This window comes from Malaclemys terrapin, chromosome 11 (assembly GCF_027887155.1).
Source record: "Malaclemys terrapin pileata isolate rMalTer1 chromosome 11, rMalTer1.hap1, whole genome shotgun sequence".
Taxonomy (NCBI): domain Eukaryota; kingdom Metazoa; phylum Chordata; order Testudines; family Emydidae; genus Malaclemys; species Malaclemys terrapin.
Genome location: NC_071515.1, coordinates 36,809,480 through 37,097,837, shown reverse-complemented (window position 1 = coordinate 37,097,837; position 288,358 = coordinate 36,809,480). Strand labels below are relative to the sequence as shown.

The 288,358-nt window shown below is 42.1% G+C and overlaps 2 protein-coding genes across 5 annotated transcripts; both read right to left on the bottom strand.

Moving 5' to 3' along the window:
- Positions 1–47,567: 47,567 nt before the first annotated feature.
- On the bottom strand, positions 47,568–50,227 carry IFT70B (intraflagellar transport 70B). Its single transcript, XM_054044030.1, has one exon. The coding sequence runs from the start codon at positions 50,151–50,153 to the stop codon at positions 48,150–48,152; it is 2,004 nt and encodes a 667-aa protein (XP_053900005.1). The 5' UTR covers positions 50,154–50,227; the 3' UTR covers positions 47,568–48,149.
- Positions 50,228–59,758: 9,531 nt separating this feature from the next.
- Positions 59,759–282,448, bottom strand: PDE11A (phosphodiesterase 11A). Of its 4 annotated transcripts, none has more exons than XM_054044025.1 (20): positions 281,195–282,448; positions 252,028–252,186; positions 185,052–185,141; positions 173,905–174,045; positions 171,572–171,636; positions 164,297–164,432; positions 159,467–159,542; positions 157,902–157,969; positions 156,300–156,392; positions 144,541–144,591; positions 118,360–118,506; positions 118,148–118,255; positions 108,449–108,558; positions 104,735–104,825; positions 101,201–101,301; positions 92,819–92,896; positions 90,706–90,773; positions 86,666–86,736; positions 82,813–82,896; positions 59,759–63,083 (listed from the first exon to the last, which is right to left on the bottom strand). In XM_054044025.1, the coding sequence occupies exons 1-20, from the start codon at positions 281,978–281,980 to the stop codon at positions 62,925–62,927; spliced, it is 2,682 nt and encodes an 893-aa protein (XP_053900000.1). In that variant the 5' UTR covers positions 281,981–282,448; the 3' UTR covers positions 59,759–62,924. The 4 variants fall into 4 exon arrangements, with proteins under 4 accessions (XP_053900000.1, XP_053900003.1, XP_053900002.1 ...); XM_054044028.1 differs by lacking the exon at positions 281,195–282,448 and adding an exon at positions 272,112–272,140; XM_054044027.1 differs by lacking the exon at positions 281,195–282,448 and adding an exon at positions 266,943–267,018.
- Between the last annotated feature and the right edge of the window lie 5,910 nt (positions 282,449–288,358).

The following is a 288,358-nucleotide window of genomic DNA, read 5'->3' as shown; positions in this document are numbered from 1 at the left end:
GCCTAGCAGATGAGTGGCCGTAACTTACTATGTTGAGTGGCATTAGAGAAAGGAGGTCAGGTTCCAACAGAGATTGAATTGGCACCAGGGGGCACGAATGCAAACTGGGGCACAGGCTGCTGGCATTCAAACTCTTAAGAGCCTGAGCATTGCTTGAGATTTCTGCCCTACCACTATGTTCTCTTTTCTATTCCTCCCTCTCTCCAAATTCAGTGTACTGAGGTTGCCATATGGTGCAAAGTAAATACTTGGGGTCCAATTTCTCAAAAACTTGGCAGTTAGAAGAGGCCCTAAATAAGAGCTTTCAACAGAAGAAGAGCAAGAGCCTGTTACATTGATAGTCAAATAATATTCACAACTTCTGTTTATGGCATCAAGCATCAGGTCCTGCTTCCTAAAGTGTAGTTCTAATCTGTAAAAATGGCATTGTGAAGCTCCATGATCGTGTTTCAATCTCCGCAAAAAATGCTCTAATTACAAGAAAAGAGATCCTACCCTACACCCTATATTTCCAGACCTGCAAACTTAATCTGAAATACAACAATGAAGGGATCTTCCCTTCTCTATGCCCTTCAGAATAAGGAAGTGTTTTCCTCTGTCTTCATGAACTACCACAATATAAAGGGTGCTGCATCTTTGCTCTGTATCCGACATTAATAATGTGAGACAAACACAGGGACATGGCTGGGTTCCAAATAACTGTTGACTAACTATATGCAAACATACAAGGCCTCATCACATACATACACCTTGCTCTTGACAGGTTCCGGTGGCTTCTGCAATAGAGGACAGGAATGCCCATGGGCTCCCAACCTATTTAAAGGAATACTACCATAAGCTCTGTGGCCTGAAGCCCTAAAGAGTAGGGAATTCACTATTGACACCTATTGGTGAAAAGAAAGAAGAGTGACCGATTGACTGACAGAACTCCAAATGGATAGGGATCCTACTGGTGACAGGGCTCTCTGTTGGCATGTGTTGGTGACAAGAGGAAATGACTGAATGAGCCAGGCCTCATTTGCATTTCACTTACAGTATGTGTGAGATGAAGTGGGTGAGATAATATCTTTTATTGGACCAATATCTGTTGTAGAGAGAGACAAGCTTTCGAGCATTCACAGAGCTCTTCTTCAGGTGACAGTTTGGGACATTTGGACTAAACTACAGTTTTTGAGCTTGGGGGGGCAATAAAATGCTATTGACCCGAATGGATGAGATCTAAACAAAATATGCCTGGGGTCACCCCAGCCAAGACCACGGTCAGGCACAGTTGGTAGGGGAAGCTGGATGGCTAAAAAAAGAGTGAGACTCCTACCTTCGTCTGGGTCTCTGTTAAGAGTCCTGAAGACCACTGAGCCCTCTTGAAAATGCTGCGCCAAGGCAGCTACAAAATAGTGGATGGCGCTGCGCTCGTGTCACAGTGGTGGAATTGAGGTAGTGGATGGTGCAGATTGGAGGCACTTTTGAGACGTCAGACAGCGCAGATGTGGCATCGACACTGGTGATGGCGCTGAGGTGGCTTGAGCTGAAGTGTCAGATAGTGGCAGCTCATCTAAGGTGCTCTGGTGCTCTCCTCCCTATCCAGCAATCAAAGCTGAATCCCGGGGCCTTCCAGCCAGCACTGACCTGCCAGCATCCTTGGACTCCACTGACTCAGGAGACCTAACTGTGAGTGGGGAGGTGGGAAGTGGTCAGAACCCATCGGTCACTCTCAACTGCCAGAGGAGAACTCAAGGTGGGATTATTGTTAAGCACCCTGGGGAGTAGGAGTGGGGTTGGAGGTGAGGTCAGGGGGTGGAGTCTATCTAATAGACATTGCTAATATATTGGTGGTTTTACCAAGTTTATTCTGTTGTCCCCTTTTTTTACCCCCATGATAAAATTCTCTTTGTTTTAACCCCCTGGAGTCACAGCCTGCGAGTGGAAAGCATTGTCTGTCACGGGCATCCAGGGTCATACATAGTTTCCCATGTTTCTATTGAGCCCATGTAATTTAATTTTTCAGAGGGACTTCCTAGAAAATTGAACCCAGCCCTTTTTCCTGCTGACAACACCAGGCCAAACATTGACAGTACCCAGTTCCTAGGCACTACAAACAATCATATAAACCAGTAATAAAAGGTTCTGCAAGACACGTTCTTTCCCCATTTCACTGCCTTCAATAACATCTGTGCCAGCCCTCTGGCTTCAATGAGTTTGAAATATGTAACTGATGGGAACACATGAAGTTATTGATAGGAGTAGAAGTAAGCAGGATTCATAAATGAGGAGTAGATCTCTGCTTCCTTGCTTTTAGTTATCTGGGCTGTGTTGTATTAATACTAAAATCTTGGTTTGGGCACTAGTAAGCAGATGTGACTGAACACACAAGGAGAAGATTTATTGAGTAAGAAGGTGCTTTTTTACTTTTCAGATTAAAACCACACTTTAAACTCAGAGCCCTATAAAACACAGTTTCTGCAGCATTCTGGCCTGGACAGGCTGAGGATATTGGCAGCATACTCAAGGAAATGGTCAGTGTTCTCCAGATCAACAATCACCGCCATCAAAACTCTCTTTGTGTCAGACAGTGGCAGAGGAGTTGGGAGGAGAACCTGAGGGAAATATCCCACCTGGTATGCTCTGCAACTGTTTTCTCTTAGTCTTTTTCCCATGTCTCTTCCCCTCCCTTGATGACACCATATACTCTGTGAGAATTACTGGATTCTTATCCATGTGCTGCTCTACTGGGATGGGAAGTGGGGAGCGATGGACTGGTTTGCTTGGTGGGAGGAGGTAAGTACGTGGGTTGAACTCCTGTCCCTACTGAAGTTAATGGAAAAAACTTCCCCTGACTTCCATAGGATCAGGATCTCACTCCTGGTGTTGAGACTGGAAAGGGCCTCTCACACCTCAGCTGCATAGACAAGTAGGAAGGACGCTTCCATCAGCCAGACAAGAATTCAAGCCTTCCACATGCTGGCCCACTAAGCAACACCGAACATTCCCAGCCTCCTACCCATAATTGCATGATAGCGCAACTGGGTTAAGTCTGTGACTCTGCCCAGGGCCGGCTCCAGGCACCAGCCAAGGAAGCAGGTGCTTGGGGCTGCCAATAGAGAGTGACAGCATGTCCAGGTCTTCGGCGGCAATTCAGTGGCAGGTCCCTCAGTCCATCTCGGAGTGAAGGACGCACCACTGAATTGCCGCCGAAGAATGAAGCGGCGCAACAGAGCTGCCACCAATCACGGTTTTCTTTTTTTTCTTTCGCTTCGCCGCTTGGGGCAGCAAAAAAGCTGGAGCTGGCCCTGACTCTGCCCCTAGAAAAGTGGCAGAATTAAGGGATTGTGGCCATGTCTACACTAGTGAGTTTACAGTGGCACATCTGTACTGATGCAGCTGCGCTGCTGTAAGATCGCTTGTGTAGCTGATCTATGCCCATGGGAGAGACACTCCCACCAACATAGGCTGTGCACACTACCACTTATGCCCGCAAAACTTTTATGTCGCTCGGGTGTGTGTTTTTTCACACCCCTGAACGACATAAGTTTTGCTGATATAGGTGGTAGTGTAGACATGTCCATTGTAAGGCTGTTACGTAGTTACTGTACTTCTGAGTAGGAAATACCTTCTGTAAATATGGAGCATCTTTTACATCCAAGAAAGCCCAAGGAGCGTTGGTGGCTGGCAGCCACAGGGACTGTTTTCTGCAGGCTAAGGCCTTAACAATCTAATATGATCATACCTACCAATATGTTAATGACTCTGAAGTAATTAAGGACCTGGAGCAGTGTGGAGATTCCTATTAGGGGTTGCTATAAAGTTCACGGGAGGCAGCACCATCTAGTGTTTAGCATATGGGACTAATTTAAGAGACCTAAATTCTACTCCTAGTTCTGCTACCAACTTGCTATATTACTTATCCACTCTAAGCCTCAGTTTCCTCAGCTGCAAAGCCAGGGTAGTAATATTTATCCCCTTTTCTGCTCTGATAGCACGTCAAGATCCATGGATAAAAGAAGCTGTAAGTGAAAGAATTGTGATTCCCAATTTTGCTTGACATACCTCCCAACATTTCAAGTAGCTAAAGTGAGATGCAGCGTCACTCAGGTTTGGCCTGTCTGTCCCTCCCAAGATGGAGACGGAGGGGTGGTTGGGCCAGACTTCTGGGCAGCCCTGAATGCAGGAAATCTGCTTTGAGTGGGATAGGAGGTTTATCGGGGTCAAAGTAGGACAGTCCTGCGAAACCCAGGACTGGTGGAAATCTGTGTTAAGACCTGCGTAAAATATTATACCAATACTTTGATCACTGGATTCTGCTATGGTTATGTTGTGCTTTTCACAGAACAGTAAATATATTTTTAAAATGAATAAAGTAGTTCCCTGAAAGTAGAGGCTACAACTGAATTTATTTTTTAACCATAGCAATTTAGTCATAGTCTGGCTGTAAAACTTTCCAGCTGTTCTCGCTCTTTTCCTTTTGGAAGGCTGGCTATAGACTAAATTAAGAGTAGAGAACAGAAACCAAGACATGAAATTAAACTTTAATAATAGTAAATCAGGCCTCTGGATTTATTTTAAAGAGTGAGGCAATAAAAATGAACTTATAAAAATTGCAATTTAAAAATGTGATACATTATTTTATGCTGTTTCTCTGCTGTCGGTGTTAGGTTAATTGTGTTCTATTTACTTAAATAGCATTTCTGTGTTCTCCTAATAGTGTGGTTTGTGTATTTGTGATGCCACTGGCTTTTGGGATGGCATGGGGGAGGTACATCAGCCATAGTGGAAAGAGGCGGTGCAGGGTGTTGGTTGCAGCACCCTAATTCAGAGCTGCCCAACACTACCACAAGTTAAGGATGTCTCTCTGAGGAATCCTAACTCATACTACTGATGGAAAGTCCCACAACTCTATTCAGCCATGTCTCCTTCCTTCCCTCTCCTATCTATGCCCCACTCCGACCTCCCAGCATGCCTCCTTCTTCCCTATGTGATTGGGATAAGAGGCTGCTCGAATCAGAAGGCAGCAGAGCCACTGCTATCAAATTTATACCCAGTGGAGAGTTCTTGGGCTCAGGGAAAATTATCCACTCACTTTCAGACTACTTTGTGTTGCTTATGCTTACATAATACAAAGCGACTTTAGGCGACCAGAGAATCCAGCCCATTGCATTTTCCCTGCACAAGTCACAGATGACCACGATAGCAAGTAACTACCTTCCACCCCAGTTATAAATAAACAGATTTTTACAGATCTTGTATGTGTATATATATCTATAAAAAAATCTACCACCTGTGAGTGGACACACCCAGTCCACAAATAATATCCTCGCCCTCCTACATATATTCTATGGACGCTGGTGGCAATCATCATGTCCTGTATATTTATAGATTAAAACCTGCCAAAGGTTAAGGGTTGTTCTGGTGAGGGCTGGGAGGAGGAGTTTGATCTGCTATATGATCTCATTATGCAATAATAATACCTTGTTCTTACGTAGGGCTTTTCATCAGTGTATCTCAAAGTGGGGTCAGTATCATTATTGCCCCTTTTTATAGATGGGGAATCTGAGGGGTGAAGTGGCTTGCTCAAGGTCATCCAGCAGGCTAAGGGAAGAGTCAGGGTCTCCTGAGTGCTAATCTAGTGCTCTCTCCACTAGGCCATAGTGCCTCTTTATAAGTTAATGGATCTAAGCCAGTTTACACCAGCTGAGGATCCAGCATGTTACTGTTTTTAGTTGCAATTCTAAGTTGCTTGTCTGGTTATTAATTTTATTTCTTTTGTGGAGAGAGGGGAGAGACCTTTTCTTCCTGGACCCTTCTATATTGTATGTTCTTTATACGATGAAGTAATGGATAAGTCCGGCAAAATAATATTTCTCCGGACTACTGAATGTGCAGTGAAAGAAGAAGGCTATAGAAGGGAGAGGCAGAGGGGGAGGAGGTTTGTTTAAGTGGGCACAGAATGTGCCTAAGCCCAGGGGTGAAAGTAAGATAAAAGACTTACCGGTACAGGGGCCTGGCTGCAGGCCCCCAGAAGGCGTGGGGCCTTGGGCGGAAGGGGTGGGGCTGGGGTCTCAGCCTTCCCTAGCCAGCCCTTCCACACTGCCTGGCCTGCACCACCCAGGGCTCTGGTGACAATTTAAAGGGCCCGGGCTTCCAGCTACGGCCAGGTCCTTTTAAATTGCCGGGCCCCGGGGCAGCTGCCCCTTTTGACCCCCTCATGCCCGCCCCGGCAGCTTTCACTTTCACCTCTGCCTAAGTCCAAAAGGAACTCATTTTATTTATGAATAGGAGGAGCTGCTCAGCTACCACTCCGATGAGCAATATAAGAACCTACACAGACCAGAAATCTGAATTTAGCAAAACCATGTAGTCCCCCTCACACACTTTAACAAAAAGGAGGCTGTTTTTTCTTTTTTTCCATCTTTTGTTTTTGAAGCAGAGGGCCAAATCCTGCAACCTGCTGAGCACCTTCCCATTGCCTTCAAAGATGACTTAATCTTACAGGATCAGGCCCACATATTGCAAGCCATAGAACAGAAACTCCCTCTGTCCTCCTTATGGCAATATCCCTGGGGAGCAATTCAGTCTGAGATACTGGTCCAAAACCATGTGTGTTTTTCAATCTGCTAGCAGCTGGTAATGTTAGTCACCTGCATGGGTACTAGAGTTGCTTTTGCGCACATTAATTTAGTTTCTACTTCTTGGTAAATGAATATCCAGACTGGCTCTATTCCTATAATGCAGCCACTAGCAGGGAATGGGGGGCCCCCACAGAAGATGTTAGGCATCAGAAGTGGCACCCCCAATCTGAGTAAAGTAGTAATAGAGCTCTCCTGCCTGGGGTTCCTGTGCACACTATACGCGGACAGAGCCAGGTCCTTTGGTTCTAGACATATGGTGCAGGATGTCTGGTTAGCATTACTGCAGTTTGAAGTTAGTGTCATTCAAGTTGGACTTGAACTGGCACAGCTAGACAAAACATTGGTTTTTCAGGTGGGACAAAAATTCTCAGGCTGATTACTGTCACATCCAATTTCATGCAAAGAGAGATTTCAGTTATTTGGCAAAATTTGAAAAAATAATGGGGGGAATGGTTTCACTTATTTCAATTGGACTAATTAAAAGAGAGAGCGGGGGGAAACAAATCCTGAATCTTAATTATGTGTGTAACTAACATGAACATTACTCAAAAATTGTGTTGTCTAGCATAGCCTTGCAAGGTCCATTTTCCCCTCTGGCTACATGGAAAGAGGGAGAGACCATCTTCTAGATTTATGTTGACACACAGGATGAAATTCTGGCCTGTTTCACATCCCTTTCAATCCTAGGCCCTGTATACACAAGCCCATTTCCCCCATGCCCTCCACCCTCCCAGATTTTAGAATGGAGGAGGGCTGTAAAATGTGTGGGATAGTATGTGGGAAGGAGGTTAAGCTTTGTTTACATTTTTGCTGTTGCGAGTAAAATGCCATCTGGGAGTCAGTGAGGGAGTCTGTTAAATTAACTTTATTACTGTGTACTTAACAATTGTCAAGGGAACCCAGAACTTTAGGCTTGGCATTATTTAGTTTAGTCTACATCAAAATACATAGTAAAATCATCATCATGAAGATATACAGGCACCACAATTGTCTAATCTGCCATGATGAGAAAACTAATGATGTTTTATTTGCCCATGGAAAAAAAAAATTACTTGCCCAGGTTAAATGGATTACTGAAGTTTTGCTAAGGTTACATTGACGGAGTGATGGCTGCTAATATTCAAATGAATTACTTTGCATATTTCAGGGAAATAGTGTTACCCAAAAATAATGACCTCATGTAACCTAGACTTGCTTTATAGACCTAATTCAGCATAGGTGCAGCTCCAAGGGTTTGGAAACGCAGTGGTAAAAATGCCTGAGTTTTAGCTGCATTGTTGCTAGTATCACTCGAGCTGCATTGATAGTAAATTACAGCCACAAAGTTAATGTAGTACTGAAGCCAATGGGGTTGCAAGGTGGGCAAGGCAGGGCAGAATTTGGTTCTATGTGCCAAAGTAATTCCAAAATATGTAATAAATCGAAGACTGGAAATGGTCATTTCTAACGTATGGTGCAGGATGCAGAAAGAAGGGTGGGGGCACAAGGTTGTTTCAATAATCAATTATAATTGAGACAATAGAGATATCTGAACTACGTAATCTAAAGAGGTCTACTTAATAATCCAACCCCATAGCAGAGTTCATTACTTCGTTACATTTGTAGCACTGGCCCTACCAAACAGGCATGTGCATCTCACTGCAATCTCTCAATAATATTATCCCATTTTTAATGGAATCAGCAGAGTAATTCACAAATTCCCTACAGTGTCAATTCTCAAGATGGGTGGACCACTGGCACTCCAAAGAGTACATGCTGGTGGCTTGTAGAGTTGCTGGCCATGTGATGCTGGGTCTCTTACTTGTTTCCCATTGGTAAATTAATTGTTCATAAGATATGTGAATCAAAAGAGAATCTATTAAGATACGGTCCATATTGTGAAATAATTTGAGAACCCCTTGACCTTATGACCTTTGGGGATCTCAAATGAGCTCAGGTCAGCTCTACTACTCACTAAGGAGAACTCTTAGTGCTACAGGTAGCACTATGGTTTTGCAGTTAGAAGAGTTGCTGTTGATAAACATTATCTGTTAAATAGAGCCGCTGTTTTCAGACAAGGGAGGTGATCACAGCTCAGCAAGAGTAAAAGGTGTGAGCTCTGCTAGCTATTGTGGAGTGGTTAAGAAACCTTATGGTTTCACCTTTCATTTTGATCTCTCTGTTTCACTGCCCTTTTTTTTTAAGAGGAAAAGGAACATGTACAAAGTAACTATGGGACAATCTAATCAGCATGATCAGAAGTGATCAACGCACCCCAGCTGTCTAACTAAGGAACTGGGGAGCAGACCCATAAGCCAATGCAATCACAGTTAAATTTCCCTCCTCATTGTGCATATATATAGTTATTTTCTGATTGGCACAATGGATTAAGCTGATGTTTCTGGTCACTTTTCTAAATGTGACCATTGTTTTAAGCACTTCACAAGCGTGTAGTTTGATCTGTCTCCATCCTGAGTCACCATGTAACGCTCCAACTTCTGTAGAATTCAGAACTGTGATATAAACTTAGTGCTTATTGGCAGAGTAAGAAATCCCATTTATTAGATTCAAGCAAAACTCAGTGATAAATAAAGCTGCTGCTTTCACCTTACGTCCAATGTTTAAAATGACACATCGGACGAGTGGATCTGTCCCCTCCATTTTTTTAACAGGTCAGGAATTGTCTGGAAATACAGTAAATCTCAATTATAACTCTAGATAAAAGATTATTGTATGACTGTGAAGAAAGTTAACTTGCACTTGAGAGCCAGATGGTGTAGACTTGAATGCTAAGAAGATAAGTATTTAGAAACTAATTAGAGTAGCCAGCATGATTGAGCATTCACTTACGCTTGCTTGGTTTCTCCATTGTTCTCCTTGAAGTATTTATTCCCAAATATTGCCAACACCATGGAGCCATGTGAGCATTAGGAGTGTTTAAAGCTTTTGCTGTTCTCAAATAAGTTAAGGTTGATACATTTCTGATCTTTATTTGCAACAATTTAAAGACTACTCTTTAAAGACTACAATTTAAAGTAAAGCTTTAAAAAGTCTTTTTGCCTGTTTTCTTACTATATGCATATAATACAATGATTATAATCCATCCTCTGGTATAGAGCGACATAGCAATAGTTATAGCATATGTGAAACTAAACAGGTTGATTGCATCATATGTTTGTGTTAAATATAGAGCATATCTTAGAAAGGTCTCATTGTGTTAGTAAAATGTTATGATCATTTCTGCACGATGCCTCAGTTTTGACCTGGAGAAACCACTTCTACAGGTAAGAGAGAGAATAGCTCCTATGTTCATGCAGCCTTTGGTGTCTCTGCTTATTAGTGGTGAGAGTTTCTGAGGGGTCAGGTGGACACTTGTCCACTAGCAACCGCAGGCCACTGCCCAGCCATCATATGGTAAAGAGTTTGGTCACTAATGGAGATGAGCAGGGAGATTCCGTCTGAACCTCAACCTTGCAGATCTTTATCTCCGATGATGGATTGAATCAAAACCTCAGCTCCAAATACCAGGCATTCAAAATCCAAATCCAAATTTTGCAGCTAAGGTATATCTCTAATCACTAATGACTTAAACCAGATTCAGACAGCATGGAGGTGCAAAACTTCACATACCATTTGCAGTCCCCTGCATTATCCAATTCCCTGCAGTTAACATAAACCTTGTGTTGGGTTCTTGTGTGAATCTCTCTAAATTTTACAAGGTGGGGAGGGTGAGAAAATCGTTCTTAGATATTTTAATAAGAACTGCCATAAACACTATTTCCATTAGACTTGTAGAAAATAAGCTTGGCTTGGCTTGGTTTTCTAGCGAAAGACAGGAAGCTCTGAATGCCTTGCAAGGTTCCAGATTGAGGACCCTGGAAATTGCAGGGACCCTCTCAGAAACACATCACTCTAGCCATAAATAGAAAAGTTTGTTCAGCCAAAGAATGTAAACACGCAAGCTTGGGCTCAAGGCTGCTGGAAGAAGGAATCAGGCCATGCCATGAGTTGCCTCTCTCTTTCTGGTCCCACTGCCAGGGGGAGGTGATATCTTATGACTTGCCTCTGGTCAGGTTTTGATTTGTTTTCTGTTCTCTCCCACACACTTTGGTTCCACTGCCAGAAATGGATATAATGCCAGTCAGTGAACTGCAAAGTCCACACAAATTGCCCCCACCACATTCCCCATAAGAGTGGGAACCCCCAGGAAAGCAGTTGTGCTCACGGTTAGCCCCGTGCTACAGAAGAACCAGCACACCTTTGAGAAGGCATACATTTACATCATAGTGACCATTCAGATGCTTGAGACTTGCTTTCCTACTTCAGATCACATCCTTTTGGAGAAGAATGGAGTCTGATTTCCACTGATTGTTTTGATTACTTTTTGGTGTTTTTTTTTTTTTTTTTTTTTTTTTTTTTTTTAGAATAATAATTCCTTCTCTGCGTGCAGATTTACTGTTATGAAGTGTTAATGGGACTTTAGCAGAGCACTCATGGGCTGGAAGGTGTTAGGGTTTGATCAGTGGCTTTGTTTCCTGACAGCTTGAATGTGTGCTTGCTTGCTATTTGGCTTTACTTCTGTTCCATCACGTTCGCTGGCTTCCTTCTCTATCCTGCCAGGCTGATATGTATTACAGACTTTGCCGAGTGGAGTTTCTGGTAGTTTGATTTCTGATTATAAATGTAGATTTTACCCCGTGTTATAGGCTGAACCATTTTGATTGTAACTTTGTTGCTTATTTAGGTTAATTCATATCAGCAGATTTCTTGCCATTAATTCCTTTTAAGGCATGTTGGCTTCTGCTCTTCCCATTCTCCATAAGGGTTTGCTTTGATAATTAGAAAGTTTAGGCTGGTCACACATTTAGCTTTCCTTTTTTCTACTACTGTCTGTGGCCCCAGGCACTAGGAACTGGCTAGAAAGTGCATGAAGTTCTGTTTTGGCTTTCACCACATATTCTGCGTAGTATTATGTCCCCTTGTCAGTCTCTGTTACAGACAATGGGCCAGGTTGTCATCTAGTGTAAATTGGTGTAGCTCCATTGGCTGAATGGGAGCTATTCTAATTTATACCAGCTGAGATTCTGGCTCAATGTGTTGTATATAAATGAATGGGAAAATGTCTTTCAGCTCTCTGAGAATGCCACAAGAGTTTTGTCCCATATGTTATAGCAGTAACCACAAACCCACAGAAAAAATGAATTCCAGAGAGAACGCATGTGAAAAAGATGTGACTACCAATAAGCCTTCTGCTCCTATTCCTGCTGCCGGGTAACATTTATAAAGAGAAATCCTGAACATTGGGAACATAGCTAGGGAGTCTCTGGCAATAGCTGAAGAATAATGAACTCCTTCTCCTAATGAATCAAGTGAGAGAATATATCAGCTCACTTGTTGGGTTAAATGTTGTGTGTCAAGCTTTTTCATGGCTAAAGTCTATATGTGAAGGGGGAAGTCAAGTAAGTGAAAATGTGAGGCTTCAGTTTTAGTCATTACCCATCATTCACTGACCTTCAATAACTTTTTAGCAAATGTAAGAAAGTTTTTAGACTAGGCCGAAAACTAGTAAAGTTCTATCTGTTTTCCAGCTGGGCTGGCCAAGCCAGGACCTTCTTGGGCCCACTCCCTTTGAAAAGCTCTGAACTTTCCCTCCTTCTCTTTAGCTGCCTTCTGAGGAAGGAAGCTTTCTACTCCCACATCTGTTTTGTTTTGTTTTTCCCAGGGGAAGCTGGCTCTTCATATTCTCTGACCTACAACCCACCCCCCAGGACCATTAGGAGGTGGCCATTGCACTTTTGTTCGGCTGTGGGGGAGTGATGTGGTTACTGGCAATCCTGTTTCACGCTCAGGTAGGTATTGTTATTGGTAGTTTCCCTCTGGGAGCGGAGAGTGGTGCCCCTCATGCCCTTAAAAACAATGAAGTGTACAGGTGCCATATAGAAAAGAGGGGTATCACTTTAGTTAGGTTGCTGTATGCAGGCTGAGATCTGATATTTCATCCTGGCTCTCTAGCTCCCAGGCTGAATGCCACAGCCTGTAGTGCTACTTTCAGGTCTGCAGTATTGCCAGACCCAAGCACTCAAACATTGAGTCAGGGCCCCCAAAATTATGAGACTTTTAAAAAAAATAACAAGGAGTCTGGTGGCACCTTAAAGACTAACAGATTTATTTGGGCATAAGCTTTCGTGAGTAAAAACCTCACTTCTTCGGATGCATAGAGTGAAAGTTACAGATGCAGGCATTATATACTTACACATGGAGAGCAGGGAGTTACTTCACAAGTGGAGAACCAGTGTTGACAGAGCCAATTCAATCAGGGTGGATGTATTCCACTCCCAATAATAGATGAGGAGGTGTCAATTCCAGGAGAGGAAAAGCTGCTTCTGTAGTGAGCCAGCCACTCCCAGTCCCTATTCAAGCCCAGATTAATGGTGTTGAATTTGCAAATGAATTTTAGTTCTGCTGTTTCTCTTTGAAGTCTGTTTCTGAAGTTTTTTTGTTCAATGATAGTGACTTTTAAATCTGTAATAGAATGACCAGGGAGATTGAAGTGTTCACTTACTGGCTTATGTATGTTACCATTCCTGATGTCCGATTTGTGTCCATTTATTCTTTTGCGGAGGGACTGTCCGGTTTGGCCAATGTACATGGCAGAGGGGCATTGCTGGCACATGATGGCATATATGACATTAGTGGATGTGCAGGTGAATGAGCCCCTGATGGTGTGGCTGATGTGGTTGGGTCCTGTGATGCTGTTTCCAGAGTAGATATGGGGACAGAGTAGGCAACGAGGTTTGCTACAGGGATAGGTTCCTGGGTTGATGTTTCTGTGGTGTGGTGTGTAGTTGCTGGTGAGTATTTGCTTCAGGTTGGGGGGTTGTCTGTAAGCGAGGACTGGCCTGCCTCCCAAGGTCTGTGAGAGTGAGGGATCATTTTCTAGGATAGGTTGTAGATCGTGGATAATGCGCTGGAGAGGTTTTAGCTGGGGGCTGTATATGATGGCCAGTGGTGTTCTGTTATTGTCCTTGTTAGGCCTGTCCTGCAATAGGTGATTTCTGGGTACCCGTCTTGCTCTGTCAATCTGTTTCCTCACTTCCCCAGGTGGGTATTGTAGTTTTACGAATGCTTGATAAAGATCTTGTAGGTGTTTGTCTCTGTCTGAGGGGTTGGAGCAAATTCGGTTGTATCTTAGGGCTTGGCTGTAGACAATGGATCGTGTGATGTGTCTTGGATGGAAGCTGGAGGCATGTAGGTACGTATAGCGGTCAGTAGGTTTCCAGTATAGGGTGGTGTTTATGTGACCATCAATTATTTGTATTGTAGTGTCCAGGAAGTGGATCTCTTGTGTGGACAGTATCCCTGATGAGGCCACAGCAAGCCTGGTGGCTGAGCTTTGTGACTTTGTCCTCACCCACAACCACTTCAGATTTGGGGACAACTTATACCTTCAAGTCAGTGGCACTGCTATGGGTACTCGCATGGCCCCACAGTATGCCAACATTTTTATGGCTGACTTAGAACAACGCTTCCTCAGCTCTCGTCCCCTAATGCCCCTCCTCTACTTGCGCTATATTGATGACATCTTCATCATATGGACCCACGGAAAGGAGGCCCTTGAAGAATTCCACCTGGACTTCAACAATTTCCACCCCACCATCAACCTCAGCCTGGACCAGTCCACACAAGAGATCCACTTCCTGGACACTACAATACAAATAATTGATGGTCACATAAACACCACCCTATACTGGAAACCTACTGACCGCTATACGTACCTACATGCCTCCAGCTTCCATCCAAGACACATCACACGATCCATTGTCTACAGCCAAGCCCTAAGATACAACCGAATTTGCTCCAACCCCTCAGACAGAGACAAACACCTACAAGATCTTTATCAAGCATTCGTAAAACTACAATACCCACCTGGGGAAGTGAGGAAACAGATTGACAGAGCAAGACGGGTACCCAGAAATCACCTATTGCAGGACAGGCCCAACAAGGACAATAACAGAACACCACTGGCCATCATATACAGCCCCCAGCTAAAACCTCTCCAGCGCATTATCCACGACCTACAACCTATCCTAGAAAATGATCCCTCACTCTCACAGACCTTGGGAGGCAGGCCAGTCCTCGCTTACAGACAACCCCCCAACCTGAAGCAAATACTCACCAGCAACTACACACCACACCACAGAAACATCAACCCAGGAACCTATCCCTGTAGCAAACCTCGTTGCCTACTCTGTCCCCATATCTACTCTGGAAACAGCATCACAGGACCCAACCACATCAGCCACACCATCAGGGGCTCATTCACCTGCACATCCACTAATGTCATATATGCCATCATGTGCCAGCAATGCCCCTCTGCCATGTACATTGGCCAAACCGGACAGTCCCTCCGCAAAAGAATAAATGGACACAAATCGGACATCAGGAATGGTAACATACATAAGCCAGTAAGTGAACACTTCAATCTCCCTGGTCATTCTATTACAGATTTAAAAGTCACTATCATTGAACAAAAAAACTTCAGAAACAGACTTCAAAGAGAAACAGCAGAACTAAAATTCATTTGCAAATTCAACACCATTAATCTGGGCTTGAATAGGGACTGGGAGTGGCTGGCTCACTACAGAAGCAGCTTTTCCTCTCCTGGAATTGACACCTCCTCATCTATTATTGGGAGTGGACTACATCCACCCTGATTGAATTGGCTCTGTCAACACTGGTTCTCCACTTGTGAAGTAACTCCCTGCTCTCCATGTGTAAGTATATAATGCCTGCATCTGTAACTTTCACTCTATGCATCCGAAGAAGTGAGGTTTTTACTCACGAAAGCTTATGCCCAAATAAATCTGTTAGTCTTTAAGGTGCCACCAGACTCCTTGTTGTTTTTGTAGTTACAGACTAACACGGCTACCCCCTGATACTTAAAAAAAATAATACATTTTGGAATCTTTTTATTTGCCTTTTGGTTTCTGAGCCCATAGGGTTGAATCCTGGCCTGAACTAAGTAGCATGAGAGAGACTATTAACTACATGAACACTAAAGGCTTCAGGCAGGAGAAAATCTGTTGAGGAGGAGCAGTGGCATGTGTGGAAGAGGATATATAGCCAGTTTTGTCCATTTCACACCCAACCAAACAAAACTCACTGGGTTAACACCTTTGAGCACAAATGTTCAATTTGAGTTTTCAGGTTTTGGTGAACTCACAACTAGAATGAAACATTCTCTCTGTGCTGTGATAGCTATCCCTCCAAGTAAGGTTCATCAGAATCTGTGTGAACGGAAACCACTCTTTTTGCAAACTCTTGCCAAGAAATGGAATTGTTCACTAAATTCCCTAAGAACAACAAGAGAAACAAGCATCTCATCTGGCATTCTAATCTACTAAACTTCCTGTAGCTGTCCCAGTGGTGCCTGTGCCAGAGAGGGCTCTATTTTATTAAAGATTTACAGTGTTCTGTCAAGTGTGCACATACTCCAACTTTGTCTTAATATTTCCAGACATTCTAGCAATGTTTGCTATGGAGATAGTGCTTAATTCGCTCCCTGTGAATTGGCTGAGAGTATATTGGGGTGAAATGATAGGGAGAACTCAAAATTTAAAATGGAGGGTGTAACCTCCAACAGAAGAAGTACATTTTTGCCTCCCATCCTGGCCAAATACATTGTAAATCTCACAGAATTATGGTTTTATATGTTGAACAACATATATTTTTCACCCCTTTAATTATTAATCAAATGGTATTTTGTGTAAACCCTTTACTTACTGACTCTGACCAGTATGGGTGGGCTGACAGGATGGTGTTGCAGTTTTTAAAGTGTAGATAAGTCTTACAGAGCAGTACAGTCTGTCTATTGTAGTACAGCACCTAACATGCAGTAATGCTGCTATGGTCTAGTGGGCTAAGGAATAGCTACAGAGTCAGGAAATCTGGGTTCTAATTCTAGTTCTCAGTCACTTGGGTGACTGAAATTATATACCTAAATTCATATGTACGCAGCTAAATAAGTGGCTGGATTTTCATAGCACCTGCAGTTTCCGTGCAGGACAATGGGAGATGCAAACACTCACCATCCCTGAAAACCAGACTACTGACTTAGGTGTCTAACATGAGGTACCCAAATCTGAAAATGTTGGCCTTTGTCTAGTTTCTGTTTGTTTATATGCTTATGAGGTCTTTATCATTGTTGTGTCTCAGCCCCTTAACCTCACTGTGCCTCAGTTACCCCATCTGTAAAATGGAGAGAATGGTACTTACTGCATCTACCTTGTAAAAGTCTTTGAGATCTATGGTTGAAAAGCACTATCTACTGTAAGTTGCTAAGAATTATTAACTAGCTCATCTTCCAATTGGGCTGGGAAATACTGATTTTTGGCATCCTAGTCAGAAGTGAGTGTTTTGGGAGAGAAGAAATTGCTTAAATTATTTGTAAATGGATCAGGGAATATTTGCAAGTACTTATAGATTAAAATTAATAGGAAATAATCTTTTAAAACTCAGCATTTTCAGTGCCTTTATTCATTGTATTACAAAACTAGAATTAACAGCTCAGAGCCTCTTATCCCTTGATATTTAATATTTATCTTTCAGGCTAAACTTGCAATTTAAATACAGCTATAGTTTCAGTTTACAGAATTGATTCTTTTGAGATGAAGCAATAAAAGTGAGGAGGAGAAAATGTTGGTTTTTGGGTGGTGGTGGGCTCTATTTTTTGGCAGACCTCTGAAGTGTTCAGCTACCTGCTCTGCAGAAACACAGAGCTAACAAACAGCTTTTAATAAAAGGCATTCTTAGATTAAGAACAAAAATATTTGGGAGACTGCTAAATCTGCAACCTATTAAACAGCTCCTGCTGCAGGATAGAACCAGCCAGTCCCCAGAAGCTCAGAAACTTTCTGACAAAACCAGGTCCTCAAAGGGTCCCAAAGCCCAGGGCTCCTGCTCATCATATTTCTTTGTTTAAAATGCACCACAGATTGTAGTAATCATAACACCAATGGTTTACAGAATCCATAAACTGAAAACTACTGCCTCCAACCAGTTATTGGTTTGTGTCAGCAGTGTATCGCGTTGACTATTGGAATGTGTTGGTTAATGAATTATGTTGGCTTTGAACACTCTTGACATCAGACCCTGTCTGCTAATTGAACATGCACCATTGCATTGTGCTTCTTTGCCTTCCTGGGATCAGTCCTTTTTGATATTTTCCTTTGTCCTTTTAAAGCTAAGTGTGTTCTAGTCCTCAAAGCTGATCCCAAATGCTAGTTTGTTATAGATCTTCTGATATAGACTCAAAGAGCTAGATCCTTAGCTGGTGTAAATGAACCATAGTTCCAGGTATTTCAATGAAGTTACACAGATTCACACCAGCTGAGGAACTGGCCCATAGTTAAAAACTTTTCCCCCATCCAGTAGTTGAAAGGGTCTTAATCAGGGCTGGAAGGCGAGCCAAGGGAGCTGATATGCCATTCTCCATTTTCTTCCCAGTAGAAGCAAGAAATATGCAAATAATTATGCCTGAATATATACATTTTTTTATTATAGTTTGATATATATTATACATGTGCCAGGAGTGGCTCAGGTTTTGCATTACAATGAAGCACCAGCACAAACAAATAATCCAGCCTTATCAGTTTGTGGGTCAGATTCCTTTAAATCACAAATCAAAGTGTCCTTTGTTGTTGCTCTAGATAGGGGCCCTTTCTTCAGTTCTCTTTTGCCTTGTTCTCTAAGGAGTTGAACAATGGTCAGCAGAAGCTGCAGTAGTTTTTGGCCTTCCCACACCAGCAATTTCTTCCGGACGCCAGAAAAGTGAGTCAGTGCTGGGTTGAAGTAATAGAGGCTGGAAGGTGTGTCCCTTTGGAAGACAGCATGGTTCTGGGCTCCAGTACCATTGCAACTTCCATACAGAACTCACATATCACAAACATGGTGAAATGCTACACCTACATGGTCTAAAGCTGACTTAGTCCAGGCATCCTGGATCCACAGCAATGGGGCCTACCAGCAGGGCCTCATTAGAGGAGGAAAGATGAAGAGAGGAGGAGAGCTGTCATCATCTGCAATCACAGATGGTCTATAAAAACAAGGATGCTGCTTTCAGGCATAATCCACCACATTGGGTCACAGGAAGAAACAAAGGTAGGATTTTCAGTGCTGGAAAAATGAGGATGGTGAAGGGATGCTGGGAATTGGGGTCAGATTGGTTGGATTACTGGGACAGGTGGAGTGCTGGTTGCTAAATGAGGCTTTGGTCCTGGGTTGGAGGACTTGTAGTGCTAGGGTATGCAGTACCTCTGAGAATCAGAGGTACTGAACTGCCGCCGCCGATAGCTTGGGGTGGCAGAAATGCTGGAGCCGGCCCTGGTAAGGCTGAGTTGTTTCTTGAAAAGAAAACATTTTAGCGTCCAATTTTATGCCACTATTTGTGCTGTGGTCATTTATTTAAAAGTGCCATTTCCAGACTGTTGATGCCAGAGTGATTTGAAACACCAGCCAGGCCAGGGTTTGGGGGCCAATATGATTTGAAATACCAGCCAACTGAGGCAAGAAGAGCCAGGATAATTTAAAATGCCATCTCTGATAGCATTTTCAAGCATTAGCAACATATTTTAATTTTTATAAATATGACAGTGTCATCAGGCAATTCCTCAGGCTCCGCCCTGGGGGGGGGCAGGTTTGCAAAAATGTCAGTCTACTGGGAGACCACACAGCACACTTTAATTCTGTCACACCAATAATATTCCTCAAATCATTTAAAATGCCAAACTCTCTAGCATTAATCCAGGAATGGAGCCAAAAACTAGCATCTACACTACAGAGACAGCAATAATGAAGCTACACAATTTCTATCTCCATCAACTGGGAAAGATTCCATTGACTCCGTGTGTGTGTGTGTGTGTGTGTGTGTGCGTGTGTGTGTGGAAAAGCCCATCATTAGTAAACAAGGGTTATGTGAGGTGTACAATGTGCCCTTGGGTCAGCAATCTGCTGCCACTACAGCTCCAGATTAACATAGTGTTAGCCTGTTTCCCGGGGTGGTCATTCTGCACCATTAATAGCAGCAATGGACAAGAGAAAATGAACTCAGCAATACAAATTCAAATTGCCCAAAGGCAGTTGATTTCACAGCTTTTTTTTTTTTTTTTTTTTTTTGGGCCAGTCATGGAGAGCATTAAAGGATTATAGAAAATCAATATAATAGTGTTTCAGATGAGCCCAAATAGCAAAACTCACACCGAGATTTGGGAAACTCTCAAACATGAGGAGTATTAGGGAGGGGGGGGGGGTGTGATTCAGCCCATTCTAGAAGTAGATACATATGCAGAAATTGGATCTGGACCCATATTTAGATATTTGGATCTGGACCCAATTCCTCCGAGGTTTGGATCCAGGTATTACTCAGACAAGAGAGATTATATTTTGGTTATCCTGGGCTGATTGATTTGCAGGTTAGGAGTATAGAATTTGCTATAATGAAGCAGACCACTAATCTTTCAAACCAAATAATCTGCCTCGGTCAGGAACATTATGTGATGCTTCAAAAGGAACGAACATATTTTGCAGTGAGGGAAATAATTCCTTCTTTACACTTACGGTGATCATTTTACACCACGAAGCATGAGATTTGATTACCCCTACTTTAGCATAACTACAAATGTTGTTATTGTTAATGGAGTGGAGAGCATGTCTCCTGAGTGGTATAAATGCATCACGTGCATCTGAACAGTGAACATAGTAGTGATTTGGCAGGTTCCAATCCAGAAGGTTTTGCATAACTAGATTTACTGATTTACAGCATTAGTTAACAAATCAGCAAGGGTTTATCATTAATACTGTGCATGGAATCTCCTGAAGTGCAGCTATCTAGAATAAGAGCAGCTTCTATTGAGAATGCCATGCTCAAAAATATTAGAATGGAGCTAGATGGACTGGAAATGTCATTTTTATATTTCAAACTGGGAGTGGCAGTCAGAGGCAAATTAAGGTTTCCTGGGGCCCTGGACCAGAGCAAGTGGGGGGACCCTCCCCACCCCTTCTGCCTTTGGTCCTGCTCCCATTCCGCCCCTTACACCTGCAGCCCTGCCCACACCCCTCCCCCCCCACTGCGGCCCTGCAACCAGTTTGCTCCTTTCTGCCCCCAAGACCAGAGATGCTCTGCCCCCCGCACTCCCGGTGGCCACAGCAGGGAGTGAGAGCTTCCCCAGCCCTGAGGCCGGGGCAGGGAGCAAGAGCTCCTGCAGCCGGGGTTTGGACACTGGGCCATCTTCCGCCCGCCCAGCACTTCTGTCGGAATGGATTGGAGCAGGGTTGGGGCATGGGGGTTTCTCCCATCCGGCGGCTGGGGCTCCAGGCTTCTGCCGCGCAGAAGTGGATTTTTGCCGGGGCCCCTGGGCACAAGCCCCCCATCAGCCCAGTGGCTAATCCGCCACTGGTGGCAGTGATGGTGCATTATGGACTCAAGAGACCAGTCAGTTACATGAGTTTTCCACCAGTCTTTTGCTACCGTTTGAATCACTGTCTGCCATTAGCAGCTTGTAATGCCGGTGCACTGCTCTTCAACAACTGGGTTCTTTCTTGAGCATCTTTGCACACGCTTTATAACTGATCTCTCTCTCACTCAGCATGAGTTGACTGGATCCCTTGAGATGCAGATGTGCCAATAGTGGCAATGTGTTAAAGTGTCAGACATGTCTTCAGGCTATCTCAGGAATTTTCTAGTTATATGCACATATTTTACAGATGATGCTGTCTCAGATTTCTCTTTGAGTGCCTGGGCAATGCTCCGAGTTTATAGGCTTGGCAAGATCACCTTTATCTGATTCTTTTCCATTAAATCTTGCAGTATATGTGTGATACTTTTAAAATAGCTGAAAGGTTTTTCTGAGCTACTTAAAAAGAAAACGTACTATTAATCCAAACTAAATCTGCATTCCAGGTACCCTTCATGCAATCAGAGCCTGAATGATTTCTCAGGAGCCAGTGTCACCTCTGCAAACACTGCTGTGTAAGACAATAGATTGCATGGAGCTAACTGCTAAATTACATTCTGGGTACAGGAGTACAGTAAATATGGAAACAACTGTGATGTTTGACCTTCCCATATTGAACAGTTTGGGCTGTGCAGATCCAGAGTGTATGTGTGGGCCCATATCTAGTATATATACTACAAATAAACCCTGTACATTTAATTCATTCTGGGTTTTTCAGATGTTCATATTTTAGAGGGGCAAATTCTACCCTTCTGTAAAATGGGGTTGATAATGCTCCCCTACTTTGATTAATGTGTGTGAACCATGCCAAGAGCCTTTGAGTCAGAACTACTTCAACAAGAGACCTAGCCCCTCTGAATCCTGTCATTGTTAGTCCCTCACCTTGTTAGGTGAGACCTTGAACTACTATTTGAAAAGGAGAAAGACCTCACAATAGTATAGTCAGGTGCGTCACAAGAATTTATATGCACCCTAATTACATATTTAATTAAATCACATCCGCTAATGCTTCTTGCCACAGAGGATAGCAAATACTAGTTTGCTCATAGTTTGGTCAGTGCATGAAGATGATGGATTTCTCACTAATAGTCTATAGATCCACTTTTGAACTCCTCACCCAGACAAAATACCCACTGATGGCAATGGGAGTTTTGCCTGAATAAGTGTTTCAAGATCAAGCCCTTTGGATGGAAGACAGACACAGGATTTAAGTGAGCAAACCTCCTCCTTGGTCTTGTGTATTTACTTGCATGCTTAGTGATCCCTTAAAACTATCTCCATTGCACCATTGCACTTGAGTCATTCAGTACATGTAGCTTCCAGATAATCTTAGAGATAATTAGGCATTGGCTAGTCAGAATAAACCACAAAACTTTGAGCCTGTTTTTCTTCTGCAAGATATTGGTAATCCCATTGACTTGGATTACTGATATTCTGCAGTGAGGGGGAAAAGGGCTCTATTTTATAACATACTTCACATTCACAAAGAACTTCTAACGTAGGTCAGAATGGTGCTTTATTTTTTTTCTTGGAGGAATGTGTCTTTGGAGAATCCTTTTCTATTAATGTAGTGTTACTGTTCTTCTGTCACCTCATTAGCACAGAAAATTTAGCAATATCAGACTAAGGGTGTCATTCTTGTTTGCTTTGATATACACACGTTAAATTCTACCCTCACTTGACTTGAATGGGACTACATGGTTTTAACTGAGGGCAGAATTTGGCCCATTCTGTGTACATTGGTGAATGCATATTATAATCAGAAAACACTTTTGACGGGAGTAAGAAATGATTAAGACCCAATAACACTTGCTTTAAAAAGTGATGTTTATTAGTACTGTACTTTCTGTTTAAAATTTATTTTTGAATAGTTTAAGGTATGTTTTAAAGTAATGAGCACATTTAAAGAATGCAGGGAGACCATAGACACTAGGGTTAAAATTCTCATATTAAAAATGATAGCATGCACATAATGGAACTGGCATATAAGTGATGTAAGTATTTGGGACCAAATATTTCGCTGGTATAAATGGGCACAGCTCTACTGATTTCCACAGATCCAGGAACCTTTGCTAGCAGAGAATTTGGCCTTTGGTTTCTTTACTTCCCCCAGGATACAAATGAGGACTTTAATTGCAAGGTTTTTCATTGGGATATTTACATTTGATGATCTGTTCCCACAAATACTAGTGACCAGCCAGCTGCCATCAGCGAAAGATGCAAAGGATAATTTCATCTAATGAATGGAATAAATTTGCCTTTCTGAAATGAACTTCAGTTAAGTTATCTCTGGAATTTAACATATGACACATGAGCTATGAACACTCCTTTTTGGCCTAACCTCTTTTTGACCTACCCCTTTTTTGTATGCCACCATCTGAAACGTGGCAGGCATATGAGCCAAGAGTTCAGCTTATCTGAGCATGTGGAAGAATCACAAAATGCCTCAGCTGAGCATTTCAGTCCACAACTGACCTCTCTTCAGTCCGTTTTCAAAGATGAACATTTGTGGATCAGACTGTACAATTTTACCAGTAGAAATGAGAGGTTCTGGACCTTTGTTTTCTGTGCTAGCCTTAAAGTTGATACGGTTAGGTCATAGGAGCTATCTACTCTTAAATATTACAGGCAGTTTCATGGTGTGTCTCTATTTAGATGGCATTCTCCTGTAACGCTTTTTGGATCCAATCCCTGCATTTACAGCTCCCGGGGGAATATTCCATCCCCATGTCCACCTACTCACTCACTCTTGATTTTTATAGAGCCTGCATTTACAGTGTAGCAAAACTGAATTTAAAAACAAATTGAATCACACCTGTGGCACCACAACTCATTCCAAACTATGCAAGTCTGAGGAACTTAAGTTATGCAGAAAGCCTTATTTGCTCCGAATACACAGACCAAATGTTCTGTCTGTTTCATCTTTTACTCTCATTTCATCTTGTTTTAAATCAGTGTGACAGTGGATATAAAGCATGTCTGTCTGCATGTGTCTGGCAATATTTAGTTCATCTATGAATTCATATTGCTTTTCTTAATATAATTGATAACTGGACCATTTAAAGGAAACATGAGGCACACTAGAACTTATACAATGTAGTCAACTTGGTGGCTGAACTCACCATGGTACGAATTCATAGATGAAATAAATGTTGCCAGACGTATGTAGACAATTAAATGAAACTATAATGTAAGATGTCTAGTAGCCAGCCAGTTGTCTATACTGGAAGCTGAGATCTTGTGTTTGTTTTTTGAGTTGGCACTAAGTGTAGTGATTGGTGGTGGGATACAACATTTAAACTATTCTGGTCACTTAGTGCTGCCATGAGTGTGTTGTTGTGAATCATCTCACCTACAAGCCATCACTGGGACCCTTCTAGTTCAAGCCACCAAACATATATTCATTTTTGGTGCAGTAGAGGTGAATTTGGCTCTGCATATCTGTTAGACAAGTTTTATAAATAATTTGCCTTCCTTTAGAGGGAATTGTCCCCTTCTGTTTAATTTTTTACTTTGTCCCATTACATATTCTTCTGACACCTCAATCTCTGACTGCTTCTCAACATTAATACCTTAAAAGAGTAGAGGTGCTGTAGGTATCCTCTAAACCCTCTCTGATACAAAGAAATCATGTGCTTCTATTCAATGCCCCTATTCTTGTTACCCTCTGGCAAATCAGGTGAGCTACCAATTCCCTCCAGGCCTGCTTCTGATATTCTTAAAGAATTTCTTATTTGTTTTTTATGTCTTCCATTAATGGCTTTTCAGAATCCCTCTCAGCCTTCCTAACTTGCATCAGCTGATTTTTATTTGCTATAGCATATTTTCTTTCTCTTTGGCTTCAGTTGGTCTGGATTTTCATTTTTTTAAAAACACCTGTTTGGCTTGAATAGCATCTTCCCATTTAACCATATTGGCTTCCCTCTGGCCCCCCTTCACCCTTTATTGGTTACGGTTATGTGTGTCTTCTTTGACTACATTAAAGTTCCTTAAATAGCTTCCATGCTGAGCCTAAAGATATTAATTTTCTTGTTTTTGAATTTAGGGTCTGTTTTTACTGGTTTCCACATTGTTTTAAAAATTCTCTTTTCAATAGTTTAATGTCACAGTGGTATTATCTCCTTCCCACGGATGTTGAACTTTATTATACTATGATCACTATTACTTAGTGTATCAACTATACTTTCTCCTTGGACCACCTTTTTACTGAGTTCTTTTGGGCTACCTGGACTGTAGGCCCTCCTTTTGTGTGCTCTAAAAGTAGCTATTCCAAGTAGTGGCCATTAAGGAGGAAATGTAACTAACACGGATTCTCTGTACAGCAGTGCACTGCAGTACTATTAAACTGCCGTCCAACCATCAGCCCAGGAGCCCTCAGTTTAAAGATCCCAGCACTGCATGGTGTTTTCAGGTTCCATTGACTTTTGCAGGAGTTGAAGGAGCTCAACACACCTCCTGTTTTTCACCTTGCAAGACTGGGACCCATTTCAGATCCAGCCTTGCCTCGTTTAAGTCAATGGGAGTTTGGCCATTGATTTCAGTAGGAATAGGGCCAGCTTCTTCATCTAACTTAAACAATAAAATAGAATAGAATGATGGCAAGACTTGCTGCTCAAACCTTGACACTGGAAGTGGAGTTAAAATGTGTTATTGTCCAATTGACTAACAGTAGCTTAAGAATCAGTGTGGTTTATCCTGAAATCTTCATGCAGGGCTCTTTAAGCAAGTGGGTTTTGACCAAATGGTCTAACCAGAAGATTTTTTTGACAGGGAACCCTGCAGTGAAGAAAGTGTAACACCTGTTCAGCTATAAATTCTAGGCCTGGACCAGGCAAGGAAGAGAACCCTTGTTTCTGTGGAGAAACGGAACACTACCTGGAATACACCATGGAACTTAACTCTGTCAGCTTTGAGGACCGCTCAGACTAACAAAGGAACAAGAACTCTGTAGATTTGAGGACAGAAGTGACTGGGGGCAGAAGAACCTGGAAACCACAGGCAGTTAGTGGTGTGAATTCCTTTTACTCCCTTCCAGCCCCCAAGTATTTTTCAGTCCTTCTAATTGATAAGGTGTAGGTGTTTAGTATTCAGAAAAAGGTTGCATTTACTTTTTAAATCTTCTCTCATTAATCTTGTGGCCTAACATTTGATGAAACCCAGTAATCAGAGCACGTGAATATTTTCGTGTTAAATCTTAGACCAGTGGTTCTCAAACTTTTGTACTGGTGACCCCTTTCATACAGCAAGCCTCTGAGTGTTACCCCATTTATAAATTAAAACACATTTTTTATATTTAACACTATTATGAATGCTGGAAGTGAAGCGAGGTTTGGGGGTGGAGGTTGACAGCTTGGAACCCCCACGTAATAACCTCGCGACCCCCAGGTTGAGAACCCCTGTCTTGGACTGTTTTATTATCCTTTAACTGGCAATTCACTCATCCTCACTTTCTCCCTGTTGATATGACTTTGCAGGGCAGCCCACACAAGGTTTGGTTTTGTTTTTTGTTTTTTCTACTAGGAGTGAAGAACTAAGAACTCCTTTCCCTTCCTGGAGCCCAGGTTTTCTTACTGGCTCAGTTTTGTCTCAAGTCTTATCTATTTGAAAAGTTGCACTGATTTAACTAAAGGTATGAATTTGAACTGATTTAGTTAAACTGGTCAAGTCCTTCTGTGGACACTCTTATTCTGGTTTAAACCAGGCCTATTTTGATTTTGCTTAAGCCAGTTAGGAATATGTTTAAATTGAAATATGCCACTCTTAAACCAAAATAAGATTGTCCTCTCAGGAGTTTGCACCACTGTAATTTAAAGCAGTTTAAAAACACATTTGTAAAGTGCAATTAAATCTGCAAATGAAAAATACCATTTAAGCAAAGGAACTCGATCCAGGGAGAAGGAACAAAGTTTTTCCTTTGAAAGTTTGGGGGAAACTTTGGGTAAGGGTGGTTGTTGTCCAAGTTAACAGTAAAGACAAACCCCAGGAAGAGGGTGTATGTACATATACATGTGCACATGCATATGTTCTGTGTTGAAAGTGGGGTAGAGAGATTTTGGGTGTTCACATCTTCGTTGGTGTCCGAAGCAGCTAAGAGTGACTAAGAGACTGTGAAAACTACTATGGAGCATGTGTGTGCATAAGGGGAAGTTGTTATGCCGACATAGAGCTCTGTCTTCAAATATCAATAGGTAGACCAGTTTGCCAAGCCACTGTGTTCAAGCCCCTCTGAAACATTAACTTTGTGGTGATGCCCACAAGAAGGGCGAGGGGTGTGTGTGTGTTAAAACTCAAATATAACGTTTCCTCTGGGCTTCCCAGGCAGGGGCGAATTCAGGAATAAAAATGTAATGGCTTTTGGAGGGTCATGATCCATGCTCCCACTGCAGCCTTGGGCCAGAGAAGCTCGCTCTCCCACTGGGGCTGGAGGAGCTGCCAGCTCCGACCGCGGCCCCAGAGCCAGAGTAGTTCTGCGTCCCCACCAATTATTGGGGGGGCCCATGCCCCTACTTGTTCCCCTTTGTACATGCCCCTGTTCCCAGGGCTTCTCTGGGGTTTGTCTATTTGACTGTAAACTCTCTAATACAGAGACTGCCTTCATGTTACACATTGTTGGTGCTTAGCAAATTAATAATACTAATAATTTGAAATAAAAATCTAAAATATATATAACAGCAAGAGGGCATAGGCTGTCCCTGTGTTGGAATAACCAGAAAGTTTTTGTTTAAAAGAACATTTTTAATTAGGGTCATTAACCACCCCACCTCACCACCATGAAACTACTGCATGTAGGAACTTGCATTTCTGTAAGATCGTTCCAAACAATTACAACAGATATAAATTCTCCCAGCTTTGGAGGGAAGTCCAGCTCCACAGCTGGCTTTTACCCTTGCCATTGATTGAACCAAGAAAACAGATACCTGAACCTTGCAAAATTGGATCCGTACTTTGCAGCTTGCTCTTGTCTCTGCTTTCTTCCTCGTCACTCTCCCACTGTAATCTCAAAATTGACAAACTGATTTTTTTTTTATGATGATGGTAATAATTTGCTCGATTTGCTCCAGGCAGAACCCTTGAGTGCCAAGTTTCAGCCTGGAATGAATTTTTATAACCAAGTAATAAACCCCTGAAAATAGGTTATTTTATTGAAAATACTGCTAGATCTTTAACTGTAGCAGCACTAGCAGGCACCACAATAATACAGAACAGCTCCATGAATGCTGTTGCTGCTGCTGCATTTTATTACCGCCCAAAAGAAAAACCAGATTGAAGGGAAAGCAGAGAACTTTTGTAAGTGATGATTTCCCTATGGCCAATGGGGTTGTACTTACTGGAAGGGTCCCTGGACCGTTTTATAGGGTAAGATATGAAAACTGAATTGCAGTCATTTGTAATGAATCTCTATCATTGCAGCGAACTAAGGCCTGTCAGGATTGGTAATGAATTTAGGCGGCTCCCTAGTTTCATTAGATTTCTAAGACTGGAGAACTTATTTCATTGAACTGCTGTGTCTTTTATTACTGCCCGTTCCAGAGACCCAGGTTCCAGCATAACACAAGACAGCATGTGGACAAAGCCTTTCTGACTAGGAGGGCCCACAACAGTTTTAATTCCTTCAAATTCCCGTACACTGTCCCTCTTCACCTCCACTGCTGTCCCTCCAGAGTCGTCTGTGGGTTAAGGTTGAATTGAAAAGTCACTTACATGTAAATCCTGTAAAATATCTCAGTCCTACAGATAGTGGGCAAGGTACCAAACTTCCAACCCCTTTTAAGAACCATCTGACTATGGAGTACTGTACAACACCATGTCAGCCGCAATCAAGGCATGTATGCTTTCCCTCACCAACACTGTTGTGCCTGCTACATATTAAACAAGAACACAAAGCTGCCCTTTTAGTCTTGAATATATACAAACTGGGCCAAATTCTGTTCCCAGTTACATTGATGTAAATCAGGAGTGATTCAACTGACTTCAGCAAAGTTACTGTTGATTTACATCACTGTTACTCAAAGCAGAAGGTGTGTGTGTGTGTGTGTGTGTGTGTGTGTGTGTGTGTGTGTGAAAACTATAACTACTAGCCAAGTTGAAATATTCATTTATTATAGCACATGGATAGCATTATTGTTGCTTTGGATTTTTTTTGGATAGAAAGCAGTGGTTAAACACCTGAACTCTCAGTAGACAAAAAAGCACACTATAAAATTTTACAGCTATGGCGTAGGAGATTGTAACATGTAGGTTCCTTTAAAAAAAAAATCAAACTATGTGATATTACATAGTTTAGAGGTTTTGTCACTGAGTTGATTAGTATGACTTAGTTATTAGCTGTTACTAGAAGCTTTCCACTGAGAAACGGAATTAGAAATACCAATTGCTGTGTTTTTATTCACAGTCCTGTTGAATTAAGATCACTCTCATGCTCTGAGAGCCCTTCCAAATGTCTTTTTATACAGCGTTTGTCCATTCTTTCTTTGTGGAAAATAAGACCTACAAAGACCAACCCAGGAATGTTCCCCACAGCCATGCCTCAAATGCATATGGCACATTAAGACTTGGGGAAGGAGGGGGGAAATCTATAATTTTACCAAACAGGATCCCTATTTTCCAGGGCCAGCATTAGGATTCAGGGGTCCCCAGTTCGGCTATGTTAATCTCTTCAGTCTCCCCTGAACCTCATAAATCCCTTTAATCTCTGTACCTTATCTTTTCTCTATCAGCTTTGGCCTTTTTATTAAGCCCACCACCTTCTATCTAAGCACTCTGGTATCCAATCTCTCCCACTAGAGTAGGGCAAATAATTCAACATGACATTCATTTTCAATGCATTTAGCCTCTTTTTCAGCTTCTGGAATACCCATGAGCAGATTCTTTCTTACTGCTATTGTTTCATTATTCAAATACATTTGAGGAATATCATTTGGAATGTTTTACTCTGCATTTTGATCTTAAACACTTGACATATGAGTTGCATTGGTTAGTTATGAATGGTCGGATCAGTCAGAAGGCATTATTTCAGTGCCCTGATTGGACGCATGCACAAGCATGTCCAGCGTCAGCACTTGCACGTATGAATGTAAAATCCAGAGTCCACTGGATTCCATGAATACGAATGCATGTGACTCTGAAATTTGTTTTCCATGAACATTTTTGACAGCAAAATTCATCACCTAGAGGTTCACTGAAAGCAAATACGAAAGGGCCTTCAACCTGGCTGAAGTGAATTAATTAAAAAATTCAAAAGAATGTCCATGGATAATTGTTTGTATTATTTGTCTAGTTCTATTCCCACACAAATCTCCCTAGCCTCTTCCTTCTCCTCCTCCCCAACAATTCCATTCCAGTCTCTCTGCCCCCTGTATCTCCAATCATTGCAACCAGAGAAAGAGCTCCATTGAGAGCTTGCATAGATCAGGTGGCACACACACATTCTCTGTGAAAACAACTGGCGTACATCAAGACATAAACACTCTTATTTAAATACAGTGATGTGAAGGACAAGACAAGAATTCAAACAAGCTTTTGAAAGTGTTATAGACCCACAAACAAGTCTACCCCAGAGAGTTCAATTACTGGGTTGATTACACTAAAGAGACAAGGTGGTGAGGTAATATCTTTTATTGGACCAACTTCGGTTGGTGAAAGAGACAAGCTCTCTAATATCCTGGGACAGACCCAACTACAGAAGTTTTAATGTTCCTCCAGTCTCCTCTAAAACAAAACAAATAAAGCTAATGGGACAATAGAAATGTATCTTCCTTAAACTATCACAGTAGTGTGCTCTAAATTCTTTTTTTAACTAATCATGAAAGACCTTGAGGAGAATTTAGAACATTGCTTAAAATATGTAATTAAATCAACTTGAATCTATCAGCTGCCTTTTACGTTTGCAGACTAGGATCAACTGAATGGCAGTAACAAGGAAACTTGGTGTAGGAATGGAATGAGCATGACACATTTTGTGGGCATTGGGCACTATTTAGGATTTGGTCTGTAATCAAATTGTATCCCTATTTATTGCCAACCTAAAAAGATGCAATAGAAACTAAATTCCTTTTGAAATGAGAAATAACTGTTGTCATATATTTTATTTAATAAAGAGTGAATTTAACTGCACGCTAAACTGATCTTATAAATGTGGTCTCTGTAACTCACACTCTTAATTACAAGGGGAAAATCTGAATTAGTTCATTAATACTGTGAAAAAGAACAGTGACCTACCTGCCAAAGGGTAAGGTGGGAATAATTAATTTGGTCAATTAAAAATAAATGGATAGATTAAAATGCAATGCTTTCTGTATGGTGCATTAAATTATGGAGTCTTGCTTTGCAGAATGTGTTTATTGTCAGATGTGGCCTACGTGGGTGTGTTTTTTGTTTTTTGTTTTACCTTGACTCAAATCTGAGTTTAGCATACTCAGCTAGCAAATTATTTTGAGTTACAGACCACAACATGCTCTAAAGATGAATTCTTCTTGCACCCAGTCATACTCTGCAAATCAGAGCAATATTAGTCCCTTTGTGAGATGCAACCTAAAGTAGTACAACAAGGCTTCCAAGTTTCATATTCCAAAGCTACTCATTCCTGTTTCTGTGTATTTTCTCCTGAAAGTCATTTGCTTTTTCCTGGGGTTTTAATGTTTTTAAAGGGCCAGAGACAATGCTGGATTGCCTGGGTCATCTTAATCTATTTATGACCTTAAAAATCTTAACCACACAGAACCATTGAGCTACTGAACCCTAAAGTATACAGCATATTTGCTCCACAGAACTGGAAATAGTAAAACAGTTACTTTTCTATAAATACCAGTAACTCCTCTTGACATTTACAAGCATGTAGTATTTTTTACACACTGCATCATCTCAAAAGCGCTTAACAGATCACTGAACTGTGTATCTGCAATGAAGAGGTTCAGTGTAGGTAGCTAGAAAGCCATTATACACCCAGCACCATCCCTCACAAAACCTTAGGACATTACATTAGCGAATGTCCATCTACGAGACCATAAATTGAAAGAAGAAATATGAGCCAGTTACTGAATGGTTGACCAGTGCTCTGGTGCAGCCTGAAGGAAAATATGAATGTTATTGTTTATTTTAACTAGGGTGTATATCAAGCAGAGCCAAGGTTTTCTAGTTTGTTGAGACAAGAGAGTTGTTTTTCTCAGAGAAATACTTTTGGGTAATTCCAGTTGCTAGGGGAGAAATCAAATTAAATAGAGAAAGCGGAGTACAGCGTGAGATGAAAGTCTTATTTCCTAGGTGTGAGAACTGGCAAGTATAAAAAAATTTAAAAAGAGCAAAGCAGAGTGAGGAGTTTCCGTGAGGTGATCAAAATGAACAGCGCTTGTACAGCCTCCGCAGAAGGCTTGGATTTGCATTTGCAGTGCCAAGATGGAATAAACAGCTGCTGCCAGAAATCAAATTCCTGGCAATGTGGCAGCTCAGGTCCTCCTGTTTCAAAAATACAAATCACCAGTGGGATTCCCCTTACTCTAAGTCCTCCCAGAAGCCCTGTAAAATCATCAAATGTCCTCATAACATTTTAAACTGAACGCTTGCATGTGTCAATAGATTTCCTCGTTAAAATCTTAGGATGTCATGATTCCAAGGTGAAATATACACATCATACCAAATTCTCCCATCAAACATAGCAAATCAGTGTTTGTCTGCAAACGGGGAATTTTCACTCTGCAAGGATGGATGGACAGACGCATGTGTGTGCATGCACACACGTTCCTATTTGTGATGGGTGCAGTGGTTGCAGTTTCACTGTATAGAAAGTATAGAAAAAGAAGCTGATTTATTTATTTATTTATTGTAAATGAGCAAGGATTGCTAATACATAGCACCTCTGTGGGATGTCACATTTGCTGTTAAAAACATTAATATCCCCAACACTCTTGGTTCAAATTCTGCCCCAATACACCACATAACCCCATGGTAATCAACAAGGTTACATGGGGGTATAAATCAGCGCAGGAAGCGTATCCTGGTGATGAAAGCTATTCCCATTAAGCAGATAAAGAAACAAGGCACAAAATGTTCCCAAGGCTACACAATTCAGTTAACTTCAGTGAGTCTTGATTGATATGACAAGCTATACATGTGTTGCCAAAGTTTAAGAAAAGGACAACCCCTCAGGTATCTATCAGGAGCAGGTATGACACATCCCAAGATAGGGTCCCACTCTGTGTTGTGTGGTTTGATCTGTCCATTTGTAATTGCTGACCAGTCCTGGTCCAATGGACTGTTGCTCCATAGCATGACACCACCTCCTTCCTTTATCTCAGAGTCAAACACAACTTCCCCTCATAACATTTTGATATGATGTCTTTTATGATTTTTGATCATTTAAGGAAATAATATTCTTACATTTCCTCATATTTGGGACATTTGTGTAGCAAGTGTATCTCTAAGTCTCCCCTCTGGCGTATTGGGTGGTGCATAGTCATTCCTCTCTGGGTTTAGACTGAACTTGCATGTTTCCACCTCTTGTGTGTGATCATTGGTGGGTCTGTATTTGTTGAGCGTCTGCCTTAGTTTTGCACATTTCCCTGTGGTAAGTTAGTCTGCTAGTGTGATAGTTCTATGCACAGATCTGTAGCCATCTAGCTGCTTGCTGTTTCTGATTGGGTCTTCCTGCTGGCCAGTATATTGACATTTTAGGTGCTGGTCTCACATCTTGAGTATTTTTGGGAATTGAACAGGGTGAATCTAATAGAGATTAGAATTCTTGGCGTGAGGAACAATGATATATAGGTGCAGTGAGTCAGTAGCACAGGTGGGATTAGAACTGGAGTTCCTGGTTATTTTATTTACAACACTATAGCTAGAACTACTGAAATGCAGCTAGTTCTGGGGCAGAGGACAGCAATCATCCAATGCACAGAAGTAAGGGAGGGGAAATGTTGAGCAATGACTCTAAGGCAAACACCTATTGTATGTTCAGTCATGACTTCATGGGCTTCCCTTCTATATGAGCGAAACCAAAGTCTCTATTCTCATCTTTGCATTTAAGTAGACACTCTGCCAACATTGCCATGGTTGATATAGAGTTGTGTTTTTCATATGGTCCAGTTAGCCAAATACTGCTCCAGAGTAATAGAAGAGTCACAAAGAAGGAAGACGATTTCTGGTCAAAGGACAAAAAAATCCTAACAGCATAGTAGAATCTTTCCCCCTACATTTCAAAGCACCGCACAGGCTTTTAGACCTCCCATTAAAGCCAACAAAAATTGTTGTGCCCCCATCATCTAATGGTAGTGCTTTGCACTTACTGTATCTAGTGCCTTCCATCCAGAGATCCCAAAGCCCTTTACAAAGGGGAGTAGGTATAATTATTCCCAGTTTAAGAATGAAGAAACTGAGATAGCAAGAGATTGTACTCTGCCCAGTGTCACACAGTGAGTTTATGGAATGGCTGGGATTAGAACCTTGACTAAAACTCCTCATCCCACAGCATATGTCCCCACCACTAGCATGTGCTGCCTAGACTTATACAGGGTGTACTGAAAAATAATAATGAATTGCTGAAACCTTTTAGAACGGAAAACTTGTCTTGTTCACACATCATTTCTGAAATCTACAATCCATGTAAAGAGGAAGAGTCACTACACTAGAGGGAAGATAGCGGATTGAAGCTTTTTAAAACCGTGATGTCCAATCTTTGCCAAAGTGAGGCAACTTGCCAGGTGTCTGGGAGCTTCATTAAATGGAGTAGCCTTTAAACTCCCGCCTTCTTAATAAGGAGGTTTAGCCTAAAGAGGCTATAAATGCCAGCATGCAATGAGCTGTAGATGCTCAGATTAAGATAGAACACTGCATTCTAAAATGTATACTCTTTCCTGTACTGTCCTGTATCAGTGCAGAGGGATGCACTAGATCAGTGGTTTTCAATCTTTTTTCATTGGCAGACCCCTAACAAATTTTGAATGGAGATGCGGACCCCTTTAGAAATCTTAGATATAGTCTGCGGAGTCCCAGGGGTCCGTGGACCACAGGTTGAAAATCCTTGGACTAGATAACCCACATTGATGATCTTCCCATGCCTTTTTTAGAATCCTAAGTGTCTGATTCTACTGTCACGTTACACTGCTGTAAATCGAGATTTGTGCCATGAGATAAGTGGAATTATACTAGTGTAAAAATGGTGTGAGGGGGCAATCAGACACTTTACAGTCCAAAGTTGATTCTCTGCTTTCTTTAGAAATCACATAGTGTAGTGCAGGTCACACAATATGCCTGTTCTAAGGGCACAACTATGGTCATATTCAATGATATCAGAACTGAATCCCGTCTTCTAAAATCAGATTTGTCTTTTTAGGTATTATACTGTGCTCATCAGCATTCTAGCTGTGCACATTTGTTCCTGGATTTAACAGTTTAAGATCAAATAATGAAACAGGATATTAGTATTATTTATTTGTATTGCTTCAGCTCCTAGGAGTCCCAGTCGTGGACCTGGACCCTATCGTGCTTGGTGCTGTACAAACACAGAACAAAAAACAGTGATAATTAGAAAAAGAGTAAAAAAAGTTTGTTTCAACTCAATAGGCGTCATTCTGATTTTATTTACACCAGCGTTATATCAAGGTAGAGGTGTTTAGGATTAATTACACCAGAGTAAAATGTGTTTCACCAGTGTAAAACCAGCATAAGCAAAATTTAGAATCAGGCCCTAATATATATTTTATCAGGTAAGAGAGAACACATTGGACAGATTTAAAGACTTTAAAAAGGAAAATAAAAACACCCACAGCTCAGTTTTGGTTTCATCGTAATACGGTTTGCCTGCAGTAGACAGAATCATTTTTACTAGGCAAATGTTGGCTACATCAATTCCTATCCTCCTCATCCTTAACTCAGAGTTGATTACTTAGGTTAAAACTCAAAATGAAGCCATTAGTTGTTTAGGCTTTTCATGTAAATTGATCTCTATTTGGGGGAAAGAAAGAAAGAAAATTAGAGAAATAAATCCCCTAACTTGATGCAATCTTAAATTATGGGAGGCTAATACAAATCCTTAGTGTTTCCAAATGCAAAAGATGGGAGGTATCCATTTAACATGCATCCCTAGGGAGTCATTCTCTGATTTCTAACAGGAGGGAACACCAAAGCTAAGACAGAGGCCTGCTGTGACTCTATCACAGAAGAACACATGCCTTTGAAATTTCATCAGCCAGAAAATCGATGACTAGTGTTTCAGATTTCATAGAAGAATTTTGCTGGGGGGAGTTTAGGACCAAAAGATAAAAATGCCATAAATTCTATCCTAGAATCTGCAAGTAGAAGGTTTAAGAGATTATGTGAGTAAATCATTCTTCCCTTCTGAGTATCCTGCTGATAAAAAGGATCCCCGATGTGATATGTACCATCAGGTTTGAATTTGAAGCAGAGAATGTCTTTTGAGCTCCCTTTAGGGAATCTCTACATTTTATACTGAACATTAGGATCACCTCTCTAGGCATGCAGAAGAGACCTGAATGAGAAACTGAAGCCTCAGAGAAATTATCAAAAATAAATAAACTGTTTTCCTTTTTTATTTAATCCTTCTATAACCAGCTTTCTCCAGCAATTCACAAAACTATACAGTACATTAGTCATGCTAACTTGCATGCATTTCACAAGGTCAAACATGCACCTCTGTATTTCATGTCCATGACTAAGACTAACCATAAAGACCGAAAACTCTTCCTGCTTCATTTTCAGAGGTCCAATACTTCTGTAACAACTTAATTTTTCATTGTATGTGTCATAGTTATTAATTCTTGTTATTTGCATGTTATATCCTCCAAAGTATTCATACGATTCTCTCTCAGGAGCATGCCAATATTCTTGTAGGTAAAGCACAGGACTGAGAGGAGCTCTGGATTCTGTTCTCAGTTTTAGCACTAACTTAGTACCCTGTCTCCCTGCCTCAATTTCCCCATCTATAAATAAGAGGGACTTCCTTATTTTACAGGGGTGTTGTAAGGCTTAATTCATTAATGTTTGTGCTCAGATACCGTGATAGTGAGTGTCATACCAACGCCTGTAACTCAATGCAGATTAGTTACATCTGTGCCATGACTCCCACTCTCTCATCTCCTTTGGGGCAGGAAAAAGGGGGACAGGAGCCACCGTGCTACCTGGAATGCAGGTCAGGCCCTTATGTGGTCCTCACATTGGAAGAAGACTCTTTGTCCCCTTCCCCTGCTCTGCACCCAGAGAAAGGCCAGCAGAACCCGGTTCTGAAGGAGCACAGCTCTCCTGTGGGGGACACTGTCATTAGTTTTTACATTTATGCAAACATTTTGGTCTTCATTGTTTTCTCCTCATATAATGACTGACAAATGTTGAGTGAGGGAGTGACTCTCCCCTGGATCTGGAGGAAAGACTCTGTGCTGGCAGGGTGAGAGCTGAGCTGCCTTTCACTCTGGCCATCTGGTTTGAGTATTAGCCATTCATTTGTTTCTCTCTTGTTCCTGTTGATCTCATTGTTAATGCTGTATTTCATAGATCCACTGCTTGGGCCCAGTCCTGGGAGGCGCTGAGCTTCCCCTGAGCGATGTTGTGTGCTTTCAACTACTATGATCCAGTGGCAGTTGATGGAGTGCAGCATCTTGCAGAATCATGTACATTTTATATGCCAGCGCCCATTCCTCCTTTATTCATGATTTTGTGGTTGGAGTTTCTGTTTCAATGTTTCATTAGTGAATGCTGCATGCAGGTGCTGTTCCTTCCACTCTGGGCCTCTCATCTTTCACACATGAAGTGGTTTCCTAGCAGACTGCAGCATTCTGATTCAATGTCAGAGTGCTGACCTCCAGTGGGAGAACAGGGTGGTGGTTTGTGTGCCAAACTGTGGCTTATCAGCACCCTCTGTAGCAACTCCTGAGAATGGCATGCATCTGTCTAAATGTAGCTATCTCTGAAGGTTACACAAAGGCATGTGCTAACTGGATAAGGATAATTCACACACAGAAATCAGGTAATATTTCCTAATGGAGCTCTCTCTACTGCGGTTTTGTCTGTGGTTATGAGTCCGTTGTAATTCTATGGAATACACTGAAAATACTGGTTACATCTTTATTATCCTCATTAGATAATAGTCAACATGAAGATGAGGCTTTTTGTTTCAACATAAAATGCAGTGGGCTTTTCTGCAGTGGATATACTGAGGATTTATGTGCCCTCTGAAAAAACCTTATCCCAGGACTTTGATGGAAAAGCAGCTCCCTTAAATCCAAGTAGGCGCTACAGTGATAAATACTATCAGCATATCTAAAATCAGATACAGTATGTGTGAGCTTTTACATGTCTGCTTGTCTAGCCTGTTTGAACTACAATGAATCAGAGAACAATGAAATAAATAGCTTCATGGCATATAAACAAAATTGATTTCTGAAAAATTAAAGTTGTTGTTTTTACCTTAGGGAGGAAGGATGTTTTGTGAAAGGTGTTCCCTCCACAGCAGTGTTTGAAGTGTTAGCCAGTTCTGTTCTCTTGGCCAGCAGACACAAAGTGAGTAAAATAAAACTGATAAAACTCAGTCAAAATGCCTTCTGTTTGTGCATGACATGACATGCCTCAGCGCAGGGTAATGGACTAGATGATCTCTCAAGGTCTCTTCCTCAAGGCCCTGTGTTTCTATGATTCGATGGACCTAAGAGAGGGAGTAGAACTCCTGCGGAGATACTGCTGGGAAAGAAAGAGACATAAGCAGCATAGAGACAGAGGAAGAGAGTATGGGTGAGGGCCCAGGGAGAGGCAAAGCGGGGTATGATTATGTTGAATAGAGAAGAAAGTGTCAGAGAAGTGCAAGTATGAGCTGGGCCAGTATGTAGATTGACTGACTGCAATGAGGTATTAAGGATAGATTACAGTATTATGTAGTAATTCCCACATCTCAAAAAATCTGAATTGCTAATACAGTAAAAGATTATTCTTCCCCCTTCTAATCATAGAATATCAGGGTTGGAAGGGACCTCAGGAGGTCATCTAGTCCAACCCCCTGCTCAAAGCAGGACCAATCCCCAGACGGACTTTTTCCCCCAGATTCCTAATTGGCCCCCTCCAAGGATTGAGCTCACAACCTGGGTTTAGCAGGCCAATGCTCAAACCACTGAGCTATCCCTCAGATGCAAGTTTGCTTTTCTACTCTGAAAGGAACTGGGATAAGTCAAATTGTCTCCATTGTCAAATTAGGATAGCACATATAAAAATATGTTAATGCTGTTTGTATTTTTTAAGCAATGCTGGCATTCGGTCTCCATCAGTTCTAAACGACCAGGGTTGGCTAAGCAGGTGACAGAAACATGCAACTTTGTGCATATCTGACTAGAAAGGGATTATTTTGTTACTAGACTATTGAAAGGGAAACAGTCCTCTCATAAAATAACAGAAAATGGCTTTATTGCAAAATTTGGTGGAACAGAATCATAGAAATCTATAGTAAAAACACACAGATGCTTGTGGGTATCCCTGTAAAAAACTGAGTTTGTAGCAAAGTTTTCAAGTTGGCCTGCAGTAACTTTTGGAGTGACATGCCTGATATCTTCTTATACTAAAGCATTTAAATCATTTTCTCCATTGTGACTAGGTCTAGGATGACCTATGAAAATTTCCTCCTTAAGAAATATCACTTATGCCCCTAAATTTGTATAATTAAATCTGTGTGGCCTTAAGTGCATATCTTTGTTTTTGGCAGTCGGGGTCATCTCCAGGACCCAGAATTTAGCATTATTGCTTTTTAAAAAGCTTTACAAATCTTTAATACAGTTTAATATAATAATACATTTTTATTTTACTTTTATAAAATAAAAACAGCTTTATTGTTTGGAGATAAACATTCTTATACAGAGTACGCAGCTGGAATGTTGTGCTGTGCTGTTTTTTAAACAGGCATTAATTTTCCTATCACAGCCCCTTTATTCTGAAACACAAATTTGAAAACATATTGATGAAAAAGGAGAGACCCTTACTGAGTGTATCTCAACCCATCAAACTGTGTTTGAATCATACCATCGTTAGTATGCAGTATGTTTGATGGACAAAGTAGCCAATTCTCTCCTCGTGCCACTGCTTTGCACATTGAAATGAGAATAAATTCCAATGTCCAACTTCTGTTTTATTGTACTGTACAGTACATCAGCTTATACGCCCTGATCCTGCAATCAGATCCACCTGGGCCCGCACAGAGTCCCATTAAAGGTCTTCCTACATGGATCTACTCACAGGATTGGAGCCCTTATGATTAGACCTGTGAGTTTACAACAGTGATATTTTCTGATTTCATGTTGTAAATGCAGCGGTTACGTTGTGAGAAATGATGGGTAAGCTATTTTATAAGTGGTGTTTCATATGGTTACAAGTAAATTTATGTTGAATCACAGTAGTGATTTATATTTCAGTATTTACAGGGAGCTGCTGTCTGATGATTTGAAAAAGTGGATATTTTCTACGGGGCTGATTCAAAGTCCACTGAAATCCATTCTTCCATTGGCTTCAATGGGGTATGAATTAGGCCTTAAAACTACTGAAGTGAAGGGAAGAGTCCCCAAAATGGAAACATCCTGGGCCCACGTTGCTGGGTTTGCCAGGTGCAGGATATTTCAGAGCTTTATTAAGATCTTAGTCTACATTCAACCAGGGTTTAGTAAAATCACACTAATCAAGAGGCCCTTTTTAAAATGAGTCTAATGGTCTCCATTTTTTCTCTTAGTGGATGACATTCAGCTAACCAAGAGTTATTTTACTAAAGACAAATCCTAAATGTTTGTCAAGACTGAAAGCCTCTTTTATTTTACTAGGAAACTGTCCCTGAGGCTGGGTCATGGTTGAGCTACACAGACCAAATAAGGTGCTGGGGACTGAAAAGTAGCTGTTTGTCAAGTAGGCTGAGAGCTTCAATTGCAAGTATTCTCTGCAGTCTTTCAGAATAAATGTTATCGGTCACTTTAAAGGAACACTTCAACTGTCTTAGCGCTGTGACTAATAATTGAGTTAATTCAAACTGAAAGTTTTAAAAATCGAATTCACTTTCACCGTTCATGCTGTTTATGTAATTTTTGTGCAGCTTGGACATTGACTCTAAACTAGCTAGCTGTGTTTTTGCTGCGAGTCATTTTCCTTTTCTGGTTCTCATGCACTAGTTTAATACTGCAAAGTCTGGGGAACATGGAAATCCGAACAAAAGACTATTTTAAGTGGAACTAAAAAAAATTGAAATATATGTGGGCACTGAACCTATGATGATCCAGTCTCTTTGTTGTAAAAGAAATGTGCTGCAGAAAAGCTGATGTCAGTACATACCTGTCTTTTATCACATGATCCAGAATCTAAAGGAGACATGCACTGTGCAGGGCATTCCCACTCTTTATTTTGAGGAGACAGCATCAGTCAATGAAGGCCCAAAATTTAGAGGATTTTTTTTTAAAGGATTAACAAAATCCATAATTAAATATGAATTTCTTAAATTTTCAATTGTTGAAATAAGAACAAAAGTAAAATCTTTGAGTGAGAACAGTGAGTGTCTCCTCTGACAGTCTGCAATAAACTTTGAGAACAAACTGGCTTCTGAATTCAGTGCAAGGAGAGCAGAGAGAAATATAAATGTGCAATTTGCAGAAAACAAAACCCATCACAGATTCTTGGTTACCTGCTTCACCCTCTCCATATCACGAAGGTCTCATACAGGTTCAGAAGTGTTAACAATAGAGCTTTACTATATGGAATGGTTACAACTATTGCTAGGTCCTAATATATAGCACTAAGGATAATCCTGCAAAGTTCTGACAGACCTCAACTCCCACTGAAGTCCTCAGCTGTCACTAAAGTCTGTGGGAGTTGAGGACACTTGGCACCTTGTAGGAACAAGCCCTAAGTGCTACTAGTGAAAATCTGATCTGCTGCTCCGGCTCCTGCCAGTAGGTACAGCTGTATTTAGCCAGGAAACAGTAATATTATTAGTGACTGAAGGGATAAGAGGAGATAAAGAAGAAAAGGGCAGAGAGGAAAAGAGATGATAGATGTTTGAGTTCTTATCTTTCAGCACACACTGTACACACACTAGGGTCCCAAGCCTGCAAATCTTCATTCAGAGACTGACTTTGCCACCCTTGCTAACATTCAGTAGGACCTTACTTCAAAAGTATCCCATTCATTTCAATAACGCTACTTACAGTGAAGTATTAGGGGACATCAGGAATCCAAAACCAGGTCTTCAGTGAATGATCATTACTCCTGTAAGTAACCTCACTGATTGTAGAGAAATAAGGTTATGCTAGAATACTCTTACCCTCTATCTGTAAAGGGGACTCCTTCACCCTGTGGAAATGCACCTCAACCCATCAGTAGAAACCTGTAATGAGATTTTTTTCCTTTTTTGGTAAAACAAACAATTCTGTGTATCTCCTGTGTCTTTGCCTTATTCTGAAGTCAACTCTCCCTTGACTGCAATCACAAGAGATCAAAGGAGTTCAGCAGAGCTATAGACATGGCCCTAGCATCCATTACCTCTGCTCTGTTGTTGTCAGCAGCCATTTGATTAATTACTAAAATTTAAATATCAAGGGCATTCAAGGTGGGATATGAGGTAAATCATGTAACTGACTCTTCATTCCATCCTGGCTTCACCTGATATCCCATTTTGAACTATTGGGAGAGCAGCAGTTTGAGGCCTTCTCCCCGTGTGATTTGTGCTGTAATTATTACAAGAATAATTGAAGGAAGGAAAAAAACAAATCCTGCACACTATAGCACAGTACAACTTTGTCACCCAATGGAACAGGCCCATGGAGAAGAAGTTCAAGCTCTAGGAATTATTTTAGGGGTGTTCTATAGGAGGTCAGATCAGATGATCATAGTGGTCCCCTCTGGCCTTAGAATCTATAAGTGGCATTCCTTTTAAGATTTGAGGTCAGTAATATGACACTAGATTCATTTTCACAGCTTTCCTTTACAATGAAACTATCATTCTGAATAAAATCACTACCAGATGAGGATATTTGTGTGTGTGTGTGTGTGTGTCAGAGAGAGAGAGACAGAGAAGGGGGGTAGGGTGGGACTTCATGCTGCTGAACTTTCACATAATGATGTGATAAGAGGGTTGCTAACTTCCCTCTTGCCATGCACTCCAAAAACTAAATGCTTCTGTTGAAGAAGCAATGTTTGTCTTCAGTGAACTCCACAGTAAGACAATCAGCTATTTCTGAGTAGTGTGGCTGTTTTGTTTTTTAAATGAAAACAACAATCTTGACTGGACAAAGCAGAAGTGTGCAGGCACGTGGCATGGATTTGGACAGATTGTTATTTTCTAAGCAGCATAACCCATTTTTGGTATCCTTCCCCTCTTCCAAATAAATGTGCCTTCCTCCAAAACTGTACTTGTGTGAAAATCAGATAGTGGTAACATTAGATGCAGTGTGAAGATGGTTATAAGATTGTCTGTAACATTTATATAATATGTTTCATGATCAAATGCTTTGCAGTTGGAGATGCCATAAAACAAGCTTTCAAAGACAGCAGTAGGTACTTACCAAGAAAAACACAGCAGTGATGTAGTCCTTAGTGCATAGGATTTAGGGGTGGGGGTGGGAGGTAGGCAAGAGGGTTGTAAGGAAATACAGAAAGCACTTTACTACTTGCATTGTTTTCCGGGGTTTGTTAAGGGAGAAAGAAACAAACGCACCAAAACTCCCCCTCCCCCCCCATGATTGGTGCTAGGTAATACAGCACTATTTTCTAATGTCTCTACCCTAGTCTAAGGGCTTGTCTACACTTACCGGGGGATCGATGTGCGGTGATCGATGCATCGGCGGTCGATTTAGCGATTTAGTGAAGACCTGCTAAAATGACCACAGATGGCTCTCCCCTCAACTCCTATACTCCACCTGATCAAGAATCGTAAAGGGAGTCGATGGGAGACGCTCTCCCATCGACGTCGCGTAAGTGTGGACCCCGTGGTAAGTAGATCTCAGCTATGTCGATTTGAGTTACGCTATTCTGGTAATTCAAATTCCATAGCTTAGATCGACTTTTCCCTTTAGTATAGACAGGGCCTGGGACAGGGGTTCACACAACAATTTTTTTGGTGGCTGCTCTGATAATTTTTCCTAAAATAATTAACTTTAGGAAAAACAAAAACGTCCAAATATACATGTCCAAATGTATTTATGTAGAGTTTCTTTTTGCAGACTCAATAATAAACATAACATACAATTGTCTCTATTCATTACTGGATCTATATAGAATAGAAACACACACAAGGTGTTTTGCACATTTTTGTCTTTTTTTGGTTTCCTTTTCTTTTTTGGCTGCTTTTTAAAAGACTTGCTAGCTAGTAAGTCTGCTGCTGTGAAAAGTAATATTTGTTAATATCACTTTTCATAGCAGACTTGCTACCTAGCTGGGAGGCTGTGGAAAGTGATATTAAACATACAAATATCAATTGTCACAGCAGGCTTACTCAACCCTGGCAAGCCAGGGGACAAATTAAGCCCTGATGGGGAGGTGGGTAGAGAGACAGCAGGGACCAGGGATGATGCAGGGGTGGTGGTGAGCCAAAGGCCAGCGGCTGCTGCCATATGGCTGGGGTAAAGACCCTTGACTAAAGCCTTCCACCTGCCACCCAGGGCTGAAGCCCGAAGCTGGAGCCTCACTGCCCCAGGGAAGGTGGGAACTTAGTGGCTGCCTGCTCTTCTGGTGTTTGTGGCTCCATGAATGGTCAGAGTCCAACCCCTGCTGATGACCCTGGGGGAGGGTCCACTGCTTCCCCCACGTCACTGCCCAGGAGGTTGTGGCCACAAGAAAAGCTCCTGATGGCTGCATTTGAGAAACACTGGTCTAAAAACCCCATTCCCTTCTGTGCAAGTTATTCCCAAGTAGGAGAGTGCAAACTCTTTAGCAGTAGATCCATTATGATCTTCATGGCTCACCAGATATCTGTGAGAAGCTGGGGGCTTCTAATACAGAGGATCCTTCTGTCCACATTTCTACTGAGACCTCTCTCTATGGCCCCTGGACAGTGTGACTTCAACAAATGTGTTGCCATGGGGCCCTTAACCATGCATGTTCTCAGACCTACTTCCTTTGGGTACAGCCTGCATTACAGAGACAGAACTTGTTCAAGTTTCCAGATGCTATAACTACTCAGCTTTGGTTGGGACTGGAGAGGAGCCTCTGGCAGAGTCAGGCTGGCTTCCCTGTATTGGTCCCTCCCCACCCTGGTAGTTAAGGGGCTGCCACTGAATTTGAAATGAATGAGAAACATTCCCCAGAGCCAGTTGTCCCCCTTCCATGCCTTCAATGACCAGATCTATGGTTTGGGGCCCTGCTGTGCTCAGGGGAAGAGAGGGGAAATCCCTGTCTGTTATTAGGTACTTGATGTGGATGGTGATGAATGTTAAAAATTGGTTATGTGAAAACAGAGCATGGAAACATCACAGAATAGGTCAGCCATGAATAAAACTGTAAAGTGGTCTTCATTCTACATTAAACTGCTTGGAGGGGATTCAACATTTGCACTGACACACACACACACATATGCAAAGTGATATTTTTTTTAAATGTTCACTGAATTTTGCAGAACATGCATGATAAATATTAAACAAAGCACTGATGTTCCCTGTGTCCCTGCCACAGCCTACACTTCATTCTCTGGTATGTGGGGTGACTTTTAAACAGCATGACCTTTAAAAAAAGGTTTTTATGTTGCATAATATAGAATACATTTCTACTGTAAGTCAGAAACCTGCTTTCCAGCCTGTTGCTGTGCTCCACGAATGTGAACAAAATTTGAAAGCGCAGGTCTCTGCCTCATGTGGAAAGAATAGTGGAAAATATTTAATATGGAAGTAGGGGGCTGGATGGCTCCATGGACTAGTAATGAACTATGGAGGCCTTACTTCTAGGCCTCTGTGCCAAATGGCATTCTCTAGACTTGTCTACTCTAGGAAATGTTTCCGTTGCTGACAATGGGTGCAGCTGAGCCAGTGCTGAAAATTATTTCTTTGCACCAAAAGATGTTCAGCATCACTTTAGAAAATGGTTAAGACTTAATATTACCTAATACACGCCCATTTCCCTTGTCTGAAAACCTGATGAGCAACTGTACCCAACACCAGAGGTTTTCCTCCCAATGTGTAAACACATTTAGTGCACCAATGTTGAAACTGTTGTAAGCTTCCTGTTTGATGTTACTAGTCAAGGGCCTGCCATTCCTGATCAACCTTATAAAAATTACACATTTTTGGGTGATAACTATCAGGTCCCTGGACAAAAAAAAGGACCACTGGACACAGCAGAACAAGGTGGAAAGGTAGAAAAGTTGATATATATAAGGGGGAGCTGTCACTGCATCTGGATTCTTGACCACACACTCTGTAAAACCAATAAACACTCTGGTCAAAAGATGCTCATCTCCTTTCTCTTGCCAGGTAAACCATTGCTTAGGATCTGGACTTTTTGAGCCAAGCATTCTTGAAACCCTCCTGCATACGCAATGCAGTTGGAAGCTATCTAAGGTAAGGGAGTGGGTTAAAGGTACAAATCTAGATCCTTTAAAAAGATTAATCATCACATAGTACAACGGAGCGAACAGCTTTCAGGAAGACAATTGAACAGGGGCCAGTAGGGGGCTGGATTGCACAAAGATACCAAGGTAGGAACATATGTTTCAAAAGGCATAAGAGAAATATAAAGGAGATGAGCTGCCTGGAGCCAGGGGTAGTGAAGCTGCGAAAGGAAGGACTATGAGTAGGTAAATGAACAGCTTTCCTGAGAGGTGTAGAAGGAGAAAACTGATTGAGGATTAGATTTTTTTCCACCCAAGTATAGGAGCAGTAAATCTCACATGAAATTGGTATTACATGCTTTTGAACACTGCGGATTCTGATATAAGTACCAATTCATGCAGTGCTTACTAGAGGCTGGCAAATGCTGGGAGTACTACTGCCAAAAGATGGAGAGACAACATATCTAAACACACCAGGAAAGACACTCAATGATGAGTTATTTCCACAGGTGCTACTTTGAATAAGCTAGTGAGTAACCTCTACTGCTGAAGGCATATGGGGAGGTAGTAGAAAAGAGGGTGCTCCTAAGACCAACACCTGAAGTTATATGCAATACATAACACATTATACTGGAAGGGAGCAATGCTAGCAACATAACATATGGAGAACTAACTAGAACAGTAGGCCATAAGTATTAGGAATGAAGTGACCAATGTCTGAACCAACTCCTATTTATCATGGCCCAATTTACATTAGAATGTGCGAAATACCCTTCATGCCACTTTAATATAAGCCACAAAACCAGGAACATATTCATCTTTAAGGTTATGGAAGGAAGAGAAGCAGAGTAAACTTGGCTCCCATTTCTCTACTCTACTGCATGTACCTCACTACATTCTCAGCTCCTGAATTAGTCCTGTCACTTTCCCAAGCACAAGGGTAAAAATAACAGAAAACTCTGCTAATTTTTGTTGCCTCATTTTTATAATAAAAATGATGTTTGTATTAGGAAATACAACCACTATAATATAAAATATATGAAAAGTGCGGTAGGAAAATCAAACAAAGAAAGCATTTCCCAAAAGAGGGAAATGATCATACATTAAAGAAATGGGTTTATACCAGATTTCCATTAAAGTCTAGTCACAAATTGATAGGAGAAGGAAGAGAAATTCTTTCAAAGTGTCAACATACAGATTATAAAAGCTAGTTAATGTAGCTTCATATTAATAAAACCATATACACAGAAGAACCTCCACAACATTTCTGTAATAAGGTTTGTGGTGGTAGTTATATCTTAAAAAAAACAAAACATGAAATATCACTGATGCATGAGGATATCGTTAGTCATTAAATATGTTAATTTTGTGCTAGTACACCATCTTCCATTAAATACAGCAAAACAGTAGAACAAATATATTTAAATATAATACATCAAAGAGAAAATACACTACTTTGGATAGCCAGAGTCAACATCAACAAAAGTGAAAATAAAACAAGAGAATTATAGTCCATCTCCATCTTGTATGGGAATGCCACAGCATTCACATATTCCACCCAATGACCTCATATATCAGTGCCCTCAACTGCCTGGCTTCATATGTAACTGTGTTTTTCCCACTGTGCATCCTCTCTTCTTCAAGTGGTTGCTCAATAACAGCGGGGATGTTCCTGCCATATAGTTCACACTGCTCTAGAAAATGCACACACTCTTGGATAACACTGTCACGCAGCATGATCATGTGCTTGGACATGTTCTCCAGCAAGGACAGGAAGCACCTTTTAGCATAATACCAAGTATCTGTGCCTAACTTTTTGTTATAAGGCTCCAAACTTTTAATTACCCTCGAGATGCCAAAGTCATAGTTTCCTTTGGCACAATAGAGTGTGCCGATCACTAGGTTAACGATGCAGAGGTGGTAGATCTTTTTATCAGGGTCGTCATAGGAGAGCTGCTCTTCTTCCTTCTCAATCTTCCTCATCAGCTCCTCTGCCTCTTCATTCTGACTGGTCATGATGTAGGAGACACAAAGGTTGGCCAGCACAATGGCACTGACTTGCAGGATGTTATCATAGTGCTTCTTGACAATGGGCTCATAGAAGCCGATGGCCTCTTTGTACTTGTTCTCCTGCATGAAGAGCACATGAGCCACATTCAGCTTCCACACTTCGTGTTCATTGCAGAACTCCACTGACTTGCGAAAGATCTTCTCCACCATAGTGTAATTCTCCATGTCCCAATATATCTTGGCCTGGGCCATCAAGATGGGCACATATTTCTCCAGAGTCTCATCATATTCATTAACTGCCTTCTTGACAGCCTCATCATCCCGGTTTTGCCTAGCTTCCTGCACCTGTTTTGTGAGCTTTCTCAGCTGCTCAGTCATTGTCCCTGCCAGATCATCTAGCTTGTGGAAGGCCTCCTCAGGAGCAGTTTGACATGTAATCATGGCATCCAGGAAGTTGTAAAGATAAGGTGAGAGCAGCTTGTAGGTCAGATGGGCATTCTCTGCCAACACATCGGCAGCCAGGTCATAGTATTGATGTTTACAGTACAGCAGCAGCAAGTTCCCAAAGGTCTCTGGTGGGCAGGGGTTCTGTTGCAGAAGGAACTGCAGTTTCTCAAACCCTTCAGTGGGACGGCTGTCCATGTTCATCAATGCTTGATTGTGCAGGGTGACAGGGTCCAGCTCTTCCTCGGCCCTTGGTGGCATGTCTGTAAGTGCCTCCTGGGCTGCTTCCAAGTTGCGTAGCTGGTACTCGATGGCAGCTTTGAGATTGAAGGCCTCCACCAGGGCAGTGCGGTGCAGGAGCAGTGTGTTGCCCACGCTGCGGACGTCGATGCCCTCGGTGGTCATGCCCACACTGAGCTCGGGGTGCTGGTGGATGCCGCGCTCAATGATATCAGAGATGTGTTTGAGGGCAGGTGCATATTGCTTGGCTGCGTAGCAGCATAGCGCCATGTTGTATGACAGCTCAGGGCAGTAGCCCAGCACCTGCATGGCACCCGCAAATTTGCCACAGGCCTCCTCGTGCCGCCCTTCCCGGTACAACAAGCAGCCTAGGTTGACCTCGGCATCTGGCAGCTCTGAGGGGTCTTCAGCGGCTCCAGGGTTGCTCTCCGCAGCAGAGGCCAGCACCTGCTCCACCAAGCTCTTGGCTGCGGAGAGGTCACCCTGCGCGTAGTGGGCAGCAGCCTGCAGGCGAAGGGCGCGTCCCTGGTAAGCAGGCACATCGAGCAGCGGGCTGGCGACCCGCAGGGCCTCGGGGTAGAGCCCGGCCTTGTAGAGGGCCTGGGCCTGGTAGAGCCGGTACTCGTCCAGCTCCGGGTGCAGCGTCCCCAGCTGCTCGTAGCACTCGGCCGCCGCCGCGAAGTCTTGCAGCTGGTAGTAGCAGTAGCCGAGCAGCGAGAGGCCGGCCCGGGAGCGGCAGCTATTCTGCAGCTCGCTGCCCAAGATCCCCACCGCCTCCGCGAACCGCCCGGCCCGGATCAGCCCGTAAATGGCCCCCGTGAATTCCCCGTCCGGGATCGGAGCTGCCTCGGCCATGCCCCCGGCTACCAGGCCCAGCGCGTCCCCCTGCCACCGCTACCAAGGCAACCGCCCCGCCGGAAACGGAAGTACCTGAGACTGCTAGCCAGACAGCGTCTCCTCCCCCCCCTTGCTGCCACGGCAACAGGCCAGGCGGAAACGGAAATGCTCGGAGCTTGGAACTACCGGGATGGTGCTGCACCTATCACGGCGGCTGTTCTGTCGGACGCGGAAATGACGTGTTCTCCCGACTGGTGAGTGTGTCGCTTTACGTCTGCATTGAAATTGTTCTGTGAGCAAGGGCTAGGCCGCGAGCAGAGGAGACTACAGGTTCCAGGGGGCAATGCTTCCCGCCTGCCTCCCCTGGCGGGCCGCAATGCATGCTGGGAATCGTAGTTTCTACGGGGGTCCGCTCCGTTAGTAGAATGGCGCGTAACTTGTAAATTGGGACGCTTGGGCCGTAGGCCAGACTCAGAGCGGAGCCGAACTTCAGCCCCACCACATTAGTGGGGGTGAGGGGAACCACGTGCCGCAGCTAGGGCCTGTGCCTGGCTGACCGCCCCTCTCCCGCAGGGGGTCGCCCTTCTCCCGCCTGCCCCACAGGATGAGCCGCCACGCGCGGGAGGGGCAGGATGCGGCCCTGCCGCCCCCTAACTAAGGACAGCAGCTGCTGCCTGTCCTGTCTCCAGCCTCTGGCCGGCAAACCCGCGGGTCCCGAGCGCCCATCCCAGCGGGCGGGCGGGCAGGCGGGGCGGGGCCAGGCTCGCTTGGTAACGCTAATGCCTGAGGCTGGTGCTGGCTGGTTCCTATTATAGTAACCGGGAAACTGCCTACGAGGCCCCCCCCCTCCCCTCCCCTCCCCTCTCCTCTCCTCTCCAGCAGGGATCCAACCTGGGACTCTCAGCACTGACCCGCAGGCCAGGCCCTACCCTGACTCCTGAGCCCACCTTCCTTCGGCCGTGAGAAGTCGGAGGCCGTTATTTAAGGACTCTCGGAGGGCCGAGGGCTGCCACTAGGGGGCAACACGCTACCGCTTGTAGTCCAGCTCTTGGTGCGCTTTACTAAAGGGGAGGGGTGTTGTCCCCATTTGATTGAAGGGGAGACTGAGGTACATAGAGATGAATGTCCTGACTTCCAGCGGTTTTGATTTCTGCAAGACTGGCCAAATGTGACTCATGGAGGGTCATAGGGCAGGTTGATTGTGCTCCAGGAATAAAACCCCTGTTGACTCATTCCTAATGCTTTAGCTATGTTGCCTTTTATGGAAAAGAAATAGTAAATTCCTCAACCAAAGACTTCCATGGTTTGACTGAAGTATGACTTTTCAATGGAATAATAGTGTAATAATAGGCACAAATCTAGACTGTTAATTAACCTCTGAATTAAGAGACTGTCCTACCCAAAAGTATGTGGTTTTCTTGGGTTTCATAGTAGATTAGAACGTATCTTTATAAACCTTTATTTTCTGGCATCTACAATTTACTGTTCCATACAGTAGACTAAATGAGGCACAGTGTGGCGAATATAGGGTTTATTTGCAACTGCTAAGCCATGTTATAAAATATTTTAAAATGAGTTCCACTTGCTTGCAGGCATTGGTGTGTAAAAACAGAAGTTAATAGACTTAAGATTTTTAAAATGAAACTTGCCACACAATTAACCACTATCACTTATGGTATTTTTTTGGAGAAAACCCGCTGTGGTGAGGACGCAGGAAAGGAAACAGAACGCCAGGTCTGTGGTAGCTAGAGAGCTTTACAAGCCTCTTGCAAAAAGCCTCTCAGGAAAACTTTTCCTGGGGTTTTTATTTCTCTCCTTACTTTGTTTACAACTCTTTTTAGTGGTTACATTTTTGCGCATAGAAGAGCCAGGCAGTATACATGCACATAAGATAACGAACCCATCTCTTGAGCGCGTGAACACCAGCTGCGAGGGTACAATCAAATCAGCCAAATAAGTTTCCCAAACACAAACGCTGGATTGAAGGTCACTCCTGCCTCGTAGCCATGGGAGCAGTTTGCCGCGCCTGTGGACTGGCGATTCGGGAGCTATGCATCTCTACACCCACTATATGAGCTATTTAGATACATAAATAATCTATCATGTGGGGTCTTATTTTGTGATATATCAAAGTTTTTGTTGAAAAAAAGTTTAATTATGTCCCTCTGCTATTATCAACAGTATATTTTTGCTACAGCATAATTCCGAATATAGCCATTATGGGTACAGGAAAGGTGTCTGTCCAACACTTATGTATATTTTTTTAATATAAAACTGTTCCAGAGAACTGGCTGCAGGCAGGGGGAAGAGAAGCGCATATTTTGCATTGACAGATGGAAGGCCCGGTCATTTTCAAATGAAATGAATACACAAATTACAGACCAAAATTGGCATGGACATCCAAGTACTGAATGCCCAACTTCATTCAGCCTTTGATGTGCATTTGGGGAATAGAGATTGGTGGTTTTCTTTTTTTTCTTTTTTTTTGGGGGGGGGGGGAGAGGGGTGTTCATTAATGCTGTAATCTATGTAGAGCAGTCAATATAGTGAAGTGCTGTAGAATGCTAAAGGATTACCCTTTCATGGTCTTTGAAGTCTGCTCTAAATGATGATATTTTTAAAATTACATTTCTAAGTAAGAAAGTATGATCTTGATAAAGTTCAGGTTTCCAGCTCACACAACTGGTGGAATAAAAAAAATCGAAGGACCCACCTAACAAATGCTGTTGGTAGTTTGACCAGTTTGCTCTTGTAAAATAGGCACAATTTATTGCTAAAGACACTAGGGTCTTTCTAGATCCACAAAGGAGACTTAGCTGAGCATTGCAGACCTATCGTGAAGTGCCCTGCTGCCCAGTGGAATCCTCAGCCACAGCTTAGGTGCCCAGGATCCCTATGCATTGCATAGGGAGAGTTGGGTATCTCAAAATGGGATTCACAGAAGCCAGCAAACTGGGCAGGAAGCTGCCTAAGATAGCCAGTAGAAAATGCCTAGGAGAGATGCAGGGCCGAGGCTTCCCTCTCCCTCAGAAGGATCTAGGTGCTTAATTCTGGGCTGGAGGGAGATGATGATCTCTGCTCAGGATTCACAGCCCTGAACTGTCTCCTGAGTGCTTAAGCAAGGTTAACCCTTTTTCCAAAAAACAAAAACTGAGGAGGAGCCTCATTCTCCCCATGTGCGAGACTCTGGGTCAAATACACACATGCTCTCTCTCTCTCATTTGGAGCAGTGCGGAGGCTATGGGGTATTGTGAGGTCAATCTCTCTTCTACTGAAGCTGTTCCACTTGCATAAAATAATATTCATTGGGCTAGAGAGACAGTGAGAATGACTATGGACAGCGATTAGTGCACTCTCCTGGGAGATCCTGTTTCCAGTCCCTACGCCAGTGAATATTTAAGTATTCCATACAAAGCAGAACAGCTTCAACAGGAGAGATTCCCATTCCCAGAATACCTTAGAGTCCGGTAGTTAGGGCAGTGGATATAAGGTATATGACCACCATCACTATGATCTGGGCAGTATCCAGTTCGGTAGGTGTGCTCTTAGGCAGCCTCTGGCAATGTCTACTGGATCAGCGCAGGGAATGCCTAGTTTGAGGAGCTCTCCAGTGCCTTAGGGAACTTTGTGTGTGCCCACCGATGGAGATTTAGGTGCCTAGTGACTTTAGATGCCTATAGGGTTAGACGGCAGCTGAACAGAGGTTTTGAGGATCTGTGTTTTTGGAGTTAGGCACTCAAGTCCTTTGTGGATCTAGTCCCATGGGTTGAATTCTCTGCTACACAGCTGCAGCTGCTACTGACTTTAACAGGAATTGCACCCATCTACATAGCAGAATTTGGCCAGTAAAAAATGCCCGACAGCCTGGATAAATTTATGCAGTTCTAAATACTGGAGCCTTTTCTCTAGTAGGTGGAAAAGTAAATGTCATGACTTCAGGTTGGATACAAATCAGTGGGGTTTTTTATTTATTTAAATTGGATTTTTTGTTTATTTAAATTTTTTTCTTTTTAAAAAAATAATAAAATGTCTGTTTAAATAAATAATTTCTGTTTAAAATGCAATCTGAGTTTAATACCAAATATGTTAAATTACTTATACATAATACATTTAAATAAAATATAAACATGCTGAGCCTAGGAGTCACTATAAATAGTCTGAGTTAGAGTTAAAGACTGCTTTTCTTTTTAAATAAAGAATCTGGGGGGGAATATTTAACTTTGAGGTCTAGCTTTATGAATATGGCATCATAGGAGATTAAGTAATTTAGGAGACTGTCTCATTTTCAAGAGACTTAGGCGTGTATAACCTTAAGCTCCAGGCACTTTTACTTAGGCATATTGAAAATTTTCCCAGACTGACCTGAAATAATCAGTTTAATTCACTGACTACACTTAATCCCTCTGTTTAATAAATCATTTAGTTGGAAACGTGGAACATGTTGATAAGAGAAGTTTATGTACCCCAAACATGGAAGGTACTTTTGTTTAATAAAAATAGATTTTATCTGCACAAATCATGAGCAAAAAGTTAATTATCTAGGAAATAAGCCATATATTATTCACCTTTTTCTGACATACTAAAAGTGTACAATTAAGAAGAAGATGAAAATATTAAGCTATATAATTATAGTGTATCCTCCTAGGGCGCAAAAAGATGTACTGAATCTAGTGTTAAGGCTACTTAGTTGTAAATCAGTATGTTTTAATAGTTGTATCTACCAATAAGAATGCACTTTTCTTTAGAAAACAACTGAAGTATCAATGGAAAAGTTCATTTAAATAAATGATTTAAATCAAAGCTTTCCACTTGGTGATTTAAATTACCTTGATTTAAATCAGTCCACCCTGACTCTTCCTCTCACCCACTTCTTGAAAAAGCCATGGGTTCTGCTACTTGAATGCACAGACGTCAGCAGAACCACATGATGCAAGGGGCATCTTCACCTCTACTCTGCTGCCGGCCTGGTTCTTCCAGCTCCTCAAGTTGTGGCTGCACCTAAATTTAAAGGGGAGCCTGGAGTGTTTTGCACATGGAATAAGAAGTGGTACAATCTAAAACAACGCAGCAGGGCAATCCCTGTGGGATTTTTTTGGGGAGTGGAGAAGAGAAGATGAAGCCAAAAAGCACTTGAACAGCCTTTTTTTGCTCCCAGTGCTTTTTAGAATCATGGAGCCCCACAGATACAGAAAGGAGATGGGTCTGTTGTAGTAATTGCATCTAGCAACCCTACCTCAATTGTGAGTGTAGTTGTAGGAAAGTGTGAAAGTTCATCAAATGTTAAAATCACCTATAACAATAAATATTGATAGAAAAAGATACAAAAGGGAGATGGGAAGACTGAATGAATTAATCCAAAGAAGTGGGTATGCTGATATCACCCAAGGATTTTGGTAAGATCATAACTGGTAAACAAAACGAGAATAGAATCAGAAATTAATGGACCAAAATCAGTGTGTCAGAAATTCTACCTAATTGGTAGACAAAATAATCAGGGGCTGTCATGCCATTCATTAGCTCCTTGAGGTCCTTGAAAAAGAGACTTTGGAGCAAATATGGCAGGAATCATAGGATTGGAAGAGACCTCAAGAGGTCTTCTAGTTCAGTCCTACCATGAGTGCAGGGGACTAAGTATTGTCTTGACCATCCCTGAAATGTTTGTCCAGCCTGCTCTTTAGAACCTCCAATGATGGAGATTCCACAACCTCCCTAGGCAGTTTATTACAGTGCTTAACTACCTTGTTAGGAAGTTTTTCCTAATGTCCAACCTAAACCTCCCTTGCTGCAATTTAAGCCCCTTGCTTCTTGTCCTAATCTCAGAGGTTAACAAGAAAATTTTTTCTTCCTCCTCCTTGTAACAACTTGAAAATTGTTATAATGTCCCCCCCTTCAGTCATCTCGTCTCCAGACTAAACAAATTCAAGTTTTTCAATCTTTCCTCATAGGTTGTGTTTTCTAGACCTTCAGTCAGTTTTGTTGCTCTCCTCTGGACTTTCTCCACTTTGTCCACATCTTTCTTGAAATGTGGCTACCAGAACTGGACACAATACTCCAGTTGAGGCTATATCAGCACGGAGCAGAGTGGAAGAATTACTTCTCATGTCTTGCTCACAACACTCCTAATGCATCCCAGAATTATATTTGCTTTTTTTGCAAGAGTATTACACTGTTGACTCATATAATAGAATAGAAGGAGCAAACTTTACTATCATGGCTGCCATCCCCACTGTCTCCTGAGATCCCAGGATCCACCATAACAATACTGTTTGGCCTTCATTGTTCTGATCCTGAAAGGTGTCCTGATCAGACTGGGCCAGATAGAGGGAACTAATGACATTGCTACAGTGGCTTTGGCTAAGTCTAAAGTAAACCACACCTAGACTGTGAGACTTGGTTTCCTGACTCCCTCTCTTGTATGTCTTTTTTTCCCTTTCCTACCTTATTTTTTCTCTTTCCTATCTTTCTCCTTTTGCCTTCTGTTTAATAACAGTCTGGGTTAGCTGGCCAAGACTGCGGCGTTTGCAATGCTGAGTTGAGACTGCGACCAGTGAGGCAGATAAAAGCAGTGTCTTAATCAGTCTGAGGCTGGTACAAGTCGGTCAGGTCTCAGAGAAGCTCATAAAACCATTTGTTATGCCCATGTTTCTCCAGCAGCAAGCTTCAAGTGAGAGTTGGCACCAAAGACAGAAGTTGCATCTTCTATCTTTGCTGTTATTTTCTGTCCCTTTTAATGCGTGTTTTGTCTTCACAGAAATGGGATCAGACTTCTCCAACAATTGCTTCAGACTATCTCAGCTAACTTCTCTTTTCCCTAAAAAGGGCAGTTAATACAGTCTGAAAGACTGTCAAATGGATTTTTCCCCGGATAAAGACTCTCTGCAGCTAAAGGGATTAAGATATATTGTTGAAAGCTTTACTTAATATTTCAAATGCTTTAACTCTTTCCTCCTTTTTCTGTATCTTGAATAAAAGGTTAAAGATTTCTAGTTATTGGAGCAACCACCACAGTGAGCCAGCATAACATGACACAAAACCCAGACGACACCTAAATGTTTAATGTTGTAACAATAAATCAGGGTTTTATTAATATCTTGTCCCTTTTTGGACCTGAGACATACCCTTTTCAACACAACAGAGCCCATAAATAGCAGGGCCTGAGATGAAGCAAGATATTTGTGTGTCATACAAGAATTTGATGGTAATTTCCAAAGCCCTTATTGAGCAAAATAAACATATTTTTAGAACTTTTTAAATTAATTTAAAAGACATGGGTTATAGAAATGGCTAAGTAGATGTACCGTTTCTTCTGGATAATGGCACATCATCCCAAGAATCGCAAACCAAAGACCCTTACTAGTGTGAGTAATCCTTCCACCCGTAAACAGTCCCATTGAAGTCAGGGGCCGGATTCTGCATTTGGTCATAACAGTGTAAATTTGGAGCAACTCAATGAAATTAAGGATTGCTCCCATGAATAAGGTCTGCAGGTTTGTGTTTCAAAAAATGAAATTTTAACCCCTCAAAGATGTTTTTAGTGCTTCTACTCTTTCTGTGTGAATGAGTAATTAGTAGATGAGGCCCTGATAATTAGATAGGCCTCACTGAAAAAGAATGAAATTACAGGATAGCATTAAAGTGATTTATTAATTAATAGTGAGACAAATAAAACCAATTTATCCATTTCAAAAACATGCTTTTTTTTAAAAGTTGAATCAGAATTATTTGACAAAAACTAAAGCAAAACAATGAGGGAAATGGAATTACAATAGGAAACAGAAAGGACACTATTTCAATCCCAAGTTATGCATTTTTACAGTACATAGACTCCATTTACTGTAGAAAAAATACATTTTATATGTCTGTTCAAGTGTATAATGTGTCTCACACAGACGGATCGATTGTTTACAACAGTATTTCCCATAGAGTTGAAAGATGCAATGTCCAACATGCTCATAAACTAAAAATTAAATCCAAAAGGTTCATAATCCAAAACTGAGAAGGAAAAGGTAACAGGTAATATATCGAACGTATCCCAGAATTGTCAAATTCAATAGGACATCACTGATGATAACTTCTGGACCCCTTTATTTTAGCTAATTTACATCTTGTTCTGTTCATTGTTTGGTAGAACCAATCCAGATAATTTTAATATGTTCTTTGAGCAAGGCCAGTATCATTTTCTTACTTCCCATTTCCTGATACTCTGAGCACCTGAAGTGCCTTCTGTTAATTTTGTTCTGACAGATGTTTTATGTAATCATGAAACCTTAAAGCTAGTCCTAAAATTTTAATAAATACACAAAATATCTAGCTATACCTAGAAATTCCTTAATTTTACTAAAGGCCCACTAACACATTTGGTATGTATATTGAAACGTTCTTATTTATATTAGCATGAACTAGTGAACTGTCTAAATCCTGCTAATTATTTTTTATATCAGGCACTGCTGGCTGCAGTTTTCAAAAGTGTTTTGTGAATACTAGTATTGGCTTTGTTGATAATTAGGCATGTTCATAAACATGCAGTGCACTAGAAGTAGGTTAAGAAGGTCACCAGGCCAGAAAATGCAGCTGCTTTTCCAGTGACAATGAATACCTGAGCTAAAATGGAATATACTCATCTACAGTATAATTTATCATTTCTTTATTTGATGGGCACAAATCCTACTAACCAACACATTCCAACTTTTGTAAATAACCGTGGGCCAGAGCCCAGATCCTGCTAAGCACCTCCTGGGAGGAATTAAGCATCCATAGCTCCCACTGACTTTAACATGAATTAAGGGTGTTCAGCACCTTGTTGTTATGGGCCACAAATACTTTATAGGCAAATCATAGTCTTTACTTTGGCAAAATTGTCATTGAAGATGGGGACAAATGACTGAGAACTCTCACTGCCCGGTGTGGCTACTGAGCTGTGGGTGGGAGTCTCCATAGGAAGGCTGGGGAATGGGCTGAGCAAGGCTATAGTAGCCGAAGTTCCCTGTAAGCTGCACGGCCGTGCAGCAGCCTATTTAGCACCGCTCAGGGAACCTGCCGTGGTCAGGGGAGAGGCGCCCATCCCCTGGCCCCAACCTAGCCCAGCCCCTAAGCTGCCGGGTGAGGGGCAGCCTGAACCCAGCCCCACCCAGACCTGCCGTGGCCAGGACGCCCCTCCTCCAGCTCCAACTCAGCCCCGGACCTGTTGCAGCCGGGGGAGGGGCGCCCCAGCCCCGCCAGGGGAAGGACCGGCCTGAACCCAGCCCTGGCTGGGACTTGCCGCAGCCAGAGGAGAGGCGGCCCAAACCCAGCCCTGGCTGGGACCTGCTGTGGCTGGGGGAGGGATGGCCTGAATCCAGCCCTGGCCCGGACCTGCCGGGGGGAGGGGGTCCCTCTCCCAGCCCAAACCCAGACATGCTGCGGATGGGGGAGGGGTGCCTATCCCACAGCCCCGGAGGTGCCATGGTGGGGAGACGAGTCCTTCCCCCCGCCCCCCTCCAGCCCAGGTGCTGCTCCGGGGAGAGAGAGCTGGGGGGAGTCCTCTTTCCCTGCCGTAGCCCTGGACCACCCTCCACCCCAAACCTCTCATCCCCAGCCCCACCCCCCACCTGGAGCCCTCACCCCCCACACACACACCCCAAACCTCTGCCATAGCCCTGAGCCCACTCCGAACCCCTCGGCCCCACCCCATGAATTTTGTTATGTGCACCACTATGAAGGTGATGTGTGACACATCACCTACATATTGCTGTACATAACAAAATTCATTCTGCACATGTGTGAGAAAAATTAGAGGGAGTACTGACAGTAGCTCTCCTTTCTGGGTACCAATCGATCATCCTCTGCCCCACCTGTGTCCTGCTAAACCCCTGTTGACCCCCATAGATTCCCTGTGTCATTGCGAACAGGTAAGGGATATACACTCCCTACAAGCCTTCCCTCCCCCATCTGCTCCTCCCACTTTTGCAGTGGAATCCAGCTGGATCTCTGCACCTGTGAAGGACAGGGAACTGAGCCTGGACTGCAGGATTTGGCCCTTATTCTACACTTTTCAGTGATCTCTCTTGCAATTTTTTCCTAGAATAAGCTTACAAAACAGATTTAAGTTCAGGCAAAGTTTCAGTTTCTCTAGAAAACCTGTTTTTGTACCAACCAACAAACACCAAAACCTTTATAAATGAAGCTGACACACAGTGAAAAAGGTCCCTGACACCATCTTAAGTTTGAGAACCAGTATTGAATCTTCCCCCATTTCTGAAAAAATGCAAATGTGTTGCCAGGATTTTGAGCTAAAAGTGTGAAAACTTTAGTGATAAGATAATTTTTTCCCCTCAAGACTTTAGTATTTCAATCTTAAAAACACTAGTGGTCAAATTCTGTTCTCACTTCCACCAGTAGGTACAACCCTACTCATTTCAACAGAATTGCATCAATGTGTTTGAAAGGAGAATTTGATGAGGATCTTGTTACACTTTTTCATTTGCTTTCTTGTTGTGGAGGAATAGAACCATTGCATTAGTCAGCAGTTTCTGAATTTTGACCCACAATAGAAAAGATACAACAAGACAGGAGAAATAGATGGAGGCAATTACAAATAGCCATTTGATTGATGGTTGACACTGTTAAGGCCTTAACTGTATGTCAGGTTGCAGCAGTGTTGAATTCCCATCACTGCCAGTGGGTGTTGCTATGGGCAACAGTGCACTGAAGCCAGTAAAAAGGAAAGGAAATGAGAGAAAACTCAACCTTGGAGGAAGCTATAGGATATGTACTTTAAATTATGGTACACTTACCAATATGCAATATCAAAATTCAGGAAAGCTATGTATAGCTGCCAGCAGTACCAAGTCAGTTATGGTCTCTGCTTTTCCCATAAAGCGAATATTCTATAAATAAGTTTTATACAGGTTTACAGCAGACTATCACAGCTTTTTCATTACTGGGGAAGGAGTGAGGAGGTGGAGAGGTAACAGAAACAAGTTCATACAGTGCAGGTATTCATCTCTGTATAGCATAGATTTCCCCCCCCCCCCCTTCTCTTTGGTAGCAAACATGATATGGTTCAGTAGTTTAGATCACTAGATTTTCTTGCAGTGGTTCTGGAATCTAGAGGCATTCTAATGTCTACACAAATTATAAGTCGTACAAAGTATTTTAATAAATGGACATCTTTTTTAAAATTGTCAATTAGGTAGTGATGGTCAGATTTTCAAAAGTGCTCAGTGCCCACCTGATTTAGGTGCCTAGGTAGGAAAGGATGGTACTTGGCTCTTTAGAAAATCTGGTCCTATGCGTAATTCTGATTTCAGTTATACCAATGAAAATCCAGAGTATCTCCACTGAAGTTAGAGGAGTTATTCTGGTTTGACACCAGGGTAAAAGAGATCAGAATCTGGCTTTACTTTATTATGCTGTTTTTACCTAGTGGTAGGCATTCCTAGTTTCAAAATGACATTGTCATGGTCTCCAATAACTGATGACCATAGTAACTCTCTTTTTTCCTCAATAGGGCAGTTTCATGCTTAAGAAGCCCTAAAGGTGGGAAGCATTCTATCATGTGTCCTCTTGTATTCAGGTGCTTGGAATAGAGCAAGCAGTCTCAGATTACAGAACTGTTTTGCCAAGGATCTCTGCACTAACTGGAAGAGGCCAACTTTCTTGTGCTAGTGTGGTCACTGAGAACTAGACATGTTTGAATTCTTGATCTATCACAATTGATTAAAATTTTATTTGCAACTGTTTATCAGATATGTGACCTTGGATTTGCTTTCTGCTAGCTGTAATAGGGTAAAAGAGATGATAAGAGAAATAAGAGGTAGTCAATATCCAGTGTGATGGTACTCTATTGCCCCCCGCCATTTCTTATGTGTAATAGTCAAAATATTCATCTCTGTTGAAAATTATATCAGAAAGACACATCCATAGTAAATTCTTCAATGCAGATTCTCTAGTACAAGGAAATACATTGCCTTTTTATCCTATTTTCATTAAAGGCCATTAGTCCTTTCCTTGGGGGACAGTGCAACTTAAAAAAATGAATGCTTTAAAATAGTATTTCTAAAAAAATGAACTCAAATTACCATGCAATAATTTTTGCCTTTATACGAATTTCCACCTGCAAAGTAATTCACTGCATTGTTAATATGAATATCTTAAGGGAGCTGGGACAGGTTGGTATTTTTAAAGATAATAAAGTTTGTTTTTAAATGTAGCAAAGACAGGCAATTCTAAAGGCCCTGATCAATCACTAAGAAGCTTTGTTGTAAAAAAATACTTCTGTAGAATACAAAGCAGGCTTTTCAGAACACTCAAGCATAAAAGAGGAAGGAAGAATGAGAGAAACATTACAAAAGCAGGCATAATTGGTTCATAACAAATACTGAAAATATGCAAAACAACAAAGTAATTACACACTATTCTGTTTTCCTGCAGCTCCTTGCATATGCATTGATAAATGTGCATTCCAAGTCTGCTCTGTATTATTAGTTTTATTAAGCTGTAAGTTCTTGTATTTCAGTCTGGTGTGTGTGTGTGTGTTTTGGTTTTTATTACAGCAACAGTTGAAATGTGGTGGAGCTGAATGACTGCTTCTTGTGCTGTATCTTCCATGTGACTCCAGATATCAGCATCATCTTATTACAGGCCTTCTTTTCAGACCAACTGAACTCCTACGTAAAAGCCATGGCCAGCAAAATTACAGCCAATCAATTAATCATGTCTGTGGAAGCATTTTTTAAAAATGATGTGACTAAGCTTACAATTCTGCCTTTCAGACATCTGTCATCATAACAGCAGCTGACATTTGCAGGCTTAATGTATGTCTTCAAGAGACAAAGTAAAGCTGGAAGATGAGGAGGAGGGTACTGTCTGGGAGAGAAGTGTTTTCTGGTGCAGCTCCTCCCATTTACCCCTGTTTACTGCCACAGAGTCCAACATGGGCTTCAGTTTCACATTCACCTTCACTAGAGACTGAAAGATTAAAAAAGGAAGAGAAAAAAAACCAAATAAATACTGACAATATTTCTGATTCTCTGATCCAACATACAGGGAACAATTGGATAAAGGGAACCTGTTAGCTGCACCAGTATTGACAGCCCCAAACATTCAAAAATCATGAGTTTGGCTTAAAAATCAAAACATTTTAAACAATACATTTTAGGTTCTTTTTTATTTGTCTTCTGGGTTTGAGCTTTCAGGCTGTAGTCAGGTTACATTTTCAAACTTCCCTCCACAGTCATGAGGGCTAGAAACTTAGGGTGACGTCCTCACCCCCACTCCAGCCTCTTTACACTGCTCCTTTACCCAGTACAACAGCTCGAAAAGTCCTGTATGCAGACAAGGGAAATGTTTTCCAGTGTAGGCACTGGGGCAGACAGCCATAAGACTTTCTCTCAAGGACCCTTTCACAATTCCCAGGTGTATATAGGGTATGTGTGGGAGCAGGGCCGCAGCATGCAGTGCTATGGAGATTCCAGGCAGCAATGTGACCTGTAGAGTAACTTGGGAAGGCTGCTAAAGGCCCCTGTAGTTCCTGGAGCTGAGAGTTCTGTGCTGAGTCACTTAGGGTATGTTCTTAACTTGGGTTAGCTAACTCTGGTTAAAAGAGCAGTGAAGACATGGCCACTGGGCTTAGCAGCTCGAGTTAAAGCCTATAGGAGAGCCTGGGGTTGAACTCAAATTGCTAACCGGAGTAAAAAGTCAAGTTCCTGTGCCTTTACTGCTATTTAAAGCTGGGTTAGAGAATGTGGGTTAGCTACCCTGGGGTAAGCACACACCTTTTTTTGCAGGTTAGTCGTACCCTAAGCGGCTCGCAGATCAAAGGAATGGTTTATATGCATCCTACTGATCCTGGGCTGCTCCTGGGGCTAGTGCAGGGGTGGGCAAACTACGGGCCGCATCCAGCCTGTCAGACGTTTTAATCCGGCCCTCAGGCTCCCACAGTGGAGTCTGGGGCTTGCCCTGCTCCAGCTGGGGAGCAGGGTCGGGAGCTTGCCCCAATCCATGCGGCTCCCAGAAGCAGAAGCATATCCCCCTTCTGGCTCCTATGCATAGGGACAGCCAGGGGGCTCTGCATGCTCCCCTGCCCTAAGTGCCCCCCCCCACAGCTCCCATTGGCTGGGAACCATGGCCAATGGGAACTGCAGGGGCAGCATCTGTGGACAGAGCAGTGCGCAGAGTCACCTGGCCGTGCCTTCGCATAGGAGCTGGAGGCAGGGCATGCTGCTGCTTCTGGGAGCTGCTTGAGGTAAGCACCACCAGGAGCCTACACCATTGACCTCCTCCCATGCCCCAACCTCTTGCCCCAGCCTTGATTCCCCCTCCTGCCCTCCAAACCCCTCAGTCCCAGCCCGGAGCATCCTCCTGCACCCCAAACACCTCATCCTCAGCCCCACCCCAGAGCCCCTAGCCAGAGCCCTCATCCCCCCTGCACCTCAACACCCTGCCCCAGCCTGGAGCCCCCTCCTGCACCCTGAACTCATTTCTGGCCCCACCCCAGAGCCCACACCCCCAGCCGGAGCTCTCACCCACTCCAACCCCCAATTTCGTGACCATTCATGGTCCGCCGTACAATTTCTGTATCTAGATGTGGCCCTTGGGCCAAAAAGTTTGCCTTCCCCTGGGCTAAAGACATACCCTTAGAAGCTCAGCATAGAATCTCACCCTGACTTTTTGTTTGAAATGAAAGCCAAGAGTCTCACATAATCACTTGTCTCCATCTGCTGGGGCTCTAAGTAAAACACCAAATATAATGAGACAGTAATATCATGCAAGTTGGCAACACAAATAGTTTAGTCTTCCTTTACTCCTGTGAGCCATGCCATTGATATCCCTGGGGCTACTCAGAAGGGTAAGGGTTGCAGGATCAGTCCCTTGGTTGCTGGTAGCTATGAATAGGAGGCTTATTAGTTAAATGACAAGATGCACAAAGTTGAAAAGAGTTCATGGGTTTCACATGAACGAGCCTCTGATCCCCTTGATGATGGGGGAGCTTAGATTTCAGGTTATGTGGGTAAGCAACCCATCACAGTCAGCAACTGTCAGCACCCGCATGTGCTTTCCAAGGCTGGAGCCGCATCACCGCTCAGCTGAGTTTAGAAGTTCACATAACACTCACGTTAGCTGCACATAGTCAAATAAAGAATGTGTATAGCAACTTGAATAAAGCTTTTTCTAGTCTCATTGAAACCAACAGCCTTACACAGGGCTTGACCTGAAGTCAGTGGGAATTTTTCCATTGACTTGAGTGGATTTTGGATCAGGCCGCAAATGACATAGCCATGGTAGACCTTCACAGGAAGATTACTAGAGAGGTATATTTTCCTTTTAACCGAAAACCTTTACTTTGGCACTATGTATGTATGCTTGAGAAGTCACCATTTGTGCCCTGGCTCTGACACTATTTCCAAAGAGGGGGCCATAGAGAAGAATGGGCAAAGCAGAATGCCTGCTATGGAGATTCCAGGCAGCACTGGACAAAGCAGTATGCCTCCTAAGTCTGAAGTGTATGGAGCCCTGCATTGGTCAGATGTGCTAGATTTCAGATAAAGGAAGAGTAATCGCTCTTTGTGCAGCCCTTTTCATTAACAATCTACTAGCAGGTTGAATAGGCTGCTTTCTGTGATGGAATGTAAAGGGCATGTTTGCAGTGTGAAGCAAAAGGTGGAGGAATGGGGAGAGAAGGGAGAATGAAGGATCAGACAACAAATATTAATTTTAGAGGCATGCAGAATGTTTAAAAATAGAGGGATGAGTAGGAATGGATTTTTTGCTGTTAATCCTGTCATTTAAACCAAATCACCAAGATGTTCACCTGCAATCAGCTAAAATGGCCCCAGGAGCCCAGAAGATTGTTCAGAATTGTGGGTTAATATGGGTACCCTGCAAGCCATGGGGACTCGGTTAGCTACTGAAGTTAAGTCTTGGTAGCTTTTTAATTGAGTTCCTGCATGATAATTAAAGTTCAATGGCCTGATTTTAAGATGTGCTGAGCACTTGCAATGTCAGTTGATTCAGTAGGAAATGCAAGTGATCAGCATTTTTCAAAATCAGACCATAAGTAACTAATTGATTTGTCTAGGGAATGGAGTAAATCTACTGTGAAGTGCTTCAACTATGCAGTTGCCATGGAGTAAGATATGAAGCCCAGTGGGACGGGTTAGAGACAGGGCTTAAAGTGGTCTCCCAATAACGTCCAGAGATGTTATTGCCTGACAGTGGCATTTCATTACTTTGTAACAACATTTTAGGACTTAGCTAGTTTAAATGAATAATGTTTCTATTGGTGGCAGCTAGCCCACCTCTGAGCTCTATGGTTTTAGCCCTTTATTTCAGAGCACTATATATTTTTGCAAACCTATGTGATACAGCCCAATATAAGCTTTAATATCTATGGTAGAAACTCACTGCTGGTGTGGACAGCCAACCCCCTCCAGAATTCAGAGGCAATTAGACATAAAGGCCCTGATGGCAGTTCACCAGGAACTTCCTGTGCAAAGCAGTCAGCTTGTCATGGTGATGGCAATGCTTGCACAGATGTACATCAACAGACAGGGCTAGAGCTGGCAGAAATGTCTTTAATTTTCCAAATTTTGATGAAAATGAATGCACATTTTTGATAAAATATTTTTTTAAATCACCACTTTTGAACTGTTGTGAGGCAGGAATATAGCATTCTGCACTCAGACCTCGTGACCTGAAAGCACAGAACGATCTACACATTGCCCATGCCACAGATATTTACACTGATAATGTATATCTGCCTACAGTGAATTTAAAGGAGATGTAGGAGACTGGGAACTAGGGCCACGTGACACTGCCTCATAGTGGTTCTTCAGTTCCTGGCAGACTCTGTACTGGCCTGCTGTTGTGCAAGGTCTGTTGCCCCTGGTCAGAATAACACTTCTAAGCCAGCATGTCTGCTCTGAATGCCTGTAGCTTGTACAGTATGGGTGATAAGGGGGTCCTAGAACCAAGGCAGGTCTGTTCTTTGCTTTCTGTGGCCCTAGTCAGTCCATTTCCCAGCCTGCTGCACAGTCAATATCCTTATGTAGCAAAATATCCTTATCTGTAGCAAACCAAAGGTAGTTCAGTGGTGGCTTCATACTGGTTGATGAAGGTGGAGTTGCTCGTATTATACGTGGCCAAGATATTCTGCTGCCACAAGTACTGTGCAGTACCTTTGCTTGGGGTTTCCACTGTCCCGATGGGTACATTAACATGGACGAAGCTAAGCCTAAAGGACGAAATCCTGCTCCTAGCTCCTAAAAGGGAAAACAGTATTGGCCCTAGCTGTACTAAGAATGGATCCAACCATACTTTTTGAATCACAAGTTAATCAACATATTTTGTGCACTGTGATCATCTTTTTGATTCCCTATGTGGAGATACGGATTGCTCATAAATTTGGATTTAAGTGTATATTAACTAGGGTTACCATATTTTGTGCCTCCCAAAGGAGGACACTCCACAGGGCCCCGCCCCCGCCCCAACTCCGCCCCCTCCCCAAAGTCTCTGCCCCCTCCCCTGCTTCCCGCGAACATTTGAGTCGCGGGAAGCCTGAAGCAGGTAAGGGGGAGTGTGGGGGGAGGAGGCGCAGCCCAGGCTGGCCCCGGCCCTGGGGTGCTGGCCCCGGGCCCGGCCAACCACCCCCGGCCCGCCCAGCACTGCGGTGCCCGGCCCCCGGGCCCCCGGCCGAGCACCCCCCGGCACTGCACCGCCGGTCCCCAACCCGGCCCCCGGCACCGCCAGCCCGGCCCCCGAGACCCCGGCCCAGCCTGGCACCGCCGGCCCGGCCCCCGAGCCGCCGGTGCCGGCCCGGCCCCCGAGTCCCCGGCCCGGCCCCCGAGCCCCCGGCCGAGCCCCCGAGCCCCCGGCCCAGCCCCTCCGGAGCCCCTGGCCCGGCCCCGCCGGCCCGGCCCTGGAGCCCCCGGCCAGGCACCACACCGCCGGCCCGGCCCCGGAGCCCCCGGCCCGGCCTGGCCCCGCTCCGCCGGCCCGGCTCGGCCCCCAAGCCCCCGGCCCGGCCCCCAAGCCTCCGGCCCGACCCCCGAGCCCCCGGCCCGGCCCCCCCCGATTTTCCCGGACATGTCCGGCTTTTTGGGCTTTCCCCCCGGACAGGGATTTGGAGCCCAAAAAGCCGGACATGTCCGGGAAAATCCGGACGTATGGTAACCCTATATTAACAGGGCTAGTAACTCAGGGATTTACAGACTAAATAACAAGGATAAGGATACTTTTAGGATACTTCATGTACTCCTTAACATTTCCTAAGGATATTAAAATTGGGTCATATAAATTAAAAGAAATATTTCACAAAGAATAAACCAGATCTTTGATTTTTAGTCTTATTACATCACAGGCAATTAATTCTTATAAATAGTTACAGAATATGGAGTGTAATCTTAAAAAACATTAGCTTGTGTTACACATTTATCAAGCTACCCTTTGTTAGAAATACTCCACAGTGCTGACTTTGCACAGAGTATATAAAATGTCTTTATTCAGACATCGACTTGATGTTTAAAACACTGCTTCTGTATTGTATAGTTTGGCTTTGAGACCTCTTTATTTTGATCTATTCTTAATTAAAACTACTACTATAATTCCAATGGAAATTCGCTTTTCTTTTATTTTTTCCAGTAACCAAAGCATTTCACTAGGATTTTTCTGATACAAACTACACAAACTGGATTTTATTTGTGCCTGAGATGTAATTAAAAACTCATTTGATTACTATATTTCTGGCCCTCTTTTATTTATTAAATTCCTCTAATCACTTTTCTTTTATGAAGCTTCTGGGAAATTATCTCAAAAGCAACACATTTCTCTCCTCCCTGGCAGGTTCTTGAACATTTACTGCATTACATTCATACCATTTGTCCATGATCTGAATTAATTCACCAATTAATTCTTAAAGCTATTTAAGTTTATTTGGCTCTAGCCCAATCAGGGTTATACACCTCTGGCTCTTTGTTCTACAATTTACTTTCCATTTTACTGAATGAAAATCCCTTGAAGTACTGTTTCTTCATGCAACACTTCTCTTTCATTTATTCCTCATAGGAACTGCCATGCCAGTGATCTAGTTAATTTGGTGTCCATGTTCATAAAATCCAGTCCAGCTCCTACTGATGCAAATTTCCCATTGACAAAGGATTGGTCCCCAACAGCTGCATGAAATTGGATGCTTCAGAAAAAGTCACAAACCACCAATAATGCACCTGTTATTGTGTTCGTCTTTGTACCCTAGGAAAATTTCTCTATGACCCCCAGCTGGTGATCAGCTTATGCTCTGAAGCATGAGGAGAATCCAACACTGGCAAGGGGTTTCCACTTCTAACTTTCAACCTGAAACCTGTAGGCACACAAGTAGGCCTACTGATGTCAATGGTATCTAATTGTCTAGTCACATGAATAACAGGTGCAGGATTGGGCCACAAGATTAATATTTATAAAGTTATCCTAGCCAGTGTAAATGCTGTTTGTCTCCATCTTCCATTGCAAAAATGTTAAGAAAACATTCATGTTGGCTATCTAGGAGGCACTCAAAAATTAGGAAATACGAGTGAAATTGGCATGTATAAATATACCTCTTCCCTTCTGTGTCTATATATTGTAGATTTTAAATATATGATTAAATACTGTTTCTCAAATGGTACTGTATCGCACAATTTTTTCCCTCAGTTGTAGTATCTTTTTGTTACTCTGCATAGGCCACACAAAGAGAGAAGGAAAGTTCATGTAAAAGATGCATAGTGAATGAGGCAGGAGCTCTATATATTCACTGTTCATTTTATAGGATGCAGCTGACAAAGGTGTAAGAAAAAAAGTCTGACAAAGACTTCTATTACTTGAAAAATAGTGTGTGACTGTGTCATGGAAGCTGTCATAATGCTTTGTGATAATGGATATGCATAATAGGGCAGAGTTAAGGCTATGAAGGCAAACAGGAAGATATCAATGGGAGGATGGCAAACAGTGTTGCATGCCTGGGATCAAAGAGGGTAAGATTAGATACGTTTTTGACTGGCATACTACTGGCTTTAACAGAGTGTGCTGCAGCTGTTACAAATGTTGCCTGTTACTAACTGGTGCATATAGTCAAGTAGTCTGAGCGGAGAATCGAGGGACAGGATTTCTTGACTTTTTATCCTGGCTGACACTGACTCCCTCTGCAGCCTAGGACAGGTTAATGAACCCCGCTGCCCCATTTCCCCCATCTGTAAAATGTGGATAGTAAATCTTGCCTACCTTACAGAGGTGGCGTAAAGATTAGGGTATGCCTGCACTGCAAGTGGAGGTGTGAGTGCAGCTTGAGTAAGTTCTCCTATGCTAGCAGTGAAGACATGGATGACAGGCTTCAGTGTGGGCTGGCAATGCAAGCGTGTAGCCAGGGCCATGGCAGGCAAGTGCCATTCCATTTTCACTGCTATTTTTGCCATACTAGTTTAATTAAAGCTAGTGCAGGTATACCCACACCTGTGCAATCATACCTCTCATTGCAGTACAGACATACCCTTAGTGTGGTGTTCTGTGCTGTGTAATAATGGCACCCTCATGCTCTGAAGATCTGATCCCTGCTGACTATGTCAATGGGGCTACTGATGGAGGAAGATGCTAGTCAGCATGAGTAAAGGATCAGAATCTATCCTGTGTTCAATATCCATATAGACGCGATGAGCATTGAACCAGGACCATTGTGGTCCTTGACAGCAGCTCAGTCAGTGTGTTTAAGGAATGTCTCCTGGTGACAAAGTTACCAGAAAGGGTGCTGAGTTTTCTATCATAGAAGTTGCTGCTAAAAGAACGTACTAAACTGTTTGTGTCCTTTACTACTAAAACTCCAAACATGAATTCCTGGCACATGGACATTATTTAATAAAACACAGCTTGCAAAGGAAAAATACATTTGCCCAAATAAGCATTCCGCTGGAGCCCTACATCCAATCACTGCAGGCATAAGCCTATGGTATGAGATGGGGTCTTGCCCTGTGCTCCAACAGTTAATAAATTAGCTCTGTCAGACTAGTGAGGTAAGTTCCAGAGTGGGGGAGCCTCTGCTAAGAGCACTTAGCTAACAGCTCCCAGACAGTTTAAATCTCAGGACGACTGTTTCCTTAAGGGTCCCCAGAGCAGTGTGGCTTGGGAGAGAAGACCTCTCTCAGGTAGTCCAATGTGCTGTGTAAATCAAACTCAGCATCTCACCAAAAGCCAAACTGAGTCAGGGAAAGAATGGCACCTACTGAATCACAATTACCATTTTCTGCAAGTGCCAGGATTTTCATTGGAGGCTCCTATCTAAATATTGACCAGTTCTGACTTTGCTTAATGTATCAGCTTTGACAAGATTGCAGCCCAAGGAAGTATGGCTGCAGGTCTAATATTTATAAAGCAAGCTATGCAATAAGAGCACAAAAATTCTGTTTTATTTTGAGCATGTCAGAATGTTATAGGTCTCAGTGTTTACTCTGCTTTGGAATCCACTCATTTCTAATTACTCATTTTTATTGTGTAGGAACTTCCTGATTTTGGAAGGGAGAGTTAGCGACCAGAAAGCCATAGAGAGAAATTCAGATGAGGTAGAAATATGTGATGCTCTACTAAAGTCGACGGGGTCACAACAGAGCTGAATTGGACCCCAAGTTTTGCTGATGTGGCTTTCATAAAAGAATATATGGGCCAAAGGTGAACCATTTATCTGAAACTCCTTGAATATTTTGAGGTCAGAGGAAAATGGGACCTACAGCTGAGCCCCCACAGCTTTAGTCTGACAGAAGATGTTCTGCAAAACCAAAATCATCCCTTGGTTTGCTATCGCTACATACAGTACTGATAAACAAATCTCTCTTGCTAAAAGAAGTCTGTTTTCTGGAGCCTTGCTACAGAAGATGAAGGACAACAGTTTGAATAGCTTCCAGAAGCCTCTTTATGAAGTTGTGTGAGAACTTTGCTTTGTTTATGCTTTTGTTTTGTTTCAGCTTCTGTTGTCAGATCCAGATTTAAAACTCCAAAAGAGTTAAGTGCACCACAAGAGGAGGCTGCAGTTGTAGAAAAACTGTCCCTTGAAGGGCTGAGTCTCTCCCTCCTCCATCAGGGACGAGCTAAGCCCCCAAAATCTTGCCCCGGAAGGTGTGTGGCTAGCGCAGCTAGAAGATGCCAGTGAAGTTTTCTGGAGCCTACCAATATAATTTACCAATATAATTTACAGCTGCTATCTCCAATGAAACTTCCAAAGGAGGGCAGTGAAGAACACAGTGCCTGCCCTCCCTAGGGAATGAATCCACCTGGATGTAGAGACCCCGAATGGTGCAGGAGCAAATTGAGGAGAGGTGATATGGCACACAAAATATATGCAACATCCTCTGCATTGAACAGTTATTAAAGTTTCCTTCTGGTGATAGCAAAACATTCTGTACACTATGAAAAATAATGCTGCAATATCTGTTTCTAATAAAGTTATGGCTGGATGGATTCATAAAACAAACTTTTTTATTGATAAAAATGACCCATATGCTATAATAAAGAAAAAGTATATTATACATGTAAGTGCTTTGTAGAAAAGTGTACTCTGATCAGAGTCAAAATTGTTGTCAAAGGGAAGAAATGTGACTGAGAGATTGGAAATCTATTGAAATAGCTCAATTGATGTGTTGCTACAGTTTCTAGGCAAACTGCTAATCCATCTGTTCATAAAAACTTAATAAAACCAAGGAATCAGTATATTCCTTTTCCCATGAGAAGATGGAATACCAATGTAATGTTTTATTTGGTTCTGCAATTCCTGGTTTTGCTCTTGATCCCACATATTTTAACAGTTTGGGCAAAATATGAGATGACTCTATCCCTTTCCTTTCAACATTTGTTTTGAGGAGCGATCAATGCCTTCTGCCTTGCCGTTAAATAAATTTTGAAAAACTCGTTAATCCATATCAGTGTCATATCCTTATTTAGGTCTTTAAATTTATCCTCAGCTGGGGAATTCTGCAGGTAACTGTGATTCTGTTGAGTTCAACGCTTAAAAGTGTTTCATCCATCATCATTTCTAGTCCTTTTCTGATGCAATATAGTTTGTTCTTTGTCTTTCTTGAAAACTGAATTGCTGTTAAATTATCCATTTATCTTCTTTCAGATTTGCTGTACTCACTCTGTTGGTTGTCTTTTCTACCTTATTTGCCAACTTTTCAATCCATTTCCTTTGCTCTGAAAATGCGTCTTCATTCACCACTCATTCCTTTTCCGTGTAGTGGCCAGCTAATTCTGTCATCATCTTATCTGAAAATTGTGTAATTGCACAAATAGTTCACCACCTTTTTTTTTTTTTTAGGTGATGTTGAAAAGCCTCTGAACTCAATGTGTGAAATCTGGCTCCACTGAAGTCAATGGCAGATCTCCCGGTGACTTCATTTCACCCAATATTATTTCACCTATTCAGTCATTCTCTCAAAAACTGTTATTGACTTGTCATTCCAGCAGAGGAGTGGATGGGGTTTCCTTTGTGGCCTGTAAATAACACTGCTCTGTTGACTATATTGTTGCTTGAGGAGCAACATGAAGCATTCTGTCCCTTGAAGGGCTGAGTCTCTCCCTCCTCCAGATGGTCTCTGAAAGCTTGAATATTCCCACATGATCAGTGGCAGTGTAACGTGCCACTTCTTTGATCCAGTTTTCCTTCAATAACCCCACTAAAATCACATATTTACAACAAAATACCACCTAAGAGACTGGGGGAAGGAAAGACAGAGATACTGAGATCTTTTTGTGTCAGTTGTAATAAAAATTTGTAAATTCTTAGACACCAGAGTTGATGCATAACAGTGTAGATGGATACAGTGTTGGGCAGGCAATTCTTCTTCACCAATTTTGCCCCAGACCCTTCAAAAATTGTCTCTGGCACCATACTTCCCATAGTCATTGTTCACAATGCATCACTTAACTGGGGAAGTGCCTGTCAACTTACTCCTTTGATTATTTTTTTCTGGTTTCCCGTCTATAGTGCTCCATGTTGATCCTGAACTGCATTCCTTCCCTCTTCTCTATCCACCAGAATTGAAACAGTAGAAATAAACATATTATTCTTAGCTTAGGAGAATGAGGTTGGGAAGATACTCCAACAATGTCCATTCCACTACTAGAACTTGGAAAATGAACCAGAGCCTTAAAAATCAGATGTGAACCTGAACTTCCTGAAAATTCAAGGGATGTTGGACTGGCTGATCTGGTTTGGGTTCGTTGCTGGTAGAAATATTCCTAGGCAACCTCTCCAACAAAAAGACTCTGAAGCTGAACCATGTACTTCTGCTCCAGTTTAAGAACCACAGAAGCCCCCTTTCCTTGTGGAAGCCCCTACCCCCAATTTGATCCCTAGCTACCAAACCCTCTGGCATAGCCACATAGTGTAATTATCCAGATCTAGTTTTTCCTGAGGCAGACTTTTCTGTGAGCATAGCAGACATTGCTGCAGCTGCTGCTCTGCCTTGAAAGGTTTTAGCAGCAGTGCCCCATGGATGTCAACATTCGCAGCAGAAAATGAAACCGTCACTTAATCTGCCACCATCTATGCCAGACCTTGTCTATATTGTGTCACATACTGCATGCTGAGACTATATGCCTTAATCATCTGTGTCAGGCAGGCTCTCTCCGAAAGCATGGACACATAATCTTTCAATGTCCGTGCTCAACTTACCTGTCACAAACGAATGCTTCCAAATGCCCAGTTCTCTGTGGTATTCTCTAGCACCTATCCGAAATTTTAGAAAGATATCCTTTTCAGCCCTCACTAGGGAATAATCCAGTTCAGAAACCTGTACTTAGGCAAAACTAACTTAAATGAAAATTGGTCAGCATTGATCAAATTATTCATTTATATACATTTTCTGAAGGATCTATCCCTTTTTCTGTTTACAAACAGGTTTTGATTTTCATTCATTCATTCATTTGCTTTTTAAAAAATTGTGAGCACATTTCAGACAATGGATTGTTCCCAAACTGTGACTGGAGGCTATTCACTATTTGTGGGGTTTACCTGGCTGACTAAGTCACATGGGAGTGTTTTTCCTCACTAATTGGATGATTTAACCTTTTTAAGTAGGAAAAAACCCTAACAAAAATAGTGAGCACTCTCCTCTATGTACAACTAGCCTTTGTCACTAGCAAATGTGGGTAGGTGTACAAAGAAACATTCATACAAACAAAAAACCCTTCACACACACATGTTCATGAGTATAAGAGACAGAAACATGATTTGAACAAAAATGCTGGTTGGAATTTAAATGTATGTTCATGAACACAGTTTTGGCTGCATACAACCAGTTTTAGATTTTACCTTAGTAAGGAATTCAAGACTTGGCCCTATATTTGCAAACGTCTTTTAAACCATCCCATACAATAAATTCTGTGCAGAAGCACATTTTGTCAGGTGATATCCAAATCCTGAATTCAATTTTTCTCACATCAAAACTTTCACTGAATTCAATGGGGATTGTAGCTGAGTAAAGGTTGAATCCGGATTTAGTACCATGTCTGTGATCCTTAAGATTCCCTTCTTGTGAAGGGCACAAAGGCCTGGATCTACAAAGGGACTCATGTGTTGCAATATTGAGTGTTGCAATGACTAACTTCTGGAAAAATCACAGGAACAACACTGCAATCCCCGAAGCCTGAGTTAGGTGTCGAAGCTCCCTGTACAATGCCGGGGACAGACCGGCAGCTCAGAATATGATCCACAAAAGCCAACACGTTAGGCAAGGAGCCATCTCAACGAGCTAACGAGCGATGCTGATAAGAGCGGGGGGGGGGGGGGGGGGGGGGCATAAGCCCTGCCCTTCTCATATATAGGTGCTGAGTGTGGGCTGCAGGCAGGTGCTTATCTCTGCTAGCAATCCACAGCCAGGAACCCCTCTCTGGGACCCAGGTGACTTAGGTGCCTAAGTGATTTCTTGTGATAATGTGTTAGGTGCCTGCCTCAATCCACACACAACTGCCAGAGAAGTTAATGGGATGGGCATAGATGACTCATGCCTGCTAATACTGGGGGACACAATGTAAAAGGGGAGAGCACATGACAGCCCCACGTGTTGCCTCTGGGAGGAACTTCCAGCCCCACCTCCCTGAGTCAGGGCAACCAATCCCGCCGGCTCATAGGGGGCTGGGGCCACAGGATTGGAGAGTATGTGCCTCTGGGCCCAGCAGGGGCCAGCCCAGCCCTGGGGCGACTCTCAGCAGCAGTGTTTCTCTCGAGCTTGCGGACACCTCAGGAGGGGAGGCACAGGGTACGGGCAATGCCCCTACCTGCAGCTGCGCAGAGGCCAGAGAACCTGCTCCCGCTGCCTTCCCCAAGTGACCCCTGGCCCTGCACCCAGCCCGGGGACCACCGTGCTCTCTTCACCCCATCAGCGTTATCTGCGGCGGGGAAGGGCTCTGTCTTTTCCCACTTCGTCTTCCCCCGACACCTTTCTGGCTCGCTCGGCCACTTTCCCTGGCAGCCGAGCCCAGGCAGGGAGGATGGGAAGCTGCTGCTTCTCACGTTGGCTGTGGGTGGCTGCTCCAGGTTGCTGCCTCTGTGCAGTTTGGTAGCTGCCTGAGAAAGTGGCCCGCCACCTCTGCTCCCCACCTGGGCCCCGCTGCTGTGGACAGGGGCTGAGCAAGCTGGACATGTGCTAGGGGGGTGGAAACTCTGCCTTGTTCAGCCCCTGCTCCCAGCAGCCAGGCCTGGGCGGGGAGTGAAGGGGGCAGGCTTCTGCCACCTCCCCAGCCAGGCTCTCTGACCCCACATGTTCCCCAGTGCATCATATATGGGAGTGGTGCAAGTACCTATGCTTACATTATAACTTTACCCAGTGGTTAGAGCACTCTCCTGAGAGATGGGAGACCCATGTTCAAATCCTTTGTTCCCCTCAGGCAGAAGGGGCTAAACCAACCCAGGCCTCCCTCAGCGCAGGTGAATGTTCTGACCACTGAGCTAAAAGTTGTAAGTGCTGCTGCTTCAATGGGACCCAATGCAGCAGCCACTTAGCATACCTAAAACTGGGATTTAAGTGTCTAAGTACCTTTTGTGGATGTGGGCCAAACTCCCTTTATTTTGTCTTGCTCTAATGGAATAGTGAAAGGTCACTCTGCACCCCCTTATAGTTATAATAGTAACTTAAACTTTTGGTCCAAGTCATTTAACAAAGTGTTTGCCTATGATGGGATGCCTACCCCACACAGGTGATGAAAAGGTGAATGTGGGCTAGGGAGGCCAATACTGCTTGCATCTGGAGGCTGTGGTAGGCCTAATTAATGATGAAACCCAGCTGGGGAGGGGCTGGATAAACAGAGGAAGGTTAGACCACAAGGGGGCTACAGGGAGAACCTCTGTAGTTACTTTAGTAGGGAGTAAAGAGACCTGTAGAGAACAGAAAGGTTTTTGCAGGATGAGTGGCAAGGCTGGGTAGGAAGAAGTCTGGTGCAGTAAGCCTTGATTACCTGTCTTAGGGTCTCTGGACTGGAATCCTATGTAGAGGGTGGGTCTGTGTTCCCTTACCAGCCACCGTGGAAGATGGCATAAAGATCCTGACAAAAAGGAATACAGACTTTTGAGAGCCCTGAGTAAAAGGATATATAGGCCAGTGGGCTCAGATGGAGCGATTGGACGTTTGTTTCTATTATCCTGGAAGGAGAGAGATTTTAAAGTGACTTGACTGGAGGGCCACATCAAAAGAAGCAGCAGGCCAGATGGTACAACACAGGACAGAACTGCTAGGCTATGCCCAGCGGTGAGGGGGTGCTGTAGTGGTGAGTCCTCCCTTCTATGGTGCTGTAATCTTTGGGGATTTCTGTCTGTTCTCCCTGTGGGTCACAGAAGCATTACTACTGCTAAAAGCCTTTGCCTTTGATCCACTTTTGAATATGAACTGAATAAGTTAGAGGGTTGTAGTAGTGACATCATTTTATAAACATTACTCCTAGACCGTGTAATTACAGGGTCAGAGATGATCTGCTGTTTAATGAGGATTAGCAAGATAGGGATATCAAAGTACATGGAGGAAGCAACCTGATTTCTTCCTTGGTGTGTGTGTAAGAATACTGTCGGATAAAGAAGCAGGGACTCTTATTGTCCCTCAACATGAAGTCTAAAACACAGAAAATGTTTGGAACAGAGAGATTCTCTCTCCCCTCCTCCAATCCCCCCCAAAAAATGTGTTTTTCATGGAGATGTAGAAATTAATTTCTTTTGAGCACTAAACTTCGCAGCTTCTGGCACCCAAAAGAGTCTTGACTAAAACTGAAATAAGCCGCCATTCCCGGTGCCAAGGTAGAAGCATGCAGTTGTGGATTTCTTTATCTTCACAAAGACATCTCCCTTAAATGTAAAATAGCTGCTGTCCCTTTGTCACTGACTACTTGACTATGTATTTATACACCCAGAAGCAGAGTTTGACCTTAGGCCTTGCTATTCATGATGTTACTGTCTCAGCCCAACAGTGCAGTGAGCAGCAGGGGGATTTGTGTTAGCATCTTTTGTTTGAAGTCAAATCCTTAATGTTTGTGAAGATATCTGATCAGATTTATATTTTTCTATATCTGCGCCTCATATGGAGGGCTGTAATCTAGTCTTAGTTAGGGAAATCAAAGCTTTAAGGTCAACCCTGCCCTAGGTGCATGCAAAATGCAACCACAGTCTAGAAGACAATCCTTGTGCTGTTGAAACTTGAACACGACTTGCATGGAGGCTTTTAGTGCCTCAAGATCTGTGAAATGCAAATTAATCTGTCTTAAATGCTTCACAAATGCTGAGTTATTCTAGTTACAGGGGAAACTGTGTACATGTGTGTCCAATATCTACTGGAACTGTAAAACTGCACCCCAAGTGCTCTTCCACATGCTGTGAGCGCATCTAATAGTTAGCACACACAGTCACTTCATGTTCAGTGTGATGCCCTAGATTTTTCTGCTTTAGACAAATCTGTTTCTCTCCTCTTCTGAAGAGTGTCCTAGCCAAAACCATGGAGGCAATACTACTATTATTTATACGTGATACTGAGCCTGTATCAGGGGGCTTGAAATATTCTACAAGGAAAAAGCTAAGTTTTTGGAATTACTAAATTAAGCTACTAAGTTTGATCTTCTATTTGAGTGCTTCCCATGGTAATTCTTAATGAAGAATAAACATTGGGCATTAAAGCATAATGAAAGTCTCAAATTATTTAAATGCTCCAGTTTTGAAATAGTTAGATGTACTGTAACTCAAAACAAAACTCCAGTGTCATATAAAATATTCTGATCACTAATCATTACATCTAGTTATAAAGAAGAGTAAATTCAATAAAGTTATAGCATCTTAAATATAATAAGAGCTTCCTGATTCTTTATCTTCACAACCATATGATGCACAGAAGGAGGAAAGAATCAAAATTGATTATTACAAGCACTGGAATTGGAAAATTTCAAATCTCTTAAATTTTATAACTTAAAACAACACTGGCTAACAATTAAACTAAATAACCAACAAAATGTTTAGATGCCCATATAACCAACTTTTTGAAATATTTTGATTTCTTTTTAATGCTTTCTAAAGACAAATTCAAACTTGTTAGTTTTTCTTTGTATTATTAAACTGGGTTATTGCACAACTGCATGTGCAAAAATGTTACTGTGCTTGTGTGCCCCATCCTCGCTTATTGGAAGCAACCAATGTATTCAGGGCAGAAAAGTAATTTAATCTCTATGGGGCCTCCTCTGAAAGGTCATAGCTAACTGCAGTTTTACACACTTTTGCAGTAGCTAATTTAGGTTGATTACTCCTGGTCTTTGATCTCTTGGATCATGGGAAAGTCAAAGGCAGCCAACAACACCCTCATAAGAAAAACACTTATAGGTGACTGAAACTGACCTCTGCAGTGCAACAGGAGAGGGGGCATTACTGGGCAGGTTGAGAACATGAGGGAAGAGAGCTGAAAATGCATTGCACTCCAGCAACCCTTGACTAGTGAAGAGATCCATTAGGGATGGCCCTAGCCACCATAATAATTTAGAGCAGCCTAAGGATTAAGGGGAGGGCTACATTAGCAGGAGCTAGACCTGGTGAGTGGGCTTGTCTGTTTACATTTTTAATAATTGATACAAAAAACCTTTGGAAGTGTCTGTTTCTGCTTTTTCTTTCTCATTTTGGTTTCCTTTAACTGAAGCTTTGGAGGAATGTACAATAGCATTATTACATTTATCTGAAGTTAATCAGCATGATTTGTAGGCTTTTTACTGCAGGTCTTACTAAACGCAAACTCCCCTCTGACTTCAGTGGGGAAATGGCTACAGGCATGTATCCTTGATTATTGTTTGGATTAATGTTATACCAAAATTGCAATACTAGATATAAAATTCTACACTTATTCAAACCATTAACTTCTAAACTATATGCCAGTGCATTATATAAGCATTGCTCAGGTTTTGTTAATTCTTATTGTTCACCAATACTCCACCTCTTCATGCTTCATTCACAAGTCTTGGATGTATCTATAACTGGGACTTTTGTATCCCATGATACGTACAATTTGTTACAAAGGTTAAAATTAAAAGAGAAATGTATATGGAAGAGTAAAAACCCCTGAACTTGAAATATTTGTGGTGCATATAGTGCAGCTCTAAAAAAGGTTTCTTACTATCTGTAAACAGAGAATTTACAGTGCCTTTGCGCATCAGTGATGCGATGAGTATACGGAGGTTTGATTAAGTTGGATATGGAAATTAAAACTTGGCTTTATATTCCAGAGGGTAGCTCACACAGTGTGATACTGTGACATCAAGTTTTCTGTTTACCCCTAAGGCTGGTGCTGCAATGACTTCAAGGTTTGATGGTGTCTCTCTTTTTTTAAGTTGTTGAGCAGCAGGCTAATAGCTGCACAGCATGATGCAAAGACAGCAGAAAAGAGGGGAATCAGATGTGAATATATTCCCCACAGATCTCCTGCTAGGATGGAGCTAACTAACCAGTGCTTTAGTGTTCAGATCTAGTCCATTCACACAGAGGCTGCTTTGATTCTCTGCCCAGCCTGCTTTATTGTACTCTCTGATTAAAGACACTGTCACAAATAAATCATGACTTCTGGCATAAGAATTTAGATTCCTAATGAGGTTGTCATGTTTGGGGAAAATAAGACTAGCAAAAATAAATAAGGGGGGAAATGGACATTGAAAGAGAACTTATCTTTATATAAAGGTAGGATTGCTAATTGTAAAGACTGTTTTGTTAATGCCCATTTTTCACTTATTTGGAAGCTGCCTGCTCATGTGCCTCCACTTTTCCCCTCTGCTTTAGCAGCTACTAGTGACATGTGGCTCATAATTAGAAGACAAATTCCTAAAACAATATTTTTCTTATGGATAAGAGCTAAATCACACAATTACATGTCTGAGCAATGGAGTTAGTGTGAACAGACTGGAACTGCTATTAAACGCCCATCCTTCATTCCGTGTACACTCAAATGCCTGTTGAAGTCACAGGGAATTCTGGGAGCACAAGGCTGTGCAGGAGGAGAGCACAACTCTTGCACAGATTTCAAAGTGAATAGTTGGCCATTCTGGTAACATACAGTAAGTCCCCTTTAATGCCTCAGTAGATATTGATTTTCTAATGTATCTGTTCCCCATATTTTGTGCACTGATGGCCAAATCCTGCAGTCTTTATTCAGGCAAAATTCCCTCTGACTTCCATGGGAGGCTAGCCTGAGACAGAGTGAAGGGTTTGTTGCTGAGTCTGGCTGACAAGGAGGTGTCAAAGGTGTTGACTCAGTGACTTGTGGTTAAGATTGTAAAGCATTACTGTCCATCTTTAGCCATTCTTGTATAGCTGTGTCTTGTATTAAAAACAGAACTAAAATAGTGAACTGTATGTTCCATGTGGGCAAAATTCTGGATCTGTTTGTTCTAGCCCATTTACTGTTTATGAAGTGTCCTCTATATTCAAAACTTGCACGCAGAGGTACCTCCTGGCTTTAAATGTCTGGATTAAACTGGAAGATTCTGCTCATGTGCAGCCCCTAACATAGCTATTTTATATGCACCTGATTTGTACTAGGAACACAAGTTAATCTCTGGGTGCCTGATCATAGGAGCACATTATGGGTTAGACAACATATGGTACTTGCTGAAATAAGGGCCACATCTCCAGTGATTTCAGAGGCCCTGGCCTGGAATGCCCCTCCAAAGCTTCTGTCAGACACTCTGAGCTTGGAGAAGAGCCAGAACTGGAGTGGAATAATTCAGCCCTGTGTTTTCCCTTGGGCCATAGCTGTTCAGGTCTGTGTGTGTGTGTATGTGTGTATATATATATATAAAAAAAAAAATAAAATGCTGAGTCAGAATTATCCATTGAATAAACCATTTTGCACAGTATAGCCCTGGTATAATGTTGATGTTGTCTCATATGTCAGGCAGAATGATGAAAAAGATCCTTGCCCTTGAAGCTTTTAAATTTAAAGAGAAATGATATTTACTGTACAACAATCATCTAAACTTCAGTAAATTCAAAATTTTCTGTTTTCAGCTTAATATTTTGAGTAAAGTTGAAAAAGGAAGCAAGTTAAAGGCTTCAAGTTACTGCATGAATAAATGCAGTGATTTAAAGATTCAGACTGCTTCTAAGACTGTTATATAAGCTACCTCTTTCTCTCGGAGATGCAGGACCAGTGTTCTGATTCTACAATTGTAGAAGTAAAAAAAATACCTGATACAGAGGCACGCAGATGCTATCAATCCATTCCAGCTGCAACCTGGGTAGTTCATCTTTCCTGTTCCGATCAAAAATAGCCTGAATGGAGAAGGGGGGAGGAGGGGGAAGAAAGTGTTACGCTTTATTAAAATAGAATATTTTACAGATGCTTTATCCAGCACTTTGGAACTATGGTCAAACTGTTACAAACTGAACACTTCACAAACAGTAATCGGTGTTTACAGTCTTCCTAGCCCTTTGTCTAGCATGAAAAATCAACTGTTTTTATTTTCAGCTTTGTTTATGAAATTTGTAAGTTGAATTTGACTGTTTATCTAATGATATCCTAGTGGAAACCGAAGATGTGATCCAAGAGCTCACTTAAAGAAGAGAGAGTAGAACTGTGTGTGGGATTTTGAAAATTTTAACCTGGACTCTTAAGTAATGTAGGTATTTCTGAAAATCCCATTCTTTGTTCCGTGTAGATTGTTTTGTAAGCTTACTGCAAGAAAATTACCTTGTGTGGACAGTCAGAGGATACCACTTGTCTTAGTTTCTCTAGATTCACGAGTAGTATCTGTTTGTTTGTTTTTTGTTTTGTTTGAAGTGACCTGTGTTATGGCTGGTTTCAGAGTAGCAGCCGTGTTAGTCTGTATCCGCAAAAAGAACAGGAGTACTTGTGGCACCTTAGAGACTAACAAATTTATTAGAGCATAAGCTTTCGTGGACTACAGCCCACTTCTTCGGATGCATCCGAAGATTTTTAATCATGATTTAAATCAGCAAGGAGGTAACCTTGATTTAAATAATTGATGATAATTGTCCTATATTTGTACTTTTAGTTCTTTTCCTAAAGAGAGATTGTTGATAACAATTAAAGCCAACTAAATATAGCCTTCACGCTAAATTTGGAGCATCTTTTTGCTAATGAGGAAGATACAGTATATATATTAAAGCAATTATATAGATTAATTTCAACTTAATCAGTTGCTTAATTTCTACATCTTTATTATATTAGAAAATGGTGAATGATGCGTGGCTGCTTTTTTTTTTTAAATTTACCAGATTAAATTTTTACTTGTGATTTGTGTCAAGCTCTACTTGGATGGAAATTCAAATGCAATTAAAAATGCACAAAACCAGCAGTTCTTGTTTTTTAATTGAACAAACCTACCTTTAAATGCTGGATACACAAGAAAAAAATTATCAAAACGTTTTCCATTTAAAACAGTTTCCTTTAACAAAGGAAGTATTGTGTGTAGTTCATGAATTCATGTGATTATTTCTGGTCACCATATGGTTCAAGATTTTAGAACTCCTCTATCCTCTCTCACCTAGTCTTTATTAATAAATTGGAAGAGGAAAACAAGCTTTCCTCCTCCTCCTTCTTCTTTCCCTCCCCTCCCCCCATCCACTACTTCAACTCTCAGTTGGTTTCTTAACTTTGAATGAACTAGTTATGGAACTGAATTTGTTGAACAAACTGAACTGAAGAAAGTATCTGCTCTCTGCATCTGCAGAAGAGGCTACTGCTATCAAAAGCTGGTTTAGCAGTTCAACAAACTGGTTTCAGGTGCTTAGCCGGTGACATCCACCAGTTGTATGGGGTGACTTTTAAAGAAAGTTGGCAGCATGCATGTACTACTTAATATTGTTTGTAATGAATTTAAATGACTTTAATAGATATTTGCAGAGTTGTAGCCATGTTGGTCTCAAGATATCAGAGACATACTGTGGGTGAGGTAATAGCTTTTATTGGACCAATTTCTGTTGGTGGGAGCGAGAGAAGCTTTAGAGCTACACAGAGCTCTTCAGGTCTAGGAAAGGCACTAAGTGTCAGAGCTAAATAAAAGACTGAACCTATTTTAGCATATATAGTTAGATATTACCTTCCCCACCTTGTTTCTTTAATAGATGCAGTAAGTTTGGCCTTTAATATAGACTGTTTTAAATAGGCTAGGGTTACCATATGTCTGTTTTTTTTCCCGGACATGTCCGGCTTTTCGGCAATCAAACCCCCGTCCGGGGGGAATTGCCAAAAAGCCGAACGTGTCCGGGAAAATGCCAGCCGGGCACTTCCCCTTCCGCAGCGGCTCTGCTCCTCCCCGGACTCTTCGGCTCTGTTTAAGAGCCGAGCTGCCCGAGCGCTACCAGCTTTGGGCAGCCCCCATGCCTCCGGACCCTGCGCCGCCGGAGCCCGGGAGGGGAAGTGCCCGGCCGGGGACGCAGGGTCCGGAGGCATAGGGGCTGCCCGAAGCCCAAGCGCTACCGGCTTCATGGTTTGCCGGGCAGCCTCCAGACCCTGCGCCCCCGGCTGGGCGCTTCCCCACCCAGGCTCCAGCTGCGCTGGGGAAGCGCCGGCCGGGGGCGCTGGGTCTGGGGGCTGCCCGGCAAACCGTGAAGCCGGTAGCGCTCGGGCAGCTCTTTTCACGTGGCTGGGAGTGGGAGGGAGGAGGGGGCGGGGTTGGGGCGGGGAAGGGGTGGAGTTGGATGGGGGAAATGGGTGGGGCCAGGGCCCGTGGAGGGTCCTCTTTTTTTTTTTTTTTTTTTTTTTTTTTTTTTTATTTGCTAAATAGGGTAACCCTAAAATAGGCTTATTTTTAAAAATAAACCTGTACTTTTATTTAACATCAGGGTTTTATTTTAACTTAATTTTTAATGTTTCTTTTTAAATTTTCATTTGTTCTTAATCAACTCTCATTAGTTCACATTGGCTCAAACCTCAACCCATCCCCAGCCCAAGTAATTTGTCTTGAAACTGAGAATGCCATGGGGTAAAGAGGAGGGGTAGAATTTTTCTTTCAGGCCTTAGAGCAGGAGTGGACTCGTATTGTGGGGAATTCCCCATCTTACTGGCTGGAGTAGGCACCACAGCCTCAGTGCCATCCCTGTGTTGGGAAGAAAGCCCTGAGGACATGCACAACAACACATCCCCCTTCCCCGCTTTCTAAAGCTGCTGCATACAGCTTTCCCAGAGCCCTCAGGAGCTCTGCTAAGGTAGATATCCGGGCACATGGTCCCAGCATCCTGTTCTTACACCCTGCCCCGCTGCTTCAGCGAGGTGAGTTCTACTATATTAAGGAGTCTCCATGTCCATGATCTGACCAAAATGCACAGTTCCTGCTATGGCCTGGATTCATTTTTAACATTGCTGATGCTAGGGTATTTGCATGAAATACTCCAAGGCATTAGAATTCCCTGCTATTTGAAGATAGTAAAGTGTGTTTTAAAAGTAAAATTATTTTCTGTAACAGTGGGACTTCATTAGTGTGAGGTGCACGCTTTCACTTCTATAAGCATTATGTGAAATGCATATCAATACATATGATATGGAATGGTACTTTCAGTTATTGCAGGCTAGATTTGGTCCAAGGCACCAACATTGTTAGTGCCATGGCTGATTAACTGCTAATCCCCTGTACCATAGCTACTTTTTTACTTATGTATTTGGGAAGGTCTACACAGAGAACTACTACAGGAGAGAAATACACCTCTACCTCGATATAACGCTGTTCTCAGGAACCAAAAAATTTTACCGTGTTATATTGAACTTGCTTTGATCCACCGGAGTGCGCAAAACCCCCCCCCCCCCCCTTTCTGGAGCACTGCTTTACCGCGTTATATCTGAATTCATTTATATTGGGTTGCGTTATATCGGGGTAGAGATGTAATTGGGAGATGTCTTTCCATTAATTTCAATGGCCTTTGGATCAGGCCCTAAATATCACTACCAGATTCCGGTGGCAGGCTGTCATATCTCTTGTGTATTTCTTCTCATGAAACCCACTTGTTTCTCTGAATTAAAGCAATTACCAGAAAACAATTTTCCTCCTCCAGGTAGCTAGTTCAAAAGTAATGATAAACTTACTGAAGGAGTGAGTTTGAGTTCAGACCTCTCTCTGTCTCCTTGTTCAAAGAACTCGCTGGTTACCAATTCAGCTGCCTAAAATATAATCACACTAAAGATTAAGGCTCATGTTAGCTATTTGTAAGAATCACACATTTATTGCTTAAAGCCCCTAATTATAAATTCCTGGGTAGTCCCATTCATGTGCTTACAATAAGGCACATGCTTAAGTACTTTCCTGAGGTTGGGTCTCAGTCCTGGGACACTGTAGGTATACTCATATCTATATCTCTGTAGTCCTGTTCTAAAAACATTCTGATTTCCTTTTGATGCCTGACAATGATCAGTCAAATTGGAGCAGCATGTAACTTTTGCATTTGAGAATAGAATAGAGAGTTCCATGTGGGCATATAAAATTTATAACTATCTTTGTAAAAAGACTTTGTAAAGTCTACATGAGCACTCTGGGTACTGCCACTGCTGCCTCTAAAAACTGAGTTGTTAGAGAAACAAAGCTAATCGGTAAATTGTGTTAACTAAACTTAATGTGAAATCCTAAGACTTTCTTCACCCAAGTTTTGTTTTTCTGTACTATATGTATCCTAAGCCACTCTAATTACTGTAGCTCTTAGGCATTTAAATATGAACACTGATTAAAATTGTCAAATTTGATTAAATGTAAGAATGGCAGCATTGACTTTTGGAACTGTATTATACTCTTTTTGCCATACTCCATGAAGCTGCCTTCATTTTTGACAATGGTATGTGTTACTTGGAAGGATGCAGTATTCAAAACAAGATTATTTTTGAAAACACTGGAAGCCTAAAGAAACCAGTAAAGCCCAGACAGCAAGTGACTTTAGTATAAACAGCAGCTTTAACTAAAAAGTAGTTGCTGTCATGCACACCCACAGATATGTAACTACTGATATAAAGGTGTGTCTCTAAATAACAAAAAGCTTGGAAACTCAAGCTGACATTCTGTTCTTAACGCATCCTGTTGTGCTACTTACTTTTTCTGAGGTACATTGATAAGAAACCATTCATATGCAATACCAAGGCACAAAAGGGTGAACTAAGGATAGAATTTGCACCTCAGAATTACTCTAAATTTCCTGTTCTAACATTGAAATGCAAGATTGCTATGCAGTCACTTGTACAGGCTATCAACAATCATCAGATCTTACATTTGCTACAACTTAAAAATGAGTCACAGTTGAAAGCATGTGAACTGAAATTATAAAATGATTTAAAATCTTCATCTAAGTTAAGAATAATTACCTGCAGAATCTTATCTGACAGTTTGGAATGACTTTTTCTATATGGAGCCCCAGCATGTGAATAAAATCATGGATTAATACACCTTGCTTTGGAATAATTTTACAGCCTGACAGCAATTATGGGCTTTTCAAGTATCTTCTATATGAATAATCAATATGTACTTGTCTCCTTTCCTCCTGCTCTCTTCAACATTCTGTCTGTCTCCTTTTGTATGTCTTGTCTTGTCCCTCTCCTAATCTTTTGGAGTGTTTGTACTTTGTGCTTATTTTTTAGTCCCTTCCACTTATGTATTTTTGTTCACCTCTCTCCCTTCTCAGGACTCCTCCTCCAGATGAGGTTGAGGGTCAACAGATTCCCCATTCTGTGGCTTCATTAGTGTGTCTATTTACTTTTATCTTGGAAAAACTCAATCTGATGATGCTTAATGCTCCTAGACTGGATTTTTAATACAAAATACATGTTAGTTAGGTCACAAGGGAAGGTTCAACTGCAGCATTTGGAAGTCCTAATTAAAACATAGTTTGGTTTTACACTTCAGTGGATGACCCTGGATTTCAGTACTGCTCTCCCATATCCCAAAACTCATTCAGGAAGTGCTAGTCAGATCCTAACTGACTCTTTTGATACCATAGGAAATGGGAAAAGCTAACTGGGTTATGGGGGTGGAGGGGGAACTGAGTAATGCCATGAGCTGCAGCCAAAGCTGAGGTGGGATTGAAGAGTCTTGGGACCTCAAACTTTTGTCCTGCAGTGTTACTTGTAAACTGCATCAGGGGAATAGGAGCTCTGGAAGGAGATGGATACCAAAATGCTTTTTAAAATATGAGAGTAACATTATATATACCAGATATTTCCCATATGTTAAACACAGCACAAGAGCCGAATTCAAAACACCAAATAGCTATGCAACTCTTTGCTTTAAAAAAATACCTATTCAATAATTACACTAACACTGTAGACCAGAGGTGGCCAACCTGAGGCTCCAGAGCCACATGCGGCTCTTCAGAAGTTAATATGCGACTCCTTGTTTAGGCACCGACTCGGGGGCTGGAGTTACAGGCGCCAACTCTCCACTGTGCCAGGGGGGGCTCACTGCTCAACCGCTGGCTCTGCCACAAGCATGCAGGGGGTCAGACCAGATGATCATAATGGTCCCTTCTGACCTTAAAGTCTATGAGTCTATAAGCCCTGCTCCTGCTCCACCCCTTCCCATGCCCTCCCCCTCCTCCCCAGAGCCTGCTGCAGACCACAAAACAGCTGATCAGCAGGTGTGGGAAGGGATGGAGAGGCGCTGTCCGGCAGGGCTGTCAGTGGGCAGGAGGTGCGGGGGAGCTAATGTGTGTGTGTGGGGGGGGGGTCATGGCGGGGGGCTGCTGACTTATTACTGTGGCTCTTTGGCAATGTACATTGGTAAATTCTGGCTCCTTCTCAGGCTCAGGTTGGCCACCCCTGCTCTAGACCATGAACTGCAGCTGTGTTGATAAACCATTATCACACAGGATGGATGTTTGCAACTGAGGTAATGCATCTTTAGTACCTCATCACCTTCCAACCAGAGTCCCTCCTTGTCCATCCCCAAGAAAATTGGCTTTCCATTTTACTTCTTCTCATCTAGCCTCTGTCTTCCAGTCCACTGTGTTTTAGGGGGGAGGGATAGCTCAGTGGTTTGAGCATTGGCCTGCTAAACCCAGGGTTGTGAGTTCAATCCTTGAGGGGGCCACTTAAGGATCTGGGGCAAAATCAGTACTTGGTCCTGCTAATGAAGGCAGGGGGCTGGACTCGATGACCTTTCGAGGTCCCTTCCAGTTCTAGGAGATAGGATATCTCCATTTTAACTAGTCCCATCAAACTCACTCATGCCATTTACCCACTTTACACTGTCAGTGGCCCATCTCCTAGATGCCTTCTGCTGCTGGATATTCATCCCAAGCTTCATCTCCCAACATGAGCTGCCTTCTGCCTACATGTTACTCACTGAGGTAAGGTTGGGAACTGATAGTAGGGGAGATGGGTTATGCCAGTGATTGAGGCTTGGGGGGGTGGCCGGGCAAGGAAAATTTCTGGCAGTGATGAATGGATGGCCGTCAGGGCTCTTGGATGAGGCCAGTCTTGACCCAGCCAACCTTCTAGCTACAGGACTGTCTCATCCTATAGTGGCTTGTCTCCCCAAAACCTAAATGTTAATGAATGCCTAGGTATTCTATCCATTTCTCAGGGCCACACTCAGCACTGCATTTCTTTTTCTGAGTAAGGAATGCTGAATAGGGCTTTTAAAACTACATCTTGTAATGTTAAGCCACTGCTGAGATAAAGAAATCTGTTAATTATGCTAAAAAATGCATATCCTATATCCATTAGGACATGTGTGTCAAATGGCAGTCCCTGTTGGTGTTCCATATTTAGGACAAATTCTGCTATTGTCAATTGGCTATAGAATTTTGTACATTGTAAAGGGTAACTCTGGGTTTACCTAAAGGGAAAAAAGTTTGCAATGTGGAGGGGTGGTGGTGGTGGTTCCACCCCCCCCCCCCCAAGTCCATTTTTGGTATGGAGTTAAAAGGTTAATAGATGAGAGGATATAAAATAAGATCTCTTCAGGTACCTAAATATTCCTCAGCAACATCAAGCATTGCAGAAACCCTTTGCTACCTTTTTTTTTTTTTTTTAACTGCATTAATACTGTTGTAAATTGACTGCAGTTTTGCTCCCTTGTAAGTCAGGACCCTGGGAATATTGTCCTGCTAATACCCCCTCTTCCCAGCCCTGCTATTAATCATGACTTGCCTGTCTTGAAATCTCCCACGGTTTGGTCACAGCTCCGAGGTCACAGGCTGTCATTAGCATTGATCTGAAAAACAGAAATGAACAATACAGACTGACTAAACCTTTGTCTTATTGCTAAACAAATCTGCTCTGAATGCATAAATAAAAAGTCAGAATTGGCACCTTTTTCCTCTGGAAGGAACAGCAGCACTGTTTGAAATTTCAACCATCAACATATTTTTATATCCACATTATACCTATGAAGTCTAATATAATATAGATAATGCATAAGATTGAAAATGTATTGTATGCTAGAAAAGAAATGTGCATCACTACAGACAAATCACTAATTTTGCTACTATTTGTACCTTTAACGGGTGATAATTATACTGTACAATGCAGGATGTAAGTAAGGGAGTTATTATATAATCATACAGACTGGATTACTCTGTCTACTTATAGGTTTTCTTGCTACAGTAGCCACCTATCATCATGAGAGGCATTCCAGACACTGTTTCAGCAGTTTCTACTGCTTATCTGCAATAAAAAATTAAGATTCATAAGGGCTACACTGATTCACTGTAGTTTAATACCTGGCTACAACTGTTTTGTACACATTAGAAGGAACTATTCAGCTGTAGCAAACATTTATGTACAGTACATGATGCAGATAAAAGTACGATAATGCTTACATGAAGAACCCAGACACTGAAAATGAAGCATCTAATATACTGCCCAAATCTAAAATTAGGGATAGTTGAAATTTTATGGAAAAATAGGAAATAGCCCATACATCAGCCCTCAAACACCAAAATGAAACAGCTGGAATTTCAGAAAGGTTATGTCAACACACTTATGAGTGTAGGTCCATGCACAAATGACATCTGTCTCTCTTGAACCCAAGCTGCCCTTGCCCTCCTTCCTCAGTCTTTGCTGAGATCTTGGCTGAGGTGGGCACTCGGAATGTGGCCAACCTGCTAGGTTACATTGCTGTCCACAAACCTTTCACCAGTTGGCAGCTCTTCGGGGTCAATGGAGTGCAGTGCATTTGCAAGTCCCTAACTGAGGAAAGGGGAATTCAGCCACGGAAAGAGGCATTAAAGAGAGAGAGAGGTGGGTCCAGGTTGAGGTGGAAGATTAACCAAAATGTGGAGGGTTATTTTGTTTGAGAACTTTTCAACCCTTTTGCTCTTTATCAGTGGGCAAAAGGAAACAAAATATCTGATTGGGTTGGGAGAAGTTGGGGTTACCATACGTCCGGATTTTCCCGGACATGTCCGGCTTTTGGGGGCTCAAATCCCCGTCCGGGGGGAAATCCCCAAAAGCCGGGCATGTCCGGGAAAATCGGGAGGGAGGGAGGCTCGGCCGGGGCCTCTTTGGCCGGGGCCGGTGCGGGGCCGGGCCGGGGTCGCGGGGCTGGAGGCATGGTGCCGGGCCAGGGTCCAGGGGCGCAGTGCCGGGCCGGGGCCGTGGGGCCGGGGGGTGCGCTGGGCCGTGGGGCCGGGGGGTGCGCTGGGCCGCGGGGCCGGGCCGGGAGCCGGTTGGGGGGCCGGGCCGCCGGTAGTGCTGGGCGGGCCTGGGGTGGTCGGCCGGGGCCGACCCAGGCTGGAGCCGCCGGGGGGGCCAGCCTGGGCCGCACCTCCTCCCCCCACACCCCCCCTTACCTGCTTCAGGCTTCCCGCGAATTAAATGTTCGCGGGAAGCAGGGGAGGGGGCGGAGTTGGGGCGGGGGGCATGGGCGGGGCTGGGGGCGGGGCCCCGTGGAGTGTCCTCCATTTGGAGGCACAAAATATGGTAACCCTAGGAGAAGTGAGAAAGAAAGATGAGTGGGGGAGGAGCAAGGCAGGATGGACTCCTGACTCCTTCTCCCCTGCTGGCTTTTGGAACTGGGCTGTGATAGAAGTAGATTCAAACAGAAACTGCTCCAGGAGCCCTTTCTCCCCTAGTCAGGGCTGTGCTTTATAGCCACCATCTGGCCCCATATTTGGTAATGATTATATTACTGCAAACTAAATGTTTTATAGAAAGCCTTGTTTTAAAATAACTATCTGTATTCCTGACCTTGACCTCCTTAAACAAATTGTGGTTATATCCCAAAATAATAGGAAAGCAAAGAAATGACTCGCTTACCGAAATATTTCTCGATGGCTTTTGACATTCCAATTGTAATTGCCTTTACTAACAAGTTCAAAAAACTCAGTCCTCTTCCTGCAACAAAACACATAATCAGGAGGAAAAACCAGAAGCTTCTGGAGCTGTTGTGATAAAAACAAATTTTCTGTGAGAACACGATCACTGTACCTCCTGCACTAATGTTTGAAATAGCTTGTCAACTTAACATTTTCTATGAACCATTTTAATTTTGAAATATGCCTTATAACAGCCTAGCACTATCAGAGCTGTCAGATAATAGATGTACATACACACATCACTGTATTGCACCTCAGTTTTTATGGAAGGATGAAATGTTCTGCCTGTAACAACATATAGCCAATAGGACCATATGTACATGAAATATATATTAAATGGTGGTGATACTTTGCCTTTCATTTGAGGATATCAAAGGGCTTCTCAGAGATGGATAAATTATTTCCAGCTGAGGCACAGAAAGGTTTAATGACTTGTCCAAGGTCACATAGTGAGTTGGTGGTAGAGTCCTGAATAGAAGCAAGAATGACTGACTTTCTCATGCTCTAATCACTCGAGCACCCTGCTTCCTTCTACAAGACTGAGTGGGGAGAAATACTGAAAGGAAGGCAATACATAGTTCTTGCATGTTAACCCAAGAAGAGATGCTACACAGTCTGTCCATCAAACCACATTGCAAAGTAAACATAGCTCACTGGGTGTGTCTACGCTGCAATAAAACACCTCCAGCTTGCCTGTGTCAGCTGACTTGGGCTTGCAGCTATAACATTGCATTGGGCTGGAGTTCCAGAGCCTGGGCTCCAGCCTGAGACCAAATACCTACACTGCAATTTTATAGCTATGAGCCCAAGTCAGCTGTTGCAGGACAGCTGCAGGTGTTTTACAGCAGTGTAGACATGCTCACTGCTTGCTTATATCATGATAAACTAGCCTGAGGATAAAGGCAGCAAATGTTGGTGCCTGGTCAATCTTCACTGCTAGAAACCTCCAAATACCTGTCTTCCCTCAGCTAATGGCCGTGTAGTTACTAGTTAACTCACATGTTGACAGCGCAGGGTTTATGACTACTCCTACCCTCACCTGCCTGTGCTAACTTCTCAGTGAAGTTGACCAATATTGCCACCTCTGGCACAAGAAAGAACATAACCCATTATGTTTACAACCCCCCCGGACAGGCATAGGAAAGATAGCATCAGTCAATGTTTTTAGTTTTGTCTATTGATTTACAGCTTTCCTGTTACGGAAACATTTTTTTTATGAATTCATGTTCTTGCATTTTAAAATAATAAAGAACAAACTCTGCCTTTTAAATCTAAAACACAAGGATCATTCACAGGGGAAAACTGACCCATAGTAAAATGGGTCCACCCATGTTAAGGCTGGCTTGGGGCCTTCTCACTAACCTACAAATAGACTGTCCTAAGTCAAGAATTTCAACAAGGTGCCACTGTAACGAGGGCCCCATTGTGCCAAGTGCTGTACAAACATAGTGAGAGAGAGAGAGAGAGTCCTTGCCCCCCTGAGAATTTTCTGTCTAAATATCAGACAGACAGGACAGCAGGGAAACAGAAGCACAGACCTTCTCCAAGGTCACACAGTAGATTAGTGTCAGAGCTGTGAAGATTTCAGAGGTACGTCTACACAGCATTTTGGAGCAAGTCTCAGGCTGGAAGGCTCACGCTAGCACTCTAAAAATAGCTGTATAGAAAGCACTTTGAAGTTGCAGTTCAGGCTCTGAAGACCACCCCCCTCCATTTGCCTCACAGCCCAAGCTCCAGCCCCATTCGCAACTTCACAGTGGTTTCTATACAGCTACTTTTAGAGTGCTAGTGTGAGCTTTCTACCCTGAGGCTTACTCCAAAATGCTGTGTAGACGTACCTCTGCTACCCCAACTGTCCTGAATGCCAGACCTGTGCCCTATCAGATAGTAGACCCTGCTGTCTCTGTATCAAGAAAAGTATAGTTAGATTCCTAGCATGATGGAGCTTAATGAGCAGGGCCGCCAGAGGATTCAGGGAGCCTAGGGCAAAGCGGGGGAGCTGCAGCGCTTGTACTCACCCAGCGGTGGTCCGGGTCTTTGGCAGCAGGGGGCCCTACAGTTGCTCCGCGTCTTTGGCAGCACTGAAGGACCCGATGCCGCCGAAGACCCGGAGTGACTGAAGGGCCCCCCGCCGCTGAAATGCCGCCAAAGACCTGGGCCAGGGCTCGCGGGGGCCCCTGCTGGGCCTGGGGCAAATTGCCCCACTTGCAGCCCTCCCCTGCGCGGCAGCCCTGTTAATGAGTCTTATAGGTCGGGGGGGTGCGGCAAGGAGCCCAGGGCTAGGACGGGGGGCAGCCAAAATTTTTTTTTTTTTGCTTGGGGCCGCAAAAAACCTAGAGCCGGCCCTGTAAGTACCTACAGAGGGAACAAATGTTTAATAATGGGCTCTTCAACCTAGCAGAGATAAAACATGATCCAAGGGCTGGAAGTTGAAGAAAGACAAATTTAGACTGGAAAGGAGGCATACATTTTTAACGGTGAGGGTAATTAACTATTGCAACAACTTGTCAAGGGTCATGATGGATTCTTCATCACTGACAATTTTTTAAATTGATTGGATGTTTTTTCTAAAAGCTATGCTCTAGGAACTATTTTGGGGCAGTTCTATGGCCTGTATTATACAAGAAGTCAGACTAGATGATCAGAATGGTCCTTTCTGGCCTTGGGATCTATGAATCTATAAGAACAGAATTAAATACAGAAATAATTAAACTCTTTGTTTGTTATTGCATTGTATTCCAACCAAGACCTCTCACTGACATATGGCAAATCACAGATTTTTTTCTAATGGCATTGTATGATTTCTCCCCAACCCCCTTATTTAATGTGGAGGTTACTAGCACACTAATGAGAAGCAGCTCATATGATGACATTATACACTCTCTGTGTTTCATGAAATATGATATAAAGTGGCTGGATTTTACAAAAGTTGCTAATACAATGCAAAGTCACACAAGCAGAAAACAAAATTAATTTATTTCACATAGATTCATGGCATGATGGCATAACCATCCCTGTGGGAATAAATACTGCAATGATGAAAATTTTAATGGCCTAGAGTAGCTGGCGCATAGACCTTAAATCAGCCTAATCATAAACTGGTCATTGGCAGCTATACATTTGTTGTTAGCACAGCCAGAGGTGGCAGACTTTACATTTTTCTATTTAATACACATTTCCTTGCCAAAGTCTTACCAGAAAAATATCATAGAGCAAAATTGGATAACATAAGAATGGCCATACTGGTTCAGAGCAAAGATCCATCTAGCCCAGTATCCTGTCTTCCAACAGTGGCTAATGCCAGGTGCCCCAGGGGGAATGAACATAGCAGGTAATCATTGAGTGATCCATCCCCTGTTGCCCATTCCCAGCTTCTGGCAAACAGAGGCTCGGGACACCATACCTGGCTAATAGCCATTGATGGACCTATCCTCCACAAATTTATCTAGTTCTTTTTTGAACCCTGTTATAGTCTTGGCCTTCACAACACTATATAAAGATAATTCTTTGATCTCCAGTTATTTGTGATTCCTAGGCAATACATATATTATCTGGGCAACAAACTGACAGTTCAGAAGAAAAGGTGACCTCTCATGCCCACCCTGAACATTGTGACATCACAAATAAAAAGCAGAGAGATGCATGAAGCAGTAACATAAAATATAGGTGATTCAAGACATTTTGGTGAGCCACACACTTCTGAATAACAGCTGCTTTAAGCTCCACTGGAACAAATGCAGAAGGAACATACTAAATCCGCACAGTGATTCTAGCATTGGAAAGGCTCAGTCTGAAAAGCAGCCATGTGTGAGGAAACAATGTAACGCTGCCTTAGTGGATGCTTAAACATGGTCTCCACTAGGACCAGTTTTGTAACTTCTGTAAATAAAGCTATGCAAGTGACATTCAAGAGTGTCCGAAATAAACGTAATGTTCAGTTATTTTGTAATCCACTTGAGGGGTTGAAGAGAAATACTTATTGATGTATTCATGCTCCGAGATAAAGCTGGGTTAATATATAATAAAGGTCTACAGTCCAGTGATTCAGGACATCATTTCAGTAAATCTCAGAAATTCTAAGGAAAAGTATAAGGGATGAAATGTTGTTACTGGGCCATTGGGTCGCCTGTATCTTTTTGGTATGTGTATATCACTACTATCGTGAGCTGTAAGTATCAGAACTCATAGCTACAATTTTTTTTTCAATTCTATTCTGTTGCCTAGTGTGAGACTCATTGCCAGACCAAGTAATCAGACCTAATTCTCACCTAATCTTATTGTTTATTTATACAGTGTCATGGGTATACATTGCACTAAACAGACAAAAACAATAATTCCCTTCCTTGAGAACCTCATGAAATATGGGCTCAATCCTGTAATCTGTTCTGTTTGGGTACACCCTTGTATTCTTGCTGTGTACCACTGTAAGTGTATCCTTAAGACTACCTATCTAGATACTTACATTGCGTAGGAGGTCAGACTATCATAGTAGTCCCCTGTGCAGGGCTAGGGCTTAAATAGGAGTTTGCATTCAAAAACTCATCTACCAGTGATAATGCAGAAAACACCTTTGAAACTTTTTCTAATTTATTTCATGTTTAGTAGAGACTTCAAGACACTTTTAAGTTTTAAAAAAAAAAAGACAAAAATGGGCTAGGATACCAGGGGGATGAAGAGAAGCAGATGGCCTTTTTCCCCTTCTCTTTTCATAAACAAAAACTGAAAGTCATTTTTGGGGCTCTGAAATACATGCATTTCTATTTATTCCCAGTCATAGTGTACTTGAGAAAACTTTGGTAGTTGACTGTTGCCTGACAATAGCTAATTATTTCTTTGACAAAAAATACTGTTTGTTTTTTTTCACGGATTTTTTTTAATGCATAAAATTAACTGGATACATGTAAAACTACAATGTTAAACAAATGTCAGTTGTTCACTTTAACATGCACTGGTAGAAGGAATAGAACCTCGGTTTCACTTAAAATCCTAAATGGTAGGAGAGTTCTGCCTGAATAAGAACTACAGGACTTTGCCATAAGTGGGTAAATTTGAAACAATACAAATGTCCACAATAAGCAATATTTTCATTGGCAGGTTGGTAACATATACTGTACTAGCAAGTATCACAGTTCAAAAAAAATTTGCTAAAAAAAAAAAAGGCAGTGTAGTAACCACAGGATATTTTCAGTAGACTGGGTTCCATACATTACCTGGAGCTCACAGGAGAGACAAGTACATAATAGCCTGGCAATGAGTTTATTAATAGTAATAATACAATAGATTGAGACCAATCACTACTATCTTATTCTTGTACAAGGGAGAATTGTCTGGCTCCTTTACAGCTGAGAGTCCAGTTAAAAAAAACAAACAAACACATTCATTAACTAGATCTAAAAGAGGAAGCTGATATATAATTTGGCCAGAATTACAGAAAGCAAACTTGTCTAGAATAACTTTGGTGAGAGCAAATTGTGTGTTTATGCATGTGAGGGATGGCTTTTTTTCCCTCACCTATCATAGCAACTCTCACTTCAACCAAGGAGGACTGTATCCAATCCTCTCTGGAACCCATCAGTGTTATTTCCAAATGTCACTGTTGGTTTGTAAAGAGCTTTCTAATTGTTGGCCAGAAAGGATTGCTCAAGAACAACTGTTTACATGAGGACTTTTAAGGAACAGGTATTGGCTAAAATTGCTTAAATTATCCACTAAAACTTAGAGATAATTTATCATCAACATGTCTACACATCTAACAAATGCCAGGTCTGTTCTTTCACTTGTAGGTAATCTGTTTATTTGTTCATTAGTTAAAGTCCTATAAACATACAATATCTTGAGCAAGTCCTAAGGGTCTTCCTCCATCTATACTTTTATTGCTTCGCAAACCAAATCCCTGAGTGCTAAGTGAACTTTATGAACAGCAGTACAGTGGAGATCCAAGAATACTGCAATGCTGATGCTCCCCACCCCCAGCCATTTAAGAGGCAGAAAACTGAGAAATGATGTCAATGCAGCAAGAATATGCTTGCCCAAAAGAATCAGTTTGCATAATTTGGCTTTTAAATGCATGTACAGTCAGAAAGCTTATGTGGTAGTGGTTTTCAAACACACTTAGAGTAAATTGTACAATTAGCATAGAATAGTATGAGTAGTTCTATTAGCACAAACGGCACAATAGAAGCTGGATTTGTCTTAATATGTGATAGTACTTCTGGTGTCAGGAGGGGGAAAGGGCGGCTGTGCCCAGGTGGGGATTTATCCACCCAGAGAAGAGCAGCAACTGTCTCCCCTCTCCTGGGTATTTTTGCTGAGAGAGAACCTGATGCTCTTCCAGGGGCTCCCCAGGATCCTGCTGGTTGAATTTGCTCAGGAACTGTGGAAAAAAATTATCATCACCCTTCAGCCAACCTGCCCACACCCCCTTACCAGTGAATGCCAATAATTTTTGGAGCACTAGCTACTTGTGCTGGGACACTGGGGGTGGGGTGGGGCATACAGAGTGCTCATTATGGTTCCAGACATCACTGTCCTAAGTCACTGGCAATTTCCATTGTCATATTATCCATCAAAATCAGGAGCAGTCTGCACAGACCACTTACTAGACTGGAAGGGCCAGAAAGTGTGAGGTAGTAGCTGTGAAGGCAGCTTTCTCCTGGTCAGGGCCCACTGTGTATGTTGCTAAAAGAACATCTTGAAGTAATTTTTGTTGTAAGCTATTTTAGCAAAAATGTTTAATTTTGTTTTGAGAGGCAAATGCCTCAATTTGTCTATGAAAAGTCTTTTGGTGATGTAGACTACCATGGGGGAGAAAAGAAAGCAGTGAACTCTGAGATGGCCAATATTAGCAGCAGATGAGCTCTTAATGCAGTATTAAAATAATACAATGAGCAGTCAGAGCAAGCTTTGTTTGCCCCATTCCAATCGGTGCCCAATGGTATGGCATATTTTAAATCTAGATTAACAGACCCAGATGAGGAAAAGATTTTGCCTGAAGTTCTTTGGAAACTTGGTTTGGCATCAAGCCATCAGCACTCAGGAGCGAGGAAGGAAAAATCCATATCCTTCTCCATACAAACTCAAAAATCAATATGTAAATGCCACCTAGTGGAGTGCAAGTAGGGTGCTAATGGACAACAAGCTATTTTCTAATACACTGAAATTCCTTAGGCTGGAACAGTGTTTGTGCCTGGGCAGACAGAATTGTACTTCTCCCAGTAAATTCCCCAAGTGCACCCCAGCAAGTGGGATTCTGACTGACACACTTTGTTGGAGGTGTGATGCTAAGGGTACGTCTATACTACCCGCCGGATCGGGTAGTGTGCAATAAATTGATCCCCGAATCGACGCCTGTACTCCACCTCAGCAGGAGGAGTAAGCGGAGTCGATGAGGGAGCTGCGGCGGTCGACTCGATGCCGTGAGGACAGCCAGGTAAGTGGAACTAAGATACTTCGACTTCAGCTATGCGAATAGCGTAGCTGAAGTTGCGTATCTTAGTTCGAACCCCCCCGCTAGTGTAGCCCAGGCCTTAGGAAATGTAAAACTGAGATGCCAACAATTGCACCTATGACTCCATATGCCTATTACACATTCAGTTTGAATCTCCTGGGGTGTGCTGTTTTGTTTTGTTTTTTAATAAACTAATTACAGTGCCAGGAAAATGGAAGAACTCGTGTTACTTTGACTACTTGGAGGTGTGATAGGAAAACCAAGAATGAACATGAAATAACTGTATTTGTGGGACACCTCCAGTCATGATTGATTCAGTTAAACTTTGCAGGATGGATTCTCATTTGACATAAATCATCACATTTTGTCTTCAATGGAGCTACTTTGATTTACAGGGCCAGATGCTCAGGTGGTGTAACTAAATACAGCTTTTTTGCTGTTTTTTTTTTTTTTTTGATGTGGCACAAATGATAACACCATTGGGGATTTGCCTAGAAATTCAAAAAGGGCTAAAAATGTACAATCTCTTTGTAGTTTTGGCCCACAGAAACAATCCTGCACTCTTTGCACATGAAAGTCTCCTTTGGGAATCCTGTGTAGAGGAAATACAAGATTGGGCTATGACTTTCTTCTGAAGTTGCTTCAAGTTTGAGGACAGGATATGTCGTGGCTTTTGCTGAATATCAAAATGAAACTCATTTGGGCAGATAAGAAACTTCCATTAGCCTAAGATAAAATAAGTGTTAGACTAAATATCTCCAACCATAATTAACCACTAACTTAATATATTACGTACCCCCATTGGTGCTTCATGGGTCATTACCACAATGTTCTTTGGATTTTCATTTGTCAACTATAAATAATGTCAATACCTACTCAAAATACAGAGTGAGATCTGTTGCCAATATTGACTGCTTCAGAAGCTGCATAAGGTCACTGTACTCCTTGGAGGACAAGTTAGCAAAGATGTTGTGACCCTGTAATGAAAGAGAGAGAGAAGGTAAAGGACTAACAATCATTATAGATTTTTAAAAAGATTTCTAACACTGTAATCTGCCCCATTTTGCTACACAGAAGTTTTTTCTGAATCATGGTAAAACCATGATAAAATAATAAAGTTAATGCTACTGAGATTACATTAGGACAGGAAGTGCTGGCCACTGTATTCAAAAAGCTGGGCTGTGTTTCTTAACTGTGCTAATATTACAGCCTCTTGCAAAAAGATTTATTCTTTAGTCTGACTCTGCACAGACCCAGTTTATGGAGGAAAAACTATGGATACATCTCAATCTTTCCCTTTTAGCAAATGTTTTTGGAGCTGTGCTTTGTGGCTTTTCAGTTGTGCTGCCAACAGATTTATCTTTGCTGCTGCTCAAAGGCACGCAAGCTGCTGTTAGAGCAGTCAAAGACACTAAATCAGTTTTTCATTCAAAATACAGGCTCTCCACTCACCCTGACTATTTTCCACTATCTCACTGTATGTACAGGCTTTAGTAACTCAGACTGAGGAGAAGCTAAGTTTGTACAGCCCTAGACCTTGTGGGCCCTGTAAGAAGGCACTTTTTTTAAAGGACGGTGAAGGCTCATGATTCTGGAAAATGTTTTACAGCCAGAATGAAAGAGAACAAATTATTTAATGTTGCTGTTTTGGGAAAGGAAGATAATACTAACAGTTTTATAGTTAGAGACGTGTCAAATAAGGGGGAACACAGAGCCCATAATTTATCCAGAGAATACAAACTGAATGAAATTTGCAATTGAATTTGGTTGAACTTTAAGCTAATACTGGACTTTGTAACGTCAGTCACATATGATTACATTCACATATTAACATCACACTTAGGTATTGCTTCCTACTCTTAGATATAACGATGTTTTTGGTAACTGAATCTAATTTTGATAGTTGACAGCAGTATAATTTTCATATCCAATGTGCACTGCCATCTAGTGCTTAGGAAGAAGCTATAACACTATAAAGAAAACAAGAGCTTTCCATAGATAAGGGGCGTCTTTTCTTCCTCTAGTGACCTTAATCTTGTAAAAGATTTCCTTTCACCTATGTGTTGGGAAGGTGAGGGGAATTCTAGAAGACATTTAGTTATAGACTACAACTTAGGTATGGTGTACAAAGAAAAGCCCAAACCCATATGTGCTCAAAAAACAGTAGATAGTCACAGCATAGAATTACTTACTAGTAAATCTGAAATATTTGATAATAAACAGCTAACAAAGGGCTATCCCACTATATTCAAGGCTTTATTGCTTGCTGAACTATTTCATAATGTATAAGGCAACATCACCACAGCACAAAACCCATGATCACGTGTGTCAAAGGTGCCTAGACCAAATACAGGCACCTTTTTTTGTTCATGCTGATAGCATATTGTATTATTTCTTTAGATTTCTATGACATTTCCCCCTAGAAAACACAGATAGACTAGAATATTAAACACTAACATATAGGGTGTAATCTAATTTCAGCCCACTAGAGTGAGAGGTCCAGATACTTGGTGCAAATTTCCGTGTTATCTACTTGCAAAAGCAGAGGATCTGAATTTGTCTCTATTCCCAGTTGGAGAGTGTTTGGTTCCATCTGTGAATTTTTTATCCAGACAAGTAACACACAGAATGTAAGACTTAAAATCATAGCAGGGTGAATTGGATGGAGTTGCCAGGACAGATGATGTTTGGATGACGAAAGAGAAGGAGTAAATTGGGTAAGGGAACACTTTGCCCAGGGAGGGAAGAAGTTTTTCATAGATTTGTGGGGATTCTTTTGAGGCCAGCAGGGACCATTAAATCATTTAATCTGACCTCCTGTATCACACAAGCCCTCCTGTTTTGAGTCCAATAACTTTTGTTCCACTAAAACACATTTTCCAGAAAGGCACCCAGTCTTGATCTGAAGATATCAAGAGATGGAGAATCCACCACTTCCCTCAGTAGTATGTTCCAATGATTAATCATCTTCCTTGTTTTAAAAATAAAAATAAAAAATTGTGGCTTGTTTCAAATTTGATTTTTGTCTGGCTTCAGCTTCCAGCCATTGGTTCTTGTTATGCCTTTCTCCACTAGGTGAAAGAGCCCATTGGTACCTGGTATTTTTCCCTGTCAAAGCACTTATCAAGTCTCCCCCCAAACTCGTTTTTGATAAACTAAACAGATTGAACTCTTAGGCTTGTTCTACTCTAGTAACTTTATTTTGGTATAATTATGTTGCTCAGGGCTGGTCAGTTATGCTGACCTACCTCTCAATGTAGACAATGCTATGTCGAAAGGAGGGCTTCTACTGTCAACACAACTACTGTCTCTCGGGGAGAAGCCCTCCTGTTGGCTGAAGTGCTACAGTGGCACAGCTGCAGCATTTTAAGTGTAGACAAGCCCTAAGTCTCTCAATATGAGGTGTTTTTTTTTTTTTTTCCAGCCCTCAATTCATTTTTGTGGCTCTTCTCTGCACCCTCTCCAGTTTTTTCAACATCATTTAAAAAATGTAGACACCAGAACTGTAAGCAGTATTCTGGTATTGGTCTCACCAATGCCATGTACAGAGGTAAAATCACCTTCCCATTCCTATTCACTCCTCCCCTGTTTATACATCCTTGGGTTGGATTAGCCTTGTTGCTCCAGCATTGCTCTGGGAGCTCATGTTTGGCTATTATAACCCCTAAATCATTTTCAGAGTCACTGCTTTCCAAGATGGTCCCCCATTTTGAAGATATGGCTTTCATTTTTCTTTTGATGAAGATATTCTGTAAAAAGTCAAGTGCCCAACTTAGTAACTATATGATCTATTTTTGTAACCAGTGTCTGCCTATTTCCCCCACTTATTGTTACACCACTAGTTTGTCACATCATGCGTACAATTAAAAAGTAAGCTCTTCAGGGCAGGGACTATACCTCCCCATATATGTGGAAGCTCCCAGCACACTTTGGGTGTTACTGCAGTATATGTAATAAACCCAACAGCAGTTATTGAAAATACAAAACTAAACATTCCAAGCATACTGTACATATTGTGGTTGCCCATAAAAGGAAAGCAGGTTTTTATTTTTACAATAGAAGGTGAGTGTGACAAGGTAAACACATTAGCTGGGAAAGGATTAAGAGTTCCTTGGCTATTCCATGGCTGAGAAGGGTATACATAAGAAAGATGAATGATCCAAGGGGGAGACAGGGGAAGATTATGTCCTTTTCCCCTGGCTGAATGAAGCAGGGAGAGTCTCAGGGGAAAATAGTCAGCAGTTGCAGTTAAATTGTTTTATGTTGTGTTGTGTGAGAGCTTTGTGGTAGTCAATAAACGCTGCCCGGAGGAAAGGCCCATTAAAGGAGTTTGGGCATGGGGTGTGTTTCCCTGGAGGTGAAACAGCCCCCCACCCTACAGTGAAAGTAATAATCCAGCTAGTCTGGTACCTCGCTTTGAAGAATCATGACAGCATGATTAAAATGATGGTGCTCCAAAGTTGCAGAAGTTCCATAAAGTTGAGCCAAAGCTGATCCACTCCTGAAACAGAACAAGGAACATTAGCAATTAGCATCTGCCCTCTTACCAAACACGTTTTAAATGATGTCTTCACCCAAACACTCTCCAATATGGTGTATGGAAATGCAGAGATGGAAGTCCATAGCTCAATGTACTAATCCAGAGATCAGCAACCTTTGGCTCGTGGCCCATCAGGGAAATCCGCTGGTGGGCCGGGACGGTCTGTTTGTTTACCTGCAGCGTCCGCAAGTTCGGCTGATCGCAGCTCCCACTGGCCACGGTTCGCTGTTCCAGGCCAACGGGCTGTGGAAAGCGGCGTGGGCTGAGGGATGTGCTGGCTGCCGCTTCCCGCAGTCCCCATTGGCCTGGAATAGCAAACTGCGGCCAGTGGGAGCTGCGATTGACTGAACCTGCACACGCTGCAGGTAAACAAACCATCCCGGCCTGCCTGCAGATTTCCCTGATGGCCAAAGGTTGCCGATCCCTGTACTAATCTATGGCTAGACCCAATTAATATTATAGACCTGCAGGTTCTGGACCCTGTTAAGTCTGGTTTGACCAGCTAAGGATTCCTCCTGAGCAATACAGACATTTTGGGTGAGCTTTTCAAAAGCACCTAAGTGATGGTGCCTTATCACTGTCTGTAATAACAAGAGTAATCCGATGAAGTGGGCATTCACCCACGAAAGTTTATGCTCCAATACATCTGTTAGTCTTAAAGGTGCCACAGGACTCTCTGTTGCTTTTTAAGAGTAAGACTAGTTTCATTCCAAATTAGGTGACGTTTTGTATATGTTCCATATATTGCAGGGGTGTATCATATACACACACACACAGTCACAGACATGTAATATATGTAGTGGGGCAGGGATTGCCTTTTCCTCTACCTTTGTACCAAGCCAGTCCCTAATACATATAATAACAATGGTAGATAGCAGGCATTTGCAAAATTCTGCTGTAAAAGAGCTCAAGGGTAATTAAAATGCTGTGGTTTTAAAAATACTAAGGAAAAAGAGGAAGCAAAAACAGAAGCTGAAACTATAAAAGTCTAACATTCTTAGAATATATTTCTAATCATGGTTATTTTTTATAAAAGCTAGTTGCAAAATATGTAGCATACAGTTTAAAAGTTCTAAGCTGAAACTTTAAAGAAAGAAAAACTATGAAATGTAATTATGAAATTGAGAATTGTTGGAAGGTGGAGGGGAGTGGGATTGGACTGTCAGAGTAGATTAATGTTCACCAGTATTTCACTTCTGAGACCCAGCCTAAAGCGACAAGATGGGTTTTCTTTCCAAAGAAATGAGTATAAGAGATTATGCTAGAAACGAATAGCAGGCGTATCCTAGGAGCATATACTACAAAGCTGTACCATACTGATATTTAATCATCAGGGGCAGCTGTAATAGAGAGGGGGATAAGTGGGAAACATCATCCCTAGAGAAAACAGTGCTGAGGTGTACTAACAGAGCAATTTCAGAGAACTTTGATGTTGCTTCCATCATATACCTCTTGATCTTTCATCACACAAAACACTGGTACTCGGCACTAAGATAAAACAGGAAAATATGATGCTTAACTTTATAAGTAAGCTTGGAAGAATAAATCACAGCTGCTGTTATGAGAGGTACAATTTCTGTTTTCAGGGATATTTTATCTGTGTGTCATGTCTTCTCTTAAATGTCTTCAATAATTTCTTTATGGCATTAGAAAAATACAGTATCCTCTTTGTACTCAGTTGTCAGTTGTACTGGAAGTGACAGCATTCAAGTGCTGAAATCCTCTATTTCAAACTTCCCAAGAGAAATATTACATTCCAATAAACATTCCAATAGAGAACGGTTAGGTTAATCAGAGTCTGAGTCTATAGGGATTTAAATCCTACACAAGTCTTATCTCTGTGAATTAGGAACATGAAAATCAATCAGCAAAGTTTTCCCATTTGTCTTACACAGTTTTCCCTTTTTTCTGCTTCTCATCAAGACTCCAGCAGCATAAAGCAACTGGTGATACTTTGTAACCTTTGCACCAGTAGTCCTGTCTCTTGAGCACTGCAATTGATTTTTCTTGCCTTGGCAAGTGACAAGCCAGACAATGTCATTGTTTCCTTGAGAGTGAGCAGCAGCTGAGGAAACAGCAGCTAAGGAAATGCTAACTGGTTGCATCAGAAACATCAACACGGGTGAAGTGTAATGAGCCAGTTTGCCCTAAGAAACAAAACAGTCAATGTATACTACAGTCTGTGGCACACATGCTCCTTTTTTGCACAAAAATGTGTCGAGGGGGAATAAATTAGCACAACAGCGCTCTGGCTTTCAAATAGCTGTGGAGTTGGCCACCTCTCCCTTTGGTCCATAGGACTAGCAGCAGGGCAGAGCCACAAAACCATGCTGCGGTCCAGGGACCACAAAACCCCAATCTTTTTTTGGATTCTGGTTATCTGCAGATGGTCACGTTTCCTTTATTGCAGTGAGCCAAGGAAACAATATAGGTCCTGGATTAGACATCTATCTGACAACTCCATTGCAGAGCTCAGCTGGGATGTTGTAATGGGAGATTTCCTGCCCCCTTCCAAACATGGATGGCAGGGGTGGGAGTGGGAAAGGAGAGAGATGCCCTTTGATCAAAGGAACCTCCTTATCACCACAATAAAAAGAAAGGGAATAAACTCTCCCTCCCCCCACTACACTAAACTGCCTCTACCAGCAATCGTGTGGAGCAGGGGACTGCTTGTGGCAGTAGAGCATAACTGTGTAAGTAAGGGTTGCAGGATCAGGCCCAGGACCCCTAAACTAGATTTCCTTTTAGAGTGAAATTCACTGGGATCTGTACAGCAGGTGCAAGACTCCACTTAACAGATAAGAATCTGAATAGAAAGTCTCATACACAAGCTCAACAGCATATCTGTCAACCAGCTGGCCTCACAGAGGTGCCTTCACACCCCCTGTGCACCATGCCAGAGGTCTTCAAGCCAGCCCCATAGTCTCATTGGGGCTAGGCCAGGAGAGAAGCCCCATACCTGTGTTTGTATGGAACTAGTGGCCCTACTAGTCCACACAGCTGGTGTGGTGGAGTTAGGCTGGAATAACTGCCACATCAGATTGCACAGATCCCCACACCATAGTTTTAGGTTGGTGGCAACCATTCCACATGCCAAAGATTGAAAACTTTGGCTTTATGCAGGTGGAGTGAATGTCACCCTTTTGTGGACACAAGGCTTCAGTTTTACCTGCTTTTATTTAAATGTATTAAATAACCGGAAAAGGTTTCACAATGATTCCAACATACCAGCCAAGGAGAGATTGGGGCATTTGCAATGCTTCTTGTGCTCAGTGTCGGCAGGTCTCTAGCTGGCAGATACTCTGACTGGAGGGATCATCAGTGTTTGGCATCACATTTCTATATTAGGTGTTAGTTCACAAGGGGCAACCCAAATCAAGAGCATGACACAAAGGGCAAGTCAGCAATTACCAAAAAGAATAGGGAATTATAAAGATGGATAGTCCCTCATTACATGTAAGCGCAGGAATACTTGGCCTTGGCCTAGGAGCCTGAAAATTAATGCTTCATTCTTTATCCCCTGTCACCTTTTGCTCTGATATGGAAGGGAAACAAATTAAAGTAATAAGAATTAGAAAACTTACTTGGCTTGGAAGGCATTGTTGGTTCCCCTGTGGTCAAGGTCGTGACATAAACATCCCACAATCAAAGCTAAAATTTCAATTTCAGTCAGAATCTCCTGAAATCCTGCTGTCTGAGAACAGAAAAAATAACTATCAGAAGCAGGAAGGATAGATAATGTTAGTCCATCGAGTAACAGTCCTCTTTGTTTTGAAACCACCATCCTTTAAATAAAGACAAGATAAATGCTTTGTTGTCATATTATGTTCACTGCTATATGCTAGATGGTTAGTGGAATAGATAATGTCCTTGTAGTGATCTATTATTATCTCTGTCACATTTTTAATACTCTCTTCCCCAGTACCCAGAAGGTGCAGTGGGAAAAGAGCTGAAAATAAAAACAATCCTTACACACCAAGATGAGAAGTTGAATTTACATATGTGAAAAACATGAAACAAAATCAGTTACATTTTAAAATTACTGTTAAGTAGACAGAGACTTCTTAGATTCTGAGGTGCTTATTTATTGTACGTTGCTGGAGACAACTTACAAGCTAAATCAAAGAAGGCTTAAAAGAGAGAAGCTAAATATCAAATACTAAAGCAGTCAGAGACAGTTTTGTTCACTGCAACAAGGGGATTAGAAACAATGTTCCATAATTTTAGGTGGAAACACCTTGAATAGCATAATTCTACTAGAAATACCTTGCATGAGTTTGAGAGGAGAATTTTCTTAAGTAAAGCATTGGAATTCTTCAGCAATAAAACTGATATGGTAGATATGAGAAATACAGAATGTACTTTAGGCCAAATCATGGCTACTTTAGCTCACATGTGCTGCTGCTGTTGTTGTTGTTGTTGGTTTTTTTTTTTTTTTAACTTCCAATTTCTGCCTTGGGTTGGGTTTGATTTGAACTCTCAGAGTCTGGAACAATGCTTAGATTCATGAGTTATAATGCACCATTGGCACCAGTTAGGTCCTGTCCCAAATATGCTGGTGTGAAGAGAAGAGGTGATGATGCAGGAAACCCCTTCTGACACTAGAATTCCGCTGCAGGGAGGTAGCCATACAGTAGTTTGTCTGCCTGAGTAGCCTGAGACCAGGGGAGGAGGTACTAGCATTGCTGATCGTGCTAAATTTCCCAGAAGGGGCTTGCCTGGGTTGTTGGGTGTGCCACTGGCAGACCACTGTGCTTTGAAGAGCTGTGCTAGAAGGACTGCATGATATCCTTTTTCTAAAGACACAGCAGAACTCTTATGAATTTGCTCCCACACAGCACTCGTGGAGATATTATGCCTGCTCCTGCCCTGCACAGGCATAATGTCTTCACACACCTCAAATCACACACGTTGTACTCTGTACTACCCCATTCCCTTGGCGCCTGTGTCCCTAAGAGGAATAATTTGGTCCTCAGATTTTGAAAAAGCATATGGTAATGTTGACACCAAAAATGACAGGCTAAGGTAGGAAGTCATGATATGGGGCCTGACCTTCAGCAGTGCTGAGCACCAACAAATTTAACTGAAGTCCATGGGAGTTGCAGATGCTTAGCACTTCTGCACAATCAGCTCCATAGAATGCAAAATAGTTTGATGGATAGCAGAGTATCTCCGAGAAGGGAAATAAACAATTATCACTGTGAATTTCTCCAGTTCAAAAGAGGTTAGCACTGGAGAAGACCAGATATTGATTTCATCAGTTGACCTTTGTCAGGAAGATGCATTATGCAAATGATTTTATTGAAATTATGGTATGTAAAATAGAAAAGTTTGCTAATAAGGCCAAAAGCAGAGTTGTGGAACAAGACAACCAGATTCAGAGAGATTTTGAGCTTTTAGTTGACAGGCTCAGTAAATGGAAAATGCAGTTTAATGCAGGCAACTATTTAAAAAAGACCAGGGGTGTGAGGAGGAAAAACAAAATATAGAGTGTTTTAGATGCAGTGTACTGACCCAGGATAAGGATTTATTGGTTACTATAAAAAAAATCCTTGGAGCCATCAACCCAGTGTATGTCTGCAGTAATAAAGGCAAGCAGGATACTGGGCTGCGTCAGCAAAGGGACAGAGTACAAATCAAAACACTGAGTAGAGCTTATCTATAATTCTGTATTTAGTTCGGGTTCCAATAGCCCTAGAGCACAGAACCTCAGAATCTCAAGCTGATTTTGGTTATTATAAGGAAACACTTAAGGAGGCTTGGTTTATTCAAGAACAGAAATCTCTGACAAACTAGGGTGGCTCATTTAATGAAGGAATTAAATCAACTGCTTACAATTGTTGAAAAGGAAAGGATACCATATAAAATTATGAATACAAAGTATTTGACTTAGAGGACTACATTTATGGAATAACTGGTAAATATGGAGTGCTGAAATCCTCTATTTCAAACTTCCCAAGAGAAATATTACATGGAGGGGGAAACTAATGGCGGCTGAAGAACATCTGCAAGAAGTGTGGGGAGTCAGAGCCACAAAGGAAATATGCATATGAACTGGGATCGACTGGAAAGAGAAGAGGCAAGGGAAGGTATAGCTCATCCCACCATAAAAGAGAATGCATGAGTGACAAAATGTGTCTGAGTGGGTTTCGGTGCTACTAAGGGAGGAGAGGCGCAAAGCCAATGGAAAGTGCAGTAAGAGGTAATGTGGAGGGGAAAGGTGGCTATGTAATAGCATCTGCTTCACAGTTACAATAAGGGAAGTCAACCCATGTCTGAGAGGATTCAAAGGAGCCCAAGGGAGTTCAGTTTCCTCCCCCCCCACACAACATTTCAGTGCCATTTGGGTCTCTAGTGCCCCTAAACACCTTCACCCATGTGCCAAATTAATGTTAATAAATGCAAAGTAAAGCACATTGGAAAGCATAATCCCAACTATACATATAAAATGATGGGGTCTAAATTAGCTGTTACTACTCAAGAAAGAGATCTTGGAGTTATTATGGATAGTTCTCTGAAAACATCCACTCAGTGTGCAGCAGCCGTCAAAAAAGTGAACAGAATGCTGGGAATAATTAAGAAAGGGATAGATAATAGGACAGAAAATACCATGTTGCCTCTATATAAAGCCATGGTACGCCCACATCTTAAATACTGTGTGCAGATGTGGTCACCCCATCTCAAAAAAGACATATTGGAATTGGAAAAGGTTCAGAAAAGGGCAACAAAAATGATTAGGGGTATGGAACGTATGAGGAGAGATTGATAAGACTGGGACTTTTCAGCTTGGAAAAGAGACGGCTAAGGGGAGATATGATTGAGGTCTATAAAATCATGACTGGTGTAGAGAAAGTAGATAAGGAAGTGTTGTTTACTCCTTCTTGTAACACAAGAACTAGGGGTCACCAAATAAAATTAATAGGTAATTTCTTCACACAATGCACAGTCAACCTGTGGAACTCCTTGCCAGAGGATGTTGTGAAGGCCAAAACTATAACAGGGTTCAAAAAAGAACTAGATAAATTCATGGAGGATAGGTCCATCAATGGCTATTAGCCAGGAATTGCAGAAATGGTGTCCCTAGCCTCTGTTTGCCAGAATCTGGGAATGAACGACAGGGAATGGATCACTTGATGATTACTTGTTCTGTTCATTCCCTTTGGGGCACTTGGCACTGGCCACTGTCAGAAGACAGGATACTGGGCTAGATGGACCTTTGGTCTGATCCAGTAGGGTCATTCTTATGTTCTTATCAAATTTTGCTCTACTGACACTAGCACATTACAGTAAGACCTGTTGAGAACTTTACTTTGCAGAGTATTGACTCCATAGACTGTAAATCCTACTTTAGTAAATCTTAAATCACGTATCACTGATATGATAAGCCATCAGCTTTCTTGGCCTGCTGTGCCAATGTCACACGAAGAGCTTTATCCTTCAGGATACTAAAAGTGCTTTGAACTCCCATTCATTTCAGTGGGAGTTGCAGATGCCCAGTACCGTCCAGTGGGTGCTCTGCACCCTGCAGGATTGGACTCTGTCTACATTTCAAAAAGGCTGGTTTAAACCCCAAAGAAGATTCTACACATGAAGCATCCATAGATGGAATAACTTGACTATTATTAAATGGTGGATCCTGAATAGTAGATAAATTGCCTTTAAAATGTCAGTTTCAATAACATAGTTACAAGAGCAGAGGAAGCATCTGAAAAATACTGTCTTTTATTTTTTTTTTAAGATTACCCTCCTACAACAAAGAATAACAAAGGTCTCTTTAAAAAAAAAAAGTATAAATAAAATAGCTAGTGACCTGGCAATATGATGTGCCAAGTTACAGTCCAAAGAAACTGTCCATGGTTGAGTAATAAACCACTGAAAAGTGGAGTTTTATAATGGAAATCTGATGGCGGAATAAATGGTCCTCAGCTTAACACAAGGTTTGATTGAATTCAAGGATTCAGCCTGCATCATAAATGCAGGAGTACAGATTAAGCAATTTATTAACAGTAGCAATAGCTCAAGAATAAATTCAACTTTTTATTTAATCAAAAATCTTGTCATGGAATACATAAATAGGATATTTCACTTAATAAAAACATTTAATTTAAAAACAGTATTATGGTAGGAGGATGTCTGCTTTGCACATAATGCAGGAAGACAGAGTGTGGCTGTGTCCCCCACTTTTTAAATTTACGTGTAGAGAGGAAAAATACATAGCTATGGATGATGGTGTAATAGAATTTATTTTCACCAGAACAGGAATGACCCATAACTCATGAGTGGCAGAGCTTAGTGAGTTATGGAGGTCATTCTTTCATGTGAGGAAATGAATCGCATTACACCTGGCCCCACTTTTATGTGTTTTGTTATTAGCACACTGGATGCGACTTTAATTATCTGTTGCTTTACTTTTCTTTTGTTTTTACTTTTTAAAATAAATATTGATGAAGGGTGTGTCAGATGAAGGTTACTAAGTTAGGGCCTGATCCTATGACCTGTTCTCATGCCATATTTGAGTAGTCTCACTGATGTCAATGGGAGTATTCGTGAGTTACCCATCATACCACATGGTTGTATTTCTATGCACCCTGCACTGGCTAACTGGAGGTAGCAAGCTAAGGCACCTGGTTGCACCTGGGCCTGGCTTGATGAAGCTAAGCTGGGGAAGGAGCTGGATGGTGAGCCAGTGGGAGCTGTGGGCAGCCATGCCTGCAGACGGTCAATGTAAATACTATCTTGCGGTCCACTAGTGGATTACCCTGACGGGCCGCGTGTGGCAGGTTGCCCACCACTGGCATAAAAGGAGGAAGCCCAGGTCAGAGAGAGGCTGCAGGGAGAGAAGAGCCCAGAACTCTGCAATATCTCTCTAGTTGCTAGAGAGTGAAGGAAGGGCATGGAGAAGTAGGTGTGCAGTAAGCCCTGGAAGAAACTGTGGAAAAGGGCCTGAAGGAAGACTAAGGTAGAAAGAAGTCCTGGGAGGCAGTGAGGAGTCTAAGGGCTGGTCTTCACTATGGGGAGATCGATGCTGCTGCAATGCAGCGGGTCTAGTGAAAACCTGCTAAATCGACGGCAGAGTGCTCTCCGGTCGACCCCGGTACTCCAGTTCCCCGAGAAGAGTAAGGGAAGTATATGGGCGATGCTCTCCCATTGACGCAGCACAGTGAAGACCTAGGCTAAGCTAGTCACGTAGCTGGAGTAGCGTAACTTAGGTCGACTTACCCCAGTAGTGTAGACAAAGCTTCAGGGAGCAGACCATAGCTGTATGCTACAGGATCCCTGGACTGAAATTCAGAGGAGAGGGAGGGTCTGGGTTCCTTTACTGGCCGCTGCAGAAGGAAGTGAGGAAACACCCTGACGGAAGTGGGAGAAAGACTGCTGAATCTGTAGCCAGACCTCTAGGGAAAAACTCAGAGAGGTATTGCTCCATGCAAGAGCGGGAGGACAGTCTTACAGAGCCTGGGAAGGGATAAAGAATTATGTATGTTTTGAGTTTAGCTTATTGGACTCTTTTTGTTTACTCTGGAATTTTAACCCTTCTTTTTTTGGTAAGTTTTTTAATGGAAATTATAATGTGTACAATATAACGAGACACAGCTTTATTTAAGATGGTCTTTATGACATTGATGTCTGACTGATGGCATATTAACTGTTTGTTATGAGACATCTGTTAACAAACATTTACAGTCAGTACAATGGTGTGTTAACCAAGATGAAAATTTAAACCAGAACGTAACAGACTGTAGCATGCTCTCATTTTTATACTTCTACGTTCCATTCCATATTCTTTACCCATTTAAAACTCCTATTAATTTCAATCTTTTTCGGGCTGCAGTGGGTTTATGTCCCATATAGTTAGAACTCAATCCTATTTCTATTTAAATCAACTTGAATTTTGCCACTAACCTCAGCAGGATTGGGTACTTAGAGACCACCACATTGCAGTAAAGTTTACCTGAGAACTCTCTAAAATAGACACTATAGACCATACGATCTCTTCAGTTCATTCCTAGTTTTTTCACATTATATCAGTGATGCAGAAAAACCGTAGCTCTCTTGATTGACTTTTGCCAATAGCACTGATTTCCATGGGCGTTTTGGAGGGGTTAGAGATGGGAGTACAATGATTATAGTACAGGAACCTTTAGGGTATGACTGCACTACAATTAGCTGCCCGTGGCTGGCCTGTGCCAGTTGACTGGAGCTCACGGAGCTTGGGCTAAGGGACTGTTTAATTGCAGTGTAGACGTTCAGGTTCAGGCCTGAGCTCTGGGATCCTCCCACCTCACTGTGTCCTGGAGTCTGGACTCCAGTCTGAGCCTGAACATCTACACCGCAGTTAAACAGCCCCTTAGCCCCAGCCCTGCAAGACCAAGTAGGCTGACATGGGCCAGCCACGGATTTTTAATTGCCATTTAGACATACCATTAGAGAACCTTTTGCCACAGAAATCTAGAAGTAAGAATTTACCTGGAAGCACCTTTGGATATTTAACATGTAATATTTATGTATTCTATTCAAATACCAGTTCATAATTAGGAACAACTTCAGACTAAAGGTAGGACCTCTATAAACAATTAAGGCTTTTCAAAGGAACCTAAGAGTTAGATGCCCAAATCCCACTGAAATATATGTGCACAATCTGCAGTCTTTGAAACCCTCCCTATTGTCCCCAGTTTGAATTAATTATAATCTGTTCAGCCCGTCTCAGAAAATCAGATTGCTGACATCACAAATATGGATTTTAAATCTGAATCACATCTGCATTTAAAGAAACATAGAGCAGTGTCCGGGGTTGTAAATGTGTGCGCTATGGTATTTTGTCATTCGTGTTGAACAGCATTTCCCTCGTTCAGCGCCACTGGAAGCACCATCATAAATTGTGTGTGTGTGTGTGCGCGCGCGCACATGTGCTTTTTCACTCTGCTACCAGTGAGTTTTGTAAAATTCTAATATTCCATAAGCTGCTATGTAAGCTTTGAGGTAGAGGGGAAATAATGCAATTTCTTCTGGTCAGCTCAGATATAGTTATATGAAGGTTTATATAATAAGGCTGTAATGGACAGCAGGCAACATAATTATCTAAAAATTACCACAGTTAAAGAGCAAGTTAATGAGACAACCATTCAATGCATGAATACTGATTTCAAGAGGAAAACTACCCTTAGTCTTGAGAAACAGGATAACAGACTATTTATTTGAACAACTTCTCTCCAGCTATAAGAATACTAAGAGCAACTGCCATTCTCTATCCCCTTTAGGCCTTTCTCCCCACTGAAGCTCTCTATTTACTTCCTCTCATGGTGAGTACTGAAACAGCCTCTCTCTTATGGAATGCTGCATGGTTTGGGGGTCTGAAACATGGCTGTGAGCCAGGAAACAGAGTTCTAATTCTGGTTGTATTAGTGACTCTTTATTTTTCTGCCTCACTTTGCACATCTGTGTAGCAGGGATATGAATACTCACCTATCTCAAGGGAGTGTTGTGGAGATGCATTAGATCACATTTATGCAGCACGTGTATGAACATGTAAAGTGCTAAGGACCTGATCCAATCTTCATTGAAGTCAATAGCAAGACTTCAGTGGGCACAGGATCAGGCCCAATCTGATTCATTTACAGGACAGGTTAGGTAGCCTCCTCTGACAACATTGCCAGTAGCAACATCATGGATGCAAATGGTGTTTTATAGACTGGCAGGTAGTAGGAGTCTTGAAAAGCAGTAATGTTCACATGCCCTCCCTCTCCCTTTAGAAAACAAGTACACAATCTTTGAGATGCACCTGGTTTCCAGCAAATCCATTGCTTGCTAATTTCCACAAATAAGCCCAGGATTCTCCAAAATGGAGATGTGTTGGAATGTACTATGAAACTGCTTGTGTGGTTTGATTATTTTTATATATATATATATATATATATATATATATTATTGTCAACAAAATGCAATGAATCAGTTTAATTCTTGGATTGGCAGATTTCTGTCTGGTGCCTGACTAATCTACTTTTACATACCATGTATTTCATGTCAGATTTCACCACTTAGAATTCTGCCATCCCAGTACGTGACACGTTCCATCCAGTTCTTTTACTTATTCTTCTGCAAATATTTGGATGGAGGGAGCCTGTCAACTCCCAACTGATTTTATAGAAGTTCCTCCTACAGTGTCTTGAGTAGATGTAAGCATGTTGTTATTGTACGGCTGGGCGGGGAGCCTAGGGATCAGGCACACGGCTCGGGGCTGCTCTCAGCCCCCCCACCACACACACACATACCGCAGCAGGTGGAGGGTCCGCTGCGGCTCCCCACAGCTCTGTGGCTGGGCTCCATGCTGGCCAGGCTGGGGAGAGGGGTGAGGGGGGAGACCTGTGGAGCTGCCTGGGGGTTGCTCGGGCCCCCCACCCAGGGCAGTTCCCCACAGCTGCCCGCCTGGCTCTTACCGTGGCCAGGCTGCGGCTCTGAGCCTCCCCCTCCCCTGCTGGAGCCAGGTCTGGGAGAGCTGCACTGGCAGCTGTGGGAAGCCAGGATGGACCCTACCTGCCCTGGGAGGGGGGCCCGAGCAACTCCCCACCCAGTGTCCCAGTGCCGCCTCCCCCACCACCACCACCACCGGGCAGGTGGACGGACCCAGGCTCCCCGCAGCTGCCAGCGCAGCTCTCCCTGACCCGGCTCCAGTGGTGAGGCATTTGGTGGTGGGGGGAGGACTATGGGCATCATTAGGAGTACTTTATATGCAGAGAGAATGTTAGACCCTTTGACGGATATCTTTAATGAATAGCAGAAAACAATATGCAGAGGCTGCAGAACCTATTTGGATCCTCTCTAAGGAAACCCATTTTTAAACGGTGTATAAGACAATATCTCGAATATCTATTTAGATGAAGCTAGGGAAGCAGCTGATAAGTATCATCACACCAAATAACTCTGCTGATAGGATTCTACACTCTCAGGTTTTTATGACCTCGATTTTCACATGCAGAAATAAATGCAAAATCAAAGATTTTCAAAAAAGGAAGACATGGTAAGATCAAAATTTCTAATAAGCTCCCAGCTCCAAGATTGTCATCTGTTAATTATTAGTCATTTTAATGTGCCTGCGATATCACTGTTGCTAAAACTCTATAAAATGTTGCCAAAATTGTGCTCCCACAATTAGGATATTCTGATTTCTTATACATTGCTATAAAATAAATAAATATAATAACGAAAAACGAACGTTGGAAAAGATGTTTAAGACAATGTGATGATAAAAGCTCTTATGAGGCCTGTCCATTTCGTGGAATACTTACAGTTAACATTGCAAACATTAGCTGGCACACATTGAAAGCATGCCTCCAGTTGTGATACAGAACCATTCGATAATTCTTCCTAACTGTCAAAAGCCACCTACACAGTGTCTGAAATGAAAAGTACAAATTGTATCAGGGCTACTAAATGTGTACAAATGGGTATAGCACTGCCAAGACAAAGTGGCAGATATCTTTATAGAGCAGATGGTTACCTCATAGTCAATTTTAAATTTCTGAACCATTCCAAGTTCCATGAACATCCGGAGGGCTGCAGTAATCATGGCATCCACATCGAGTGAAAAGTCATCAAAATGGATATCGTCAATGCCAAGCTCTGACACCAGTGGTATGTTTGCTCCCTAGAAATGATAAAGAGAAAGGGAAACTTTTTGTTCAAAATTCAGGGTTTTTTCCTTTGTCTGATTCTTAGGACAAATTTATTATAAGTCAACCCTGACCTGCAAATACGCTCTACTAGATCTAAACTTCAACTTGAACTTTTGTTGCCCTAAACAAATAAGGGGAAAAAATCTAATCTGAGTAGGAAATATGCTTACCATCAATACTGGAGCCCATATGTAGAATATAGACTATAATAGCTATCCTCTTTACAGCTATTATAGCAACACAATATATTCTAGTGCAAATTACAATGGTCAAATGCAACAAACATCTGGACAGCCAGAACCTGTGAATTTTAACTGCTACCTTTCAGAAATGAAGAAGTAAATACACCATCCTGCAGAGTTTCTCTAGCCAAATTTCCTTACAGCCTATAGTTGTACAATTGTCCACTGTTATATACATAATAGGGTAATACAAAGGTAAGACAAGATATTCCTAGTGTAAATATTTTTCACTTTTAAACAAAGTTGTTTGGAGCATTCAGTTCATTTTATAAATACATTTTGCTTTTTGTAAATATAACACTATATTGTCTCTTTTTTAAAAAAAAAAGGAAGAGTGAGTTTTTTATGCAAAATAGTACAACAGTGCACACTATTCTCTCTGCAATTATTGCATTTGTGCACCCAAATCAGTTAAATGTATAAGGACACAGCTAGTGTGGCAGCTAACTAGCCAGTTGGACACAAGTACCTGATTTGCCCACGCAGTCACATTTTTTTTTGGTGATTTAAAAAAAAGTGTATGTTTCAATCTTACATCTCCATTTTTGAAAACTCATTGGTCATAAACCTGGAGTGTTAGCAACACAAAAAACCTTTTCTTAAACACAAGTTTAATGCTAATGACTTCACACTAGGCTCAAGCTACTTCAACCCCACCACACAATATGAGATGGTGTGAACTTGCCACAATACAGTACAAATGTTGGAATGTCAAGGTGGCAGGTTAATGGCCAACTAAAAGTTATTTTTAATTCCATATCTAACAGAGGGGCATCAGTAGCACAAAAAGTCACCATGACCACTGCTAGCTGAAAGGGGTTCACCAATCTAGAAGTGAATTGGCAAGAGAAACTGAACGACCTTTCCAGGACATCGTTAAACTTTTGCAGGATACATGTGGGGAAGCTGGCTTTGCTATTGCCTCAGCTATCTCTGCTCGGAAACACAGGACTTCAGTTTTCATCAGTTTAGCATCTTCCATAGGAGCAAATACTGAAAGCTTCTGAACATCTCCCATTTTATATCAATGAGAGGTATAGATGCTTGACATCTCTTTTGATTTGGCTAATAAGCACTAAAATGACAATTATTCTAAAATGCTGAAGATGTGAAATATGACTTCTTGTTGTTGTAGCCATGTCAGTCCCAGGATATTGGAGAAACAAGGTAGGTGAGGTAATGTCTTTTATTGGACCAACTTCTGTTGGTGAGAGAGACAAGCTGTGTAAGCTTGAAAGCTTGTCTCTCTCACCATTAGAAATTGGTCCAATAAAAGATATCATCTCACCCACCTTGTCTCTGTAGATGTGAAACTGGGTCATAACTGCTAAGTCTCTGCTATGCTGAATTTCAGGGAGCTACTAGACAATGGCAGAGCTTCTTATGGTTCACTCACTCTTCAAAGCTTCATCAGGCTGTTTGCGATGTATGTGGAGTTTCATTCCTCCATTAATACATGCATTATTTGTGATAAATGCACTCTTTGCAAAATGCTGCTGGAAGCAATATATCTGGGCCTTTTTTGAGCTGAACGTTATAAGGAAGTTTATTGGCATGAACTTCAAAAGTGCTGGCAACAAAAGAGCTATGTTAGAAGTAGAGCTGGCTGAAATTTTTTCGCCAAAAAATGTGACACAACAAAAAATGTTGCTGGAAAATTTTTCACTTTTTGTCTTACATTTTTGGGTTTATGTTGAAAAGCCAAAAAAAAAATCTGTGGAAAAATTTCAAAGACAATTGGGGGGGGGGGGAAGAATTGAAATCTTTCACAGGAAAGATCCATTGTCCAGACAACTCTAATTCAAAGGGAGATATTTGATGCTGTAGCTCAAATACACTATCATCATTTTCTTCTCTCTTTGCCAAGGAACAGAGTAGCAATGATATATTCCAAATCTATAACAAAGCAAATCAAAGGAAATTTCTTCCCATATCAGTCTTAAACTTCTAAATATTTATGAGACTTTACATCCCTAAATTTAACAGGAGTGCCATAATCTATAACTGGATTAATAGGCAGGAGATAACATTTGTATAAAAGAACCATTTGCTTTACAACAGCAATAAAGGAAACAATAGAATTACGAGTGCTGGAGCTAATTTGAATAATGTTTATAAAAATGACATGTTGTTGTGTGGCTGCAGCAGTGTGCTGGCTGCACCTGGCATTGTCTGTCCTCACTTTCTTATATCTGTACTGCAGCAGTCTGGGGTTTATAGGAGAGGGGTCATTAAACTTCGGTTTTTTTAAATTACAAAGGTATACAACTATTCACTATATAGAATGTTAAAACACATACAGCCCTGAACCCTCAGAATTCCAACGAGACTTCCTGTACAGCAGGGTGAATTTCATTGGATTTCTTTTCCAAAAAACAAAAACACCTAAAAAAGTTCTCTTCTTGGAGGACAGGTGGGATTAAGGCTCCAGGGACTGGATTAGTGGGGTAAAATTTGCAAGGGCTCTTACGTAAATTAAGTTGTCATGGGATAAAAGGGAAGGTCCTTTCATGGATTGAGAACTGGTTAAAAGATTGGGAACAAAGGGTAGGAATTAATGGTAAATTCTCAGAATGGAGAGGGGTAACTAGTGGTGTTCCCCAAGGGTCAGTCCTCGGACCAATCCTATTCAACTTATTTATAAATGATCTGGAGAAACTGCTCAAGACAGTTAAGACCAAAGCAGACTATGATGAACTTCAAAAAGATCTCACAAAACTAAGTGATTGGGCAACAAAATGTCAAATGAAATTTAATGTGGATAAATGTAAAGTAATGCACATTGGAAAAAATAACCCCAACTATACATACAATATGATGGGGACTAATTTAGCTACAACAAGTCAGGAAAAAGATCTTGAAGTCATCGTGGATAGTTCTCTGAAGATGTCCGCGCAGTGTGCAGAGGTGGTCAAAAAAGCAAACAGGATGTTAGGGATCATTAAAAAGAGGATAGAGAATAAGACTGAGAATATATTATTGCCCTTACATAAATCGATGGTACGCCCACATCTCGAATGCTGCGTACAGATGTGGTCTCCTTATCTAAAAAAAGATATACTGGCACTAGAAAAGGTTCAAAAAAGGGCAACTAAAATGATTAGGGGTTTGGAATGGGTCCCATATGAGGAGAGATTAAAGAGGCTAGGACTCTTCAGCTTAGAAAAGAGGAGACTAAGGGGGGATATGATAGAGGTATATAAAATCATGAGTGATGTGGAGAAAGTGGATAAGGAAAAGTTATTTACTTATTCCCATAATATAAGAACTAGGGGTCACCAAATGAAATTAATAGGCAGCAGGTTTAAAACAAATAAAAGGACGTTCTTCTTCACACAGTGCGCAGTCAACTTGTGGAACTCCTTACCTGAGGAGGTTGTGAAGGCTAGGACTATAAGAGCGTTTAAAAGAGAACTGGATAAATTCATGGTGGTTAAGTTCATTAATGGCTATTAGCCAGGATGGGTAAGGAATGGTGTCCCTAGCCTCTGTTTGTCAGAGGATGGAGATGGATGGCAGGAGAGAGATCACTTGATCATTGCCTGTTGGTCCACTCCCTCTGGGGCACCTGGCATTGGCCACTGTCGGTAGACAGGATACTGGGCTAGATGGACCTTTGGTCTGACCCGGTACGGCCGTTCTTATGATTTAGAAGCCACTGAAAGTCAACTTGAGAGACTTAATTTCAATAGGCTTTCAATGGGATTTAGGCTCCTAGTCACTTGGGCACCTTTGAAAATTTTATCCCTGATGAGTAGATATTTGTATCTTTCTCAAAATGACTGAGAACATCATTATGCACTGAAGTCTTTTTCCCCTACTACAGGCAGGATAATTACAAATACCTTCATTTCATCCTTATTCAGGGAAGAGTCACATAATCCTACCGTAATCAGAAATATACATGCCCTCATTGGTTGTAGCCAAATTGGGCTCAAAACAAAGATTTGATTTAAACACAAATTGTTTTCGTGATCCCTCTTAACACATAAGGCCCAATTATTCTTCTCTTTAAAAACCTACAAGAGGGCCAAAATTTCCTGTCACCTTCAGACCAAGGAACTTCCAGTGTATCATTCACTCCTGTGGGTGGGACTCAGCAGTCTATGGTGGAGGCTGGGGACCATAAAATCATAGGGTTAGAAGGAAACGCAAGGGTCATCTAGTCCAACCCCCTGCAAAGATGCAGGAGTTGTTGTGTCTAAACCATCCAAAACAGATGGGTATCCAAACTCCGTTTGAAAACCTCCAGTGAAGGAGCTTTTACCACCTCCCTATGCAATCTGTTCTTACAGTTAGGAAGCTTTTCCTGAGATTTAATCTAAATCTGCTATGTAGTAGTTTGAACCCATTGCCTCTTGTCCTGCGTTCTGTGGCAAGAGAGAACAACTTTTCTCCATCTTTTTTTATGGCAGCTTTTCAAGTATTTGAAGACCACTGCCATGTCCCCCCTCAATCTCCTCTTTTCCAAACTAAACATATCAGTTCCTTCAGCCTTTGCTCATATGGCTTGCATTCCATCCCTTTGATCATCTTTGTTCCTTGCCTTTGAATTCTTTCCAGTTTCTCCACATCCTTTCTACAAATTTGTGACCAAAATTGGACACCATATTCCAGCTGAGGCCTAACCAGAGCCAAGTAGAGTGATACTATCACCTCTCATGACTTGCATGCTATGCCTCTATTAGTGCAACCTAAAATTGCATTTGTTTTTGCAACAGCATCGCACTGCTGACTTATGTTGAGGTTATGATCCACCACAACTCCCAGATCTTTCTCAGGAAGCACCCAAGATCAGAGCACATGGACCAGAGCTCTGGCTGCCTTTGTCCCGAAGTGTAAGGTAGGTGGTGGTGGCAGCAAGAGCTCCAGGTGCTGACTTTCCCCCTGGTGGCACCCATTTAGGGTCAGGCCCTTTTTCCTCCTCATTTCCTTGCTGCTTTTATTTTAATGTACAAATATCCTCAAATGACTTTATAACATACATAAGACAAGTGAACTGCTAGGAAATGAATGACTGAGCCCTGCTGAATCAATGCATAAAAGCTGGAATAATGGTCAGGGAGGCTCACTGAAGGCCAGTAGTTTTGTTAGGACCCCAGCATCAGAAATTAAATGTAACAAGAGGGGACATGCTAAGGGTATACAAAATTTAGCCTTTAGTTTTGGCTATTGTCAGAGAGAGCATAGTGGAATGGATGAATCACTGGTTTGATCCTAGGCTTCTATGACTATATAAGGGGGGGAGGGCAGAACCTAAACGAAGAAACTTATTAGAAAATCAAGATTTGGGAAGTACTGAGAGTTTATTATTTCAGCCGAAAGGTAAACTCTGGTGCTTATACCTCAGCAATGCTGGAGACAAGCATTTTATCATGTTCTCTGTTCTTGGAACATATTGGCAGTGTAAATTTTTTTTCTTTATTTTGTTAGCATATAACTAGATGAAAAAAGATAGATAAATATTTATTCACTTGTGTTCTTACAGACTGTGTGTATGTGTATATATTATATAATCAGCTTCTGCAGTAAAAAACCACACACAGCGTTTTAAAGTGTTCATATTGTAGGGGCTGAAAAAAGCAATCACATGCAGGGAAAGAGCAAGCAAGCAAACCAAAATGGGAAACTTCTGCTGGTCTCATTAAATATGTTTCCCATACTGGAAATAAACCTGGTGTCACATTTAGCCTGGTGAATGTTCCTGCAAACAACTTCACTTTTAATCTTATTTTCAGTTTGAATAATATATTGCATTAAAACTGGCACACTGGCCAAAACTGCAAATCTTGCCCTTGAAAAGATTTGCAAAATGTATTACTAAATATTAAATACCCTCAAATTCATTAACAAAAACATGTCTTTAAACCACTTTTTGGAAAAATATTTCCCCTACTGAATAATTTGTGGATGACTGTCGGTCAAAAGCTCATGGAAAGTGCCTTTCTATTTTGAGACTTGGAAATATGTTATCACTGTCTCAAAATTGTGTGACTTTACAGGTTTCCTAATGGTCTCACAAACCAAAGCTCTTCTAGATAAGAGGGAACTCTTGTTTTCCAGCACCAAAGCTATATCAAACTCTAAATTAACATAACACTAGTCTACTCTTCTCCGCTAGTCTGATATAAAGACAAGAGCTCAGGGTCATAACATGATCTGTCGATAGAGATAATTCTAGGAAGGAGAACTCTTACACAGGGAGAAAATATAACATAGTGGAAACACGTAAAACAGTTACCTGGAACATTAAGTGGTATTTTTCAGTTTTGTAGCTCTTTGAGACAGGAGGTGGGCAGCTATGGAAATTAAAAGGGGCAATGATTGTAATCTCTCCTGTCTCTTGAATTGCTCCTTGTCTAGTCATGATTCACAGAAGCCAGTGCATGATTCACAGAAGCCAAGCAGCATTTGGAATTTCTTTCACAAACTTCCTACAGATCAAATCCTAACGGTAGTCATTCGAATAATGAGAATTGTTTATTTACATAGATCTAAATTTGGGTTTCCCATTGATAATAAGAACACAGTGCAGGGGATCATACTATATCTTGCAGTGAAATCTGAGAATTGTAAGACATTTTAGGTTGATCTTTGACAATGGAGCATCCTTAGTGTCCCTCTATTCCATATTTGACATATTCAATTTTGCAGCAGATTCTACAGTATCCTGCTTATAAAATATTCACTGCCATGGTGGTCATCTTACCAAGTGGACACAGTGCATTGGCACTTGAGAGACATGAATGCTGTGTGAGCTTAATCTCTGTGCCTCAAATACCTTTATTTCTTTACACAGAAAGCCCCATAAAAACTACCTGCATATTTTATATGTGCAAAGAAATGTAAAGACACTAAGTGAAATTTCTTTATAAGCAGACATTGTTATTAACTGTAGTGGGCCAAACTTTGCTTCCATTTACAACTGCACAAGGCCAAACCCAGTTTCTCCAAGGTGTGGCACATCTGAAATACCTTTTTGCCTCTCTCTCTAAAGAGACTGGAGCTAATTGTTTCAGATCAGGGATATTTTAATGCCCAGAGCAAAGGTGGTTTTAAAGGTCTCCATCTACCACTGCATCCTGCTGATAGTATGTCTCTGCCCTTCATGATGCTGAATCAGCATCTCCTCCCAAGTGATCTGCAGCAGCAGAAATAGGACAGCGGCCTCTAAAGAGAATTTTTGACTATTTATAGTAAAAGGAGTGAATGAGGAATAGAATCAAGGAGAGTTTGCATGGGTTCTGTCTGGATTTGAGTTCTAATGTGCCTAACACAGTAATGTTGACTTCTTGCTCCAGGTTCAAAATTACCACTGTAAATATTGGTACTGCTCTTATTTGCCACTCAATAACTCCTCCCCCCACTTCAACTACCCTCACATTTTGGTCCCAAAAATGGGTCACACTACATGGGAATACTAAAGTAACTGGAAGCAGAGTGAGTAATGAAGTGGAGACAGTAGGAGGAATCTAGGGTTGTTTGAGGGAGCTTTATGGACACCTTATACACACACTCCTCACTTAATCACCCACAGGTCTGTCAGTCTCCCTTACCTTCCAGATTTCCACATCTCCTTTCTCGCCCAAAGAGTTCCACATGTGTATCAACATAACCAGTCTGGGTGCCCCCTTCTCCACTGCAAAAATTAAATCTATCACCCTCTAATTCGAACCTTGTGGGTAAGCTGTATGCACACTGATGCACACCAGAGCCTGGAATGCTTAAGATAACTGGCATGCTGCAGTATTTGAAGCACCCAAGCTATAGCTGCTTCTACATGTAGGGGGTTACTACACAGAAAGGGTACCTCAATTCGTCTTGCCCTCATGCAGCTTAAAATGTGACACTAACACTGACTCCTACTAGGAGACTCTGCTGACCTAGGCAGCATTGCAGGCATCATATTTTCACAGGAATTAGGTGCTACTGAGCAACTGCCCCAGTACTGTTGATATAAGTGTTTTCCAGCCACATCAGACATGCATATTTTTAATTCAACTTATTTTCACTTTAGAAGATACATTGGTTGAGCCCATTGCAAAATAAATAAATACATAAAAAAAATTGGTTCTTCTGGGGGTGGATAGATTGAGATCAATTTATTTGTCTCCCCCTTTGTCAAGTAAAGATCAAGGAAATGCCCTTGCACCATTTCTCAAGAAGGTGTAAAAGCGACACCAGCAGAGGAAGAAGCTTTCAGAGTATAAGCTATGCAAGGAGGCAGTGTGTTTGAGGAAATATGGTACTGGCCTGGAAGTCAAGACATCTGGGTTCTGGCCCTACTGCTGCTACTGACCTGCTGAATGACCTTAGGGAAGACACTTCACCTCTTTATGTCATGGCTTCCCCATTTATAAAATGGGAATAATCATTCTTACCTTCCTTTGCAAAGTGCTTTGAGATCTGCAGATGAAAAGCATTATATTGCTTTGTCCTCAGTTGGCAAGTTACCAGTGCTGAACCCAGTTTACATACAAAATTAGAACAGGAAAAGTGTGTTCATCACTGTTTCAGAAAGCCATGTTTGGACGGTGGTCTAACCAAATATTACACATGTTCATTATTAGTACTAATATTTACTTTAACAAAATTCACTGGGTTAATAAAACTATTTATTCAGCTTTTTCTATTAAATAATAAAAGCACTTGCTAAGCAACACATCGCGCACCTAAACAGAACATTTGGATAACTCTGACTTAGTCTGGAAAAGAGAAGACTGAAAGGGGACATAACCGTTTTCAAGTACTTAAAGGGTTGTTACAAGGAGGTGGGAGAAGAATTGTTCTTCTTAACTTCTGAGGAGAGGACAAGAAGCAATGGGCTTAAATTGCAGCAAGGGAGGTTTATGTTGGACATTATGAAAAACTTCCTGTCAGGGTGGTTAAGCACTGGAATAAATTGCCTAGGGAGGTTGTGGAATCTCCATCATTGGAGATTTTTAAGAGCAGGTTAGACAAATACCTGTCAGGGATGGACTAGATAATACTTAGTCCTGTCATGAGTGCAGGGGACTAGACTAGATGACCTCTCGAGGTCCCTTCCAGTCCTATGATTCTATGATTGTGGGCTGAGAACAAAAGTCTGATATTTACCTTGTGCTTCAGTGTATAAACCTATGTGTGTATGAGACACAGGTTTGGGGACTTTTAAATTTTATTCTTACAATGGCTAGGAAGGATAAATGGTTAGAACAATACTTCAGATGCTGATTCAGTGTTTCCACAGGTAAATACTGAAATAGAGTTGCAGCTTTTTAAGTCATTCTTTCAAATATTTCTGATCAGTCAGTTGATCCTTTCAGCTATTTTTTTCCAAACTAGGACTTATGAACAGAGATAAATGTCACAGAGTACTGAAGTAAAAATGTTACATTTCAAAATTTTGTCACAAAATATAATAGAAAAAAGCACAGAATACATTATTTATGTTGTTAAAAATCAATCTTCCATGTTAAAATTGTTTTCTAGCACAAAGAAACAAAATGTATGACAGATTTTTTTCTCTTTATAGGCTGTTTTAAAAGAACAGAGGCATAAAATAAAAGTGATTAATGGTCTAAACCATCTATTATTGTTAGGGGTAAAATATGTGAGTATAGATTAGGCATTCTACAGGGAAAGAACTTTCCAAACAATGATCTCCCAAGGTGCACATATGGAGAACTAATGTGCTTCTGACCTATTTTTATAGAGGAATTGGAAATAATTAGTATGCCATATACCATCATGTAGTAACAGTTGATTTTTTTTAATGGTTACCAGTATAGGTGAAGAGCTAATACTAATCCATTAGTACAGTCCCAGCCCCAGAGTATTAAAGAGCCACAAGCAGGAAGACTAGGGGAAGTGTTTCCCAAATCATACTGCAGAACAGGGGTCAGACTTGCAGGCTGCCTATTCCCACAGGGTCCTAACCTGCTTTTGTGGGGGAGAGGGCCAACTTGCTGCCCCCATGAAGAGTCAGGGTGGGTAATGAGGATGGGCTACCCACCCCATGTAAGTGCAGGAGGGCAAGGAAGCCAACTTTTTGTTCTTGCAATAGATTTAGGAGGAAGAGGAGAGATCAAGTGGCTCCTCCCAGAAGATCCAGCAAGTGGAGAGAGCCCAGTAAGGGAGAATAGTCAGACTTCTCAAAGAAGGAGGGAGAAATCCAGGGTCATTTGGAGGCAAAGGAAATGTCCAAACTAAGGGTATGTCTGCACTACCCACTCAATCGGCAGGCAGGATCAATCCAGCGGGGGTGGATTTATCACATCTAGTCTAAACGCGATAAATCGACCCCCAAGCGCTCTCCCGTCGACTCCTGTACTCCACCACCGCGAGAGGCACGGGCGGAGTTGACGGGGGAGTGGCAGCAGTTAACTCACCTTGGTGAAGACACCACGGTAAGTCGATCTAAGTACATAGACTTCAGCTATGTCATTCACGTAGCTGAAGTTGCATAACTTAGATCGATCCTCCCTCCTATGTAGACCAGGCCTCAGTCTTCTAACCCTCCCTATGAAGGGGGGAAGGAGGAAGGTGTGAGAGGAAGGGGGGCTAGGAGAAGACGGCTTTAAAAATACATTTGCAGTAGATGTGTGCACGTATTAAATTACTTTCTATCCAACTCTACATCAGCTGCATTCACTGCATTTGATCCAGCTGCTGCAGCTTGATGCAATTGCAAGTATTGACCCTATTGGCCAGAGAAAAAGTTGAACTATGCAATCTGATGTACAGTCAGATGGCCGGCTGGCACAGTCCTGGAAACATGCACATTAATGAAGAGGATAAAGAGTTTGTAACATATCAGGCTGGCAGAATAGTGACAGATGGGAGAAGCTATGCAAATATGAGTGGGATAGTGTTCCATTATGGATAAAATCTTATTTCAGCTCTACTGTGACAGCTATAGCAGAATTGTGTTAAATTGACTTTAAATCAAAATCAGATTAACAACACCTCCAAATAAATAACGTCCATTTACAGGAAAGAATCTAGAAAACCTCAAAGTTCTCCTACAAAATTTCATCTTTATCTTGTTCTTTTTAGTTTCCATTGAGTTGCAAGTACAGGTTTTAAAAATATACCCAACATGCTGAGTCATTAAATCACATCTTACGCACCTTCAGGGCGGCTTGCTTCCAGTGACACTGTCAGCCGTTTTTTTCCCCTAAAGAAGTCTTGCCTTACTATGGCTCTTGCATAGCTAACAGGGCTAGCTTGAGTTCCTGCGGCTCCTGACAGGCTGATTGGTAATGCTATACAGTGACACAAAGCTAACCTTCCCTCCAGTCCCTGAAGCTGAGTGACACTTCTGCATCATTGCTCAGCCCTGATAATGGACAGCAAATGAGCAAGTTCAAATTCCAAACCCACATCCTCTCCTTGGCACACACTGTTCTATGCCAATGACTGAACCTAACCATGGAGTGTAAGAACTCCCAATTAAGCTTTTTAAGGAGATAGGGAAAGGAGGACAAAAACTTCTCGGCAAAGGATTTCTGAGAGAAGGTGGACATTTTATAAGCTCTCTGAAGACACCTGCCCTTTCAACGCTTAAGATTAATATTTATTATTTACTTATATTTATTTAGCACATTTCTTCCTAAGGGATCCCAAAGTGTTTTACAAACTTTGTAAATTATCAATACAAACAGGAATCACTTTCATCCATCTCTAAAATGCTTTGGGGTTGAAGCAACAGAGATGTCATCTGTTAGTCTTAAAGGTGCCAAAGGACTCTCTGTTGCTTTTTACAGATCCAGACTAACACGGCTACCTCTCTGATACTTGGGGTCGAAGGTGGTAGCTTAACAAAACCTTTGGCAGTTCTAGGGTTCACCTTGAAGGTTTCCTATGTAAGTAATGACTGGGCCCAAACTCAAACTTCTGATCCTCTCCTCCATCATCTCCCACTTTCTCCTTCTCTCTCTTCCTCTCCTTTCCCTTCATTTATTCGTTTGAAGATGTAGGTTAAAATGTTAATAGTAATAAGAATCTTTAGATTTCCAACAAAATATACTATTTTTATTTCCTATTTCTGGGACACAGTGTCTCATCATACAGTACTCTAATCAAGCAGGGGTTTAAATTCATGATATTTTGCTATGGCCTAAAGCTTTCAAAAATGGTTTCTTGCCCTGTTAGTCGCAAAGATTTTGTATTTACTATAAAAATCAGTGTACGGCTGTCTTGATGAGTCTGCAAACAGAGTAAACCAAAAGCTTAGACAGTGGTAGGAACTTCCCCCATTCATTTTAATGTGCTGGTAACTCTAAAGCCCAGCTGTTTACATTTACTACTGAAAAGGACTTCAAAATTGATGCAAACTGGAAAAAGAGATTTTCAAACCCAAAAAAACAATTTACCTTTGTGTATTCTCTTTGCTGTTATTGAAGTATTTGTGTGTGATGAATAAGAGCTTTTTTCCACCCACCCACTCAAACCAGCTTTTACATTTACTTCATCCTGCATAGTCATAATTCCGTTTTATTACATCAGTCGGTTTCCATGGATATCATTGTCATCCTACAGATTCACATTATACTCCCCTACAGATTCAGGTAGGAGAAAATGATGGAAAATGCTCAAAGATTTCTGGAATATCAGTTAACCTGCAATGAGTGCTGAATGCCTTAAATAACAAGGAGAAGAGGGTCAATCAAGCATATATATTATTACAAGAGTACCGTGTAAAACTTCTTTTTCAATTCAAAGAAATGCCCAAAGCTGTCAGCAGGTCGTCACAACAGAATGTCACAATTTCTGGGATACCACAGATACCAGAAACTTCTCCAGAGCAATGGAACTGACCCACAGGGGATTAAGTGAGTGGTGGCTTCTCAGGAGCTAAGCCAGTTCCCTTGCCTTTCCTGAGGACCCTATTCCAAAGGACCTGGGAATTTGGAGATACAAGAAAAGAGTCAGGAACCAGGAGGATGCCTAAGCGGTAGTAAGGAAGAGTAGTTCCTTCTCTTGTCAGCAGGGTGGAAGTGTCTCTAGTGGGGCTGGAGAGATGCCAAGCAGGTAATGAATGGGTTGAGGAGGACAGGAGAAGCAAACCTAGTGAGAGACCTAAAAGCAGTTCAGCCGCCTGCTCAAAAATGTGTGGTTAAACTGGGGTGCGTTTATAGTCTTCTCTTCTGAAGGAAGCCAGTTGATTAGCTATTTGACTTAAATTGTAAGCTCTTCAGGGCAAGGCCCATCGCTTTTATGGGTTTGTACTGCACCTACCACAATGCCTTCAGGTGCTTTCACAATACAAATAATAAGTAATGATGATGATTTGGAACAAGGACCATAAAAAAGGCTGAATCCAGAAACAGTGGAATGAGGCGAGGTTAGTCCGGTTAGTGGCAGAAGAGGAGGAGACAGATGAAACTACTGCTACTACTTCCTATCGCTACATGAAGGAATGTGCTTGCTGCATGGCAACGGAGAAGGCCACCAAGCAGTAACATGAGTTGAGGAAGTATGAATTGGCAGGCAGTTTCTACAGGAGACTGTCCCCTATCTAAGGGGCTGGTTGTGGGAGACTGAATTAGACTATATACAGTAAAGTCCTTTTATTAATTAACTAATATTTCTATGCACTGGATATTTACAGCCTTTCCTTTCTACCTTCTATAGTAAAGATGTGCAAGTGGTTATCTAGAACCCATTTAGCGGTCGAGTCTATGTGGGCCTAGACACAAAGCATCTGCTTCTTTTGCCTTCAAGTTTATAGTAAACCAGGGATTGTATTAAGTGCCATGTCACTCATGGGGATACAAAGTGGGGTCAATTACACTATTAAAATACTATATATAGATCTGTACATGTGCAGTCAAGATCATAACTACACTAGGAAACATTGATGTGCCATGTTCCCAGTTGTTGTTCTTGTTCACAGTGCTGGATATAGCTTGCTGCAAAGTGAAAGATGACAGAACCCTTCACAGAAATTGTCTCATAAAATATTCAGTTTACTGTTCTCGCCTGGGGTGCAATCTGTACAATCTCTATGCAGTTGCAGCAAGAAATAGAAGTGCTGGAATCAAAATTTTCACATATTTAAAATGTTTATCATTTAAAAGACTGAAAATGCAAAACTACCAACATATTTCTTCTGTCAGAAAATATGTTCACTATGCCTGGCCTTTTACTAGGAGGAAAAGAAGTAGTTGCATGAACTCTGTAGATTAAAATAATTCTGCATCGATCTGACAGATAATGAAACAATATAATTAACTTTGCCAAACTGTAATCACATACTTTTACATACTAAATAATAGATTCTGTCTATATGATGCAACAAAGGGTCCTGTGGCACCTTTAAGACTAACAGAAGTATTGGGAGCATAAGCTTTCGTGGGTAAGAACCTCATTTCTTCAGATGCAAGTAATGGAAATTTCCAGAGGCAGGTATAAATCAGTATGGAGATAACGAGGTTAACCTCGATAAGTGAGGTTCTTACCCACGAAAGCTTATGCTCCCAATACTTCTGTTAGTTTTAAAGGTGCCACAGGACCCTTTGTTGCTTTTTACAGATTCAGACTAACATGGCTACGCCTCTGATGTCTGTATGATATATGCCTAATGGCCTCTGTGTGCCTACTTACACACGTGAGTAACTTTACTTCAGCAAGTAGTCCCAGTGAACTCCAACTGAAATTACTCATGGGAACAAATTTACTCGCGTGCATGTAGGATATAGCAGCCCCCACCCCCATTACTGTATTAGTTTACAGAGATTCATGAAATGAAATTTTTGATATGGGGCTTTGATTTTAACAGATCTGAACCAGTGAGGGTATTTCTTTAGGTTCTTTCTCACCTCACTCCCCTGTGCAACACCAATAAACTGTCTACGTTGCTAACATATTCCAGTACATGCACACACGAAAACATTATTACAGTTTGAAATTATACTGGAATTACCTTCTTTAGAATTTTACATTTTTAGAGAAATGCTGCTCAACTACCAGCCTTAATATGGAGCAAGGATGGCACCCAGTGGCCAAACATGTTAATCTCACAGTGAATTTATTTCTTATGGATCTCCAGTTTCTGACCTCTCCTGAACTTTCTAATTGCAAAGAGGTTCTAGCTCAAATGCAAACCAGTTGGCGCTACCTAAAAAATGTAAAGGGATGTTACCAAGCTAACTTTGGCAAAAAAAATTGTAAAAATAAACTTATAGGAATATTACCATTAATATTTTTAAAACAATTACAGTAGAAGGTTGTGAAAAATAATCAAGCATTTTCTGATAGCATTTGCAACCAAAAATTGCAGCATTTTGCTAGAGCAAAGGAGCCAGAAAGTGAACTAAGCTTTTAACAAAGAAAAACTGCCTACTCCATTTTCATTACCCCACTGAGAAAAGCAATTTCCCCCCATCACTAATATAAAGGATTTTGCTTTTTAATATGATTTTTAAGATTAAAATCTTCCTTTAGCATTCAAATAGTATGTAGACAATACTGTAGAGCTGGTCAAAAGTTCCAGTGAAATTAAATTTGATGAAAAACAGAAAATATTTTTCATGTTTCCCAACCAATGGATGCTACAGAAAAAAGTCAGATTAGATCTGTACAAAATACATGCATATGTATTTTATACAGTTTTGTACTAGATTACTTTGAAGAATTCTGTCAAGTATTTAGAGCAAATATCAATACAATGCTCCTAATAAGGCCAGATTGGGAAACCGGTGTTCCCAATAGTGAGCAATTCCATACGAGTCATCTCAATGTCAATAGGCTACTTCTGTGAATAATTGCTTGCCATTGTAAGTGGTTCACACTCAGATCCATAATGAGGGGCTTCACAATATGAGTGATCATTCCTAGAGCAAGGAGTCATTCTGGACTAGTTCTGACTTGACTTGAACATACAGACACTCTGTCTTTATTGCTATCTACATGTCTTTTTCCAGTATAAACTTAAATTCACATGTAAGTGTTCATGACTGAAGCACATTACTTTATCAATTGACAAGTGTTGATGCTTGATCATAAAGCAGATATTCCTATCATTCAGATGACATTTTCTATGGACTACATCTTATCTTTCTTGCATTGGGGTTGGTTGAATAAAGTAATGCTGGACTGCATTTTTTCCACAGAGCTTTTCAGATGACGAGATTGCTGTAGAGCAGGGTGACCAATCAGATTGAAGGAAAGACAATAGCTATATTGGATAATGAATCATTTCACCTTCTGCTATGAATGATGCAATGTCTCTAACATTTGTTTGGAAAAACAAGCAAACTGGAAACAGCATCTAAGCCCTGAGGCAGTATTTCTGGACACCACAACGAATGCAACAAAAGGAAAAAATTTCCAATATAAACAACATAACTGATAGCAGCAACACACTAACACACGAAGTCTTTTAGCATGGGGTAAATTAGTCCACATCAATCCCTTTTCTTACGTCGTTCCCTTTTTAAGGTTTTTCAACCTGACTGTTGTCAAAATATCATTACTGTAGCGTGAACAATTACCTAATAAAGTGAAAATAGCCAGCATTAAAGGGAAAATATCAGTGACATTCTTTAGACTGCTGATTTGGGCATATTTTTTCCTTAGGAATGTATTTTTAATATCTGTAAATGGAACCTGGAGGTTTGGTGCTTTGATTTAGATGTATAGTAAAATACAATCAGTAAATAATTTTCAGTTTCTTTTTGTGAAGAATTCTTCAAAAAACGTAACTGAATGTCTTGCTTGCTTGTATTATCTAGTTCCATTTTCCTGTTATTTACAGTAATACAAAACAAATTTCCTGTAGTTTATGGATAAAAACAACAAAGTAGAGCTTTAAAACCAATATGATTTATATTCCAGTTTGACTATAATGTTGTCGACTTTCTCTGTTAGAGGTACTCATTTATTATTTAATATTGCTATTTATGGCATTCCCTCATTCTGCAATCAGAACAGCAATATTGCTTTTTGACACTTGTTTTTTAACACAGCATATAATCATATAGAGACATCACTTCCCTATGAAATTTTATAGAACACTCCTATTAAAAATAATTCTACTAAATTCCATAATGTTGTGGGGTAATTTCCACAGAATTTTAATAAAGATCTATAGACACCTATTGTTTAATTCCTATTAGATTCCATAGGACTGTTCTATAAGAGATGTTCTACTAAAGTCCTAAGATCTTTAAATAAAGGACTCGCTAATAATCACAGAAAACATCAAAACCATCTCAATTTTCAGTCTAAACCCCAATGCATTTTGGACAGGTTTATGATGATTCATCATAATCTTTTGTATTGGTATAGTACCTATTAGTTCAAGAATCTGTGAGCTTTACAGAGGGGTTTGAATATTATCCTCCTTTTACAGATGGGGAAACAAAACATAAAGAGGTGAAGTAACTTGCCCTTCTCACTCATGTGATCCATCAGTGACACAGCGGGGAACCTACCTAGATCCAAACACTTAGATACTATGGAGGCAGACCCCATATAAATACACTAGACAGATATACAGACATCATCCTGGAATCCAAACATTCCACCTGTCCTGCAAGTGAAGAGTATTTGTTTTTGCCACATGAACTCAATATTATTCAATTGAAATAACTAGAGGTGTTTTTTTTTAATGGAAATTAAAAAAGGAAACACTGCAATGAAATTTTTCCAACTTTTTTTACATCTATAGATCTGGTAACTTTTTTTTTTTTTATTTCAACTTAATTTCAATTGAATTTTATTTGCACTGTCCATCACAGAGTATCTAAGAATGTGTATAAAATTATAACCTCAGATAATGGTTGTACTAAACTCATTTTATACCATTACAGCTGGTGCCTTCACATAATTCAATTTATGCAAATAAGTTGTCTAATCAGTGTGTCCAACTGTTTAGAATGTGAGGTCAAGTAGCAGTAGTAAAATTTGTTTTCTTTTTTTAGCTCAATTTTCTCAATCTTTATTTTGTGAAATATCTGTAATTTTTGAAACAAAAATCCAAGCACAACTTTCAGTTTTCCACAATTAGGCTAGTCCTTTATGAGCCACAGTTAAGCCAAAGTAGCTGAGGCAGAAAGGGTATATTATTATCACTACATTCTGAATCAAAGATTTTGTACAGTAGGTGATTCATTATTTTTGTCATGTGGCTCTCCTGTGTACTGTTCACCCTACAGAAGGGACTATCTCAAAAATCTATAAATAATGCATCATAGCCATTAAATATTGATCTGGCTTATACCATTCAGAGCTGCACAATTAGGTTAGCTTTTTAAAAATAGCTTCTTGTATATTACACATCAAGAGAGGAGTGTTTGCATATTTTCTCTGTAAAACACATTAGTTGAATTTTAAGGTGAGGTGTGTTTGTGGGTATGTTTATTTGCTATTTGAGTTTTAAAACTGATCTAATACATAGTACTTGTTTAATCCTATCTCAGAATTCAGTGACTCTTTCTTTCTAAAAATATCCAGTCCTGAGGCTCAGTCCTGCATTCTTTACTCTTGAAGGCTGGATTTCTAAATCCAGATAGCACTGGGGAAAAAAGACAACAATGTTTCAGGCTTGGTGAATCTAGATCCCAATGAGAAGACGCCAGCCAGGCAGTATAATACAACTCTATAGGACATAACCAAACTCTGTTTAGCCTATATTCGGTTAACTGAGGCTTTTCTGTTCAATAATATTACAAATGATTTTAGCCAAACACTGATAATGGGAGTATGGAAATTAGAGATGTTGGCCTAATTTTAAATCGAAGAGACAACCGAGTACTTTAACTTCCATTCTGACTTGGCACACAGCTTTTAAAGACACAAATAGTCCTAGTTTCCCAATAAATTAAAGAAAATGAATTAATGTAGATATGGGGCATGCTCCAACACGATGACTCCAGTTTTATGCTGATGTAACTGATTTTGTTTGTAATGGAATTACACAGATGTAAATCAGGAGAAATATAGTGGTGAATCAGGCCCATGACCTTCATTAACTCAAGTAAAATAATCCTGAAACACAGGAGAGGAGATTTGCCTCCATAGTATAACTGGGTGATTTCTCCAAAAATTGGAGAAATGTTCGTTTGTATTTTTAAGGAACTTGCTTCATCTATGTATTTATCACTCTTGTCTTCAATTCCTGTGAACATTCATATGATTGAGTTTTAGGTGCAAGAATACTTCTGGAAAGCACATTTTAACCTCATGCTCACAAATGTTTACAGAAGGCTAATTTTAAATTTGCTTCCTGGAAACAAAGCAGTTGCAGCAAAAATCTGCCTATAAGAACCTATGCTGTTCAAGTCAGAGAATAGAAATAATACAATATGATTTGTGTGACCAGTCCAAACTAAGCAACAGAGATCAAAATAGCAAGCCATCAGAGTTTAAATGAACATTACAAAAAATGTTGAATAATTTTGAGTAGCAGATAAATTTGAGAGGATCTGTTCATGGATATTCTGTGAATAGGAAAAGATTAAATTTGTCTAGTGCATTATTTATTTGAAACTCTTTCTTCAGGTGTAGACCATAGTATAATATTATGTTTATATGTCTGTTACTTGTGCTATTCTTTTACTTTTGTACATCATTCACAGAAGCAACATCCATTTTCAAATGGAAGATAGGAGTACTGTACACATCCCAATTATGGGAACAATGGTGGGAAACCTAATACTGTTAGTCTTGATTGTCTTTAATTAGTAGCTCTAGTGGTGTCAATTTCCCTAATTCCCTCCCCCATCTAAAATCCACTTGTTGTTCTGTAACTACAGAAACTGAAAAAGGGTCCCAACCCCAAACTCTCATTGATTACAATGACTTTTTTTAAATTGGCAAGAAATGCAGCTTTGGGCCCTAACGTTTCATTTGTTGTTAACTGAGATCACAGCCCTACTGAAGTAAGCACTGTATACATATTAACAGTGCACAGATAGCCTGCCTCACTAAGAGCTTACAATCAGAATAGACAACACAGACAAAGGTTGCGAGAAGGAAGCATTATTATGCAATTTTACAAGTCAGGGATCTGAGGGAAAAAGAATGAAATCCTAGGCCCATTGAAGACATTGGCTAAGCTCCCAATCACTTCAATGGAGCCTGAATTACACCCAGAGAAATTGTGATTTTTGTCCAAGGGCCACATAGGAAGTATGTGGCAGAACTGACTACCTAGATCTCCTGAGTCTACTCCAGTGCCCTAGCCAAAAGGCCAACCTTCCTCTCTCATCATATGAGAAAGTGGGTTACATAAATTACATTTTATCATTCTTTTATGTCATTGACAGCAGAGTAGATGGGGGAATTTTCATGAAGTCAGTAGGGTTGTACCCACTTACACCAAGCCTACATTTCATAGAGTTCTGCCTCTCACACTAGCCTTTTGAGAAATGTATGCTAAGAAACTAAGTGCTTGTAGACAAAAACAGTGGAGTAAATGTATTTTCACACTGACTAAAATAATTTTTTTAATGATAAAAAGTGAAAAGGCTGGTGTCATGAATTTTCAAAGAGCAATGATCCATATAATTGGATTTCTTATTGAGATGGAACCTCCAATAATAACATTTTGGTATGACCCCAAATGCTGGGTTATTTAGAGAGTAACTTGTAATAATGTAAGCATTTTTAAAAGAAGGCAACCCAGTTTTGAGACCTATTATCAGTGACAAGCTATTTTTAAGAGGGACATTCCAATAATTCAAGAAGTGGAATTCCTTCAAAAATGTAGAAAACTAAGTATAATGTGGAGATATGACAATGAGACAATCATAGAAATCAGATATGGAAAAGTCCTATTAGGTTACATGGCCTATCATCATGTTAATTTACAATGTTCAGATTGTACCTTTCCTCCTCTACTGCCCAGCCACCCAGCCAAAGCTGCTTCCACTACTTTCCCTGAGAGATTTTTGCAAAGCCTAAGTAGACTTTGAATTAAGGAAGTTTTTTTTTTGGGGGGGGGGAGGGGGACGGGGGGCGGGAAGTGAATTCTCAATAGGGGAATAGCAGCAATAGCAACCAAAGTGTCATATGTTACTTTGGGAACTTAGAAATGGCATTTGCTTGTGATGTGGTTTCTCTGATGAATTGTAACTCTTTAAAAAGGGCACCCACTATAGCATTGTGCATTATTCTCAGCTGCAACAATTAAAGCTGATTTTAATTGGAATTTCATCAATAACTCTTTAACAGCCTAGACTACAACCCCTTGGATTTATTGTGATACAACAAAAATAAGATAATAGACAATAGCCTCAGGAAAAATAAGCCTCAAGTATATCTATTCATTTTTATCACTTTGTAACAGCCAATACTTAAAAGTTTATGCAGCCAAAAATAAAAAGGAAAAAACATTTTGGGCATAGATAAAATAAAGAACAAAAAGATAAGGCCAAAGATAAACAAGATGGCAAAGATAGAAAAACAAGACTGAGACAGAGGAAATTTATTAGTGTATTTTAAAAAATTTGTAATGTGCCCAGCCTTGTCTGAACATACATCCCCTATATAAATTCAAATACAAAATATATTTAAGAATTATTCACTCTCCTTGACCCACAAATGAATATCCACCAGCAAATATTAAATCTGGCTTTGGTGGATCATGTTGTGGAGTGAGATCCGTAGTCAAGGAATCCTTACAGAGCACACACCATTTATAGAAGGGGGCTTCAGCTGGAGCACCTCCATTTACGGCAAGTGTAGCAGCATCACATGGAGTCAGAGCTGGTCTCTCAGGTGACTGTTGTTATCACCAAGGCAAATCCCAATGGGACATAGCCTATTTGCAACTCACACTCCAGCCTGATCGATCTCTAGGTAGGTACGTAAGGCAGCCTGGCTGGATGTTCACTCTATGACCACCACTGGCAATTTTATCATGCCACTGAAGCTTTTGGCGATCATATGATTATGACTGTGTAGCAGCATTCCTTGGCAAGTATACTTCATAATTCATTGGTCTTCTATCCTAATAATATATCTATACCAATAGCATAGCTAGTGGGAGAGCAGGGGGAGCGGCTGCTCCCCAACTGAGCACATTCTCCAAAAGCGGCACCTTAGGCGCCGACTCTGTGGGTGCTCCGGGGCTGGAGCACGCACGGGGAAAAATTGGTGGGTGCTGAGCACCCACCGGGCAGCTCCCCGGTCCCTGCCCTCCCACCCAGCTCACCTCCGCCTCCGCTCCGCCTCCTCCCCTGAGCACGCCACTGTTTTCTGCTTCTCCTCGGCTCCCAGCGCTTGCGTCGCGAAACAGCTGATTCACGTGGCAAGCCTGTGGTGGGGGGAAGGAAGGGGAACGCGGTGCACTGGGGAAGAGGAGGGGCCAGGGTGGGGATTTGGGGAGGGGTCCAATAGGGGCAGGGAGGGGGTGGAGTCGGGGCGGGTAGAGGGCGGGGATTTGGAAAGGGGTCCAATAGGGGCAGGGAGAGGGCGGAGTCAGGGCGGGGCCAGGTGGGGGCTTGGAGTAGATCTGGGCACTGAGCTGAGAACAAGGGCAGAGCCCAAAGGATCAAGTCAGCGGCTGGTCATCCCCAGACCCCAGCCCACTCCTGGGTCTGCTGCGCCCAGACTCCAGCTGCGCGCCACGCAGGGAAGGCAAGCCTGGTGTGAGCAATCTGCTTCTCCTTTGGAGCTTTTAATTCAAAAAAGGCGGAAATCTGGTGGTTCCAGACAATGCGGAGTCTTTTTTCACATGTGGGGGAAGCTCCCAGTTTGCCTCCCTGCCTCTGAGGCTGCCTGCCCCGCTTTGGGGGCTTTCCTCTTACAGAGCTCACCTGCCAGGAAGTTGCAATTTGAGGCTGGGGCTTTGGAGAGACGGACCCCTGATGTCACTCCCCACACACACCCTAGCTGGTCTCTGCTGATCCCTTTGCTACAGTGTGTGCACGGGCCAGGGAGTGGGGGCTGCAGGGGCTGGGCCAGCTTCGCAGTGCTTAGCTCTGGTGCCTCTCCCGAGCTCGCAGAGGGGTTTGCGGAGTGGTAATTAGTAATTTGATATGTTGGGTGGTGCCTTTTTTTAGGTGTTCACTCCCCCCGATGTTAGAACCTGGCTACGCCACTGATCTGTACGAAGGAAACCATTGAAACCAGTGCTGATGAAGGTGGTTGCTGGGTTTGGCTATAAATATTGCTGAACTTGTCCTGTCACTTAATATGGAACAGCTGATGAAGATGATGATGATTGAAAATGTCAGCCTGTGCCCCAAACCACTGAGAGCTTTATGGGCTAAGAGCAATACCTAGAATTCCACCTAGAGACTTAATGTAAGCCAGGGCAGATCCCAGAGCACTGGTGTTTTGGGCTCCTGACACGAAATTCAGTGTCTTAAGCAGGTGAAAATATTCTGCACTAGATTCAGTTTGTGAATGGCCTCAAGGTGTATTCCTATGTAAAGCACATTACAGAACTGTAAATTTGAGGTGATAAAGGTGTGGATAACTGTGGCAAGGTACACACGTGAAAGAAAATGTTGCATTCTTTTAATCAGACACAGATGCAAACAGCATTCTAGGCCACAACTGCTGCCTAAGCATTTAATAGCAAAATGAACATACACAACTGAATTAGAAGTGGCAGTTCCACATCGTCAATCAATGCAGGCACAGATATCATTTTTTCCAACTCTTCTGCTGCTTCCCCAAACAACCTAGATCATCTCACTGTTGTCCAGATTAAGTTGCAGTCAGCTAGCCATGCCCCAAATTAATAGATACTGATTCATTACATTGTTGTAGTCAGGTCAGGAGCAATGGAGACAGAGCTGAGTGTTACAGCCCACATCTAACCTTCCCATCAGCTTGATATCCACTGTGTATAGGAGAGGAGACAATATGTATTCTCCCAGAAGTGTCATTTATAACTTGAAAAGCTCTCCAGAAGACAAATAATGGCAGTCAGTCAAAGGCAGCTATTTGCACACATGGAGTGTTGCCAGAAACTAAAGAGTAGTCCCTGTGACGTTGCACTCCATATGTTTTATGGAAATATACTTATGAGTGTGAATATGATGTAACTAGAATATGCTTTATGCAAAAGTTTTCTTGTAAGGTATAACAAAGGTTATAACCTACTGAATGTATTCCTCCTATTTGTATGTATGTATCATTCTTGTGTCTGAAGCTAGAAATATGAAGTATAACTCTGAGGTCTTTTTGTAATTATTCAAAGTGTGGGCCATTAAGGGCAGCTCAGAATCTTGATGGCTCCCATTGACTAGGACAATTGGTTGTGAATGGGTTTATTTACCTGCAAGTGCGTGTGTGTGTGTGTGTGTGCGCGCCAGCCCGTGGGTAATGAAGAATGAGGTCTTACAGTGACATGTGAGCATGTCACCTGAGATTGGAATCCATCTTTTATCTGATACTTCTCAATTTAGAACGCGGCGTGGGGACCCAGAGAGACAAAAGATTCCAGCCTTGTGCCAAAGCTATAAAAGGGGGTGGAACAGAACAAAGGAGGTTGCCAGTCATGAGAAAACCCCTAGTTTCCACATAAGATGTCTGGCAGGGCCGCCGAGAGCGGGTTTGGGACGCGGTGAAAAAATTTTTTCGGGCCCCCCAGCAAGAGTGGACCAGCTAAACAGGGCCGACCGGGGTGGGGGGAGGGGAATCTGGGGAAGCTGGGCCCAGAATTTTTTCGGGCCCTCCAGCAAGGGCGGACCAGCTAAACAGGGCCAACGAGAGGGGGGGGAAGCCGGTACCCAGGCCCGCTTCCGGACCACGGGCCCCAGTAATTTGTATCGGCTCCCCCCCACCCGCCCTCTCGTCGGCCCTGGCTGGACCTAACAAGGACTGTACCAGGGGAAAGGATCGGGCCCAGTCTAGAAAGAAGCTTTTTGGAACATTTCCGAGGGTGAGATTTTACCTGTAAACAGTTTCTTAATGTATTAGGCTTAGACTTGCGTGTTTTTGCATTATTTTGCTTGGTGACTTATTTTGCTCTGGAACCACTTAAATCCTATTTTTTATACTTAATAAAATCACTTTTGTTTATTAATGAACCCAGAGTAAGTGATTAATACCTGGAGGAGCAAACAGCTGTGCATATCTCTCTCTGTGTTATAGAGGGCAGACAATTTATGAGTTTACCCTGTATAAGCTTTATACAAAGTAAAACAGATTTATTTGGGGTTTGGATCCCATTGGGAATTGGGTGTCTGCATGTTTGAGATAGAAGACCTACTGAGCAGTTTTTAGTTAAAGTCTGCAGCTTTGGGGCGTGGACCAGACCTGGTCTGTGCTGCAGCAAGCTACCGTGTCTGGCTCAACAAGGCAGGGTTCCGTAGTCCCAAACTGGCAGGGAAAACGGGCTCAGAGGTAATCTCAGCACGTCAAGTGTTAGTCCCAAGGGGGGTCTCTGTGACCGAATCGGTCACAGTCCCTTCTTAAAAAATTAAGTCCTGATAATCTTGCAGGATTCAGCATGCACACACAATTATTAGTTGCCTCCTCATTCTCAATATACCATTATTTAAATGTGTTGGCTGTACTAAAGAAAATGGAAGTTGGCACAGAAAATACCTTATTTCTCTTACCCATCGAGTAATACGAGAATCTCAAAAGGTTTAGAAGTACTGTCAGATACTGCAGATTCTGAAGTTGTGACTACTTATCTTAACCACTAGTCTTTTGGAGCTATGCTCACTCATCCATTAACAGTTTGTACAAACGGCCTCTGTGTCTATTTTGAATATAAAAGTAAAACTGACTTTTTGGTTTTTTTTTTATCTGACCTACATTCATTTTATCTTACAGTTGCTTTGTACGCTAAATGGAAATGTAAATCCTTACCTTAAATTTGTCAACTTCTGCCTTTGAACATGTTGCATGGTAGGACAGCACCTGATGCAGAACAAAAGAAAAAAAAATCAATTTTTCACAGTGGATAAGTAGAAATTAGAGGGTTCCTTGATGCTGTCTAATAAATTGCTTTAAAAACAAGTTTTATTAATATTTATGCAGCATCAGTTAGCTATGAATTACGACATATATAACTAATTGCAGGTTCTCAGGTATACATCTCGCATTTACATTCCAGATAATTTTATCGGAAACCCATATACAGTAAGTGTAAGTAGTGTAATATTAAAGGCATAATTATAGTTCTCTTGAAATCCTGCAATTAAAAGAGAAAAAGTCCATGTTTATTTGTACTTTGATTTCGAAGTAATGATACTCATGAAACTGTTGAGCTTATGTCCTTTCTAAAGGTATCTCCCTGCTAGCTAATTATCATTTCTAGCCTATAGCTGTCATTCCCTTAAATATGGTGCTCTACAAATGAGTACTTCCAGAAATAGCAGCTGGTATGTAAGGGATGGGCCACAGCGTTGAGACATATATGAATATGAATATACATACCTGGAGTAAAATGTATCCTTATCTAAGGGAAATATTCACCCAGCAATCCAGAAGCTGCAGAAGGCTCTCTGTGCATGGAACCACCTAAGTTCCACTCTGCATAGGATGGGCAACTGTGGAGCAGGCACACAGGACAACTCTGCAGCATCTATGCATTCCCACAGAGGAAGTTTCTTCCAAACCCACACAGCTGGTGGCTGGTTGGTTTATGTTATGAAGCACTCAGGATAATATCCGTTATTTTAAAAAATGGTTGTATGCATTTAATATAAATTGTAGGTGTTTTTATTATCCATATAAATGTCTACTCTCTTTTTCGAACCCTCTTAATCTCTTGGCCTGTAACAGTGAGTTCCATCCGTTAATTGGGAGTTGTGTAAAATGTATTTCTTTATAGCAGTTTTACATTTTTTGCTCTTTAGTATTTATTGAATGTCCTGCTGTTGCCTTATGAGAAAAGGTAAATAGCAGCACCCAAAGTACCTGCTCTATTCCCTTTATCCTGTTCTTAGCTTATATTATAACCCTCAGCTCCAAACAGTATCAATTTTTTGGGTCTTATCCTATTAGTCTCTCCATATTTCTAATAACTTAGATTGCCTGTCTCTGAAGCCCTTTCATTTCCATTATATCTCTTTCCAGAAAAGGTGACCAGAACTGTGTACCCCAGAAGTGGGCAAACTACGGCCCGTGGGACTGTCCTGCCCGGCCCCCGAGCTCCTGGCCTGGGAGGCTAGCCCCTGGCCCCTCCCCTGCTGTCCTGTCTCCCCCGCAGCCTCAGCTCGCTCGCTCCGGCGCAATGCTCTGGGAGGCGGGGCTGTGAGCTCCTGGGGCAGTGCAGCTGCAGAGCCCGGCCTGACCCGATGCTCTATGCTGCATGGTGGCAGCGGTGGCATGGCCCGGCTCCAGCCAGGTGGCGTGGCTGTAGCGCCACCAGCCACCAGTGTTCCAGGCAGCGCGGTAAGGGGGCAGGGGGTTTGGATAGAGGTCAGGGGAGTTCAGGGTGGTGGTCAGGGGGTGTGGGTGTGGATGGGGTCAGGGCGGTCATGGGGGGAACAAAGGGTTGAATGAGTGCAAGAGTCCTGGGAGGGGCAGTCAGGAAGGAGGGCGGGGTTGGATGGGGCTGCAGGGGGCATTCGGAGCAGGAGTTCCGGGGGCAGTCAAGGGACAGGGAGAAGGGATGGTTGGATGGGGCAGGGGTTCTTGGGGGGGCCGTCACGAATGAGAGCAGGGGTTGGATGGGGCATGGGTCCTGGGGGGCCGTCAGGGAACAGAGAGGGTTGGATGGGGCAGGAGTCCCGGGGGGGGGGGGCAGATAGGAGGTGGGGGCCGGCCCACAACCCCCTCCCTTAACCGGCCCTCCATACAATTTATGAAACCCGATGTGGCCCTCGGGCCAAAAAGTTTGCCTGCCCCTGGTGTACACAATTCTAAGTGAGGGGATTACATTTTGTCATAATATTTTGGGATTTTTTTAACCTATTCATTATGCAACCTAACATTTTATTAGCTTTTTGGGCCACTGCAGCACATTTAGCAGAGGTTTTAATTTAGTTGTCTACAACAGTGCCCAGGTCTCTTTCCCGACTGGTTACTGTTAATTTAAAATCCAGCCATATGAATGATCAGTTCAAATTATTTCTTCTGAAGTGTATTAGCTTGTAATGGTAAACATTGAATTTCTTCTGTCACAGTGCTGCTCATTTAGCTAGATTTGTTAATTCCTTCTGAATTTTCTCTCTTGTCTAGTCTTGATTATTCCAAACTAATTTTTTTATCTGCAAACTTTTCTATCCTGCTGTTCACTCCCTTTCCTATATCTTTAATAAATATACTAGGCACATAGGACTGGAAGGGATCTTCAGTGTCAACAAGTCAAGCCCCCAACAACACTTATCCTAGAAGGAAAGCTTAAGGCATTCCATTGTTGATCTTTTGCCGTATTGAAAACTAACCATTTATTCCATCTTTTGTTTTCTATTTCTTAGCCAGTGTTATGAGAGCTTCATAAAAAAAGCAGTATCTACAAATCCCAATATACCGGTAGTCTGTATCAAACAGACTTCTCTTAAATCTGGTTATAATGTCAATTTGAAATGCCACTCAGTTATTGCAGATCTAGCTAGATCAGTAAACATATATAAATATTAACAAAGTATTTCCATTGTTGAGAAAAGGATTCTTTGTCCCTCAATAGAGAGTTATTTTGGTTCTGTATTTTTTGCACTCATCTCAACCAGGTACTTTCATGGGTAGTTTCTCATTTAAAGAAAGAATAACTGTTCATTGAAATATGATAGCCATTCATCATACCTATAATCAACATCCACACCACATGGTGATTAATCTTTATAGAATGTCCAAGAAAGTAGTTGTATTTTACAACTAAGCAATTCTGTTTTCTTAGATAAAATAACGAATAGCCATTTCCCATCTAAATCTTCCTTGCTTTGTACCTGCTCAGTTTAATATTTACCATAATTTGATTTTCTTCTCATGGAAGGGAATTCAATTCAAGATGTGATTTTATGTGAAAAAGTTGGGGTTTGTGAGGTCTTGCAAATAGTTAATAATTATTATAATTGTAAAGACTATTGAGTCCCACAACAGCCCTAAAGAAAGAGGGTTTACACTGTGCCTCTTAAATCTTAAGTCTTTATACAAACATAGGTGTTGATCCAAAAAAGTACTTCAGCATATGCTCAAATTTAATCATGTAAGTACTCCCATTGGCTTCAAAGGATTTAATATTAAGCACACACTTAAATGCTTTGGATTGTGCTGTGGACTGAGACCACAGTGACACAGATAATATCTCCAGGACAAAAAATAGCTTTTGCCATTTTCATAAGAGTTCAGGAGTTTATGACTTAATTCAGATCAAGTTCCCTTTTGCTATTCTTAATGAGCTATCCCACATTTGTGCGTGTTATATAAATCTAGTGGATTTGGCCATTCAAGGGATAAGTACATTGAGAATCCACATCATCATGAAGTTGAGGTCATGTGTGGAAATCCAAGACATTACTGCAAATCTAGGGGAAATTACTTTTCTCCTGACAAAAAATATGACCATCAAATACTACGGGGAGTTTGCACGTGACCATTAAAAAAATATGGAACTAAGCTATCGTAGATTCACATAAGAAGAAAGAGTGGAACCCATAAAGGTAATAAATACATTGTATTTTTAACAAGGGCTACTGCTAATTGTGTGAACCAAGAATGAGAAGTTCAAGTGGATTACAGATTTCTTGAAACCCAAGAAAAATATTATCTTCATGTATAATTTGGGTGTATTTTTATAAATATATATGTGTGTGTGTGTGTGTGTCTTATGTGTAAGACACACAAAAAAAAATCCAGTTTTCCCTGGCAAACTTAATTTGATGATTTATACCACTTTCACTAACTTATTTGATCCTCAATTTCTCACCCATTTCTCTAATAAAACAGTAAATCTAGGAATTTTAAAGACCCTGTTTTGCAGTATAGTAACTAAAACCCTTTTAAAAGACTTATTTTTTCAAAGAAGTGTGATTTTTTTGACTTTAGTGAGAGTTTCATGCCTAAAACTTCTGTACACCACTTTGAAAATGTAGGGGGACGGAACCTCAGCATGACATCATCTGTAAAAAGCAAGCCTGTAAAGCCTTTAATTTGTAAGACTAGACTAGGTACATATATTATAAATTATATTTAATGGAAAGGACAAAAATTCATTACACCCTCGTGAAACAAGAGTTCTTTCTATTTCATAGCTGTAATTGAATCAGATCTACATTTTGCTAGAAAAACTATATAGGCCTCTGATTATATCATAACTATATCACCAATTTTGAAGAAGTGTCTTAAAAACTGCAGGAACATTTAAAAAAATAATCCTCATTTATAGTGCTGTCATTCTGAATGTCAAATAGACACACAGCTACCCCACCACTGCATTCACAGCCTTAGCAGCAGCAGAGGACATCTATATGACCAAATTCAAAGCTTTGTTTCTTTGTGAAAGAAGCCAATGTGAGCAGTTAGAGGTAGACTTTTTACATAATTACTCTTAAATAGGGCTTTCAAGTGATTAAAAAAATAATTGTGATTAATCACGCAATTAAAAAAATTTATCGTGATTAATCCCATGATTAATTGCACTGTTAAACAATAATAGAATACCATTTATTTAAATATTTTTTTTATGTTTCCTACATTTTCAAATGTATTGATTTAAATTACAACACAGAATACAAAGTGTACAGTGCTCACTTTATATTTATTTTGATTACAAATTTTTGCACTGTAAAAAACCCGAACCACCAAAAAGAAAATCAACCTTTTGCTGGTCGCATCTGACTCAGATGATGAAAATGAACATGCGTGGGTCCACTCTGCTTTCGATCATTATCGAGCAGAACCCGTCATCAGCATGGATGCATGTCCTCTAGAATGGTGGTTGAAGCATGAAGGGACATATGAATCTTTAGCGCATCTGGCATGTAAATATCTTCTGACACCGGATACAAAAGTGCCATGCGAATGCCTGTTCTCACTTTCAGGTGACATTGTAAACAAGAAGCAGGCAGCATTATCTCCTGCAAATTGTAAGCAAACTTGTTTGTCTGAGCAATTGGCTGAACAAGAAGTAGGACGGAGTAGACTTGTAGGCTCTAAAGTTTTATATCGTTTTTGTTTTTGAGTGCAGTTATGTAACAAAAAAATTCTACATTTGTAACTTACACTTTCTCGATAAAGAGATTGCACTACAATACTTGTATGAGGTGAACTTAAAAATACTATTTCTTTTACCATTTTTACAGTGCAAATATTTGTAATAAAAAATAATATAAAGTGAGCACCGTACACTTTGTATTCTGAGTTGTAATAGAAATCAATATATTTGAAAATATAGAAAAACATCCAAAAATATTTTATAAATTTCAATTGGTATTCTATTCTTTAACTGCAATTAATCATGATTAATTTTTTTAATCGCAATTAATTTTTTTTGAGTTAATCGTGTGAGTTAACTGCGATTAATTGACAGCCCTACTCTTAAAATATACAGAATTTAATAGAGAATGGTAATCTTCAACAGTGGTTTTTTTGTGGGGAGTGGGGTTTAACCATCGTATAGAATTTAATAAAGAATTGTATTCTGCTACAGAATTCCACAGAATGTTTCTAAAAAGATTACAAAGAGGATATAATTTTTTGAAATGCTATAGACTTTAGATTAATTTCTACAGACCCTTGACGGTTTTATCCTTCATCATTCTAAGGCTATGTCTACACTGTGAGCTAGGGGTGTGATTTCCAGCTTGCGTACACATGCTCATACTAGGTCTCATTAAGCTAGTACAAGTGTAAATGGCAATGTAGCCACAGTAGCACAAGCAGCAGCAATACAGATTAGCTGGGCAAGGACCGAATACAAATGTGCCTGGAAATAGGGTAGGTACTTGGCATGGCTATGCTATGCCGCCACCTATCACTGCCCGTGCTATTCATCCTCATGCAAGCTCTCAACCTAGCATGAGTATGTGTACACAAACTGGGAATCACACCCCAAGCCTGTAGTTTAGATGTAGCCTTAAGGACTTTTCCATAAGAGTGTCTTTTTATGAGAAGTAATGGACAAGAAAAGAAAGAGACACCTTTTCCACAATTTTAGGTTGACTGGTCTGCAACTTGCAAAGCTCTGTAGTAGCGTTCTGGCCCCCTCACTGGTTAAGGCCATTGTGTTATGAGATACTGTAACATGCAGTATTGGAATCAAAGGGTATGTCTACACTATGAAATTAGGTCGATTTTATAGAAGTCGATTTTTAGAAATCGATTTTATACAGTCGATTGTGTATGTCCCCACTAAGCTCATTAAGTCGGCAGATTGCGTCCTTACTACTGTGGCTAGCATCGACTCATGGAGCGGTACACTGTGGGAAGCTATCCTAGAGTTCCCGCAGTCTCCGCTGTCCATTGGAATTCTGGGTTAAGCTCCCAATGCCTGATGGAGCAAAAACATTGTCACGGATGGTTTTGGGTACATGTCGTCAGTCTCCCTTCCCTCCGTGAAAGCAACTGCAGACAATCATTTTGTGCCTTTTTTCCTTGGTTACCCATGCAGACGCCATAGCACGGCAAGCATGGAGCCCGCTCAGCTCACCACTGCTGTTGCGAGCATTGTAAACACCTCTCACATTATACTGTAGTACGTGCAGAATCTGACTAAGAGACAGCAGCATGAGGATGATTGTGAGGAGGACATGGACAAGGACATTCCTGAAAGCATGGGATGTGGCAATTGGGACATCATGGCTGCAGTGGGGCTGGTTGATACAGTGGAACGCTGATTCTGGGCCTGGAAAATAAGCACAGACTGGTGGGACCGCATAGTGTTGCAGGTATGGGATGATTCCCAGTGGCTGTGAAACTTTCGCATGCGTAAGGCCACTTTCCTGGAACTCTGTGAGTTGCTTTCCCCCTCCATGAAGTGCAGGAAGACTAAAATGAGACCTGCCCTGACAGTTGAGAAGCGAGTGGCGATAGCCCTGTGGAAGCTTGCAACGCCTGACTGCTACCGGTCAGATGGGAATCAATTTGGAGTGGGCAAATCTACTGTGGGAACTGCTGTGATTCAAGAAGCCAATGCAATCACTTCTGCTATCAAGGGTAGTGACTCTGGGAAATGTGCAGGTCATAGTGGATGGCTTTCTCTAACTGTGGTGGGGCGATAGACTGAACACATATCCCTATCTTGGCACCGGACCACCTTGCCAACCAGTACATAAACCGCAAGGGGTACTTCTCAATGGTGCTGCAAGCACTGGTGAATCACAAGGGACGTTTCACTGACATCAACGTGGGATGGCCGGGAAAGGTGCATGACGCTCGCATCTTTAGGAATTCCGGGCTGTTTGAGCAGCTGCAAGAAGGGAATTACTTCCCAGACCAGAAAATTACTGTTGGGGATGTTGAAAAGTCAATAGTTATCCTTGGAGACCCAGCCTACCCCTTGCTCCCATGGCTCATGAAGCCATACACAGGCACCCTGGACAGTAGTAAGGAGCAGTTCAACTATAGGCTGAGCAAGTGCAGAATGGTGGTAGAATGTGCCTTTGGATGTTTAAAAGCTCGCTGGCGCTATTTGCTGACTAGGTTAGACCGCAGCGCAACCAATATTCCCATTGTTATTACTGCTTGCTGTGTGCCCCACAATATCTGTGAGAGTAAGGGGGAGACGTTGATGGTGGGGTGGGAGGTTGAGGCTAATCGCCTGGCTGCCAATTTTGAACAGCCAGACACCAGGGTGATTAGAAGAGCTCAGGTAGGCGTGCTGCACATCAGAGAGGCTTTGAAAACCAGTTTCATGACTGGCCAGGCTACGGTGTGACAGTTGTGTGTGTTTCTCCTTGATGCAAACCCACCCCCTTTGTTAATTTTAATTCCCTGTAAGCCAACCACCCTCTCCCCTTCGATCACAGCTGGCAAAGGAAATAAAGTCACTATTGTTTTGAAACCATGCATTGTTTCTTTATTAATTAAAAAAAAAAAGGGAGATAACTGATAAGGTAGCCTGGGTGGGGTAGGGTGGAACGGGGGAGGAGGGAAGGACAAGGCCACATTGCTTATTGTAGCCACACTACAAATCAAAACTGTTTGAATGACAGCCTTCTGTTGCTTGGGCCATCCTCTGCAGTGGAGTGGTTGGGTGCCCAGAGCCTCTCCCCGAAGCGTTTTTGGGCATCTGGGTGAGGAGAATATGGAACTTGGGGAGGAGGGCAGGCGGTTGTGCAGTGGATGCAGCAGCGGACTGTGCTCTTGTTGGCTTTCCTGCAGCTCCACCAGACACCTGAGCATGTCCGTTTGCTCCCCCATTAGCCTAAGCATTGCATCTTGCCTCTTCTCATCGCACTCACTTAATGCTTTCCTGGACTCTGCCACTGACTGCCTCCATGCATTCAGCTGTGCCCTATCAGTGCGGGAGGACTGCATGAGCTCGGAAAACATGTCATCACAAGTGTGGTTTTTTTCGCCTTCTAATCTGCGATAATCTCAGGGACTGAGATGATAGGGGGAGCATAGAAACATTTGCACCTGCGGGGGGATAAAAAGGGAGAGTAAAATTTAAGATGATACATTTCTGAGAACAAAAGGGAGATTCTTTCACAGTGAATCAAGCAATTCACAGCAGACAGCACATGTGCTTTAGGTACAAGGTCGCATTTTGCCTTTTATATTGAGCGCCTGCCGGTATGGTGACACATCACACACAGCTGGGCAACAGAATTCGGTTTCCAAGGCAGCCATGGTAAGCCAAAGGGTACATGGGTTTGCCTTCATAACATGTGGGAATGTTTTCAAACTGCAGCGCCCTCCTTTCCCATAGCAAGCAATGCCGGTTGGGTTTGCCATTTAAACGGAGGGGCTGTGGTTTTCGGGTGGATGTGCAGCACACACCTCCCCCCATGCCTCCGCGTGGCTATTTGGGATGATCCCTTCACCCCTCCCTCCGCCGCGTGGCTATTCTCAGGGATGATCCCTTTTAACAGAGTGCAAACAGCCCAGTATGAACGGAGTCCTTTTAATGTTCCCTTACAAAAATTCCTCTATTTCAACCAGGAGACCATGAATGATATCACTCTCCTGAGGCTAACACAGAAAGATATAGGCCGAATGTTGCTTGAATGCGACCAAAACCCAGGACCATTCGCTGCCATGCTTTGTGCTGCAATGATTCCAGACTACTCGCTACTGGCGTGGTGTGGTAAAGTGTCCTACCATGGAGGATGAAATAAGGCAGCCCTCCCCAGAAACTTTCTGCAAAGGCTTTCAGAGTACCTCCAGGAGAGCTTCATGGAGATGTCCCTGGAGGATTCCCGCTCCATCACCAGACACGTTAACAGACTTTTCCAGTAGCTGTACTGGCCGCGAATGCATCCCAAGTCTTCAGGGCAAATCAAACATTAAACACTATTGCTTTTAAACCCTGTAATGTAGTTACAAATGTGCACTCACCAGAGGTGCCTTCTCCGCCTTTAGGGTTGGGGATCCCACCTTGGGAGGGTATTGGCTCCAGGGTGATGAAAAGGTTGTGGCTGCCAGGGAGAACGGATTCACCGCTTGCCTGCTGCGCATTCTCCTCCTCCTCCTCCTCCTCATCCACAAAATCCTCCTCCATGTTGCGTGAGACTCCCCCCTTGCAGGTGTCCACGGACAGTGGTGAGGTAGTGGCAGGGATGGCTCCAGGCACCAGCGCACCAAATGCATGCCTGGGGTGGCAAGCTGCTGGGGGCGGCCTGCCGGTCGCCGTGAGGGCGGCAGTCAGGCTGCCTGCAGGAAGTCCGCTGGTCCTGAGGTTTTGGCGGCAATTCGGCGGCGGGTACGCCGAAGGCATGGGACCGGCGGACCTCCCACAGGCATGCTGCCGAAAGCCGCCTGACTGCCGTGCGTGGGGCGGCAAAATACACAGAGCCGCCCCTGGGTAGTGGTTGGGTCCCCCTCTAGAATGCCATGCAGCTGATCATAGAAGCGGCATATATGGGGCTCTGACCCAGAGCGAACATTTGCCTCCTTTGTCTTTTGGTAGGCTTGCCTGAGCTCTTTGACTTTCACACGGCACTGCTGTGTGTCCCTGTTGTAGCCTCTGTCCATTATGCCCTGTGCAATTTTGGCATATATATTAGCATTTCTTCTTTTTGATCGGAGTTCTGCCTGCACAGAATCTTCTCCCCATACAGCAATCAGATCCAGTGTCTCCCGTTCACTCCATGCTGGAGCTCGTTTGCGATTCTGGGGGTACTGCATGGTCACCTGTGTTGCTGAGCTCGCCACACTGACCAAACAGGACATGAAATTCAGAAGTTCCCAGGGCTTTTCCTGTGTACCTGGCTAGTGCATCGGAGTTGAAAGTGCTGTCCAGAGCGGTCACATTGGGGCACTCTGGGATAGCTCCCGGAGGCCAATAACATCAATTTGCGTCCGCACTACCCCAAATTCGATCCAGCAATTTTAGCGCTACTCCCTTGCCGGGGAGTAGTACAGAAGTCGATTTTAAGAGCCCTTTAGGTCAACAGAATGGGGTTGCTTGTGTAGACACATTCATTATAAATCGACCTAACACAGCTAAATTTGACCTAACTCTGTAGTGTAGACCAGGGCCAAGTAGCAGAACTAGAAAGAGCTTTCATTATCTAGCCTTGATCTTTAGTAGAGAAAATGTGGTTTTCTTGAAGTACCAGACCTCAGCTCTGGCAGGCCCTCACTTTATTCCAATAATAATAAATAATGGATATAACTGTGAAAGAAAGATTTCTACAGATTTCGCCTCATGAAGCTAAAAGTACTAATGATATATATGATACCTCAGCTCTTCCCTTCAGAATTTTCCCCAGTTGCTCTGCCTTTTTCATTACATACAATAAGTTTAAAAATAAAAAACTACCCACAATTGGGTAGTTTATCAAGAATTTGTATATCAAGTTCTACAAATTTTCAGTAACTACACTCTTCTGATCCAACTATGGACTGGAAGTAAAACAAAGAAATCCTGACATTTCCCCCCACCCCTCCACCCCATGTGTATACTTAACCTCCCTTTTCCAGTGCCTCAAGGATTTTCACTCTCTTCTTTCAAATCCCTGCTCAAAATTCACTTTTTTTCACCTTACTTCTTACAGGTAACCGCTACTTTGGTGCTATTTATTTCTCTCCTCACTGGATGGGAATATATAGGCTTCATTCACAACATAACATGACTCTCATTACTTTTATTATTTTTTGAAATGTTGTTTCTCCTTTCTCTCCTTTCTCACCATTTCCTGGGTTTGTCTGATTTAGACTGTAAGCTCCTCAGAGCTGGGACCACATCCTTTTTTACTTTTGTGAATCACAACACAACTGTATGCCATTATCAGCTCAACACTTAGCAGGTATATGTACATTGCAACTGGGGGATTCTTTTGAGGTACACTAATTTAAACAAACTGAAGATTAGGTTCATTATAATAAATGTACCCCACATAATCTCCCCTAATGAAACAAGAATTCTAAGCAGACAGAACTGTATATTTAGAAAATGAGGCTAACTACAAAGTTCACTGTGATAAATTCTGCAGCAGAATGACCTTTTATGTATGATATGTTTATGACAAAAATGATTTACAGAGAGTGTTTGAATACTTTGATCATATACTTACATCAAGAGCCACAGATTGCTTTGCCCAAGATTTCTTCACTTGGTCATACATTATTGTGTTGTTGATGCCCAGGCCACAAAAAATAACAAAAGCCTAAAAAGAAATAATTCATTTAAAATAACAACACAAAGATGAATGCTGTTTTAGATGTTTGAAACAATAGGATGAGGAGTAAACTAGAAAACAGATACATTATAGAAATAATTGTATTTAGTTCAGGGCATGCTAGCTGGAGAATACTGGTCAGTAAAGCTGTTCTGTAAGATAAATAATTATGAGAAGAATCTGTTTAGGTAACTGTATTTTCAAAATAGCCTGCTTTCCGTGAGGCGCTCCAAATATAACACCTGACCTGTTTCTCAAGCTAAAATGAGTAATCTCTTGACATAATATGGGCCAAATCTCACTCTTACTTGGAGTCTTGGAACTGGACCAAGATTTGGCCTTAAGTGAACCACGATTGACAAACATACAATAACTATGATGGTGTGCAAAACCATACATGCCATGTTTGTCATCCCTCCCAGTATTGAACAGGGACTGGAAGACTGACAAAGTACTTTTGGGTGCTAGTTCCATAAAATATTATCCCACATTAAAAACAATGCAGAAAGCTAATCTAGTATGTTTTAAGTAACTGTGTGATCAAAAAACCTGCATACATGTAACAAGCCATGTTGTCCTGTGTCTTTGTATAGGTCAAAGTGCAATGAGACTCTGGTCCTGAATGGAGCATTTGAATGCTACAGCAATACACATAAATAAATTATATACCCTCTTAATTTGGCCACAAACATACCAAAACACTTTTATAGATGGCACTCTTATAGTGAATAGTTACAATTGCTACCTACAGGAAACAAAGAAACTAGATCTGAGAGATTCTCGAGAGGATAGTTAAATAATTATCCAATTTAAATACAATCAAGTAACAATGGTTTTAATCCTTATTATTTATTTTTTGTTTATAGATGTGCCAAACCCCATGTCTGAACTCCCCAATTTTTGGAGAAATTCATATCAGGATTCCAACTTTGTTGCTCAGAATCTATCTCTAGTTTTATCCTATTCCATTGCAGATCAGGGTCAGAATAAGATCTTTTTTCTGTTTGTTGATTAATGGTGAGAAAGATGAAACAGGGCATGGAGTGGTGGCATCTCTCAAACAGCTGCCACTTACAATAAGCTAGAATCCAAATGACAGGTTTCAGAGTAGCAGCCGTGTTAGTCTGTATCCGCAAAAAGAACAGGAGTACTTGTGGCACCTTAGAGACTAACAAATTTATTAGAGCATAAGCTTTTGTGGACTACAGCCCACTTCTTCGGATGCATACAGAGTGGAATAAATATTGAGGAGATATAGATATATATACATACATACAGAGAGCATAAACAGGTGGGAGTTGTCTTACCAATTCTGAGAGACCAATTAAGTAAGAGAAAAAAAGTTTTGAAGTGATAGCCCAGAAGAATCTGCTGATAAGGAATATAGACAGTGCAAGCCTTTTCCTTGCAAGTTAGGCTTAAACACCCTCAGTATCTAGAAATATAGAATTTATGCTGGCAGAGTACAGAATTGTTGCAAAGTTAAGTACATCTTACCTCAAATAATCGCTGATCAGCATCATCAAAGGGTTTCCCATCAAGCCGGTTCAACACTTGAGCTACCCCTTTAGAAAGTTAAAAGACAAAGCTTTTAATGTATATTCATTCATAATGCAGAAATTCTGTTCATTACTAATTACAATATTTTTCCAACTCTAAAGCAAAACTCCAAATAATTAATTATGAAAAATAGTAATAGCAAATAGCAATGTCTGAAAGTCTCATTGTTTTTGTTTTGATGACATGATTCAGTTTACTACTGTTAGCTGTTTTGTCTGTTGTGCAAGTATAATATTGGCAGTCTACATGGTATTACTCAGTGCTTTGTGTGAGAGATTAAGACCCTGATTCAGCAAGGTACTTAATATTTGACAAACTTTAGGCACATAAGTAGTCCCAAAGACTTCAGGGCACATGCCTATGTAACTTGCTGAATCAGTGCCTTCATTCTTAACTCTTAGCTAATTTACCATGACCCACATATATGAGTCTCTTTCCCCCCAAAACTGGCCCAACCATTTACTGAGTCAATAAATACCCAATTCTATTAAGCAACTTGTAGGGAAAAACTATTAAAAGCTGGTGGCTCTACATGAGTCAATATTAAATTCCTTTGTGAAAGACTCTTCCTTCTATTTACTTATAGCCCTCACAAAATATTGTAAAATGTATCAATGAATTTCTCTTTTGTCTCTTGCTATGCAACAAACATCATGAACCACAGTTTTTAAAAGGCACAATTACTATGTTTGTATTGGTTGCTTAAGCAGACAAAGCCTGGCCCTGTAATGTGATGAGTGAACATCACATCTGCAACGTACTTACCACTCTCAACTCTATTTTATTACCTACCATAACATATGGGGCCATGGGCCAGAGCCTCCGCTGCTGTAAGCGGTCATTGCTGCATTGACTTCAATTGAGCTACGATCATTTATAGCCCCATAATTTTACAGGGCCTCCCATTTTGTGTGGAAAAAATCAGGTAATTATTTGTCTAATCTGTATAGACTCCATGGAGCACCTTTCAGGATCAGACCAACAATTGCCCAAACTGTGCACACAAAAGGAGGCCCTTGAATGATTTCTCAATATGGCAGAGGCGGTGTTAGCCCATTGGGGGCCCTAACAGGAATATTCCCCCCCCCCACCCAACAAATAATAAAACAGCTAACAGGGGGGCCCCTTGAGCTGCTTGTGGCATTAAGCAATTGCTTAGTCTGCTTATGCCTAGCACCAGCCGTTCAATAATGGTACAAAAGTTTTCATGAAAATTGTTAAAGAAAACGACCAGTTTTCATCTCTTTCACCTGGAAGTTTCAACAAAGGGATTATTATTTCAAGTAATATAACAACGAAGCAATTGGAAAGCTGAAAACCAGTCCATACAGTATCCAAGTCAAAAAATGTTCCTTCTTGGATACTTAGTATGCCTCCTAGGTATCGTAACTGATTAACAATATTCAGCTGGGAAACAGAAGAAAAAGGAACACAATTAAAAAAACAGAAGTAAATTCATATGAGCACAATAATGCTGAACTTAGTTATGTGAAATATCTTACCAATTATTTGGTGGTTGCTATTCCATATAGGAACACAAAGAACAGACCTTATGTGAAAGCCAGAAAACTGGTCAGCCTAGGATGTAAAAAATGAGAACTTTAGCCATCGGTACAGTATTTGGGTAAGCTAATTGTAGTCCTCTGATGTCCCGCTAATAGTAACATGAAGGAGGACTTCAACAAGCTCATAGTTACAAATTAGTTTAATTCCACATGGGTCAAATCCTGCAGGCCTAATTCAATCAAAACGCCTATTGATGCCTAATCTATAGTAGGATTACTTGCATGAGTAAAGCAAGCAGGGCTTTGCCCAAAGTATTGGTTGAATCAGGGCCTGTATTAGAAACTGTCTTAACATATATGAAAACACAGCGCGTGCCTCAGAGAGCTTACAATGTTTGGTTCTTGATTTGAACTAAGGACTAAAAATGATTGGGATAATGCCCTGTCATTTGGATAACAGCTGAATAGAACAGTTTCAAGGAAGGGCTATACCAAGAGGAGATCACTCATGGGTCAAATATATTGGTGGCTTAGGAAAGGGAATATGAATCACCTGCCAAATGGGTTCAGAAGAGAGGTGTGGTGCCCTCCCCGAAGGGTTAATCTGATGTTGGTTTCAAAAACAGCCAATAAGCAAGAGAGGGGACGTATAGTTTAAGATTTGCAGAGGTAAGGCAAGAAGTGAGCTGGGAATTGGGTGGGAGAAGAAGGCAAATTTCAGGAGAAACTGAGGGCTGTGATCAAAAATGAGGAGGTGAGATTTCCTATGTAGATGTCACCTGTAATTCAGAAAAGACCTTTTGCCTCCCCGCTTGTTTTGAGGTAATATACTGTGATATGAAGCTTTGCAATGTACTTTTAATGCCATGGATTCTCCATTTTCTATGCTGTTCTTTAGAGTTAGTGCTGCAAGATGTCCCAAGGGATGCAAGCGATTCTTCAAACTCTGAAGAGAGGTTGAAGGGGGTGAACAGGGTGGGCTGAGACCGGCTGCAGCTATCAGCTAAAGGTAGAGATCAGGAGGTGTTTCTGGTGCTGATGTAAAACCCACAACGGGGGAAATGGTGACAGACTACAAATAAGAGGAGTTTGAGGAGCAAAGGTTACAATTCTGTAAGGAAGCAATGTACTGGGAACAGATGCCTTCTCAGATGCTGCAATTCCAAAGGCTGCTATGTGAGCAGCTGTATACTGATTCTATAATGACCTCCAACTGAGGACTTGGGGGAACTGCCATCTGCAAGAGTGTGAAGCAATTCAGTTTACTATTAAGAGTCATATCCTCCCCTCAATACATATATGGAACGTCTGATTGAAATCAATGGGGAGTCCCACATAAAATCTATGATAGGACATAGCCCTATTAGTCTTATGGCTCTTCTGTGAAGAAATGGGTAATTATATTTAAGCGGAAGGAATATGTGCAACGTACTGAACTCAGATCACCAGCTGCATTTCCAAACCCTCTCAAACAATCAAACATTGATCATAACTAACAACGAACTTCAGTCCCTCATGATTGTCATGTTTTACCAGTTACCTAACCATATTCTTCCATTTACTACTTGTAAAATACAAAAAATTGGGGAAAAACATTAGGCTAGAAATACCATCAAGATGCAGAAGGCTGTATGTTTGCGTACAAATTTATATAACTGGGCCAGCCTAGCACAATTCAGTTGAACTCAACTGAGATGAACACTTACACCAATGCTGAATTTGGTCCCAATAGCATTTTCTGTTTTTAACTTTTTTTCCTATATTGTTAGTATTCTCCAAAATTGTGATATTTTTTTCCTTTCAAAATAGTGGTGGTACATAGGTGCTGGAACTAGGGGTGCTGGGGTGCTGCCACACCCCTGGCTTGAAGTGGTTTCCATCATATACAGGGTTTACAGTTTGGTTCAATGGCTCTGAGCACCCCCACTATACAAATTGTTCCAGAACCCCTGTGGTGGGGTAATAAAAATTGAAAGTGATCACCTTGTGGACAACTTGTTTAATATTCCCAGGTAGCATGTTATTTTAAAAAATGTAACATAAGTATATGGAATGTAATATATAAAAACGGCCTCCTTTTTGTATTAGTTCATACTAGTATGTGAGTCAATATATAATCTCACATGTGCAAGATCTAAAACATATGCATTTAGATAGAAATCAAATATAAGTTACATATATTCTTTTTGTTCCATGTTGTAAAATTCTATGAGATGGAGCTTCGTAAGGCCCATTTCAATATAATGCAGCTTTTCGGGGGGGGGAGGAGGGGAGAACTGCTAGATTTTATTTATTGTCTGAGTTTTTGCAGATCTTGATGTAGATCTTAAAATAAGCTTAATGAAAATATCTCAGTACTAAATGTTCAGTGAAAGTGATTTGACAATGAAGCATCAGAATTTCATTTAAAAATTAGTGTGGAGGAAAGAGAATTTTTTTGTAACAGTAGTAGAGACAGAAGAATAGAATATGTGATTACAAATACAAAAGCATGTTTTATTTTAGTAATAAGGAGTGATGGTGTCCTTTTTTTTAATACACTTGATTGTGTCCAGAAATCATTGTTTAATTCACAATGCCAGTTGTAATAAATTTTTATGACAATACCAACAGAAAATAATTATTGCCCTTTATATTTGGTAATTCGCATAATTCTTCTCCTATATGTTAGTCAGTATCTCTTACTGGCATAGACTTTAAGTAAGTTTGAAATAAATATGAGATGGCTGCATTATTAATCAGAGCATGGCATATTAAAAGTATGATTGCAGACACATCAAGAATATGACGTGTTTTACTTCAGCATATCTCTTTGACAGGAAATATTCCCCAAGCATTAATTGTACTTTCTGAAATTCTGAATAGCATAGTTTCCCATAAACTAGTGCAGTGGGTGCACACTTTAAGTACTTTTCTGTTTTGGCAGATTCTGCTGGTTTGACAGCTCTTCCCTATACACGAAATGGAGAGTACCACTGGAACCAATGGAAACTGTCAAAATGGAAGGTTCTTTGAAAGTGTGCTCATTGTAGTAATGTAGTTTAAGAGGCTCATTGGCTAGAATTATGCACTGATTTACTCTAACCCATTGCCCATCCCCAAGGCAAATCCACTAAAGTAATGGTGGTGTAAGGGATACAATTCGGGGTGGAATTTGCCTCTCTGTCCATAGCTCACTGTGACCCAGTTGTTCACATTTCAAGCTGAGACTGGAATGATAACTTGAAATATTCCAAATCTGATATTGTCAGAATCCTACGTGAGTATATAGCAGAAAAGGAGTTTCTATATTGCAACTCAACCAATAACAAGAAAACTCCGAGCCGAAGCATTCCCTACGTGGAGTGAAAACTGAGTTATGATTTGTGAGTTGTGGAAACTGAGGCCTGATTTTCAGAGATGCTAGGCACTTGCAGCTCCAATTGACTTCCATTAGAATTGTGGGTGTTCAGGCATCTCTGAAAAAATTAGGGCCATGGAGTTGATGGCTCATTGTTCCCAAGGGATGGGCAGGGGCTTATCCCTCCCCCAGTACAGATAGGGCTTGGTCCTCAGAAAGAATCTGCACACAGATAATGCCTGCCCATTTCTCTGCCAGTGAAAGCATGCAAAAAGCAACTAGTCTGAGTGGGATAGAGCAGAAGTGGGAAGAACTGACCCTGTTGACCTCTGTGGCTGTTTTGCAGGGACTAGCCTTTGACCAGGCCAGGAGGTAAGCTGCTATTCCCACTACCAGCTCCATGAGGGATCTTAGCATTAATTAATCCCCACCCCGCATGCATTTATTTATGTCAGTTCCCTCATCCCTGAATGAGGTTTGAGAGCATCGGAACAGCTCCTGTAGAAACACTGCTTTGCTTAGGAGGCCAATGGGGTTGGGAAGTAGTGCAGAAGCCCAGGAACACTGTTTGGATAGCCCTCATCTCTGTGGGCTCTCAGGAGAGTTTGTGGGCCAAACCCCCATCAATTCCATAAGGGGACAAAACCTCCTGTCTGCCCAGAAAGGAGGGTTTGATCATTGTGAAACTCTGTGAGCCAAAACTCCTAGGATTCCCAGTCCAGTAAGCAGGAATAATCCATTCAGGGGACAGTTTGGTTCTTGGGTCCTGTCAAACTTAGGAAAGTAACCCAGTGCTGACAAATTCTGTCAAAAGTGGTGTTCGCTGCCTGTTCCCCAACCCCAGCAGGTGAAACTGTGCTCTGGGATATGCACATACAACTCCCATTGGCTTCACTGGAAGTTACATGCAAGTATCTAAGAGGGAAAAAAAATTAGCCCACTGTGTATATTTTATTGGTAAAAACATACTGGAATAACATTGGTTTGCTAAGTAGGACCACAAAACCCATTTGTCTTTTGAGATCATATTACTGCAGCTCCTGTTTACATTCAGTGTATAGCCCCAATATCTCCGATAACTACCAACTAGGATTCTGCTAATGGGAAACATAAAGAACTATCAATGGTAGAATTTTCAACAATAATTAGCTTTCATAGATCTCAAAGCACTTTCTAAAGGAAGGCATCATTATCCCCAGTTTACCGATTGGAAAAATGAGGCACAGAAGGTGAAGTAATTGCCTATAAGTATAAGTAGGAACAGTGCTGTATCCCTACATAAAACTGCCTTTGCTATCTTTCTGTCAAGAGTGATTATTGCTTCAAGGCATGCTGCTGCTGAAAGGACAAACAGAGGACATACTGGATAGAAAATGATAATTCAGAACAAATGTTCTTATGTTTTATATTCATTTGGACTTGTTTGACTTTTATTATTCTGAACTGCAAAAATATGACAGCATATTTAAATTTTTAAGAAATCTTACTTCAGCGTCAAAGCGAGGATCCTGATATGCATCACTGATGTTCACTGGAAGACCCGTGGAAGCTACTAGCTCAGCAATGCTATTATTTATTAGCCAGTCAGAATAAGATGATGATTTCTCCATACTGTCTTTGAAACTATCATAAAGGTACAGCAAGGGAAGAAAAGAATACAATCAATGTTGCTTGAAAGCCCACCATGTATAGTCATTTTAACATCAGAATTATCTATAGCTATAACAAACTGCTAAATGACAGCAGCCACAGAATAATAGGCAACTATCAGAACATTTATCTCAAAAATCTCTGGACTTTTCTAAATTAACACTTTGTTCACACCAAACTGGGTTTGAATCTATCGCATTAGCTTACCCCGCACTAAGTGATCATGCGCACGCTGCTGCCAAACGCTCAAAGTTCCGTCATGCACCTTGATCTACCCTGCTTTGAATCCCCTCCTGCCGCAAGTTAAGTGTTTGTTTAGATAAGCCCCTAGTCTTGATCATGGTGAAAGAGCAGTTATACCAGGGCCCTCTCCTGCAAGCCCTTTTCTAATTCCAGAAACCATCACTTGCATAAATAGTCTCATTGGGAAAAATCCTTGCCCCACTGACGTTACTGGCAAAACTACCACTGACTTCCACAGAGCCAGGATTTCACCCACTGTCTTCAACAGGATTACTCATGTAAGCCCTGTTCATGTGAGTGAGAGGGTTGCAGGATCGAGTCGCTGGTTATCAGAAATTGTAAATTCATTAAACACTCTGGATGATACTTTAAAAAACAACCAGTTAGTTTAGGTGCATCACTTTTTGTTACCCAACCTGAAAAATCTTAAATGGGTTTAAGGGGTTTTCAGCAAGTGCTGAGCAAAGCACCCTGAAAATCAGGCCCCTACAAGGCACCCAAAAATCACTAGTCACCCTTGAAAATCTTGGTCTTTGTATTTCTTAGGTACTGGGTCCCTCTACTCCATGAAGAGAACTATTAATGTGATTCCAAATATAAATAGAAATCTGGATCAACTACAAAATTACAAATAAAGCAATATATAGCTAAGAATGTGAATGTCAGTTTTTTCAATAAATTATTCAACTATTTTCCCCCATCAAGAGAAATACTGCAAGCTAATATAGTAACAAGAAATCTATCACTGAAGATTTTTTTTAATTATTAGGACATTGACTTAATTTCACTTCAGCTAGTATTGTAAAATATGTGTCAAAGCTCAGAGAAAGGAGAAATTTGCACAGCCTCAGTCCCAGGAAATTACTAAAGGCTCAATCCTGGGAAGTGTCAAGTGTATATCTTTTCTCCTTCAAATGAATATTTTCCCAGAAAGGAAGTGTTATTTTATAATGTTATGGAACATGTCATACATATTCTATTATTTAAAAGAATAAATAAATTGTTAAAGAATACATTTGTTTAAGAATCAGGTCTCTACAAAATTAAGAAAAATGGTACAATTTGTCCATACAGCAAAATGTCTATCAGAGACTTAATGGAATTCTACTTACGTTCCCAGATAAAAACTACTATATGATGAAGTTATTTTTGAGAGAACCTATCAATGATTTGGATAAAAAACACAGGGATGCTGTAATTATCCTCAAAACAAGCTTTCTAAAACAATTAAATTTGGAGTTAAGGTTACACTTAAAAGAAATTCAGACATGTTAAGATCTGGAAATACATAGGTGGATGCCCTTAACTCTGCCCAGTACTGATGCCGTGCAATATTACAATTATAGTTGATTAATATTGTTGCTTGTGGTCTCAGATTAGATTAACCAGATTTTGAAAGATACAATAGATGATTTTTCACATTTTTTTAATTACATCAGAATTAAGACTGTTTGGTGCCTTAGCTGTGCATTTCCATACTTTAATATGCTTGTATTTCTTTTAAGTTTAGCCTTTATGAAAATTCAACAGTTTCCCAACCCTTCCTTTCACTGTTTTGTTTTTTTTCCCCAGGCAGAGGAGGTGATTGACCCACTGTGATTAATTATATATGATGCTCAGTAAAGAGTTCCAATTGTATACAGATCAGGGAGTAGAATTATTTCAAGGCTCCTTTTTGTGCAGAAATCTGCTTAAAAAAAGAGCAACTTGTAAATGATCACTTTTAGTGAGGTAACTAAAAATGTATTATCTGTAGGTTGTTGGTTTTTCAATTAGTCTAATAAATAAAAGGAATCAATTAAATATTTTTTTGTATTTTTTATTATTTTCTGTGTTGACATCATTATTTCTTGCACTCAGCAGTGGCACAAATAGTGAAAATATTATATTGTGGAGTGTCACATTTTTGTAATTTTGATATGCAGTTGTGAACTCAGTTGTGTGGGGCACATGGATAAGGAATCATGAATAGATAACGTGAGTGTTGAAGCAATGAGAATCTACGGACATATAATAGGAAAATGCTATTCCTTTTCAAGGTTGACTCTCTGCCACAGATAGCCTAAAGGCTGCAAAACTGGCAGCAAAACTAGCACAGGATATCCGAATCATGGGCCTGATTCACCACCCTTTTACACCCACTCTGCAGAAGTCTAAAACTATGATCCTATTCCTCATTTAGTCAATAGCAAAATTCACTCTGACTCATTGGGAGCAGGATCATGACCTAGGTAATGGGCAGCTATTTATAAGTGCCAAAATAAATGCAAGTCATCTCAGATTTGAAGTGATAACTGTCTAATTTTCAACAGTTAAAAAGCATTTTTAAAGAACAAAGGTACTCGAGTTCCCTTGAGAAATAACTAGCAATTTTGGGGCAATACAGTATCAAAACAGCTGGATGTCTCAGTCAATGACAGAGGATTGATTTAGTTGGCTATGCTAATTTTCTGCAGAGAAATTCATAGAAGTTGCCTCTTTCAAAGGAATGTTAAAAATGTTCAGCAAAGTTATAAATAAAGATGCTTTGAAAAAAGGAGAAGATTAACAATTTTCATTTGGGACAAGAATTTTGAGTGAATCAAATAAATTATATAGTAAATATTTTGACAGCAATCTAAACTGATACTTTAATATTTCAAAGATTAGTACAAAATTGAGTTAAATAATTTAAGATTTATTCCAAGGGCATCACAGACCTGAGAGGAAAAGAACCTTTAAGGGTAAAATTCTAATTACAGATGCAGAGCACTTGGTGTGTATCTTTAAAAAAAAAAAAAAAACAACAACCATAAAATTGGTAGAATTGTAAGACTTACAGCAAAAATAATCTTGACATTATTATTATATGTGAGGCTGATTAAATCCATACTGGATTATGGGTGTCAAGCATTTGAAGCAGCATACAATTTCAAGTTAAAGAAACTAGACATAATTCAGGGTGAAGTTTTAAAAGCATGTTGTCTACGTCACCAGCAAATGTTTTACGGATACTCTATGGAGAAAGCGACTGAGATTTTAGGAGGAAGAATCTCAATATTTATTTCTGGTGTAAATTTAAATCAAGAGGCTCAACCCTCGGACTCAACAGCACAAGCAAATGGGAAGTTGCCCTAAATGGGCAGCCAAGGATCCCCCGACAGGGAAATTCTTGAGTAAGGCAGGGTTGGCTTAGGAAACTCTATGCCACCCACTCCTCACTTTCTCCACATAGGAGGAGGGAGTACCAGGGACAGGGCTGAGTGCACAAAACTGCTATGAGAGTGTGGGATTGTATGGGATTATCACAGCCCCCGTAACTTTAAGCAGCCCTTTGGCTGCTCTAAATTATGCCACAAGCCATTTCAGATCCTTGGATAGGAGGAGTAAAAAGATGTCTTAAAGCCACCTTCCCTGCATCTCATCTTCATCAAGCCTAAACTTAGCACAGATGAGCATTGAGCCTTCAGGACTTTTAAAAAGGTGTTAGTAATGTGAATAAAAGAAAATTTGATACTTTTTAAAAGGGGGAGGGAAATTAGAAACATTTAGCAAAACTTGCACTTTAAGAATGAAATGACTGTTAGAAATGAGAGTGTGAATATATCATTGTGATTATTCATAAATAGAAACCAACAATGTAGTATGTGAGAAACTGACAAATCAAACAGGTGATGAACACAAAGAAAACATGGTCTCCAAGGCTATTTCTTTGCAAATAACTGCAGAGAAAAAAAGATATGAAGCAAGGAAAATATTTACTGATAATCAGGGTTGTTTCACCATGGCAATATTTAGGGAAGTAACAGTTGACAAAGGTAAAAAAGTCCATTTCTTCTAACAATAAAAAAGGAAATGTATTAGAATTTGGAAAGCTATATTATCCCTGGAGCCACCCTGCTTCACTGTAGAGTTTCTGCCTAGTACTTTCCCTACTCCACAGTCTGCATGGCTCCCTGCTACAGTTTCAGATAATGATACATATCTTCACTAAAGTCACAATGAACCACCTGATTTTGCAGTTTTCATTCAGGCATAACGCCCAGTGATTCTAAATCAGTAGGAGTTTTCCTGAATAAGAACTGCAGAATCTAGACTGAAAAGGGCAAATGTCATTGGAAATAATGTTCAAATGTCAAGGGCTTTGGGCATTGTTTTGTATCCCCAATAACCTTTATTTCCCTATTGAAATGCAACTAATTTGTGTGTGTATGCTAGGATTACAGTGCAGATCTAAATGTGGCACGCTAACTGCCAGTCTAGAACTGACCTTTGCAAACCCAGCCTGGCTCTCCACGCAGAATAAAGATTAAAGTAATGACATTTTTTATACTAGAGATACAGGGCTTGCTAATCTGAGCTACATGGGCATACACAACTACAGGTCTGTCGCATCTTACACGCATTTAACATGCGCGATTTCAACTTTACGCGGTCAGCAAAAACAAAACAAAAAAGAGAAAAACAACAATTTTAATACTATACCTGTAGTGCGGGCGATTTCGCCCGCCATTGAACTCAATGGGATTTTGGCTATACGTGGTTTTCGCTTTACACGCTAACCGCGGAACGGAACCCCCGCGTAAGATGAGACAGACCTGTATATATGTTGAAAAAACTGATACCATGCATGCATGTGCTCATTCACATAGCTTAGATTAAAATGAAGTTACTCTTGACTCAATCATATATAAGCAACAGCATCAGAAAATGTGTCAATATATTCTATAGCAACTTCTGAAATTTTATATCAAAAGTTTGAAGTAAGAATCTCTGCTACCCTATATGTACTGGCACAGACACACAACGAATTATGGACCCAATCCTACAATCCAGCACAGCGCCTACAAAGCGTGCATCTAGGGCGAACTCTACTGTGGCTTCCTCTAAATCCCACCCTGAATGGGATGTCCCAGAGTGTGAAGGGGAGTGCAGTGCAAGATAAAACAGCCAAGAATTGAGGTGAGAACCCAAAGGAGACTGGCCTGCTCACTACCCCATCTTCAGTTCCTTTGCAAAACTGGAACCCCATAGGACATGAGACTGCTTGCCACAGAGCTGGAACTCCTTCCTTCTTATGGCACAGGCTCCTCTTCACACACAAATGTGGAAGGGACTGAATGACTTGTCTAAGCCAAAACATAAATCTGAGGCACACTGAGTAATAGAATCCTTTGTCCTGAGTCCTGGTCCCATGCTTTAACACAGACACCCTTCCTCCCCATTAACTGTTTTAGGAAAGAGCCATTGCTATTCTAAGGCTCCTGATCAAAAGAAATAATTTATAATTCTCACATGAACTAGCGAGTCAACTGTTCATACACCGAGCATTCTCATTTCTTATTGCTCATTTTCCTTTTACTCCTTGCTTCCTCTATCCCATCCCTCTCTGATGGTGGATAGGGCACAGATGGGAGTTAGGAGACCTGGATTCCATTCCTGCCTCTGCATCTGACTTCATGTGGCCTTGCCCAAGGCCACATGAACCCTTCTGATCCTCAGGTTCCCCATCCATAAAATGAGGATAATATAATGCTACCCATCTTTTGTAAAGCACTTTGAGATCTATGGATAAAATGCTTTTCATAAAGTATTAAGCACTATCATTATAATTATCTAACCTATAATGCTTCTAATCAATGTGGTAGCTATGAGTGGGATCTCTCCTTACAGTTTTGGAAGTGAAGTAGTACAGCATTAAGAACAGTGAATTTTAGTTTAGTGTATTCTTAAAAGGGCAGTGTCAAAGCTGGTAGGGCATAAAATTAGATTTAGCAACTTTGTATTGTTTTGAGTGCATGCATACAAACCATATCTCTACTCTGCCTGCCAAGTTATTGTTAGCAGGATAAAAACTGAGGGTTTTTGTAGCATTCATATTATATTCCTAATATAAATTTCAAAATCTGTACAAACTGCTTTCAATGGAATTTTTGGGATAAGATTCAGTTTTAGGACTCAACCTTAATCTTTCAATGATATCTCTGAATTCCCATTCAATCAGTTGGTTTCTTGGGGCCTTTAGAGGATCAATGAACACTCACAAGGAACACTCAGTACTTTGCAGGGCTGGGCGCTTGGAAAGTAGCCTCGGTTATGCAAAAAACATCTGTTTGCACTACTGTTTCCAATAGGGTGACCAGATGTCCCGATTTTATAGGGACAGTCCCAATTTTTGGGTCTTTTTCTTATATAGGCTCCTATTACCCCCCACTCCCTGTCCCGATTTTTCACACTTGCTGTCTGGTCACCCTAGCTTCCAATCTATTAATTATTTTTTATCAAGATTAGGTTTACAGATAAGTTTAGAAAGTAAGGCTGGATTCTGGTATACATTTAGATGGGTTCCCAGCTGGCATTCAGCCACACATATTTACCATCTCACTATCATGCATTTCAAGAGGTTTGTATGTTTTTCCTTTTCAGCAGGGGTCAGAAATAAAAACAGTCTGATGGCCAACCCTTTGACACTACTGCAGTAGATCATTTTACATTCAATCAATGCAGCACAAATCTGAAATCATTCCATAAATAAAATACAACTGTATTCAATTATTTTTACTTTGATACTCACCAAGCAAAGCAAAATCTCTGTCACAATAAATTGGGTAGTGTTCTTCATGAACAATAAAGGGACATCAGATCTTCCCTGGCTCATCAGCAGTGCACAATGACACAAAGGCAGTATGTAGATGTGGAGCCTTATTCAAGCAATACTCCCTTGGAAATAAATGGGAGTTTTGCCTGGGTAAAAAGTGCAGGATCAGGCTGATTTTAATCAAATCAGTCCAGTGTTTCATAAGAAAATATACTAAGGTTTAATAGAGCAAACATCTGTAAATAACTATGACATAACCATCAATCCATTACCATAGAAGATGAGTTCTAACCTGTTCTCAGCATCAGCACTGCATTTTGGAGACAGCAACTCAAAGGATTTTGTAAACTTCACCACCTGTCATATTAAAAAAAATCATTCTATCTGAACTTGGGATTTTTCATGAAAAATTACATACGTAGTCAGCAGCAATGTAATGTTTTATATATTAATTATATTTTTAGCCAGGGATCTTAGACTGAATGTTCAATCGCACATTCCTCAGGTGGACTATTCATGTTCAAAATTTACACTGCAATACAGAACATTAGCAAACTATAAAGATACTCAATTGATTTTTTCATACTCTTTCCCAAAATAGTATTTTTCCTAAAATGTTTTGCTACAGAATAGAGAGAGACTCCCAATGACTTCAAAGGACCAGCTCTTCATTCTATCACAGCCCATAACTGAAGCAGCTAAATAATCTGAAAAATAATCAGAGGAGAAACACATCAGTTGACCAGATTAACTCTAACTGAACTTCCTCTAATATATGTAATGTGGCCAGATAGTGTCAATAACTTTTAAGTATAACTTCCCATTTAAATCAATTGGTTAATTTCAGTGGGGAGTTGTTCTTAACAGCTGATGGCATGTTATGACCGATAGAGAATATTTCTGGCTTTAAACAGCTGGCACCAGGTGCCTCAATGACTTATATTTCCTCCAGTATATTGGAGTTATGATTCACAGACCTTGCAGAGACGCCCAATTATCAGACTTACAAAGAACCAGCATACATCCTTAAAGAAATGTTCAGTAGTCTGCAAGTGTCAGTGTTGCAGAGATTCTGTAAAGGCACAGGCTGAAATGGTGCATGAAATCAAATTCTTGATAAGAACTTTTATATTGTTAACCTCATGGTCTTTAACATAACTTTAGAGTAGAATCATTATTCCTTTGATAAGTGGACAGAATATTCCCCATTGCACCATCTTTTCTTGATATATGAACTTCAGATAAACATGGCTTTTTTGTAAGTAATACCCACATTGTATTACCATGGGCTGTTCCAAGCTACAATTAATGCCATCTCCAGTGACACAAATTTGAATGTTTGCCAGGAGTTTATCTGCAGCTCACATCCCTGAAAGAACACGATGGAATGTATCCCATCCAACAGGCTATTTTCCAAAATCACAGTAATAACAATAATAATTAATAATACATTTACATATGGGCTCAGAAAGAAACATTTATCTTTAACTCTTACCCCACTTATAATTCCAGAAACTGACAGTCAAATGAAATGTTTACAGAATGTAGGGGCCAGTCCTGCTGCCTCCTCTGTGGCTATGAAAGTCCCCAGATTCAACAGATCCAGTGCTGTTCCACTGGATGTGTGTGCAAAGAGGACACAGCCTAGCTCCACTGTCCCTCTCCCACTTTTCTACACAGAGGAAAATGTGGATGGGACAAAAGAGAACAGGAGAGAATGGAGATGGAGCACCCCCAGACAGGAGGGACGCAATAGAGGTCCCTCAGGGCAACAGCAACATGATTATGTGATTAAATGTTCACACACACATGCACCCCTCCCCACCAAAAAAGTATTTTTACATGAAACCAAAATGTTGTCTATTTGAACAGAAAATACTTAAGGATTCAGGGAAATATTTGTGAATTTACATTTGAACAAAAATAAAAGATGAAAAACTACAAAAATAGTTACAAAGGCATTTAGTGACTATTTGCTGAAATGCATGCAGAATGAACTAGGTTCTAAAAGATGCACATTAAATAATTGGTTTATGGTTCTCTGGAACTGGTTCTGTATATTAAGGCTGCTTTCAAGCACCACCAATTCAGTAAGATATTTTCAAAAATGACAATTTTAGCAGTGAGTTTCAGGAAGATGATACAACAAAGACAGATTTTTTCCTTAGAGCAATTGCATTGTGGAGAAAAAGAAAACAGAAGACAAATGCTTTTAATCCATCTTAATTGTTTTTATAGCCACACCAGAATAGCAGTTTGCTTCTCAGTTAAATGCTGCTACTATCACGCAGGGACTGGGGGTCTCAAAAAAAAAACCCCAAACAAACAAAAACAAACAGGCAATTATAACTGGATCACTCCTCTTGAAGTCAATTCCGTAAAGAACTTGGCATGACTACAGGAAATATATTTAGGTAAGCAAAAGGGACTATAAACAGATGGTGTGGTTTTGCCTTGATAAAAATAAATATGAAGTCTATATAACTTAAAATAAGAACTATATTGAAAAACATTCACTGTGCAATACGGTACTTACATTTTATATGTAAAAGCCTCATCATAATAAAAACAGACATTATACCACTCATGTATTAGACCTTCTCTAAAATTTGAAGGACCACTTACTGGTGATTCAATGTCTTCCAGGAGTAACACTGAGCATCGTTCACACTTCAACAGAGTCTGGGCTCGATGCATGATTTTCTTAACAATTTTCTCTAAGTCTGTCTGTTCCTCAAAGAGGTCATTAACTACCTCCAGCAAAGCCTGCATAAGAGGACAGGAAATTATTACTTTGGTTGTAGAAACAACAATTAAATGATTTATTTGTACAGGTGTGCACTCTTTGGGTCTGATTCTGATCTCATTACATTGATGAAAACCTAGAGTAACTCCCCTGTTGTCTTCATTCAAGCAAAATTCTTACTGATTTTAGTGACAACTGAATCAGTGAGAGTTCTTCTTGAGAAAAGAGTAAGAACTGAATAGTGATGTCTGAGTTTGGCCCTACACAGGGCACAATCCAACTCTACTGCAGTCCACGGGATTTTTTCCATTCACTTCAATGGATTTTGGATTGGATACAAGAAGATGGGGCTACTATAAGGTGGGTGCATAACTGGCTGGATAACCGTACTCAGGGAGTTGTTATTAATGGTTCCCAATCCTGCTGGAAAGGCATAACGAGTGGGGTTCCGCAGGGGTCTGTTTTGGGACCGGCGCTGTTCAATATCTTCATCAACGACTTAGATATTGGCATAGAAAGTACGCTTATTAAGTTTGCGGATGATATCAAACTGGGAGGGATTGCAACTGCTTTGGAGGACAGGGTCATAATTCAAAATGATCTGGACAAATTGGAGAAATGGGCTGAGGTAAACAGGATGAAGTTTAACAAAGACAAATGCAAAATGCTCCACCTAGGAAGGAAAAATCAGTTTCACACATACAGAATGGGAAGAGACTGTCTAGGAAGGAGTACGGCAGAAAGGGATCTAGGGGTTATAGTGGACCACAAGCTAAATATGAGTCAACAGTGTGATGCTGTTGCAAAAAAAGCAAACATGATTCTGGGATGTATTAACAGGTGTGTTGTGAGCAAGACACGAGAAGTCATTCTTCCGCTCTACTCTGCTCTGGTTAGGCCTCAGCTGGAGTATTGTGTCCAGTTCTGGGCACCGCATTTTAAAAAAGATGTGGAGAAATTGGAAAGGGTCCAGAGAAGAGCAACAAGAATGATTAAAGGTCTTGAGAACATGACCTATGAAGGAAGGCTGAAAGAATTGGGTTTGTTTAGTTTGGAAAAGAGAAGACTGAGAGGGGACATGATAGCAGTTTTCAGGAATTTAAAAGGGTGTCATAAGGAGGAGGGAGAAAACTTGTTCACCTTAGCCTCTAAGGATAGAACCAGAAGCAGTGGGTTTAAACTGCAGCAAGGGAGGTCTAGGTTGGACATTAGGAAAAAGTTCCTAACTGTCAGGGTGGTTAAACACTGGAATAAATTGCCTAGGGAGGTTGTGGAATCTCCATCTCTGGAGATATTTAAGAGTAGGTTAGATAAATGTCTATCAGGGATGGTCTAGACAGTATTTGGTCCTGCCATGCGGGCAGGGGACTGGACTCGATGACCTCTCGAGGTCCCTTTCAGTCCTAGAATCTATGAATCTAAGAGAGAGTTTCAAAGTTTCGTAGGAGTATTTAGCTACTAAGGTTAATATGCTTCATGATGGGATGGAAAACTCTGTCTTTTCATAACACGTCCGCATGTGCTGACCTATGGTTGGGTGGCCAAGATTTGTTTTAGAATATTATGATGATACCTGTAATAATCCTGCTTTACTCATTTATTTTAAAAAGTTCATTGCAATTTCAAACACAAGACATGAGACCTGGATAGAGAGACAAGACGTAAATATTTTTACATTAGATAGTCATGCTGATCCTGATTTTAAAATCAACTTTCATAAACCTTTACAAATAAGAATGAACCCATTTTCTCAATTAAAAATAGACATAAGATCTAATGAAAAGGTACCAGACAGGCAAAAACATTCCACATGAACATTTTCCACTGAAGACAGGGAGGTATTTGAAGGTGATCTGCAAACTGGGAAAAAACATTGGACCAGATCCTCAACTGGTACAGGTAGGCATAGCTCCCTTGAAGTGGCTGTGTGCTGATTTACACTAGCTGGAGATTTAGCCCCTTATATTTGCATTCTTTTTCTTCATTATGATGTGCAAAGGAGATCTGAAATGTGTTTTGTTTTGTGTTTGCTAGTTTTTTCTAGAAATATCAGGAATATCCAGTCTTGCCTTCCCTGTTTTTGCGGGAGGCACTAGAGGACTGCAGCAGCAACTTTCTCAGCCCTCATTTGAAGGGACAAGAATGTTAAATCTTTCACAAAGGGGCAGATTCTGATCGCACTTAGGGTGGTCTACACACAGCTTGAGCTCTGATTTCACTATATCAGTTTAGAAACTAATTTAGTGAAATCAGTGTAACTCCCTTAATTGGGCAATTATTTCATATTCGTATTCCTGTAACAATTTTGCTTAAATCAGTTCTTTACCAATTTAAGGTAAATTAAAATAGGGCACTCTTAATCTGAAATAAGAGTCTCCATATTTTAGTGCACCATTCTGCACTTGCTCAGTCTGTAGTTGAACAGCTCCTGACTCCTGTCCAGGCTGCCTGTGTATGGCTTCATGAGCCATGGCATTAAGGGGTAGGCTGGGTCCCCAAGGATAACTATAGGCATTTCAACATCCCCAACGGTTATTTTCTGGTCCGGGAAGTAAGTCCCTTGCTGCAGCCGTTTAAACAGAGTAGTGCATAGGCCTGCACTAGTTTCGCTAAATCAATTTTAAAGCTATTTAGTCGAATTGGTACTCAAATTGTGTGTAGACAAGATCTTATTAGCATCTTACGCTATAGGTATGTCTATACTGCAATGAAAAACCCACAGCTGGCCCATGCCAGCCAACTTGGTCTCACAGGGCTTGGGCTCCAGGGCTGTTTCATTGCTGTGTAGACTGCTGGGCTTGGGCTGGAGCCCAAGCTCTGGGACCCATTTGTAAAACAGAAAATATAGATATATATTTTTAATTTACAAAAGCTGTCAGGCCTTTCTCATACTACATGAGACGGGGGGAAAAAGGCACAAACACAATAGTTCTTTCCTTCACAGGCAACATTTACTACTTAACTTATATCTGCACCTTAAGAGTAAATCTGATAGATAAAAGCCCAAATTTAAATTTACAGCTTAACCATGAGTTGAAAATATTTTTAAATGTAGTTTCCTTTTCTATTTTAAATATAATGGGCCAAATTCTTTTTAGTATAAATCAGTCAGGGATGTTGGAACAATTTTTATAGTGGGGGTGCTGAGACCCACTGAACCAAACGTCTGATGAAGTGGGTATTCACCCACGAAAGCTTATGCTCCAATACGTCTGTTAGTCTATAAGGTGCCACAGGACTCTTTGTCGCTTTGAACCAAACGGTAAACCCTATATATAATGGAAACCACTTCAAGCCAAGAGGTGCGGCAGCACCCCCAGGACTCCTAGTTCCAGCACCTATGAATAAACTGAAGTCGCTGAAGTTATACTAGAGATGAATTTGGACCATTATTTTGTATCACTGCATATAGCACTTGCATTAAAGTGTCTCATATCACTAAATATATAAAAGAAAATTAGTAGTCTGAGCCCTGTTAATAAGAAAACTAGGTCCAAATGGGGAAAATCTTGATTTACATAGATTACAATCTAAATCATACAAGCTTTTCTATGTTGGCTTATTCAGGGTTTGCTGTATTGCCAAATCAAATTAAGGTCTATATTTACAAGACAATTTAATTACTTCAGTTTAATTGAATCCCATCTAAAAAAATAATAAAACAATTCAAACTGACAACCAGGATGATATCAAAATGAGCTTGCTTAAATGTCCATGTACATTTTGTCAAGCAACTTCCACAAAACTTTTCTTCAGATAATACATACAGCCACCACTGGGATGACAGGCCCCAAATTTAAGCCAATTTAAAATGTATATAATAAGGAATGCCTCCAGGAAAGTAAACTAGGCACAAAAACATAATCTACCAATAAATTTTAAAATAATAACTCATGTGTGACAGTGTACCCCATAAGGCTTTATGGGGGGGTGCTTATAAATGTATGTATGACATAACTGGAATATGTTTTGTCCTGCCTGTGCCATGTAACATATCTCCGTAAAGGTTATGGTCTACTATATCTATTCATCCTATTTGTACATATATATCATTTTCTACTCAAGGTTAAGAATATGGGCTGTATGTTGGCTTGGTTTCTAAGTAAGCTCTGTGAGGCATTTGGTCAGCTTCTTTAGGAAGGAATTCGCCAGGTTAAGTACCTGATCAGGAAACACTTGGGGAACAATGCATCTTGGAATGCTCCAATCCACATGAGAAGTCTTCCTGGAGACATTCAAGATACCATGTGGACAATGGCTTCAGCCTGTAAAGACTGAGTCATGCAGGGACATGTGACTTGCCCAGGTGACCCCAGAACTCCATCTTGGAGCTGGACTTTGCATAGGAGGGAGGAGGGGGGGTCTCCACCCACAAGAGAGAGTCTATTTAAACCCGTGGGAGACCCCTCCATTTGGTCTTCAGCTGGCTAAAGAAGGAGGCTCTCCACCCCCACCAGGATACTTGAAGGAGACTGAAACAAAGGACAGTAACTACAGGGGGTGTGAGTGATTGCTGGACCCAGGCTAAAAGGAGATTAGCCTGTAAAAGGGAGTGCTCTGGAACTGGTGAGGAAATTATCTGTATTCAGTTTGATTAGGCATAGATTTGCGCATTTTATTTTATTTTGCTTGGTGACTTACTTTGTTCTGTCTGTTACTACTTTGAACCACTTAAATCCTAATGTCTTTATTTAATAAAATCACTTTTTATTTAGTAATTTACTCAGAGTATGTATTAATACCTGGGGGAGCAAACAACTGTGCATATCTCTCTATCAGTGTTATAGAGGGCGAACAATTTATGAGTTCGCCCTGCATAAGCTTTATGCATAAGCTTTATGCAGGGTAAAACGGATTTATCTGGGTTTAGATCCCATTGGGAGTTGAACATCTGAGTGCTAAAGACAAGCACACTTCTGTGAGCTGGTTTCAGGTAAACCTGCAGCTTTGGGACAAGTGATTCAGACCCTGTATCTGTGTTAGAGCCAGACAGGAGTGGCTGGCTCAGCAAGACAGGGTGCTGAAGTCCTGAGCTGGCAGGGAAAACAGAAGCAGGGGTAGTCTTTGCACATTGGGTGGCAGCTCCCAAGGGGGTTTCTGTGATCCAACCCGTCACATCATGAATGTGTAAAATAGCAACTGTACAAGCCATCATTCCATTGTTCTGTGCTCTTCCTGCGACTCTAGAGTGTCACTGAACGCAGGTCACTATGGAGCTGCCAAATGGCAATGGATTTTGTTAATACTTACTTGAGGTTGAAATAGTGATCAAGAAAGGGAAGGATCTGTCTCTCCAGGACAATTCCCTAAGCTGCTCAATCCCCAGAAATTGCCATATGTTAATGAAGAGTGAGTGTGAAGCATTTAGGGGAGGGAAGGAGGTATTCAAGAGCCATGAAAAATCACTGTAATATTTTCCTGTTTAAAACTACCCATCTGGCTAAGGAGATTAAAATGAGGCTTCCTCCAGAGTCCTTTAAGGGTTTCCCTTCAGAGTGATCTGATGATTTCAAATGTTTTATTTTATTTGTTTACTTTTTTGTGCCACAACTTCATCAGAAATGTCAGCATGCCTCTATAAAAGGAAAACTTCACCACCAGTGTTTAGTCTCAAGAGAAAATAAGGTTTATATGACAGAGGATTTGGCTTCCATCAGCTCAGGTCTCAAAATTAAAGACTAGATTTTTTACCAATAATAAAGTACCACAGAGCAAAATACAGCTCTTGGCAATTCCTCCTCAATCTCTCCTATGTAGGTTTAGATAACATTAAAGAATTAATTGCAAATAGCTAAATCCCTGAGCAGCTTCAGTCACCATATTGTTAAAAAAACTGCCACAAAAATGTCTCCTTCTCCCGCTCTCTCCCAAAACTGCTCTGGTCCATACTCAGATCTGTATAGGGGTAAAGACCTCATGACCTACAACCTAGAGCTCTAAGCTATTGGAAAGGGGAGACTCCTAGCTTCCCAATGGGACATAAAGCAAAGGTGTCTGGTCCTGTTAAATACCAAGATACTTATGATTACATTATTATCTATACAAAAGCTAAGGATATGTCTACACTACGGAATTAATCCGAATTTATATAATTCGAATTTTGGAAACAGATTGTATAAAGTCGAATGTATGCGGCACACTAAGCACATTAATTCGGCGGTGTGTGTCCATGTACCGGGGCTAGTGTCGATTTCCGGAGCGTTGCACTGTGGGTAGCTATCCCATAGTTCCCACAGTCTCCTCCGCCCATTGGAATTCTTGGTTGAGATCCTAATGCCTGATGGGGCCAAAAACATTGTCGCAGGTGGTTCTGGGTACATCCTCCCCTCTCTCCAGGGAAGCAATGGCAGACAACCATTTCGCGCCTTTTTCCTGGGTGAACAGTGCAGATGCCAAACCACGGCAAGCATGGAGCCTGTTCAGCTCAAGACAGCAGTCATGAACATTGTAAACACCTCGCGCGTTATCGTGCAGTTTATGCTGAACCAGAACCTGCAAAACCAGGCGGTGAGGAGTAGGCTATGGCAGCGCGGCGGCGAGAGTGATGAGGACATGGACATGGAATTCTATCAAACCGCGGGCCCCGGTGCTTTGGAGATCATGCTGTTAATGGGACAGGTTATAGCCATGGAATGCCGATTCTGGGCCCGGGAAACAAGCACAGACTGGTGGGACCGTATAGTGTTGCAGGTGTGGGACGATTCCCAGTGGCTGCGAAACTTTTGCATGCGTAAGGGCACTTTCATAGAACTTTGTGACTTGCTTTCCCCTGCCCTGAAGCGCCAGAATACCAAGATGAGAGCAGCCCTCACAGTTGAGAAGTGAGTGGCGATAGCCCTATGGAAGCTTGCAACGCCAGTCAGCTACCGATCAGTCGGGAATCAATTTGGAGTGGGCAAATCTACTGTGGGGGCTGCTGTGATGCAAGTAGCCAAAGCAATCACTGAGCTGCTGCTACGAAAGGTAGTGACTCTGGGAAATGTGCAGGTCATAGTGGATGGCTTTGCTGCAATGGGATTCCCTAACTGTGGTGGAGCGATAGATGGAACCCATATCCCTATCTTGGCACCGGAGCACCAGGGTACCCAGTACATAAACCGCAAGGGGTACTTTTCAATGGTGCTGCAAGCACTTATGGATCACAAGGGACGTTTCACCAACATCAACGTGGGCTGGCCAGGAAGGGTTCATGACGCTCGCGTCTTCAGGAACACTACTCTGTTTAAACAGCTGCAGAAAGGGACTTACTTCCTGGACCAGAAAATAACCGTTGGGGATGTTGAAATGCCTATAGTTATCCTTGGGGACCCAGCCTACCCCTTAATGCCATGGCTCATGAAGCCATACACAGGCAGCCTGGACAGGAGTCAGGAGCTGTTCAACTACAGGCTGAGCAAGTGCAGAACGGTGGTAGAATGTGCATTTGGCCGTTTAAAAGGTCGCTGGCGATCGTTATTGACTCGCTCAGACCTCAGCCAAACCAATATCCCCATTGTTATTGCTGCTTGCTGTGTGCTCCACAATCTCTGTGAGAGTACGGGGGAGACCTTTATGGCGGGGTGGGAGGCTGAGGCAAATCGCCTGGCTGCTGATTATGTGCAGCCAGACACCAGGGTGATTAGAAGATCACACCAGGAAGCGCTGCGCATCAGAGAAGCTTTGAAAACCAGTTTCATGACTGGCCAGGCTACAGTGTGAAAGTTCTGTTTGTTGAAAACCCGCCCCCCCTTGATTGACTCATTCCCTGTAAGCAAACCACCCTCCCCCCTTAAATCACAGCTTGCTTTTAAAGGAAATAAAGTCACTATCGTTTAAAAAGCATGTATTCTTTATTTATTGATTATAAACATAGGGAGAGAACCGACAAGGTAACCTGGGTGAGGTTTGGGAGGAGGATAGGAGGGAAGTAAAAGGCCACTGAAAAAATTCAATATAATGACAGCCTTTTGGTTGGGCTGTCCACTGGGGTGGAGTGGGAGGGTGCACAGAGCCTCCCCCCCCGCGTTCTTACACGTCTGGGTGAGGAGGCTATGGAACATGGTGAGGGGGGAGGGAGGTTATAAAGCGGCTGCAGCGGCACTCTGTTATCCTGCTGCCGTTCCTGAAGCTCCACCAGACGCTGGAGCATGTCCGTTTGATCATGCAGCAGCCCCAGCGTTGCAGCCTGCCACCTCTCATCTCGAGGGTCCCTCATGACCTCACGTTCACTGGCATCTTTCCTGTACTTAAATACCGTGTCCTTCCACTCATTCAAATGAGCTCTTTCATTGAGGGTGCATTCCATTATTTCCGAGAACATTTCGTCTCACGTCCTCTTTCTCCGCCACCTTATCTGAGATAGCCTTTGGGACGGAGGAGGGAGGCTTGAAAAATTTGCAGCTGCTGGAGGGATGGAAAAAAGGAGAGAAGTTTTTAAAAAGATAAATTTTACAGAACAATGCTTATACCCTTTCACGGTGAACAACACTATTCACATTACATAGCACGTGTGATTTCAGTACAAGGTCGCATTTTCCATCTTAATATTGAGTGCCTGTGGCTTTGGTGTTAGAGATCACAGACGCAGGTCCGGGCAACAGAATTCGGCTTGCATGCGGCCATGGTAAGCCATTGTCTTTCGGCTTCTGCGCCCTCCTTTCCCACATACCAAGCAAAGCCCGTTGACTGCTGCGGTTTTCCTGTTAACCTTCATCAGCAGAAAACAAATTAACCCCCCCCATCCAATTCTCTGGGATGATTGCTTTATCCCTCCCCCCACCGCATGACTGGTATCAGGGAAGATCCCTGCAGAAACCAAACTAACCCCCCGCCCCTCCCCATCCGCCATGAATTATCTGGGATGATCGCTGTACCCCTCCCCCCACCGCGTGGCTGGTATCAAGGAAGATCCCTGCTAGCCAAAGGCGAAAAGCTCAACGCCAATTCCCACCCCCGCCCCACGCTTGGCTAACTGCAGGGAAGGATTTATTTTCAGCCACAGGCAAACAGCCCAGTAGGAACAGCCACCTCTGTCCCCTTAATTAAATTCCCGTATTTCAACCAGGTTACCATGAGCAATATCACTCTCCTGAGGATTACACAGCGAGATAAAGAACGGATGTTGCTTGAATGTCAGCAAACACCGGGACCATACGCTGCCAGGCTTTGTCATGCAATGATATCAGATAACTTGCTACTAGCATGGTATGGTCAAGCGTCCTACCATGGAGGACGGAATAAGACTGCACTGCCCAGAAACCTTCTGCAAAGGCTTTTGGAGTACCTCCAGGACAGATTCATGGAGATGTCCCTGGAGGATTTCTGCTCCATCTCCAGACATGTTAACAGACTTTTCCAGTAGCTGGACTGGCCGCGAATGCATCCCAAGTCCTCAGGGCAAATTAATCATTAAAAAATGCTTGCTTTTAAACCATGTTTTATATTTTAAAAGGTAAACTCACCTGAGGTCCCTTCCATGGGGTCATGGTCTTGGGTACTGGCTTGGGAGGGTACTTCAGTCAGGCTGAGAAAAAGATCCTGGCTGTTGGGGAGAACGGAGTGCTTTGTGCTCTCCGCAACCTCCTCCTCCTCCTCCTCGTCCTCTTCCCCGTCCGCAGAATCCTCAGGTGTGGCTGATGAGATTACCGCCCGCCTCAGAATCCACGGTCAGAGGTGGGGTAGTGGTGGCGGCCCCCCCTAGAATTGCATGCAGCTCAGCGTAGAAGCGGCATGTCTGCGGCTCTGACCCGGAGCGACCGTTTGCCTCCTTTGTTCTCTGATAGGCTTGTCTGAACTCCTTGACTTTCACGCGGCACTGCTCTGAGTCCCTATTGTAGCCTCTCTCCATCATGCCCTTGGAGATTTTTTCAAAAGCTTTGGCATTTCGTCTTTTCGAACGAAGTTCTGCTAGCACTGAATCCTCTCCCCATATAGCGATCAGATCCAGTACCTCCCATACGGTCCATGCTGGTGTTCTTTTTCGATTATCGGCCTGCATGGTTACCTGTGCTGATGAGCTCTCTGTGGTCACCTGTGCTCTCCTGTGCTGGGCAAACAGGAAATGAAATTCAAATGTTCGCGGGACTTTTCCTGTCTACCTGGCCAGTGCATCCGAGTTCAGATTGCTGTCCAGAGCGGTCACAATGGTGCACTGTGGGATAGCTCCCGGAGGCCAATACCATCGAATTGCGGCCACACTAACCCTAATTCGAAATGATAATATCGATTTCGGTGCTACTCCGCTCATCGGGGAGGAGTACAGAAATCGATTTTAAGAGCCTTTATTTCGAAATAAATGGCTTCGTTGTGTGGACGGATGCAGGGTTAATTCGATTTAGCGCTGCTAAATTCGAATTAAACTCATAGTGTAGACCAGGCCTAAGATAACGTTTAAAGGTTTTAATACTTGTTCATTATAATTTCCCTCTCCTTACAAATCATGACTAGTTGGACACATAGGGTGAAATCTTGGCCCCATTGAACTCAATGAGAGTATTGAAGACAGGGAGTTTAGCTTTACAGGAGGAGAGATTTAAAAAAAAAAAGAACAATTAAAAAAACTCTCTAGAACATTTCCATGATCTTTTTTTTGAAAAATATGTGGTATGTACAGAATGCATAATGGTGTGGCTTTAAGGTTGTGGTTGTACTCCTTTGGGGTACCCTGCATAACTCACTCCTGTAGACAAATTAAATATTAAAAATCCTGGATGCTAGAGGGTTGATATTTCTGGAATTTTTAAAAAGATCTGAATCTGTGGAAATGTAACTCATTCTATTCTGCAGAATGGGTTTGAAACACACCTATCTTAGAACAATAAACTCGAAATTGTCATCAGGAAACAAACATTTAACATCAAAAGCAAATTTTTCTACCACCACCTAAGCCTGTAGCCTCAAGGACATTCACCATCCACTTAAAAGGTTCTCTCTGGATTATTTTGAAATAAAACATAAATGGTTCCTTAAAACTGTCTGTTCTGGAATTTGAAGGAAAGAGAGATGTGACAGTGTTTGATAGCTGTCCAACGTGCTGCTCTCTACTTACTCTGCTTCTGTCATATTCCTTCCTTGAAGCAGCAAATAGCTGGGCGTTAGATATGGCAATTCCACAAAATGGGAGGTACATCTGCATCACCTGTTTCAAAGAGAAATTTTAGGTCATTAGGAAACACTATTGACCATAAGCATCCATATTATTTAGCAAGTGTCTGAGGACACTTATGTTATGCATCCGAAGAAGTGGGCTGTAGTCCACGAAAGCTTATGCTCTAATAAATTTGTTAGTCTCTAAGGTGCCACAAGTACTCCTGTTCTTCTTTTTGAGGACACTTGGCAACTCTCAGGAAGTGCTCTGTACCCTTAAAGTCTTCCATTATATAACTAAAAACAAAGCAAATTATCTGTGAATGGTCCCTAGAGATTAGGGGGAAAGAACTATTCCAAACATTAGCCCTCAAACCAAACCAGACTCAAAACTATTTGGATTTATGGATTCAGCTGGTGAGCATCTTTGCTATTATTCTGACACATCCATTGCAGGATTCTCAGCAAGTGTGGAAATCTGTCCTCAGGTGGAGACTGTATTAAAATCTTAAATGTTCTGGAGTTTCCCCAAGTCAAAGTCCATTAGAGCTGAGGGCACTCAGACCTGTACCAGGACTAAGCCCCATGGGTCTGAAAGTGATGCTGAAGGAGAGGAAGAAGGCAATCAGACAACTAGACGGATATTGTAAGAGATCAGGGCCAGACAGAAAAAATCTATCATCAGTCTATCTTGACATCCTTGGAAGGAATAATTGATGAGATGAATACAAAAATAAACATCACTGATGACAATAGTTTGGTTTTCTATATCCAATCAGACTTACATGTGAATGGCATAATGTCTACCTTGTTTACAAAACAAAGCACAAATAAAAATAACACTCTCTTGGAAAGTGGGGTTGAAATCTTGGAGGCCTATGTGAGCTCCCATAATGCATTAGTAAAAGGTACCCCAGCATAGATGGAAGCCTCAGGTCCAGTGATATTTCCAGAACAGTTGTTGCTTAACCTGGTTGGTATTATGCCAACAGGGCCGGCTCTAACTTTTTTGCCTCCCCAGGCAAAAAAGAAGAGCGCCGCCCTGCTGTAATCCCTGCCCCCCCCCCCCAGTGCCGCACTGCCCGAAGTCCCTGCCCCCCCTCCGAGTGCCACACCGTGCCAAGCCCCCGCCCCCCCTCCGAGCGCCGCCCGAAGCCCGCCCCCCCGAGCGCTGCACCGCCGAACCACAAAAAAATTAAATAAAAAACGGAGCACCGCCAAGCCCCAAGGTGCCGCCCCAAGCACATGCTTGATCGGCTGGTGCCTGGAGCCAGCCCTGTATGCCAAGAACAACCTTTTGTGCAGTTGTTGACTGAGCAAAGTGAGGCATAACACTCAACTCAATCGCATTTCTCTGTTTGTCTGTAAAGACCATATCTGATCAATTCCAAAATTTCAGGGAACTTCCTAGTAATCAATGGGATGAACCCTATTGATTTGATTGATACTTCCCTTACCATTGTGTTGGTCCCATCCTGTCCATTTACTTGGTGTCATGTACTTCTGTACCAGACACAGACTAATCATAGTGCTTGCTTATACACACCAGATGTGTTCATCATAATCCTTTAATGCTAGGTATGGCTGAGGTTCATTTAAATAAGGTATTTTACACAATGCTGCCAAGTGGCTGAACAGCATAGTACAATTTAGCATTCCATTACACTTGGCCTTTGTACAAAGATGAGAATTCTGAGAGTATCTCCTGAAAAAATAGAGTTGCTCTGGTGTGTAGCAGCTATGAAACTGTGATGTCTTTGTTTTCTGTCTTTTTCACCTTTAAAGTAATCATTTGTTCTCATAGTTACTGCAGCTTGCAACAGAGAAGGCACATACACACACACACACACACACACACACACACTATTCTCTCTCAAAGATTCTACTTTTGTTCTTTCTTATAGTGTTTCCACTTAAACTAAAATGATGCATGTTAGACAGAAGCTATGTTTGCTCTTTAGAGCAATTGTTGCCTTCCCATTGATAATCTTCAAATGTGTCAATTGTAACATTCTTTTCTACATTAAAAAAAATCCAAATTGGTAAGTTTGAATGCTTATGATCAGTGGGAAAGGCCATTCAAAATGAAAATGAAAAGTAAAAACACAACCGTAATGCATGAAAGTGCCAAAGAGACCAAAGGGAAGGGGCATGCCCTCACACTGACAGAGGCTTTTTATGCCTGGACAGAGGGGAGCTTGAAAAGGAAAACCTGCCACAGAAAGGTGTGGTGAACTGGAAGAAGGCAGCCCTGCCTCAGACAGCAGAGACAGGCTCTACAATAGGGAGACAGCAACAAGCCTCACTGCTCCAGAAGCTGCATGACCAAGCCTCAGAGCAGTATGCCCCACGGGGAGGGGCTGGAAGTAAACCCTTCTCTTTATTTTCCCACAGATGCCCCTTTGCCATAAGGGAAGAAAGAGGAGAGAGGACTTTTCTTTTGTTTGCTCCAAGAACCCCATTAGGTGTTTGCCAGAGTGGGGAGAGAGAGAATTTTACATCTCTCCGTTTAGTTTTTGTTTAAAAAAATAAATAGAAAACTTGGTTACTAGTGATGCATCACTGAACACCATAGTCAGGGAAGAGATCTGGGTAGAAAAAAATTGCTTACAAGAAAAATTCTGATCTGAGATTCATGAGATTTGACTACTTTTAACCTATTACAATATATAATTTTTAGAACCAGTTTGGAACCTAGTCCTGCACCCATTAGAGTCAGGAGCAAAACTTCTATTCTAGACCAAGGTATTCAGACACCAGGGTGATGGGAGTGGTATAAGAAGACATATCATGTATTTTCAGGCATAACAAAAATGGTTGATAAGGACAAATTACCATCTGGTGAGATGGACAACCACTCAGCAGGCCTTATTCTCCATGGCTGTGCACCTTGTGCATAATCATTTGCATCTGTGAAAAGTTGGTATATAAAATGCTACTAGCTCAGAAAAGTGGTGTTTTATCCCACTTTGCACAACTATAGATGACTACACAAGATGCAGTGCAATGGTATTGAAAACTTTATAATAAAGAATAAAATGAGTGAATAAAAGTTTACAATTAAGTGATATAATTCAATATCGCATGGAGAAGAACCACCAGTGATTTAAAGCAATGATGCCACTTTTAAAAAGAGCGTTTGGCAAAACAAAAATCTGCTGCCACTCTTATTTTGTCTTTTCTGAGCCATATAGCTACTGCTGCTTAAACAGACTCTGGCAAAACTGTAATACAGTAATTGATACATCACTAATGGTTATTGAAATTTTTAAAAGGCTCTTCATTGCTAAATCACAGAGTGGAGTAGAACAAAGTTATCACATTTTGGCTTCAAATAAATAAATTAAATATGCATTTACAACTGCAATATCAAAACACCTGTTTTCTGATGCATTCTGTGACCCTTTAACAGACAGGAAACATTCAGAAGTACCATTACAGAAGCTAGACACTATGGCAATTGGCTCTATAAAAATATACAATGGTGTGCTGATTGCCCTTGTACATTTTAGCCAATTATTGTGAAGACTTGATAGTATACCAGATCCTTCAGTGGTTTTGCTCCCAAAAGAGAATGTAAGTGAATAGTTGAAGAAATGTCACTGATGGGTGAGTAATAAAAGTTCCTCTGGCACATCAACATAAAAGAATATTGTATCATGCTTTGCCAGAATCTATTTAACTGTAAGGCACTCTAGTTACTAAAAAGATTTTTCCTTAAATATAAGTGTCTTGTTTATAATAAACAGCACTAAACACTTCAGTGATGTCACAATCCACCATTTTTGACATCTGAATTCTCCAACATGAAGTGGTGATCCAATAACAAAATATTGAGCTGTAATATAACTAAATAAACGAGGCAGGAGGAGCAGACTGACTAGAAAGGAGGTTATAGATATGTTGTCAAAAGCAGCAATGATGGGAAAGAACACAGAGAAAAATGACAGGTTCATTTTAATTTGCCTCAGTGTCACACAGGAACATTTTAAGAAGGAGCTGTTTTCCTGTGCCCTCTCTGCTGTCCTTTCTGCACTACAAAACAGGCTGAGAGAACTTACCTATCACAATCTGGGTCTGTGAATGTTTTATCAAACACTAAGGTTTTATTGCACAAGAAACTATCAGCTCATATCTGACATTAAAACTCTTAAAGGAGCTGCTGCTAACAAGTCGAAAGCTTGAGTAAGGAAAATATATTCTGTCTATGCTTGAAGGTGCAATAAGTGGGGAGGCATAGCTATGGCCTATAGTCATGCCAATAGACTGACCATCAGTGTGAAATCCCTGGGGAAAATGCAGCTTATATAAACCATTCCGCAACAGATGAAGTTACTCATCCTTGCTACATCCAATTACCAATCCAAGGCACAATTAGCAAGCATTTTTTCAATTTGGAGAAGTACTAGCAACATGAAAGGTAATTCCTTATGGGGGTAATTTCTTACCCTATCTAATTTGCACTAAATTACTAGGAAACCCACTACAAATGCTTGAACTGTACACATTGTTCAGAAAGCAAATAAATACACTATTAAAAAAATCCAATGACACACATTTACAAAATGTACTTTATTCATTTATTTTTGCAACTGAAGTTTGGTTTTAATGGTTTATAATGGTACATCACAGCATAGTGGCATCAGTAAATGCATGATAGCATATTCTGTAAAAATAATGTAATCTTAGTAATAAGATGATCTAGCTAATCTGCTGAGAGGTGGAGCTAGAAAGCTTGTCTCTTTCACCAACAAGAGTTGGTCGAATAACAGATATTACCCTCACTCACCTTGTCTCTTTAATACCCTGGGACCAGCACGGCTATAACAACACTCCAAATTTGGTTTTTACTCATCCTGACTCAAAAAGCAGACTCAGTGATACCATTTAAACGTTTCCTATATTCTTAAAAATAGGTGGAATATATAAATGTTTTATTAAATTCAAGAATCTACAGACCAAAATCAATTGCAATATGGTTAAGTGTGAACACTCACCCAAATCACATTACGTTCTGGCATCTGTACAGTGTCTGGCAATTCTTATATCCATGTCTCTGATCAAATCAAAGCATAACAGCAGTTTGCACTTCACAGAAACATTTGCCAAAACCAGAGATTTTTCCAAGCTAATTACAGGTTTGTAATTATATTCTGTGGACATTCTATGAACCCTAAATCCATACACATACCTCTCCTGACAGCAATGAGAGCTGTACAGATGAAGAGCAGTACATGGCTTGATTAGTCCATTGCCTCTGTGGTTTTTTAAATTCATCTTTGCATGTTATTATTTATACAGTGCTATAAAAGTACATGGTGCTTCAGAGACAAAGAAAAGACAATACAATCTGAAATTTGGCAGCCTGTAGGGACTGTAAACAGCGTGCATGAGGCCAGCGAGAATTTCACCATGATGGGCCAAGTGTTGGTCTGCCTCATGTGATTGCCCGCACACAAGGGAACTAGATAGTCTCTTCACCAGCCAGATCCCTACACCATTCTGTTGTAGAAAACAACTCCTGTCAAAAGCTAAAAGATCAGATACTTATGCTGGACCCCATCCCCACGAACCCTGCTGTTGGAGGACTGCTGGAGGTGGAATAGGGGGCAATGCCATAGCACAGAGATTCCTGGGCTGCCTAAGTAATGCTAGGGCTGTTACAGCCCCTGGACAACGTAGAACCAGCAGGGCACAAATGTGCCTTAAAGTCACAGCCTGCCCCTGGCCTGGACTTTCTGTGGTGCCTCTCCAGGTGGTGAAGAACAGAATCTGACCCTGCATCTTTTCCTACACATACTCAAGTCTTCAAGTAGGAGTGACTAAAAAAAAATCCTGGTGAAATCTGATTTATGACAATGAAGTCCTAAAAATGTTTTTTATATAATTAGAACTATACTCATCTACTCTTCCTATTTCAGTTCTGTTTAACCTGTTTCTGACCCCAGTCACTTTTATGTTAAGTATTACTCAGATCTGACATCACCAAAGCAGACGAAGCTTGAAAAATCTAGATGAGCCATGTTGTGCATTGTTTTGTAATATAAACACACACACACAAAATGTGGACAGGATTTAGTAAACCTATTTTAGCTACATTTTATCAGGCATATTTAATACTTAAATATTTCCTTGTGTTTAGCACTTAGTGTGTGGGAGGGGACAATAATCTGCATGCGACCTTCCAAAGGAAGCCTCATAATAAACTTTGTTGTTTCAGATAAATCTGAAATATGAAAATATGCCTATTACACTCTCCCAGGCCAAAACACACTTGTGGAAGTGTTGAGAGATCAGGAGAAAACCACTCACCTCTATTAATACTTAGTTGCCAAATCCTGTAGTCTACTCAAGCAAAATTCCTACTAATGTCAATGGAAATGTTGCATGACTTGAATCTCTAATAATAACTTTATTCTAAATGAACCTGGCCCATCAATTCCTTTAGGTTGCAAGACAATAATTCAAAATGCAACATAAAATCAGGGTGTCTGACGAAGTAGAGGGGAGAGGATACAAAGGGACAACAGTGGTCATTTAAAAATAAATTTGGGGAAGAAAAGTTGTGAAGAGTAGAAATAAAGAAGGCCAGACTGAGAGGGCTGTCTAGGATGGAACCGGTGCGACATCCTAGGGCCCATCACAGGAAAAGCATAATTACAGCCCAACCTAAAATTGAAGATGGTGTCAGTCAGCATGAGGTTCAATGCACCATTACAGGCTTATAAAACAGGGCTAAATGAAAGCCTGCTCACTCTGCAGTTTTTACATAGGCTGACTATAGAGTTGGCTTAATATGAACATGGTTGATCAAGCCAGTGAGCAGAAGTATTTCTGATGTACTTCTGCAGTCTGAACTAATTCCAAGCTCTGGAGAAACCCTGCTGGAAGTCCTGCTAAGAGTGAACTATATTAATCAAGTAATAAAGGTATGTGTTGCTTCTCTGAGGTCATCACAAGAAAAGGTCAGCATATGCACAACCATTAGTATAAGCACATAAATACAGACTAGTGTTGCCGCCTATTCTCAAGGTAGCCCGACACTTCTCACTCTCCTGACAATGACCTTTTTCAGTTGCTCATAACTTTGCCAATCATTAACTGTTTGGATTGAAATTTCCCATGCGGATGTCTGCCTGAAGCTAAATTTCTTTTTGGGGGGGTGGGGGATTTTATCCAAAATGGTTCAGTCATTTCCAAGATCAAGGATAAGTTGTTTTACCTATGGGAGAAAATTCTGACAACCTTTATAATAAGTGGTGTACCAGTCCTATTTATAACAACCCTAGTTCTTCATTAAAAGGTTACAGTCAAATGTGACATGAAGGTTCTTAATCTGACTCACCACCTCCAGACATGTCTTTTGAAAAAACATGGCCATGAAGGAAACAAGAACATTCTCATAACCACAATCTCCATCCACCAGAGACACAAAACTGGCAGGACCCACAAGACAAAAGAAAAATATTTGTGTAATTTTAATCACAGATCTCACTTATCAGCAAAAGTTGTGCCTCCCCACCTTTGCACTTCTCCCTCTTATATCAGGTGAACACTAGAAGGCAGTTCCAAACACATCAGCAGTAAGTCATTGTGTAGCAATACTTGGCACTTTTGCAGTGGTTTCAGTCTAAGGCCTGGTCTACCTAACTACATCGCTCAGAGCTGTGAAAAACGCCCTGTGCAGCGAAGTTAGGTCTACCTAATCCCCAGCCTATACACAGTGAGGTTGATGGAGGAATTCTTCTGTTGAGCCAACTACTGCCTCTCGAGGGGGAGGATTTACTACAGCGATTAAAAACCCGTTCCATTATTGTACTGTCTATACTACTGCAATGTGCCGCTGTAGTGCTTGTAGTGTAAACGTACCCTAAATATCTCATAACATTTTACAGACATAAGTGAGCTAAGCCTTAAAACACCAATTTTTTCTACAGGTAGGCAAACAGGTTAAATAACTTGCCACGGGTCACAAAGCAAGTCTTTGGCAAAGTCAGAAAAAGAACAGAGCTCCTGGGTTTCAGTTCTGTGCTTGAATCATTAGACTCATCTTTCATGACTGAAGAACTGTTATAAAACTGCATGAAGATCATGTGATGAAGTGTGACCATCTTCATATTGCTAGAGCCCTGCAAATCCACAGACATCTGCTTTATATCCGCGGATGCGGTCAGTGTTTCCTCATCTTTGCGGATCGTGGATTGGATGCGGATCCAAATTTTTTTATCTGCGCAGGGCTCTAGAGCAAGGGTTCTCAAAGGAAATCCACAGCCCCCGGTAGTCTGTGGTTTCAGGAGGTCCACCTATGGGGCTGCAGCTCAGTGAACCAGCGCCCACCACAGGGCTAAAGCCCAGAGCCCCACAGGGGAAGAGCACCAGAGCTCAGGCTTTAGCCCCAGGTGTGGGAGGGGAGAGCGCTGGCCCTAAACTATCAACTCTGGCTTCTCCACCCCCACTGATTGCACAGTGAGGGTCTGACAAGAGGCAAGACGCAGTGACTGTCAGTGGGGTTTGAGGCGCTCGTTTCCCCATGCGGGCTCTGCTGGCATGGCTGAGTGCAGTTAACATAGTCAGGGCCGGCTCTAACTTTTTTGCCGCCCCAGGCAAAAAAGAGGGGGCGCCACCCCCCCATCACGAGCACCGCGCCGCCATATCCCCACCCCCGCGCCGCCTAAATCCCCGCCCCCGAGCACCACGCCGCCTGAAGCCCCGCCCCCTCCAAGCACCATGCGGTCCGAAGCCCCCGCCCCCCCTCCAAGCAAGCCCCCACTTCCCCTCCGAGCCCAGCCCCGCGCCAGTCCCCACTCCCCAGCGCTGCGCCAAGCCCCTGCCCCAAACCGAGCGCCGTGTCGTGCCAGCCCCTGCCCCCCTGCCGAGCGCCAAGCCCCCACCTCCCTCCAAGCACCGTGCTGTGCTGCGCCAGCCCCCACCTCTCCCCAGCGCCATGCCGCCCAAAGCCCCACTACCCCGAGCGCCGCAATGCGGAAACAAAAAAAAAAACCCTCCAGCGCTGCCCCAACGAACCAATAAATAAATAATAAATAAAAACCCTAGCGCCGCCCTGCCCCAAGGTGCCGCCCCAAGCACGTGCTTGGTCAGCTGGTGTCTGGAGCCGGCCCTGAACATAGTCCAGCAGGCCTACACAGTGCAATTGGAGAGCAACATGCATCCTGTGGCTTGGGCGGTGAATCCAGCAATGTCGCAACCCAATCAAAAGCGCTGTATCTTACCCCCTATCAGACCACTGCATAGTCTGTGCATATGGCACAGAGTAGTGGAGTAGAATGTCCCCCGGGCCTGTGGTGGCATTTGCTGTGTTCATAGTTCCCTGAGTGCAAATTTTATACACACACATATCTATCTATCTATCTATCTATCTATCTATCTGTGCATGTTTGCAAAATTAGGTTTAAGCCTGAATTAGTAAATTCATAATTACATGAAAAATTCATGAGGATTATGGAAAATTAGGGAGGATTGGCATCTCTGGTTTAGCTCTTCTGTATATAACAGTCTACACCAAGGTGGGCAAACTACGGCCCATGGGCCAGATCCGGCCGGTCAGGGTTTTGGATCTGGCCCATGGAATTGCCACCCTCATGGTGCCACGAGGCTAAGGCAGGCTCCCTGCCTGCCCTGGCCCAGTGCCGCTACCGGAAGCGGCCGGCACCACGTCCCTGTGGCCTCGGCGGCTCCCACTGGCCGGGAACGGGGAACTTCGGCCAATGGGAGCTTCGGGGGAGGTACCCGCAGGTGAGGGCAGTGTGTGGAGCCAGGGGCTGCAGGGACGTGGTGCTGTCCGCTTTCGGGAGCGTCACGGGGCCAGGGCAGGCAGGGAGCCTGCCTTAGCCCTGCCGCGTGCCTCTGCCACCCGGAGCCGATCAAGGTAAGCGGCACTGGACTGGAGCCCGCACCCCAAACCTCTCCTGCACCCTGTACTCCAACCCCCTGTCCTGAGCCCCCTACCACAATCCACGCCCCTCCTGCACCCCAACCTCCTGCCCTGAGTCCCCTGCCGCACCCTTCCTGCATCCCAACTGCCTGCCCTGAGCCCCCTCCCACACTCTGCACCCCAACCCCCTGCCTGAACACCGCAACTCCTCCCACCCTCTGCCCCCCTTCCCGCACCCCAAAACCCTGCCCCAGCCCTACATTCATGGCCCTGTATGCAATTTCGCCACCCAGATGTGGCCCTCGGGCCAAAAATTTTGCCCACCCCTGGTCTACACTGAGATCATGTTGGTATAACTTTCTGTTCAGATTCTTCTCATTTACTCAAAAGACACCTTGTGCTTTATAAACAGAGAACTATTATTTGACCAGGAATCTGGCATCTTTTTTTAACAGAGAGACAAGAGGGGTGAGGTAATATCTTTTATTGGACCAACTTCTGTTGGTGAAAGAGTCAAGCTTTTCAGCTTGCACAGAGCTCTTCTTCAGGTCTGGGAAAGGTACTCAGAGTGTCACAGCTAAATACAAAGTGGAACAGAATGTTTAGCCTAAGGAGTTATTAGTGACATAGCTCATCTGGAACAGACTGCATGTTGGGTCCAAGCCTGTGAGGTGCTGAGAGCCTTCTGCAAGGTGTTAAACACCCTCAACTCCAATGGAAGTAAATGGCATTAAAGTCTTCACTTCCAGCTCAAATCACTAAAGGAAAAGTGGAAGCTCGATGTAACAATTAAGCAACCCAGGCTTCCTGGGTAGCTCTTTAGTTGCTGTAAATTGGTGTAGCTCTATTGACTGGCCTGCTATTTGTAGCATTGACCCAGTGTGGATTTTGCTGCATTTTTCTTCTCCTTTCTTTCCCACGACAAAACAATTCTGAGTAGGAGCAGATGCTGTCATATGCAAGCAAGAATTCCTATTTGGGAGGTGGTTAAAGTAAAATCCAGGGGATTTAGAAAGCACCAAAGTCCTTTGACATTTCCTTGATGCTACTTCTTGTCAATCAAAGCAGTCCAGGTGCTTCTTCTGCAGTAGCTAACCTCACCAACAAACAGAAGACTATTTAGGAAATTTATTGAGAGGTTACCTTATAGAGTTTCTTGTTCCATACACAGGCATAACCCAGGTAAAGGACCACCTGGTTCATAATTTACATTTCACCGATTTTTTTCTATTTCTCTTTTACAGTCTTATCTGTCTCTATTGACGTTATTGACCATGTAAGTATTTTATTGTGTAATCATGTGCCTCTCTGGTAAAATATAATCATATGTTGTATCTTTTGGAAATACATTCCTGTCATTTTGTTGGCTTGCCTATGGACACTGTGAAACTTGCCATTGGTGTTCTATACTTGTCTATTTTGAGCTCAGAGGTATTTAGTATTAATGTGACAAATGTCACTGTCACAGCATGTCATTGCACTTCTTGCTGTTGACACTTGGGTCTATGCTTCATTCATTTCCCCAGAGAAAGCTGTCTCTAATCTCCTTTCCATTTTTTAGGATGACAAATCAATGGTAGGACTTCAGTCTTTTGGCAATTCAGTATAGTTAGGAAAACTTCTTATAGACAGTTCCTAAATATTGCAGTTTTGCCCATGTATTTATTATAATTTTGATGGTTCCACTTCTTGTCCATAAATCAAAAGTACATACTCTAGGGCAGGGGTTCTCAAACTGGGGGTCGAGACCCCTCAGGGGGTCGCAAGATTATTTCATGGGGGGTTGCGAGCTGTCAGCCTATACCCCAAGTCCCACTTTGCCTCCAGCATTTATAGTGGAGTTAAATATATTAAAAAGTGTTTTTCACTTATAAGAGGGGGTCGTACTCAGAGGCTTTCTATGTGAAAGGGGTCACCAGTACAAAAGTCTGAGAACCACTGCTCTAGGGCTTTTACTTGACTTAAATTTTAACAAAGAGACTCATTAATATAGTCAAAACATCATTTAACATGCAGCATCATAACATACTGCTAATATTTCTCATATACAACAACACCTACTTACATTCTAGTTGGCCAGACTATGCAATTGGATCAGGGCCGGCTCCAGGCACCAGCTTGTCAAGCAGGTGCTTGGGGCGGCCGCTCTGGAGAGGGGCGGCATGTCCAGGTATTCGGCGGCAATTCGGCGGACGGTCCCTCACTCCGCCTGGGAGCGAAGGACCTCCCGCTGAATTGCCACTGCAGATCGCGATCGCGGCTTTTGTTTGTTTGTTTGTTTGTTTTTGTTTTGGCTGCTTGGGGCGGCCAAAACCTTGGAGCCGGCCCTGAATTGGATACAGCTGACAATAACGGGGACACGAAAACAAGTATGCACAACTTCAAATGAAGCCCAACATGGGTAAGTGTTGGAGAAACAGAGAAAGGGTATTTTGTAATTTAAACTAGAAAAGCATATTGTGAGGCTTCTTACATTAAAGTTAAAGCTATGTGGAACATATGTGAAAGAATACAATCCTTGGGAAATGTCATTCCATTCCAAAATGAAAAAGGGCAAGAGCATCTCTGCTGGATAGGTGAATATCCTTAAAGTGATAAACTAGTATTTGCTTGTCCACAACAATAGTAGCCAAAAAATCTATTTTAGGTTGAATCAGGGAAAGGAGAAGACTAACCTGGGTCAACACAATTTCTTACATAAAAGAAAAACAGAAGAAAATGGCATTTATTGTTTCTTTGGTTAAAGAAGTCTTTGAAAGACATAATCTATTTCCACTTACCAGACAACCATAATAAAAAATGAGAATGGTGCATCAATTAGTCAATATAAAAAGAAAGTGAATTAACAATACAACATATTCTATAAATGATAGTACATTACTTCCATATTTACTGACTTTGAGCACAGTCTTGGTCAAAGGGATAGCAGCATAAAGGAATATGTGCCAAATGTTGCTCACAGTGTAAATCTGGAATGCCTCCATTGATTTCTTAGTCTGGATTTACATGAGTGTGATTTAGAGAAGAATATAACCTTTTGTAACAACCTAGCTTTAGTTTTATCTTTAATGTAGAAAGTTGGTTAATGCCTTAAGGACCTTTTCAACAGCTTTGGCCTTATCAATATGACTTTTGTGGAATTGATATTAAAATGTATTGAACCTCTACAACCAAATACCATTCAGAAGAATCTGAGCATAAATATTTACAATACTTCTGTAAAACCCTGCAGTTCGTAGGACAGATATTGTGGTTTGACATTTCTTGCCTCTCAAATGTCTCTGTACTATGTCTGACATGGCTCTCAAAACTTGAGCATGCCACTAATGTTAAATATTCCAGACAGTCATCAGGACATGATCATTCAAATAGCAAAGAAAAAAAAAATGCACAAAACGTAATGCCCTGCCCAGAATCTTAACTAGGCCTCAGTAAGAAAGGAAATTTATGTTTTCTTTTGATCAGATACAAAACTACTGCCTTGGAGAAAACTGTCTGAATTAGTACTGACAGTCGCTACATGTTTCCATTTCCACTTTGCAGCAGCAACAAAAGGGAATTCTGAAGCTAATGGGAATGGAGAGAGTCCAGCACCTGCAGAATTGGATCCTCAGAAAGAAAAACTTAAATCCAGGCTTGAGTACTGAGAACAAGCTAACCTGAATATGTGAATCGTATTGCATATTAAAGAGACAACACCTAGTTAACTTAGGCCTTAAATTGTTGGTTAAAAACACTTTGTATCTTAACTCTTTCTGTATTCTGTCCAGACCTAAGTAAGAAAGGATTTCTTTTTGAAAATGTAGTCTCTAAAAAAATGTATTTAGCAGGTAAGCATTCCACTTCCAGTCAGGGCCGTCTCTAACTTTTTTGCTGCCCCAAGCAGCAAAAAAAAGTGCCGCCCCACCGAGCCCCACCCAGCGCCGCCGGAGCCCGCACCCTCCCCCCCCGCCGAGCGCTGCACTGCCGGAGCCCCTCTCTGAGTGCCCCGCGCCGCGCCGCCGGAGCGCCCCCCCGTGGAATGCCGCACCGCGCTGCCCCCCCCCCCCCGCCACCCGCAAGATTGGCCGCCCCTTACCAGGTGCTGCCCCAAGCATGTACTTGGTTGCCTGGTGCCGGCCCTGCTTCCAGTATATGTAACCATACAGCTGCTGAGGAAGATACATATGTACACAAAGGTTCCTTACAGGGGTGTTCTAACGCAGGGTTTGTCAAACTTCATTGCATCGTGACCCCCTTCTGACAAGAAAAATTACTACATGACCTTAGGAGCAGGGACTGAAGCCTGAGCCTTCTTGAGCCTCACCGCCCTGCATGGGAACCAAAGCCAAAGCCCCACCACCCAGGGCAGGGGGCCAAAGCTGAAGCCCAAGGGCTTCAGCCCCAGGCAGGGGGGCCTGTAACTTGAGCCCCACCACCCAGGGCTGAAGCCCTCGGACTTCAGCTTCGGCCCTGGGCAGTGTGGCTCAGACTTCGGCTTTGGCCCCAGCAAGTCTAATGCCAAGCCTGGTGACCCCATTAAAATGGAGTCTCGACCCACAGTTTGAGAACCCCTCTGATAGTTTGAGAACCGCTGATCTAATGAACACTGTGGTTCCAAATGCGTTAGGCCATGGGGATAAAAGGAGCTGCTGCTGGGATTCTCCAAACTAAGGCAGAAGTGTGGTGGCTTCTGTTCATGAAGTCTAAAAGCTGCTGCCATTGCTGGATCCAAATGGTGGAGTGGCTGGTCCTTCTGCCCACTGAAACGCCTGCCTCCCGTCTTCTGGGAGTGAAGAAAGCTTCTTACGAAGAGGCTCTCCCACCCCTAGTCTGATGAGACTTGGTGCTAGAAACCCCTGGGAGAAGAAGAAAATTGTTTTTGTGAACCAATCCTTACTCCTTTATGAAGGGGGTAGGTGTTTAGTCACTCCTGCCCAAGGGCTGCTATTCACTTCTCCACCAGGCAGGAGTAGGGATAAAGAATTGTTGTCTGGACCCCAGAGAGGGGCAATGTGTGTAGTGGGAAGGCTGGGATGCTGTTCTGCTGGGTAGCCTATCAGCACTATATGTCTGTGCAATGGGTCAGAGGGTAATTGCCATGAGCTGAGGGGTGGCACTTCTTTGAGGCATTGCTGATGCCAGGGAAGGTGAGACTGTGGGAGAATAGCAGATGGGAGCTTGGGACTTCTTACCAGTCACAGTATTACCCCAATACACACCCAGACACAGAGCCTAACCCATCCTGCATAACTCCCAAGGAAAGGGAACTGAAAATCAGCTTGAGTGCTCCTCAACAAAATGAGCACTGCCATTAAGCCATTTATGAGTGTGGCCAACAGTGTTTCGTGCTTTATTTTAATTTTTTTTTAAAGGACTGATTACATTTTTTAAAAATTATTTATAAAATATCAACAAATGCACATTGGCATCTCTTGGTTGCCCCTTGTATCCTTGGGGATTGCTCAAAAGACCACTGAAATCAACGGGAGTCTTTTCATTTATTTCAACAGGCTTTGCATCAGGCCACTAACATGGTGGAACTTAGGGTTACCATATTTTAGTTTTAAAAAAGGAGGACACTCCACAGGCCCCGCCCCCACCCAACTCCGCCCCTTCCCTGCACCCAGCCCTGCCCCAACTCCGCCCCTTCCCCAAAGTCCCCGCCCCAACTCTGCCCCCTCCCCTAAACGCTCCGCCCCCTGCTCCTCCCCCTCCCCTGCTTCCCACGAATCAAATGTTCGCGGGAAGCCTGAAACAGGGAGGCAGCAGATAAGCTGGGGCTGGGGCGGGGTGCGGCGCGGCCCAGTCCAGCCCCCCTGGTCGAGCGGCTCCCTCTGGCGGCCGGCCGGCCCAGGCCAAGAGGCTCTGGCCCCGGCGTCTCCTGCCCGGCTCAGCTCGGGCCCTGGGGCGCCGTCCGAGCACCGCTGTCCCCGTCCCCGTCCCGTCCCCGTCCGAGCACCGCCGTCCCCGTCCCCGGCCCATCCCCGTCCGAGCACCGCCGGCCCCGGCCCCATCCCGGCCCCTCGCCCCCGGCTGAGCACTGCTGGCCCCGGCCCGGCCCGGCCCCGGCCGACCACCGCCGGCCCCAGCCCCCAGCCCCGCACCGCCGGGCCCTCCCTCCCTATTTTCCCGGACATGTCCAGCTTTCTGGGATTTCCTCCCGGACGGGGATTTGAGGCCCAAAAAGCCAGACATGTCCGGGAAAATCCGGACGTATGGTAACCCTAGAACTGCTTAGCCTTACATTTGATTTCTCAAGAAATTCTGATGTGTCCCCATTGATATAACTTGACAGGGTGGTTGTCAATAGCTTGGCTTAAAAGAAGTAAAAGTCAAGGAAGGTTACAGTACACGTTTGAAACTCTAGATCTAAAAATGCCATAGGCAATTAAAATGCTGTTTTACATTTGGTTTGGTTAAAAACAAATTTTGTATATCAACTTTCATCCCAGGTCACTTTTTCATGGTTAAAAGAGTTTCCCTGGATTGTAATGAATCATGTAAATATCTCTTAAATGTCCTTACAGAGGCATTACTGGTTCCAGTACCATGATAACATTAACAACTTTCAAAAGTCTTGGTTATTGCATAATGGTGATAAATAATCATTTCTATAAGGTAAAATCTAAGACTACAGTACTGCATCTTTCAGTTTAGTGTTGGTACAGGCTGCAGCAGTCTGATTTTGCATGTTTGCTTTTTTTTTTGAGCTGCAGACTTCAAGGGATTGATGAAAGTGTGTGGGCTGGTTTGGAAGCAATCCATGACTATTCCATATATCATTGTCTCCTGAACTAATGCTGCACATCGGCAGATATCAATGTCAATTCCTAGGCAAATATATATTTATAAACAGGAAACACAAGGCCAAATCCTGATAACCCAATTGCACAGACCATGATTTGGCTAAGGCTTGTGTATGAGTTTGGAAGTGGAAGGACAGGGGTGTGAATCCTCTCTCCACTTACACCACAGAATTGCTCAGTGGTTGCTATTGCATCTGCAGCATTCTACATGTGGTGAATCTCCCCTTCATCTTGATGTGAGGGTAATGGATCCACTAGTCCTACCTGGAGGAGTGTGGACCCTGTGCACCAGCTCCTGGTACACACTGCCCCACCATAATGTACAGATAGCACTAGCATCCAGGCCTCTACTCCTGGGGGCAGGATTTCCCCGGAGCTGTTTGTCTGCAGCAGCACACTACAGATATTTTAATGGTTGTAAAGCTCTTACTGCTGGTTGTGTGACAACCTGAAGCCTCTCACTCATTGGTCCAGAGAAGTGCTGTAAACTGTGGACCACATCCTCCGTTCTTTGTTCAAAGAACTCTCCCATTGTGGTGTTTTGCCTGAGTTAGGAGTTCAGCCCTTGGTAACACTAACACAGCTCTTTTTCTCTCCTTTCTCAGAAACTGGCCATGAAGTGGGTTTTACAACATCTCCTGATGAAGCTCTTTGTCTCCCTTTGTTTCTTCAGGGTAATTTTGTGAAGAGCATGGGGGAAAAACAGCTCAGAACAAATGGCTGGGTGAACTCTATGTAAGAACAGCATTGTAAGCAATATTATGAGTTACTAACTTGGAGATATACAAATAGTGAACTGTTGCAGTGCAAATTTTAAGGGATGTTAATCTTATACCTAGTAAATACACTGCATTCTTCATTTTAATGCTGCATATCATACTGGACTATATTTTGGACCTCAAATTAAGTCATACATGCATCCTGTTAGTCACACAATGTTCCTGGCAGGGCCACTTGGTGCGGGGGTGGGGGAAGAGGGCAGAGGCAGTTTACCTTGAGAGGCCCCCAAACTGTGTGGCATTGTGATGGGGTTGCTTCACCACTCGAGTTTGCCATGCCCCACCCCTCCATCATGACAGAGGGGCCGCCGCACCAAATTTGAGGGACCCCGTGTGCCAGGTTGCCAGGCCTGAAACAGGGAGTTGGGCCCAGCCCAGTGGAACAGGAGCCACTGCTGGGAGTTGAATGTGGGGCAGGCTTGCTCTTCAAACCATCCACCACACAGAGCGTCCCTTCAGTGGTAATTTTGGAAGGGTGGGGAGCACCAGTTTCAGATTTTGCCCTCGGCCCCCCAAAACCTCTCTGTGGCAGTGGTTTTTGGTACCAAAAAAACAACAACAAAAAACCCTTACACAGAGAATTAGTTGCATAAACAAAGTCATTCCTTCCAGTTATATGTATTTTGCCTCAATTAATCAATGGCATTTTTTTAACATGTACTCTTCATTATTTGCATCACAAGCCAAAAAGGTGAGGCATTCTGAGAGGTAAATATGTATTAATACTTTTGTTGAGCTGTGGACAGTTGATTTCTGACAGCTGAGTTGCATGAGAAATGCATTGAACACTGTTTTCCTTGGTGTAATTTGGCCACGTACATACTCGGAGTGGCTAGCCCTCTGCGCCGCTTGCACCACCATGGCTAGGCTCTATTTTTAGGATGCTTGTTGTATAAGACATACACAAAAGGGAGTACACAGTGGCTGAGCTTTTTGGACAGTCCCCACCTTGTTCCCCAAAGATGGTAATTTTAGACACTCCCTGCCCTTGCTAGCACTCTGGTAATAAAGATTGAATGAAGGCCTGTGAACCCTGTTGGCTCCACCCTGCTATACCTGCATCAGATGTTAGGTGTAGAGAGGGGAGTTAAAAGGTGAAGGCCCAGCTCAAATTAGGGTTGACCAGAGTTTTGTTTCTTGCTTGGTGAGGGATGTCTGGGTTCAGCTGTGAGCCAGAGATAACTTGCTGCCTGGATGAAATGACCAGCCAAAGGGAGACTGAACAAAAGGAGTGACTACATGAAGACAAGCCCTGAGTAGAAGGAGGTGGGTCCTGCCAAAGACTTTCTTTCTTTCTTCCAATCCCAGCTTTTTCTCTTTGCTTGAGAAAAATTCTTATTTTCAACTCCCTCTCTGTATAAGGTACAGTCAGTTTTACTTTAGCCACCTCTTTTTTCCAAGGACTGTGAAAGCTCTCTCATTTAACAGAACTAATTTTATTGCTTGTTTAAGGTACTGGGTTCACCACACTACAGAGGAAATTCCTGTATGTATCCAGGAAACTGGAACAGCCCAGGGAACAATGGGGGTGAGCTTTGCACACTACCTCACCAATAAACTTACCTAGAGGGGTAACAAGATGTTTATTCTCTGTACTGCTGAAAGTGCCAAGTGTGATTGTAGCTTTTGTGATGTCTCCTAGGAACTCTGTGCCCAACAGATGAAAACAGCGCTACCAAATTTCAAGTGCTGTGAAAAGCCCTCAGAACCCTCTATCATTTCAGCTATTTCTTTGTAAAGAGAGTCACTTCTGAAAATAGCTACTATAAATCAGACTTTGCAGCAGCTGCAAAAATTCTCTCTAAAAACTTTTCATTCTCTTATTTCTTACAGCTACTAATCTAACATATAAAACACTAGTCATTTGGGGTATTAGCCTTATTTCCTCATTTGTTTGTTCAGATCCATATATTCAAAATGTATAATATTTTACTATTATTTTTCAGCTTATTAACTTTTGCTTTCATAAGCAAGTGTGGTCTAGTGATTGAGGGTAGTTAGGATTCCTTGGTTCTATGCTGTTTTTCAACTGACCTACTTCATAATCTTTGGCCAGTTGCTTCATCTTACAGTGCCAGAACTGTTTAGGAATTTGTAAAATTGGTATTTAAAAAAACCCTCAGAGAAGCACTATGAGGTGTAATTCACATTTCCAGTGTACTTTGAGGGCCTCTTAGGAAAGGCACCATGTAAGTGTGAAGTATTATTATTTTTGGTGTTTTAATAAAATTGTTTGTTTTTCTTATAATACCTTATTTACAAACATTTCTAGTTTCCTATTCCTTTTCCTTCTGGATCCATTCCTGGGCTGTGGTATGGATGTAGTTTAAATTGTCTGTCTGAGATGCTAAGAACTCTGTTCTGTATCTGTAAATCCTGCCCTCAAAGAGGGGTGATACATTACTGCACCATTGGCCAGCAGACTAGAGAATGCTTTAGGGCTCAGTGACAATTCCTCCCATTTCTCCCCATTTATGCATGTAGAGTGTTACCTCACTGCAATCATGTACTGAGTAAGTAGCAAAATATTATGGGTTGGGTTAAATCTCATTGAAGCTGGTAGGTGAAACTGTTGTCCTTCATTCAGGATAAATGTAAGAAACAATAAGCTTCTTTATGGAACCAAATAGCTGAAACAATAGAAGCCTCCCCCCAAATCACATATATTGCTGCCCAAAATAAAGGCACAGGCAAGACTGATCAAAAACTGAGTCCTGTGGGCACAGGGGTTATGCTGGATATTTGGAGGAGGTGTCCGAGAGAAGCAGCAGAAAGCCAAAGAAGAACTAGTAGCATGCTCCTTGGAAAAAAGCTAACAGAGCTTTTGAGCTAAATGCTGGCTGAAAAGGGTTTGGGACTGTAAACAAAAACTCTTCTGTTTGATTCCAGTTGTGCTGAGGGAAACAGGACTTTGTACATTCTTTGTAGTGAAACAGGATTTTGTCAAAGAAATACCTGGCTCATCATCAATTTCTCCTCCTTACCAAAACAACCCGCAGGCTCCTGAAAATTGGCTAACCGCTCAGGCCAAAACCAGGTTACAATAACTTAAAGTGCCATAGTTCTCTTATAAGCCACTGCTAAAACAAGGAGATTTGCATCTTTCCAATTTCACACTTCAAATGGACTTCCAGAACAAATGTGGTCAGATTTCAAGTCAAAAGAGCATCTTTCCCACAAGCTTAGTCTGGGATCTTTCTGACATATTTAATAAAGAAGCAAGTCATTTTCACTTAATTCTTTTTCTGACCATAACTGCATTTAAAGCTGAGAAGCTGAACTATGATGAAGTGTTTAACATAAAACTTCAAACAATGAAAAAAAAATTAGACCACAAACCAAGGTTTATTAGTGTTTTTATTTTACAACAAACATAACATTAAAAACACTGCTAGCTGTTTGAGACATTCAGATTTATTATACAATTAAATATTAATTAGAGCTAAACAAACTGATTTATTGCATCTGAGTACCCACTCTCAGCCCTTCCATTGTACCTCCCCTGCTCCCCATATGTGATAGAACTGCAACTGGCCAGAGAAAGGTACCCCCCATCATGCTGATTATGATCTGGAGCCTCTGAACTCAATGCTTTTGTGCGTCTTTTGTTCTCAGTGGGGGAGTGGACGTAGTAGATCTGCATTAGACAAGGGACTAAACTCTTGAGGAGTTGCATGGTAACATGTGTTCTGTTACTTCTCTGAATCTACTACAGACAGTTCGTCTTCTGTTCTCCACTAGGAGTACTGGGCTGCACTTAAACATTGATTTTAACCAAAATCAATGTGGCCTAACTTGTTTCCTATAGGATACTATTGGTGCTAGATTGTGGTAACGAAAATGAGGAAGCCCAACCATCCTAGAAGTATAATTAAGTCACATCTGCTGTTCTAAATGCATATTGTGCAAGAAGGACCAAATCCTGTGCTCCTTACTCATGCAAGTAGCTCCACTGATAAATCTACATGAATTCTGTGAGAAAGGGGAGCAGGATATGGCAAAAAGTCAGATCGGGAAAGCAAAATGCACCGTCAGGTCTCCCTGGCTTGTTTGTTTTGAAAACAGTCTGACACAATTAGATTTGGCACAACTTCAAAACATAGATACAAATGTTTTCTATAAAAACTTGGGTATTCAAAATAAGGCTAGTGCTAGAGCTGGATAAGGACCCATGAAGTTCCCTCACCTTTCTCTCTTCTATTTGTGGACTTCTGCCTTCCAAGACATGGTCTGAAATCAGAATTAGAGGCAGAAAGTGCAACTCTCAGTCCTCTAATAGCATCCAATAATCCAAACTAAAGGAGATATGCAGGTGCAGCCCACAAAAGCCTTGATACCACTACCCAATTTCCCCCTAATGTGACCGTCTGTACAGGTTAGGCTTGTGTGTGATCCTCCCAAGAAAACAGTGCAATAGATATTTCTAAACTATAGGCCTGGAACATGCTTCCCAACAAATGGATAGCCTGGATGCAGGGGTAACAACAACTCTTTATAGCACTCCTGCCTCTAAAAAATGTTCTTAAAGAAAATAAGGTTAATGATAAATAAGGTTGGAAATGTTTGAAAATCAGTAAGTGTGTGTGTTAGGAGTCTGCCCATAAGGGCAGAACGGTTTGTACTTCCTTTATAGAAAAACTTAAAATTAAGGAGGATCCACTATACTCTGAAAGTTGTAACAAGGTAGTCTGCTTGGGTGATTGGGTGTGGTGCGGTGTGTTTGTAGACTTTTTTTAATTCTATTCCCCCTTCCCCTGGATTATGGGGGGAAGAGGCTCGAAGGACAATTACAGCTGTATTATCTTTTTCTCCATAGACCTTGCAGAGTAAAGCTCCAGTACAGATAGAACAGGAGCAACCTCTTCTCTTATTTTTTTAAACCTTTATCAGTTTTGATTACCCTTCTTCTTCCCATCACCCCTACCCTCTGGTGTATGGAGTAAGTGGCTGTGGAGCACGAATGTAAATTTACATTTCACCCTTTTCCTAAATTCAATACCATTTCCTATCCTGGGATCCTTAAGAGGGTAAAGACATTTTTTCTTCTTTTCCCATCTGTACTATTCTTCTATGCTCTGAAAATGCAATGCTGTGGCTAACTGAGCGTTTGAGGTCAGTCTGAAGCTATCTGCTCCTTGAAACTTGGTGCGTCTAATGGTTTGTGCATGAACAGAAATTACTCCTGTCTCCTGTAAACTTCAGTAGGGCAGAATTTCTCTCTACCTGGCCCTCTCTAGTGCTAAGCATCTCAAAGCGACTCTGTAATTGCCAAGAGAACAGGTGACCAAGTGTGTGCTTGTGAGCTCTCAGACAGTGAAAACAATACAGCACCAGTTGCAAGTGAGAGGTTTCAGTTAAGACCCATCTCTGATTATCAGCTAATCATCATACAGAAGGATAAAAACACTTACTTGATTCAATTATGCCAAGTTCCTGGATGTGGGTTCTCATCTTTATTTTATCACAATCACCTGACAGACAGATGAATGGAATGTAACCAATAAGAAATAAAAGTATTAAACTAGATACAAAATGAATATCAAATCAATAAAGGGAAACTTATCTCACAAATCTGTGGTGTCTTCCTAAATCCTTTTTCAGCCATGCTTGAGACGCAAGAGGAATCATGTAGTCTGCAGTCAAAAAAGTATGTCATGCTAAGCTATCCTAGTTGTGTAGTAGTTTCAGATAGCGTCAGGTAACTTGGAGTAATGAGTGACCCACATCACTTGGTCCCCACAGAAAAAAAGTTAAAGTAATGGCAAAATATTATGCACATGAATTCTAACCTATAAACAGTAAGAGAATTTATACAGCACTTCAAATTAACTAACGCATTTAAATGCAATGTTCATTTCTCATAACACTAACTTTCCCATAGTGCATGTATGCATAAGGTCTTTGGTTACAGTAATTAGTTGGTAACAACACTGTGCATGCCATATATTAAGGTCATTTTATTGTACAAGATTTAACTTCAGGTTTTTTAGTTTAAATATAAATATCATGAATTCTAAATTAAAACTGTACAGAATTCACCCTATATAGAACTCCAGCGGGGGAGAAGACAATGTATGTGAAAAAGCCTCACACTTTCCCTTATGCCAGAAGGCGTAGAGTGAACCGGTGCAGTGGTGCTCTGGCCAGGGAGCAGGCATAAGCAGGACAGCTAGAGAATGCTATGTGAATTCCCCTCTCCCAGCCCTTCCATTGTATCTCCCCTGCGCTCTCTCCCTAATACAGCTCCAATTGGCCATTAAAGTTGCGGTGCAAACAGTCATCTTTTTAATCTCCTGGCTTCTGTGTATGAAATGCTGCTTAAATGTAAAAGCTATACCCTGTTTCCCCGAAAATAAGACAGTGTCTTATATTAATTTTTGCTCCCAAAGATGCGCTAGGTCTTATTTTCAGGGGATGTCTTATTTTTCAGAAATGAAAAATGCCTTATTATCGGTGGATGCCTTATTATCGGGGAGGTCTTATTATCGGGGGGATGCCTTATATTACAACGAGAGGCAAAACTGTAAGTAGGCCTTATTTTCGGAGGATGTCTTATTTTCGGGGAAACAGGGTATTAATGCAACATTAGTTACACAACATATGAGAAATGTTATGTAGGATGTGTATTAAAGAATCTGACTAGAGTGTACAAAACTACATGTCTTTGGATTACAGTGTGAAAAGGACTGTCTCTACCTTAATGTTGTAAGGAAGACAACTATATTATATGGACCTACTAGTCATGTGTGTACATAAAATGAAGAGGGAAATAAATACAGAAAAAGCCCAGCGGCTTCCATGTTTCTTGATTAAAGATTTTATTCTGTATAATCTCTAACATTTGAACAAATTTCACTCATTTGGCTCCCACAGGTTACTGTCAGGAGCACAAACTTATTGCAGCAAGCAGCTGGAAACATGCTAAATAGAATATAATCTGTTTGATTCAGGATGGTTTTCCTATCTAGCCATGGTTTTTGGATCCCAACAATAAAACTAGATATCATTAAACCTAGTGCCTCTAGCTTATTTTGCTGCAATCTAAAATATATAAAGAGAAACCAAAGCAAAATCAGCTTATATCTAACCTTAGCAAATGCTTTTCATTTCATTAGATTTGTTAGGAGCACCTAGCAATGAAATCATGAATCGGGCCGATGCAGCCAGAGCTGGTTTTTATATAAATTTTATTTAGAAGCCCAATGGGGTGTATACACCTGACTACTAGAAAATATAGAGTATTACAGGCTCTTATCCAGAACATGGTGGTGCCAGACTAAACTTGTCTTTTGTGGGAAAAGATATATTTAAAGCTCATTTACTGTGTGTAAAGGCTTTGGGCCAGGTCTTCAGTGAGTTAAAATGAGCACAGTTGCACTGACTGAATTCAGGTATTCATTTACTTCAGTGAAGCCAGACCATACATCTGCTGAGAGCGCAACCACCTGATTTAAAGCAAAATCTTTAATAAAAAATAGTTATATTTAAGACCATAATCGGTGCAATTGTTTTCCTTCCTTATACACAGAATGAGGAAACAAATATTAGTGGTTAGGATACATGATGAAGGAGTCAGTAATTGTGGTTTCTATTCCCAGCTCTGCTGTTAACTTGCTTTGTGACCATGGTCAAGTCACTTAACCCTCCGGTACATTAATTTCCTTACCTGTAAAATAGGGTTAATATGTATCAACCTAACTGGGTTGCTGCAAGCCATTATTTCTAAAAAGCTCTGAGATCTCCAGATGACAACTACTATAGAACTGAAATGTACTATTACTTTTAGAACAGCACAAAGTACAAGTAAAAATTGTCACCATTTCCTCTACATTGTTCACTAGAAAATAGACTTTTCCTCTGTTACCATGTCTCTGAAGGAACCTTTAACTTCCTTGTTTACAAAATTGTCTGGCATTTAAGAACACTACGTTCTCACTGTCATCAGCAGAAAATTTTCCTTTCCTCTTCTAGTTCCTGTAAAGTCACAAATGTCCGGCTCATGTTGGGCAAATATTACTAGTTTTAGTTATCCCTCTGGATTTGTACTGTACCTCCTTAGAAAAAAATCATGTCAGAGTTCTTCATTGCTCAAGTAAACAAAGTGCAACACCACTTTCCTTCTCTGGATCTCTTAGAAGCATTAGAATTCTGTACAAGGTCATGAGTCTATTTGGAAGCAAATGTGTATGTGATCACATACTTTACCGTCAGACAATAGTCTGCAGCTAGACTGCATGCATGCAACCTTAGGATATTAAAATAATGACATTCAGTTCCAAAAGTTACTAAGTTTCTTGTTCAGATCACTGACTCTAGGCTAGTGTTTCTAAAACTTTTACACCCTGCTGCAAATATATCCGCATGTTTTATGTCATGACTGTTGGCTGTGCCTCCTACTGTAACAAGTCAAGTCACTTTTTATTAGAGAATACATTAGAGATGATCAACTAATTAATTAATTAATCAAGGAATATTTGTTTGGAGTACTAAACCAATTCCCTTCAGTTGTTGTGTTCACTTTCTGTGAATATTCTAGCAAGCAAGTTTACCAGCAAAAAAGTACCATGGAAACAGTGAATTTTAAGAAACTATTGGAGAACATCCAGGGGAAAGTAAAATTTGAATGTGTAAATGAGTATTTGCTCCAAAAACCTGAGTCACAGTTATCAAGGAACAAACCTATTACATACTCTGTAAACATCTCCTATGTTGAGTACCAAATATTCACAATGTACAGCTAACAGACTAAGAACTGTCTGTGGAAATGATGTGGTGAATAATTTTGAACAATGAATGCATTCAAAACCACAACACATCCAGACAACTATCAGGAGGGTGGAGGAGGAGCTGGGATAAACTAATGTATATTGCTGAGGAGAAGAGAAGGAAGGAATTAAGACCTGGATTCACAAAGGGATTTAGGCATTGCAACGCCTTACTTTTAGGCACCTAGAAAATCACAGGAACATGCTGCAATGCACAAAGCCTGAGTTAAGCACCATAGCTCCCTATACAACAAACAGGGAGGGAGAGACAACTAAAAATGTGATCCACAAAAGCCAGCACACTAGCCACGGAGGGACCTAAACTAGCGAGTGGAGAGGCTGATGAGGGGTATGTGCCAAGTTCCTCCCCCCTCATGGAGTCTGGTGCCTAAATCCAGGCTACAGGGAGGTATCTACTGTGAGATTATCTGATTAAAATATGGCCATATAGATCATAATTGCAACCACTGTTCTATATTTGCAACAAATCTTTTACAAAATGTAGCATGTAAGAGGTCTATGGAAAGGTTATAATTTGCTGGAAGAGAATCTCTAATGGAAAAGCTATAGCATTTATGAGTCTGATCCATGGGAGTTTTTCTATTGCTTTGCCGTTCTGGCCGCCCCGATTTTTTTTTTTTTTTCTTGGGGTGGCAAAAAAGCCAGAGCCGGCCCTGTCTCTAGCTGTCACATTTCTTGGGGCTGAGTCTCATGACTAAATCTCCAGTTTGGAGCAGAAGAGGTTGCAATTCACTGTGGTTATCGCAGCGGGTCTGAGTTCAGTTCAGCACCTGCCGTGCTGTTCTCTCAGGGGCAAGGACGGGGTTAACCAGTGACTACTCAGCCTTCTTAAAGCAAAGTATTATTTATTCAGAACAAAACCATTACAGAGAGAACCTCTTAAAAACAATAAACCACTTATACACATGCCTAGGTGACAGCATGTCACCAATCTTCCACATAGAGATCCTGGCAGGTTTCAAAGTACCTCAGGTCCTCTTTGCAGGGCCATCCCTCTGTGTCAGCCTCATTTCAGTAAGTTTTTAGGTGTGTGTGTGTGTGTGTGTGTGTGTGTGTGTGTGTGTGTGTGTGTGTGTGACCTCTTTCCCCAATGTCACAGTAGTCCCTCTATACAATCTTCATTTCTTTGTTTGCTAGGCTTCTCCAACCAGGTCAAACCAGCAGGTGAAATCTTCCCCTGGGGGTTGGAGGTTGTTACATGCCATGGGAATTACATGAACTACACCCCTTCCCCAGTTATTTTTAGTTCCTGCAGGAAATCCTGTAACTCCCCCACAAGGAGCAGAGTACAATCTCTAGCTCACAAAGATATAAAATATGTATCAAGATGATACAATGGTCTTTGGATATTCCATGTGTTTGCGGTATAGGTCGCAAGTCATTTCTATGGAAGCTTGTTGTTTTAATCCCTGTTTAAATTAATTTATAGAATTGATCCATAAGAAATATAATTGCAGTGTACAGGGGAAAATTTCTCCTTGGGTAAGCTTTGCCAGCTGGACGTGTAGTAGTTATAGGACTGGTCATGAAAGTGTTGACCAGCATATGCTCTCTGCCAGAGAAAAGATGGTGGGTGACAACAATAGCTAAGAGGCATGGGGGTGGGGGGATAAAAGGCTGGGGACTATGCATTAGAAATAGAATTAATCTAGAGTCACTTAAAAAAAAAAAAAAAAAAAAAGTACACTGTCAGTGTTACCTATTCAGTGAATAGTTTCAATCAAATCTAAGTCAGAAAGACTTGCAGGAGGTTATCAAAACTCAACCCTAGCTTCTGTATCAAAACTATCACCTTTTATTTAGTTCTTTCAATCTGATGAAGTACTTGAGAGCACTTAGACAACCTAGTTAAAAAGACCAGTATCTCTGTGATAGATTGCTGCCATTCAGTGATTGCTTAATCTCCCTCACATCTCGCTCTCTGTCAAATACGCTTTTTTTTTTTTTTTTTTTTTTTTTTTAATTTAACCTAAGGCAGGAAATGTTCTCATCTTTACAACAAACATAAAACAAATTTGGAGCTCTAGAGAAAGGAATAGTGCTCTGTTAATCAAAGCTATCAGCTTACTCTTTTTTTAAATAGGAAGAGATGACTTCATGAAGTCTCATAAGCATGAATGTAAGATTTTATTTATTTTAACCTCTGTCAGGGTGGCGGGGGAGGGATGGAGAAACTGCTGCAGCTGCCTTGGGCTGGGTTCATAAACAGTCAGAATTATACAAAATACCAGAAATAAAGTTTATTAATACTCTGCTGTAGCATACTGAATACAAAAATAATCTTGTCCAATGTTTTTGTAGTATTTGCACTGAACATAAACACTAACTATGAAAAGAAGAAAACTGGGAGACAGGTAATAAAATAAATTGTGTCCAGTACCATATGTAACTTTTCATGAATGCTAGCTTGAACACCCAACTTTACATAGATTCAAAAAGAATAAAAGCGCCTCCCAATACTTAATCTAATGGACATTATCATCAGCTGAGTTACGGATTTTTACTATTCAGTTCAATGGATTAGGATTTCAGCCATAAAGTTTAAAAAGGAACATTGATGCAAAAAGCACTCAAAATCAAAACATTTCCAGGTTAAACTTCCTTTTCCCAGCATACTTTAGGATTTGCAGCAGCTTTATTGTAGTATTATTTGACTGACACTTAAGAGGCACCTACTATCCTGCTTTCTTTGTCTGCCTCATAAATGCCTCGACCCAATGTGCCTGAATGAACTTCCCCCACATTCACACCTTACACACTCTTGTAATAATCTTTGTACAAAATATGCCTTTTGCCATATCGTTTGACAACTAACCCGTCGGTCAATAATATCATGGTGAAATGTTTGTATCAGTGTTTTATATGTAAAGTAATGAATTCCCTCTGTATGATGTTGGTAATTCGCATTCAAACCCAGGTAGCCCTGATTCGGCAGGAGTGGTTAAACAGGTCTATCTTAAACAAAGGAATGTGTGTTTACCTCAATTTACATATAAGAAGTAAAGGGTTCTTGAGACAAGGCAAATCTCCATTTCAGCATACACGGGGAGAAGAAAGAGCATAGGGGCACCTTCACCCCCACATTCTACAGGGTCTTTATTGTTTGAATAAACTTTGCTTTTGAGGGGTAATCCTCAGAGGCATCCACTTCAAAGGGGGACTGGACTATAAAAGTAAGGGGCAAAACCACCCAGTCTCTCTCTTTTTGCTTTTTTCACCTACGAAGACAAAGGAACCAAGCATGGGTGGCGGGTATAAGAGGCTTGGGGAGGCTAAGCCTCCCCAAACATGGCAAGAAATACATGGAGGCAGCGCACCTCCATTTGGAGAGCGCCAGCCTGCCGCATTTGGAGCACCGCCACTTGAAGCTCTGGAGAAGGGGGCAGCCACCAGCACCCAGACCATGGCCTCACCCAAGCTCCACCTCTTGCGCCCCCCCCCCCGAGGTCCACTGCGCCCATTGCTCACGCCTCTCTGCCTCCGAGGCCCCCACTGCTCGTAAAGGAGGCACAAGCAGTGGACAGGGGAGAACTTTGGGGAGGGGGCGGAGAGGGGGCAAGGCCACAGTCTGGGTGCTGGTGGCCCCCCACACTTCTAGGGAGTTTCTGGTACTTGCATCTAGCCTCCCCAAATGCAAGATTCATGTGCCACTCATGGAATCAGCCCTTTGAACAGGGGTGGGCAAACTTTTTGGCCTGAGGGCCACATCTGGGTGGGGAAATTGCATGCAGGGCTATAAATGTAGGGCTGGGGCAGGGGGTATAGGAGGGAGTGTGGAGTGTGGGAGGGGGTGCAGTGTGCAGGAGGGGATGCAGAGTGCAGGAGTGGGCTCAGGGCAGGGTATTGGGGTGCAAGAGGGGGCTCAGGGCAAGGGGTTGGGTGCAGGGAGGGATTCAGGATGTGGGAGGGGGTCAGGGCAGGAGGCTGGGGGACAGAAGAGGGATCAGGGCAGGAGGCTGGGGTGCAGGGAGGGGGCTCAGGCCAGGGGGTTGGGGTGGAGGAGGGGCTCAGGGCACAGGCTCCAGCCTGGCCCCGCTTACCTTCAGCAGCTCCAGGGTGGCAGCAGCGGGGCTAAGGCAGGCTCCCTGCCTGCACTGACCCTGCTCCACTCCTGGAAGCAGCCAGCACCATGTCCCAGGGGTGAGGGCAGGACAGAGGGCTCGGTGCGCTGCCCTCGCATGCGGGTGCCTCCCCCAAAGCTCCCATTGGCCGCAGTTCCTTGTTCCCAGCCAATGGGAGCTGCGGGGGGCGGCGCCTGCAGGCGAGGGCAGCATGCGGAGCCCTCTATCCTTCCTCCCCCAGGGGCTGCAGGGAGGTGGTGCTGGCCACTTCCGGGAGCGCCACGAGGCTGGCAATCCTGTGGGCTGGATCCAAAGCCCTGACAGGCCGGATCTGGCTCGTGGGCTGTAGTTTGCCCACCCCTGCCTTTGAACTTTGGGGACAGATCCTGATTTGAGAATTTGGTCAGCTATTTGGCTGGAAACGTGGTAAGGATTTTACCTTGAACCAAGTCTAGTTTGGTTAAGTCTCAGCTATTAGGAAGTGTGTTTATCTTTTTTTCTCTTGTAACCATTTCTAACTTGAATAACTTAGATTTTAAGTAAGTACAAATACATCTTTGTAGTTAAATAAGATTGTTTTATTCTTTAATCAAAACTAATCCAGAGTTGTGTTTCAAACTGAATTGTTTGGTAACTCCCTTTAAAGTAGCGGGCTGTTGGATATTGACTCCTTACAGGGGCAATGGACCTCTAATATCAGAACTGTCCAGGAGGGCTGCTCAGCGCATATACAGATACAGACTGGAAATGTACTGGAGGGACTCTGCAAGTGGTAATCGAGGCTGGTGGAAGCCAGAGTGTGACTGGAGTGCAGGTGACAGGCTGCAGCTACACACAAACTGCGCGCAGGTCACGCCCTGACTGTCTGTCTGTGAGGGGCCCAGGTTGGGAGCCAAAATAGCAAAGCACTGTGAGGAACCCGAGGTCCCTCACTCATCTGGATTGCATCCCAGAATGTGATACCCAGGTTCCCCCTTGATGTGTCACTAATCAGGATTACTGTCCTCCTCTGTTGGCTCCCTTTAAGCTTTGGTTAACATATGGGGCTGCTGTCCTTGTTAGTCTCTTTTCTGAGGTACCCCTATCTGTTTTGTCTGGGGAAGCATTTGTTGCTGCTCTTCCTGCATTGTCCTTGATTCCTCACTGTTTAGCTTTCCTTCACTTTCCAGCTCTGTCTTGCCTGTGATTTCATCTTGCTATATCCCTCTTGTGGGTTGGCTCCCTTTGTCTCTTTCAGTTATTTCAATTACCACTCAACCCCTTTAATTTTTTTCCCCAGGAACAAAAATCAACTTGCACTTAATAGTTATGTAGCCCTACGTATTTTCAGTCAGTAATGAGAGCTATGTACCTACATGAGGTGCAAGGTGACTTCCAATTACCACAACATGGGCACCAGATATCCCAAAACATTCTGGAGAATTCCTTAGGACAGTAGTCTGGTAGAAGGAGAGGGACTGGGAAGCGGAATATATGACATTGAGTAAGGAACAGCTTGATATGATCATTTCAGGAACCTAGTAAGAGAGCTGAGGATGGGCGTTTTGGGGATCCTTCCACCACCAAGCATCAAAAAAGAAAGGTAACAATAGGGTAAATTCTCAATTATGTCCAACCCTGACACAGTGCAACCGGGGACCATTATGACCCTGGTTAGTGTTCCCTGTTCCTGACCCTGGTGCAGCACTCATTTATATACTGGCAAGACCTTACATTATTCTTCACCAGTGTGTAGCAGACCTCTGCTGCACCAGACCCTCCTCCTTCCCACTCACAACTCTTCATACCAATGCAAAGTGGATTTAGCAGATTGGAGAATGGGGCCCTAGTGCCCCGCACCAACTGATGGTGCAGAGAGGTGGTGTTTGGATTCAGTGTAACAGCTTCTGGGATGATGATGTGTCTGACAAATGTTCGCCACTTAAGCAGAAGGACTACAAGCCTACTGCAGGATTTCTTAGATGGGCTTTAAACTAAGTAAAGGGAATTTCACTTAACTGTGTAGATCTGATGTGTATTCCCAACATACAAAATAAGATAGTAGGATAGAGCAGTTGGGAGCTAATATTTTCTCCAGATTCATCTTTTAAGTGTACATAAATACAAGGATTATTTAATATAAGTATTTATATGGCTCCCTAACAACTGAGCACCATTGACATACCACTTCTGGGGCAGAACTTGACCGCTGTTATGCACCAATACCATAACACTATTTATTTTTTGGTGGTGAAGTGAAAATTTCAATATCCAAATGAAATTGCAGGAGGATGTTCTTTCTGTATGATGTTAGTTCGTACTTTAATATCACTTTCTACCTTCAACAGTCAGTGGTGGTGGTTGTTTTTTTTTTTTTTTTTTAAATCCTCGGTAACTAATTTGGAAAAAGGAAGAGGAAAAGAGCAAAGAAGAAAAATTAAACTGCAACATTTTATACAAAAATAAGACCAGTAAGAGAGACCAGGAGGAGGATACAAATAGAACCTACTTGTACAGAAGGGGAGCAATACAACATGGGAAGCTAGAAAAAAAATCCCTTAATATTACAGAAAACAAAGAATAAAATAGAAAAGTTTAACAGTACAAAAAAAGGAGGGTGAAATAAAGGGAGAAAATAAGCATATACTAAAGAAAAATCCATAAAGGTTAAAATGGAGTATAACACAAAGGCAGAGAACTAATAAGGAAGAATGAGAACTAAATAGAAAGGACGAGGAGAAAGAGAGAAGCGGACACTCCATAGATTCAGTCTATAATCTGGTCATTCCTGATTGAAAATAATTTAGTGTGACATGCAATGTATTCTGCATCTTCATAGTGCATGATTGGTGTAAATACATATGCTGTTTTCATGTGGTGTGCAACTCTGTATGCCAAATTGCACCAGCTTGTGATAATCTCATGTGACAATTCGCCTTGGCCTGAAATCCAGTCGTCTGTTGATAACACAGAACTTCATGCTCTACCAGGACAGAATGTGGCAGGAGGCTTTGTGTGTCATTTATTTACTTGGGCAAGAGATGAGATATTCTGAATTTCATAAAATAGGAAACCTACTGAGAGAAGAAAACCAGTTGCACAAGTCTAGAGGAAAGGAGACACCTAGAAGGACGGCAATAACTGTAGAAAGAGAAAAGGATGAAGGGGGACACATATCCAAAGGGTGGGGGAGAGACTTTACATATAGGAAGAGGGTAAAAACCACTGCAGAGTGGAGAGAAGTCGAGGAGGATAGAAACAGATAAAGACAGATGTACAGGATGGTGAGCCAGACACATCTACATAAAGAAAGCAGAGAGTGACTTTCAGGCAGAAGAGGTAGAAACACTTAAATATTTAAGAATTTGAGCCAGGTGCACTTTTTTTATTTCAACAATAAAAATAGGCTATTTTTCGAAAATTTCACAAAAACATTTTTGATTTCTCAATTTTCTACTTTAAAAAAACCCACATGTTTTGTTTACTATTTTAGATTTTTCAGGTTACTTTTCTCCACTTCTGATTTTGCTTTGTAAGCTTAGTGACAGCGTCACCACAAAACAGGGTTTTGCCAGCACAGGGGAGGGATGGAGGGATCATGGGCTCACCCCACCTAGACACCTAGTATTACTAATGCTGCTGGCAATAGTAGCCTCCCCTTACTTCCCTTCCTGTGCTCCTCAGCTCCCTGAAGCCTAATCATTACTGTTCCTGTGTGAATCCACTGAGTTCCTTGCATCCTCTCACCCATCTAATATAGGTGGGGTGGGGCCATGACCCCCCTTCTTCTGCACTGGCATAACCATACTAGGCACACTTCACTCCAGAGCCTGGAATGGAACCCAAAATGTGTGAGTCTCCCTATTCCTCTGCTGTCAGGAAATAGCTGTGAAACCCACTGACAAAGTGTGTCTCGTAGCCTACTATTGCTACCAGTTACTGTGCTACCTCAAATAACAGATCTGTGCAGTGACTCTTAAGATTCCAATCCTGATGATGAACCATATGGGTGCCAATAGATGCCATACAATGGAATTTGTTTTTCCAGCGTAGTTTTTTACCTAAGAAATTACACACCAACTACCTATGTTGAAAGAATGTTAAGGTCTCAGAGTTGAGCACTCCAAAGTTAGGAATACTAGAATTGAGGTTGCCTGTGCAACCTTAATTCACCGGCCTTGTGTGTATGCATTGTGATATAGTACTTAATTACATGCTATTTTTTTCACAAAATCCCTCTTGCTGCTACTCTCCCTCCATAATTTAGTAAAAATACTTAAGTCTTAGACAATATGAGATCTGTATACAATGCTCCACTATTGAGTATTTGCTAGAAGAAAGAAAAAGTCACTATAGGTTTTGTCAGAATCATCAGGTTTGCAAATCTAGTGAATTAAGAATAAATGAGGTTCTTCTTGAATACAAATATTTGTCCTAGGAAATCTGTATAAACAAAACCTACTGTTGGTGTTATAATAGCTTGCTTCCACTTGATGGCACTGTGAATAGGCTATTTCTGTTTTATGTAATATGATTTTTAATTATCTTCCAGCAGTTAGACATTGATTTGGATGTGTGAGCTGCAAAAACATGTGTAACTCTTAAGCTAAACAGCAGGTAATAGCCTTAAAATGCCACAGAACTTCAAAAAAATGGAAAGAGCATAAAGGTGGCTAACTACTCCCACAAGCTCAATTAAAACTTCTACAATGTTTTGATGCCTTTGAATGAAAGGTGCTATCAAAGGGAAAATACTGGAAACACTAAAGCAAAATTCAACAGATAGCTTTGGCAAGCCTTTAATACCCACTCAATATTTTGTTCACTCATTATAGTCATGGTGGATCATTTTATATTATTGTGACAAACAAACAAAAAAGTTGAAGTTGCAAAGTCAAGAACTCAAAGTCAAGCCACTAGAGGGGGATGAGACGCCCTTTTTTCCAATGGGGTTTCACAGATATTTGCTGACAGCAGAGGGATACTGTGATACAGTAATCCAGGGTTCTATTCCACGCTTTGTGGGAGAGTGTGCTCCGATGGTTACAGACCATTCTGCCCTTGTCCCCTAATACATTCTTTCCTGGAGCCTATCCTTGTCTGTGCTAGTCTCCCTTGCTTCTATACCCCTACCCTTGCCTGCTCCCTGCTCCTTATTCAGGCAGTTTCCTTCTTCTCCATGCTGTCTGGGTACCAGCAAGTGGAGAATTGAGAGCATAGGAAAGAGTCTTACTGCTCTCCGTTCTGTTGCCCAGGGCCACAGCAGCCCCTCGTAGCAAGGAAGAGAAATTCTTGATTGGCCCTCAGGCACTACTGTACTAAACATCATTGGAGGGAAAAGCCCTATTTAATTCCAGGCTGGATCATGCTTGATGAGCTTTGGGTGGGAAGAGCAACCTCAGAGTGGTGGGCACACAGCCATGTGGGAGTGGAGCATGTTCACCGGAGAGGGAACATTCAGAGAATTTTCTTGCCAGCCTCCCACAAGCCTCTGCTAAGCATCTGCAAATTATGATATTCAGAGGCTTATAATTCAGTCATATTTGAGTGGATTTTCACAGGGCCCACAAAAGGCACCCCAGGATGACCACCGCTGGCCTTCAAGTGGCTGTTCCAAAGAATGGAGATGGTAGAGTTTCCCAACAAAAATTGTAAGGTTTTTTGTTTTGTTTTAACATTAGCAAAATAATGTGTTGCCAACTGTGATGGAGTGTTTACCCCATACACATGATGAAATGATGAATGTGGCTCTGAGAGGCCACTTATGCTACTTGCACCTGGAGGGTGAGTCAGATGTAATTAAAGATGAAGCCCAGATAGGGAAGGAGCTGAGTGGTTAGTACAAAAATAGGCCCTTTCTGCTCCAGTCTTCAGATGGATGAGGGATTTCTTAAGTAAAAACTATGCATGTCAGTGAGTAGAGAGCCTACTCCAGATATATACACCTACAAATGGCACTCCACAGCAGAGTGTCATCAGTCCTACCTTAATCAACATCATGATAAATGAGCTTCTAAAAGAGATGAGTGCAATAATTGGTATGACTTTATTTGCTGATGACTGTCCCATATGGGCCAAAACCTGAAACAGCTGTTAAATGAGTAACTGAAGCCCCAAGGAAGGGTGCAGAATGGGGAAACAGGTGGGTCTTGAAATTCTCAATTGACAAAATGAAGGGAATGATTTCATAAAAGGAAAATTTAAAAGATTATAAATTGTATCTATTTTGACACCAAATAAGTATAGCTAAAAGCTTAAAATTTGTAGGTGTTGTTTGATAGCAAGCTCACTTGGGTCATATTAAAAATATTAGAAATAAGTGTAAAGGCCGAATCAACCTAATTAAAAGCATTTCTGGAACTTCCTGGGGTGCAGATAAGAGAGCAGTGCTGATGCTATACAAAACACTAATACCAATTATTGAGTATGGGTGCCAAGCTATCAGTTCAGCATAGAAAACAAATTTGCAACATCTTGACTCAATCCAAGCTCAGGTGTTGAGAATTCAAAGTGGTACCTTCATCACAATACCACTGTGGGTGTACTGCAGATAGCTGCAGGTGAAATATCTATTACTTTAAGAATGCGGCTTTTAGACTTAATCTTTAGGGGTAAAGTTACCGGAAACAGTGCATAGTTGGAAACACAAAGCTAATATATGATGAATGCTGGGAATTAAGTGGTCATCATGTAGGGCAAAAACTCCAAAAATCCAAGTAGGGTTAAAGCATGGTTGTTATGCAGTGATAGTAACTGCAGGTGAAAATGATCAGGTACCAGCATGAAGTTCTGATTGAACCAACAATGGGGAATAGCATCTCATGGTGTAATTGAGTATTAATTCAGAAGCTACAATACCAGCCTAGCAGAGAGATGTTCAATGACCGTGTGCAATCTGATTTTCAGTCAACTTTGCATGACAGTTGAGATTCACTACTTCCATCTCCAATTGTAACAGATAACAATAATGACCAACCAAGTGCAGATACCTTTAGTCTAGATAAAAATAGAATGTAGAACTGATTCAGAAATGAGAAAACTATCAGTGAAGTGAGACAGATACAAAATACATCTATTTAAAAGACAGGGTTCTACTGCTATAATTCTTATTGTTTAATAAAATTTTTAATCTACTAGAATATTGCATAAAATATATACTTGTAATTATTATTCCTGCTGCTCATGGTACTACTAATAATTTTTATGGCTTTAAGATTAGAAATTAATCAGAATTACAGCATAGAGATTCCAAAAAAGCAGACTACTGTTTTAAATTATCACATGCACATCTAACCTTGATGCATTCTAAATTTCAACATCACTTGCTAATACAAAATCTGGAAGGAGAATCAACACAAATTATATTTTTTGTACACAGACTAAGATAGGTAATCATAACCTCTATCATGATAGTGCCAGGCATAGAAAATCCACAGAACTGTGAACAGATGTGTTAATGCAAAAGCATAACTTAAGTTCTGTTGAGCATAAAGGAAACCACTGTTATCAAATTAGTCACAACCAAATCATTTATCTCACTGCTCAGAGATTATCAACCTTCTTCCCCCACTTCCCCAAAAGTCAGCATTTGACAAAAAATAATTAAGTATATTGCATCAGTGTTCAGAACACAATTAGCTAATCTAGGGTTACCATATCTAATAAATAAAAAAAGAGGACCCTCCACGGGCCCTGGCCCCGCCCATTTCCCCACCCTAGCTCCGCCCCTTCCCCGCCCTAACTCTGCCCCTCCTCCCTCCCACTCCCAGCCAGGGGGAAAGGGCTTCCCCAGCGCAGCTGGAGCCCGGGAGGGGAAGCGCCCAGCCGGGGGCGCAGGGTCTGGAGGCTGCCTGGCAAACCGTGAAGCCGGTAGCACTTCCCCTCCTGGGCTCCGGCGGCGCAGGGTCCGGAGGCACGGGGGCTGCTCGAAGCCGGTAGCGCTCGGGCAGCCCGGCTCTTAAACAGAACCGAAGAGTCGGGGAGGAGCAGAGCCGCCATTTTCCCGGACATGTTCGGCTTTTTGGCAATTCCCCCCGGACGGGGGTTTGACTGCTGAAAAGCCGGACATGTCCGGGAAAAAGAGGACATATGGTAACCCTAGCTAATCTTAAAACACTGGAAAACAGACTCATTGGACAGCCCCTTTTTGAACTCATTTTATAAATTAATAAATAAATACAATGGGCTCTATATAACAGTACACAGTGTATATACCAAACCTAATAAAATAGGTTTCTCCAATATTCTCTCATCTTTCGTCTCCGAAGCTTGAAGCTGGGGATCTAGAAAACATGATTAGCTGTGCTAATATCCTGAATAATATATATTTGGGTCTTCCAAATGCAAAACACAAATGCGGTCCCACTCAAAACTCTAAGCTGAGCACAAACAGCTTGAGACCTCTATTGCTGCCCTGCCCTCCTTATAGCTCAAATACTTCCATTTCTGATCAGATAGGGCCTTTGCTCCCTACTTAAGACTTCCCAAACCACAATTTTAAAAAATGAAATGTTTTCATCTGCATAGTCAACTGTTTGGGATGGCAAGCAACTAATGAGTTTACCGTAAGTGATCAAATTTTGGCAGAGGTTCATAAAATTTCTATTCAGCCAAGTACAGAGATCATCTGTCCACATGTAGGGAAAAATACAAAATCCACATAATGTATAACTCTCTCACAATCAGTCTTAAATTGGATACATTTTTACTTCTCCAGTTTGCTGCTTGGAGGCTTCTTGTGAGAACTCTGTACAATAGAGAACATCAGCCTGCTTTTTAACTCTCTTAACTTCCCCAGGATTGGAAGTGGAAGTGGCAGTCATAGGTTCAGGATAAATTACCACTCCTGAAAGTATATGTACCTACTAGTCTCAAAACTAGTGGGATTCATATTTACTCCTGGATCTCTGACAACTCCATGCTATTTCTGAAGTTCACATTAAAATAAATATTTGTTGTTCCAACTGAGAGAGAATTTTCATGATGCCTCCATCTCTTATTGCAGTTACTATTCTGATGTTAGGCCTCAGCTCTCCGTTTCCACCATGCATGTGTGACAGCTGCCATTTTAACCAACACTGCGACTGAAACTGGGGCATCCAGAGCTAAAATTCTGAGTCTCTTGAGCTAAGCAACAGGCGTTGCAGCTCATGGCTACAACTAGGGTTACCATATTTCAGCAAGCAAAAAAGAGGACGGGAGGAGCCCCGCCCTAGCCCCTCCCACTTCCCGCCCCCCCAGAACCCCCAACCCTCCCCCCGTTCCTTGTCCCCTGACTGCCCCCTCCTGGGACCCCTGCCCCTAACTGCCCCCCAGGACTCCACTCCCTATCTAAGCCTCCCTGCCTCTTGTCCCCTGACTGCCCCAACCCTTATCCACACCCCCACCCCCAGACAGACCCCTGGGACTCCCACGCCCCATCCAACCACTCCCCACCCCCTGACAGCCCCCCCCCCAGAACTCCCAACCCATCTAAACCTCTCTGCTCCCTGTCCCCTGACTGCTCCGATCCCTCTCCCCACTCCTGCCCCCTTGACAGCCCCCCCCAGAACTCCCAACCCATCTAAACCCCTCTGCTCCCTGTCCCCTGACTGCTCCGATCCCTCTCCCCACTCCTGCCCCCTGACAGCCCCCCCCCAGAACTCCCAACCCATCTAAACCTCTCTGCTCCCTGTCCCCTGACTGCTCCGATCCCTCTCCCCACTCCTGCCCCCTGACAGCCCCCCCCAGAACTCGCAACCCATCTAAACCTCTCTGCTCCCTGTCCCCTGACTGCTCCGATCCCTCTCCCCACCCCTGCCCCCTGACAGCCCCCCCCAGAACTCCCGACCCATCTAAACCCCTCTGCTCCCTATCCCCTGACTGCTCCGATCCCTCTCCCCACCCCTGCCCCCTGACAGCCCCCCCCCCAGAACTCCCGACCCATCTAAACCCCTCTGCTCCCTGTCCCCTGACTGCTCCGATCCCACTCCTGCCCCCTGACAGCCCCCCCCAGAACTCGCAACCCATCTAAACCTCTCTGCTCCCTGTCCCCTGACTGCTCCGATCCCTCTCCCCACTCCTGCCCCCTGACAGCCCCCCCCAGAACTCCCAACCCATCTAAACCTCTCTGCTCCCTGTCCCCTGACTGCTCCGATCCCTCTCCCCACTCCTGCCCCCTGACAGCCCCCCCCCAGAACTCCCAGCTCCCCACCCCCCTGCTCCTTGTCCCCTGACTGCCCCTTCCTGGGACCCCTGCTCCTAACTGCCCTCCAGAACCCCACCCCTAAGCCTCCCTGTTCCTTGTCCCCTAACTGCCCCCTCCTAAGACCCCCCCCAACTGCCCCCCAGGACCCTACCCCCTACCTGTACCCTGACTGCCCAAAACTTTCTCCACCCCCCCAAAAGCCCCCCCCCCCCCGTTTCTTGACTGCCCCCTCCAGAACCTTCCTGCCCCCGGTCCCCCTTACCCTGCTGCTCAGAACAGGGTGTTTGGGCTCTGTGCGAGCGGAGCCGGACACGTGGCTGCGCTCCCCTGCACAACAGAACCCGGTCCCTGGCCCTGCACAACAAAACCCGGTCCCTGGCCCTGCACAGTGCTGCCGGACCGGGTTGCAGGAGAGGCCAACTCAGAATGCAGGGCGGCTCCGGCTCCTCTACAGCTGCTCAGGAGCCCAGCCCGGGATTTTTCTGCAGCCCTCCCAGCCGCTCGCTCTGCCGGGGGAGGGGGAAATCCCGGACATTGTGAGTGCTTTACAAATTCCCCCCGGACGCTATTTTTAGCGCGAAAAGGAGGACATGTCCGGGTAAATCCGGACGAATGGTAACCCTACTACAACAGACTCAAAACCTTTGTAGATCAAACACATGGGGGTCACAATGCCCACTGACCAGTGGGTTATATGTGCTTTACACTTAGAATTACAGAGGAAGTGGAAAGTCCTAACTCTTTGTGTAGTGTTCCGAGCTGGCACTTCTCCTGCCTTCAAAACCAGCTCTGCCAGTGGGAAGAGACCCAATGTGACCACCATACCCCATTTAACAGTGCCTCCCTCCCCTTGAAATCAGCTCTGCCTAGAAGGGAAGCCATCCTACAACTCTCCTCTTGACATACATTTACTCCTGAAGTCAGCAATTCACACCCAATCTCTTATAAAGCTATACTTTTTTTTTTTTTTGCCCCTCAGTTTTAGAACAGGTAGGTATTGAGCTCCTCACTTGCTAACATAAGTCCCATCAGGGCATGCCTCCTGTGAGCTTCTGAGTCCTTCAAACGCCACACTACTAGTTGTGGAGGACATACCGCTTTGCACCTGTGAGGAGTAACTGTACTTGCTCCTGTTAAACTGGGATGCTGTAATCGGGATGGGAGGGAGGGGAGTGTTGATTCAGTGGAGGGAGTTTTAGTTTGTTTATCTTCACAAGGGAAGGATTAGAGTCATTTTATACCTTTTGCTTTGGCATTTGGGAGAGCAATAACTGGGAGTCACAGCAGGGAAATAGATGGAATTGATTTTAATCATACCATTTTGGCTGCAACGTAAGTGGACAGGATACTGGTGGAATTTATTTAGATGAAGTTATATTGTATTTGAATTAGCAAATTTAAATGTAATTTAGCTTTTGTGAGTTTACATTGTATAGCATTCTTTGGAGAATACTATAATTAAGATTTTTCTCTATGATGTTTGGAGGATTTCAGATCCCATAGTTAAGACATTTAATTCCTTCCTCCCTAACAACCATTAATGGAAGCTTATTCTGAACTTTCAAGGAACTGCTTCTGTTGGTACCATGAGAAAACTCACCTAAATGCATTATTTTATGCTGCAGCAATTCCCATTGAGCTCAGTGGGAATTACAGGTATAACACCTCTGAAAACCAAGCCACTAAAAAAATCCAACTGCGATCAGTAGGGAAAGCAAAACCAACTTCCTGTGAAAACCCGAAGTTTCAGAGCCATTACAGTGTCACCATCTAATGAAAGCACAGTAAGACTATAGTACCGGTACTGACTGCTGACAAATCCTACCAGGAATATAATTACTTTGTTTCTGGATACTTGTGAAATAGCATGTATCCTATTTTAGAAAAAGAGGATAATGACTGAATATTGCTTAAAATTCCACTTGTTTTAAAGAGGTTTCCTTCCCTCATGGTAATACCTCTGAATGAAGTTGAGTTCCTGCATGTTACTAAACAGTTATGCCAGTTGTGAAGAATGAGTGATCTGTATTTTTATTAGTATGATATGTACCTCATGTGAGGCCAGGCTTTAGCTACATCATACTGCCTTACTGCTCAGAATGAAATCAAAGGAGGCTGTGATTGGGGGAAACAAAAACCAAAGCAATGATTGAGATAAGGCTCCTTAAGGGAACAATAGAGGAAGCCATTATTTGAGCACTGCCTCTGCCTGGCTCCAACCAGGCTGGCAAGCTTTAGTCTTCCCAGACAAAAACCTGAGATGGAAGGGGATTTAGGTCATAAGCAGGGCAGCAATGGATACCGAGCCACCCAGCCCGCCTCACAGCGGCAGAGAGTCAAAGTTCCATACAGAGATCCCCATACCCTCTCCCTCACGCAGAATGCGCGGCGCCGATGCATTCGGCTCTGTTAATACGGCCTCTGCCTAAGGTGACTGCAGCGCACATTGGATGCGCAGGAGCTGACCCGCTCTTACCTGCTGTCATAGCGGTGGATGAAGCTGCTGCTTGGGGATGCTAACTCCCCAGCCCACCTCTTCTGCCTTTGGCCCCACCCATACTCCACTCCTGCTCTGCCCCAGGCCCCGCCCTCTCCCCACCCAGGCCCCGCCCTCTCTTCCCTCCCCCTCCCTTCCAGCCAAATCCCTGAACCCCAAAGGAAGCAAATGACATTTGAAAAAACCATTCTTCTGCAGTTTATTTCTAAAGAAAATGGAGCATGTTTTCCTCTGCATGCCAGAAGGTGAAGACTAGACATGCAGAAGGTACCTAATTAAAAGCACTAAATTTGGGATTAAAAAATGTCAGTCACGGGTTTTTTGATATACCCTGAAGTTTGTCAGATTTATTTGCAAAAACTTTGTAGTAAGGGCAAGTCAGCTGTACTACTGAATACAACATTAAATATTATGGAATACATGATGCAGCTCTTCTGTTTTACATTTTCTTAGTATTTCTAAGCTGATTTTATATTTTAAATGTACTCTTAAACCTTCATAAAGTAATCATTCCAAATTATGTCAAGTATCAGGGGGTAGCCGTGTTAGTCTGTATCTACAAAAACAACAAAGAGTCTGGTGGCACCTTAAAGACTAACAGATTTATTTGGGCATAAGCTTTCGTGAGTATAAACCTCACTTCTTCGGATGCATAGCATCCGAAGAAGTGAGGTTTATACTCACGAAAGTTCATTCCAAATTACTACATATTTAACTCACTGAAACATAAACATTATTTTAAATTAATCAGTCACAGAGATTTAGTGTGTTCATAACAATATTCATTGCTTTTAGAAAAAGGGAACACTAATTTCCTTTTTGTGATCTCCATAACAATAGACTTGATGAAATTTCATAAACATCTTTAAAAATATGTTTCCAAAGATTTTAGGCATAACAAAGGATTTTATATCTTACTAAGGTACTGATTTTGCTGAAGGGTTCTCTTAAAACTAGTTCATCAAATAGTCAGAAGTAAAGGAAGGAAAACTTGTTTGCCCAGCTATCTGGAAGGAAAGCGGTGTTGTCCCTTTAAGGGCTCTCTTCAACAGGGGGTGAAGGGAAAAAGTAATGGACAGAAAGGACAGGCAGTCTTTGGAAGCAAGTTTTTTGTACTATAGTAATTAAAATTAAAATGAGTATTTTAGAGAAGGGTGGTCTTTTGAAGTACTTATTTAAAAAAATATATGTCTGAAGATCCAAGCATTTAAGGCTAAAGATGAATACTCAGATTGTACGTCTAAAAATCTATGCAAGGATTTTTTAGAGATGTGATTTTATAATCTTCAGCGACACATTAGTGAAATATTTTTAAATAAAATTTTAAATGAAGGTCCTGTACACTAACATGTTCTCAGTAAATATTAAAGTAATGCACAACTGTTTTTGTCAGTAAATTCAGAAACAGACAGTATATAGTGGGGGTTGGCAAATGCCTGTTAAGTGGCTTCATTACCACTTGAATGGCTTTTTAACAGTTCCAATGTTGTGCTAATAGGTAAGGCAGGCTGGAAGGCTTTTTTACTTTTAGGTTACAAGATCCCCTCCAGAGGAAGACTCACCCCAGGCTGCAGCAGCTATCTGTGGGAGCCTGCAGGAAAGTCAGAACAGGGATAGGTTTCAGAGGGTATGTCTACACTACGGGATTAATCCGAATTTAGATAATTCGGATTTGAAAAACAGGTTGTATAAAGTCGAAATGAATGCGGCCACACTAAGCACATTACTTCGGTGGTGTGCGTCCAAGTACCGGGGCTAGCGTCTATTTCTGCACCGTTGCACTGTGGGTAGCAATTCCATAGCTATCCCACAGTTCCCGCAGTCTCCCGCGCCCATTGGGATTGTGGGTTAAGATCCCAGTGCCTGATGGGACAAAAAACATCGTCGCAGGTGGTTCTGGGTACAGCCTCACCTCCTCCCTCCCTCCCTGCATGAAAGCAACGGACGGCAGACAACCATTTTCGCGCCTTTTTTCCTGGGTGGGTGAACACTGCAGACTCCATACCACGGCAAGCATGGAGCCCGCTGAGCTCAAGACAGCAGTCATGAATATTGTAAACACCTCGCGCGTTCTCGTGGAGTTTATGCTCAGCCAGGACCAGAAAAACGAGGCGAGGAGGCAGCGGCGGTGGCAGCGCAGCGACAAGCATGATGAGGACATGGACACGGACACGGATACAGAATTCAGTGAAACCACAGGCCCCGGTGCTTTGGAGATCATGTTGTTAATGGGGCAGATTCTATCCATGGAACGCCGATTCTGGGCAAGGGAAACAAGCACAGACTGGTGGGACCGCATAGTGTTGCAGGTCTGGGACGATTCCCAGTGGCTGCGGAACTTTCGCATGCGTAAGGGCACTTTCATGGAACTTTGACTTGCTGTCCCCTGCCCTGAAACGCCAGAATACCAAGATGAGAGCAGCCCTCACAGTTGAGAAGCGCGTGGCGATAGCCCTGTGGAAGCTTGCAACGCCAGACAGCTACTGGTCAGTCGGGAATCAATTTGGAGTGGGCAAATCTACTGTGGGGGCTGCTGTGATGCAAGTAGCCAAAGCAATCACTCAGGTGCTGCTACGAAAGTTTGTGACTCTGGGAAATGTGCAGGCTATAGTGGATGGTTTTGCTGCAATGGGATTCCCTAACTGTGGTGGGGCAATAGACGGAACCCATATCCCTATCTTGGCACCAGAGCACCAAGCCACCGAGTACATAAACCGCAAGGGGTACTTTTCAATGGTGCTGCAAGCACTTGTGGATCACAAGGGACGTTTCACCAACATCAACGCGGGCTGGGCGGGAAGGGTTCATGACGCTTGCGTCTTCAGGAACACTACTCTGTTTAAAGGGCTGCAGCAAGGGACTTACTTTCCGGACCAGAAAATAACCGTTGGGGATGTTGAAATGCCCATAGTTATTCTTGGGGACCCAGCCTACCCCTTAATGCCATGGCTTATGAAGCCATACACAGGCAGCCTGGACAGGAGTCAGGAGCTGTTTAACTACAGGCTAAGCAAGTGCAGAATGGTGGTAGAATGTGCATTTGGCCGTTTAAAAGGTCGCTGGAGATCATTATTGACTCGCTCTGACCTCAGCCAAAGAAATCTCCCCATTGTTATTTCTGCTTGCTGTGTGCTGCACAATCTCTGTGAAAGTAAGGGGGAGACCTTTATGGCGGGGTGGGAGGCTGAGGCAAATCGCCTGGCTGCTGATTACGCGCAGCCAGACACCAGGGCGATTAGAAGAGCACACCATGAAGCGCTGTGCATCAGAGAAGCTTTAAAAACCAGTTTCATGGCTGGCCAGGCTACAGTGTGAAATATCTGTTTGTTTCTCCTTCATGAAAACCCGCCCCCTTTATTGACTGATTTTCTGTAAGGAACCCACCCTGCCCCTTCCCCCAGCTTTCTTTCAAACCAAATAAAGTCACTATCATTTAAAAATCATTTATTCTTTATTAATAGATTAGTAAAAGAGGGAGGGAACCCGGGTGGTATTTGGGAGGAGGATTGCTGGGAAGGAAAAAGCCACAAAGAAAAGGTTAAAAAAATGACAACCTTTTGCTTGGGCTGTCTACTGGGGTGGAATGGGAAGGTGTACGGAGCCTCCCCCCCGCGTTCTTACACGTCTGGGTGAGGAGGATACGGAACATGGGGAGGGGGGAGGGTGGAACAGGGGCTGAAGCGGCAGTCTGTTTTCCAGCAGCCGTTCCTGAACCTCCACCAGACGCCGGAGCAGCCCCAGCGTTGCATCCTTCATCCTCTGGTCTTCCTGCCGCCACCTCTCCTCACGTTGGTCCCTCCTCTCCTCACGTTCACTGACTTCTTTCCTATACTTTGAAACTGTTTCCTTCCACTCATTCACATGAGCTCTGTCACTGCGGCTGGATTCCATATTTTCCGAAAACATCTCGTCTTGCGTTCTCTTCTTACGACGCCTTATCTGTGATAACCTTCGGGATGGAGGAGGGAGGCTTGAGGAATTTGCAGCTGCTGTAGGGAGGGGAAAAAAGAGAGAATTGTTTTAAAAGCTACATTTTGCAGAACAATGCTTATACTCTTTCACGGTGACCAACACTGTTCACATTACATAGCACATGTGATTTCTGTGCAAGGTCGCATTTTGCCTCTTAATGCTGAGTGCCTGTGGCTTTGCTGCTAGAGATCACAGGTCTGGGCAACAGAATTCGGCTTGCATGCGGCCATGGTAAGCTTCTGCGCCCTCCTTTCCCACATACCAAGCATAGCTTGTAGAGGGCTGCAGAAGCCTGGCCAATCTCAGCCAGTTGGGGGGGGAGGGCAGTGGGGGGGGGCTTGTCTGGGCCCCTTCAGGCAAGTAGAGTGCTGCGGTTTTTCTGTTAACATTCAGCAGCACCAGAAAACAAACTAACCACCCCCCCTCTCACCATGAATTCTCTGGGATGATCGCTGTACCCCTCCCCCCCACCGCTGGTATCAGGCTGGTATCAGGGAAGATCCCTGCAGGCACCAACCTAACCCCCCCCCCCCCCGCCGCCCCCCTCCCGCCATGAATTCTCTGGGATGATCACGGTACCCCTCCCCCCACCGCGTGGCTGGTAACAGGGAAGATCCCTGCTAGCCAAACGCGAAAAACTCAGGGCCAATTTCCCATCTGCGCTTGGCTAACTGCAGGGAAGGATTTATTTTCCGCCACAGGCAAACAGCCCAGTAGGAACGGCCACCTCTATCCCCTTAATTAAGTTCCCGTATTTCAACCAGGTTACCAGGAGTGATATCACTCTCCTGAGGATTACACAACAAGATAAAGAACGGATGTTGCTTGAATGCCAGCAAACACCGGGACCATACGCTGCCAGGCTTTGTCAGGCAATGATACCAGATTACTTGCTGCAAGCATGGCGTGGTCAAGTGTCCTACCATGGAGGAGGGAATAAGGATGCACTGCCCAGAAACCTTCTGGCAAGGCTTTCGGAGTACCTCCAGGAGAGCTTCATGGAGATGTCCCTGGAGGATTTCCGCTCCATCCCCATACACGTTAACAGACTTTTCCAGTAGCTACAGACTTTTCCAGTAGCTGAACTGACCGCGAATGCAAAGTCAGGCAAAGTAATCATTAAAAACCGTTTGCTTTTAAAACAAGTTTTATATTTTAAAAGGTAAACTCACCTGAGGTCCCTTCCATGGGGTCAGAGTCTTGGGTACTGGCTTGGGAGGGTACTTCAGTCAGGGTGATAAAAAGATCCTGGCTGTTGGGGAGAATGGAGTGCTGTGTGCTCTCTGCAAGCTCATCCTCCTCCTCCTCCTCCTCCTCTACCCCATCGGCAGAATCCTCAGGCGTCGCTGATGAGACTATCCCCGACCCAGAATCCACGAACACAGGTGGGGTAGTGGTGGCAGCCCCCCCTAGAATTGCACGCAGCTCGGCGTAGAAGCGGCATGTCCGCGGCTCTGACCCGAAGCGACCGTTTGCCTCCTTTGTTTTTTGATAGGCTTGTCTGAGCTCCTTGACTTTCACGCGGCACTGATCTGAGTCCCTATTGTGGCCTCTCTCCATCATGCCCTTGGAGATTTTTTCAAAAGTTTTTGCATTTCGTCTTTTAGAACGAAGTTCTGCAAGCACTGAATCCTCTCCCCATACAGCGATCAGATCCAGTACCTCCCTCACGGTCCATGCTGGTGCTCTTTTTCGATTATCAGCCTGCATGGTTACCTGTGCTGATGAGCTATCTGTGGTCACCTGTGCTCTCCACGCTGGGCAAACAGGAAATGGAATTCAAATGTTCGCGGGGCTTTTCCTGTCTACCTGGCCAGTGCATCCGAGTTTAGATTGCTGTCCAGAGCGGTCACAATGATGCACTGTGGGATAACTCCCGGAGGCCAATACCATCGAATTGCGGCCACACTAACCCTAATTCGAATTGCTAAAATCGATTTTGGCACTACTCCGCTCGTCGGGGTGGAGTACAGAAATCGATTTAAAGGGCCCTTTACATCGAAATAAATAGCGTCGTTGTGTGGACGGTTGCAGGGTTAATTCGAATTAAAGCTGATAAATCCGAATTAAAGTCGTAGTCTAGACCAGGCCAGAGTAGCAGCCGTGTTAGTCTGTATCCGCAAAAAGAACAGGATGCATCCAAAGAAGTGGGCTGTAGTCCACGAAAGCTTATGCTCTAATAAATTTGTTAGTCTCTAAGGTGCCACAAGTATTCCTGTTCTTCTTCTTAGAACAGGGATAGGAAGAGGCAGGAGGGTGGACACTAAGACCCAGGGGTACCCCAAATTTTCAGGTGCCCTATGCAGCCATGTATGCTGCGTATGCCTAAGGGATGGCCTTGGTCATAAGTCTCATGATAATTACTGTTTTCTTAAAGCTCCAGCTCCTGGAATCAAGTGGATATGTGATGATTTCAGCCTTCATTCTTAAAGGAAAAAGTCAGTTTCTAGCCCTTGTGGCTTTGGAGAAAGCTTAAAAAGTGACTCTAGTGCTAAAGACCTCTAAAGGTTCAAAAAGCAGAAGGCAAATAAAAAGAACACCAAATCTAATATTTTTACATAATCTCATCATGATTTTAAAACCAATCTCATGATTTTGGTGAGCCTGATTTATGATTTTTGAACATTTGGGGTTGGCAATACTAAAAATCTTAAAGTCCTACGCAGAAAGGGGCTTGTCTGAGTTGCCCACAGCTGTCCAGTGAGTGATGAGAGGGATGCAAGGAGACAGAAAGACATACTTGTAGCATGGCAGTTTGCTTCTCACAACCTAGAGATGGAGGTAATTGGGCTGAATGTAGCTTACCAAAGTTTTCAAGAAAAGATTAAGTTGACCTTTTAAAGCAAAATAAACATCTAGGCTTTCTTTGTTTGTTTTTGTTTTTTATCCTTTTGCTCTGGGCACTATGCATCTTTGCAGTGAATAAATACAGCTTTGTTTTGAAGAAGTTGGTTGAGAGTCACTTTAATCACTGTCAGGCTCCCAGGGGAGAAGAACTTGCAGGTACAAAACACAGTTGGGCTATTGGGTTAACAGGGGTGATAAGCAGGGTGCTGCAACCCAAGGATCCAGGAATTCCCGGTTCAATCCCAGAGAAGGATGAAGGTAGCGATACCTGTCCTCAAAGGGGTGCACTCAAGAGGGACAAAAAGAGGTCTGAAGCACAGCCTGCTCTATAACTGCCACACCAGCCTTATAAAAATTCTATTCTCCATTTATTTTCTTTAAACAGGCAAGTAACATCACATTTGTTTTTTTTAATTACTCCCCCTCCTTCCCATTACTATGGCAAAGTAGGCAAGTGGCTACTTCCTTTACATTAAGATTTTGCAAGATTGTATTTGTGACATTGCACTCCATACGTTTATGGAAATATGTTTATAAGTGTAAATATGATGTAATTGGAATATGCTTTATGCAAAAGATCTCTTGTAAGGTATCATTACAAAGCGTATAATCTATTGAGTGTGTTCATCCTATTTGTATGAATGTATCATTCTTGTATCTGAAATTAGGAATATGAAATGTAATTCTGAGGTCCTATTGTAGTTATGCAAAGTGTGTGCCATTAATGGTGGTTTGGAATCTTGATGGCTCCCATTAATTAGGACAATTGGTTGTAGATGGCTTTGTTTACTTGTAAGCCTTCCTGTATACATGTGTGCCAGCGAGTGGGTAATGAAGTCTCACAGGACATGTGAACAAGTCTCATGAAACTGGAATCCATCTTTAACCTGGTGCTTTCCCATTTAGAAGGGCGGGGGGGGGGGTCCAGAGAGAGACAAAGGATTTCTGCCTTGTGCCAAAGCTATAAAAGGGGGTGGAACAGAACAAAGGGTTCCCAGTCAAGTGGAATCCCCTGCTTTTCACCTCAGATGCCTGCTGAAACTAACAAGAACTGTGACAGGGAAAGGATTGGGCCCAGACTAAGAAGGAGTCTAGTCTGTGAAAGAAGCTTATTGGAACATCTCTGAGGGTGAGATTTACCTGTATTCAGTTTCTTAATGTATTAGGCTTAGACTTGCGTGTTTGTTTTATTTTGCTTGGTAACTTACTTTGTTCTGTCTGTTATTATTTGAAACCACTTAAATCGTACTTTTTATTCTTAATAAAATCACTTTTGTTTATTATTGAATCCAGAGTAAGTGATTAATACCTGGGGGAGCAAACAGCTGTGCATATCTCTCTATCAGTGTTATAGAGGGCAGACAATTTGCGTTTACACTGTATAAGCTTTATACAGAGTAAAACAGATTTATTTGGGGTTTGGATCCCATTGGGAGCTGGGTGTCTGGGTGCTGGAGACAGGAGCATTTGCTAAGCTGTCTTCAGTTAAGTCTGCAGCTTTGGAAGTGTGGTTTAGACCCTGGGTCTGTGTTGCAGCAGGCTTGTGTGTCTGGCTCAACAAGGCAGGGTTCTGGAGGTCCAAACTGGCAGAGAAAACGGGCTCAGAGGTAGTCTCAGCACATTAGGTCCAGAGTGGGGTCTCTGTAACCGAACCCATCACAGTATTAGGCCAAGTTCTGTTCAAGGACTGTAGCTTTCATAAGTACTGGTGTGAACATCTTTGTTATGATGATAAATATATAGGGACAAACATTCAGTGAAGTAAGTTTTCAGACAGACTCCACTAACAATTAATGTGCTCACACACAGTTTTGACAAAGCATCCTAACATTAAATGTCCTTACCAGTGCCCCTGTCTGTATCAGGAAATTCTGTCATACTTATATAAAGTATGCAACACTTTTCTGTTCCTGAAATCTTAAGCCATTATACATTATTATAAACAATGTGACTATTTCTGACATCTCCAACGTTGTTGTGGTTGCAAAAATGTTATCCTATTTATTTTAAAGTCTACTTAAATGTCTGCCTGACAAGGGAATAAGGCGAAGGGAATTATCATTAGTAATTTAATTGGCTAATTTACTTAAATGTTGGTTGAAGTTTTGGAATCTAATCTGGTTGCACAACAATTTGTATCCTTGTTGACTAAGTGTCGGAGGTGATCTGACAAGTTGTACTTCGTGTTCTATATTCTTTCACTAATAGTATGACACTTCACAACATCCACAACCAATTAGAGCACTGAAATCTTTCATAAGGACAACAACAGATTTTTATTTTATTTTTTGCTAAAATTAACATTCAGCAAAGCAGGCCAATTATGTTAATTGATGAACAAAACAGGGGCTTCTGTTGTGTTGTGGAAATGCATCATCATCAAAATGTCAATGAGGTTCTGCCCTCACTTTCAAAAGCAATTCTGGACATAGGTGTCAGCTAGTGATACAATAGCAAGAACAATTCATTACCCATTTCTATCAGTGAAGTATTCCAACATAAGGTCCAAATCCTTCCTCCTCCCCCAGATCACAGAGGAACTGAGGGAAAAGGATGCTGGGACCCCATGAAGGGAAGGGTCCACATCAGGAGCATGGAATTCTGTTCCAGGGAGACTTCCTTGTTTTTAAGGGTGACAGAACAAGGTAAAGACTGGTGGATTTACATCCACACAGATCCTTGGCCATTTTCCCCACAGAGAAGGGGACAATATCCATTGTGAAGGCTACTACACCTTTACTGCTTTAATCATAGCCACTGAAATACTGCCACACCCCAGATGGACAATTCCACTATTCCAGTTCAAAATACTCTTGATGTCAAGAACTGCTGTATGAACATTTCACTCTGCCCCACGAAAGATGAGAAATTCACAGGAGATGTGAAATGCTAATTCTAAAATATATATATCAAACCTTGTAGTTATTATGGAGAACAGCTATTGGTAACTGAGTAGACTGAATACCTCACTAAAAGACTAAATCGTCCCAACAGACCCATGGGACAGATCTTTTTTGCTGATTTATTTGAGAAGGCTTTTACCACAGCTGCCACCCAGAAAAGTATTCTTTATATGCTTCTATAACTAGGCACTGGTTTCAATACATAATTTTGTTGATGCAAACAGATTTTTTTTTCCAAAAGCGAGAGTGGCTTGGCCCAATGAATTTGATTTGGGGTTGTTTTTTTAACTGGTGAAAATGAAGGCTAGTTGAAGTGCTAAATTAATTTCACCCATTACATGAGAAGAATACTTTTGTGCACTTAATAGCTTCAGACAACTAATCTTTGTGCCACCTCTGTGATGGTATGTATTTTGTGAGATTTATGTCAATGAAGAGGGAGACCTAGGCCTTGTCTATGATAGAAAATGTTATCAGCAAAAGTTCTGCTGGCATGCTGCTAGTGACAAAATATTTATATATCAAGAACAAGTGATCTATATAACATACTGTGAAGGAGCAGAGAGACTGCAGCTGGGCACAGCAAGGGTTAAAGAACACCTGGGGTACCTGCAGTCAATGCCAGGCCTGGAGAGGGGAGACAAGGGAACCTGGCTCAGTCAGGGGCTGACTGGTGAAGAGGCAGAAGCTCCCTGTAGGCCTACCTGAAAGCACAGACCTGCAACTCGCCTGCCAACACAGCCACTGGAGGCAAGTAAGTCTTCCCCGGTGTGACGTTGTGCAGTCTATATGGTTTTATAAAAACATGATAAGTGAATATAATGTAACTGGGATATGCTTCATGCAAAAGGTCTCTTGTAAGGTATCATTACAAAGCTTATAATCTACTGAGTGTGATCATCCGATTTGTATAAATGTACCACTCTTGTATCTAAAACTAGAAATATAAAATATAACTCTGAGGGTCTATTGTAATTATGTAAAGTATGGCCCATTAATGATGGTTTGGAATCTTGATGACTCCCATTGTCTGCAGATGGTTGTGTTTACCTGTGAGTCTTCCTGTATATGTGTGTGCTGGCAAGTAAGTAATGGAGTCTTGCAGTGACATGTGATCATGTCACCTGAACTGGAATCCATCTTTAACCTGGTGCTTTTCCAGTGGGGGGGGGGGTGGAAACCCAGAGGGACAAAGGGTTCCCGCCTTATGCAAAAGATATATAAAGGGGTGGAAGGGAACAAAGGGGAGAGAGGAGCCATCATGAAGAATCCCCTAGCTATCACCTGAGCTGCAACAAAAGCTGTACCAGGGGAAAGAATTGTGCCCAGGCCTGGAAGGTGTCCAGTCTGAGAAAAAACTTACTGAAGCATCTCTGAGGGTGAGATTATCTGTATTCAGTTTGATTAGGCATAGATTTGTGCATTTTATTTTATTTTGCTTGGTGACTTACTTTGTTCTGTTACTACTTGGAACCACTTAAATCCTACTGTCTGTATTTAATAATCACTTTTTATTTAGTAATTTACGCATAGTATGTATTAATACCTGAGGGAGCAAACAACTGGGCATATCTCTCTATCAGTGTTATAGAGGGCGAACAATTTATGAGTTTGCCCTGCATAAGCTTTATGCAGGGTAAAACGGATTTATCTGGGTTTAGACCCCATTGGGAGTTGGGCATCTGAGTGCTAAAGACAAGCACACTACTGTGAGCTGTTTTCAGGTAAACTTGCAGCTTTGGGACAAGTGATTCAGACCCTGGGTCTGTGTCTGGAGCCAGATGGGAGTGTCTGGCTCAGCAAGACAGGGTGCTGGAGTCCTGAGCTGGCAGGGAAAACAGAAGCAGGGGTAGTCTTTGCACATCGGGTGGCAGCTCCCAAGGGGGTTTCTGTGATCCAACCGGTCACACCCGCCTAAGGGGAATCTATAGAGAAGCTCCAACTGTGGGGCAACTGGACTAGCGGGGCCATGCCCCAAACTAAAAGGACTTGCATAGGGAGCAGGCCAGGAAAACAGGCCCTGAACACCCCACCCCATCCTCCCCCGTGGCTGGGAGAAAGATCCATCTCCCCTGTTTAGGGGTTGAGCAACACAGGACCCTGGGCCGGGACCTGAAGGAAAAGGAGGGGTCCAATCTCCCTACAGCCCCCCTAACCAATGATCTAGCCACTAGGCTGCCTGTCCACTGAGGGCCCTATCACACATATCAATTAGGTAGTGCCATATCTGGTACTATAAGGCCTTGGCTACTTGGGGAAATTGATCAGAATACCTACTGAGGAATAAGATCGTAAAGTAATTATTCCAGAATAAAAGTGACTTTTATAGCTTCAAATGTGAATACTCTGTGAGCAGAGTATTCACATCTGGTGCTATTCCAGAATAGTATATTCTGCAATAGCTATTCCAGTCAATTTCATTGTGTAGTCAAAGCTCAAGAGATTTAGCACAGCATACGTGAAAAGCTGTTTTGTGACCTGCCTTCCCCTTCACTGACAAATCACAAACTGCTGTAATCGCTACTGTGTCTTCTTCTTAATAGCATTTGTCATCTTCAAAAGAATATAGAAACACTAACTTGGTCAACTGTTCTGATATTCATGAGTGATAGGTATTATCTTCATTTTATAGATAGGAAAACTAAGGCAGAATGGCTAAATGACTTATTCAAGGCCACACTGGTGTCACAGCTTGGATCAGAACTCAGGACTTGTAGTCCTTTTTCTGAGACCTCTAGACTACTCCTCTGTACACCTAAGGATAGTAAATATGGCTACATAGAAGTCAAGCAAAGGAGTTCTCTGACCTTTTGTAATATTTTCTTCAATTCACTAAGAGATTGTAGAACAACCTTTCTGCATTATTATTACCTTAATCTTCCAGCTCAAACAGAAAAGTATGCTTGAGGTAACTTTAGTTCCAGTTGGGAAAATATGCTGAATAAATCCAGGCAGGAAAATAACTAAGGAACCCATTCCATGTTTGTCTACAAGAACAAGGCCTCCTGAACCAATAATACTACAATACTGACCATGGGCTTGAGCTGTACAGATCTGGAAACTCTTCCAATAGCTAGATCTGCAACACCCTGATCTGCCCAGCAGGCACAGCGGAATGTACAATGATTTCTGTTACCATCTGCATGCTTCAAAATCTGCAGACAATCTGAAGAAACACCCACAGATCCTCCTCACTAGTATGATTTAGCCCTAAATACAGCTGAAAACTTGATGAATGAATTCTTTATTTAAAAAAAAAAAGTTAATATCTCTGTGAATTGATCCTTCCTTCTCACAACTCTTCTGGAATTTTACTAAAACAAGAACATTAAGAGAATTCATAGTCAGGGTAATTTTGATAAAATGAACAATCTTGAATTGCCAAGCAATAAACAAGGAAACAGAGTTGCTTCTCTGTTAATGTTCCCAAATATCCTAGTGGACATAATTACTTAATGCTATTACATTCTGTACAACACTTCTCAAGAAAAGGTATTGATTTCCCATGTTAGGCGTACCACAATCATTTGTAATGTATTTAAAACAGCTAGGCCTATTCCCACAAACTGCCAAACATGACAGTAAATAGTCCCCATATGATCTCAAGCAATGGTGTATAACCCATGGTTTTCAGTTTGCAGCTGGTTTGTGGCCCCTCTTTTTCGGCAGATTTTACTATATTTATAAATGAAAGCTTAACCTCTCTAGTTCTTATGGTGTTGTGAAAAAAGCCCTCTTAATGTAAACCAATGTAATGGTGTCTTCCTGAGTCTGTAGTCAGATAACTGGTGTAGGGTTACCATATTTAACAAATTAAAAAAGAGCCTACTTAGACCATCTGTCTTTGCTGGGAATAACGCAGTGAAGGCAGGGAACTAGTCAGTCCAGTCACAAGAGAGAGAAAGCTGGGTCTCCACACAAGAGAGGCAATGATCAGAAGAGCCAGAAGGCTGAGAGTGGATGCCCTGATGGAGTACTGAGGGGACATATAAGTGCAACTGCTCTGGACTTTGACAATTCCCCTGTCATCTTAGTAGAGTGTTGACTCTGAAGCATATTGATGCGATTTAAATATCAATATGGCTAACTCTTGTACTACCAATTATTTTAAGTAGGCCTATCCAATATGATTTAATATCATAGAAACTACAGATACTCTGGTATAAAACCTGTAGTCTCTCTCCTATACCTGGTTTCAGTACAGCTCTGGAAGAGCAGAATACCAGTGAGATGGGTGGAAAGGAAGGGAATAGTGAGTTTAATGTATGTGGGAGGCTAAGCAAATTCAAATGTTTCAGCAGCAGCCAGTCAGAGAAGCTTATGACAGATTCATACTCCATGGCTCTTAGCTCCAAAGCTAAACACTCTTTTCAAGTCAAGAAGTGACTTCAGGTTCAGTATACCTGACAAAATATTATCTTAAACTGTGGAGGGATGAAGTGACCTTTGTTTGCAGCTAGTGGGGAGCACAGGCCTTTGTTACCATTTGGAAGCTCTTTCATGGACAGGACCGCTTCAGAACAATAACCTTTCCCACTTTCTGAATTGCCAACAAATGCTCATGAAACAAACATGCAGTCACCTTGTTCCTGTGCTGAATGGATCAAGCTGCCTCAATACTGTTTGATCAACAGCTCAGAGTCTTCCAAAGAAACAAAGAGTTCAGCTTATTGGCAGACCTATTTGCATCCAAATCCAATGAAATGAAGCCAAAGTTCAGCTTGAATTGATTTTATTACAGTGCTCTGACCCAGAACAATACAAGTTTTATAAAGGAAAGTTTGAGGCCTGATCCATCTCCCGCTGAAATCAATTGAAGGAAAGCTGCCAATTCAGCCCTAGGTACAACAAAAGTTGGACCCACTGGTGTGAACCTGGCTTCAGCTTCTTCATGTAGCCAATTAATTCCCTTGACAATAGTTATAAATTTGCTGTAGGAAAGGGGCTCAGTTAATGTATTTTATTTTCATTTGTTGTTGTTTTTTTTTAAAGTACTTTACAAGATCTGTCTAATCGACTGTTACAGCTTTCCCAGACAGTTCTAGCTTCAACACTCTCATCCTTCAAAAGTTTTTGTAATGTTCTGCTTTCCTTCTGCAAATTGTATCTCTTGTATTGGGATGTAGGCAACACACTGCACTGGCGTAACCACTTTTGAGTGGGTTAATTTTGAATTATACATTTCTTAATTGGACTGTTTTTCCACATATTTCAGAAAACCCTAGTAGGAGCTATTAGCGATGTAATACCTGTTCAGGAATGCAATAATTGTTTATTGCAATTGTGTGCAACATACTGAAACATACATTTGCTTACCTAATTTGTTTCTTCTCTAGCCCAGTATTTCTAATGTACCTAGTCCAGTGGTAGTTGGGTGACAGACTTTTCTACATCTTGGCTATATCCGTGTAAACTGATAGGTTCTTCAGCAGTCAGGCAGATGGGAGGCCAGTGAGTCTCCCAGTCTCAGTCTCCCATCTCCTTTTAATTCCTTCGCAGCTGAGTACTTCCATAAGTTAAAGGAACAATCCTATTTTGTCTTTGTATTTTGCCTTAGAACTAGCTACCTCTGTGTGTGGCTCCAGGAACAAGATCCCTGAGGTGGGCATCTATGTGAGTGCGACAATTTACAGAAAACAAATTAGCAGGAAAGGAAATTTTTTTTACCTGTTACTTGTTAGTCACCAGTGCAGCCCATGGTATTGAAGATAGTACCCCTGAAATAATCTAAGGTGAGAAAAAACCCACAAAAGTGGGTGAGGACTAGCTGGACCCATTAGACTGAGTATTGGAAATTCTGGGGAGGAACAGGTTTCATGTTATTCCTGATGATTAGAAGAAAAAAGAAAAAAAAACCTAGTGCATGAACCATACCAACATGGCATACACTGCTGCCTGGATGCTGAATATTGTTACCAGATTTGCCCGTTACTTTGGAGTATGCTCATTTGTTAGGGTTACTCTTCTGAGATGGGGGGGGGGGGGGGGGGAGTTCTGTAATTCTATCAATGTACTGCTTGTATCACTTCTGCTCTCATATAGAGCTCTACTTCTCCCTTCTGCAAGTTCCCTCCCAGTGGAGCTATCCTGCAGGACCTAGTTCCCCAGGGCTGGTTTTTTTCCAGCCCCACAATCAGACTAACACACACACATAAACAGAGCACATGCGAGAGGACCAGGTTAATCAGCACTCCCAGGGTGACCCCTCAGATGCCCCTGGACTCAGCAGGCTGGGTCGAGCAGCACCTCCAAGCTGTCACCCTCTTATGCCATGGGCACCACACCGGCATAGAACAAACAAAACAGTTCTAATATTAAATCTAACTTAAATTTGATTATAAAAGGCAGGTTTAGAAAACTGATCACATAAGTCAGGGTCAGAAGGCTATACCTAGAGAGCTGGGTTCTCACCACTCCGTGACGCTTGATTTGATCAGGGTTCCCAGGTGGTGGTGGTAGCTGAGGGTCTGGAGTGCTGGAGATAGGCAGAGCCCCCAGCACGATTGGTCAGGAGAAGATGAAGTCCCAATGGAACTGATGCAGATTTTGGATCCAAGCATCAGAGCACTTACTTGTGCATGGGTAGGGGGTTTTCTAGGGAAAGAACAATGGTTCAAGGGAGAACACTAGATTTGTTTATGGGTAAACTGATGGCCCAAAGGAGTATACTGAAGTTGTTTTGTTTTGTTCAGGCTCAACAATAGGAACTGCTCATTCCTGGCTATGGGTGGTGTTCCTTCCAGGGAGCTCATAAAGCAATTAGGTAGCTTCAGTATTTTGGATCTTCATAAAGGATTTATTACTAGAATTGGTCTGATAACTACTGAGCTGGGTGTGTGCAGATGTGGGTTCATTAACATCTGGAGCAGAGATCCTCTATCATGAAGTGCTTCCCTGCTTTTCTAGCCCCAGAGTTCAGTGCGGTTCTTGCCTTGGAATCTCTGTTCTCCATTCTGTATGCTAATGGGGATGCCTTCCTGTCCCATCCTTAATGCCAATGAGGTTAGGGGCATTTCCTTAATCCTGTCACCCTTGTCCGGAGGGGTTTAGGTGTGTCTTCCACTGCCTTTTCATTGCTTTTTGTAAGTCTTTCTTCTGATTGGCTTTGGTTCAAGCAGAGGTGGGGGGGGGGGAAGAGATCTCTCGTGAGTGAGACAGGCAGGTACTGTGCCCTGGTTCCCCAAGAACAGAGAGTTGATAGGTAACAATATGCAGTGCTCAATGTGTGTACACTATACAAACAGACAAATCCTGCTCATCTTCGTCCCCTGCGTGATCCCACTGCAGTCAAAGGACCTATTTCCTTTCAGTAAGTAAAACAGAATTTAGACCAAACTGGAATTGGTCCACAATTCTCCTGCACCTGTTTCACTCCTTATTTATATATATTAAGTCTAGGAGGATGTCAAGGCTGGAGAGAACTGGGCCCCTAGTTTAAATGAATGTGCGATTGCTACTATCCTATACATTGCTTTAATGCAATAATTGATTTATTTTGATGTAACATCTGAAGACTATTTGGAAAACTAGAAATGAACATAAAGGAGCATTCAATATTCTAAATCACAGACTTTCAAACTTTTGCTAGGATTAGTAATCATAATTATCTGGTGAGAGACTCATGTCTAGAATGTCCAAAGATTATACCAGGACAATACCAGAAATACAAACAGCGTAAAGAGATCTTTTTAGATGCTTTGTTTCTTGCCATGCCTTCTCAGGCAACCCATTGTTCCATATTTGGAAAATAAAATTTACAATTCTAATTTAATATCAAATATAAACCACTATGAAAATAAGTAAAAGTAGTAAATGTCACCCTCTTTTCCTAAAAAGTTACCAAACACAACAAAACATGCTATAAAATAGTGGCCTCTGCTCTAGCCTTACAAATGTAATAAACATGCTCTTGCACACAAAGCAATCTACTTTTTATTCATATTAAATTAGAATTGCTCTGCAGCAAGGAGCTCTGGCTGAGCACTGGCCACTGAAGAGGCCAAAAACACCAGAGGAAATTTCAGGAGATGGGATATTCTCCTGCTGCCAGTGACTGACAAGTCTGGTTCTGCCTATAAGCTCAAAGCAGGCTGAAGTAACCATGTAAAGGATCTGGGACCTTAGCACAATGAAGGAAAGAAATGTATTGCGCTCTGGAGAACATTCATAATGTATGGAAAATTCACTCTGACACACTATTAATGCTATATTATTCTCACAGCTGCCATAGATTTCACTGAAATAGGAAATTGAACATTTGCTGTGAAAATAGAATTTCACATTTTTCAGAGAGATGTTATAGCATTCCATCAGCTTACATATTGCAAATTATAAACCTGATTGCATCTTGGGGGCTTTAATAATTCCACAAATTTTGTTATATTTTATCTGCTGCTAACAACTTTTTGAAAACTAAGAAAAATACAAAAAACTTTTTTTTTTCTTTTTCTTTTTTTCTATCAAACCAAGACACTAATGGCCACAAATCTCATTTCCTCACACAATTTAGACTTTCTTAAATGCTGTATTTAATTCTGAGAGAGAGAAAAAACACGGAAGGGAAAAACATATTTTGTTATGTGGGGTTGTTTCTCTACAGTTTCATTTTAAGAATGTTATGATAAATCTCATTTTCAGGATTAATGATGTCATATAGCTGAATTTAGTTCATTTGCATACTGGAATCCAATATGGTAAAACTAGGAATGGGCAAACCAATTCTTAAGCAAGAACTAGCCTGCACATCTTCCTTTTCTCTTGTGAATCACCTGAACGTTCAGAAATGTCTAAAGTTCAGGAAAGCACTTCCCTGTTCTCTTCCTCAATTTTAACGAATCACCCTATCTTTGCTGATACCATAACAAAGCTTGCATGCTAAACCATGCATAATGTTCTTTTGAAATCTCATGTACTCTGTGTGGCTTCATAAATGTGTGTAATGCATTTGAGGTTACCACTGCCTGAGGAAACTCAAGAGCACAGAAGATTTGAACAGAACAGCATGAGAGATCCAGCAGAGAGGCTGAAATCTAAGCTCTATTATAGGACATTATTTAGGGACATTCCCAATTATGTTTTCATTTATTTTTCCTTAGAGTCTATGTGTGAGGGAGCCCCTTTAATGTATTCCTGAAAAGATCTGACATACTGTCTTAGAATTCTAATGCTTTTTTAAATGACTAGTAAAAAGGTAGCCAAAAAATGAAGGCAAATACAATGGCACAATCCAAGAAATTGGTATTAAATATTTACATCCATCTACATGCAACACACAATTCACATTCATGAAGTTGATATTTTGCCAGTTGTACCTATGGATAATTGTATGTACTATTGATTAAATGTAACATCAAAAATTATAGGCCAGATGTTAAAAGGGCAACTGCCTTTATGCAAGAACAATTTGCTCCCACAAAAATTGTTGTGAACAAAAGGGAGACTGGTTAGAGGCTCTTAAAAAAACAAACAAACAAACAAAAACCCTTGCAGTTGAGTTTTCAAGCAGCTATTGCTTCTTTAATTCAGTTGTGTCTAAGCACTGTAACATATAGGGCCAGATTTATAATGTATGTTTACTGAGTTTATGCAATATGGCCAAGATTTTCAAGAATGAATAGCAATTTTGCCTCTAATAATGGTTGCCCAATTTGTGAAACTTTAAGTGAGCTTGATTTTCAAAAAGGACTGAGTATCTACACTCTGAACACTGGGCCCCTTTAAAAAGGTATCTCAAATTGAGCAGTCCCAAAGCTGATTCTGAAAATCTTTGTCCGAAGAACTAGAGCATTGTATTATCATTTGTTCAGACACGTGTTTTTTGTAACATACAGGGGGGAAAAATTAGTTTGTAAGATTGCCACATGAGGAAAAATGATCTTCAGTGCAGAGCTGGAATATTTTCTCCTTCTTGCCATATCTGGTGCTGCTGACTAAGACAGGAATGTTGCTCTCTTCCCTATCACTCCCACGCACTGAAAAGAAAGCAGCTAAGGGGCAGTACATCTCAATTACATAAATCCACTGCAGTGAATGTTTTATGTGGTTTCCTGTATATAAAATTACTAACATAACTAATGGTGGCTAAGGTGAGGCGCAGCCAGTGGCAAATTATATTTATATATTAAAAACATTAAAGACACACATCTCTAAATTATTTGGAACCTTCAAATTGTGCATGTTGTTAGCTATATAACAATGGAAATATTTTATGGTTAACCTCCTCTATCCTTCACTCCTTCTGTTGGTGGTTGTACTCACTTATTGTATCTTGTCTTAAATTAGAACATTGGTGTCCAAATTCCAGTTTTTCAAACTGGTAAAAACAGTGACATCTGAATGAAAACCAAAAGCCAGAACCTTAATCCAAGAGTTGCCAGTTAGCTCAAATAGGCACAAGATTAAAAAATAAAATTTAAAGAAATTTAAAACAAAGTAAACATAATGGGTGCACTTACATCTGCTGGAGAGGAAAACAAATGAGATTGAGAACAAATTAACTCCTAGTTTACAAAACTGATGTTATTCAACATATCTATTGGACTGTCTCCAGCTGATGGCAAGGAGGTACCATAGCCAATAATGTCTCAGAAATACAGAGAAATTGCTGTTCATACATGTTTCTGATAAAAGGCATCTGACCGCTATTATCAGTTGCAAAAATAACAGCTATTCCTCCCTGTCTATCTCATCTAGCCAGTTATTAGTTTACATTGGCATTTTCCCTCCTGGATTGCCATAAGATTCCATCACAAAGATACCTCAGAAAGGCAATAAGTTTCTAATTACACCCCGTACACACCAAATCAAAGAGACGCTAATGCTACTAACAGACACTATTCATATTAAAATCCATATTATCCCCATTAGTCACATAGCAGTACTTAAGATGACTCCCCTTTTTTCAGCAACAATTTTATTGCTGTGCACTGCACTCCAGACATATTTTATATTTATTATAAATAATGAACAAACTCTGACTTTAAAAAGGAAACATACAGTACTATACTTACACACAATTACTAGAAATCATTTTTGATTTATGCAGTATTTCACACAGTACACAACTTATATTAGTTTCAGTTTCCTAATTCATTTCACTCATGTCATATCATTCTTCATTCTGGAAACCATCACCACCTATTATTTAGGAGATAAGCCAAGGATGCAGGAATTTTTCTTTACAACAGGCCTTATTATTTATCTTGCAGTAAATGCAATACTTCCTCTTACTGTCATTGCACACAATGGCCAGGGCTGCCCAGAGGATTCAGGGAGCCAGGGGTCTTCGGCGGCAGGGGGCCCCTGCCGCCAAAGACCCGGCACTTCGGCGGCGGGTCCCGGGGCGGAAGGACGCCCCACCACGGGTCTCGGAGCGGAAGGACCCCCCCACCACCACCGAACTGCTGCCGAAGACCCGGAGCAGAAGAAGCTCCGGGGCCCCGGGCCCCACAAGAGTTTACCGGGGCCCCCGGAGCGAGTGAAGGACCCCACTCCAGGGGCCCCGAAAAACTCTCATGGGGGCCCCTGCGAGGCCCAGGGCCTGGGGCAAATTGCCCCACTTCCCCCTCCCCCCCCCCCCCCAGGCGGCCCCGCCAATGGCACTACCATAGAATACTCAGCATTTCTAGATAATAAGCTCTTCAGCAAAAGTGGGTGTCATCTTCCCCTAAGGTAAGCTTGGCTTCATTCCATTTGGGAAAAATGGGAGGCAGTGGTCATCTTTGCTGAGAGCAGCCTAAAGTTTCTCCTGCACAGGCTGTGTAGGTATTTTATGACCTCAGTCCCACTGAGAACACTGAGGGATGTGAACAATTAACAAAGGAAAAACAAAAACTAATGAGGGTGAAAAGTTGTCAGTGGGTGCCTCTTCGTCCACATATCAAAGCACAAGGGACCTTCTAGTCTACTACATTTTAAACAAACAATCTTGAGTCAACACAACTCCAAAAATGGAAATCTATGGAGACCGTTTCATGAAGGAATATCAATATGTATCACTAGAGGAAGAATGGAGTGTGTTTGGTCTGTAGCTATATTATAGAAATCATAGAATCATAGAATATCAGGGTTGGAAGGGACCTCAGGAGGTCGTCTAGTCCAACCCCCTGCTCAAAGCCAGACCAATTCCCAACTAAATCATCCCAGCCAGGCCTTTGTCAAGCCTGACATTAAAAACCTCTATGGAAGGAGATTCCACCACCTCCTTAGGTAACCCATTCCAGTGCTTCACCACCCTCCTAATGAAAAAGTTTTTCCTAATATCCACCCTAAACCTCCCCAACTGCAACTTGAGACCATTGCTCCTTGTTCTGTCATCAGGTACCACTGAGAACAGTCTAGATCCATCCTCTTTGGAACTCCCTTTCAGGTAGTTGAAAGCAGCTATCAAATCCCCCCTCATTCTTCTCTTCTGCAGACTAAACAATCCTAGTTCCCTCAGCCTCTCCTCATAAGTCATGTGCTCCATCCCCTAATCAGTTTTGTTGCCCTCCGCTGGACTCTTTCCAATTTTTCCACATCTTTCTTGTAGTGTGGGGCACAAAACTGGACACAGTACTCCAGATGAGGCCTCACCAATGTCGAATAGAGGGGAACGATCACGGCCCTCGATTTGCTGGCAATGCCCCTACTTATACAGCCCAAAATGCCGTTAGCCTTCTTGGCAACAAGGGCACACTGTTGACTCCTATCCAGCTTCTCGTCCACTGTAACTCCTAGGTCCTTTTCTGCAGAACTGCTTCCTAGCCATTCGGTCCCTAGTCTGTAACAGTGCAATAATATATGGATATCTACCTATCTCATAGAACTGGAAAGGACCCTGAAAGGTCATTGAGTCCAGCCCCCTGTCTTCACTAGCAGGACCAAGTACTGATTTTGCCCCAGATCCCTAAGTGGCCCCCTCAAGGATTGAGCTCACAACCCTGGGTTTAGCAAGCCAATGCTCAAACCACTGAGCTATCCCTTCCCCCCCTTGAATCACAAACAATGACTTTTTCTTCCTCTAGCATTAAAATATTGTATATTTATATCTGCTTTCTGTTGTACTACAAAACTACACATCTTGCCTAACAAGCAGGAACCTTTTTGTTAACCTTTTCAGGATTCACTCCCTCTCTAAGGCCTTGTCTACACTAGGAAATTGTTCCTAAAATTCCCCACCACTGCTATCACTAGTGCAGCTCCACTAGTGAGAACTCTAGTGTGGACAAAATCCTGGTGGCCAGTGGCATTTTGAGCAATGTCCTGAAGACTTGCTCAGTTGGGTTACAGGATGCTTAAAACACTAGCCACCTAGAATCCTGTCCACCACCCAGAATACACTTAGAATCCTAGAATACTAGTGCTCCCATCAGTAGCACTGAACCAATGATAGCAGTACTGGGAAATCTTAGCAAACAGTGACTAGCATAAACATAGCCATAGGATCATGCCAAAAAGACAAAATGTACTATAAGATAAAAAGATCATTAATAATAAATGCCCTCCAAATTAATATGGCTATTTAAAGCAACTATTCTGATTAAATTTAAATACCAGAAGTCTAAGCAAATTTGTGTTATCCAAAAACTATTCATATTTCTGTTAAGTTCTTGGCATCTAAAGCGCTGAAATATTTTTGTTAATTTTGTATCAGTAATTACGGGTAATCATATTTTCTGGACTCACAGGTTAACATAATGAGACAATGTACCATCAACTGTGGTGATGATGCCAGACATAAAAAAAAAAAAAAAAAATAGCATTTGATTTTTTGTTCCTACATCAAGTCTTTATGAAGTAAATGAAAGATCATATACACGAACTCTGGTTTTCTTAAAAAATGCTAATGATAATAGTAGAACACTAGGCCTTGACCTCATGAAATAAGAAACCGTTAGCATTGAGCTCATTGCTGCTGTGGGGATACAATTATATTCACTTCATCACAAGGTTGGGGAGAGCAACACTTTGTTATTAGTTCTACCTAGACATTTATGGAAGAGTTGAGAAAACAGATTCTCAATTAGATTGTTGAAGCAAGATACAAATTGATCATCTTACAATATGAATACATCCAAAACTTACAACTAATACATGAGAAACAAAGGTAGGTAGTAGGTTATCTCAATGTGATCTTTATTTCCACAGAGAAAAAGTTAATTATTAATAAGGTGGGTAACTCTCACAAAATAGGAGAATTGATCCTTAATAGTGGAAAGATTCTCTCGAGTTACCAGGGAAATGAAGCACACAAAATAAATAATCTTACTTTTTCATCGTCGTCAGTAAAAGGAGCACCTCCAGGAGTTTTATTTATTGCTTGGGCAACACCAATAATCTCTCCATCGTTGTTTCTTATGGGCATGCACAACAATGACTTTGTCTTGTATCCAGTCAGTTTGTCAATCTCATCATTAAAGCGACGATCCTACACAAGGAAATAAAGGAAGTATTAACATGTGCATCTTACTTTTCTGAGTTTTCTTCAAGGAGAGAAGTTCACTGAACATCTTCTTCACTCAATGTCTGTTTTTAACAGTGACATTATATTGGTACCTTATTCCCTACCTATTACCATAGCATACCTAATCTTTGTTTTCCATAATTAATATAGTGCAAAAGAGAAGTTTTCTTATAAGGCTGTTCCAAGTACTGGGTATAATACATCCTTGTGCAGAGGGTCAGTGCGAAACCTATACATCACTTAAGCACTCAAAATAGGATACAGGGTTGTAACAGTAGAGCAGAGATGTGCCTTTGAGACAGAAGCCAGAAGCATCATGTCTTTCTATTCCAACATCCCCTTATATTCTTTCTCTCTCGCTCATTTGCCCTTGCTTCAGGATGAATTACCTCTTTCATCTCCCAATACAAAATGGAGCTGTTGTCTTCTTCCTGCTCCTCCTCTTCTGAAGAAGAGGGTGTTCTGACTCTCTCCCTCTGCCTCAGCAGCTTCCTCCATTCTGCGTTCATTTTCCTCAGTGATCCCCAACGTGCTTAAGAATTGGGTACTCCTGTGATTCACTCACTCTGCCTTCCATAGGATCAGGCCCTGAATATTTTTCTCTTAATCTCATTAATTTATAGTAAACTCATCATAATTGTTATACGTAACCATATCAGGTAAAAAATGTCAGACAGAAATGCCATTTTTAAGTTGCCCCTTAAGCTTCTGTTTGCAGCTTGCCATATTCAAACAGCATTATGAGTTATGAAACAGAGACCATCTGAACAGAACAGTTGTTCAACAATGTAAGATTAGCTACCAATATTTTCAAAGTGGTGCATAGGGCTTTAGCCACAATTAATGCCCAACCAAATCCCTCTGCAGCACACAGAAAATGTAGGGGCAAATACCTTGTTCACCTGAATGGTCCTAAAATACAGTATCCATTAATTGGCTTCCTTTTCCCTTTAATTTGTAGAGTTCCAAGGGGTATGTTTTCAGTGTAGAGTGCAGGGATTTCACAGCACAACTCTCATTAATGTTAATGGGAGCAGTGTGACTGAATCTTTACAATGAAAATGCACCCCTAAGCATTGCATGCAACTAGTAATTATTTATTCAAGCAATTTGCAAAATTAATTTCTTGCCATTTTGTTTATTTTTACTTTATGCAGATCAGGTATTCTGTCTTACATTTATATAAAGCAGGCATTTATTCATATTAAAATGGGAGTGGAGAATGTATTTTTAGTATTAAATCACACTCTCATCAATCCACTGACATTTAGTTTTTATACCCTAGAATTTCATTAACTTGTTATTGAATGCTTGTATATAATTTCCAGATCATATAAGATTCCCAGAGGAAATCATATAAAATGTGTACTTTCTCTGAGAAATTTGGATAATGTATTTAATGCTTACCTGAACCTACATTATGAACAGAAGGGACCTCTCAAAACAGGATGATAGAAATCAACATATGACTTATTTTTAAATCCAAGTAACACAGGAATTCAAGTAACAGGCAGCATACTAAACAATAAATATACCAAAATCAAAATGCTAAAATTTCATCTATGCCAAAATATTTGTAAGTATTTTTGTACTATTAATTTTTTACCTAAGCTAAGCATGTTCACTAATCCTCATTAAAGAAGGATTTACATGAGAGCTAAATCTCTGCTAAAATTTGTCACTTCAGAGCACTGGAAGAAGACTTCAACTTTCAAGATTGAAATTTCAAATAATTCAATAGAGACTAAATTGCTTTTATGGCTAACGATTTGTTGTTCTTCTACAAGGAAGAACTGCTCTGTTTGTTCCCATTCCAGGTGGGATCAGAATGGTGAACACACAGTACTATCACCAAGAGGCATTCAGATACACCAGTGATGTGTATGGTACAAATACTTGGACATATAAAAGAAATTAACAGACACAAAGTGCACATCCACAGTACCTCACTCACTACAGGGATGTAACAACTGTGAATCAAATATAATTAGGAAGAAGATATTAAGGGTCTATAAACCAACTAAAGTTTAATCTTCATTACAAAGTAATTTAATCACTGTACAGAACATTCTTTCTGAAGGAGTTATCTGATGAAGATAAGATCTAATTAATAGTGCTAGGCAGTGTATGTATGCTGGACCATGTGGGTATTTCACTAATAGCCTGTGCATTGTTTTTCTTCCCCAAAGATCCAAGTTGCTAATTTTGGCCCAAATCATCTTTAGTTTTTTTTTTTTTTTTTTCACATTACATTTGATACATACAATTAAGGAAGTTTTGGCATATTACATGAGATCTAATATTCAGAATGGGATTAAAGGGATCTGTAATACAGCATCAAATGTTTCTAGAGAGCAGAGATTTAAACATATTTAGACTTTTCCATGTGGGATTCACAGTACATTTTCAGATTGTAACTTCTGCAGAGCTGCACCTTGACTTCTGATTTCTCCTTTAATGGGCCAAATACATTCTGGCACTACATAAGGAATAATAAAAAAGCTATAGATCTGAATTATCTAGTACATTTAACAATATTTCTGGTCTCATATGACAAAAAGATTAATTCACTGATAATCATACTAATGTAAAATGTTTGTACTAAAAGACCTCATGCTCCACTGTATTTCACACTTACAAGTGAGTAGTGTAAATTCCTTTCCTTTATGGAAAAGATAAATTCAAGCTGCAAGAAATTCATCCAGGTGCAGAAGACCCTGTGACTGGGTGTATCAATCCCTCATTGGCAACACAGGGATTAACAAACTGTTGTGGGCCCAAGAGGCCATGCCCCCTTTCTCTTGCTGGACATGCTCCTGGTGGACGGTGCATATACAAAGGAAGCCGCTTAGTTCAGTCTGGACTGGCTGAGGAGGAGACTGGACATGCCACCTGCAGGCGCCTACAGAGGAGCTGCCGAGACACTCCAAACAGCCAAGGCAGAGTATTCTGACTACGCTGCAGAGAACCAATTGACTGCAGGGATTGAAGGGGACACCAGGTCACTGCCAGCAGAGGAGATTGTTGTGTATTTGGAAGTCGTGGTAATAGAACCTTGTTGTTACTATGGCAACTGAGTTAGATTATAAGGGAATAGCCCAGCCAGGTTTTGGCTGGTTTGGTTAGTTCAGTGTGTGGCAATAAACGGCTGCTTTTAAGTTTACAGCTCTCTGTCTCAAGTGATTTCTTCCTAAAACTGCTAACCCAAGCAGGGCTGGCTCCAGCTTTTTTGCCGCCCCAAGCAGCGAAGGGGGGGGGGGGGGAACAAAGGGGGTAAAAAAAAAGAAAAAACCCCGCGATCGGCGGTTGCTCTCCCGCACCGCTTCATTCTTCGGCAGCAATTCGGTGGCTGGTCCTTCCCTTCGAGAGGGACTGAGGGACCCGCCACCGAAGACCCAGACATGCCACCCCCTTCTATTGGGCTGCCCCAAGCACCAGCTTGCTGCACTGGTGCCTGGAGCCGGCCCTGGCCCCAAGGATACGACAAAGTGGCGACGAGGATGGGATTCCTATGCTGCCCCAGCAACAAAAGGAAGTAGAAGTACAAAAAAAAAAAAAAAAAAAAAAAAAAAAACCTTTTTGCTGTTGGAAGGGGATGAAAACTGGCTTGTTTGCACTGATTGTGCAAACTGAAACTAAAACCATGGCTACACTTACAGGGCCACTGGAACCTTTTGAGGAGACTATAGTGCAATGGCACGTATATATTAAGCATTTTGAGCTTTTTGTTATTGCAAATGACATTACAGAAGAGAAGAAGGTGCCAATATTCTTAAGTGTTGTAGGGGCTAAGACCTACTCCCTGCTACGCAGCTGATTGCACCCTGTTAAGCCTGAGACCAAACCTTACAATGACATTTTGGAAATCCTGGGGATCCATTTTTCTCCAAAACCACTGGTAAATGCTGAAAGATATAGGTTCCACAAGAGAGACCAAAAAGAAGATGAAACCGTTGTACAATTTGTAGCAACTTTGAAAAGGCTTGCGGAACACTCTGAATTTAATGAGATATTAAATGACACAAGAACCTACCCACAAAACTGTGTGGAGTCAGGAATGTTACCGCTGTGGGAAGCTGGGTCACCATGCATCAGAATGCTGGTGTAAGGATCTGGTGTGTCGACACTGTGGCAAAAAGGGACACATCGAGTGTTCCTGTAAGCAAAAGAAAGAGGCCTGTGGTTTGGCCGACGAAAAAGGGAAACCTGCATACCCTAGAGCAGACCCAGGATGACCAAGGAGACACCTCATCGCATGAAGAAGTGCCACTGCACGTTTTGTCTTTGGCAGTGGGTTCACATGAATACTGGGTAACCCCATTGTTGGACGGCAAACCTATATGCATGGAATTGGACACCGGTGCAGCCGTCTCACTGGTCTCCGAGACTGTGTATAAAGAAAAGCTACAGCATCTTCCACTTAAGGCAACAAAAACTGTTCTGAAGATTTATACAGGAGAAGCTGTGCCCATGTTGGCACTATTGATGTTAAGGTAGAGCTCAGTGGACAGGCTGCTAAATTGCCACTGTTTGTGGTGAAAGGTAATTACCCAGCCTTAATGGGTAGGTCTTGGCTTAGGAAGATTCAGCTGAACTGGGCAGAAGTACACCGAATGACTAAAGAAGAAACCGGTCTGACCGCTATACTAAGGAAACATGCTGCTGTTTTTGGAGAGGATCTGGGAAGTATGAAGGGAATCACTGTGACATTGAACATTAAACCTGACAGTCAGCCAAAATATCTGAAAGCCAGAACTGTGCCATATGCCATCATGCCGAAAGTTGAAGCGTACCTGGAGCGCCACAAATGGAGTCCTAATACCAGTTACCCATAGCCCATGGGCAACTCCTATCATTCCAATAGCGAAGAAAGATGGCTCCCTCTGAATTTGTGGTGATTTTAAAGTCCCTGTCAACCTGGTGTTGTGTGCAGAGCAATACCCACTTCCCCACATTGATGACCTCTCTGCGGGCCTGGCTGGGGGACAAAAGTTCAGTAAGATTGATCTGAGTCAAGTGTATTTACAGTGTGAATTCTTCCAGCCCTCTGTTAAATATTTGGGACACATCATTGATGCTACAGGTCTTTGTAAGGCCCCTGCAAAAGTTAAGGATGGTTCCCCCTCCTCGAAATGTTGGCTAGCTTCGCTTGTTTCTAGGACTATTGAACTATTATGGAAAGTTCATCTCACAGTTAGCCACACTGCTAAAACCACTTCACGAACTCCTTGGGCAGAACAAGACCTGGAAGTGGACTGAAGAATTTTTTGGGGGGGTGAGGGGGAAGGAGAATAGGTCATTTTTGTGGGACCCTAATGTTAAAATACTGGCAGAACATCACTGTTATTGCTTCAGAGATGACCATTCCAAAGACATCCTGTCAGATTCAAATGATAGACTTGGGTGGAATACTGGACCCTCTCACTAAAGTCTATTTTCAACTCCAGGTGGGAATGGATATTAATGGTGGCTGATTTTACAGGCTGAAAGACTGGGGAAGAGTCTTCCAGGTTGTAATAAATGGCACCATTATTATTGTTAAAATAGGTGGATACAGCTCATGTGAGGGCAGAAGGGCAATCCCTCCCCCAATTCTTCCCAATCTCCATTGTGAGACTGTACTGGTACAATATAAGCTTCCCTTTCCCCCTCGGACCCATTTCAGTTTTCACATACTCTGACAGGGTTAGCATCCAGCCCTCTTGGCAACCCTCTCCCATGTTAGCTGCATGAGCCACAGTTCCTCATTAAGAAATGACTGGCTGGCTGTGTGCAGCAGCTATAATACATGCTGTGTGGCTGAACTCAAAATGGCAGAAAAACAGGAAAAAAAAATTCTACAACAAACTACAATGCAAATGTAAAAACAGGAGGGTGGTTTTTCTTTCTGCATTAAATTACCTATGGGGCACTGTTAGTGTTGCAAAACCTTAAACCGAGAACGGGATCTTGCCATTCCATAAGACTCCTCACCATATACAGACACATTCTCTCTGTGTATTGGTAACTGAATGAAGACGTTTCTCTCAGTACATTGTTAAAAGAAGGACTCCCACAACTGCTACACTGTCGGGATTTTCACTTTGATTTTTTTAGGTTCCTCTGCCTTTGAATGTGTGGCTAGTAGCCACTCGATGACTGTTACTGTACATATGCTCAGAAAAATCTTTTAAAGATGCACTGAATATAGTCTCACAATTAATGGAAATATTTATAATAAAATTTACACAAATATTATCAGAATATAAAAGGGGAGCTGACAGCGACCCCAATGTTTAGGTTGACTAACAATTTCCATGATAAAAGATTCTTGTGCTCTATTTTATATAAATAAAATGAAACAACTGAGAGCAAAATCAGCAGCTTAGCTGAGGAGAACTTTGAATAAAGAATGACCAAAATCAATGCCAGAAACCTTGGGGTTATTTTAAAGTGGACGTTTAAATGAGTATTGCCTATTGGAAGAAGCCCTGAGTGTTGATTACACTATCTTCCCAAAACAAATGGACCCATTACCACTGCTATTGAACTACCAAGTAAAAGCAGGACTTTCAGGAAACTTAGTCAATAGATATATCCATAACTGGGAAGGGGTCTTGTCTGTGGGTAGGTCTGCACTTACCTCCGGGTCCGGCGGTAAGCAATCGATCTTCTGGGATCGATTTATCGTGTCTTGTCTAGACGCGATAAATCGATCCCGGAAGTGCTCGCCGTCGACGCCGGTATTCCAGCTCGGCGAGAGGAGTACGCGGCATCGACGGGGGAGCCTGCCTGCCGCGTCTGGACCCGCGGTAAGTTCAAACTAAGGTACTTCGAATTCAGCTACGTTATTAACGTAGCTGAATTTACGTACCTTAGTTTGAAGTGGGGGGTTAGTGTGGACCAGGCCTGTGACTGAAAACTTTGACTGCACCCAGGCTTCCTATGCTCAACAATGAAAGACTGGTGGACATGTACTGAAATTAATATTCCTCTAGAAATACAAGTTGGCATGTATTTCTGCTTTAGTTGGTACAATGAACAATATTTAATTTAGTTTGTTCAGTATTTAATCTTTATGATTTAAAGTAAAATTGTCTAAACATTTGATTGTGATGGTAAAGAGGAAATTCACAAAACACTGTTAATGATATTGTGACAGTGTAAGGCAGATGTGGGCAAACTACGGCCCGCGGGCCACATCCGGACCGCGGGACCGTTCTGCCCGGCCCCTGAGCTCCCGGCCGGGGAGCCTAGTCCTCAGCCTCTCCCCCGCTGTCTCCCCTCCCCCACAGTCATGCCGCTGCGTGGGCCGCACTCTGGCCCGCCGCTCCCACTGGGCAGCGTGGGAAGCGCAACTGGCTCTGGCCGGGTGTCGCAGCTGCGAGCTCCTGCTGCTGGTAAGGGGGTAGGGAGCGGGGGGTCCTGGGAGGCAGTCAGGGAGGAGGGGGTGGAGGTTCTGGGGGGGCAGTCAGGGGATGGGGAACAGGGAGGGTTGGGAGTGGGAGTCCCGGGTGGGGGCCTGTCAGGGGGCGGGGATGTGGATAGGGGTCAGGAGGGCAGTTAGGGGACAGGGAGGATGGGATCCCGGGGGGGGTAGTTAGGGGTGGCGGGTCCCAGGAGGGGGTGGTCAGGGGACGAGGAGCAGAGGGAGGTTGGATAGGGAGTGTGAGTCCCAGGGGGGCTGTCAGGGGGTGTGGCTAGGGGTAGGGGCAGTCAGGGGACAGGGAGCAGGGGGGTTGGGAGTTCTGAGGGGGGCAGTGAGGAGGCAGGAAGTGGGAGGGGGCGGATAGGGGGCAGAGGCCAAGCTGTGTGGGGAGGCACAACTTTCCCTACCCGGCCCTCCATACAGTTGCAGAACTCTGATGTGGCCTTCGGACCAAAAAGTTTGCCCACCCCTGGTGTAAGGGGACAGGGAATCATCTTGAGGGAAAAGGCATTGAAACTGGGAAGAGTTGGCACAGGCTGGGGCCTAGGAAATTTTGGACTTGCCTGAGAGGTAAAAGAATTTATGGGGAAATGGAACTAAAGACTTTGGGTACTGCTAATGATAAATTAAATACCAATATGCCCCTTTTGTAAGTATTCCTACATTCTCTCTGGTGTCCCCTTCCTTCCTCATCATTTCTGTGGTGGTCACCCTGGCACATCAGACAATGGGCTGGTGATATTTCGAGCTGTAGGATTTGGAGATTAGCTAGAAACTCAAGTCACTTTAGTGATCATCTGTCAAACTGGTTGGTGGCTGGTGATAATCCATTGGTTCACAGCTATTATTATGAAAGGTGACACTGACCAATCATTCTTATAAATTAGTATGACTTAGCACCTTTGTGAATTTAGTTCTAAACTGGAGTTTTTGATACAAGGATTTTTTTGAATATTCATAAATGTAAACATAAATCTCACTTCTTATTAAAAAGGCTTATTTTAAATCATGCTTTCCTGTTGCATGTGGCAGTTAGTATGTTAATACTGTAGTGCTTACAGAAACAGAACATTGTAGTCTTTTCAGAAGAGTAACATGAAGAAAATAATGCCTTGTAATTTAACGCTCAACCAGTTTAATGAGTTAAACATATATCTGGCTGTTTTTAATGCCTCATCAAGCATCTTTTATCTGTCAAAGTAGGGATCATAATACTGACTATCACTTACATTTCTAAATCACTGTGATTTGTCGCAATCAATGTATCTGGGGTTTGTTTGTTTTTTAATGCTGTAACTTAATTAGGAGTTGTTGTTCTTCCTGGGGCTTTATTTGTGCCTCAGGAGTGTACTACACATCCTTTTGTTTCTAGAAAGAGTGGGTTACTAAACTGTAATCATTGATAAAGCAATGAGATTCCCTTGAGTTACTTGTCTGACAATTTCTTTAACAGAGCTAATATAGATAGATAGATAGATAGATGGCTTTTAATAATGGCACCAAGGGCCCAGTCCTGCATGGTGTTGAAAGCAACCTGCAAACTGCTGAGCACCCTCACAATGACTTCAATAGGAGTTGAGAGCCCTCAGTCTGCTAGTAAGGGGCACTCTGCACTATGTAAGATCTTTCCTATAAACAGGGTTGTCTTCTGTCTTAACTCATGTAATAAAATGGAATTCAGTGCAACTATCACAGAATAGGTTTTACCAATTCAGAAAATGAAATACCCCAACGACATTATTTCATCAGGTAACTGCAACAATTTCTTTATTACATCTGAATTATTATCCAGAATTTATTATTATTGAAATTCTAATAATATGCTTTGCATTATTGAAGAGACAAAATAAACACACTCCCTGCCCCAAGGATCTTAGTCTAAAGCAAAACAGAATAGACAGGGTATGCTGGAATGACTGGGAATCTTTATTTTACTAATAATATTATTGTTTATTCACCACTTGTGGGCATCATGAAAGAAATGAACTTTAAGGAAGGATAAGAATTAAAACAGGGTGGTAGCTTGACAGGCCAGAATAGGGAGAGCTTTTAGGTATAGGGGTAGCCTCAAGGAAAAGGCATAGACAGCTCCAAGACAAACAGATGAATGGGCCAAAAATTAAGAAAAATTATCTGTGCTTACCTCAATTTCCTTTCTTTGATTAATAAGGTCTACATGTCCATTAAAAGCGATACTTCAGGCTGCTTGCAGTTTGGGGGCAGAATCAGACCTGTCAATCACTGAGCAACAGGAAAATGCCCCACCTCCTTAAATTCCCTCCCATTAGAATAGAATTATCTTGGTAAATGAATCTATTTTCCTAAATTACAGGATGTGTTAATGATACTTTGAAGAAAAAGCACAATTTCTTCTGCTGCAAAGCATGGGACACTTCCCCTAATGAAGCAAATACCTCAATATTTGTATCTATTTCCATCTCTATTCTGGATTATCTGTTTGTCTGAAGAGAGAGATGTGTGGACCTTAGTACTAATCAAAAAAAGGAAATTTTTAGGTTCAATACTAGGTTAATCAGGTCTGAGAGCCATAGTCTCTTCAGCCAGAAAGGCATAAACAGTATCACTGCTGCTCTCATCTTTCTATCCTTTGCATAGTCCTGGGGAGCAGTGGAAAAAATGGGAAGGCATGCAACAAAGACCTTGCCCAGCTTTGCAAGAGACCATCCATCACTTTGCATTCCAGATCCTGAAACATGGAAAGGCCACAGGACACTTTACTGCTGTTTCCAGATGCAAAGAGGTCAATCACCAGCCCACCAAATTGACTTACAATGGCTGAGGAAATTTCTAAGTGCAGGCTCCACTCTATTTACTTCAACTTCTGCTATTTTAGTTTTGATGTTCATCTGCCCCTATTGGCAGTGCACATAGAGATAGTCTTCTTTCTAGTTAGACCACTTTCCTTTTTTTCCCTCTCTGGGGTTGGGTTGATTGTGCTCTTCCTAGTTTATTTCTGAAACCTGGATCAGACATATTTGACTCATGACTTGAACAAGTTTGTCCATGGAAGTAACCATGCTGCAGGATCTCAATAAATCCTAGTATTCCAGCCAGTGGATACTGGGCTAACAGTACCCAATGGAAATCACTGGACACAGTAGTGACACTGCCAGTGCCAGAGAGTACAGTAAGGGGGTCTTTGGACACCGCTCTCTCCGACTCCTGCCACCTCTGTAACAGCCTCCCAGGAGTCTCTACTCATATCTGAGGTGAGGCCTCCAGGGGAATAAAAGACCCATGTGGATCCAAGAAGCCTGAGCCCCAGGAATGGAAGAGAGACAGAGTATGTCTGCACTGCATTCAGAGGTGTGACTCTGCAGCACATTACAGATATACCCAAGCTAGCTTTGATCTAGCATGCATGAATAACAATAGCAGTGAAGCCATGGCAGCACAGGCTAGCTGCTTGAGTACATAGCCAAGGTGGCAGGAGGGGTTGCACAGCCTGTGCTGCCCCAACTGCACTGCTATTGTTCAAGCTTGTTAGATCAAAGATAGCTTAAATATGTCTATGTGTACTGCAGTTACACCTCTGACTGAGGTGTTAAGACATACCTTGAGACTGGCTGTTGCCAGAGATGCAGCAGGAGAAAGGGAAACCTTCAGACCCACTCCAGCCTTATTACTTCTCCTACCACCTGATGTTGTCAGACTTCCCCCCCACTTGTGCTGAGGAAGGGCTTTTGAGGGAGAGGTGCACAGTAACACTCTAATGGAAAATGGGGGTGGAGCAGGGAAGGCAGGCAAAGAGAAATTTAGTTCATTTAACTGGGAGCAGAGGGAGAAATGGTAACTGGAAAAAACAATAAACAAAACCGAACAAGTCAAAATGAAAATAAAGTTGAACTTAGTTTCTGAAATAATGGGGTGAGGAGGCAGATAAGAAATTGGTTTCAATGGGTTGTTAGGGAGAAAAGAGATTAAAGTAAACAAAATGATTTTTCAGTTGGTATTTATATTGCTGAAAGAAGACATTCACATGAGAGAGCTAAATAACCATGTGATCTTAAATATATTCACATCTTTCTGTCCCCATGTCTTTCCCTCTGATAGTTGCATCACCTATTGCATTATATCTAATTAGACTGCAAGCACTTGGGACAAGGACTGCCTTCCTATGTATTAGGACAGTGCCCTTGGGGCCCTGGTCTAGACTGGGGCCTTTAGATGCTACCAGAATACAAGGAATAATAGTATCCCAAAGCAAAAATTTGAGATTATTATCAATTTTAACCAAAAACCCAGTAAAAAATTAGGAAGTAACCAGCTGTGAAACATCTCTTCTTTTTGACAAACAAATTGTACCGACTGCATTTTCATTTAATAAAAATGGAGGGATTATGATGTATGATCCACCACTGACTTACTAACAAACTATGCCAAAAAGATGTCACTGTTTTAATCCCTTTTGGTATTGTGCAGTAAGAATTTCAGATGCAGGAGACCCATTCAAAATGCATTCACTAACACACTTAACAGTTGGAATTTCAAGACTGCCAACAAAAATATAATATAGGGTTACCATATTCTGTGCCTCCAAATGGAGGACACTCCACGGCCCCCGGCCCCGCCCCCAGCCCCGCCCATACCCCCGCCCCAACCCCGCCCCCTCCCAAAAGTCTCCGCCCCCTCCCCTGCTTCCCGCGAACATTTGATTCGCAGGAAGCCTGAAGCAGATAAGGGGGGTGTGGGGGGGAGGAGGCGCGGCCCAGGCTGGCCCCCCGGTGGCTCCAGCCTGGGTCGGCTCGGGCCCTGGGGTGCCGGCCCCGGCCGACCACCCCCAGCCCGCCCAGCACTGCCGGCCCCCGGTGGCCCGGCGCACCCCCGGGCTCCCCGCGGGCCCGGCTGACCTGCTCCCCGCCGGCCCGGCTCCCCGCAGGCCCGGCTGACCTGCTCCCCGCCGGCCCGGCTCCCCGCGGGCCCGGCTGACCGGCTCCCCGCGGGCTCGGCTGACCGGCTCCCCGCCGGCCCGGCTCCCCGCGGGCTCGGCTGACCTGCTCCCCGCCGGCCCGGCTCCCCGCAGGCCCGGCTGACCTGCTCCCCGCCGGCCCGGCTCCCCGCGGGCCCGGCTGACCGGCTCCCAGCCCGGACCCCGGCCCGGCACCGTGCCCCCGGCTCCCCGTCCGGCCCCGCGCCAGGCACTGCGCCCCTAGTTCCCGGCCCGGCACCATGCCCCCGGCCCCGCACCGGCCCCGCACCGCCGGCCCTGGCCAAGCACCACCCAGCCCTCCCGATTTTCCCGGACATGCCCGGCTTTTGGGGATTTCCCCCCGGATGGGGATTTGAGCCCCCAAAAGCCGGACATGTCCGGGAAAATCCGGACGTATGGTAACCCTAATATAATACATACAGTATATCAGTAACAGTCAATCTGGAGGACAAACCTCCTCTTGTCTGAAATTGTTTTATTGATTGTAAATTCCTCTTTGGGGAAATATTGCCCTGTAAAATGTGATGGTCAACCAGGGAAAGAAACAGACCTGAACAGACTTGATTCATCAATCCAAGTGCCAGTAGTTTAGCACTGGAACAATTGCACTGCAGGCAATGTCCTCTCTGCCTAGCTAGTCACACTTACTGGGAATATAAAAATATTTCTAGGCAGGTGTGTGTTACCATACACAGAGCCAGATCAAGGCACGAGCACGTAATGCTTGTGTCAAGGGCTCTGGTTCCTGGAATCAGGTGATTATATCAGATTCTCACTTTTTTTAAAAAAATGGCTGCTAATTGTGCAGCCCTCATGACTGTAAAAATAACATTGATAATGGGACCACCCATCCAGATACATCCTTAACTGAGGTGATCCAATGTTCCTGCCCATCCTTTCGGATGCTCCTAATAGGAAGGAGGGCCCTACCGCTGCCCTGTTGGTCTGGAGTAGAGGGAGGGGGCCTGCCACCACTACTCCAAAGGTTGGACAGATCCACAGGGGACCCCATGTCCTAGTGTGTCTAGGATCCACCTGGACAGCCCTTGGATACACAAAAATCTGTTTGCAGAATCAGTCATGGGAGCTGTGAGGAATTTAAATGACATCTATACAAAAAAGCTGATCAATTTAGCGAAGTTGAGACTATGATGCTTCTCAAGAGTCATGACCATACTCCATATACTTATATTAACCAGTTTAATTTTCTCATTTTCTACTAAAAAATAAATCACTTAGGATCCAATCCTACTCTCTCTGGTTCTCATTGATTTCAATGGCAGAACAAGCTAGCAATTAATTTCTTCATATATAATCTATTTTTAAATAACCCTATAGCCAATCACTCTGAAAAATGAAGTTTTCATTTAGAGGAGGCAATAAAATTATGTATAGTGATTACCACTGAGAAGAAGTGAAGCCACTAAAAAAATGTTTATAAGAACTCACACATCTATTTTGCATTTTCAATTAAATATTTTCCTCCCAAAATTATTATAACGTCCCAGTGATCCAATAGATGACACTGCAAGCTTTCAAAAATTCCTATGAAAGTAAGGGTTTTGCTCTGACTTTATCTAATTTAAACCTGCATAATAATTAAATAATAAAAAATATTTTTTTCTCCCAGATATTTGTAGCAGGAGGGTCAGTATGATGAAGTTATGCCATATTCTGGTTTCTGGGCAAAGCCTTGCCAATTGTATTTGAATGTTGATCTCACATACGAGTACACAAGTCATATATTGTTTGACAGTAAGGGTAAAAAAAAGGAAACAGGGTTTTTTTATTGGGGAACAAAAGGTACACATTTTAGAGTCATAACAAAGCTAGTATCAAGACAGTATATAACAAAGGTGAACAAAGTGACTGTATAAGAAGCAAAAGGGGGAGTTGAAAGGATGGCTGTTCTTTTGCCTCTAGCTGAATGAGAATATTTTAAGCTTTGAATCTTGACAATGTTCAACCCATATCACTCATAGGTTATTAAGCCATCTTTCTTTGCCTAGACCATCCGGTACCCATTTTAGCACTTTGTCTCAAAATAAGATCTGCCTTCATTACCACTTACTGTCATCAACAAAATGCTTTTGTTTTGCTTACTGAGCAGAACTCTAGCCTAGAACTGCTAATTCCAGAGTAGTTATTACTGGTTTCTACAGTCTGTGATTTGGCACTTTGGTGTTCAATAACTCTCCCTGTTTATGAGTAGGATCAGTATGACTTGGCCCAAAAATATAATCCCAAAGCAGGTCAACTAACAGCCACCTAATATAACAGGGGTGGCCAAACTGGCTCACGAGCCACATGCAGCTCTTTTGCCATTAAAGTGCAGATCACAGAGCCCCCTTTTCCACCTACCAGACTGGGGTGGAAAGAAGCTCAGGACCTCTGCCTTGCAGCGGGGTAGTGTGGTAGGAGCTTCTGCCCAGCAGGGAGGAGGATCTCGAGGCTTTTGCCCAGCAGGGCGCACCTGCCAGGGATCAGAGCTTCAGCAGGAGTGGCTCTCGAACTTCTGAAGATTGTCGTATGTGGCTCAGAGGACCAGTAAATTTGGCCACCCCTGTAATATAATACACAATGAGCCCACCGCCTGAATATATTCCCAGCTATTACGTCTTAATGCTGATCTATAGGCTTTCTGTAAAAGAGGCGAAAGTATAAAGGCACATCTTAATGTGTTACATTTATGGGAACAGACTGAGCAGAAAAACAAGTGTACACAGACAAAAAGCTCCTACTCAAACTTACAGTTTGAGATTAAGAGTTATCTTATCCCACAAAACAGCAGAAAGCTAGCTGCAAGGCCATTATAGCAGAACTAAGGCACTCTTTAAAGTTCTTGACAAAAATAAGAATGAGGAGGATCTGCAGGCTAACAGGCTTCTTCTCAAGAAGAGTGACTCAAATACTTTACAAAGACAACTACAGACACTAGTATTCAGGCTAAAAACTCAAAGCAAAATGACTTCCAACATGCTATTTTAAAATTACAAATCAGAATGTCGTATTTCTCTACGTTAACTAACAGTCTCTGGCAGAAAGATAAGGAAAGGGTGAAATAGGCTAACACCATGGTTAAAGCCACTGATTACTGCATTGTAAAACAGCATTGGTAGATGAAGCTCATTAAAGGTAACTATGATTGCTTCTATAGGAATCCTTGCTGCAATAGCCTTGATACTTATAGAAATTAATGATGGAAAAGATCTATTAACTCACCTCATCATGCTTCTTATAAAATTAAACAAAATAATCTCCATGGGAAACAAAAAGAACAACCCAAAAGATAGTAAACTATTCAGAAAAAGCTCAAAACATAACATTCAATGAAATTAAATACAGATGAAACAAAAACGTAACATTAACTAAAGGCATCAGAGCTGTTCTAGAGATTCTACAGTTCTTCTCTGGAACATCATATGTTGCACAAATCAAATTATGCATAATTAAGAAAATGCTGATTACTTCCCCCCAAATAGAAATGGATAAACAATCTCAAAGAAAAGAAACAAATCTGCATTACACAAATCACTCCAAAATAGCACAATCTCTGAAAATACCCTATATAAAGAATGTTGCAGCCATGCTTCCCATCCACAACGAAATCTCTTAATCCCCAAATACAAGGAAAAAGACAGACACTGGCCAGCACAGTTATCCAGTTCCTCAAACTTCACAGCCCCAAAGAAAACATGCACATTCAATTCTTCTAACCAAGAAGAGCTATATTTCTCCAAATGAAAAACAGATAAAACAGCTAAAAGTCATGCAGTGTAGTCGCTGTTTCTCGGCTCTCTTGCCAACAAAAAACTTCCACCTCCAACGAGCGGGGTAGCATTGCCGGCATGAGAGCACTCCTGTGGACAGAGAGCTGTTCACACCAGCACTTGTCTTCAGCAAAACTTTTGTCTTTTTGGGGGGAGGGTTCTTTAACACCTCTGAAAGACAAAAGTTTTGTTGTTCAGTTGCCAGTGTAGACATAGCCTAACTAGTAAAAGGATTTCTTCTTCTCAAGAGCTTTGTGCACAAAGCAGCTGAAGCCACTATTCATTATCTAATGAGCCGCCTTTGATAGAAAGCCCTGTGTTTTCCTGGGGTCATTCACCTAGATCACACAAGAATTTCCCTAAATTAGGGGACTCTTCAAGTGGCTGGATCCATTGGCTTCACTGCACCTACAGAGACCTGAACAGAGCTGCCCTGGCACCAGACAGAACTTGATGCAATGACAAATGTTTTCCAAGCAAATCAAAGCATTTATCACAATAAAGACAATTAAATCATACACTTTCATAACATTATGTATTCAACTAGGCAGAGATTTTTCAGGGGAAACTAAGGCACTCCCATTTGAACTACAATAGGAGTTGGACACTGAACTCCCTTAAGCTTCTTAGAAAATCACAGTTGGATTATATAGCTGACATAGGGAAATTACAAAATCACAATGGGAGGGGAAGTAGTTTCTAGTCAGCAAGGGTAGGAGAGGAGGTCCTCAAGGCAATCTTCCTGATTAAACACAGGTCTACATGAACCCCTGACCTACCATGCTGTGCCCCACCTTTCTCATATGCCATTGTGTTTTCTAGTATATTTTTATTAGGGCTGTCAAGCGATTAAAAAAATTAATCACGATTAATCGTGCTGTTAAACACTTTATATTTTTTATTCTAAATCTTTGCACTGTAAAAATAAAAGAAATAGTATTTTTCAATTCACTTAATGCAAGTACTGTAGTGCAATCTCTTTATCATGAAACTTGAACTTACGAATGTAGAGTTATGTATAAAAAATAACTGCATTCAAAAATAAAACAATGTAAGACTTTAGAGCCTACAAGTCCACTCAGTCCTACTTCTTGTGTAGCCAATCACTCAGACAAACAAGTTTGTTTCATTTGCAGGAGATAATGCTGCCCGCTTCTTGTTCACAATGTCACCTGAAAGTCAGAACAGGTGTTACAACAGTGCCATGCAGCCAGCGTTGCAAAATATTTACATGCCAGATGCACTAAAGATTCATATGTCCCTTCATGCTTCAACCACTATTCCAGAGGACATGCGTCCATGCTGATGATGGGTTCTGCTCGATAATGATCCAAAGCTGTGCAGACCAATGCATTTTGATTTTCATCATCTGAGTCAGAATGTCACCAGCAGAAGGTTGATTTTCATTTTGGTGGTTCGGGTTCTGTAGTTTCCGCATCGGAGTGGTGCTCTTTTAAGACTTCTGAAAGCATGCTCCACACCCCATCCCTCTCAGATTTTGGAAGGCACTTCAGATTCTTAAATCTTGGGTCAAGTGCTGTAACTAACTTTAGAAATCTCACATTGGTACCTTCTTTGCATTCTGTCAAATCTACAGTGAAAGTGTTCTTAAAACAAACATGCTGGGTCATCATCTGAGACTGCGATTATATGAAATATATGGCAGAATGTGGGTAAAACACAGAGCAGAAGACATACAATTCTCCCCCAAGGAGTTCAGTCACAAATTTAATTAACGCATTATTTTTTTAACAAGAGTCATCAGCATGTCCTCTGGAATGGTGGCCAAAGCATGAAGGGGCATATGAAAGTTTAGCATATCTGGCATGTAAATACCTTGCAATGCCAGCTTCAAAAGGGCCATGCGAACGGCTATTCTCACTTTCAGGTGATATTGTAAATAAGCAGCGGGCAGCATTATCTCCCATAAATGTAAACAAACTTGTTTGTCTTAACAATTGTCTGCACAAGAAGTAGGACTGAGTGTACTTGTAGGCTCTAAAGTTTTACATTGTTTTGTTTTTGAGTCCAGTTATGTAACAAAAAATCCTCCTTTGTAAATTGCACTTTCACGATAGAGATGGTACCTGTATTTTTAAATTCACCTCATACTATTTCTTTTATCATTTTTAGAGTGCAAATATTTGTAATAAAAATAATATAAAGTGAGCACTGTATACTTTTTCTGTTCTGTGTTGTAACTGAAATCAATATATTTGAAAATGTAGAAAAACATCCAAAATATTTAATACATTTCAATTGGTATTCTGTTGTTTAACAGTGCGATTAAAACTGCGATTAATGTTTTGAGTTAATCGTGTGAGTTAAGGCTGTCAATTAATTTCAGTTAACTTTTATTCCTTTAGCTGTGGAAAAACTCTGAAATAAGTAACATGGTTTGGCCCTAGAGGGGGCTTATTGTTCAATTCAGATATTTAAGTTTCACTAAGCTTTCAGCAGAATGAACAAAAATACTGCTGTTTACAGCTCATGCATATCATTCCTATTAACAGAATATCCTGCAGTACAGTGTATCAAAACCACATTTCATGCATTAATATCTTACCAGAAGTGATACTGTTTCAATGCAATACATGATCTATTTTTGTGTATGTGCTGGGAATTTTTGTATGTGAGCCCTGAAATCTCATTTACTAGTTTGTTGTATATCCATTATCTATGTGAATTGTTTTCTTGTATAATAATGTTTGACTTAGCAAAATAAGCTACACAACTCACTCGCGAGAAATTCATGGTGAAATACTATCGCTGATTTAAAAACAGAGTGGATAGCTTCATGACCAGTTAAAAACGTTGTAGATATGAATGTTAAGCTAATAACATGCATAATTAAATCTCATGCTTCACAGCGTGAGTTAATCAACAACAGGAGTCAGGAAGAACTTTTTTTAACCACATTATTAGCTCGATCAGCTGTTCTCAAACTGAATGGTGGGACCCCAAAATGGGTCGCGGACCCATTTTAATGGTCACCAAGGCCAGCATTAGACTTCCTGGGGCCCAGGGCCGAAGCTGAAGCCTGAGCCCTGCCACCCCAGGCTGAAGTCAAAGCCCAAAGGTTTCAGCCCACGGCAGTGGGGCTCTAGAAGGGGGTCGCGGTGCAATGAAGTTTGAGAATGGCTGAGCTAGATGGATTAAGGAATGTTTTTTCTTCCTCCAAACCAAAAGGAATTGATGACCCCACCATATACAGTATATCAAACTAGATGAACCTGTGGTTTGACCACGTATGACAGATTCTCTGTGTTCATCTCCACAACTTGTAGTTTTATCAAAGAAATATGATCTGTCAGGTAATCAGTTTTTACAAACCCAGCTTCCTGTCATACTAAACCTTGATGCATCAGTTCCATTACTATTTGGTCTAGCGCAGTGGTTCTCAAACTCTTCCATACAACAACCCCTATTTTCATACCAGGACCCTCTCAGGGAACCCATCTGATCTAGCCATTACTCCACTCCCATTTAGCAATGTGGTAAATTTAATGTTGATAAATGCAAAGTAATGCACATTGGAAAACATAATCCTAACTATACATATACAATGATGGGGTCTAAATTAGCAGTTACCACTCAAGAAAGAGATTTTGGAGTCATTGTGGATAGTTCTCTGAAATCATCCACTCAAAGTGCAGCAGCAGTCAAAAAAGCAAACAATGTTGGGAGTCAACAAGAAAGGGATAGATAAAAGACAGAAAATATCATATTGCCTCTATATAAATCCATGGTATGCCCATACCTTGAATACTGCATGCAGATGTGGTTGCCCCATCTAAAAAAAAGATATATTGGAATTGGAAAAGGTTCAGAAAAGGGCAACAAAAATGATTAGGAGTATAGAACAGCTTCTGTATAAGGAGAGATTAATAAGACTGGGACTTTTCAGCTTGTAAAAGAGGCGACTAAGGGGGGGATATGATAGAGGTCTATAAAATCATGAGTGGTACAGAGAAAGTAAATAAGTATTATTTACTCCTTCTCATAATACAAGAACAAGGGGTCACCAAATGAAATTAATAGGTAGCAGGTTTAAAACAAACACAAGAAAGTATTTTTTCATGCAATGCACTGTCAACCTCTGGAACTCCTTGACAGAGGGTGTTCTGAAGGCCAATACTATAAAGGGGGTTCAAAAGGGAGCTAGATAGATTCATGGAAGATAGGTCCATCAATGGCTATTAGCCAGGATGGGCAGGAATGGTGTCCCTAGCCTCCGTTTGCCAGAAGCTAGGATTGGGTGACAGGGCATGAATCATTGATGATAACCTGTCTATTCATTCCCTTTGGGGCACCTGGCATTGGCCACTGTCAGAGGACAGGATACTGGGCTTGATGGACCTTTGGCTTGACCCAGTATGGTCGTTCTTATGGTTCAAACCCCCAAAGTCACTCCCCCAAAGAGACATGATCACTGCATACAAATTATTGGATGGCTTTAGGCCTGTTGTATCTTCAAGTAAATAACAAAACTTCCACTGACTTCAATGGAATTTGCCTACAGGTTTAGCCCTAGATCCTGCAAACAGTTATGCATGCGCCTACTTTATGTGTTTTGGTAGTCCCAATGAGTTCAATGGAACTACTTACTTGCTTAAAGTTACACATGGGGTTAAATGTTTGCAGGATCTGGGTCCTAGAGACGTCTGTCAACTTGAGTAAAGTCTCTTAAAATATTTCCTAATGATAAGAAATGACACTGCTCAGTATGTTATACTGTACACTGTTAATTTATGTGGACAAATGAGGGAACATTCATTGAAAATAATGCATATGTGAGACCTAAAACATGTCTGGCTAATGGGGAGTTCCAGATAAAAGCCATTCAGGTAAATGAGCTACTAATGTATTTACATGTATAAGGTGGTAAGCACCTACTGTGAACATCTGAGTGTCCTCATCTCCCAGTATATGTAAATGTTATATATGCATCTCAGCTCTGCTCATTGAACTGAGAGCAGCCAACACCTTGCAGAAGGTGCTCAGCATGTTGCAGATTTTTATTCTAAAATATCTCCGCATTACCTTTCTTCTTCCAGATCTTTTCTGTACTGTTGTGTCGACTTGTCAGTGCTGGCTTTCTCCTTGGAGTTCCTCTTTCTTGACTTTTATGCTCATTTATGTTAAAGGAATTGGAATTTAATATTTATATTTCTCTAAATTGTTGTTTCAAATTTTAATTCTTGGCTGCTACTTCTTTAGTCACCTTATCTTTTGTTTCTCACTCTTGTTCGTGTATGCATATGCATATTTTATATATACACATATAATAGACACACTAAGAAATGAACTGAAACAATTCTGCAGCATAAGAGGACAAAGGAAAATGAAGACGAGAACAAAGTTATAGAGATATGCCTGATTATGCAAAGATACTGAGCACCTCCAATTTTGATTTGCTGCAGCTGGAGTTGCTGCCCAGGACCTCTAAAATTAGATATGGAAATACACAGTTAAGGCCCCCAAACAAATATATGAAAAAAACTAATGTGTCTTTCAAAATCAGTTTAATCTGTTCTGGGACCACAAAAATTAAAATGCCTTAATCAGAATTATATGGTTATTACATGGCATCACTATAAGGCAGAGTAAAGGTTGCTCAGGTGCTTTAACTGTGCATTTCTTATCTTAACATGTTCAAGTATTATAACTTTAACTTTGAATTTCCTGGGTTTGTAATATTTGGTTTGGGGATAATTACAACATCCATATAATGTTTCCTGTGGCACCTTATAGACTAACAGACGTATAGGAGCATGAGCTTTCGTGGATGCATCCGAAGAAGTGGGTATTCACCCACGAAAGCTCATGCTCCTATACGTCTGTTAGTCTATAAGGTGCCACAGGACTCTTTGCTGCTTTTACAGATGCAGACTAACACAGCCACCCCTCTGATACCATACAATGTTTGTTACCATAAAGTACTACTTCATACACTCAACCTTAACTTCAACTTACATTAAATCTTCATCTTAGAGTATAATGTCCTTGTGCACATTAAAGCAATATATATTTCTTTACTGTTTTAATTCTCTTCTCCATTTCCTGTTATTGCGTCCATTTATGTTTAATGTCCTAAAAAAATCTCAGAATTCATTTCTGCTATATTTTGTGTAATTGATGTTTTTTCTTAGATTGTCTATCTTGTTTGTCATGTGTCTGTGACCTCTGTTCTTCAAAATACCTATCATTCTACCCTTGGGGAAGGGAAGGGAATATTACTGGCTAGTACTGGAATGAATACAACACTACTATGACATTCCCCTGTGGTGTTATCTGGACCAGTGATCTGCTAGGTCACTCCAATCCTTGACTCTGGGAGTCAGCCTTACCCCCAATCCTGGGCTGTTCACGCACAACCTCTGGCATGTAAGCTGCTCCTTGGATTGTGCAGCTGAATGACACTAGCCAATATCTCCGATCCCAGACACAATCCTACATAACTACATACATGAAATTACAGCCTAAAACATTACTGTAACAACAATGCTCAGTGCATCATGAGCCTTCTGAAGACACCCGACATGACAAACTTTGCATTGGATACCACACAATCATTTTACAAGGATGAACATGGGGATGCTGGGTGCTCCCCCGAGGCACAAAGAGTCACAACTACCAGCTGATGTCTGCTTTTAAAAGCTGCTGAATAAAACTATTCTTCAAATGTTTCCCTTAAATTGAACTGCACCTCCCAGGCCCTATGCTGACAATCACTTATCAACTCTGTGAAACTGAAAGAGATATAGTATTAATATTGACATATAATGGTTACCTTGCACAATAAAATGCAGCTCCTATCTGCTCGTGCCCTTCTGTTATCGAAAAGGCCTTTCCCACAAGAGAACTCCCCGCCTAAAACATTTACACAAATGATTGTGAGCCTTTGTAATATTACTGTATGATAATAAAATTGGTGTATTCTACAGAAAGAGCGAACTGTGCCAGAGTGCAGCGCAACAGCACATTCCCAGCAGGCAACATGACTTTCCTCTGCATCCTTGCATAGGTACAAAGGAGACGGTCTATAAGAATTGCTACTGGGGAGCCACTGAGAGGAGAGTTCCCACATTCAGGTTTTCAGGACTTTGCTGAACCCCATTCTGGAGATATTTGGATTTGTTAAGTTTTTTGGGGATTTTGCAGCACAGAAGGCAAGGCTTTCTGTTTTGCTTGGTTTTGCTTCTGGTAACTTGTTTTTATGTACTGTTATAAAGCATTACTTCTGTTGGACAAACCATTTGATTCCTGGTTTTATTTCTATTGCACCCCACCAGCTTACAAGTGGAATGATCTTTTTCTCTTCAAATAGCTCTTTTTCTCTTTCCCCACCTTATTAAAAATTCATGTTTTACTTTCTTTAAAACTGCTTTCCATAATTATGGTTTTAATACAAGATCATAATAGTACCCTTTCCCCTTGTTTTTAATTGCCATTGGCAGAATGTAATTTTTACCCGTTTGAGACTGTGCTTACTGCTCTACTGAGTGTGCTGTTTTCACTGATCTGTGGAAGGATTTGGGATGCCATCAAATTAGCTTCCCAGTTTTGTACAGCTAAACTAATAAATTATATTTCAGATAACGTTAATGTTTCTTGTGACTACAATATTATTTAAAATGCTGCTCTGCTTGCTGACATACAAAAGTTGGGGTAAGATGGAAATAAAAGGACCAAAAGCAGTAAAACACTTTGAAGAAAAAGGACTAACGTCTTGACAATCTATAACTTTAAGCTACTTAAGTGAAATACTTTTAATAAATGATTAAAGATGAATTCTATATGCCTGCTGCCTATGTATTTATAATGCACTCATTACTCTAGCAGCGGAGCACAAATACTGCACCTTTATAATGTACTATGGTGGCCTCATGGCATTTTTCTCATACATTTTTTTTCCCTGCTTGTTTTTTACATTAGAAATACAGGTCAAGACTTCCCTGTTGTTGCTCCTAGACCCTGTTGAGGGAACTGGAGTGGGATAACCTGAAATCTGAGCTGTAGCTTTCCCTGTACTCAGCTGATGGGAGAAGGGATGCTGAGTCTGAGGACTTGTCCACATACACAAATTGTACTGGTGTAGTTAAAGTAGACACAGTTATATTCAGGTTCTGAGCATGTCACACAAAGTGGTGAGCACCCTCAACTCTGAATGAAAACAACAAATTGCAGGAGTTTAGTACTCAGCAGGATTGGGTCCTAATTTCCTTATTGATTAACATTAATCTGCTTCTTAAAATATTCTCATTTAAGAGACATTGCAATTTTAGAATGAAGGTTTTCCATTGAGAATCAGTGATGTTCCAAAAAATTACACTACCTACTTTTTGTTCCAGTTGGAGTAAGTCTCAAAGAAATACACGTATAGTGAGAGGCATTACTAAAGTAGTCCTGCTGAGTCTTATTGATGGAAGCAGCCCCATATGTCAATGACCAGTGTACATGCATTTTTTTAAACTAAATCTGACAAATTCCTGTTTGCAAATCAACTGGATTATTTATGAATAACAGTTGCAAGACTGGACTCTTAAACTAAAACAAAGGATGTATTTCCATTAATATCTACTCTTCATCCAAGTTTAAAATTTTCATTAGCACAAACTTTCTAATAACAATTTATCTTTATAAATGACTTAGCACAAAATTATAATGTACTCAGTTTTTCTGCTGTTATACATTTCTAAAGGCTTGCTTTAAGTTGAAATATGTGATATTTCACTTGTAAGATAAAAGGCATTTTTAATTAAAGGAAATGTAATGAAGAAATAAAATAATAGAACTAAACATGCAACATCTAGAATCTAAGGGTACATCTACACTACAGGGGGGAGTCGATTTAAGATACGCAAATTCAGCTACGTGAATAGCGTAGCTGAATTCGACGTATCGCAGCTGACTTACCCCGCTGTGAGGACGGCGGCAAAATCGACTTCTGCGGCTTTCTGTTGGCGGCGCTTACTCCCACCTCCACTGGTGGAGTAAGAGCGCCGATTCGGGGATCGATTGTCGCGTCCCAACGGGACGTGATAAATCGATCCCCGCGAGGTCGATTTCTATCCACCGATTCAGGCGGGTAGTGTAGACCTAGCCTAAGGTATATGACATTCATCAGCAGGAATTTCCTGCTTTCATCCACTGAATGTTTGTTATTCTCTGCTAGACTCAGAAATGTTTAATGACTCTTAAACTTCATAATTCAAGTTACCTTGGGGAAACAGAGCCAATTAGTTATTTAATATTAATAAAAATTGATTACTATTCAATCTTCAAATTTAAAATTAATTCTGGTCCTGATTTTGCAAAGTAAGTATGTAAGTAGTCTTCTTGACTTCAATGGGACTGCTCGCATGAGTAAGGGTTTGCAAGATCCAGCCCAATAACTTGACCCTCACCAGATTCACTATTAAGGCCTCAAGCTATTATTTGATTTCATGACTATTCCACTTCAGAAAAAGGCATTTTGTAACAAAAATATTATATCCTCTTTGAAAACACCATGTAAGTCATTACAACCTATTTAAACCAGTGGAGCTCTGTATAGGCACAGAAGACTTATCTGCACACATCACAGTGCAGGATTGGGACCTAAAGTATGAGGGCCCAATCTTACATGATGAGCACTCAACTCCCTGTGACTTCAGTGGGTCTCTGTTTGTAACAAGAGCACAATCCAATTTCCACTGAAGCTAATGGAATGATTTCCAGTGATTTCAATGGGAGTGTGATCAGGCCCTGTGAAAGTAAAAGCGATGGTTGACACATTGAATGATAAACTGCCTAAATCTTGTTAATTTCTTGTTAATTAAATTCACTTATCTATAAACCAGTTGAATGATATTAGGGGAATATCTTTGTCTCTTTAACTTGCTTTATTATGTTCTGAAACACAATCTTTAAATGAAATTAAAGGTGTTTGTTTACTTAATATCTCTCAATATTTTGAACACCTGAGCCTTTAACTTCACTGCAGTCACTCTCTAATATAAAAAAGGAATGTTACTGTCATCCTTTTTCCCTCCACCTGTCAGCCTGACAAAGCTACCTGTTGATGTTTTTTTCACTTCACAGCTGATCAAACACCTTCATCATCATTAACACTGACTAATCATATCACATTTGTATTAATTTTTAAAGTAGTGTATTGTGAGCACTAACAATGACCTGAAAGCACTAGCAATGATCTGAAAGGGAACATCTGTCACTTGTCTTTGCACTTTTATCTGAACCTCTTTCGGGGTCTTTATTCTTGCTAGTATTAAATAGAGTAGGTCTCCTTTTGATTTAATAATATGTAATGGTCACAAACGTGCCAGGCACAAGAAGATAAATTGCATTAACTCAGAACCAGCCTGGTTAATCAAAAGAGAAGCCAGATCCTCAATTCTATTCTCATACAAAACCCTCAATGAGGCCACAGAGACTGAATCTTCTGATGCCAAAGCTGATCCGAAGTAACCACTGAAGTCAATGAAAGTTGCACAGTGTAAACCTGATGTAAATAAGGGGAGAACAGGGCCCAAGACTCCACCCTCTTCCCCATTAAGTATATATTGTGAGTTTAAGCACATAGAGAAGTGTATTAGTTATAAACTTTTAGTCTAACTACAATGAACAGAAGCCAGCAATAAGAAATAGAATGTAAAATAAATATTGATTGGTCAGTTAATAGAATATGCCTTGATTATTCTTCTCCATTTTCTGCCATGAACAAATAAATCTATTAAAGTAACTGAGCTCTTTCAAGGAAAAGGGGCAAGATCGACTGAAATGCTCCAGTCCCTCATCCCTAGGAAACTCTATGCCACATCAGTGGTCCCCTCACCTCCTGCAAGGAAAGCACCTGGAGCTGTCCAGAGACTCCATAAACCCAGAGAGGATAGATGATATAGTGAGGGGCAGATCCTGGCATGAGCAAACTCCAGTACCGATACTATAAACACTTAGGACTACTGTGGGAATCTCCCGGCTGGCTACTTCTTGCTTTAATCTCTTCATGTTGCAACCATCTCATAGTCAGCCCACTGTCGATGATTGGGAAAGAAGATAGGGAGACGGCGGGCGGGGATGATGGTGATGTTTTAGAGGGGAGGGCTGGATCAGAAACAGAGGGGGAAAGGGAGCAAATAATGGGGAGGGAAAAGAAGAAAAATCTGATTTTATCAGATGTGTGCCAAAATTTGGCCTCAGTCACTTTGCTTTATGTGTTATATCCCTTTCTCTTAACCTCTGTCCTCTCTCTTTTTAGTTTGTAAAGTCTGGGGGGCAGAGACCTGTCTCAACTTGTGCCTCTAAAGTGCCTACCACACCTTTGGGTCCTTGATGAATAATAAATAGTATCACTCAAAACTCAAAAAATTCATCCTGACCGGCCTGTATTTTAAAAAAACGCTCTGTTCTAATCTCCAGTCTTCTCCCTGCATGGTTCAGGAACAAGTGTAAATTTTTGTTTGCATTTGCTTTTTATTATTCTAGGACAAGATTAGACATTGGGCAAATGTTTATCATCAAACAGTTAACATATTTAAGTCCCTGCTATGAAGCCATATATTTCTCAATCTTATATAGCTCTCCATGACCTAATTGGGTGAGAGAGGCCTGTTTTACATGGAACAGAAAGGAAAAGTAAACAAAAAGAAGAGCAGGAAACCTGAAAGGATATGTGGTTCTTTGCTTTAAAAAGTGTGTGTGTATAAGTTGATCTAAACTGAGAAAGCTCCGAGTGAAATCCTGGCCCTACCCCTGTCAATGGGATTTGGGAGTTTTGCCATCACCTTCATAGAGGTCAGGATTTCATCAGAGAGTGCAAAGTGAGTAATCTGAAGTGGTGGAGAAAGTCCTTGTAAGGGGAGATGGGAGTTGTTACCTTGTTCCCAGAAATAGGTTTAGAAATCTGTGCTGGTCCAGAGGGGCACATGCAAAGGCTTTTCAGAAATATTTTATCTTTAGATTGGTTTAGTAGTAGCCAGGAAGGGAAGTTTAACTCAGCAGTGATAGAGAATAAGGATAATAATTTGCACTTTTTTTATAGCACCTTTCATCAGAGGTTCTCAAAGTACTCTGCAAAGTGAATCAAGCCTTAAAGCAACCCTGTGATGTGAAATATGAAAATATAATAGTACTCATTTTACAGCCAGTTAACCTAGCCTTATCAGACATTCTGGATTTTGTGGATCTGTTCTAATTTTACTTGAGCAATCTCATGTCTTGCAAGTAATGCCTATGAGGGATTAATGGTTCCCGAAATCAGCTTCAGAAGCCCACAAGCCGTCATCATAATACAACATTATATCATGACACTGATGCAGTCTCACATTGTACTGCTGTAGTGATCTGTTAAGTGTTTGAACGCACGGTGACTGTCACCCACCTTTTGAATTTTCCTCTTTGGTTGGGAAGCTAAGGTCCAGTGTGGTTAAGTGGCGTGCCCTAGCCAGGGTCTGGCAGAGCCACCACCCAGAGAATCCTGACATCTCACTACCTCTCAATTTCACTAAGAGCTCAGTGTGCTGGATGGGGAATGGGATTTCTACCTAGTGTCAGGCTTAATCCTATGGTTACAAAAATTAATTCTTTCTAGGTCCGTCCCCCCCTCCTCCCAGGACACACTGCCTATGCATAGGGCAGCAATAATGGGGAAGTGTGGCTGCCCTGCCCTGCTCCCCCTTTGGAAAGTCACAGTGCTCCAGAAGCCAGGAAGCCTCACCCAGGTCCCCACAAACTGAGGGGTACATGGCAGGCAGCTGGGCCTTGAGTCCCCACGAGTGGCCAGCACATGAGTTCCTGTGCCCAGAAATTCACAAGCCCTATGGCTGGCCCCGGTCCTACCTGGTAAGCGTCTGGGATGTTTACTGTCTCCCCGTGCTCCGCCACGTAGCCGATGATGCCCTTGCCCCAGGGCACCTGCACCTCATTGGAGTTCTCGGTGCTGCAGCAGGGCAGGAGTGGGGTGCCCGCGTGCACATCGAAGAACTTGGACACCAGGCTCTTCTTGCCCGCCGCGGCTCCCTCCACCAGGAAGAGCGAGCTCCGGTCAGCCTCCACCATGAGGCAGACAAAGATGAGGATCTTGTAGCTGAGGCTGGTGAGGTCCAAGTCGTTGGAGATGTCCTTGACCAGCTCCAGGAAGAACTGGCGCTCGTTGTGTTCCTTGAGGTAGCGCTTGTAGTCCAGGGCAGTGGGCGGGTACTGGGGCAGGCTGACCCGGGACTCAAGCAGGGCACTGAGGATGTGGGCCGTGGTCGGGGGCAAGGAGCTGGCTTTCCTGAGCAGGGCCCTTCTCCGCATGCTGCTGAGGGGCTCCTGGGCTCGGGCGTGCACGTGCTCGTCGTAGGTCAGGTTGACGTGGATGGCCTTGGACCTGGCGAAGCTCTGCCTCAGCTCCTTCTGGGAGGCCCTTCGCTGCAGCCCGCCGGCGGCGCTGGCCTCCCCGGGGTCACTGCTGGCCCAGCTGCTGGCGGGGCCCAGACTGGGGCTGCCGCCGGCGCTGCCTGTGCTGGCGCTGGGAGGCGCTGCGGCGAGCGACTTCCTCCTCTTCAGCCACTTCTCCACCAGCTCCGGGTGCCGGTCCAGGAAACTTTCCACCGCAGCGAAGTCCAGGCTGGCAGCCGACATGGTCCCCGGGCTCCAGCGCCGCCGACGCCTCCCAACACCGGCTCCGCTCCTAACTTGGGACCGCTCCCGAAACTGCCTCGAACTATTTCCGACCCCGATGAGCCATGGCAGAAGGGAGAGGCGATCACCCGGCTTCCCAGCCCCCTCGGGCCGTAGGGAGCGGTCCCTCCTTCAGAGGTGGGGACGCTGCCCAGAAGTGAGGGAGCAACGTTGTCTGACTTTCCGCCCTTGTCCAAACTGGCCCGCCTCCTCCTCTTTTATCGCCTCCTGCTCCTCCTCCACCTGGCCGCTCCTCCTCCACCTGGCCCGCGGGTCTCCTTGTCCTCCACTACCCGCTCCCTGGTCTGGCGCTTGGTTCTGGGCCAGGTCCTCCTGCTCCCTCCACTGCCTCAGGGAAAGGTGCTGCCGCGGCTTTCCCGGGATGCACTGATCCGAAAGCGCTTTTGGAAACCCTTCTGCCAACTGCTGCTGCTGCAAGCGGCTGCTCCTGCGTAACCCTGCCAGCAGACCACTGAGGGAGGGCGTGGGAAGGGAGGGAAGAACGCGTGAGGGGGGGGGGGGGGAGAGGAAAAGCGAGTGGCGGTACCAGGGACAGAGTCAGCAGCATCCTATTTTCCTGGAGGCAGTAGCATGGCTACTCAGCGTGCGGGGCGGAGTGACTGAGATTATGCAGTGTGCCCCTTCTTGTCCTCCTTATGGATCGTGAACACCAGTACTTTGGGGAGCTACAAGCAAGGAGCCTTGCATTGTTAATAGTTCAAACTAAGAAAGAGCTCAAGGCATTCAGTCCTTTCATTCATCCCTGTGTGGGGAGGGAGGAGGATTTGTGGGCATGTTTGTGTACGAGAAAGATTTGTGGGTGTGGATGTTTGTGCGTGGGAATATTGGTAAGTGTAAATATGTGTGATATAAATATTGCGTTTCTATTAATATAAATTAATTATGTTTATATTCGTTTAAAAATCGGTGAACATATTTCCTTCAAAAAAGCCCTTCTCTTATTTGACTTGTTTGTGCCTGAAAATCATACTCGCACTCTATACTTAACGAAACGAACTGTTCAGCCCAGAGTGCCTTGTTGGGCATCGTTAATGGTATTTTCCTTATTGGCTTTCTGCAAACACAGCCTGTGAATGTAGAATGGGAGGACGTGTGTACTTCTGTGGGGAGTAGGGTGACCAGACAGCAAGTGTGAAAAATTAGGAGGGGGTGGGGAAAATAGGAATCTATATAAGAAAAAGACCCCAAAATTGAGACTGTTCCTATAAAATCGGGACATCTGATCACCCTAGTGGGGAGCCCTTTGCTGTGGTCATTTCTCCCGAGGGAGACCCAAGGAGGCGCACATGGTCTCCTTTCCATGAGAACGTGCGGCTTCGCTGAGCTTATAGGAGCCGCAAATAACACATGCGACTCGTGTGCCTCCTGCAGCATCAGCTGCGAGACAGAACGCCGAGCACATCCACCGAGACAGACGGAAGGGGGTTATTTTTACGGACACGTGGGGAAGCACATTTACTTGCTAAATTGATGCCTGTGCATAAGTGATTGAAAACATAGTCATGGATCTTAACACGTGAATACAGCTTTCATCCCTAACCGGGGGCTGATTGAAGGAGATTTCAAAAACTAATGAATGAGATTTTCACTGAAAAACACACCGCCAAATCCTTAATCAAATGAGAGAGAGACTTCAAACACTGCCAGAAAACTAATCCCCAATGAACAGCCCCCTCCAGAATGCGGACTTGAATTGTGTGGGTATAAAGCAGCACGCCAATTATGGAGACACGTGCAAATGAGCGTGTGGGGAAAGGGGCAGAAGAGATTTCTGTGCCGTAAGAGCTGATTTACCCTCCGCCCCCTTCTGCTGCAGGCATCAGGGAGGTTAAAACAGGCTCACCGGAACGTACAGGGGCTGTGACTGTCAGAAAGAGAAAAGAAATCTAATCACCTGTCCAGAGAAAGGAAACAGACAAAGGAAGTAGCTTCTCAGTGTCTGTCCTAGATTATGCTGCATTTAGCACAGTGAGTGAAATCCGCTTGCTAGCGCCGTTTATTTTTCGGGTGTACTGCGCTCAGTGAAGTTTCATTCTGCCTTGGCTCCGTAAGATGCCTGCGTTTCATTGAGAAACCGCGCATCGTGAGCTGCAGAAACTTGTCAATCGAGAGCAAAGGCACTAGGAGGGGGTCTTCTGTGCGCAGGCGCGAAACAGAGAGGTGGGCGTGAAATACACGTCTGAGCTGCTCCGCTTTCCCGCATGCCCCTAAGCTTCTGACTGGGTCTCCTGCAGGGGGGCGACAGCGGTCTACTGCGTAGCCCAGGCCCGCGCAGGGGGTACTGCTCAGGATCAGACAGACCATCTTCTGAACCCGCTGGCTTTATGGTCCCTGTTGAAAAGGGGTGCAAAAGGGAGACAGAGAGAGGGGTTGAATTGGAGGGGTGGGGTGAGCAGAAATTGTGCCGAAGTCCAAACTGTGTCTAGAGGAAGGTAAAAGGGATAGAGGGAGGGCGAGGGGCGGGGCAGATAGACAGAATTGGGGACAGGTGCAAGTGAGAGATGGGCTGCCGGGTAATTTCAGGGGAAGGGAAACTCTTGGAGAGGGAGGGGCGGGGGAAAGGATACAAGAAGTTATCTGCAGTGATTGCCAAAGTAGGGTTTGTGGGTGGCAGAGAGGATGGTCCATGTCAGCACCCTCTCCCCATGGCTGTGGTGTTAAGGGCACAGTGTAGCCTACGACAGACTGATAATGTCCTGTAGGATTCTGGGCAAACCTAATGGAACTAAGATAAATCTTATTGAATTAGGTTTAGTATCTTTTGGGGACCATTGTATTAAAAATGCAATTGCGTGCATGTGTATGTACATTGTGTGCAATGCCTCTAGCAGGAGGGGGTTGCTAATGTAATTCCTCTAGCTATCGGCCCTTTGAAGCCACCCTTAGGGAGAGGTACACAAATACTAGTTTAGACTGAGCCCAACAGACAAAGAAAGGATTTTTGAATAAATAACTTGGTTTTAAACAGGCTCATGGCTTTCTTCCTGATCCAGCAAACTGATGGGACACCTGTACCACTGAGGGGAAATAGAGGTCCAGTTGCCCTGAATGTAGCCCAATGCCTGGAGCCCAGACCCATGAAGCCTTTTGAGGATATGTGCTCCAGGAGACTTGGCTCAGTGTAATAATCATAATCTTCATATATGTGTTTGATGTTTCAAAGTATTCCTTGTCCGTTTTCATAGGAATAACATGTCTGTATATAGCTTTATAGCATTTCACAAATTTGTCTTCTCTTTTGATTGCCTGAATTGAACTCATCTTAATTGACCCAGCTGATCACCTATCAGTGTTTTGTAGTATAGCACTTTTTTTTTGTAATTTTCCATATTTATTTCCATAGATTACCCTTTCTTCAGTTTCCTTTGATCCTCCAGTGAAGACTGCTTTTCTCGACTGTATTTTGCCCTCTTTTTTTTCCATGTCATCACTTGTATGTAGAACTTACTTCTCAAATATTCACTGAGGATGCTACTCTATCTTATATGAAATCCCTCTCAAAGGTATGCTTCTATTGTAATTTTTACTGAACGTAGATATGAATTATTCACGAGTATGAAAAAATCATGTCATGCACCAAAAAATTCTAACTTGATACATTTCAGTTTGGTTTTCATTCTGTTTACTTTTTGGTCTTCCATAATCAATACAGATTTTTTAACATAAAATATTTTATTTCTTTGACGTGGGCTCAGAAACCCATTTCTATTGCTCTATGACCGTAATTAAATCATGTGTCTATATTGAATGCAGGAGTTAACAGCTCCAGCAAGCCCTGTTCAAAACAATCCCTGGTGGAAGTGTAAACCATGCTGCCACGATGTTCAACCCTCTCTCCATCCCCTCTCCCAAGCCAAGTGAGGACAAGGAATGTCCACAGACATTGATAAATTGAGACAAAGTTAATTGTTTGGTTTGTTTGCTGTTTGAAAATTATATTGCTCGTTTAAGATGTAGCCTGCACTCACACGTCACTGCCCATTGAACATCAACTGTAATATGTGTGTATGTGGGACTATGAGGTCTTCTGCAAGTTGACATACAACCCACAATTTCACTTCAGGTATCAGGGGTTTGCCGTGTTAGTCTGTATCTACAAAAACAACAAGGAGTCTGGTGACACCTTAAAGACTAACAGATTTATTTGGGCATAAGCTTTCGTGGGTAAAAACCCGAAGAGTAAGGTTTTTACCTACGAAAGCTTATGCCCAAATAATTTCACTTTATGTACTTTTATGGCTTATTTTATAGTATGGGTTTTTGCTTCAATGTTACATAAAAATGTCTATTTTATTTGCTGTCAAGTTTTTTTCTCCAGTGAGTGGTGTTTTGATATGATTTTGGATATAGATCAACATTGCATTATTGATGCCATTTCAGGATGTATCCCTGACAAATGACAAAATCATTATAAATAATCGTGCGCCTTACTGTTTTGTTTTCTATACATAATAGTGTAATAAAACACATTCACTTACCTTACTGTTTTGTTTTGAAATGCACTGTAAATAGGTACATTGTCTAATATACTCATTTACCGTAACTTATTCATTTACCTCTCACTGCAGTGTTGGGCATGGAACTGAACACTAACCAGTAAGGTACATGAGTACCCTAAATACTCTGCTCATTTACTTTGTGTGCACCATCAAGTAAGATAAAGAATAGAAAAAGGTCTGTTACAATTTCTCCAATGACTTTCCAGTCTCTGATTGATTTTACCGGATGCATGACAGATGAAGTGCAATGTGTATGTTACTCACGTACCTTTCTGTATTGACTTCATATTGCTTCTCCAGTTAGGCTCAGAGCAATTGGTTGAGACTGTATGAATCATCATCAGGTATTCTTTTTCAGTTGAGAACACAGCATTGAGACAAATGGGCCACTTAACACCTCTCTGAGCTTGCAACTTTGAATTTTCAAACCCACCCTGGGTAGAAATCTGAGAATGAACTTTAAACATTTGGGGAAAATGTATCTTTGGCTCAGCTCTCAGCTGCAAATCAAGCTGAAGGTGGAAAAGGTTATAAGATCAGGTTGGTCAATGAAGGAACAAGGCATCTGCTGTGAAGCTGGGACCCAGTACCTGCACCACTTTGGATACTGGTGAGTCTATGCTATTCCATCTGTACTTACTAAGCCCTCCATTAGGATAATGTTTGGTCCATTGCGGTGTATTTTAAGGACCTAGAAGAGAGATGGGAGGGAAGCATTGCCATTCCAGGGGCTACACAACTTCTGGAACTTAGGCCCAGATTCTCAAAGGTACTTAAGCTCCTAACTTCCATTGGCCTTAGCTACTAATTATCTTCTTTAAATTGGGTTTCTGTCTCAGGTGAAGACGCAACAGGGCCAGACCTCAGATAAGAATTTTCAATCTTCAATCAATTGACTTAGGTGGATTTATGTGGAAAACATAGGCTTTCACTCTGTTGAGCATTTGTGTAACTCCAGGGAATGGATATTTTAAATGCTGAATCCAAATATCTGTACCACATTGGATACAGGCTTCAGATTTTTTTCCACCAGCAACTGAAGAGACCAGTTGATCCCAAACTTATTTGCTGTCTGACTCTGAAGTGTTCGAGGGAGCTGAGTACCTGATTTTTTTTTTCCTGAAGTTCTGAAGACATCCAGGTAATACACACTATTAAGATTGAGAAATAATCTCTGAGAGGGGAATGTGTTATATATGTGTGCTTACGTATAGAAATGTAAATGTTAACTTGATATCTTGCATTTAAATACATGTACGAGGAACTAAATGGGAGGATGGGAGGTGGAAGAGTCTGGAAGGAATACCAGTAGAGTACCACCTGATAGCTTGTGTTTAAAATGTATTAAGTATTCTTTAAGCGTGCATTTAAACATTTGTTTACTAATGCCTTGTTTACACTGCAGACTTTGGTTGATGCAAGTTTTGTCAGCATACGTTATATATCACTTGGGCACATGCATACTTGGCTGCGTGCACTGGCACTACATATACTTCCCAGGAGTGCTTGTGTCAATTCAAAGTGTGCTGCACCACCAGTATGACACACACTGCTGTTCGTCGCAATGCCTTTTGGGAAGTTTACACAATGTGTTGTGAGATAAAAATAACTCACCCAGGGATCTCTCTGGGAGCTAGGCATCAAGTTCCCAGCATGCAACTTCCTTCATTCTATAATGCCATCCATAGTCCATAATTTTCACACTTAAAAAAAAAAAAAATCTCATAAGCCCTTATGCCATTTTTCACTGTCCGCCATCTCTCACAGAAACATGGAACGCTGCAGAGCTCTGCACTGTTCTCATGAATGTTGCAAATAC

What these genes read in the sequence shown, in the direction of transcription:
- IFT70B (XM_054044030.1), bottom strand. Translation starts at nt 50,153, where the DNA reads ATGGCCGAGGCAGCTCCGATCCCGGACGGGGAATTCACGGGGGCCATT.
- PDE11A (XM_054044025.1), bottom strand. Translation starts at nt 281,980, where the DNA reads ATGTCGGCTGCCAGCCTGGACTTCGCTGCGGTGGAAAGTTTCCTGGAC. An exon ending in AATTTAAAATTGACTATGAG is followed by an intron (nt 118,256 to 118,359) that starts GTAACCATCTGC and finishes TTTTCATTTCAG; the next exon opens with ACACTGTGTAGGTGGCTTTT. An exon ending in TCTGCGTGCCTCTGTATCAG is followed by an intron (nt 63,084 to 82,812) that starts GTATTTTTTTTA and finishes TTAATCTTTCAG; the next exon opens with TCTCTAGTGAAGGTGAATGT.